Source organism: Nelumbo lutea, chromosome 4 (assembly GCF_056320005.1).
Source record: "Nelumbo lutea isolate HS-2025 chromosome 4, American lotus-T2T, whole genome shotgun sequence".
NCBI lineage: Eukaryota > Viridiplantae > Streptophyta > Magnoliopsida > Proteales > Nelumbonaceae > Nelumbo > Nelumbo lutea.
The window spans coordinates 41,246,987-41,454,561 of NC_142687.1; the positions used below are offsets into that span (position 1 = coordinate 41,246,987).

At 38.1% G+C, this 207,575-nt stretch overlaps 1 protein-coding gene across 2 annotated transcripts; it reads left to right on the top strand.

Annotated features, from left to right (window-relative positions):
- Positions 1–35,590: 35,590 nt before the first annotated feature.
- On the top strand, positions 35,591–186,368 carry SOS1 (sodium proton exchanger, putative (NHX7) (SOS1)). Of its 2 annotated transcripts, XM_088941526.1 has the most exons (24): positions 35,744–36,486; positions 37,044–37,094; positions 37,255–37,346; positions 40,335–40,412; positions 40,485–40,642; positions 41,550–41,651; positions 41,729–41,846; positions 50,467–50,519; positions 50,631–50,696; positions 65,707–65,751; positions 66,224–66,279; positions 67,305–67,489; positions 76,868–76,915; positions 77,048–77,155; positions 80,924–81,025; positions 81,495–81,726; positions 103,342–103,644; positions 151,236–151,333; positions 151,467–151,598; positions 151,706–151,924; positions 152,015–152,221; positions 152,715–152,979; positions 185,444–185,730; positions 185,820–186,368. In XM_088941526.1, the coding sequence occupies exons 1-24, from the start codon at positions 36,294–36,296 to the stop codon at positions 186,138–186,140; spliced, it is 3,519 nt and encodes a 1,172-aa protein (XP_088797652.1). In that variant the 5' UTR covers positions 35,744–36,293; the 3' UTR covers positions 186,141–186,368. The 2 variants fall into 2 exon arrangements, with proteins under 2 accessions (XP_088797653.1, XP_088797652.1); XM_088941527.1 differs by lacking the exon at positions 80,924–81,025 and having other exon boundaries at positions 35,591–36,486.
- The last annotated feature ends 21,207 nt before the right edge of the window (positions 186,369–207,575 follow it).

Genomic DNA, 207,575 nt, shown 5'->3' on the forward strand with positions numbered 1-207,575 from the left:
CTTATTCCAATCCCTCCTAAGTGGATTGACATTGAATGCTCTCGAGTGGGTGCCGGGGTTCGAATGTGGATTGGAGCGACTTACAACTTACGGACGGCGGTCACCAATGCAAGATATTGGTGGATACCCATTTGTTAGGATTCGTTTGGGATGGATTCGCACTAATCCCTTGTCATAGAATATCATTGGGCTATAGGAGGTTATTTCTCCATGTCGACTTGTGGTACGCGCGGATGATGGTAGACGGCAATGCAAGATATTGAGATGGATTCACACCAATCCCTTGTGATGGAATATCAATGGGCTATAGAGGGTTATAGGGGGTCATCTTACAAGATGCAAGATATATATTGGTGCATATCCACTTGTTCACATTCATTTGGGATGGATTCGTCATTCGTGCCAATTCCTTGTGATGATATATCATTGGGCTATAGGGGGTTAGTTCTGGATTTTCTTGTCAACAGACCGTGCCATCCTCGGGCTACATCACGCACGAATGGCGGTGGACTGCACTTGCAAAGTTCATATTAGCGGGGAAAAAATTTGAGCATGTCTACTTGAATGTTTGCGTGCATTAACACCTCATAATGTTATTATGTACTTCAGTACTTTTGGGAACTCAAAACATTTTTGAGTCGGAAGGGTAGGTAGTTTTCCCAAAACAAAAAAATAAAAAAAAAAGAATGAATATTAGCAGCAATAAGTCACCAAGGGCCCTCATCCATTAGAAAGTGGGTACCAAGCTCGCTATCGATTGAAAACACAAAAGCTAAAATGAACAATTGATAGAGCCACAACGATGAAAATGCTTGGCTTCCATGTTATTGCCAATCAAAAAATGATGGGTAACAGCAGAAGAAACCATGAAAGATCATGCAAAAAACTTATATCATAAAGAAGGACCTTTTTTTTATATATATTCCCTTGTATCGGTATCAGCTAAATATAATAAATCAACAGCATGCAAGAAAAATTGAATAAATACACCCAAAATAAAAAACAAGCCATCTACCAAACTAAAAATTTTAATCCACTACTACCATTGAAGTAGTACTTAAGAAGGTTGATATGTTTCCATGGAGTCTGTTCCAACCTTGAGGTGGATGGAATTTGGGCACGGTGGATTTTGATTGTCCATATTTTAAACTTGTTCCATATAAGCGTAATTTGACTGGAACCTTATGCCTTTAAGGCCCATTCGCTTTTTGATAACTCACTTACCCAAGTGAGTGCAATTATTTGGGTAAGTTTTTTTTGGGAAACACTTATTCGGGTAAGTGTATTTACTCATATTCTTTTATTTTCTAGGGAGATAAGGCAATTACCATTTTATCCATAAAAATTCATTATTAAAAGGGGTATTTTTGTCCCATTCAAGTGTTGGCAACTTCCCCCAGGTGGAAAAGTTATTTACCCACCTAGAAGATGGGTACTAGGTAAGTGATAAGTAGGAAAATAAACTTTCCTTCCTTCCCACACAAATCTAAAAACAGAACATAGGATTCTTACCTAGTGGAAACCAAAATTCCATTGACCAACTTCCCCCTTTCAGAATACAAAAAAAGAACACCTCCTAAGATTAAAAATAGCTTATTGGTAACCAAGAAAACAAGAGAGATGGATGATTATAATAGTTTCCAATGAACAAAGAGCATGTGACATGTTTGTATTATAAAAGTGAAAAAACTTTATCATGCATTAAGATCACCAACCTTTTCCTAAACTAAATTACCTACACACATAAATCTAAAGGCTTGTTAGATAAATAGGGTCAAAACCTTTTTTAATACATGACGAAAATTGGCCAATTATATCGAGTCCCTCATCCGTTGCTGGTATCTAAAAGAATATGTTGAAAGTGAGGTCACCACCTCACCCCCATAGCAGCAACAGCTCGCAGGAGTGATAGACATCATCATTGAGGGCTTGGCCTAGGGTGTAGCCCCAGCTACGATCCATAAGAAATGAGAAGCACTCGGCTATCCAGCATTTTGTTCGTTTGTGCCTTGCACTGGAAACTCCAGTGGCCTCGCAATGTACGATCGACCATGTAAACAAGTTTATTGTAATGAAGTGAGCAATCTATTTTCACCTTAGCTCAAGTCCTTAGTGTGTATGCTCTCGTCTCAATCAAGCGATCGGCCGTAGCATACAACCTTTACCAAGGTTACACGGTCAGACTAGGTGTCAGTCCAAGGCATGACCCTCAAAGGTCATACACCTAGTCGCTAGGTCCCCCTCGGTCGAATGACTAGTTGCGGCCCATAACCTCTATCTAGGCTACTAGCCCGGACTGGACGTCGGCCCAAGGCATACGACCCTATGAAGGTCACATGCTTGTTCGCCTTTTTTAGCAAAGGATCTAAAGGACCCCATCCATATTTAACGAAGTAGCCTTTGATATTGGCCTCAGCCTCAGAAGACCCTTCTAACGAGCGAGTCTTTATCCAAGCTGAAGAGCTGGCATCGACCCTTCGCTTAACAGAAGTCATGGCAAAACAGACACACTAAAGAGAACAATACCACTTCGCTAAGACAAGGGAACTCTACGATTCTGGTCGAACACCACTCACTAGGCCTCGGTTGCACGCGAGTCCATGTGCTATGTCCCTAAGGAGAGTTTAGCCAAGAGAGCTAAGGTGTGTGCCTCCCTTTCCTTCTTACTAAGGAAAGGGACCCCATGTCCTTGACGGCGAAGATCGGCCTCGGCCTAACTACCTTGACAGGGATGAGGAACAAGCCAGGAAAGCTAAGACGTTTGCCTCCCTTTACTTCTCGCTAAGGAAAGGGAACCCATGTCCTCGGTGGCAAAGCTCGGTCTCGGCTTGACTCATTTGAATTCTTGAGCAAATGGCTTAGTGAGCAACAGATTTTTGCAACGTGTGACCTCTCAAAAGGGGGCATAAGCCCCTACACACATAAAAAGAAAGAAAAATGCAAGCAAAAAAAGGCATAAGATATGCAAATATTATATTTCATAAATGCCATATGTGTATGGCTTTACAAAAGTTGGCCTCGGAAGGGGGAGGCCGAGCTCTATACAAAAGTTATGAAAAAAAAAACAAAGAGAAGAAAGAGCAACTCAGAACGACCTTTAGATCTCGGTGTTCCCTTCGACTGGCACAGGCTGCTCCCCGACGGGCTGATTCTTAGGCGGTTGCACCTCCTCGGTTGGTGCGGTCACTTTGGCTTCTAGCTCAAGAAAAAGCCCTAGTTGGCTGACGTCAAACTCAGGCATCAAATTAAGCACTTGGGCCTCGGTATCTTTAGTGCCCTCTAAGTAAATACTGCCCTGTAGTCAGACAGGGCTTGGTCGCAGTTCCCCGATGCCTACTACGCCTCGATGACCTCCTTTGCCCGCCTCTCGGCAGTTTTGCGCTTCTCCTTTGCACACTTGTAGCTTTTCATCTGCCACCTTCAGCACGTCCTTCAGAGTCCTTACCAGATCCTTCTCGGCCTGAGCCTTCCTTATCTCCCGTTCCTCGCGCATGGCCAAAACAATCAATCCCCGACCACTCTCTGCTTCGGAAGCCCATACCTCGAGTTGCTCCCTCTTCTCCTTGGAGGCCTTCAGTGGAGATAGAAAAATCTCCACCTTGTCGCATAGGCTAATGACATAACAAGTATCTTGCAGTGGAAGCACAATCGTCAGGAAAAGAAAGGAAAGAACAAAGAAATTCTCCAAGTAATAGAGCAAGTACTCACCTCAGCCATGATGTCTGTAAGGATGTCGTGAACACCTTGCATGCCCTTTTTGGGTCATGGCATGCCTGTCAGTCCCCTCAACCGGGCACCCCCTCGGCGTGCTCGCATCCTTACCACCGCCCTCTGCCGGGCGGTCCTTTGTTGCCAACCTTTTGCCCTTGGGGGCGGAAGTGGCTTGGCTAGCCACTTGGGGGTAGGTTCTCTCTGCCAGTTCACCTCGAATGGCCTTTTACCCCTCCCAGCTCTGGTACCACCAGCCTGCGTCTGTGGTCGAGGTGCCCTCTCGGCTGGCATCTCCCCCCTCGGCGCCTGTTTCTTGGATTGGCCCTCGCCTGACGTCTTCTTCAGCGGCTTAGCCTTCTTGAGTAGCAAGTCCTTGGCATTCAACGGCAATCCTCTCTCTCACCACACAGATCTCAGGCCTCGGAGCAGGGCCCTCAAACTTACTTGCATAGATTTTGCTACCGCGAACCAAAGCATCCGACTCATCAGGACACTCATAGAACTCAGGACTGGAATCGGAGTAAGACATGGTTGTGAAGTCTTTAAAGGAAAATGGACGACTCAAATAATCTTTGATCCAACAGCTCGAAACGACCACCTCAATAATCCGATTTGACATCGAGACCCGTCGCACCTGCAGATAGTACCCGACACCGAAACTTGTCTCATGAACGGTGACGGCATGCCCACCCATCATCTGTACCTAACACGGTAGTGACCGGCGAAGGCCAATGCTTGACCCAAGCATTGGCTCATCAACTCATCTGTGAAGCACACGACTAGGGGAACATGCGCCTCGTAGCCGTACAAAACACGATACTGAGCTCTTTGAAGCCAAAGCCAACACCTTTGTGCTTTTTGGCCCTCCACAGCTCTCTCAAGAGGCTGAATCAGCAAAGTAGCTGCCATTAAGACAAGGAAAGCCCTCTGAAGCTAAGGTCGACGCCTTTGAACCTAAAGATCGTTCTCACCAACTAAGTTGAAGCCGATGCCCTCACCAATGCAAGCCACTTAGTGCCTCCCAGCAAGAATGATACACTCTCTTTGGTCGAAGCTGAGGTCAGCACACAGACCTCCACCACCGTCTTGAGAGTGGGGGGCAAATGATGTAGGTGGTTATGACAGACCAGTAGCAAGCCCACATGTGATTGAGGGAGGCATATAGTGCGGATCCAATAAGGGTGTCGTGTTGTGCAAAAGTTGGCGAGGCGTATAGTGCGGATCCAATGGCATGGCTGCACGCGATGACCTCAAATGGCTGTGCGAGCAAGGCTGGATTGTATCTTTGTCGTTCGCGCACACCTACCTCCAGGCGGCTTCAAGTATAAATAAGGGATGACCCCCCTAAGGTAAGGGATCTGGGCACCCACTACTCCAAGCTCTCTAGCTTCCTAGTGACCACGTCTTAGCTACTACTCTACCTAGGCCTCGTCCGTCCTCTTTGCTACGCTCTTACTAACTTGATTTCGAAATCTCCACCCCCAAGATGACACCGAGGGCTTTCGACGTATTTCCTCCTCCATAGGTCGGACTTACAGGCCCTTGGCTACAACGGACCATACCCTACCCCTTGACGTGAAAACTCATTGAGCTTGAAGTGTGGACAAATGCAAATCCATCCATACCTCGTGGCTAAAATTTAATCAACTATAATGAGACTACGAGGATCAACTTGATCAAATTGACTTTGATACCGTATTAAAGGACCATTCAAGTGTAATCACTGAATATAAATTTATTTTCTAACATAGGGTTAACTCTCCTAAGATGTAAGAATTAGTGATTTTGCTAATTAGTGCTCGTTCTATTACAATGGGTCTAATTGGATTTGGTATAGGCCATTTGTCGTGTTTACCTAGATTTGGGTCCATGATGACTTACTCTGACCCATATTAACTTCATAGGCTGCCATTTTTCTTTTACTTATAAATTTAGATGAATATGAAAAATTATTATATATTATATTCATTTCTACTTTTGAAAACCTTAGTCTAAAGTGGAGGCACTCTTGGCACTAGCGTGTACAATCATCTTATCATAACGATGGATGAACTAACTGAATTAAGCAGCAGACAGACAGGCGGCGAAGGATGGATATAGTTTGCCATTGACGCCGATTCTTCAGGTCTCCGATACAAGTTTGGTGAATCGTTCTACGTCTTATTCAATGATAAGATTTGTTGTTATTAATTGTGAATAAAAAAACTTTCCTTGATTTAAAGTTGTGGCCTCAATTTCCTAGCAGGATTGGATAATAGGAAAAACCATAAAATAAAAGCTATATTATTAATAACAGAAATGGATAAGAAATTTTGGTAAATATATCCAACCAGCAAACACGTACCGTTTGGTTGAGTGGAATTGGAATCTCATTTTCATTCCTCCTGGAAGAGTATTCCCTAATTTGAGGGAATGACCCTCTCTTTTGAGAATGAAATCTCATTCCTGCTGATTTTAATTCATGTTTTTATTATTATTTGAATCAAACAGATCATAGGAATAGACTATTCCGATTTCGATTCCAATTCTAACTGCAAATCAAACGGACCCTCATTAATGAATGAATTGGATGATTACATCTTTATACTTATTTCAATTGAAAAATCATACTTTAATAGATATTAAAAAATAAAAATCTATTTACAAACTTCATTATATTTTTTAAATAGTTCTTTGAGATAGTATCAAAAACTGATCCACCTGGGCATGCGATAGGAGGGACCAACCCTATTTAATTTGTAGAACAGCTATATATATTAAGAAGAATTTGGTAAGGTTGTGGCCATATCTTCTGCAAGCTTTCACTTTCTCTTATTAATTAATTATGTTGGGCGGCTCTGGTCTTGATTTTTCTTTGGTATTATCTAAAATTGGAGTTGGCTTTTTCAGTTGTAGATAACAAGAACAACTCTTAATTCTTATTTTAATTTTTTTTTTTTTAAATTCTGAAACCATTCTTTCATTTCTTATTTCTAATTTGTTTTTAGTACGTATATTGACAAAAATCCAATATTTTATGCCTAGTACTGGAAATAATAATTTGATTTCACGTAGCTCCAAAATAGCAAATGCGCCCACTTGACTTGTTGTAATACATGGATACAATAAATAATAATAATAATAATAATAATAATAATAATAAGAAGAAGAAGAAGAATAAGAATAAGAATAAGAATAATTAGGTATTGGTTGGATTCAATGGTCCCCTTAAACTTGATTTTATCTGTAACAGACATACAATTTTTTGAATGTTCCCATCAATTGTTTTCTAAGTTATGTTTGTGCTGTGCATGCAAATATTTTAGTTTAGATTAAGTTTCTCAAACATCACCACACAATATAAAGAGTTGTTTCTTTTTTTCTTTTTTTGTCTTTTTATTTATGAGCGGCCAACAGAAAAGAGGTTTTCCACGTCAGGAACTTCTTTTATGGATGTTATTATTATTTCTTTTGTTGAATAAACTAGTTAAGTGAGTGGTTGTGGGCATGCAAAAGTTTGAGGCTTTGAGCATCAACTACACATGGAACTCTCTTTAGGATATAATAGATATAGAAAAAAGACAAATATATGATGCTGGAAGTACATGACGAACCTCTCCCCCTTCAAACCCGCCTGATTATTGATTATCACTTTTATGATGGGTTTGATTGGTTATAAGTTTTTCCGATACTGTGTGTTTTTCACATTTGAACCCAATTAATAATATTTCTATAGTTTAAGCAAAGATAAGGATGGAAGATAAAATTGTATATATAAAAAGGATATTTTGGGTATGCAAAGTTTGACCATCGACAAGAGTTGCTATGTGAAACTGTCTTCTTTAATAAGTTATGTAGAATATTTAGAACATAATAATATAAATATAAAATATAATGCCAAATCCACAGGCAGGATGCGGTTTATATACCATATTGTACTTTAGGGTTGGGGGTAATGGAAATTATCACCCTGAACTTTCATTTGCGAGACCACCCTAAACTTTTAGATTTAGATAAAGACCACCTTTATTAACATTTTGTCAATTAACTTTGAAAAAGATTCTCATGTTACTGTTTAAACTTTTATAAATTCCCACACCACCCTTTATTAATGATTTTTTTAGCATTTCTTCTTTTTTTATTTGTTACTGATTTAGTTGATATTAGTTGTATGCTGTACTTGTTGCAATTGCAAGTTTTTATAGAAGTTTATTGGTTTTTTTGTTGCAATTTCCGTTTTATAGAAGTTTCTTGAATTGGTATTTTGGTAAATTAACTTTTTTAGTCATTTAACTAAATGAAGAGGTGGTCTTTGCCACAAATGAAAGTTTAAGGAGGTAATTGCCACTATCCCGAAGGCTGCATTTGGATGCAATGTAAATCAAGAATCGATATAAAATTTACTTTGGTTCAGTTTTGTATGTGTTTGGAAAGAGGGTGTAATTATTATCAATGTAAAACTACACTTCAGTTCAGTTTTGTGTACGCTTGAATGGAGTGTAGTTTTACGTTGATAACCGATGTAAAACATCATCAGTTCTAAAGTTTTATATCGATAATCGATGTAAAAACTACATTAATTTTAAAACTTTGCACTCTTCCACCTACCACTACTTTCAAAAGAGCAATGATCACTATCGGGTTCAGTATAAAACACCATTGGTGTATTTTTACATTGATGACGTTTTACACTAATTTCAAATGACAAACACAGCCTAAGGCTCAGTTTGGATGGAATATAAATACAAATTTGTAAAGTACAAAACCTTATATTTTGAATTTGCGCTGTACTGGATAATAATTTGCAATTTACCCCTTTTTTCTTTTATTTATTTTTACTAAATTATACATTGCACACTATTTCCGCAAAATTCTCTTACAGCTCTTGTGCTATCTATAATATATGTGAGTTCTTTTGAAAAGCACATGAACACATGCCATTAAATTTTGAAGTTGCTTAATAATATGGTCAAATAGTGATTGCGTCTAATTTTAAATTCTAATAACTACAATTAATGATAACTACAGTTTATGATTCATTATGGTTTATGGTACTATGAAGGAATTTCTTTTTGGATTAACCATCTCAATGCACGTTCCATCACGTGTGCAAGTAACAATAAAAGGGGCAAAAATATTTTATTTATTTCTTTAAATTTATTAACTCAATAATTAAATTTAAAAATTTAGATTTAGACAATTACCGTCTACAGACATTAATATGTTATTAATAAAGTATTTTACTTTGACTTTTATGGCCCAGACGTGAAGCCAGATATCGGTATGGTAATGATGTAAATAGGTAATGCCGTCCCTTTTATTTTAAATAAATCTGGCGGCATGTATCTTCTGACAAGATTTTCTTTTATGGGAGATATGCCACTTGAATCGTGATAGCCTTTTTCTTTACCTCACAAGTTAATATCTTAAAAGTTTTTTTTTTTTGGCTTTGAAAGTGGAACTGTTTTCACCATCGATTTTTGAGTTGATGGTTTGATTCTTCGATTCAAATGAATGGTTATTTCTAATAAAAAATAGGAAAAAATAAAAACGGATAAAAATCATTCAACGAGACAAGTAAATTAATGGTTCAATCACTCGAGTCAATAGATCGCTGATTAATTCAATAATTTTTAGCTAGAGTCCGAGTTTAGGATAAAACGAAATTGATTGTCTAGAAAATTACTCAGCTGAATGGATCGATTATTTGAATCAATGGCAGTCCGAAAACATTGCTATTAACTAAAAATGGCATAACCAACCCTTTTATGTGGAAACAATTGGGAGTCCCTACGATCCTACCACACTGTTGCTCTTTAGTCTTTGACAATTCCAACTCTTGAGACAAACAGGTTGTTTAACCATTAAGGCCCATCACTAGTTGATTGGTTCAATCATTTGGTCCGACCCAAGGTTTAAAATATCACAACAATTTGGAATAAATCAACCATATTAATTTGCAGTTTAATGTGTTTACTTGTAAATCTCTCTCTCTCTCTCTCTCTCTCTCTCTCACTATATATATATATATATATATATATATATATATTAAAATTGGTTCTGTCATATCAGCAGCTCTCTCCTTGCTTCAAACCCATATATATATATACACACTAAACTAATAAGCAAATAACATATACTTAACTATTTCTAACAACCATAAAGCTTTTCTAATGTTTAGCTAGGTGGCACCACTTTCCCCCACTTCCTCCTAAATTGTCTCTAATTCCAAATTATCTCCTAAGTTATCTATAACTCCTATTTATCTCTTCAAATATCTCTAATTTAGTAAAGAGATTCTCTCATAAACTATCTCTAATTCCTATTTATCTTCTCCCCCACTTTTTATCTATATCTATCTAAAAAAGTTTCAATTAAAAAAAATCAGAACTATTTAAATGTTATAACGAAATTATATACTAAATTTAAAATATTTATTCAAAGCACAAAAAATTAATAGATTTAATAATTTTCATATTATTAATAATTCAATATTTTTATAAAATTCATAATGAAATTATGTAGTAACTATAAATTATAATTTTGTGAATTATTCAATTTAAATATTATTCAAATAATAAAAATTTAACATTAAAAATAAATCATTATTTAAATATTTATATAACTAAAAATATTAAAAAACATTAAAAATAGCAAAATAATACAACAGAATATTTAATATTACGTAATTACAATAAAATAAATACAATACAAATAATGAATATTTTTTAACATTTATATATTATTTAAATATTTAAATAAAAAAATATTTCACATGACAAAATTTTAAATAGTTAAAAATAACGAAATTATGTAATAAATTTAACAAAAAATCTTAAAAGTAGAAAATTATTATAATAGAATTCACAATATTCATATTAATAATAATTTAATATTTTACAAAATTAATAACGAATTATTTAATAATAGTACAATTACAATTTTATGGATTAATAAATTCAATTAAAAATTAATGTTTTAAGAATTTAAGTAACAATATTATTTCAATAACTAAATAATATTGTAAATAAATAATTTCACTTATATCAATTAATAATTATAGAAAATAACTATCAAAAATTATATTTATATGTAATAATTTTACAATAATAGTGTATATTCATTATATATTTATATATACTATAACTAATATTTATTTTATTTTCAGTAAATATTTATTAATATTTCTATAAATATGCTTTCAATAACTATTTATATATGTAATTTTGTTTTTTTTAATTTAATAGAAAATTATCAATAATTATTTGAGATTAAACAACTATTATTTAAGATTACACTATTTATTGACTAATTTAGTATATTTTCAGTATTTATTATATTTTTGTAATTATTGTATTTTTGTTTTGTATCTATTATATTTTCATTATAAATTTATTTTCAATGATTGTATAAGCTTGCTATAAATTTTCAATAATTATTGGAGATTAAACTATTGCTATTTATTAGAGATTAGAATATTAATTTAGTTGAAATTAGGAGTGTTCAATGATTGGTTCAGTTCATTTGCCAGCTGTTTTGCCAATCAAATTGATCTGGTCAACTCCGTAGTTTGTCGCGCGAAACCAATTCACCATTAGCGAAAACCCACCAACTCGGTTGTATCAATTTGGGTCTATTTTTGGTTTAGTTTGTTTGTTCAAAAGATTTAAACTTAAAAATTAAATTTAAATTTCATAAATTACAATGATATTATTAAAAAATAAGTTACAAAAATTAAATCTATGATATAAAATATTTTAGACTAACAAATATGAGAACTTTCCTACTTTCCCATCTTAAAAAATTAAATTTAAAATATAAAATGTTAATATATATTTATTAAACTAAAGTCGATATGAAATACTAGAAAACCAACTAACTCGGGTAAAGTTTGATCGAATTGTTTATTAAAAAGTTAAAATATAAAAAAATTATATACTCTTATGTATTTCTATTGTTTAACTTTCGTTTAACAAAACATGGGTCTCCGTAAAGAGTGGGGTACTTTGCCCCTGAACTCGCTCGACATTAAGGAGTGGTTACCTTGGCCTGAACCCACATGACAGTAGGGACAAAGCAGGGATGGGGTAGAGTGTTTTGACTATGGGGCAGGGAAAGGGATTGGGTGCCCTGCCCTGAACCCACCCAGTTGTCATTCCTATATAACTGTTAATTATTAGTGGAATTAATAAAAATGTTAGTTTTTATAATTATTTTTATTTATTTAAAATTAATCAAATTTTTATTTAAAAATAATTAAAATTACTAAAAATTATTAATAAAACTAAATTTATTAAAAAATATTTGTTTATATTCAATTAGCAATAATTATTTTTTATAAATTAACATTAAATGAAAAATAAAATTATTAAATCTTTCAGATTTTCCAGTGCACTGCATGGGTCCATGCTAGTGTAATAAACAAAAAAAAAAAAAAACAACAGTATTATACTTCTAAAAACTCTAAATAAGTAATTTTTATGTATCTATTGTGATAATACTTTGAACCTTCGTCCAACGTTGTGCTCGGATTGAGGAGAACCCTCTTCTCCCCTACAGGGATTTTTTATGTACTAAGAGGAGATTTTAAAGGAAAAAATCTACATTTTACAATAAAAGAATTGGAGAATCAGGGTAGCACCACGACCAAGGATAAAAATATTAATACCGTCATATACTAGTAAGTGGGTATTGGTCAATACCTTACTTTTTTAATATAAGTTATCAACATTAGAGATATATTCTATCATATCAAATATTGATCTATCCTCATGGTCATAGATACATCACATTGATCCTTGACAGAAACCTAATTTCTATCATCTCAAGCGTTTGGTGCCTGAGACAGGAAATCAGGAATATTCCATGTCAACACTGTACGAACCCATGCACCCATGGGCCCCACATTTCTCTCCCATCCATTCTCCACATGGTGGTTGGTGGATTGCGTGGTTAGATGCAAAGTAGAAACAGCCAAAACCACAAGGGCGCCATATGAAAATAATAATCATCCAATTAAGAATCTTCACTGTTGCAGCTTTTAAGTAATGTCTTGTAGCTGCAGAGTTGCAGTTGAAGGGATATTGCCTTAGATTGATTGGTTTTTAGGCTAATCGTGGAAATGGAACCTTCTTTCCTCTTTCTTCTAGTGCGCGCTCAAGAATGGAACAATTGGTTTAGCATCAAACCCCAAGATTTTTATCGGATAATAAGATAAGAAAGTTAAGCCTTGCTTGCTTCTGGTTTTGTACTATGTAGGCTTTATATTCGTTTCATTACATACATTCTATCCTAGATATCTTATCATTCGGAATCCCATTCTATCACATTGGTCACACTGGTGGCGTATTTGTTGAATTAAAAGCACCAAATACTCCTATTTCAAAGTGGTTCAGTATATCAATGGGGAGGCTCGTAATAAAAGTTGTTTTTGCTTTTTGAAAAGCTTTGCTGCCAAGTTGACCCGGCGAGTTGCATCCTATTAGGTTTATGGATCTTTTAGGCTGCGTTTAAATGCGGGGTAAATGTGTTTTTACACCGTTAGGAGTTATATACCGATGGGTTTAAAAGTTACTGTTGATGTAAATTAGAAACTGGGGTTATCGATGTAAATGTTTACATTGTGTTTATCAAACTTAATGTTAATTTCATGGTTTTCAAAACTGGACCGGCCCGGAAAAAACCGGGAACCAGTCAAATGACTGGTTCCATTTTTCACTAAAACTGGATTTTTGCTAAGAAACGTTGATTTGGTCAACAAATCGCTGATCCGGGCATTCAAACTGTTTGAACTGTTCAATGGTTTTGACCTTTTTTTATTTTAATTTTTTTTTTTGTCAGAACGGGCCAACCATCCAGTTTGAACGGTCGATCGTTCGAAACGAACCCCTAACAAGTTCGTTAAACGAATTGATTTTAAAAACCTTGATTAATCCAATTGACTTCAAAACCGGATCAGATTATAATATAACACCGGTCCAGTATTTACACCACAAACAAACACAGCCTGGTCTTTGAGCTGTTTACTTGTAAAAAGATGTGGCCGGTGAGTCATTTTTAGCCATTTTCATCATTAATGGTAACTAATGTAAGTGCATGAGCTTGTAGATATGATGCTTGTAAATATGTGAAATAATTTTTGATTTGCACAGGAATCAAGGCAAGTGTCTACTTTATAAATTATAAATAGAGGTTCATAAAAAACTAAGAAAGAAAACAAACTGAACTGAAAAATGGTTTTAACAGAATCCATCAGTTCGCTAATTTTGAAAACTTGAAGGACTGGCTTGATTTTTAGATAACCTAGAAAAAAACCAATTATTAACTGAATCGACCAATATATTAAACATATGTCACATTTTATCTATGTATTATATATAAATATTTATGCATTATATATAAATGTTATATTTATAATAACTTTATAATATATTGTATATTATAAATATATTATATATATTTATAGTGTTTATATATATCATCTATTATATATATATGTATATATATATATATATAATATAAATTACAAACATAAAAAACAAAAATTGAAGAACCAAGCTGGTTATAGATAATTCTCTTTTATTGGAGAAGGAAATGATATAAACTGGGACAATGAAATGTAGGAGAAATATGGAGGTTGAAATACCCACCGAAAATAAAGTTTTTATGTAATTATTAATTAAAAAGAAGCTTCTAAGGAATCATAGAAGAATGGGAATCAAGATAGTCATTGTGTGGTCAGAAAGGAACATCAGGATTTTTCTAGCACTGCTACAAAGGCCGAGGTCATCAGTTCAGCTGTAGTGGCTATTATTAGACATTTAATCTTATACTAATTTTTGTATTTAATTTTTATAATAAATAAAATTAGTAATATAATAAATAGAGAATTGAATTAATTAATGCTAAATCAAACAAAGAGATCATTAATGGACATTTCAATAGTGACAAATTGAATTATTAAAATCTTTTGCAATTAAAGACAATTAAAGCACTAATGTTTTTTTGGTTACTTTTATCTTTTAAAAGTTAAAAAAAAATGCAGAAAATTTAGAGGGGTTTAAGAGAGTGGAAAGAGGCTGCTGAGACGGACAATTGCTTTGTACATGCATTATAGATATATTATTTTTATCCTTTTTAGTTTTATTTATTAATTCTATTCAATATTCAATTATAATCCAATATAAATATGATGGACAAGATTCAATTTATTGAAGAGTTAACTTTGAATTTAGGTATATCCAATCTGTTCCATTCCATTCCCTTCTATCTTTCTCCCTTCAACTCGATCATCACTCATTTCCTAGGTGACTTAAGGACAAGGCTTGGGGTCGAGGATACGAGAAAACAACCCCCATTTCAAAGTTGGAACTAATACCCTCAGGTCATTCATTTTCATTTTTTGGTTTCATGGGGCTGGCACAATAGGGGTAGCCCATGCATCCCCCTTTCCGTTAACCCCCAACCCTAATTGCAACGAGATTTGATCCCTGGTCTCTGGTGTAACAAATTAAAGATCTTATCAACTAAGACCATTAGTTGGTCTACGTCATCCTTCTTGAATCATAGGAGGTGTTTGATAAATCTAAAGTCTAATATCTGAAAAGTCAAAAAGCTATTATTCAGGTTTAAAATCTAAAAAGAAGTAGAAATGGTTTTCTACTTTTTAGAGGCTTTGAGAAAATAAGATCGTTTGAGTTGGAGCAATTCTACAACCCTTATAGTTGTGAAGATTATTATTTTTGCCCCTAGAAACAGACTATTTGAAAAGATTACAAATAATTAAAATTATATTAAAGAGAATTTGTTCCCCGAACTTTAAAATGCGACAACTCAATTCCTGGATTTTCAAAATGTGACAATCCAGTGCCCGAACTTTCAAAATGTGACAGTCTAGAACCTGCCGTTAACCAGTCCGTTAATCAGCCGTTAAGTGACATTTGAAAAGTAAAAAATGCCCTAAGAATGTCATCTAATTCTCTTTATCAACCATCCAAACATTGACAATAAAATGAATAGTCCCAAATTCTAGATTCTTCTAAACAATCACCAACTTTTTTGAATAGAAGATGTTAGGATTTATGACTATTCAACTTTTGTCAATGTTTGGATGGTTGATAAAGAGGATTAGATGGCATTCGAATGACATTTTTTACTTTTCAAATGTCACTTAATGACTGATTAATGAACTGGTTAATGGTAGGTACTACATTGTCAGATTTTGAAAGTTCGGGTACTAGATTCTTACATTTTGAAAGGTTGGGTACTGGGTTGTTGCATTTTAAAGTTCGGAAACCAAATTGTCACTCAAGCCAAAGTACATGATACTGATTGAGAATTTTCCCATAAAATTACTATTATTACTATTAAACAAATATTATGATTTGTTGAAACAAATAATTATTTATTATTTTTGTAATAATAAATATTTAAGAATAATATTTATTGTTATTATTATTAAATAATATTATTATTTATTATTAAATAGTTTATGCTAATGGGGGCATTAACATCATTCCATCGCCTCTGAAATGCATTTAGTTTTGGTAAAATATGAAACTAGGTCTTATCGTTTCAAATGCATTTTCTCTTAGTAGACAACAAAAGTACATATGATCTCAAACGTCCCTTACCTCTGAAAAGCAAGTTTTTTAGAAGTTAGACATCTAAAAAGTTTTATCAAATGCCACCTTAGTTTTTCTCTTTCTTACTATTCCTATAATCACTATCTAAACTGAGCCAAAAAAAAAAAAAAAAAAACAAACTCATTGATCATGGATTGGGCTAGACTTTGCACCTTAGATAAGGGCCTAGGCCGGGTTCCAAGCTTGATTCTGAGCCTACATCTTTTATATAAAAAAAATTATATATATAATATCTATATAAATGTATTAAGCTGAAATGTGTACGTAACAAGGCCTGGGGATGAGGAAAATGGAATCTAACAATATTTTTTGCCTTTTTTTCATAGAAATTACAAGAGTGCCACTCTCTCCTACCAACTCTCTCTCTCTCTCTCTCTCTCTCTTATAAATTATAAGAATGCCATCTCTTTCTCTCCTGCCATCTCTCTCTCTCCCCTTATAAATTACAAGAATGCCACTCTCTTTCCAACTAAGGGAGACCTTAGCTCGGCATCTCGACTGCTATGGGACCTGCAATCAAAGGTTTCGAGTTGAGCCAAGCTCGAACTTCTAAGCTCAAGCTCAAGTCTCTAATTTGAATCGAGTTTGAGATAGATGACACCTTGACCATTAAGGGAGACCTCGGCTCGGCACCTCGGTCACTAAGGGAGATCTCGGCTCAGCACCTTGACAACTGAGGGAGACATCAGCTTGGCACCTTGTCAACTAAGGGAGACCTTAGCTTGACAATTTGCCTACTAGGGAAACCTCAGCTCGACACTTCAGTATCTAAGGAAGACCTCGATTTGGCACCTCAGCAATTGAGGGAGACCTCAGCTGCTTGAGAGACCTACAATCAAAGGTAACCAAGCTCGAAATTCTGAGCTTTTGACTCGAGCCTGATAGTTTATAAGCCAGCCCCTACAACACAGGCCCCCTCCAATAGTATTATATTAAATGACAAATAATAATATTTATATATATAATACAATATGGCATAAATTATGTACATATGTAGGGCACCTAGAACAGAGCCTCGATCTACTGTTTACACTGCTTTGTCTCACTTTCTACGTGACAATAAAAAGTGAACACACCAATATTCCACACATTGGCAAATGGGATGGGCCCCATAATTGGTTATATAACAATTAACACACATAGTGGTGTGAGTAATAGACTCCTAAGTAGGAATGGCAATTTTGTGGAAATTTTTAAATACCCAATCCATCCTAACCCTAATAGAATTCATTTATCAAAAGTTAGGTTTTCGAATAAATCTATAGGGTTTGAGAAAATTTTGAATTTTGACCTTTGTGAGTTAGGGTACCCAATACCCAAACCTAATTATACTTGCAATATGAACCCCAAAATGAGAAAGAAGTATTAAAAATGGTTTGAGAATAGTATATTCTATCAGCACCCTAAAGTTAGGTAATGAAAAGTTTAAACCGTTTATTTGGTTAGTGAACCGTTGACCTGGGCAGTCAAACTATCAACCCGAGCAGCAATTTTTAGCCTTTTTTTGTTTTTCTAATTTTTTTGTCAGAGCAGGTCATCCAGTCAGATCGAATAGTCAGATCGTTCAACCCTAGAACAGTTCCCTATCCGGTCCAATTTTAAAAACCTTGGATGGGGAGTGAGTGCCTTGCCTTGAGCTTGGGTTGGTGTATAGCATTGGTTGGCCCAAGGCCCGACCCACGGCACAAGCCCGTGTGGGCTCAAGCCATGGGCCGTGCCAAATTGACCCCCAAATTATCATAAAGGAGGGCGGTGCAGCCTTGGACACCTCGTGGGTCACCACGGCACAACTCGCACTTTGTGTGGGCTACAACGGGTTGTCAGTACGACCCAATTTACACCTCTGCTTGAACCTGCCCAGTACTAGGGACGGGGTAGGGAAATTCGAGGATTCTCCATCCTTGATGAGGAGTACGGTGCCTTACCCCTGAACTTGCCCGACATTGAGGAGTGATTACCTTGCCCTGAGCCCATGTGATAGTGGGGTCGGGGTGGGGATGGGGCAAAGTGTCTTGACTATGGGGTAGGGAAAGGGATGGGGAATTAATAAAAATGTTAGCTTTTATAATTGTTAATTATTAGTGGAATTAATAAAAATGTTAGCTTTTATAATTATTTTTGTTTATTTAAAATTAATCAAATTTTCATTTAAAAATAATAAAAAGATAAAAAATTATTAAAAATACTACAAATTATTAATAAAACTAAATTTATTAAAATATATCTGTTCATATTCAATTACCAATAATTATTTTTTATAAATCAACATTAAATAAAAAATAAAATTATTAAATCTTTCAGATTTTCACATACATTGCACGGGTCCTTGCTAGTATAACAATTAACACACATAGTGGTGTGAGTAATAGACTCCTAAGTAGGAATGGCAATTTTGTGAAATTTTTTAAATACGCAATCCATCCTAACCGTAATAGAATACATTTATCATAAGTTAGGTTTTAGAATAAATCTATAGGGTTTGAGAAAATTTGGATTTTGACCTTTGTGAGTTAGGTACCCAATACCCAAACCTAATTATACTTGTACTATGAACCCCAAAAAGTTGTTTACAGAGTATTGTGTTAATGTGTCAGATTACTCATCTGTCTTTCATTAAGATACAAGTATTAAAAATGGTTTGAGAATAGTATATTCTATCAACACCTTGAAATTAGGTAATGAAAAGTTTAAATATTAGAATAAAAATAGAACAAAAGGCTTAAACCTCCCCTAAGATTCCCCTAAATACTAAAACATCCCCCCATTTTAAATTGGACTAAAACCTCTCTTCATAGATGATGTTATCAGACAAAAAACTCCTCTAACAAGTCAGCCCGTCAAGACCCTTTATCCTATTAAAATCTTTCAAAAAGCCAGTTTTGTCCACCTGGATGAATTTGTGACTCTCTCGACTCTAATATAATATATTATTCCAAAAACAGTTGTAAAGATAATGGTGCGAGTTCTGTGAAAAGTGAATAAGAGATGGTATAGATAATAGAAAATGTGTCTCTATTAATTTGCAATAATCATAAGGAGTGAAAGAAAACTCGCATGCTTGCTCGCTAAAAGTAGGGCTTTTTTTCTCTTGCTTTGCCTTTTAGGGGGAAAAGTTGGTTTCGAGAGGGGGGAAAGTTGGTTAATGGGATTTTGGTTTCCATTGACCAAGATTTTTATGTTCTTTTTTTCTAAATTTCTATGGGGATTAGGGAAAGTTTATTTTCCAGGTATCACTTACCCCATCTCCTAGGTGGGTAAATAACTTTCCCACCAAGGGAAAAGTTACTAGCACTTGAATGGAACAAAAATGCACTTTTTAATAATAGATTTTTATGGCTAAAACGGTCATTGCCTTATTTACATGAGAAATAAAAGAACATGGGTAAGTGCACTTACCCAGGTAAAGTAATTGTATTTACCTAGGTAAGTAACTTACCGAAAAGCAAATAAGGCCTTATTACAAGATGGAGATCGCCAAATCGGGTTGGATTTGACATGTAATTAGAGGTGTAAAATGGGTCATGCCACCCGTAGCCCAGCACGAATTTGGACGGGCCCGGCATGATGGTTTGTGAGTTGTGTCAGGCCCAGCACAATCGTGCGTAGAGGTGTAAACCGGGCTATGTAGCCCGCGGCCCAGCACAACATAGAACGATGGTCCATGGGCCCTACCAGGACAGGCATGACCATGCGGGTCATGCTGGTCTAGGGTCTTGGGTTCACAGGCCGGCACAACATGGCATGTACCAGCCTGCAGCTTGGCCTAGCATGGCCTGCAACACAACCTAGCTATATTTATATATATTTTATATAATATTATATAAATCATAATTATATAATATATTAATAAAACAAATATTTTTTATTTTATTATACTAATTTATTTAACTATTGCATATATAAGCATTTGTATACACAAAATTCATATAAAATTAAAAATTTAAGTTTTTTGTCAATTTTTTTTTTAAATAAATACCTTCGGCCTGATGCACAGCCTGACTTGGTCTAAGGCTCGGCCCACGGCACGAGCCCGGGCCATGGGTTATGCTAGGCCGAACCCCAAATTTTTCACTAGGGAGGGCTGCACGACCCGTGGCGGCCTCGTAGGCCAGCACGACATAGGTCGTGCCGTGCCAGTCCTATACGATCCACTTTACACCACTAATCATGCGAGTCATGTGGGCCGGCACAACATGACCGAGTGGGTCATGCCGCCCGCAGCCCACATGCCAGCATGACCCATCCCGTAGCACGGCCCAACACAACACGGGCCCATGCAGGCCTGGACCGTGGGCCATACATAAGGCTGCAACTTGGGCTGGGTTGGCCCAAACCCAACCCGAAAAAGTCAAGTTGGGTTGGACTAGGTTGATGACCGAGTTAGGGTTAGGGTTGAAATTCTTGAACCCGACCTTAGTTCGAGATGGGTTAGGGTTGACCCCTCGGGCAACCCGACCCCCTATAGTACTAGACTACTAGTCTACTACATGTCATATATATATATATATAAGATAGACTGATTTGCTTAGATGCATGATACTTGCATAGACTGATTTGTTTAGATGCATGATACTTGACTACTTGTCTAATTTTTATGTGTGACCTATCAAATAGATTCAAATTATTTTCTTGATCCTATGAATTATTATTAATGATTTTATTTCCATAATTTTATGTTTAATTAATGTTGATTTCATGAATTTTTATTTTTGAGAATAATTCTATCATAACTCATAACTCATGATAAATAAATACTTATTTTTCTACTAGATTTTAAGGAGCGGGAAGGTTGGGTCGGGTTTAGGGGTGTCAACGGTATTCGAAAATCTGATTTCGAATTTGATATTCGACATAATTGAATCGAATTTGGATAAATTCGAATATCTGATCGATCGAATTCGGATATCCTATTCTTACCGAATAGTTAATTGGATTCAAATTCGGATATGACCTGATTCGATTCAATAAATATCCGAATTCGACCGATTATTTAATTCTTATATATAATATATAAAATATTTTATATATTATATATAATAATTAAGTTATATAAATAACTTATATATTTATGTACTTTGTATCAATAACATATTTATTTTATATATTTATTAATTTTCTAAAATAATTAATTAATCAAATTCGAATTGAATCGAATATTTGAATATTTAATCAGATTCGAATTTGGATATTAATTTTCAATATTTGTCAGATATCGAATCGAATTTGGATATCGGATTTTCTAATCGGATTTAAATTCGGATATTGCCTGATCCGATTCGAATTCGATCCATTTACACCCCTAGTCAGGTTAGATTAGAGTTGAAGGAATTATTTAGGGTTAGGATTAAGGTTGAATAGGTTGGGTTGAAGGTCAGGTTGGGTTAGGGTTAGGATTAGGGGTTTAGAACATCGGATTGAGCTAGAGTTGGCCTCAACCCAACCTAACCCAGCCCAACTTACAACCTTAACCGTACAGGGCCGACCCCCAAATTATCCCTGGGGCGGCACGACCGAAAACGGCCCGCACTTTGCGCGGGCCGTGCCGTGCTGACCCGTTTTACACATCTACATGTAATCACTGGGTAAAAACATATTTGTTCCGTTAATCCTCCTGTTCTCTTTCTTGCTTGCTGCGTCTCTACCCTTGATCAGCATTTAAAAGAGTATCATCCTCCTCACGGATTTGTCGGACAAAAGATCTGACTTTAGATAGATATCGAAGGAAGTTGAGAACTTGATTACATCTACATGACATGGAGAGAGAGGAAACAAATGGATAATCGGAGGGTAGCTGAGCAGCTGGGTGGAAAGCCTAGAAGGAAACAAAGAATACCACTAAGTGTAGCAAGAGTGACCATGAAGAAACAAAAATGCTTCAACTTGGACTCCATGAAGTCAAGGGAGAGATAGGGTTCTAATAAAGCAGCAGAGAAACGCAAGAGTAGCAAGTCAGAGGATAGGGTACTGAAGTCAAGGGAGAGATATTTTAGAAATGGTGTATTGGATGTGAAGCATCTTTTGCGACCTGTTAAGTTAAATTTGGTAGAATCGATGGGATGACTTTTTTGCCCTTCATTTTTCTTCAAATTTTCAAAAAAAAAAAAAAAAAACCATTAAAGCAAGAATATATTTTGGTTAGAACCTCATCATTAAACATGTATAGGTTAAAACCTTCTAAGAGTAATTAAGCATCTTTTCTGGCTACTTGTACAAAGTTTCATGAAGTTTCTCCTTAAAGGTTTGAGTTATGTTTTCATGGAGTCCAAGTGTAGACAGGTAAAGAAATGCAACTCCTTGGTCAATGATTATTACCTTATTTATTATTATTAGTAAATAAAAGAATATGGGTAAATAGTGTCACCCAGGTAAATATTTTTCAAGAAAAACTTATCCAAGTGCATTTATCTAGACAAAATAACTTACGGAAAAGTGAATGGAGTCTAAATACATATTTCAGGGGTTTGAGGTTAATGATGCGGGTTTAAGAATGGAAAGGACAATTTTTCGTATATACCTCACCTAAGTGACTAAAACAGAGTTGGGATCTCATGCATCTTTTTCCTATGACGAGTACTAAGAGGTATAAATCAGACCAGCTCGGCAGGGCCGGTCATGACGGTCCGTGAGTTGTACTAGGCCGAACACAATCGTGTGGCTGTTCCGTAACTGGGGTTTTTGGTCCGCGTGTCAAATTGGCATAACATGATCGAGCGGGCCGCGCCACCTGCGGCCCGGCCTGGCATGCCCAGCACGGCCCATATATGACTTGTACAAAGCTTGACCCACATATCAGCTCGGCGCACTGGCCAGCATGGTTACACCTGTACATGTACTCCATCACATGTGGGACAGTCATACATTTTAGCAACAAGCCAGCTGGGAACCTGGCACCCTCCATGCGTCACTTGGCCTTGAATGGATGATATCCCACCTGTATTTGGGCGAAGTGCCTTGAATGGTCGTCTTTCTTAGAGTTTGAAAGCAATACCCATCTCAATCAATCAATCATAGAGAGCATGCGAAAGAGTTATTTATTTACTTTTGGTGTGGGGGTGGGGGTATTATCGAAGAGTCCGAATTTCCTATCAACGAAACACGTTTCGGATTCCATTTCTACGGTGAGATATGTGGTATTGGACAGGGGCGGAGATAGGATTTTATGTTAGAGGGTCAAATATTAATGAATATAAATTAGGAGGGCGAACAATTAATAAAATAAGAATAAATGAATCATCAATAAAGACCTTAGATGAAGGTGGTTGGGGTTGGAACTTGTTTTGTTAGCAGGAGATCCTAATTCATTAATGAATACACATTATTGGGAAATTAGAAACGGAGACGTACGGAGCGGGGTGTAGATAGGGCCCACTGACATTATCATGAATAGGCTATAGGTTCGCAGATTTGATCTTCCACCTTCGATATTTGAATGGATATCGAATGACCATCTCATCCACGGAGTGATCAACACGTGATCACTAATTATGTGTCTTTCTTCAAGCTGCATTTGACTTATGAAGTAATTATTGAAATTTGGAAAGTTGTGGATAAGTCCTTTTAGGACCGGTTGGGTGACACATGAAAATGGTCTTTACAGAGATGAGCAGGGAAATAAATGAGAGAGAGAGAGAGAGAGAGATTAGGATGCTTTAGATGTGTTTTTTCATGCGGCTTATCAGCTTTCTAGAAGCTTGACATTTTGTGATTTAATCCTCTTTTGTTTGGTTGGAGTAACATCTTTCGGTCGAAAGATTATATTTTAAAAAGATGCAAAAGGTTCGATTTGATCTTATTTTGGAAAGTTAAAATAGAACTTCTTGCCTTTTCGTCTGTCCAAGTCTTACCTTTGCACGAAAAGATGAGTTTTCAACCAAACAGTCTATGAACTATCAAGATTTTTTATGTAAAAGTTTTTAGCTATCAGATTTTTTAAAACATCTTTCAAAAAATTTGCCAAATTGCATCTAAAGTTTTTGTCATGATGACAGATGACCCAGGCATGAATGCAAGGCAATGTTTTTTTCTCATTAATAATATCAACACAAGGTTTGAAGTATTGATACGAAAAAGTTTACTTTTCAAATGTTAAATTGCCTTTAAACTAACTCCTTGGCATATTTTAGAAAAAAAAATCCTAAAAAAGACACCCCTTGCGAAGTATGAGAATGTATTGAAAGGTTATAAAAAAAATTGTAAAACTAAGTGGACCGGTCATAATTACAGGTTTCACCATGGCATAGAGACCATAAATCCATAACCATAGAACTCATTCGATCATGACTTCATGAGTTCGCTAGCTATTATAGACTTTGCAAATTGCAACATTGATTTTTTAGGTATTCTCTTTAGTCAACAAGGTTCCGTGTCAGTTTTCAAAGTCATCAAATGTTAAATATTGGCATAGGTTCTCTAGTAGAACCCCTCCTAGTATATTATCAAAGTTTGAAAACTTGTAATAAACATTTTTTTTTCATGAAAATTACACATATTTTGTGTATCATCTAAGTATTAATACTTTGAACCATGCTTAATAAACTATTAAACAAAGACATATGATGCAAGGTTCAAAATATGTATCGATACAACACGAACCACCCCAACTGCATCAAACTTATTCGGGCTCGTTCCCTTATTTTTTTAAAGCTTTTTTAAACCTATTTTAGAGGGGTCAGTTTAAGGTCTTTTTACCCCCTAAACCAAGTTAAATCCTGAAACACCCCGTGTAGAGGTGTATTGGGAAGCCCCTAATATTATATAAATCGAGCCAATATATATCAAAATTTTGAACCTTGACGTGATGAAAAATATAAAAGAAATTAGAGGTGCAATTTGGGTGGTCTCATATTGGGTTTTTATCAAAATTTGAATGGAATCAGCTCAAATACCTGGCACTGAAGCAATGTAAAAATCCTAACTCAGGCCAATCCAAATTGCACTCCTAGAGCTTTTTAGCTAAGGGCACTAAAGCTGGAAATGCTCTATAACCTCTATGATGGGTTTAGTTTGAAAGAAAAAGCAGGGAAAGGAAAGGTAAGGCTTCCCTACATTTTTCTTCCTATTCCTATCTCTTCTTTCAAACCAAACACAGCCTTAATGTCTTTGTAGATGGACAAGAAATTGATTATAAAGATGTATCTAACATTCAACAATTACCTAACTCCAGAGGTATTTGTTGATTTTACCAACACAAGTTCTTCTGATTAAGCAAATGTGGATTCATTTTTTCCTACTTTTCAGAAAGAAAAAAAAAATTGCATGTTAATCTTGCAAAGGTACTCCAAAACCTTGAAATCACCACAGACAAACTTGGAGTTCAGTATTGATAACAAGTAATAGGTTAGTACTGGATCCATGATGGTTTTTGAAAACTTAACTAGTGTAATGTTGAACAATTCTTTGAGACATCAAAGCCTGTTTGACTAAGTCATCTAATGCTTAAATGTCATCACCCCATTATAATTAATTAAATTTCAGCATAAGCAAGGTTCAAAATTTTGCAATTTATCGGGCTGTATTGGCCAATTCATATTGTTCCAACAAAAACCCAATATGTAGAATGTGCAGAAATCATCAATTCCACTTCTTTTCGTATGTATCACACCAATACAGGCTCATATTGGGCTGTTTCAACTCTGTATCGAATGATACAGGCCCGAGATAGCCCGATACACTTGATTTTTTTTGTATGCCCTTCATTTTTTTTTTTTCTGATCAATAACATCAACTTCGTTAAATTAAGAGAAGAGAGGGAAAAGAATACAAAGGGAGATAAAATAACTTAGCTCCCCAAAAACAGAAAACATAGGGAATGCAAAGAAAATTAAAAACTAGCCCAAAAAACAACCTCCCTATTCATTCCTTGCTTGCCCAACCCATCTGCAAATGAGTTGGCACTCCTCTTCACCCATCTGTACTGAATCTAAATATCCCTATCCAGCCATAAGAACAGTTTTTTTTTTCATTGTTAAAATTCCACAAGCCACTGTCCTCTGTTTTCAACCAATTAACCACCACCTTCGAGTCGCCTTCCATAATCAAATAGCTAATATTTAAATCTTTTGCTCTTCGAATTCCTTCAAGCGCTGCAAGGATCTCAGCCCTAAGAGAGTCACCTTCTCCAATAGGGCCAGAGAATAAAGCAGTAACAATCCATTCCCCAATCCTGAAGACTCCTCCAATCCCAAAGGGCCCTGGATTCCTCACACTTCTGCCATCAAAATTCAGCTTTATAAAGCCCGAGGGGGGAGGGGACCAGAACGGACAAAGAGTCATCTTGCATCTAGCAGTGGAAGCAATCTCTTTCCAGTTTCTTAGCAAATCATCCATAGGACAATCTGAAAACAATTCCAAAGATTTTAGCTAGTGGACCACTCTTAAAAGGATTCAATCTAACAAATCTTCCAATGTTTTTTCCTTGTTAGAAAATATGCACAAGTTTCTTTCTTCCCACAAAAACCAGCAAACTGCTGCCCTAATAGACTTCCACATAGTCTTCCCTTGCTTCTTAGGCCAACTGAAAAAAGAATGAGAAACAAACCTTGGACAGTCTCTGGAGGATACCAAGAACACCCAAAACGGGAGAAAACCCACTCCCAAACAGTTTTAATAACCTTACAAGAGACCATGAGGTGGTAGCCAGATTCCCCATCAGCTTTACAAAGAGCACATCTATTAGGAAGTAGACACTAGTTGGGTCTCTTTCTTTGGAGTAAGTCTAAAGTGTTGATTCTTTCTAGGAAAATTTCCCAACAAAAAAACCCCACCCGAGGAGGAATAGGTCTGTTTCAAATTTCCTTAACTGGAAAGGACAACCCCAGGGGGGTAGGAGGCTGAGTTAAGGTTTCAAAGAAAGAAGCACAAGAAAAGGTACTAGAGCTAGAAAGGGTCTAAAATCTGGTGTCTTCCTAAGTAGGGTTTAGGAAGACACCCTCAAGGGAGGCTAGCAGAGCTACCAAGGTATCAAAGTCCGTATCCCTAATTGCCCTATGCAGGCCAAGGTTCCAACCAAAGCCCGAAGTGGAAGCTGAAGGGACTAAGAAAGAAGAAATTAGTTCATTTTTCAAGTCTGAAAGAGCATACAAGGAAGGAAACTTGCCTTTTAGAGGAAAATCCCCGACCCAAAGATGTTCCCAAAAATTTATTCGGTTACCAGAGTTTAGACCATACCTGATCCAAGGGGAGAAACTAGAAGCATATTGTGGATGGATTTCCAAGGAGAAGAAGCTGAAGCCCTTGCCAAGATTCCAAGATCTTAGCCATTGTCTTCCAGCCCATGAATGCTAGCCACAATCTTAGTCCACAATTTATCCCTTTCCAAAGAGAACCTCCACAACCACTTCCCTAGAAGAACCATGTTCATTTTCTTGAAATTACCAATCCCAAGACCTTTGAGGGGATCTTAATTACTTTTATATTTAATTTTAACTTTTCTTTCATTAATTAGTCAATTATTTTTATTTTAAATTTAAATTTTAACTTTAGCACTTAATTCAAATTTTCATTTTAATTCCACTAATTAGTGATACTCTAATTAATTCTGCTAGTTAATGATCTTGTCTCATTAATTTCATTTTATTAGTATAAAAAACTATATACTTTAAACAATGAGAAGATTCAAACCTTAGTCACTAGGATTTCTTAATAGACATTTATTAATAAATGCTAGAATTAGTTATTAAAATTGATATATTAATAAATATTAATATAAATTGATGTACACACATAACATTTATATTGGTTATTTGAAAATTGATGTATACACATTCATATTTTAGTTTTCTTTTTACTTTCTCATATTTTATTTATTCCATCATCTTTCAACAATTATTAATTGCAATTATTTACAATTAAATGATTGTAAATATGGATTTTCTACATTTAAATAACTTATTTATAGTCATTTAAAACTTGTAATTATTGTTTGCAATATATTTTTTAGGATATATTTGAATTTCCTAACATATTTATATGTATCTTAATTTGTTGTTTGTATCTATGCATATCCAAAGCATATCTTGATACGTCTCTTAAAATTGTCTTCCTCATACATCCTGTGTTTCCAATACTTTGAACCTTGAGCACAAGATCTAGATGGATTTATCTACACTTCAAGTTAGATAAGCTTTTATGTAAAGAAGCATATTAAAAAATAAAAACCTATTCAAGAACCCCACCTAACAATTGAAACTTTTAAATTGAACTATCAACAAAAATACTCCCAACAGGCCATTGCAGCAACACAGTGGAAACATCTCCCATGTTATTCAAGAGAGATGATATACGATTGCTATGACTGATTGGGATCTCGTTGGCACCGTGTGTTGTAGTTGATCCCAACTCTTAGGTTGACTGCTTACTTGAGAACAGACCTATTCATGGGTCGGGTAGCCCGATGGCCTGACCTGGCCCGGCCCGCACCCCGGTCGGGCTTGGTCATGTAATTAGGCCCATGGGCCTGACCTCAGGCCTAACACAGTAAGCCCGATTGTGTTTCGGGTCGGGCTTGGGATTTGTCAAAAAAGCCTGGCTTAAGCCTAGCCCGACTCGACTTAGCATTATATATTTTATAAAATATATAATATTTATTTTATATATTATATAAAATATATAAATAAAATAATATTTTTTAAAATATATATTTATAATTTAATATATACATTTTTTATTCTTTTCTTTATAATTTAATATATATAGTCAGCCACTTCAGCAGTAGTAACAGTATGAGCTAAATTTCAAACTCAGGCCCAGGCCCGAGCTTCAGGCTTTTTATGAGGGCTAGGCTCGGGCCCAAGTTATAGGCCTGATGGTCGGACCGGACTTGGGCTCGGGCCTTAAAAAAATCTGTTAATACAAAGTGAAGCCTGACTCGAACCCGACACAACCCGGCCCATAAACAAGTTTAGTTGAGAACAAGGACAAAAGAGATATAGTTACAAGAGAAATTAATGCTAATAGCAATATATGAAGAGCTTTTCTCATAAAGGTACAAATTCCCAATCTACTATTTGTCAATACCATTTTGTGGGAACCAGTGGATTTATTGTAGGAGTTTAAATTGCCTACAGTTCTAGTCCTAATGATGGGCCAATCATGGTAATAAATGTTAGCTCCTTTCGCATTGGTCCATCTAGGCATATTGTAAACGACATAGTATCCTCTTGTTCCCCTGGACGGCTGGACTCAATACGCATAATTTGTAGCCTTTTTCCTTTTTTACGATAACAAAGCCATTCAAATTGCATCAAATGGAAAGGACATATACCCATGGTCACAATACTTGTGGCTCTATTCTTTGGTTTGGTTGGAAACACATCTAATCTCATTGGGATATAGCTGCATCGGACCCAAGTTTATATGTTGATGCAAGTAAATTTTTTTTTCTTTTTTTTTTCTTTTTTATGGTTTTTTGGGGTTCAGCATCAGCATGTATAATAAGATGTCTGGGCAAAAGAATTACTCAACCCCACCCTACTAATTTGGGCTCCAAATTGGAGAAACAATCATGCTATGCTTATATTAGGGAGGATTAAGGATCCATTTGGACAAGCGTTTGATTTTGAGCCTTGGGAAACTAAAATGAGCCAAAGCTATTTTGAACATTTGGTAAATGTTGCTTTTAAACACTTTTAAGGCCCAAAGCACTAAGCCAAAAATTGGGGTTTTGTGCTTTCGGGCTTTAAAATCCTGTTTGGGCTGGGAGGGCTTTAGACTTGTTCATGGGCTGGGTAGCCCAGTGGCTCGGCCCGCTCCCAACTTGGGCTTGAACATACCCTTGGCTTTATCAAATTTTGTTAATAACTAGTGAAAGTCCGGCCCAACCCATGAACAGGTCTAGAGAACTTTCCCCATGGCTGCTTTCGGCTTTGTGAGATGGGCCCCACCTTGACAATTTATGAATAATATTTAGTGAAAAAATCCAGCAAGCCCAAATTTAATGTCCATCCAAAAAGAAAAAAAATCCATTATAACTTTATAAGCTTCTTTTAGTGATTTTTCCAAAGCTGCTTGGTGAAATCAAAGCATAGGTTTTAGGTTTTAAAAGTTTAGGAGCAAATGCAAGATAGTTGGCTTTGAAGAGGTGAGGCAATGTCCACAAAGCATTTTGAAGCACAAGTCTTAAAAAACTCAAAAATTATGAACAAGTAGTCTATCAACAACTAGGGGTGTCAATAGAATTGGACCCATCCAAACCAAAATCAATTTGGACGTATTGATGGACCAACAAGAAATATTAAATTGGACCAGTCCAAACTTAACGATCCAAAGTATTTATTGGATTTGACTTGGTCCATCCATAATGATTGGTTTGAGCCAATATTTGGTTCATATATAGAAGATAAGAATATAGGTGTCAATTGAACAAGTTTGAATTAGAATTAATCTATATTAAAACAAATTTGAACAGATTAAATGGTCCAAACATTGAATTGGACTGGTAAAAAATAATCCAAAAAATTCATTGGCCAGATTGGATTGGACCTGGTCCATTTGTAATATAGACTCACATTACACTGGATCGAATTGGACCAAATCCAGTCCAATTGACACCTATATTAACAACAAAATAAATAAAACCTAATCAATATTTTTAATATAATCTTATGGCCTACCAGTTTGCCTTTTCATGCAAAGAAAGGCAAGTCATGCTATGTATTAAGAGAAATGTGATGTTGTTAGTTGTGGCCTATGGTAAGGGTTGGATCATGACCCAGATCCATTCCAAAATCTAAATAAAACGTATATGGATAACAAATAGTGGAGATACATATAATCGGATTGAATTCAAATAGACCCTATATATATAATCCAATTCAGATTCGTCTCAGTATTGAAGTTGGTACACAAAACAACTTTCCAACTAAAACCCAAGTGGAAAATGATTTGAGTGCATCACTACTGAAATAGCAAATAAACCATTTGTTGGTTATGTGAAAAGTCAAATACAAGGATGCATTTTTCTTTTTATACCTGCACCTTCTTTCTAAAGGTTTAAGCATGTGTAGGGGTGGCCACGAGTCGAGTTCTTTAAGAGTTATTCGAGCTGTGCTCGGTTTGGTTCAGTTTCAATCAAGCTTCGAGCTGAGCTCGAGCCCAATTTACAGGCTTATTTATTAATCGAGCTGAGTTCAAGTCTAATAAAGATCGGCTCGTGAGACTCGCAAGCTGAGCTTAAATAGCTATATACATACATATGATGATGATGATGATGATAATAATAATAACAATAATATAAATTATAGAAAATAATGGATCGGTTGTCTTGAAATAAGTAATTTGAAATATCTATGGGACAGATAGGTTTCACCTAGATTTGACATGATGATTCAGATTTTAGAGAAAGAATATTCTTTGGAAATGTGGATGTTGAGAATTGAAGATAGTCGAATGGTGGTGAAGCAAAAGAAAATATTGCTTTGAGTTTTTACTTTCTTTGTGATCATTCTAATTGTGAATGTTTATATTATTTTCTTTTGCAATAATATTTATAGGGAGTTAGGAATGGTGTCTGGGGATAATTATGATAAGGCATATTGGAGGGAGCCAACAATGCAGGAACTATTGTTGGACCTATGTATTGAGGAAGTGACTATCCACGAAAGGCAAGGGGGATCATTGAGGAAAGATTCATGGGCACGAATACAAAAGAAGTTACAAGAAAGTATTCAAAAGAACATTTCACGAAAACAACTTAAAAATGGGTTCAATTATCTGAAGAGAAAATATCAACTTTGGGTGGCCCTAATTAGTAGGACGGCAAATGGTTACAACCCAACCACGAGTACAGTGGATTGGACAAATGAGCAATGGGAAGATTTCTTAAAGGTAACTAGTTTGGAATTTTGTTGTTGATAGGTATATCTTTGTGTGTAGGGTCTAATAGGATGGATTGTTTGTTTATATGGTAATAGGCATATCCAAATGCAAAAGTATTTAGGTATGTATTGTTGTAGTTTACTGATGAATGCAGAGCGTTGTTCAATGGGGCCTGTGCAACACATGTTTTCGAACCATCATTGACTCAGATGGTTAAATCGTTTGGCCTGGGAATCGTTCAAGCAACCGGTTTCATTTTACCCCAAACCCGGTCCCTGGTAAAAACCATTGAATTGGTCCACAATCCGTTGACCCAGGTGGTCAAATCGACGATCCTTACAACAGTTTTTGGTTTTTTTTTTTTATTTTATATTATTTTTTTAAGTTTTGTTGTTAGAGCGGTCATCCCTTCAAACTAGACGGTCAAACCGTCACCCGGAAACCATTGCCAGAACGGTTCCGTTCCAATTATTTTTTAAAACCATGGTGTAACTAGAGAAGTTGGTTGGACTGCATTGGTGAATAGGCTAAGACCATTGGCCTTTACTAGTGTATCAACTGCTTTACCATCTATTGAATTTGAGGGTGAGACCCTAGAGGGTGATCCTATTGATCTTGATGGCATACTTGCCACACCTCCCATAAGGCCCCACATTCAAACACAACAAACATTTGAAGAATTTATAGGTCCAAGTGAACGAGCATTTAAGAGTCCAAATAGGGGCAGTAGCGCAATTGATATCAAGATGGAGAAGCTTCTTGTCATTTTGATTGCTGAAGATGGAGGCCCAATTGTAGAAGATTACATGTAAAAACTCCATGAAATTGGATGGATAGCTAGAACACCTTTATACTTTGAGGCTTCAATTATCTTCATGGAAAACCTGAAATCTAAGGAGTGGATCCATTGGTGTGAAACATGTGACACACTCAATGAGGAGGAGGTGAAAAGGTAGATATCACTGTGGGCTAAGAGGATGAACCTCTCATGGGAGTTGTTTGTCGATTTCAATCATATTTGGATATGATGTTTTGGTTAAACAAATGGGTGGAACTATTTTTTCTTTGTTAATTAGTTTGGAATGATACACTTTACTTCTAAGTGGACATATGCAATATGCATTTTTTTTTGGGTTTTTTTGATAATTTAGATATGTTATAGATGATATTAGTTTGTGGCACTTGATGACTTGACATAATTGACATTTTCATATTTCTCTTCGATATACTTGAATGTTTGCTCTTAGATTAATCTCAATGTAGAATATAAACTACCAGGTACCCAATAAATATGTTGACACCTAGGATGAAGAGGTTGGGTATGATTATCATCCTATATTGGTATATAAAAAAAATTTAAAATGACATATTCTAAGGATGTCAGATTGTGAATCTTCACTACCCGATTATATTTATACACAAGAGCTATTAAATGAAAATAATACCCAAACCATTAAGGTTATGAGGATGCCTATTGAAGCATATGTATGAATATGTGGCCATTTTCGAAATCGCGAATGGTTGCATGATAGTTGATATATATCCGTGGAGGAGAATATGGTATGTTTCTTTTGTGTTTGAGCCATAATGAAAAGTTATCTATTATGAAGAGATGTTTCCAACACTCCACTCAACTGCTATGATGGAATTTGCATGAGAGATAATTTGCCCAACTACATTTGACCCAAACCCTAAGATCCCAAGGCACCACAAATGACTTTGGCAAGTATTCAGGGTAACTAGTTGATAATGTCACATAGGTTTCATAATTTTTATTATGATAGGGGTTGATCTTAGAATGAGTTTTATTTGTTGTTGAAGGGTATTGTTGGTGCTTTAGATGACACACTTGTTCATGTTATGGTACCACCGGAGAAGCAACTAGCATGTCAAGGAAGATGAGGGAAAGAATGTTTCCAAAATATGTTAGCTGTTTATGATTTTAACATGGTGTTCACATATGTTTACGCCAGTTGGGAAGTAACAACACATGACGCTAGAGTTTTACATGAGGTTGCACACAACACCACCAACAACTTTCCATTTCCACCTACTAGTTAGAATGATGTTCTAGGGGTGTTCATTATTTGTTGGTAAATTATGTAAATATTTTTTAGTCATTAATTATGTAAATATTTTTAGTCATTAATTATTTTTTTAATTTTAATTGTGTTATTTTTATTTATTAATTATTTTAATTTTTATTTAGTATTAATTACTTTAATATTTTTTATTAGTCATAAATTATTTTTAATAATTTTAATTGTATTATTTATTATTTACTATTTTTTATTCATATTATTTTGAATTTCATAAATGATTTGATATGAAATAGTGCAAATTGAACTCAAAATTATGAAATAGTCGGTTTTAGGGGTAAAATAGTAAAATAAGGGAACTTCAAGTGTTGAATGGTTGATCCAACACAAATAACCTTATCTATTTAGAGCATCTAAAAACTAGAAAAGCATAATATATCTTTTAAGATTTTAGACACTTTTAATATCTTTTTAACTTTTTTTATTTATCAAACGCCACGTAAGTTTCGTCTCATTTTCTTTCCATGTATCATGTATGAACAACAAATAATTGAATCATGGATTGCAACCACTTAGGTTTTAGCTCCCTTAATCCATCTCTTTAGAAATCCCAAAGTAGTGTTTGCCATGTTTTTTTACCTTAGTTTTTATTTTGTGGGCATAAAATTGATGGAATATAACATCTTCAAAAGTAGGTCATGCATAAATACATATTTAATAATACTTATACTTACAAAAAACATTAAATATTTGGACTTTGGCTAACCTGTTCCAAATTAAAGCCTTATACTTTCCTATGATTTTTCATTGGAAAATACATGCACAGGGGATCATAAATTGCTCCACAGGGCATCATAAATTTACTCAACACCATCACCATATTGATAGATCCAAAAATCAAAAAGGATTTTTTTTTACTACATAGAGCATAAAGTTGTTCTACTTTTCCCATATGACAGAGGAAGTCAAGTGTCATTTTATATTAATATGGTTGAAATGAATGGCTTATTGCTTTGTCTCTTTCAGTGAATAATTTATTAATGGGTTTTGATTTCCTTGCTGATTAATTATTATATATTCAAATATTTTAATTTTTTTATCAAAACATATTTTAATATATCATCTATTATTATTATTATTATTATCTATATTATCTATAAAAGAATGAATGCCCCCTTCTTTCTGAAATTTTTATTGAACATTTTTTACCCTTTTATCCAAACAGCATAAAAAAGACATATATATCATTTAATCTCACTTCAAAAACTGCCAACTTATATGTCCATAAATTATAAATAGTTTTATCTATACTGCCACATGCACATTCATGTACACGTTTACTAATATATTCATCTTCCAGCTGTTCATATATTTATTGTCTTTTCTTGTTTGCTGTTTACTTTAGAGTCCCCAGCTGTTCTTTTTGTTTTGCTCGTTTCTTCAGTTCCTACTTCCCAGTGAGATCAGCTTCAGTCAGAGCATAATCTGTTCGAACATTATTCCAACAGCCTTGTACATCGGTAATATCTCTGTTCGAATGGACTATGACTGAATCCTGTTCCTTCCCTGTGCGCTGCGGCAGTGCCTAGTAGTTCCCGGCTTACTTGCTTTTATTCCTTTTTTTTGTACCCCTGCCCCACTCCGGTTTGAGGTATCAGCTTTCAACTGTTAGAAAAAACCGTTCCCCAGAAAAAAGAAAAACTCGCAGATTTTTTACTCAGGCACGTTAATTCTGCCACGATTATTTGCATCACTTTAGATCGCCGCATTGAACGTGAAGATTAGGAGAATTAATCCCAATAGGCCTTCGTCATCGCATCTCCTTAAAAAAAAAATTGTTCGAAAAATGTTTCACGTTTCCTCTGCTTTCAACTTTGATCTTCTCTCTCTCTCTCTCCTAAGTCTGAAAGAAACATCTATAAAGAGAAGTAGAGAACTGCGTGAATCATTAACGCTTTTCTAGTTCTGTACTTGGAGCTCCATACAATCTATTTCACTCTTGACTAAATCCCTGCTTCGTCTTGTTCTTCTGTTTCTATCTGCACCTCCTTGTATTTGGGTGAGATTTTAGTATTGGGGGTGGAAGGATTTGTGTTCGTGCGGAGAAATGGCGGCAGTGGCAGAAGGGCCGCTACCGTATGAAGTGTCCAGCGAGCAGAGCTCTTCTAAGCCTACGGATGCGGTGTTGTTCGTGGGGATCTGTTTGGTGTTGGGCATAGCAAGTAGGCATCTACTTCGGGGGACTAGAGTTCCTTACACCGTTGCCCTGCTCATTCTTGGCATTGGCCTCGGATCATTAGGTATCTCCAATTCGGTTTGGTGCTTTTCTCATTAAATGTTCTTTTTTTTCTGATTCTGGGTCGGTTCATGTTTCGTGTTTTGCTGGGAGTTAGTATAATTCAAGTCTTAATTCTGTTTTGCAGAGTAGCAAGGAAGATTTTTTATTTATTTTTTGATATTTTCAAGCTCTAATTCTGTTTTGCAGAGTAACATGGAAGTAATAATTATTTTCTTTGACATTTTTGTATACTATCTATTTGTTGAACTTGGTTTTATTGGTGGTAAGTTATTTGTAAATGCCATTAACGAGATTTTCGAATGAAAATCAGATTTTAACTAAGGCCTGATCACTACGACCACTTTTAACCTGACCATGAATCAGAGAATATAATTATTTTCAAATGTTAGAAAATCCATAAAAACTTTTTCCCATTTCCAGAATATTTTTTGGTACAATATCCAGTATGGGGTTGAACTGTCTATCTGTGATTTACTTTTTTATTTATTTTAATTTTCCCTATCAAATCTCCTGTGGAAGATATCTGAAGCTTACACTACTTGATTCTTTGGTATGCAGAATATGGTACTAGTCATCGATTGGGAAAAGTTGGGGATGGCATTCGTCTTTGTAAGTTTAGATCTTATGTTCTTTTTGTTGAAGTGAACTTTGCAACAATTAATGACAGTTTGGTATATTATGTGGATTTATCCTGATATATTTAGGAGGTTAGGGACTTCCTGCGACATTTAAATGTCATTTAATGAGGTATAATGATGTTAACGAGCAGGGGCAAATATTGATCCTAACCTTCTCTTGGCTGTTTTTCTTCCGGCTCTCCTTTTTGAGAGTTCCTTCTCAATGGAAGTGCACCAGATAAAGGTGGGCGTTCTCTACTTCTCTGTAATTTAAAGAATTTTAGTTTCACTGAGGATTATCTTGATAAACTTTCATTGAGGAATTTCTTGATAAACTTTCATTGAGGAATATCTTTCTTTCTTTCTTTCTTTCTTTCTTTCTATCTATCTATCTATCTATCTATCTATCTATCTATCTATTTTTTCTGTTTATCTATCTAAAACATTGTGAGCAGAAAAATCTTTCAAAGCAAACTAATGTTATCTGGTAAGTTGCTTAAGATCTATCACTTCTAGTCTTATTGAACAAAATTCGGTCTTCTGAACTTATTTCTGAAAGCTGGAGTGTTGCAGGATAATTGTAAGGCCCTGTTCGCTTTTCTGGAAGTTACTTATCCAGGTAAATGCACTTATGGGGGTAAGTGTTTCTTGGGAAATACTTACCCAGGTAAGCACATTTACCCAAGTTCTTTTATTTCCCAGATAAAGAAGAAAATGACTGTTTTAGCCATAAAAAAAGCCATTATTAAAAGGGGCAATTTACTTACCCACCTAGGAGATATACTTAACCCGAGTAAGCGCTTTTACCCATGTTCTTTTATTGCCCAAATAAATAAGAAAATGACTTTTTTAGCCATAAAAATCCATTATTTAAAGGGGCAATTTTGTCCCATCCAAGCTATGGCAACTCCCCCCCTCTCCCTGGTGGGAAAGTTACTTACCCAACCGGGAGATGGGTATCACTTAACCGGGTAAGTGATAACCAGGGAAAATAAATTTTCTGTGGATGCCACATAAATCTGAAAAAATAACATGGGTATCTTGGTCAATGGGAACCAAAATCCCATGGACCCCAACCATCTTTCTCCCCACTCAAAATCCAAAAGAGCAATGGGCCCTAAAAGACTTTAGGTTTCAGGAAACAATTATTGTGGTTGCTTTAGAGTGATTCTAGAAAATAGAGGCTATGGTTTTTGCTACTAATTAAATGGCTAAATTAATAAGAGCGGATCAGTCATACCAAAAAATGTTTGTAAAATTTTATCCAAGATGGTACTTACTAATGGTTCAGACCATGGGAACATGGTGTGAAAGGGGTAAAATAAGGCTGACGGAGTAGTCTGGGACATTATACCTGCAGCAGTGTTCTGGGCAGTTTGGTGTGAAAGGAACGTTAGAATTTTTGAAGGGGTCAAAACTCAAGAGAGGAGGTTCTCACAGCCAGGCACACAAGCTCTTTTTTTTATAAGGATTTTCTTTTTGGATAATTTTATGTAATTTCTTGTTGGTTGGGTTTATTTTGGGGATGTTGGTTCTCCTCTAGTACACATCGTCCTTGTACAGGGGTCTGGGCTGATAACTGATTGTATATTTTGTTTCATTTTGATACATAACACAATACTTTACCTTGTTCAAAAAAAAAAAAAAAACAAAATGAAAATCATCACCTTCATGACTTTATGAGTTTTATCTCACAAACAAGTGAGGTTTAAAATGTTGGTGTTAGTGCAAGTATCATTCATCCAAATACAGGAAAGGTGTTGGAAATGTTAAAATGTTGTATGGGAATATTGTAAAAAGATTATAGACATGGGGGAACATTGTGAAATATGCAAAAATATTGAATTTATTTTAAGCAATGATAAAAGATTCATAGGTAGACCATTTGAAATTATTATCTTGTTTCAACTCATCAAAACTATATGATAGAATGAGTTCAAGCAAAATTTAATCTCATAGAAAGTGCAAGTGATTCTAATAGATCAACCAAATAACTTATTATACAGTAAAAGCTATGTTTGAAAAATTTTCAAGCTGGCTCAAAGTGAAATCTTGTCCATTATGTGAACAATAACACTATTACTCCAGATATCTAAAATATTGTTACCAACTTATGTTATAATACTACCTCTTGTACTCCATATAGCACTGATAGATTTCCGTGAGAAATATGTCTATTCCAGTAATACTTCATGTCAGTACCCATAGAAATGGAAACATGTTGTTGAAACATTAGGAAATTTATGGACATTGTAAACCATGCAAACAAGAGCATAGAGAAAAACCTGCAAATGCAACTTATTCAATTCACAATACATCACAAGATACACCCCTATGGTTAGAAATTTAAATGGCCAAGCCTCCTTGATTCTTCCATAAATAATCCTTGATTCCATTCACAATATGTCACAAGATACACTCCTAAACTAATTAAACTTTTCCATTCTAGTTATTTGATTTTTAATACAGATTCTGTTATTACTGAAGCTGGATTTTGTAGAGTGGCTCTAAAACATTTCAGGACTCCTAACTAAACTGAACTTGCTCAGCCCCATGATTCCTAAATTATCCCTGCTGTCCTAAATTGTCCCTGCTCAGCCCCAGGACTCCTAACAAAAGCACAATGACTGAAGCACCCATGCACCACACCTACACAAATTAACCAGTAACTGTAGAAGCTCAAAGGTAGAAAGAACTTGGTAGGATCTAGCATCAGTTGATATCTTGATGATGTGAATGTTCTACTTACTTTAGGTCTTCATACTCTCTTTGTAAAAGAACCATTTGTGTAGAGGTGAAGCATTTCAATTTGGATTTAGTAGCTCCTTCAAGAGAGTAAAGCAATATGAACCATTTACCTTTCATAATGGGATCTTGGGAACATAATTTTGGTTGTTGATTCTGTTATATAATTGTCAATTTTTACGACAGAAAATTGGATACCTGATTTAAAGAATTTAGATTATATCACTGAGGGCTCTTCAAATTTTAACAAATGCTCAACCCATGCCTGCCTCATTTTTATCCCTGGTCATTTCTGTTTATGCTTGTTTGAATGGAAAACCCAACAAAAAAAAAAAAAGAAAAGAAAAAGAAAACCTGAAAAGAATAAAAGAACAAAGGAAAATTTAAGTGCATGACTATACTATTGCTAATGAATTGATCAATTGTTTTCTTGCACTCAAAAGGAAATAATCAACCTTTGTTTTCTTTATTTTCCTTAATCATGCAGAGATGCATTGTGCAAATGGTTCTGCTTGCTGGTCCAGGTGTTCTAATTTCAACTTTCTGTCTGGGATCTGCTCTGAAGGTATCTTTGGGTTCTAAAGCTTATATTTAATCTTTGGTTCTTTGTAATAAATTTGACAATTCCATTCTACAGCTTGTTTTCCCATATAGTTGGAGCTGGAAAACATCATTATTGCTAGGGGGCCTTCTTAGTGCTACTGACCCTGTTGCTGTCGTGGCTTTATTGAAAGAGCTTGGTGCAAGCAAAAAACTGAGTACAATAATTGAAGGAGAATCATTGATGAATGATGGGTATCTACTTTTAATAGCTTTTCGTGTTTATTGATACCTTGGAAAAAACTATTCTATTTCTTGTAGGCATTATAATATTGGTTAGTTTCTTAGGTACATTTAGGGGTGCAACTTGGGTGGGCCTAATTGCAAGTGTGTTTATTGGTGCTGGCCTAATTGCTGTAAATCTTGTAAATAACATTTGTACATTTATCATTAATGAAATTACTTTAACTTTACCATTACCTATCAAAAAGAATATAAGTACTAGATTGAAAGAAAAGAAAGGGCAGATAGGAAGAAAGATGTAAAGAGTGGAGAAGAGAAGATAAAAATGGAAGAGAGGGATGGAGGTTATAATAGGAAGAAAGAAGATGGGAGATTCAGTTAATGCAGAAGTCCAAGCTGTACAAGAAGGAGCAGAGATTGCAAAAGAATTGGCAGTGGAACACTTAATTATTGAAGGTGACTCCAAATTGGTTATTGGATGGCTAAAAGAGCTGGAGATTGCAGCCTGGTTCTATAGGGGAGCGTTGAGAATATTGAAGTGGTTAACATCAAATATCTCAGCCACAGTTCGTTGGGAAAGATCGGAAAATGGGTTGGCAGATTTTCTAGCCAAACAAGGGTATATAGGAATCAGCTCTTTTGGGCTCACTTGTAAGCTTTATGATATAGTTTAGAGGCTGCACCTCGTGCCTTTTTGTGGGGAGTTTCACTTGTATCCTGTGCTTCTTTAATTAATAAAATTACCATTATCTATTAAAAAAAAAGAAGAAAGAAAAAAGTTAAGGGCCTGTACCCATTCACCTCTTATTTATAATAGCTTACATTGTGTACAAAAGGACAAGATAACCCTTCTTAAGATAAATTACATATTCATTTGCACACTTGGATTTTTGTGACAGAGTTAACTTTCAATTTCCAGGACAGCTATTGTGGTATATCAGCTATTCTATCAAATGGTGCTTGGTGAGACTTTTAACGTGGGGACTATAGTCAAATTCTTAACTGAAGTTTCCCTTGGAGCGTATGTAGCACTGTCATTTTGTATATAATTTGGTTTGAAGAAATGATTTTGTTTCCAAGTTTCTTTCTTTTGTTCAGTGTAGGTATTGGTCTTGCCTTTGGAGTATTATCCGTTCTTTGGTTGGGGTTTATTTTCAATGACACGGTAATAGAGATTACACTGACACTTGCTGTGAGCTATTTGGCATATTTCACTGTAAGTTAACTTAAATATCTGTGACGCATTTTAAAATTTCATTTTATGTTGTATATTAACTGTTCATTTAATAGGCTAAAATTTGTTCATCAATGTTTTGAGGTTTTGTTGCAAACTCACATTTGTTGTAATCCTCATATCAAGGAAACAAGTGCTTCATATAGTCTTACGGTTCTTAGTTGAAACATGAAATGAAAAAGAAAATTGGTGTTGAGAACTAGAGGCCCATTTTGAATGATTTGGCTTGATTTCACGTGATGTTGATTAATCTGACCCTTTATGATTTGAGATTTGATTACATTTACTTATTTGTGTGACCTGCAATTATTTTCAACTTGTTTCTGCATTAGAATGGATTAATTGCATTATCATCTTCATTCTGATAGACTACATTCTCTTCTGAATATTTTTGTTTTTTGGTTAAATTTTAACAAGTATTCTTAACCATGCTTGCATATAGACAGAAAAAGAAGGAAAAGGTAAACTCCTGGTGGGTGGTGTGACAGCTTTCTGTTAACATATTTCTTTTTGATATCTTAATCCAGCTTGTTTTTTCTTTTTAGTTGTTTCCTTCCATACTTCTTCTGAATGGTATCTTAGATACAGATTAATATAATAAGAGAGGAAGGAGGCAAAGATGGAGGGGTTTGTGGAGGCAGGAAGATGGAAGAAAGTTCTGAACGTTGAACCTAAGATTTCCTTTTTGAAGAGATGAAGATCAAAGGGATGCTGAGCTTGAAGATCCGGGAGGCAAAGAGGGCTACAGTTTTGCTGGTGGGCCTTGAAGTGATGGAATGGTTGAAGGATTCTGTGATGGTAGCAAGCTCCAAAGGTAAGCAAACAAACTACAGGGATCTTGGATTAGAAGGAAGAAGAAGGTATAAGGTGGAATGTAAGAAAAATACCAATGGATCATCTATTGCTCTTCAGGAACATTTTGGGGAAGGAATGAAGCAGCTGGTATTCTTCCCTGAAGGAAGAAAGGGTCAAGGTTGGAAGGAAGTTGCAAGGTTGCTTTGTGATTTCCTAGTCAGGCTAGGAAAGTTTGAAATAATAGAAAAGGAAAAAGAAGTGATTATGAGTTACATCAAGGTAGAGGGAAGCAGCAGAACCTGGTAGTTGTAGAGAAGAGGAAACTGAACTGCCAACTGATAGCAAATGGATGGAAGGAGGATTGGGATAGAAAGTTTGTGGTTGAGATCTTAGCCCATCCAAAAGACTGGAGGAAGGTTGCAGAGGTGACCCTACGGGAGTTAAATTTGAAGGCTCTGATTGTTATTACCCCTTTTGAGAGAGGAGCTCACTTTCAGACTGTAAAGGCTCCTGTTTCCAAATCGAAGTCTCTGATTGTTATTACCCCTTTTAATAATTGTAAGGCTTTGCTTGAAATGGGCGAGACAGGAGTTGAAGTCTCGGCATTAAGCTTCAATTCGGAAGCAAGAGTCTTTACAGTCTGAAGGTGGGCTCCTCTCTCAAACTCTAGAAATTATAGTATTGAGGATGATGTGTTCGTTCGTTTGCTAGGACTGCTGTTTCACCTTTGGAGGGACGATGTGTTGCAGTCCTTAGCCTCAATATGTAATGCTGGATTAGATGGAGTATTTGTTCACAATCTACACTTTGTAGCTCTCAGGTTAAGTGGTGTTAAACCTGATGATATACCAAGAAGGGTAGAGGTTATAACAGATGGAGTTTCCTACTCTGTTTGGATGGCAACCTCCATTGATGTGCAGCTGTGGAAGGAAGGTTGCAGGGTGGAAGATGAAGAGACAGAGCTGATCTGTTTACTTGGGGAGCAAGGTAAGGATTGTAACATTAATATGGAAAAGCAAAAAGTGGAGAACATGAAAGCTATTGGGCAGGTTGATAGTTTAGGTAAACTGGGAAACAACATTGGTCAGAATGGCAAGTCCTATGCTAAAGTGGTGACAGATGGAGTTAAAGACAGTAAACATGCACAAGCTATTCAAATAGGAAGAGCTTAAGGCTGGTAGAAAACCAAATGCTGGGCCTGGATCGGCCTTTTAAATCTAGATTGGATGCAGGAGTGGACCAAGGAATGGACCATTCTCACATGGGGGAAAAGGGTGGTGTTAGGGGAAAATAGTTGGAATTTATGGGCTGCTAAAACAAGATGATTTGGGCCCAAAGTTAGCGAGGTGCGTGCCACTTTAAAAGGGCGCGTGACCAAGAATAGGAATGGGAACAACAGGGGTGATGATAAATGCTATTCCCGGTCCATCATTGTCCCCTTTGATCCAAAACAACAGGTCAGTCTCAGGGAACAGGAACAAAGCGGTGAAGTCAAGCTGGTCTTGGGTTCCGAGTAGAGGTAAATAGGCTTTCTTGCTGAAACAATGCAACCCTAAGCTTAAGAAGCCCTATTCTGATGCTTAGGTGGTGAATTTTGAAGAGGAAAAGAGGTCCAAGCACAATGAAACTAGAATGGTGGAGGTAGATACTTCAATAGAGGACGAAATGCTCTCAGATTTTGAAACTGAGGATGTGAACAGTCTCAGTGGTGTATAGTTGCCACAACTGGAGGATTTTGTTGATGAATGTTTTCACTGTAGCTACTGTAGCTACAGTAGTCCGACCAGTAAGGAGAAGAAGAAAGAGAAGAGAAGAAGAAGAAGATGAAAGAACTGTCGAACTTGATAGCTAAACCCTATCAGTCGACCTCTTAATAGTGATTAGGCTTCTAATTAAATGTACAAGGACTAAACTGCCCCTACTTAAGTATTGGACAGAGAACCTCTAATAAGACTGCCACATAAGCTCATAACTTAACCAAGGTGAGATGACTAATCTACCCTTATTCGGCTAACTCTAACAATGAAGAAAGCTTTAACAATGAACTTCTTTTAATTGATGGCGATGATTTGGGATCTTTAAAGAATAATGAGGAGGATTTCTCTCAACTTCTAATGTCTCAAAGTGCGGTGGTCATGTTAGCAGTATCTACAGAGGAGAGTTAGGGTACACTTGAACCAAAAACAATTCCCATTCCTATAAAGCAACCTAGTCTTGATATATGTACAGAGGTAGAAGAGTCTTTCTGGTTACAGAACATAGAGTTAGTGGTTGGGGGACAACAATCAAAGATGGATTCACCTGACATGTTTAAAATTGTGTTGATCGAACCTGATACACTTCCGCAATTATCCTAGATAGAAGGAATGACCCTAGACCCAATGCCTTCCACTGGGATTTCAACTCTTTTGAATATTTCTCCAACTTGCCCAGGTACGTTTGTCAATTCAGTTAGTGGTACTAATGTGGGATCTGTGCCCGAAATAGGTATCTCAGCTCCTCAGAGGAAGTCAGGGTACATTTGAATAAAAAACAAATCCCATTCCTATAGAGCAGCCTAGTCTTGATAGAGGTATAAAGGTACAAGAGTCTTTCTAGCTACGAAACACAGAGTCAGTGGTTGGGGGACAACAATCAAATGTGGATTCACCTGGCATGGTTAAAACTGTGTTGATTGAACCTGATACTCTTCCACAGTTATCCCAGATAGAAGGAATGGCCCTAGACCCAATGCCTTCCGTTGGGATTTCAGCTCCTTTGAATATTTCTCCAACTTGCCCAGGTACATTTGTCAATTCAGTTAGTGGTACTAATGTGGGAGTGGGATTTGTGCCTGAAATAGGTATCTCGGCTCCTCAGCAGGAAGGAACAACCAATGGTGGGGAAGTTGTGTTGGGGGTAACAAATGTGAAGGGGGGAGGGCCTAATTTGAGAGAGAAACAGGAGGAGGAATTAGAGAGGATTTGGGTTCAAAATTGTGATCATCTTGAGGTTTATTAGCAAACAGAGGATTGTTGGAAGGAGATTCAAGAAAACTTGTGGTCCAAGAAGGTGCAAATGAGAGTGTGGCTAAGGATGGAGATAATGAGGGGGGAGAGTTATTGTCAAAAAATGTGCCCTTCTTTAGGAGTATAAGAATACAAAAGAATCTTGGGAGGAAAATCTAGCAAAATTTGAGGACTCAAAAGAGCTTAGAGTCATTCCTAGTAAATCCTGGGGTAGGGAAAAGCCAAAGGAAAAATAAAATATCAGAGGTAAAGAGATTTGTTAGCCAAAGCATTACTGGAGTGACTTCGGACCATTGTCCCATTGCACTTGGACAAGAACCTTTTAGCTGTGGTCCTTAACCTTTTAGATTTGAGAACATGTGGTTGACTCACTTAGATTTTTTGAAGAGAGTGGAAGAGTGGTGGAGTGAAGAGGTGAGGGGGTGAAGGAATCTCAAAGAACAATGAACGGACAATAGAGAGAATTATGGTGGAGGTTGAAGAAGTTAGAAAAGGTTCTTTTGCAAGAAGAAGTCTCTTAGAGGTTCTGGGAATACTAAACTCTTCCACAAAATGGCTAGTGGGAGAAGGAAAAATTTGGTGATTAAACTTGAAGTGGATGGATTGGTACTTGATTCCCAAAATGATATAGCCAACTACTTTGTTAACCATTTTAAAACTATCTTGAGGAGACAACTAGAAAGCAAAGTGGAATTGAATGGTCTGGAATGGCCGAGTCTCTTTGAGGAAGATTAAGGGTGGTTGGGTAGGAACTTTGAGGAGGAAATCCGACAAGCAGTTTTTAATGGACAAATCTAAGGCACCAGGGGCCGATCGCTTTACTATGGCCTTCTATCGAGATTATTGGAATATAGTTAAAGAGGATTTGTTTGAGGTCTTCAAAGAGTTTGAGGACATGTTTATCATTAATCGAGGAATCAATGCTACTTTTTTTTGCCCTGGTTCCAAAGATAAAAAAGGCCTTACATCCCAAAGACTTCAGGCAAATTAGACTTCAGACAAATAAGATCTTGGCTAAGGTATTGTCTTTAAGGATTAAAAAGGTGCTTCCCTCCCTCATTAGTCAAGTTCAAGGTGCTTTTGTTCATGGAAGACAAATAGTTGGTCAAATTTTAATAGCAAATGAATATGTGGAGGAGATGAGAAGATTGGGCAATCAAGGTTTCATATGCAAATTGGATCTTGAAAAGGCATATGATTTGGTGGATTGGAGTTTCCTATTAGAGGTGCTTTAGAAGTGTGGTTTTGGGGATAAATGGTGTAAATGGATAAGTGGGTGCCTCGCTTCCTTCCATTACTCAGTTTTAATCATTGGGGTAGGGTAGTAAATGATTTCTTCGCAGCTTGTAGGGGTTTAAGACAAGGTGATCTGCTCTCCCCCTTTTTATTCACATTGATAGTTGATGCATTTAGTAGACTTTTATCAGAAGTAGATAGTGTTGGGTCAATAAGAGGGTGGAGAATAGGAAGAAACCAAGTAGTAGTAACCCACCTTCAATTTGCAGATGACATCATGATTTTTTGTGAAGGACTTGAAGTGTCAATGGTGCAGAATCCAAAGAACCTAATCTCACTTTGTGGGAAGGCTTCTAACTTGAAGATCAATCTTGAGAAAAGCTGTGTTGGGGCTAAACCTAGACTAGAGGGAGGTGGAGTCTATTGCTGCTTGCTTAGAGTGCACCATTTCTGAGTGGCCCTTGACTTACTTAGGACTTCCCCTAGGTGCCAACCCTAAGGAGAGCCACTTATGGAATCCAGTGGTGGAAGTTTGGAAAAAGATTTTGACTTGGAAAAAGAACTATATATCACTTGGGGGAGGAGTTACCTTGATCAAGGCCACACTTGCCAATCTCTCTATCTACTTTCTATCCGTTTTTAGGATACCTTGCAAGGTAGCTGGCAGACTAAAAAAACTGATGAGGGACTTCCTGTGGGAGCTAGGGGAGGAGAAAAAGGATCACTTAATTACATGGGAGGTAGTGGGTTGTTGTAAGGAAGAAGGGGATTTAGGGTTAGGGAACTTATTTAATAGGAATGAAGCTCTGTTAGGTAAATGGCTTTACAGGCGGCCTTTGGAAAGAGAGAGGTTGTGGCATGAGGTGGTGGAGAGCATCCATGGCTGTTCTGAAATTGGATGAGATGCCAGGTTATGTCGACGGGCTCGGCTCACCACATCTTGGAAGGCAATCTTTGGCATTTTTCCTAAATTCCTTCGGTCTGTAAGGTATGACGTTTGCTCAGAATTGTTTGTGGATTACTCTGTGATGATATTCGGAGGAGTTGGGCAGCAGTGGCATCAATAGCCTCAGAGGAGACCAGATTACAAGCAAGGTGGACTCCTCCTTCAGAAGGGGTAATAAAGCTGAATTTTGATGGTAGTAATGAAGGTAACTCAGGGCCCTTGGGTATTGGAGGAATCTTGAGGGATAAGGATGGCAACATTCTCCTTATTCTCAGGCGCAGTAGGAGTTGGAGATTCAACGAGGGTTGAATCACTAGTATTTGTGCAAGGCTTACAGATTGCCAACCTACTTGGAGTGGAGAATTTGGTAGTTGAAGGGGATTCCAAGGTGATAGTGGGGTGGTTGCTGAATCCGGACACTGTCACTTGGGGCTACAGAGATCTTCCGAGAAAAGTAAAATGGCTTACAAGGAATATGACAGTCAATTTCCAGTGGGTCAGTAGATCAGCAAATGCATTGGAAGACTCTTTGGCTAAACAAGGGGTTTTTCGGGTTTCTTTGGCTAACTTATAGTCTTGCTTACTAATAAGTGTTCGGGTCTGTACTTACCCCTATGAGGAGGTAGCATCTCATGCCTCCTCCAAGGCTGATTGTACTTCCTTTTTTTCTCTATAATAAAATTGCCTAATCATTCATCAAAATATAAATAAGAGAGGTTATGAGGGAGAAATAGATGCTGTTCCATGAAGGCTGCAATCTGCAACTCTGTGGGGGTGGCCAACTAGGTGATGACTATGACCAAAAATGAATTCAAAGGGCTCTCCATGGATCCCATAGTTCAGGGCTCGCAAGTGGTAGCAAGATTCTCTCATTCCATCCATATGCTACAGAAAGATTTGCAACCATCATAGCATGTGATGATAAAACTAGTTGTTATATATCGGAAATTTGGAACCTAGGGTATGGTAGGAGTCTTTGGAGAAGTTGAAATTCAGGTTAGAGTTTATAAGGAAAAGAAAGAATGTATAAGAGAAGAGAAAGTTTGAGAAGGCAAAAGCTAAGGTCCTCCCCCTCTCATTTTGTTTTGTTAAATGAGCAAATTATAAATCAGAATATTGCCCTCAACTACGGTTGTCAAGGCCCCTGGAGATTTTGGGTGATAAAGCAGTGTCTAGTCACCTAGTCACTAGCCACAACATAGGTGAGGTGAAAAACGTTTACAGACAAAAAAGAACTAAATTGTAGGTTAGTTCCCTAATTGTGCATACCAATCAGCATGTATATATAAATTGAAAAGTTGCAATTTCATTACTAATAATATTGATTTTCCTTTGTAACATAGCCAATCTCATAGGTCTGTAAAAGGAGTTTGGCTGCATGAGCTCTGATGAGTGATTCCTCTGGTAAAAATATATGCAAATTCTTCTCCATATTTCCTTAGCACTACCAGACCTTAAGTTCTTCTCTATGTCGACTGAGGAGATTGGAACTCCAACGGTGTCCCCATATTAGTTGGAAGTTGACCAGGGGTAAGAGGTGTAGTGGTATGGATGAATTCCCACCCCAAAAGATTTTTTTTATCATAATGTGGAAAACTATATACAATTACAAATACATCTCTAAAAGAGCACAATAAAAGACAAAACAAAACTATTGGCCTATCTAGTGAATCAGGCCCACAGTAATAAAAACAAAATACACTAAATATACCATATGCAAAGCCCTTCTCTGTTCACACTTGGGTGGTAATGGTTCTGATTGACGATGGGGGAGACAGATTTATGAAATCCTTGTAATCGATGAAGAAGTGGCAATAGATAAAATTATCAAAAAAAAAAAAAAGTACCAATAGATAAGGATGTTGGATCCTTGCCTTGGTCAGCCAAATTCTTGGATTGTTCCTTTTTTCTGGGCAGGGGATACGCCTCTTAACTATTTCCTAGAGGATTGGAGCCTGGAGGTAAAGGACAGGGTTAGATCTAATTTTGAATGCTGACAATCTAGAATTGGAGTTTACTAACTCAACCTTAATCTGAATTATTTGGGATTGGCTAAGGAAACTTGTAGAGTGATTTTTTATCTGTTTGATTGGGAGTTAGGGTCACATCAGAACCATCTAGAGGAAGTAGGAAACTGGAAGAGGTATTAGAAAAGTAAATGAATGAAAGGCATAAGCTATACAAGTAAAAGATAGTGTTATTTCTTTCTTTCCTCCTTTCTTTTCCTTTGGGGTTGGGGAGTAGATAGGGATTGGTTGTGGGGTTTTTTTTTTTTTTTTTCCTTGGTTTCTCTTGTTTTGTGCTTGCAAAATTTATGCTGTTCTCCAACTCTGGTTTTCCTTGCTTTTAGTATTGGTTTGATGGCTGTGTCCTCCACTGTGGGTGCATATGTGTTGTTTTGCTTGGGGTACAGGTTTGTAGTGCATTGCAGCTTTTCTTAGCTGCATTTGTCTTAATATTTTCCTTGTTTTATGCCCTGTAGATTGCTTGTATACCTTTTGTTTGTTCTTAATAAATCTTATATTGAACATCATAAAAATATAGAATTTATAAGTTAGTGATTCATTTTCATAATTTATGACAATCTAACCTAAAATGTGTTGTTTTTATGTGCTAGGCTCAAGAAGGGGCTGATGTTTCAGGTGTCTTGACAGTGATGACTCTAGGAATGTAAGTTAAATTAGTGTCATAATTTCTTACATAGATTGACTATAAGCTCATTAAATTAGATAAAAGATGGGAATAAACAATTCTTGTATTAAACATATGGACATTGCACAGGTTCTATTCTGCTGTTGCAAGGACAGCTTTTAAGGGTGAAGGCCAACAGAGCTTGCATCATTTTTGGTATGTTATCCATATTGTTTGGGAAGAAACTAACCAATACTCTACATTGAAAATATGCGATCATTTCCAATTAATGTAGTTAAGGAAGCTATGAGATAGCCAAGGGTTTTACCTGAATGTGAACCATCTCTGTGAAGCATTGGGTTGATGGATCTGTAGAAGGGTATAAGACTAGGTTGGTAGCCAAAGATTTTACCTGAATGTTTTTATCCAATCTAGGGTTTCATGCCTGTAATGAAGAAGAGGAAGAACACTTGGGTGAATGCTTCCACTCCCAAAGAGCAAGGTTTTTTTTTTTTTTTTGATTTTTATAATTGAAGTATGATTTTATTAACAGGGAATGAGAACTATTACAATCATTCCAAGGGGAGGCATGAGATGCAACCTCCCCTTACAAGGAAGAATACATTATTTTAAACACCAGGAAGGATTACAAAGAAGCCCAAAATGTATTTTCTCTGTTAATCCCTTGTTTGGCAAGACAATCAGCCAAAGCATTCGATGATCTGCCCACCCAATGGTAGCTAATGTTCATTTTTCTTGTTAACCACTTGGCTTTTTTAAGAGATCACTGTAGCACCAAATCACTGAGTCTGAGTCTAGTAGCCAACCCACCACAACATTAGAGTCTCCTTCAATTATTAGATTTTCCACACCTAGCTGACTTGCAATTTGGATATCTTGTAAAACCACTAATTGTTCAGCCTTATTAGAGAGTCTCCCAAGCCGGCTGGGCCAGAGAATAAGGCTAAAATGTTGCAGTGCTTATCTCTCAACACCCCTCCTATTCCAGAAGGTCCTGGGTTGCCCTGACTACTTCATCGAAATTCAACTTTACACTTACTTCAGGCAAAGGGACCCACTCTGTATAGATCTTATCCTTCCTAGAAGAACTAATTGCCACTGTTAACCAATTCCTCCAAAGGTCATCAAAAGAAAAGGATTGGAAGGAATAAGTAGTTATCAACCAATGTATTGTTCTTGTCAAAATGCAGTCCCTAACAGTTTAAGGACTTCTTTCTCTTGAAAGATTTTAGCATTCCTTTCTTCCCAAATTGTCTAGAGGGCAGCTTCTCTAATACATTTTCACATGCTCCTTCCTCTTTTAGTGGGAAACACAAAGAAAGATGGATGGAACTGTAGCCTTACATCTATAGGTGAGTTCCACCTGCACCCAAACAAAGCAAAAATCCAATTCCAAATAGCTGCAGCAAAGGAGCAGGAAATTAGTAAGTAGAAATGATCCTCACCATTAGCTTTGCAAAGAACACATTAATTGGGAGACAAACACATAAAAAGGCCTTTTCTTCTGTAAGCTCTAAAGTAGTGATTTTTCTAAAAGGGACCTAAAGAAAGAATCATAGGAAAAGGAACCTTTTGGATGGGGGATTGGGGATCCCAAATCTTCCCATCTAGTTGATTGGGGTCCAAACAAACATTACCAAGAAGAGTTAGGAGTTCGGAGACACACTGAAGTTCATTGTCCCTTAAGCCTCTTCTAAACCCAAAATTCTAACTTAAAGACAGAGGGAGGACAGGAGAGAGGAGTAAATTAGAAACAGCCTTCTTCTTAAACAAGGAAATGGATATACTTTAGAGCTGAGTTACCCACCCAAAAATCATCCCAAAAGAAAACAAAATTGCAGAGCGAACATCATACTTGAAAAAATTTAGAAAGAGGAAGGATGCCGTGAATTTCTTTCCAAGGTGTAGACAAAGTTGCCCAACGTGATACACCAGCTTCCCAACCATTTTCCAAAGATCCATGAATACTAGCTACAACCTCATGCCAAACTCTCTCTCTCTCTCTCTCTCTCTCTCTCTCTCTCTTCAATGGCCATCTCCAAAGCCACTTCCCCAAAAGAGATACATTCTTAAGGACTAAATTGCATATTCCCAATCCGCCTTCTTCATTGCTCCTACACACTAATTCCCACCTTATCAAATGGTCCTGTTCTCTTCCCTTGGTTCCCAAGCTTCTTGGCCTCCCTATTATAGACACTGAAATAATAAACCGACAAATTAGCCAAAGTGGATCTTAACAAAATTATTCACCCAACCCCTAGAGAGATAAAATTCTTCTTCCAAGTTGCTTGTCTTTTTTCAAACTTTTCCAAGATTGGAGTCCAAAAGCAACTCTCCCTTGGATTAATACCTAGAGGAAGGCTTGGATAGGACATAAGCTAGGAATAAGTAGGACAATCTAAACACTCTGCCACAGACTCAATAGCCCTATCATCCATATTAATTCCCATTGTACAGCTCTTGTCTAGGTTTATCTTTAAATTGGAGACACTCTCAAAGTGTTTTATCAATCCTTTTAGGTTCCTCACCTTACTCAGATCTCCCCCTTCATAGAAAATTATCACGTCATCAGCAAATTGGAGATGGGTTACCGAAATTTTATTCCTGCCTATTCTCCAACCTTTTATTGCATCTTCCCTATCAACCTTCGTAATTAATCTACTAAAGACATCAGCTACAAGGGTGAACAGAGGGCAATAGAGGGTCATCTTGCCTTAGGCCTCTACAAATAAAAAGATGTCCTTGACCACACCATTAACCAATACTGGACAATGACAGGAGGTGACACAACCCTTCACCTAGTTACACCATCTTTCCCCAAAACCACAATTCCTTAGTACCTTTATCAATAAATTCCATTCCACCAAGTCATAAGCCTTTTCTATGTCCAACTTATAGACAAAATCCTATTGGCTGGACTTCCTCATTTCCTCCACACATTAATTGGCTAATAAGATCTGATCAATTATTTGTCTTCCTTGCACAATGGCTCCTTGGACTTGACTAATAAGGGAAGGTAGAACTTATCTTATCCTTGAAGACGACACCTTAGATAAAATTTTGTAGATTCTAGTCACAAAACTAATAGGTCTAAAATCTTTAGGATGTTTCACATCTACCTTCTTAGGGATTAAAGCTATAAAGGTGGTGTTAAGATGTGCCGAATAGGGGTAGTTTAGTCTTCTTCTGTTTATTAAGTAACTTGCTTATGTGGCAGTGTTATTAGAGTTACTCTGCCCCACACTTAAGTAAGGGCATTTCGGTCTTTGTAAACATGATTAGAATCTAATATAGATTAAGGGGGTCGACTGGATGGGTTAACCATAAGATTTTCGACAGACCCTTCTTCTTCTTCTCTTCTTCTTCTTCTTCTTCTTCTTCTTCTCCTCTTCCTGTTCAGACTACTGTAGCAACAGTCGAAACATGGTATCAGAGCCATGCTCCTGACCTAAGTCAGTTGGTAAAGCACCTCAGCATTGTTCGTGACTCTTCACCTTCATTTCTTGTCTCTCTGCTGCGCATAACCTTCTTCAACAAGGAAAGTGACTTCAGCAGTGAATGGTTGATTGATATTCTCAAAGGAAGGTCGGTTCTCTCTTCTTCTAGTGTTACTTATATTTCTGAGTAGAAACCCTACAAGCAGTTGTTAGTACTGAGTAGAACCTAGAGAACTAGGTTCATTGTTGCCCTAGGAAGGGTTGTGTGTGCAGTAGCCGAATGGTGTAGGGCTGCTGTAAGTTGTTGAATGGTGTTAGGGCTGCTGTAAGTGGCCGAGTGGTGTAAGGTAGAATGCAATGACCTTGCCGAACTCCTTGTGGTTGTGTAATGCCCTCTTAAGTGTGTTAAACAAGTCTGAACTGGGTGCAACAGATTTGGTTGTGTTGTGGTGCTTGAGTGGTTGTAAGAGGGCCTCTACTTGTGATTAGTGAATGGTAAACTGATGCTTATGTGGGACGTAAGTGTGTGAGGTCAGCAGTAGTGTGAATAAGAACAAGTATGTGAAGTCAGCAGTGGTGTTTAGAGGCTGCAATAGGTGCTGAAATATCAAACTGTGAATAACATCAATCAGCTTGTAGCTGAGAAGTAAAGTTAGAGACAACTGTGAAAGAGTACAATGGTAGCAATAAGAGATGGCTACAACGATCATAAACCTAGTGTAGTAATTTCCTCCAACTACCTAGGAGTACAAATGACCTCAATTAAGTTGAATGGGGAGAACTATGTTCCATGGGCTAAATCAGTGGAAGTTTTCCTCAAGGCAAAGAAGAAAGTAAAGCATGTTAGAGATGAGAAGCCACCGGTTGACTCTCCAGGGTTTGATGATTGGGAACAAGAACATGCTGAAATCATGACTTGGCTGTGGAATAGTATGGAGCCCAAAATCAGTGCCAACTTCATGTTCCTTGATACGACTAATGATATATGGGAGCATGCTAAGAAGCTATATTCTGGACAAGATAACCCAACAAGAGTATATCAGCTGTATCAGGAGTATTTTGATTTACAACAAGGAAGCAAAACACTAGAAGAGTACTATGCCTGCATGAAGAATATAAGGAATGAACTCAATGTCTATCATCCCCTTACTCCAGATATTCAAGTTCAGCAACAACAAAGGGAGTACTTAGATGTTACAAGATTTTTAGTGGGGCTGAAGTTGGAATATGAACCAGTTAGAGCTCAAATATTGGGGGGCTCTACTCTTCCTACATTTGAGGAAGTATTCTCAAGATTTCGTAGAATCTCTTTGGGCCAGACAGAGAATCCCACACAGTATGATAGATCAACACTTGTGACAGCTAGAGGTGGTGGACATAGTACAAGAGGGGGAGGTCATTCCAGAGGGGGCCGTGGCAATTCCATGATTGGTCGGGGTGGCCGTGACTCAGGGGGAGGCCGTGGCAGAGGAAAAAATAACTCTACAAGGAAGTGTACTCATTGTGGTAGGGATGGACACACAATGAATTTCTGTTATGACCTACATGGCCCTCCCTCTAAATGGGCTAATCATGCTGTAGCAGGTGAGGTTGCTATTAGTGACAGTAAACTGGCAGACCTAACACCTCCCACATCTACATCTACTTCTGGGAGGGAGATGGTGAGTGTTCCGCGTGATGAGTACGAACGGTTCCTTCAAACTACTTCACAACATACCACTGCCACATATGCCCAATCAGGTATCGCTTGCATGTCATCTAAAACTCCTTCCTAGATTATTGACTCTGGAGCCTCAGATCATATGACCGGGACTCCAGGTGTGTTCTCTTCTCTTTCTGAAACCTCCACATCACAGACTGTTACACTTGCCAATGGGTCCTCATCTCCCATATGTGGTGTTGGTAATATTGACTTGGCTTTTGTCCCCTTATCATATGTTTTATACGTACCTAAGTTTCCATTCAATCTTATGTCTGTTAATAAAATAACCAAAGTTCTTAACTGTTCTGTTACCTTCTTTCCTTCCACTTGTGTTTTTCAGGATCTCAAGACGGGGAAGAAGATTGGTGGGGGGCATGAAGCTGGTGGATTGTATTACCTTGACGGTGGTGGATCTTCAATTGCACTTCAGACTTCCCTTACTCCTCTATAATGGCATTGCCGACTGGGACATCCATCTCTCAAGGTTCTCAAATGTTGGTTCCATCATTGAGTCAGTTTTCAGTTTTACAATGTGAGTCATGTCAGTTTGGTAAACACCGTCGTGTGTCCTTCAGTCCAAGAGTTGAGAGTTGTATGTTGAGTCATTTTTCTTTGGTTCATTCAGATGTTTGGGGTCCAATCAAAATAGAGTCTTATAATGGGTACAAGTATTTTGTCTCCTTTATTGATGATTGTTCAAGAATGACATGGATTTACTTAATGAAAGAAAGAAGTGAATTATTTTCCATTTTTCAAAAATTCCATCCTAAAATACGCACACAATTTGGTGTTCCAATCACAGTTTTCCGTTCAGATAATGGTCGTGAATACTTTCTTACTGCATTTCAACAGCATTTAGAACATGACATTATTCATCAGACCTCGTGTGCTTTCACCCCTCAACAAAATGGGGTGGCTGAACGGAAGAATCGTCATCTTCTTGAAATTGCTCGGTCTATGCTTCACCACATGCATGTTCCTAAACGGTTTTGGAGTGATGCTGTACTCACTGCATGTTTTCTCATTAATCGGATGCCCTCTTTTATTCTTCATGGTCGGTCCCCCTTCTCCATCTTGTTTCCCACTTTATCTCCGTTTCCATTAACTCCTCGTGTCTTTGGTTGTGTGTGCTTTGTTCATAATCTGAGTAATGGAATAGACAAGGTAGATGCACACTCAATTAAATGTGTCTTCCTTGGCTACTCTCGGACTCAAAAAGGGTACAAGTGTTATAATCCCATTGCTCGAAAGTGCTATGTCTGCCCTGATGTCACCTTTTTTGAGTCTGTCCCCTTCTTCTCCAGTCATGAAGCACCCTTGTCCTCACCCTTACCTCCTCTTCCTCTTCCTGTCAGTGATTCAGTTCCAGAGGCTGTTGTTGGAGTAGACTCATCTCCTCATCCAGTGCAGGTCACCACTGAACGACCACCGATCCGACAAGTGTATACACGTCGAACGACACTGGCCCCTCCTCCTACTTCTACCTCATTTGCGGATCCTCTCATGGCTCCTATTGCTGTACCTTCAGATCTTGACCTTCCCATTGCCTTACGGAAAGGTAAACGTAGTTCTACACTCCATCCCATTGCCAATTTTGTTTCATTATCTCGTCTTTCTGCCTCACATCGCCAGTTTGTTTCACTTTTGTCTTCTATTTCCCTACCTAACAATGTTCAAGAAGCTCTTAGTTCACCTGGATGGCGGCGGGCAATGGAGGAGGAACTTTCTGCTCTTCAACATACTCAAATGTGGGAACTTACTATTCTCCCACCTGGGAAGCATGCTGTGGGCTGTAAATGGGTGTATACTGTGAAATACTTGCCAGATGGTAGTGTGGAGCGTCTGAAGGCCAGACTTGTTGCTAAAGGTTACTCACAGGTGTATGGTGTGGACTACATGGAGACATTCTCTCCGGTGGCTAAAATTGGTTCCATTCGTGTCCTAATTTCCTTGGCAGTGATGTATGATTGGCCTCTCCTTCAACTTGACATAAAGAATGCCTTCCTCCATGGTGATCTAGTGGAGGAGGTATATATGGAGAAACCACCTGGGTTTGTTGCTTAGGGGGAGGGTGGTAAGGTGTGCAGGCTGAAGAAAGCAATTTATGGGTTGAAGCAATCTCCACGTGCTTGGTTTGGGAAGTTCAACGAAGTGGTGAAGAGTTTTGGAATGAAGCAATGCCAGGTTGATCACTCACTGTTCAGCTATGACTCAGAAGCTGGGAAGATTTTATTAGTGGTCTATGTGGATGATATTGTCATCACTGGTAGTGATAAATTGGGGATTGGTAAACTAAAGGTATTTCTGCAAAATCATTTTCAAACAAAGGACCTTGGAACATTAAAGTATTTTTTGGGAATAGAGGTTGCCAGGTCAAAACAAGGTGTGAATCTGTGCCAAGGGAAATATGTCCTTGATGTATTGGAAGAAACAAGATTGTTAGGTGCAAAACCGGCTGAGACCCTTAGGGAACCAAATGTTAAGTTGAGCAGTGATACAGGAGAAGTATTTGAAGATCCTGGAAGGTATAGACGACTAGTGGGAAAGCTGAACTATCTGACTATCACGAGACCCGTCATCTCCTTTGCAGTCAGTGTGGTGAGCCAATTCATGCAGAACCCTCGTATGCCTCACTGGGATGCAGTCCTTAGAATTGTGAGGTATCTGAAAGGAGCTCCAGGCCGTGGGCTATTGTATAAACCAGGAGGAAAACTTGAAGTAGTTGGGTATACAGATGCAGACTAGGCAGGCTCAGTGAGTGACAGAAGATCTACTACATGCTATTGCACATTTCTGGGAGGAAATCTTGTGACATGGAAGAGTAAAAAGCAGACGGTTGTAGCCAGAAGCAGTGCTGAAGCCGAATATAGGGCCACGGCTCATACTACCTGTGAATTAGTGTGGTTGAGGAATCTCCTACAAGAAATTGGGTTTCACATGGATAAACCTATGAAATTGTACTGTGACAACCAAGCTGCACAACATATCTCATCCAATCCTATCTTTCATGAGAGAACAAAGCACATAGAGGTTGATTGCCACTTTGTGAGAGAGAAGGTTCTTGCCAGAGAGATAAATACAAAACATGTGGGCTCCAATGACCAGTGGGCAGATTTGTTTACAAAAGCTCTAAGCTCAGAGAAAGTGAACTATCTATGTAACAAGTTGGGATTATATGACATATATTCTCTAGCTTGAGGGGGAGTGTTAAGATGTGCCGAATAGGGGTAGTTTAGTCTTCTTCTGTTTATTAAGTAACTTGCTTATGTGGCAGTGTTATTAGAGTTACTCTGCCCCACACTTAAGTAAGGGCATTTCTGTCTTTGTAAACATGATTAGAATCTAATATAGATTAAGGGGGTCGACTGGATGGGTTAACCATAAGATTTTCGACAGACCATTCTTCTTCTCTTCTTCTTCTTCTTCTTCTTCTTCTCCTCTTCCTGTTTGGACTATTGTAGCAACAGTCGAAATAGGTGGCATTGACTCCAAGGCTTACTAAGTGTTTATCTTCAAACTCTTTAAACACCTTAAAAAGATCTTCTTTCACCATATCCCAACAATCCTGATAAAAAGCCATGGTAAAACCACCTAGGACCAGAGCCTTGGACCTGTCCATTGAGAAAACCACATGTTTAATCTCTTCTTCCTCAAAATTCCTTTCAATCCAGATCAAATTCTCTTCACTCATCTTGGCCTGTCTATTCTATGCTTAACCTATCATTTAAAGTTCTTCTGAGAATTGACTTAAAATGATCCACAAATAATCGAGCTATCTCATCCTGATTTTTGATTTCTCTTCCCTCCAATTCTAATTTAGCAACAAGGTTCTTCCTCCTCCTCTTATTAGCCAAGGCATGAAAACATTTTGTATTCCTATCCCCTTCCTTAATCCATACATGTCTTGACTTTTGCCTCTAGAAAATCTCTTTTCTAAAAAGGACTTCTTCTAGTTCCTTCTTGAGTTCTCTTCTCAACCCTCTCTCTTGCTTAGTCAAAATCCTTTGAGATTCATTGCCATCCAACTCCTCAATCAGGGACAAGGAAACCTTTTGTTCCTCTACCCTCCCAAAGTGGTTTTTGTTCCATTTTTAAAAAATTTTTGATCTTAGCTTTTTCAAAATTTTTTATGAAATCTAACTCCTTGCCATTTCACCCCCCTTAACTCTTTATTCCACCACTCCTCAACCTTATGCACAAAATTCGGATAAGTTAACCACATATTCCCAAATCCAAAAGGTCTTGGTCCATTCCCTAGTAGTTCTTGACCTAAAGAGATAGGGCAATGATCTAAGGTAACTCTAGGTAAAGTCTTAGCCACCCAATCCATCCAATGGTTCTCCCACCCTACATTGAAGAGGAGCCTATCCAATTTAGAATGGAGAGGGTTATCTTGAAAATTAGACCAAGTATAATAGGCTTGCAATGGGGGGATCTCCTTTAACTTACAATGATTAATAACATCATTAAATCTCGTCATGCTAGTTGTAATTGGGTAATAGGGTTTGTTGGATTCATGTAGAATCTAATGACTTTCAAATCTCTCCCCTAACACCAAGGGCCATCCCATAATCCTTGTATTCCATACAACTCCTCCCACATTTCATTCCTTTCTCTATAGTTGTTTGGCCCATACATGTTGAGTTTTGGGCTGATATAACATGTTTTTTATTTACATAGCATAGTTAGGGAATTATTGAGCCTTAGGTCCATTAGTTTATGCTTTAAGTTAAGAGTGTTTTTAAGTTCTCACAAGTAGCCGACTTACTAAGGGCATACTTGTCTTTGTACTCTCTTTTATTTATGAGTATATAATCTAATGAAAGGGGCAGCCAAACCTAATTCTGAGCTTCTTCCATTCTCTTCTATCTCTCATCTCTCTTTCTTAGCTGAAACTTTTTCTCCTCTTTCTTTTCTTCCTTTTTTTACAGTTTTTATATCAAAACAGGTTGTCCAAACCTTTCTACTTGGTATTAGAGCAAGTTTAAACATTTCTTGAGCTGCTACATCATGCAGCCCTAGATCGGCTGATTGCATGATAAGGTAAAGGGCTGATCGAAGACTTAAGGTAAGCCCAATTTTTGGATTTTTTGGTGGAATTGCAACCTCTTGTAGTTGGTCTAGGGTTTTACACCAAATTTAGGAAGAACTGGAGGTAGGGGGAGAGTCCTGTTTTAGTAGGACTCTTCAATTTTGACCTAGGAAGTGGCGTTCTATTTTTGTAGGGTCCCTTGAGGTTTTTTGAAGGGGGGCGGTTCAAGTCCCAACATTTTTGGAGGTCTTTGGAGGGAGCAACAACTTCTTCTCTCTCTTCTCCCGCTCTTACGGAAAAAGGAATCTTTGGAGGGAGGGGCTTCTAAGGTTCTAGGAGGGTGTTTGAGGTTTCTAAAGGAGATAAATACCTTCTTTTTCATCTCAAATTGATTTCTTAACCTATTATGAGAGTTATGGACGGTTGTGTAGTTGAAAGCAAATTTTCGGGGGAAATGAGATCTGGGGGAGGAGGTATTGGAGACCATTTCGGGGTTGGAACCATCACGACAGTCAAGTTGGATGGTACAAACTACTTAGAATGTCACAATCTACAAAGATGGGCATTCGTGCTCGTGGGAAATTGGGGTATGTCACCTAGGGGTGTAAGCGGATTGAACTCGAATCGGATAAAGCAATATCCGAATTCGAGTCTGATTAAAAAATCCGATATCCGACGGATATTGAAAATTAAAATTTGAATTCGGATCCATTTAAATATTCAAATATTCAATTCGATTTGGATTCGACTAATTAATTATTTTAAGTAATTATTAAATATTTTATTTATATAAAGTATATAAATATATAAATTATTATATAATTTAACTACCATATATATAAATTATATAAAACATTTAAAAATTTTATATACTATATATAAGAAATTAAGAATTAAATAATCGGTCGAATTCAAATATTTATCGAAGCGAATCAGGTCATATCCGAATTCGAATCTGATTAACTATTTGGTATGAATAGGATATTTGTATTTGACTGGTTAGATATTCGAATTATTTGAATTCGTTTCAATTATGTCGAATCTTGAATTCAAAATCAGATTTTTGAATACCGTTGACACCTCATTAGTGAGGAAAAGAAACCTGAAATTAACCATTCCCGATGGGTACAAGAGACTACATGGTGATGACTTGGCTGTGTAATTCCGTGTTTGGGAAAGTAGCAAAGATGCAAGTATGCAACAACTTATCAGAAGTTCCTAGAAAAGAATAGGGTTTTTGACCTTTTAGCTAGACTTAACCCTGAGTATGATATTGCACGACAACATATTCTTTCCAGAGACAATATAACTCTCTCTTAGGCATATGCCTTTGTGTTTGGAGAGGAGAGTAGGAGAAATGTGATGATGAAGAGCCCAAGCCTTGAGCAATCAGCTATGGTTAGCATGGTGAAGCCTAAGCCGAGTGGGGATAAGGGTGGAAATGAACCGAGGAAGGAGGACAAAAGGGATTTGATCTATGATTACTGTAAGACACCCAAACATACCAGAAATACTTGCTAGAAGCTTTACCCACACCTTGTACCGAGCCGACTTAGAAATAAGAAGGGAAATGTGAATATGGTAGTGACTGGTGATTTATTAGGGCCACCTACTAGCTTTCTAGAATTTGTTGCAGCAGCTGTAGTGAGGGTCAAATTGGAAAGATAAGGACAATTCCTGAATCAGAAGGATATAGCCAGTTTGAAACCTATTTCTGGTGGATAGCAAGGTGTAGGTGGATCAGGAGGTAGTCATTCTACCTCATTTGCACACACAGGTAGTTCACATGCCATTGCAAATTATATATCCACTACAGGTAAGGGGGGACCTCCTAGATTATAGATTCAGGAGCCTCAGAACATATGACCAATATTTCGACCATTTTCACCTCATACCACCTTTGCGTAGAGTTTCCATAACTGATGGATCACATGTTCCCATTACTGGGAAAGCGTTTGTTAGGATAACTGATACCATTACCCTACCTTCTGTCTTTCATGTTCCTAGACTAAGCACTAATCTTTTATCAATTAGTAACTTGACAAAGAATTTGAATTGTTATGTGATTTTTTCTCATGGTCATTGTGTTTTGTAGGATTTAAATCAAAGAGGACGGTTGGGAGTGGTCGTTAGGTGTATGGAATCTATTTTCTTGATGCGCTTCCTAGTCATCATGTCAGTAGGAGTATTGAGTTAGAGTAAGTGGGTCAGATTATGCTTTGGCATAATCGGTTAGGACATTTGTCTTTTGCTTCTTTGCATATTTTTTCCTCAAATTGTTTGATTCTGTTAGTTTGTCTAGTTTGGAGTGTGAGGGATGTCAACATGGAAAGCATTGTAGACATTCCTTTAAAGCAAGTAACAAAAGATTTTCTTTTGTTTTTGATATTGTTCATACTGATGTGTGGGGGGCCGTACCATGTTTCCTCTATGGGTGGTTATCGGTATTTTCTTCTATCTATGTATGATTATTCTCGGTACTCTTGGATATATTTGATGAGATCCCGTGATGATGTACTGTCTTTGGCTCAACAATTTCATCAGATGGTGCTGACACAATTTAGGGTACAGGTGAAAGTGTTTAGATCAGAAAATGCTAGGGAGTACTTTGCAGTAAACCTGTCATCATACCTTTTGGAGCATGGGGTTATCCATTAAAGAAGTTGTACATACACTCCACAATAGAATGGTGTGGGAAAGGAGGAACATACATATTGTGGAAGCATAATATTGATCTCTACAGTTCCAGTTCATTTTTGGGGTGATGCAATTTTTTTTCTTGAGGTGGAGACATTCCATATTCCTCTAAGGGTGTTTGGATGTGTCTTCTTTGTCCACGTTCTTGGTCCTCACCACTAAAAGTTGGATGGCGTAGAAGTGTATCTTCCTTGGGTACGTAGGAAATCAGAAGGGGTATTGTTGTTATGATCCAGTCTCTGGGAGTCGGTATGTTACTATGGATGTTTACCTTTTTTGAGTCCACACCTTTTTTTCTTGGGGGGTTCTTCTTAGGGGGAGTGTTTTAGAGAAGGAAGTGAACAATCTATACCACTTCTTGTTCCAATTCCTTTGTTTACTCCAATGTCTAACCTACCTATCTCACCCACTTGGCCACCTCCATTGCGTCTTTATCTCTTAGTGTTTTACACAATAGTGCCTATGACAGCATAGGGAGGTTGATTCCACAGTAGAGGAACCCACGTCACTCCCTATTGGCTCATCAGAGATTCTAGGTTTGATTGATACAGACCCAAGTATGCCTCTTGTTCATCCTAATGGTTTAGTTGCTATTGATACTACTACCCCTGCTCCTAACGCCATTGCTGATGAACTTGATCTCCCTATTGCCCTCAAAAAAGGGAAGAAGTGTATTACTCATTGCATCTCACACTATCTTTTTTACAGTGGATTATCCCTTTCCTACTGGGCCTTCCTTTCCTCCCTTGGCTCCGTGTCTATACTCAATAGTGTTAGTGAGGCTTTCTCCAAACCTGAGTGGAAGACATCTATGTAGGAGGAAATGAAAGCATTGATTAAAAATCAGACATAGGAGATTATGGATTTGCCTGATGGCAAGGAGATTGTTGGATGCAGATGGGTTTATACAATGAAGTACAAGGCTGATGGGAGTATAGAAAGGTACAAGGCGAGGTTAGTTGCAAAAGGATATGCCCAAACTTATGGCATAGACTATTTGGAAACTTTTGCACCAATGGAAAAGATGAGTTCAGTTCGAATTCTTCTATCACTAGCAGTTACATACTCTTGGCCATTCTTCCAACTTGATGTGAAGAATGCCTTTATCAATGGGGACTTACAAGATGAGGTGTATATGGACCTTCCAACTGGCTTCTACAATAATGTGGAAAAAGGAAAGGTATGCAGGTTGAAGAAGTCAATATATGGTTTAAAATCACCTAGAGCTTGATTTGATAAGTTTAGAAGTGCTTTGGTTGTATTTGGCTATACTCAAACTCAAGGAACCTTAAATCAGGTTGAAGAGGCAGTTGCTCTCTCCAGATACCTCCAAATCAAGCAGGACTTGAACCGCCCCTACAGAAAACTCCAAGGAACCCTAAAAAATTTGGATGCCACTTCCTCGGTCAAAAATGAAGAGTCCAACAGAAACTGGACTCTCCCCCTTTCTCCAATTTTTCTTAATTTTGATGAGAAACCCTAGACCAACTACAAGGCAAAATAGATTCACCAAAAAATCCAAAAACCGGGCTTACCTGAGGTCTTTGATTAGCCTCTTAAATCACCATGCAGTCGGCCGATCTAGGGCTGCATGAGAAAACAGCTCAAGGAACCTTCGGCCTTGCTCTGACACCAAGTAGAAATCACTGTTTGTAAATCAGGACGATTTCCTTGTGAAGAGAAAGAAAAGAAGATGAAGAGTTTCAGCAGTAGAGAAGAAAAGAGAGGAAAGGAAGAGTGGGATATTAACCAGAATTGAATTAGTTCTAGCCGCCAACCCCTCATTATATTTTATACTATACTTAAAAGAATGAAAAATTACAAGAATTCCCTTAGTAGGGCAGAAACTAAAGTAGCTGAACAGTCACAACTTAAAAAACATAAGCTAATGGGCCTAAAGCCCAACAACTTCCTAACTTAACAACTTAAAATAAGAACAGAACAACTGGGCCCAATAACTAGAAATCGGCCCAACTCAACACTTTCTATGCATGCAAATTACCCTCCTTGGATCTATTATCATCAATTGTTTGACCAATGCTAAAATGTAGTATATATGGTAGAAATATAAAAGCAATTATGCAAAAGAACTCATGGGTAAAAGGAGGGAAAAAGTCACATAAATCTCATCCTATATAACTCAAGATGATAAACTCCAAGATAGAACCCCCACAAGTTGCAGAAGTAATTTTAATGCCTACAGAAAAAGTCACTCATTAAATTTGAAGTGCTAGCATAGAGTATAAGATTTCAGTAGCGGAACGAGTCTGTTAAATCTTCTCTACAGCTCTTTTAGAATTTGGAGATAATTGGATCTTTCTATGTTTCTATTTTCAGGGAAATGGTTGCATACATTGCCAATACTCTAATTTTCATCTTAAGGTAAAAATTTTCCTTGGTACTCTGTTACATGGTATTTTGAATTTATTGTTCTTTTGACACTCTTGTGTCATATGTGTTTTAGTTTCTGGGCTTGGGCCTAGATCCAGTTAAAACCATAAATATATATGCCTTATATATTGTACTATGTTAAGTATAACATATATTATATATATTATATGCATCATATAATATAAATTAGTATTTATTAAAGATCATTTTAAAGTTTGTAGGCCAAGAAGGGTGGCCTGGCCTGACCCAGCCCAGCTCATCCCATGATCACCCTAGCATTTTTGATGCTTCCCAAGTAAAATAAATAGAGTATGAAAAGAAAGAATAATTTAAGCTATTCTAATGCTCCATTTGTTTTTATTTGAACATTAAAAAGGTTGAAATGATATAGTGAATTCTCAGTATTTCGTGTACAGTATATAAGATGCATTTGATTGACCTTCACATCCTCATGCTCTTGCAGTGGAGTTGTTATAGCTGAAGGTGTTCTGAACAACGAGAACCATTTCCACAACCATGGTAGTCTCCAATGACTTGTTATTGCTTCTATATTTCTTATATGTGTGCATATAGATTGTTTTTATTTGGATTTTTGTGGGATGAATGGTCATTATGTTTATTCCGAAGGAATTAGGAATTAAGGTTCATAAATTCATCAAATGATTTTACACTGGAGCATGTGATGGTAATTGATGGGTAGAACTTTCTGAGAAGCTGTTCAATGGAATACTTATCGTTTTTAAAGAAATTATTTAATCAGGTTTAAGGGGAATATCAATAATATGTTTCTCTTATTCTAAATATTAAATATTGGAAAAAAGTTGAGATCCAAGGTACTGATTAAAACCCTTAAATTATATCTAGGAAAGCCCCCCAAAATTCCCAAGGATAGCATTGCTCAAGATAATAACCTAATCCTATGACCTTCACATGTTGACTATTGTAGAGATGTTAGATTAGCAAGCTCTTAGGGGGCATGTAGTGTTCATTGGGGAAATGTCGATTCTGGTAAAATTTCGTGTCACTATCCATGGATATGGAAATATTAGGGTAATTAGGGATATTTTAAACCATGTTCCCGACAAAGAGCTCCCACTTTAGGGGGCATGGGTTTGGACCAAATTCTAAAATAAGCGTCATACATTTTTGGATGTGAAATTACAATAATAACCCGAAGTGGTTTTAACATATGACCCAAAATCAAAATTTTAGAAGTTCCCCTAGTGTTCTGATTTTATAGATTTGATCTCCAAAATTTGAGGTTGTGGCCGAGTTAAACTAATCTTAGGGCACCTTTGTAGTGTCCCAAGGCAGCATGCAGCCAATGAAGCCATGTGGGTCTCACAACTAAGTTTTTTACCCAAAACTGGTGTTCCCTAACCATTTTTTTTTTAATTCAGCATAATTTTTTTATTGAGTTTCCTGGACAAGTGGTCAGATTTATTGGTATTGAAGTTATTAGGAAGATATCAGATGTTGGTTTACAAAAGTATTTTAAGGAATTTATTTGAATCTTAGTGTTCAATTTCCTTCTTCCGTTTCAGGAGCTTCATGGGGATACCTTATTCTTCTCTATGTTTTTGTCCAAATCTCCCGGGCCTTGGTTGTTGGAATATTGTATCCCTTTTTACGGTATTTTGGGTATGGTCTGGACTGGAAGGAAGCAACTATTCTTACATGGTCAGGTTTGAGAGGGGCTGTTGCATTGTCACTATCACTATCAGTTAAGGCAAGTCCTGCATAGATTGCAACATCTTGCCAAATTCTGTTTAGATGATGTAAATTTCTTAAATCTATTTATTTCTAGCATAATCTTATGTTTTGCTGTATGTAAACTTCATATTTCTAGCATGGAAGTATCAATTTAAGCAGTTATACATGTAGAACGAATTTATCTCATCAAAGCATTTATTATTTATTTATTTTTCATTTGAGTATGGGGCTAAATTTTTTATGCAGTTTCAACAATCTGATGTAATAGTAAATCGATATTAAGCATTATGCTTCCATGATACATGAAATTCATGGGTTTTGTATGTTATATGCACAGAATAAAAGGAAGTATAGATCCTCTAACCTATAAGAATAAAGTTGAATAATAGATTCCAGAAGGTAGATAGGAAAAAATAAAAAGGAAATGTCATGCTTGATTTATCATCGCCTTCTGCTATTTTCCACAGATCTCTGATGTCTCATAATAATAAGAAAAAAGCCTGAATACCCAAGACACAAGATGTTAGAAGGTAACTGCATGCTAGTTTCACTTCCTTTAAGGAAGAGGTAACCTAAGAGCAGAAGTTGCTTACTATTGTGAAGGCATTAAGGTGAGAGTGAAGCAAGTTGGCAAAAACAACTATAGGCATAAGGGTTAGGGTTTCTAACTTTGTGAGTGGATTGACAACTATAGGTTCCTTCAAATTTAAAAGTACCATTAACATGTCATAAACATTAAAAGGATACAAGATGGGTATAAAAGTCTATACATAAATATATTTTTATAAAATATAAATATAAACAATAAATAGTTGAGCAGATCAGGTCTTAAACAAATTGAACCAAGTGATATCTGAATTTGATTCAATTAGTGAAGGGATCAAATTTTCATTCTGATTTGATTTGATTTGTTCAAAATAAAGAAATATCCGAATCCAGCTTTAAACAGTTTAACTTTGATTTCAAATTGAACTTATATAATCTCTTTTCTCTTCTATTAATAAATTATTTATTTTTTATTTATTGTCAAAAAAATAAAATAAAAGTCTAGGTAAGAACTGAAATATGTTGGTCCTTTTGACCTTTTATATGCCACTACATTAGCCTTGCATAACATGGTGTAAGAATCCTAGTATAGTAGTCTAACTCCTCCCACATGCATCTTGTAATGCATAATAACTTGCATGAAATCTCTCCTCCTGCCAATGATGGGAGATCTTTTGGCTCAATTGATAAGTCTAAGCAAAGTTCTCAACTTGTGAGTATGTCTCTGATGCTGCATTCTGAACTGCATTGGTTGTCTTCAGGAACAAGAAGCCACTACTAATGTCCGACTGCATTTAACTTACAAGTAAAGACATAATAATCAATTTTTCAATCAACAAACATTTTAAGCGACTGAGATCACTAACAATAACTTGTTCTATCAAGCTTCACAACAATAAACTGAATCTCAATATAATCCAATGTTGGTGAATAGTGATAAAGTGTTACACTTCTTATAACATGCTTGGGAGACTTAGCTTTGTAAATCTTACTTGCAGCCAAGGTAAAAGAAAATAAATCAATTTATCAGACATGCAATGATTGAAACCCAGTCACAGGGTTTGCTGAATCATTTCCAAGCAAACAAACAATCAACTAATCAATGGAATTGGTATTGACAAACAACCAGCATAGAGTGGCCTTTGAAAACTGTTACATGTGGAGAAAAAAATTGGAACATCAACCAATCCTACAAACTGGTTGAGTTTCAACCCTAGCAAGATAGAAAATCTTCCACAATACGTCCAACCAGCCTTGAGACTGAGATAATGGTCTGAAAAATTAGAAAATAAGTAGGATGGTGTAGAGAGACTGGGCCAAATGGGCTCTAGCCCATTAGTGTCTTTCTTATTAGTTCTTTCATGTTATGTTTTCTTATTGGGCATTTTCTTTATGGGCCTTTAGTTATTTTTATGTTTTTCTAAGTTTAGTGCTGATGTGGATGCCTACTTAAGGGCCTCCTTGTAAATTATGTAACATAAGTATGTTTTATAAAAGATAAGAGTAGGAGAAAGTGGAGATTTTTGAACTCCTCCTTTCTTTCTCCTTTTTTCTCTCATCTTCCTCCTTCTCTGATTTCTTTTACATTATTCTGAAATATTCTATTGATTTTATTAGTTTTGAATCACATCTGATGGAAAATAGGAGAGGAAGAAATAAAAAAAGCACCATAGCAATTCTGGCCTAAAGAAAAACATGCTAGGGGATAAACAAGCCAATCCTCATAAAAAAAAAAACAAATAAAAAAAGAAAAAATATAACCTTCATCTGTTGCATATGAGATATATATATATATTAGACTGAAAAATTCCAAAGAGACTTCCTGTGGGATGGAGCAGGGTGATCAGAGAGATCATTTGCTTAATTGGCAGGTAGTTTGCAAGACCTAGTCTGATGGCCTCTGTAATCTCGAGTATGTATGGAAGGAATAGGAATTGATGGGATATCAACCTCTGTCTCAACAGAACCTCTTCTTCATCCCTTGGAAAGGTATTGATTCCTACTTTGACCTCTTTTCCCCTTTCTTGAGATTTAGTGTAGGAAATGGCGATAGAATCAAATTCAGGACCTATCTTTGGTTACATAAACAACTTTCTTGACTGCTTACTCTAGCTTCTTTGGCCTTACCTTAAATACCTTAAATAAGGAGGCTGTAATCTCCTCAGTTATTATTAAAGGGGATCATGATTTCTCCTTTAACTTCAATTTTCATAGAGTCCTTACAGATGCTGAATCCCAGGACATCTCTTCGCTTCTTTCCTTCCTCTCTTTGGTGTTCATTACCCCTCTTTCCTCTGGTAAGAAAATTTAGTGGCCTTCTTCTAATGGCCAGTTTTCTGTTAAATCCTTCTTCCTTAACTTGGTGGCAGGCTCTCTGAATCCCTCTTTCCCTAACAAAAAGATTTGGTTTTCTGTGGTACCTCTTAAAGTGTACTTTTTTGTTTGCGAGGCTTCTTGTTGCTGCATCAACACTTCTGACAGGATTCTAAGTAAGAGGAATGGTCATTGTATATTGCTCCTCATATTTGTTTCATGTGCATGAAGGATGGGGAATCCTGTGGCCATCTTTTGATCAACTGTGAGATAACCTGCACTCTTCAGAAAATTTTTATTGATTTCTTCTGTAATAGTAGCTACGATTGGATGCCTCCTAATTTGGTTGAGAATTTCCTTAATCAATCATTTGGTTGCAAGTTAGGAAAATGAGGTATTATGTTTGGGAGAGCTGTGATTCGTTCTGTTATGTAGTGCATTTGGGAGAAGCGCAATAAGAGACTCTTTGAGGGAAAGAGTTCCACCTTAGAAGATATGAGATGAAGAATCCAGTTTCTTACTAAGTTATAGATGAGAGTTGATAAACAGTTCAGAGGTATTTCTATTGGGGACTTGGAGAGAAGCTTGAAGGAAGCCTTGAGCTCTTCTTGAGGTATAGATTCCATCAGTCCCATGTTATCCCCAAGGCCACCTTCTGAGTTTATTTTACAGTTTGATGGCAGCAGCAGGACATTAAGCCACTGGGAGATAGGCTGGGATTTGAGGCCACATTTTAAAGCCAATTGTGACCTTATTTGGGTTTTTAGTGGTCCAATTGGGGAAGTGGAGGCTGTTGATGCAGAAATCCATGCCTTATTGGTGGGCTTGAGATTTGCAATAGCTCTTAGCATCACCTTGGTAGTGGTGGAAGGAGACTCAAGATTGGTGATCCATTGGAGGATGGCCCATGGATATTGTTGTAAGGCTTAATTGTTCTTTATAACTGCTGTTAGTAGGACAGTTTCAGCGACTAGTCCTTTTTTTCTTTCTTTTCTTATTGTTCTTATCCTAGGATATGCCGCCAGGGGCATATTTGTAATTTCATCTCTTTTATAAAGATTAATATAAATAGAAAACTGGCGGCAGCCAGTACTGATTTTTTCTCCTCTCATCCGTACCTCTCTTTCTTTTTCTCTCTCTCTCTCTCTCTCTCTCTCTCTCCCCCTCTCGATCACCACGAGCGACCACATGGTACCAGAGCAGGCTTTCTGGGTTGGAGGAGACCTACGATCCTAGCTTCATCCTTTCTAAAAGTGATTGGACGTGGCTACCTTTACAGAAACCCTAGCTGCAGCTTGTTTTCAGTCCTCTCTCGGCTGTATCTGCAGAAACCCTAGTATGTTCTGGCAGCTACTTCTGCTGAAACCCTAGTGGTCCCTAGTGGCGGTTTTCTGAGAAACCCTAGCAGTTTCTGGTTGTAGGGTGGTGCTGGTGCAATGAAACCCTAATCGAAGAAGGGTGTTGATGGTGCAAACTCCTCGGTTATCCAGTTCTGAACAGGTGCGTTTTTTGTTTCAGTTTTTCTCAGTACTCTTTATCCAATGGTGCATAGGGCTCATGCCTTGATTATATGATTACTAGTTTGGACATTGGATGGTTAGAGTGGGGGAACTACATTCAGACTGACAGTAATGTTTGTATTGGTGGTGCTGAACCGATGACCGGACTGTTTATTGTTCCGTTTGGACGTTGTATTGACTGAACCCTTATTCTCAGCACTAGTCCCCGTGTTCTCAGCAATTTTCAATAATTTGTTGCTCACCTTCTAGGAGCAAACCCTAAGTTGCCACATTCTAGTTGTGGCGGCTGTGCTGTTGGGTGGCATTTGGACTGGTTTTTTTGTAGTATTCAATGGCAAGTCGTGAATTAACCTCATCGGGGAATACACCAACCCGCAACACAGCAGGTATGGGAGGTGAAAACATGGTTTTTCCCATCCCAATTACCCCCTTGAATGATCTGAACTACCTGGAGTGGGCTAAGAGTGTAAAACTCTATGTAACGGCAAGGGGTAAGGCTGATTACATCAATGGAAGGGTGAAAGAACCCAAGAGTGAGAAGGCCAAACATGATAAGTGGGACCAAGAAAACAGTATGGTGATGTCTTGGCTCCTCGCAGCCATGGAACCTGATGTGAAAAAGAATTTTATGTGTGCAGACACCACTAGTGAGATCTGGGAACAGGCCATAATTACCTATTCTGAGCAAAGGCATTACGACAAGGTGTACCAATTGCAAGTTGAATCCTCAACATGTAAACAGGGAAACCGTAGCTTGTCCTCATATCATTCAGCCCTTACCTCCATATGGAAGGAGTTGGACCATTATCAGGCCATAGAGTGGAAAAACGATGATGATGCTAAGGCCTACAGGAAGCTGGTCTCTCAGCAACGAGTGTTTGCTTTCTTGTTAGGGCTGAACCTCATATATGAACCATTGATGGTGCAGATCCTAGGAAGCAAAGAATTGCCAATGGTACACGAAGTATACTCCCTTGTCCAATCTGAAGAAAGCAGTTGCCTCGGCTGCGATGAATAACAACTCAACAGGAAAGAAAGGTGATCCTAAAAAGGCAGATGATAAAGATAAACTATTTTGTACCCACTATAGACGGTTACAACATACACGTGACACTTGTTGGGACATCCACGGGAAACCCAAGTGGGCAGCAAAGAATCAAGAACAGGGTAAAGGTCATGTGAAAAGAACAAGCACAACACATGAGGCAATTCCAGACACTCAAGTTGCCGGTAGTACCCGGGACCGCCCTAATAAGTCTGACCCCAAGAAGGATATAATGAATTCATTCAGAGAGCCCCTGGAATCTTATGGTAGGGCATTGCAGCAAATGGACAACTCAATCACTGGTACTCCCTCTACTTCTTTTGCATCTACTTCAGGTAATGTGGCTTCTGCATTCCATGTCACTCCCACAGATTCCCCTTGGATCATTGACTCAGGGGCCTCAAATCACATGACCGGTAAGCCTAACTTATTCCAGTCTTATAGCCTTTTGTCAAGAATGGATAGAGTGAGACTTGCAGATGGTTCTTTTTCTTCCATTGTAGGTCAAGGATCAATATCCCTTCCCCATGGCCTCAACCTGAATTGTGTATTGCATGTCCCTCAACTTTCCATAAACTTGCTTTCAATTAGTAGCATTACAAACTCATTGAATTGTAGTGTGGCTTTTTTTGCTGACTCATGTGTATTTTAGGACCTAACTTCTGGGAGGACGATTGGTAGGAAGCCTAGTGGACGGTCTCTACATTCTCGACAACAAAGCTGGTCTCTCGGTGTCATCCTCTAAGTCGCATAGTTAGTCAAATAAGAGTCAAATTTTGTTGTGGCACAGTCGTTTAGGTCATGTTTCTTTCGAAATAATAAAATGTTTGTTTCCACTTTTATTTAAGTCGTGTTCAGTGTCAGAGTTCATGTGCCAAACATGTCAGTTGAGTAAACAATGTCAAACAACCTTTCATTCAAGCAATAAAAGATCAAATGTTCCTTTTCATGTTGTGTATTCTGATGTATGGGGGGCTACAAATGTAATCTCTGAGGGCGGATATAAGCACTTTATTACATTGATTGATGATTACTCTTGCTATACATGGGTAATCCCTATGCGTAGCAGAGACGAGGTTCCAAAGATAGTGAAAGACTTCCAGAGGACGGTGTTTACACATTTCTATGTTGAAATACAGATCTTCCAATCCGATAATTCGAAGGAATACTTCCATGGGGAGCTCAATGAGTTCTTCGCCTCCCATGGGTCTATTCATAGAAGCTCAAGCGCCAGAACACCACAACAAAGTGGTGTTGCAGAAAGGAAAAACAGACACCTCCTTCTATTTCGGACCTCACTCCCTTCTGTTTCTTCCAACATACTCGTCTGAGAGATCAGCAGTGTGATAGAAATGTGGAGCAGCCAAACACTGAGCAACTGACATCATTAGAATCCCAGGTGGTAAGTCCAACCCCTAACCTTACTCCCACTGTGGACGACCTAAACGTCCCTATTGCCCAATGAAAGGGAGTCAGGTCCTGCACTACCAAACACCCCATTACCCACTTTGTTTCCTTTGACAACATTTCTCCCTCGTACCGAGCCTTCCTATCGGCAGTTGACTGCATCCTTGTTCCCAAGAATGTTGTAGAAGCCTTAAAATACCTTGAATGGATAGATGCCATGAAGGAGGAGATTGATGCCCTCCACAAAAATCAGACTTGGGAATTGGTGGATCCTCCAGAGGGGAAAGAACCCATGGGGTGCAAATGGGTGTTCACAGTTAAGCACAAGGCAGATGGAACAGTTGAAAGGTGCAAAGCAAGACTAGTAGCCAAAGGGTACATAGGTATATGGAGTTGACTATGATGAGACTTTTGCTCCGGTGGCTAAGATAAACTCGATTAGGGTTCTCCTATCCTTAGCTGCTAACTTTGACTGGGATTTGCATCAATTGGACATAAAGAATGCCTTCCTGAATGATGACTTAGAAGAAGAGGTATACATGGTTCAACCTCTTGGATTTTGTGCCAAGGGAAGTGAAAACATGGTGTGCAAGCTACGGAAGTCTCTCTACGGCTTAAAATAGTCTCCCAGAGCCTGGTTCAGTAAGTTTCACATGGCAGTTCAAGAGATGGGGTTCCAACAGTGCTAGTCTGATCATACACTCTTTGTGAAGAGATGTCAGGAGTAGGTTGCCGTATTGATAGTGTATGTAGACGATATCATCATTATAGGGAGTTGGAGCTCAGAGATACAAAATTTGAAACAATTCCTTGCATCCAAATTTGAAGTGAAAGATCTAGGACTCCTAAAGTATTTCCTTGGGATCAAAGTTGCCCATTCAAAAAGGGGTATCTTTGTCTCTCAAAGGAAATACACCCTTGATCTATTACGGGATATAGGTAAATTAGGTTCAAGGTTGGCAGATACTCCTATGGATGTGGACCACAAGGTGACTGTATTGGTGAACCTTTGAAAGATGTAAAGCAGTTCCAAAAGTTAGTGGGAAAGTTGATTTATCTACCCATGACCCGTCTGGATATTGCCTATTCAGTTGGGGTTCTGAGCCAGTTTATGCACTCTCCTAAGAAGCCACACATGGAGGCAGCAGAGAGAGTCCTTAGATACTTGAAGAAACATCCAGGAACAAGCCTACTATTCAGTAAACACAATCACCTAAAGGTGGAAGTCTTTACAGATGCTGATTGGGCAGGAGCTGTGGATGATAGAAAGTCCACTAGTGGGTATTGCACATATATGGGAAGGAATCTGGTGACTTGGAAGAGCAAGAAGCAAAGTGTGGTAGCAGGATCAAGTGCAGAGGCTGAGTATAGAGCTATGGCACATGGGGTGGCTGAAGTCCTTTGGCTAAAGAACCTTCTAGGTGAGCTTGGAGTTGCTGTTCATAGTCCTATGTCTCTTTACTATGACAACAAGGCTGCAATAAACATCGCCAGCAACCCAGTCCTACATGAGAGGACCAAGCATATTGAGGTGGATAAGCACTTCATAAGGGAGAAACTGGAAAAAAAGGGAAATTTGCATCCCTTATGTCAACTCCAAGGAACAACTTGCTGATGTCCTTACGAAAGGACTTCCGTGTTCACGACACAATGAGTTATGTGACAAGTTGGGCATGATAGACATCTTCAGCTCAACTTGAGGGGGAGTGTTGTAAGGCTTAATTGTTCTTTATAACTGCTGTTAGTAGGACAGTTTCAGCGACTAGCCCTTTTTTTCTTTCTTTTCTTATTGTTCTTATCCTAGGATATGCCGCCAGGGGCATACTTGTAATTTCATTTTTTATAAAGATTAATATCAATAGAAAACTGGCGGCAGCCAGTACTGATTTTTTCTCTTCTCATTCCTACCTCTCTTTCTTTCTCTCTCTCTCTCTCTCTCTCCCTCTCAATCACCACGAGCGACAACAGAGATTAACAACTTCTTCAATGAAATTAAAGAATTCACCTCTCTCCTCCATTATCACTTCAGAGGGATTCCTTGAGAGCTCAATGGTGTGGCTGATGCTTTAGATAAAACTTGGGTGGGAAGGGATACATTGTATAGTGATATTACATTGTCTATGTAAAATTGATTGGATGTTGCTCTGGTACAAAGTGTTTTTTCTTGTTTGAATAATGATGTGATTAGGGCTTAAGAGTGAGGAAGAGATACCATGAACTTCTCTTCCAATATATTCATTATGAGAAAATAGCAAGGAAAGACATTACCTCCCATAAAATAACATGAATAACACCCTACAAGTCCAATACAGGGGAAATACCCATAATATCCCTTGTACATCTATACAACCATCTCAAAAAATTCAAGCTTGTAGCAGGTCAAGATCCTTGATGAAGTGCTAGGTGGCACACGTCCATGTCAATCGTGGTACACAATTACTATGTGCATTCTATAGTCTATGTGAAATCCATTATACTTGCATACTCTTTCATTTAAATGCTTGTTTGGATCGATATTGAAAGTCCATTCTAATTGGTTTGTTTGTTTCTCTTGTCATTTCAGCGTGCCGGTGACAATTCATATTTTCTAAATCAGGATACAGGGACTCTGGTACGTATTGGAGAATTAATGTCTATGATTTTAGTTGCAAATTGAAAAAATGACTGTATTCTGATATGTCATCTATGTATATAATGGTGTGTATCTAAGGTACTCTAATTGAGCATTTCACATTTTCTACAGTTTGTTTTCTTCACTGGTGGCATCGTCTTCTTGACACTCGTTCTGAATGGGTCAACTACACAGTTTATTTTACATTTCTTGGAAATGGATAAGCTATCACAGGAAAAGGTATACATTTTAAGCTGCTGAATATTTTGACTTGTGCTTTTATATAATTTATTTTTGTTACGACTTAAATTTAACATTTATATTTAGATATATCTTATTTAGCCAGAGCCCTTAACTTCTAATTGTTGAGATAAAAATGAACCTCTCACAAAATAATATTTTTGGACAATATTTAGTTCCAATTTCTTTATTTAAGTAACAAGGAATTTTCTTTGGGGTGCTTAGTCATTTTTGCATACCTATTCAGTGCCTTCTTAGGCAAGGCAGGCACCTTATTATATGTTATATACCGTGCTGTATTTTATAGATGGTCTATGATATATAAAATTATATATGAAATTTCACACTTTAATATGCCTTGTTGCTTCGCTAAATTAAATTGATTTTGTTGTGTATGGAACGTTAAAAGATAAAAATGATATTGCCTAATAAAGTTAATAATGTAGTGTGTGCAAATATGAAAAAATCATTAACATTGGCTTTCTTTTAGCATTTTACAATACAAAATAACAAGGTGGTATTCTCTCACCTAATCTTGCCTTGACATGCAATATTGGATAAGGTAGGGGGTCCTTTAGATTTCATATTTGGTGGTGGGCTTTGTGAGGTGAATGAAGAGCTCTGGGTGATTAAATGATGAACAATAGGGATGAAGAAGAAAGTAGAAAGCTTGCGGTCTATCAAAGAATGGATAAGAAATTAGGAGAAGAACTCTTACTTTTGGAGTAAACATAAAAAAGAAAGATAACTTAGAAATAGGTGAGAGGGAGAATCATGAAGAGAGAAAAAATTCCTGACCACAACCAGAATTCAACAAACCAAATCCTGTAGGACCATCAACTAGGTTGACTAATGACTAGTCAGCCTAGTGGACATATTCAACTCTAAATTTAATTTGAAGTTATATTTTCTTGATTTATCTCTAATAATTTGCAATATTATCATATGTGCCTTTGTTTTTGTTTAAGTGGCTCGAGACTAGGATCATGTTTAGATATGTATGAGCTTTTAAAGGTATATTTCACATTGTACTTATTAGTTAAACACTCTTAAAAGCATCAGGCAACTGGGGGAAGAATACAGTCCTTTTTCTCCCGTTGGTTTTTGCTGAAGATGAATTAGTTTTATGCTGTTTTTCTGAGTAGATGTTTTATGTTAGTTGTTAGATAGGAGGTGGGGACCACAGTAGTTATTTTTTTTTATTCAGCAGATTTCTACTGTTTTCTACCTATTGTTCTAGATCAGAACATGGTATGAGAGCAAGGTTGACGATTGTGATCACATGTAGAAAAGATTCAGTTATTTCCTTTCACTTATTCTCTCTCCCCCCCCCCCCCCCCCCTCTCTTAATAAGATTTGTTTATCTTTAAGGTTAGACAGAAACCACCACAGTCACACATGGTGTTAATAACATGTAAACTAGGTATCAACTCCTATTAAGATATATTATGATAACCAATCTACTGTTCACATTGTATCTAATTCTTTATTTGATGAAGGAACTAAGCATATAGAGGTTGACTTCCACTTTGGGAGTGATATGGTACTTGTTGAGGATCATGAGGTTTTGTTTATTTCTCATGTAAAATCTGAAAACAGTGGCTAGATTTGTTTTCTAAAAGCTTGAATTGGGTCAAAGTGGACTACATATGTAAATTGCCGGGACCATATGATCTACATTTATGATAGGGTTTTTTAAAGTCTTTTTACCTGTTCATATATTATTTTTAGATCTATTCAATCTTATAAGGGTAAAAGCTCCTATATCAACCAACTAGGGAAGAGAATTCAGCCATTTTTCTCTTCTCAGTTTTTCTCTTAATGTTCTCTTTCTCTCTTCTGTGTGCATCATAAGCATCACCATATCCTAGATTAGAACAATTTTACCACATGCACATTAGTTGCTTTAAGATTTGTAATAAGATGTGGTTCAGTCTTGAGTGATACATAAAATAGTAATGATATAGGATAAAAGAACAATAATGGAGGAGTTCTTCTAGTTCCTTTTCCAATCAGTGGTTTTCTGGTATTCAATTGCTACAAAGAAGGGGGCCTCATCAAATCATTAAAGTCTAAGTTTTTACTTGAAAGAAAAAACACATTCACTCCTCTCAACCTATTTCTGTCCTTTTTTTATATTTGCAAAAGCAAGGTTAAAGTAAATTTCCTTGATCACTCTTTTATTGCATATTTACAGAATATGTTCACTTGTATATGATATTGCATCAATATCTTAAGTTCATGACACATTTTTGTGGCTGACTAGTTAACGCATTGCCTATGAAGGTTGAAGCAACTAGTCATCACCTTGCTGCATTGACCTATTGGTTTTGTCTCTTTCTTCTTTAGTTTGCTGTTTTGGAGGTGCATCTTAGCTACTTGTCAGACATTGATAAATGGCTTTATTACATTATCGACTACATGAAAATCTTCAACCAGAAACTAAATTCTAAAGGTTTAAAGAAGAAATGAAGGTGTTTTCAGCTTGAAAGACATTCAGCTTGCTCCATCCAGGACTTTATAGAATAGCTTTGAGGAACCATTTCTTTGAAGCTGATCATTTTGTTGCCTTGAAACTTCATCTGTTAAACGATGTAATTGTCTTTTCTTATGCCATACATTAGGTGGTTTATTTGCCTTAGTACCTTTTCTAAAGTTTTAGGGAAAATTCCTGATCAGTACCTTGTACTTTGGCTCGAGTGACAGTTTGGTCCCTGAACTTTAAAATGCGACAATCCAGTACCCAAACTTTCAAAATGTGACAATCCAGTACCTGCCGTTAACCAGTCCGTTAATCAGCCATTAAGTGACATTTGAAAAGTAAAAAATGCCCTTTGAATGCCATCTATTTCTCTTTATCAACCATCCAAACGTTGAGAAAAAACTGAACAGTCCCAAAACGTAGCCTCTTCTATTCAAAAAAGTTGGTGACTGTTATAAGAATCTAGAATTTGGGACTGTTCATTTTATTGTCAATGTTTGGATGGTTAATAAAGAGAACCAGATGGCATTCTTAGGGCATTTTTGACTTTTCAAATCTCCCTTAACGGCTGATTAACGGGACTGGATTATCACATTTTGAAAGTTTGGGTACTGGATTGTCACATTTTGAAAGTTCAGGTACTAATTATCGCATTTTAATGTTTGGGGACCAAATTGTCACTCGAGCCAAAGTACAGGGTTTGATCATGAAGTTTCCCAAAGTTTTATGGTGATTGTGTAAGTTACATAAGTAAACTGTAGAAGCATCTCTTTGGTCAATATGTTGTGACAGATCCTTGTCAAAAGTTGAAGGTAACTGAAGAGCTTAAAAAGGTGCATTAATTCAGTGCTTTTTAGTGCCTGGTTTGTTTAGGAGTGTAATTTTCTTATATGTACTTGTGTGGGCTTTAAATAGTACATGTTTTCTTTTATTTATTTTTTTGATAATTGAAAGATAATTCCGTTAATCAAATAGAATAGTGCATGTTTTCTTTTCTTTTATTATTCTTCTATGGATCCAGAAATTGGTTGCTACAGGATGAACTATGCGCTAATTTCCAGCACACTGGTCCACATTTAAATTGTTCCTTTAGTTCCAGGATCTTGGGACTTGGGAGTGGTAGACTGGATGCAGTACTAACCTTTGGCACTTTTTGCACCAAGCAACCACTCTCAGACTCAAACTATTTAAAATCTAGAAACAAAATGAATTAATATTCACCTTATAGTTGTTTCTGCCATTTTGTGTATCCTGTCATCACCCTACTGACATTTCATTGTTAAAAGGGGGGATTGGCAAGCCTTTCCACTGAATGGGAGTTGTATCTGGAATTGGCATGTGATGACCAAGGACTTGGAGTGTGGAAAATTCCAGAGCTTGTGTTCTCAGTGAGTTATTTTCATGACAAATTGGACCATCCTCAGAGGTTGATGCACGCTTCTTTTTTCCCCTTTCCACTGAATTTCTTCTGCATTGTCTTTCAAACAAGATACTCATAAGTTTTAGAATGAAACTTAACTTTTTCATAGCTCTTGGGTCTGTATCATGCTGCATTTGAGTGCTATAATGTAATTATGCAGAACCCTCTGTCTCTATATTAAGTGAATGTTTTAAAACTGTGTATCTTAATTTCTTTGGTTGATTTTACTTTTAATCTGAACAAATTGTAATTGTGGTCTTTTAATTTTTTGTGAGATATAAATTGAACATTGTAACCACAATATTTATAATTTAGTTTCCGGTTCTAATTTCATTTACCTTGTATATATATTCTGCATAGTTTGTGGTTGTTGGACAATATAGTGTTTTTATTTTTCTTCAAGTAATCATTTTGCATTAATCTGCATATGGTGGCAGAGGCGCATATTGGACTATACAAGGTATGAAATGATGAACAGGGCACTAGAAGCTTTTGGTGACCTTGGGGATGATGAAGAACTAGGACCCACAGACTGGCCTACAGTGAAAAAACATATTACATGCTTAAATAACCTTGAGGGGGAACAAGTGCACCCCCACAATGCGACTGAAAGTGATAATAATCTGGATATTATGAATTTGAAGGACATAAGAGTACGCCTCTTAAATGGTAATTATTCTCTGAACTGTGTTAATCCATCCCTCCAGTGTTGTATCATGTAGAAATTGGAATAGAATTGATATAACTTGTTTGTGTGGCATTTATGCTGTCTTTATGTGTGTATTTCTGTATAATGAGTTGTGAAATGGCCAAAATTCTGACGATTAAATATTCTTTCTTACCATTGTGCATAACATTTTTCAGATTATTTACTTCATATAACTTGTCAATGTGCACGTGTTCCACATAATAATAATAATAATAATAATAATAATAATAATAATAATAATAATAATAATAATAATAATAACAATAATAATTTCCGTGTCCTTATAAAAACCCATGAAACAAAGATAAGTATTCAAAGCATGGTGTGTTGGTGGGTACTTCCTATTTATCATATTTATTTTTGTTTAATATAATAAATATATAATATTAGAGATGTGCACAACGTTTTGGTATTTTTATATTTTTCTATTTATTGTTTTAGTTTTTGTTATATAATTATGACATCATAAATTGACCCATTTGAATTGAAAAAAAATGATTTCATTTTTTGGTGACCTTAAAATTTCTATTCCATTTCCATAATTAATTATAAAAAATACGATAAATGTGTAATATTTGAGCTGTGTAAAAATTTTCCAGAAATCATATGTATTTTTGTATTTTTTGTATATCATTTCCACTATTAGAGAAATACTTCTTATTTCTCACACCTATTTTGTTTAAAATGATGGATATATACTATTAAAGTTGTCCCAAATTCTTCATGGAACTGTATTTTTTTTTGGAAACTTTTATATTTTATGTTTTACACTTTTTATTATTTAACTATGACATCATGGGTTGTTCCATTTAACCCAGATGGTTGAACTACTTACTTGCCACCTTGATGGAAGAACAGTTTCATTTTCAAGTTGGTTTTACAGGCATAGGTTTTGTATTGTTACAATAATTGTTTGTATTTAGTTAGTAAATTTTATTAATGAGAAACAAAAGTACCTCAAATGTAGGATTTAATAAGAGAATGGGAGATATCAGCTTAAATAGAAGACTTAATGAGAGGGAATTGAACGAAGTGAAAAGTAGTAGTTCAATTTACGTTTTTGACCCTCATAGTTAGAGAGGGACCAAATTTAAAAGTAGGGGCATTTTAGTCAAGAAAAAGCCCATAAAGCTCATTTGTTTAATATACCTTAAATATAAGATTTAATGAGAAGGAATGAGAGTTAATATCTTAAATATAGGACTTAATGAGAAGGAACAAATTGAACTTAAAAGTAGTAATTGAAATTACATTTTTGCCCTCACAATTAATATGGGCCAAATTAAAAAATAGGGTCATTTTAGTCAAGAAAAAGTCTAGTACCTAGACCTCATTCCCACTTTTAATTTTAATAGTAGTATAGATCTTTTAGTCCTTTATGTCTTCTTTTTTCTTCTTTACCTGCTAAATTTTGGTAGATGCAAAATTGCTTTCTATTTTTTTATTAAGGGCCATTACCCAATGTTGATTCTAACTATTTAGGTGTTGGGAAGGGTTGTCTGGACCTAATTTCTGCATTTTTATGCACAAAGTGGCATCTCTGAATCTTGAATTTACACTTTCATGCTTGTCCATGCAAGATTTTACTGTTGTACAAAAACAATGGTGAATGTATTAATAACAGTATAAGAATGATCAAATGCTAGTGCAAAGAACAACTATGAGGGAGAATTTCTGTATCAGATAAAAGAGATACTCCTTGTCCTCTACTCCAACACCATGTTTAACCTTGATAAAATTAAGATCTATACCAGAATTAATTAGGAATAACAGTAGAAAGAAGTAGAAGATAAAATATGAAAGAAGAGAAAAGAAGAGAAGAGAATAGAGAAGAAGAAAAGTCTGGTTCGAACTAGAGAATTCAATCTCCCTAGGTGGCCAGTTTATATTTATAGTTTTCTAAAATATAACATAAAGACTGTTATGCCTCTACTTAAGTATGGTACACATCACCTAAGTTAGTCATTACATCACATTCTCAACCTAAAGTTAAAAAACCAAACTGCCACTCTACAGCCGACTCTAACACTCCTTATCAAACTGGTGAGTATCTTTCATTATAGTCCCAGCTTGTTACATATGTAATCCACTCTTCCTCGACTCAATCCTTTGCTGAACAAGTTTACCCATTGACTTCTTGTGTTTACATATGCAGTGCTTATCACTCCACTAAGCACCTTCTCTCTCACAAAGTGACAATCAACTTCTATATGTTTTGTTCTTTCATGAAAAACTAGATTGGAAGAAATGTGGGTTGTAGCTTGATTGTCAATGAAGCTTCAAAGGGGTATCAATCGAGTACCACATCTTCTATAAGAGATTCCTCAACCACACTAGTTCACAAGTTGTATGTGCCATGGCTCTATATTTAGCTTTTGCGTTGCTTCTTGCTACCACTGTTTGCTTCTTATTCTTCAGTGTCACCAAATTTCCCCCAAGGAATGTACAATAGCCTGTAGTGGACCTTTTGTTAGAGATACAAAACCTTCCCAATCAGCATCAGTGTATCCCTCTATCTCAAGACTTCCCCCACTCTTGTATAACTTGCCATGACCAGGAGCTCCCTTCAAATACCATACAATCCTTAGAATTGCATCCAAATGTGGAACCCGAGGATTCTACATAAATTGGCATACCACATTAACTACAAATGAAATATTTGGTTGAGTAATGGTTAGGTAGTTTAATTTACCCACCAACCTCCTATACCTTCCTGGATCTTCAAACTCTTCACCTATATCACTACTCAACTTGACATTTGTTTCCATGGGTTTTTAGTCGGTTTGGCACCCAGCAATCCTATATCCAATAATAGATCAAGAGCATACTTCCTTTGACACAAATTAATACCTTGTTACTTCTATCCCCAAGAAATATGTTAATTTGCCAAGGTGTTTTGTTTGGAAGTGATTATGCAAAAATGTCTTTAGCCTATCAATTCCCAGTCTTTCCTTCCCCTCTTTTCACAAATAGAGTATGGTCAGTTTGACATTGTTTGTAGCCAGTCTGCTATATAGTCAGATGAAACTTGCTGAACCAAGCTCTCGGAGATTGCTTTAGACCATACAAAGACTTCTTTAGTCTGCAAACTTTCTGCTCTTTGCCTTGGGCACTAAAGCCAGGAAGTTGGACCATGTACACCTCTTCCTCAAGGTCTCCATTCAGGAAGGCATTTTTAATGTCTAGCTGATAAAGATCCCAATCAAGATTTGCCGCAAGGGAGAAAAGGACTCTAATGGAGTTCATCTTGGCTACTGGAAAAAAAGTCTCCACATAATCTACACCATATACTTGAGTAAACCCTTTTGCCACCAACCTAGCCTTGTACCCTTCTATTGTGACATCAACCTTGTGCTTTACTATGAACACCCACTTGCACCCTATCGGTTCCTTACCTTTAGGAAGATGCACTAATTCCCACGTACCATTTTTATGTAGGGCATTTATCTCTTCTTTCATTGCATCTGTCCATTTAGGTACCAAGAGAGCTTCTGCCACATTTTTTGGGATAGGGACACTGTCAATGGAGGAAATGAATGCATGAAAAGAGGGTGAGATGTTCTTATAGGTAACAAAATGAGTAATAGGATACTTGGTGGTACAAGACCTAACTCCCTTCCTTTTTGCAATGGGAATGTCAAGGTCATCACCAAATGGAATATCTATGGCAAGAGGATCTGGAACATCAATAGGAATGATAGTACCTGGTTAATTTAGTGTTGGTGGTGCAGTTTCAAGTTGCTCCACAACTCTTTAATTTAGTTGGCTCTTGCAACAATGAAAAACACGGAATGGAGGAGGGTCAGGTAAAGAAGGGAGAACCTGAACCTGAACTGGTTTCTCCTCCACCTTACTCTCCCCCTGAGGAGAAACCAGGAAAAAAGGGTCAGTTTCAAAGATAGACACATTAGTACTTCTTGGAAGCAGGGTCAAAACATCGATAGCTTTTTTTGGAAGAAGGATAACCCAAGAAAACACAAGGAATGGTACGAGGATCAAGTTTTCCATGAATAGGAGAAAGGTACTGGACAAAACAATGACAACCAAACACATGGATTGGCATAGAGAATAGGGGATCCTTGGGAAAAAGGAGTTGATGTGGGGCCTTGTACCCTAACAAGCGAGATGGCATACAGTTGATGAGATAGGTGGCACACAACATAGCATCCAATTAGAAACGTTTAAGGACATTCATGTGTATAAGTAACCCGCAAGCAACTTCAAAAAAATGGCGATTCTTTCTTTCAGCAACACCATTTTGCTAGGGGGTTCTAGCGCAAGAGCTACGATGTATGGATCTGCACGAAGCAAAAAACTCCATGAGATCACTATGGAAATATTCTTTGGCATCGTCTGATTGAAAAATTTGGATTTCCGTTTGAAACATAGTGAATATCAAGCATTGGAGATCTTTAATGACATTTGGTACTTCATCTTTGTACCGCATACGGTACACCCATGTATATCGGGAGTAGTCATCAATAAGTGTAATGAAATAATTATAGCTAGACTCGGATGTTAAAGTAACAGGGCCCCAGACATCAAAATATACAATATGGAAAGGAAAATTAGATTTATTATTTTTTGAAGTAAAGTGATTTCTACAATGTTTGCTCAACTAACAAGTTGAGGAGGCACCCTGCAACTGATATATTTTAGCATAATTCCATTGTTCGGAGTATGTAGACTGTGCTTGTTAGCATATCTCATGAGCTGTTTCTGCCCACACGAAGGTCTTTTTCACTTGTGGCAGCATAGACAAATAACAGCCATGACATCACCATGTTGTTTTCCTAGTCCCACCTATCATGTTCCACACCACTAGACTGGGGTTCTCTAATTCTGCCATTGATATACCCCGCTTTTCCCCCTGCAGTTATGTAAAGCTTGATTCCCCTTAACCATTCTAGGTAATTGAGGCCATCAAAGGGAATCATACCAGAATCTTCAGAAGACATAGAAGCTGAATCTGATCAGTCACAATCCAGCTAGAGAACAAATTTTCAATTCAGTTATGACTCACAGTACAGTCAAAAAACAGGTTCCCCACACTTCTGGACACAAGAAACTTGTTCTCACACAAAGAGATCAAAGCTAGTCACACACCATTACTGTTCTCAGATTTTTTTTTTCTTATTGAACCATTTTAGACTGATCACACACCATTTCAGATTTGTAAGGTATATCAAAGAAACAGATCTGACCATTCCCTCTAACAATAAATCAACTTTCACATGGTAACTTTAGTTCAATGTAAATAGAAGGAAATAAACTGCTGTCACAGCAGTTACAGATCCACAGTCTTGAAGAAAACACACCTTTCAGGGCATAGGAAGGATCACTCGATCCACATACATTGAGAGAAGAAACTCACACACCAGCTGCAGGTCGTTAGACCCACATAACCCACTGATCTGGGTACAAAAGGATCAGTTCGATCCACAGAACTGATGAAGAAAAATAAAAAAGAACTCACAGTATTTGCAACTGATTCACAGCATTCGATTTTTCTCTCCCCTGATAATTTCTGGACTCACGACCAAGAGGAAAGAACTGTCTTGCAGTGAGCTTCCTCACACGTCCACCAGAGATCCTGTTCTTTGGTTCGATCAGCAATAGACAAAAAAGGAAAGAAGGAAAGAAGAGATTGGATCTGCTGCTCTGATACCATGTTTTCTTGGTGCTGAGATGGTATGATTCCAGAAGAGGGAAGAGAAGGAGAAGGGAGAAGAGAGAAAAGAGAGGAGAGAGACAGAAAGTCAACTGGCAGCACCAGTTTATTTGGTATTTATACTAGGGCGACCATATGGAAAAAAAAGAAAGGATAAAATTACAAAGGTGCCCTTGCGGCACTAAACTTAAAATAAACTAAGTTATTTCAACATAACTTAAGTGCTTTGAAGGATGGATGACCAAGTTTGCAATGCCACTAGAGAGGAGAAAGAGATGTTTGAAAGCCTGTTGACAAACCACCACCATCAAGATAATGCAATTCACTAGCTTTATTCCCTCCATCAATCTTCATCCCCATCTTGAGACCCTGAAAAATACAGAAAGGGTAAAAATGGTACGTGGAGGACTGAGAATCGATGTCAACATTACCAATACCACAGATGGAAGATGTGAAACCATTAGCAAGAGTAACAAATTGTGATGTGGAGGACTGAGAAAGTGAGGAAAGTACACCTAGAGTCCCAATCATATGATCATAAACTCTAGAATTGATAATTCAATGGGAGGGTTTGGATGTCAGGCAAGCCATTCCTAAGTGTGCAAGGGTAGTTGTATTTTGTTAAGAAGTGGCCTGGATAAACCACTCGTACTCGTCATGTGGAACACTCATCATCTCTTTCCCAGAGGCATCTGTAGGTGTAGAAAGTATCTAATCAGCTTGTTGAATTTCCTGTCTCAAACTACCACCACTAGCCACTACATAGTTTGCCCAAGTTGAAGGCGGGCCATATAAGTCATAATAGAAATTGGTAATGTGTCCTTCCATACCACAATGTGTACATCTCCTCAGACCATTACTACGTCCTCTGCCATGAGCTCCCCTTGAATCTCAACCTCCAATATGCACACCACCATGACTATACATGGGTCTACCACCACTACCACGACTTGGTTGAACTCCTCGAGCTCCATCTCTACCTCCAAGACCTCCCCCACTTGTCATTGCAAAGGCAAACCTGCCAGAGATCGTAGAGTTCTCTGTATGTCCAACAGAAATCCTCTGGAGATGGGTAGACACCTCTTCAAGAGAGGGAAGGGCAGACTCACTTAGAATATGTTCTCTCACCAACTCATATTCAGATTTCAGCCTTAGTAAAAATCTGGTTACATCAAGCTTCTCTCTCTATTGTTGCTGAATCTTGACATCAGAAGTGAGGGGTTGATACACATTCAACTCATTACGAAGATTCGTCTTGCTAGAATAATATTCTTCAAGACTTCGATTACCCTATTGTAGATTAAAATATTCTTGGTAAAGTTGATACACTCTAGTTGTATTGTCTTGTCCAAAGTAGAGCTTCTTGGCATGAACCCAAATCTCTTTGGCTTTATCTAAGAACATAAAATTCACACTAATCTTGGGTTCCATACTATTCCATAATCAAGTTTTAATTTGTGCATCTTCTTGTTCCCATTCACTGTAGTCCTAAGAATTAGTGGAAGGTTTTTCTCTCACATGCTTCACTTTCTTCTTAGCCCTAAGGAAAACTTTTACAGATTTCGCCCAAGGCACATAATTCTCACCATTCAATTTGATAGTTGATAGATGTCATTTGCACATTTAGGTAATCGGAGGGTATCATAACACTAATTTGTGTTCACTATTGTCTCCCATGGCTGTAAACAAAAACTTCCTTTTTTTTTCTTAACTCACTACTGTCACACCACCTACCTTCACCACATTGCACACTAGTGACTGGTTATTGCTGAGGAAACACCTATTGTCATAGATTTCAGCAACAACATCCGTTTTTATCCCTCATTTTCAATGGCACAAAACCACCCAAATGCATACCACACACATAATACTTGATCTGCAACCAACAAGCCATTGTAACACCCATACAGCCCACCTATTTGATCAACAGAAATCAGACTAGTACTCTGTCAGAGTCGGATCAAAAAACAGAGACAGAGAGAGAGACAACATAGTCAAATGGTGGGTGTGACACCATGTGTTAGTCGACACCCTAAAAGTTATATTTATATTAAAAGGTAAAAGGACAAATCTGCCCTTAATATACAAAAGAAAGAGAATAAAGAATAGTTATACAACAACGAGAGAAAAGAAAAAGTACAAAATTAATCCTACAACATAAAATTAGCCCTATAACTAGTTTCCCAGTTCTCTACACTCCCCCTCAAACTGATGCCTAGGAATAAGCATCAGTTTGTCCATGAGAAATAGATGCTGATCTTAAGTCATTGCTTTAGTCAACAAGTATGCTAGTTGGATCCCAAAGGAGACATGAGGAAGAGATATAGTACCCCCAAGAAGAAGATTGCGGATGAAATGGTAATCACCTTCTATGTGTTTGGTGCACTCATGGAAGACGGGGTTGGAAGCAATTTTAATTGCACTGATATTGTCTGCATATAGAGGGACAGGTGATGCTGGCTCATTAAGTATTTCAAATAGAAGAGTCTGAAGCCATATGATCTCACTACACATGGAAGACAGCCTTGTATTCAGCTTCAGTGGAAGATTAGGACATAGTAGCTTGCTTCTTGCACTTCCATGAGATAAGAGAATTGCTTATGAAAACACACTAGCCAGTAGTGGATCGTTGGGTGTCATGGCATCCAGCCCAATCAGCATCTGCATAGGCCATGAGATTAATAGGACATTTGGAGGAAAAGAATATCCCGTGTGCCAGGGTGCCTCGTACATATCTGATGATCCGATGAACAACAAATAAATGAGGTTGTCTTGGGGAAGACACAAACTGGTTTACTATTTGAACTGCATAAGATATATCTAGACGAATCATGGTGAGATAGATCAAGCTGCCCACTAGCTAATGATAAAGGGTAGGATCTTCAAGAGGAGGACCATCATCTTTGCTAAGTTTCAGATTCAGTTCTAGTGGGGTGTCCACAACCTTAGAATCACTAAGATTTTCTGGTTTAACAAGATCAACCACATACTTTTGCTGATTGACAAAGTAGCCCCAAGAGTTTCTGCTCACTTCAAGGCCTAAAAAGTATGTCAAAGGCCCCAAGTCCTTAATCTTAAAGGACTCACTGAGTAATTGTTGTAGCCTATCAATTCCTTCTATGTCATCCCCTGTAATGAGTATATCATCAACATAATGGAGTAATATCGTTACTCCCTGCTTCCGCCTTAGGGTGAACAAGGAGTAATCGGAAGAACTCTAGATAAAGCCAACATCAGTCATGACAGCTCTGAAATTCTCAAACCAGGCCCTAGGAGCTTTCTTCAAGCCATAAAGTGACTTCTTCAGATGACAAATAAGCTGCGGATCTATACAGTATCCCAGAGGAGGCTTCATGTTGACTGTCTCTTTCAACTCCCCATGGAGAAAAGCATTCTTGACATCCATCTGATGAATTGTCCACTGTTTGACTGCGGACACATCCATCAAAAGTCGCACAATGGTCATCTTAGCCACAGGACCAAAGGTCTCCTCATAGTCTATACCATATTATTGTTTGCAGCCCTATGCAACAAGCCTAGCTTTGTATCTTTCCAGGCTTCCATAAGATTTTAGTTTCATAGAATAGACCCATCAACTTCCTACGAGAGATGTCTCAGGTGGAGCTTTGACTAGGTTCTAGGTGTCATTTTCAAGAAGAGCTCAAATTTTAGAATCCATTGCATCCTTCCAATGTGGTTCTACTACAGCCTACTAGTAAGATCTAGGAATGTCTGTGGTAGATAAAATGACAGAAAATGAGCTATTGTTTGGAGAATAACCATAATGGTTAGGTGGATGAGAAATTCTAGAGGAACGGCGTAAAGTAGTAGTAATAGGTTCAGAAGGAAGGTCTTGAGCACTTACTGAGGCAACTGGAGTGATCAGATCAGCAACTAGAGGCGAAGCAGGGGGGATGGAGACTGAAGAAGGTCGTTGCTTCCTAAAGTAGGTCTGAAATTGTTGTAGAGGTGAAAATGGAGTATCCGAGGTAACTGTAGAATCAAAACTGTGCAACAAGGAAATAGAAGGAGCTAGGAATTTCACAATATGTTCAAAAAAGGTCACTTTCAAGAAGAACTACATTGCGAGAAATTCAAAGACAACCAACCAAAGGGTCATAGCAAAGATACCCTTTATGTTTAGGGCTATACCCTATAAAGGCACACAAAGCTGCTTGTGTAGTTAACTTTGTGCATTCATGGGGTGGAAGGTGGACAAAACAAGCACATCCAAATACTTTGAGCATGGATAGGTCTGGGGATTTGTGGAAGAGGGATTGAAATGGAGAGGAGTTATCCAAAATTGACGACGGAAGACGATTTATGAGATACACAGCAGTGCTGGCTGCCTCCACCCAAAACCAAGAGGGTACGTGGGAATCCTGTAGAAGAGTTCTGACTACACTCAAGATATACCCATTTTTCCTTTCAGTAAGCCCATTTTGTTGTGGGGTGACTAGACATGACTTTTGGGTTTGAATTCCATGTTGCTTTAAATAGTTTTGGAAATCCCCATCAATATACTCTCCCCTTGAATCTGATTGTAGCACACAAATTCAGGCATCAAATTGAGTGGTAACAGGTGTGAAAGTGCCAAAATACGATGTACACTTACGATTTCTTTCAAAGAAAATAAGCCCAAGTGAAATGAGCGCAGTCGTCAATAAAGGTTACAAAATATTTAAAACCCATCTGTGAAAAAATTGGAGACGACCAAACATCACTATGTATTAAATAAAAAGGGATTGTTGCATGTTCAGAGTGAGAAGGAAAAGGCAAAAGTAATGCATTCTTTATTCACATTCTTTAGAGAAACATTAGAAATAGGTAAACTACTAGAAGAAAACAACTGATAAAGTTTCTTAGAGAAAGGATGGCCCAGATGTTTATGCCACAACTGCCGGTCTTTATTACAATTAACAGATTCAATTCTAGAAGTAGTAGAAATCAAACATGAAGTAGAAGTAGGCACAATTTTATTCTTCTCAAATTCTAGAGCAAAGAGTCTTCCCAGTCTGCGCCCCTTCCCCTTCACCTCCCTAGTTTGTCGGTCCTGTATTAAACAACCATTAGAAGTAAATGAGACATTGTTACCTTCCTTTACAAGTTGGCCAACAGAAATAAAATTGGTGGTAAGCTTTAGTACAAATAAGGTTTTAGACAAATGGAATGGAGATGACTTAGAAGTAGATAAATACAAATCATCACATCCAAGTATATCTAATTTCTCACCATTAGCAGTAACAATGTGTTTATTGGGGAGATGGGGTTGACACTGACCAAGAGTGGCCTCTGTCATATGATTAGAGGCTCCCGAGTGAATGTACCGGAGATAGTTCGGTGAGGGACAGTAGGTAGGAGACTTACCAGATAGGCCCATAACAGAGAAGGTTGAAGAGATGACAGAGGGCATGAGCTGTCGAATTCCTTCTTCAGGCATGCTACCTGAAGTGCCATTTTGTCCAGCCACAGAAGTAGTGGGGCATGCTGCATCTAATCCATCTACACCTGTCTGATAAGCCTTGTAGCTTCCTTTCTTCTGATTTGATCCACTGTTTTCCTAAGGCTGAGTGGGGCATTCAGTGATAATATGGCCGACCTGCTTACAGTGGGTGCACGTATTCTTTTTCTTGCAGTGAGAAACATGCTTGAACTCACATTCATAGCACTATATTTTAGAGAAGTCCTCCCATTCGGTTTTGTGGCAAATCTAGTTTCAGCCCTTAGAATTTCCCCAGGAATAGTATCCAAGTCAGGAAGTGTTCCTTGACTTGGGATATTAGATCTAACAACTTCAAATTCAGGTATGAGATGCATTAGGAAGTGCATAATCTTTCTTCTATCAAAATGTTCCTTCATATACTTCACACAACATTCTGAAGGATCATTTCCCATGTGAACAAGTTCATATTCAGTCCAAAGGTTAATAATCCCAGCATAGTACTCTTGGACCTTTCTTTCTCCTAGATTGTAGGAGAAGATGTCAACCTCTATCTGGTACTGTCTTGAGGTGTTGATTGTAGATATACTCTCTCGAGATACTCATACATCTCATAGGAAATCCTGTATCCTCTCATAGGAATTGCAATGTCATTTTCAATGGATCCTAAGATCCATGATGCAATTTATGCATTATCAATTCTCCATTGATTAAGGCCCTTGATGGCTGAATCATCAGGTTTCACTACTGATCCATCCAGATATCCATAGAGACCTTTCGCCTCCACATGAAATTGGAAATTGAATTTCCAAAGTGCATAGTTCATACCATTAAACCTAATGGGGAGAATTTCCATCATTTCTGATGCCATTGAATCACAAGATCAAGAAAAACCACAAAAAGAAGTGTTCAAAACAGTAGAACAAAGAAGTACCTCTCAGTCGATGTCTAGAAAAGGAAACTTTAAGGGTCTGTTGAATTCTGAAGTGGCTCAAAACCCTTCTAAATCAAATCTGATTCAAACCAAACCAATTGGAAACAATAGATCTGCCCTGTGCAACACTAGATCTAAAGTTTCAGCCTGATCTGATGCTTCTAGAGGGAGATCCAAACCAAAAGAGAAATCTGGTGGTGCAGCAGTCCAGGAACAGAGTCTGTCGAGTTCTGATTGAATTCAGCCTCAGAAATAGGATTCAAGGACACTCAAGAGCCTCACAAATATTGTTAGGGAGTACTCTAGATAACAGATAAGAAAGGGGTGAAGAAGTTACTTGCAGACCAGATCATGACCTACTCTGATACCATGCCAGAGTCAGATTGAAAAACAGAGAAAGAGAAAGAGAGAGAGAGAGAGACAACACAACCGAATGGTGGGTGTGACACCATGTGTCAGTCAACACCCTAAAAGTTATATTTATATTAAAAGGTAAAAGGACAAATCTGCTCTTAATATACAAAAGAAAGAGAATAAAGAATAGTTATACAACAAGAGAAAAGAAAAAGTACAAAATTAGTCCTACAGCACAAAATTAGCCCTACAGCTAGTTTCCTAGTTCTCTACATACTCAGCTGTCCACTGCACCACCCAGAACAGCTTTCTTCGAACCACCAATTAGAGAGCTTCCTACAAACCACCACAAAGCACTACAACACAAATCAGAGCATGAAAACCTCCAAAAGAATATAAAAAGCGACCACTCCTTTTCAACCCTTTTCCTAATCTCCAAGTGGTTGTTGAGAAATCTGCAAAACCCTAGAGTGAATGGAAATGGAAAAAAAATTCTGGGCAGATCTGAATTTATAGATGCTCTGATACCATGATAAAATTCAGATCTGTACCAGAATTAATTTAGGAATTACAGTAGAAAGACAGAGAAGAGAAAAGAAAGAAAGAAAGAAGAAGAGAAAAGAAGAGAAGAGAATAGAGGAGAAGAAAAATCCAGTTCGAACAAGAGAATTCAATCTTTCTAGTCAGCCAATTTATATTTATAGTTTTCTAAAGTAAAGCATAAAGACTGTTATGCCCCACCTTAAGTAAGAAGACCAAACTGCCCCTGTACAACTGACTAACAAACCCTATTGCTGGTAATATTAATGAACACAGTGGAAGAAAGTATAGGGGAAATTCTTCTAAGACATTATCAACAAGGAAATAATTTCAATGCATTTACTGAAAGAAAGGAAAGCTTCCAATACATTCTTCCTTGAATTTAGGTATGGCCCTGACAATGGTTGAAATAGATTATTAGTCATCAGGATACGCCTAGCTATTTAAATCTCTCAATTTCTTTACCTACCATCTTTTCCTTTACATTGAGACAGTGTGAATTCATCCTTTAAGTATTGGATTTTTATAATTTTATTTCATGTTGGAAGTATCCTTCTGGCAATTGGAAGGGTTTCTATCCTCCAACATGCATGCTGGCACTAATTTTATGGAATTCAACAATCAAATTTTGCCTACAGAAATTAATCCTTCCATAAGTTACTACAATAAATGAACTCTGTTAGAATAATGTTAAAATGACTTAGTTGCAGATGTTAGGGCCTGTTTGGCTAATTAAAGTGTTTTTTATTTCAATTTTTATTTCTGTTATGTCTGTTATTGTACTCAGGGGCACAAGGGTCTTTTCCCTTGTATTTTCTGTCGCCCTATATATAGTAAAATAAACACTGGCACCGCCAGTACTGTTACATTGCAAACCTTCTCTCTTCTCTCCTCCCTTCTCTTCTCTTCTTCTTCTCTTCTCTTCTCTCCTCTTCCTCTTATCTCTGGCCGGCCACACTGTCAAGATGGTATCAGAGCTGGAGTGCTGATTAAAAGAGAGTAGATTGATCAACCCTACTGTCAAGAGAAGATTGGCCAACCCAAAGAACAGATCGAACAGACTAGCAGAACAGAAATCTGATTCTGGACTATAGGATAGCTACAACTGGTACAGTTCTCCCTATTTGTCTCTTCTTTACTCTCCTTGGTCATGTGCCGAGTGAAAACCCTATGAATCTGGGGCGGCTGAATGCTGTCGAACCTGTGTAACCCTAGTTTTTCTTGGATCGTGTGATCCTGTTCATGTGTTAAGACAACTGTAGGTCAAGGATGACCTGTCTTCTCAATGGTTTGAGTTGATTATAAGTAAGAAGGATCTCTCCTGCTAATTAGTGGCTGTTATACATTCTGGAATTCTGGTAGGTGGCGACTGTTAAAACTATACACGTCTGAAATCTACCGAATATTACCTCAGTTTTTGTCCAGAATTTGGTACTGTTTGTGCTCAATCTGGCTGGTAAACCCGAGTGTTTGGGTGTGAACTGAGTGGAGCATTGTTTTGTGGAGTAAGGAGGGGTCCTAAGTCCGTTGTTTGGGACTGATTAACTGCTTGACCATGTTGACTGAGAATTCTGCTACTTCAGAGATCTTAGGGAGCCACAATGAAGTGAGTGGGGGAATGGATATGAGCTTTCCCCTGGTTGTCATTCCCTTTGATGGTCTGAATCACCTTGAGTGGTCTAGGGGGATAAAACTCTACATCACTGCTAGGGGGCGAATAGGATACATCAATGGGAGAGTAAAGGAACCAAAGTATGGAAGAGCTGAACATGATAGGTGGAACCAAGAGAACAGTATGGTGGTGTCTTGGATCTTGGTTTCAATGCTGCCACAAGTGAGGAAGACTTTTATGTGGGCTGAAACTGCTTGTGAGATATGGGAACAAGCGAAGTCCACTTATTCAGAACAGAGACACTATGCCAAGATATATCAACTACAAGCTGAATCTTTTACTTGCAAGAAGGGGGAGAGGAGTCTCTTGATGTACTATTCTGATTTGACATCAATATGGAAAGAACTTGATCACTATCAGAATGTGAATTGGAAGTGTGATGAAGATGCAAAGGCCTATAAGTCACTTGTATCACAACAACGAGTGTTTGCCTTCCTCCTAGGGCTGAATCCATCATATGAGTCCATCAGGGTACAGATCTTGGGTAGTAAAGTCTTGCGATCAGTCCAGGAGGTGTATGCCTTGGTGCAGTCAGAAGAAAGCAGAAGAAGTGTGATGAATGGTGTAGAAGGGGAGTCAGTTGCCCTAGCGGTCTGGGGAAATTCAGATACAAATGTCGGAGGTGGCTTTAAAAGGGGTGACACTCAGAAAAAAATTAGAAGATAAATGCAAGCTTTAGTGCACTCACTGCCAGAAGACACGACACACGAAAGATACATGCTGGGATCTCCATGGAAAACCTAAATGGGCACAGGATTTGGGTAAGAAGTCAGCACCGGATCAGGGCAAGGCAAGAAACCAGGCTAGCAGAATAAAAAAAGGTATAACTCAGCTAATATGGCATCGACAGAGACTAGTCCTTCCGTGACTCGGGAGAGATATCCCGGTTCTGACCCTAAGGAAGATATTATCAACTCCTTCCGTGAACATTTGAAATTGTATGGTAGGACTCTCCGCCAGGTGGATTCTAGGCCTACTCCTTCTACCTCATTTGCGTCTACATCAGGTAATGCCACAGCCTTCCATGTGTCATCTCATACTACTGATTCACCTTGGGTTATTGACTCTAGAGCCTCAAATCGCATGACTGGTAAGTCAAATTTGTTCTAGACATATAACCTTCTCTCTGGGAGAGGTAAGGTAAGATTGGCTGATGGTTCTTTTTCTACCATAACTGGCCGAGGCACCATATCTCTCCCACTTGGCCTTACTCTTCCTAATGTCCTGCATGTTCCGAAATTACCTATTAATTTGTTGTCCATTAGTAGTCTTACTCACTCTTTGAACTGCTCAGTCACCTTTTTTCCTTCTTCATGTGTGTTTTAGGATTTGACCTCGGGGAAGACGATTGGTGGAGGAAGCATGGTGGATGGTCTCTATGTGTTGGAGAATAATGCTGGTCTAGTGGTGACTGAGTCCACAAGTTCGTCGAGTGAGAGTCAGGCCTATTTATGGCATAGTCATTTAGGTCATCTTTGCTTCGAGTGGGTCACTTCAACGAAACTCTTGTGCCAGAACACCCCAACAAATTGGTGTGGCTGAACGAAAAAACCGTCACCTTCTCGAAGTTGCTCGTGGTTTGCTGATTCATATGAATTTGCCAAAACAATTCTGGATGGATGCAGTATTGTGTGCGACATTTATCATCGATCGCATGCCCTCTCGGCTACTAGAGTATAAGGCCCCACATCAGCTCTTGTTCCCTACAGCTCCGTTGTCCACCATTCCGATGCGTGTTTTTGGGTGTCGTTGTTTTGTCCACAACTTGTAACCTACTCGTGGTAAACTTGACCCTCGGGCTATTCCTTGTGTTTTTCTTAGTTACCCTTCATCTCAAAAGGGGTATCGTTGCTATGATCCCATTGCCCGCAAGTACTATGTTTCCATTGATGTCTCATTCTTTGAGAGTCAACCGTTCTTCTCGGTTTCTCCTTAGGGGGAGAGTAGGGTTGAGGAGAAACAGGCGACGACTCAGATTCAACTACCTCCTTTACCCCGTCCTCCTCCGTTTCGGGTTTTTCATCGTCGCCATAAGAGCCAGCAGAGTTCAAGAGCCATGGAGCTGGACACTATGCAACCAACATCATCGGATTCACCCGAGGCAGATCTGTCTCATTAGCTAGGTACACTTGCTCCTTTAAATGTTGATTCACCTGTCACCAATGATCTTAATATTCTTATTGCTAAGAGAAAGGGTGTTAGATCTTGTACCACTAATCATCCTATCTCTAATTTTGTGTTCTATGAGCATGTTTCACCTTCGTAACGTGCCTTTCTCTCTTCTGTGGATAGTGTCCCCGTCCCTAAGACCGTGGCAGAAGCTTTGTCAAAACCTGAATGGACAGATGCAATGTAGGAAGAAATTGATGCCTTACACAAAAATGGTACTTGGGAGTTGGTAGATCTTCCTGAGGGGAAGGAACCAGTGGGGTGCAAGTGGGTGTTCACAGTGAAACACAAAGTTGATGGAACTGTTGAAAGGTACAAGGCTAGACTGGTAGCGAGAGGCTTCACACAGGTATATGGAGTAGACTATGCAGAGACTTTTGCTCCAGTAGCGAAGATGAACTCTATCCGGATTCTCCTTTCCTTGGCAGCAAATCTTGACTGGGATCTTTACCAATTGGACATCAAGAATGCCTTCTTGAATGGTGACTTGGAAGAGGAGGTGTACATGACCCAACCCCCAGGGTTTTGTGCCAAAGGCAGTGAACAAAAGGTGTGCAGGTTAAAAAAGTCCCTATATGGGTTGAAACAATCACCTCGGGCTTGGTTTAGTAAGTTCCATTTGGCAGTCCAATAGATGGGATTCAAACAATGCCAGTCAAATCATACCCTGTTTGTGAAAAGAGGTGAAGGTAAAATTGCAGCTCTTATTGGGAGTGTGGATGACATTGTGATCTTAGGAGATTGGGAGGCTGAAATCCAGAGACTAAAAAAATTCTTAGCCACTAAATTTGAGGTGAAGGATCTAGGCCCCTTACGATACTTTCTTGGAATTGATGTTGCCTGCTCTCACAAGGGCATCTTTATTTCCCAACTGAAGTATGTACTAGATCTACTAGAAGATACAAGCAAGTTGGGGGTAAAACCATCTGATTCACCTATTGAACCTAATCACCACCTGGGAGACAGTCAGGGAGAGTTTTTGAAAGATGTAAAGATGTTCCAAAGACTCGTGAGGAGACTTCTGTATTTGTCTATGACCAGGCCTGGTATTGCCTATGCAATGGGTGTCCTTAGTCAATTCATGCACAGCCCGAGGACAACTCACTTTGAGGCTGTAGAGAGGATCTTGAGATACCTCAAGAAGTTTCCTGGAGTTAGTTTGTTCCAGAAACACAGTCACTTAAAAGTGGAAGTATATACTGATGCAGATTGGGCAGGAGCAGTCAATGATCGAAAGTCTACCAGTGGTTATTGTGCCTTTGTAGGAGGAAACCTTGTCACATGGAGAAGCAAAAGACAAAGTGTGGCGGCTAGATCCAGTGCTGAAGCAGAGTATAGAGCGATGGCTCATGGGGTTGCAGAAATCATGTGGATAAGAAATCTGTTAAGTGAACTAGGTTTCACAGTAAGCAATCCTACGTCACTCTACTGTGACAATAAAGCTGCCATCAATATTGCTGCTAATCCAGTTCTGCATGATAGGACGAAACACATTGAAGTGGACAAGCATTTTATCAGAGAGAAACTTGAAAGTGGAGAAGTGTGCACACCATATGTCAGCTCGGAAGAGCAACTTGCAGATATATTCACCAAAGGTCTTCATCATGTGCGGCACAAAGATTTGTGTGACAAGTTGGGCATGATTGACATCTATGCTCCAACTTGAGGGGGAGTGTTAGAATAATGTTAAAATAACTTAGTTGCAAATGTTAGGGCCTGTTTGGCTAATTAAAGTATTTTTTATTTCGTTTTTTATTTCTGTTATGTCTGTTATTGTACTCAGGGGCGCAAGGGTCTTTTCCCTTGTATTTTCTGTCGCCCTATATATAGTAAAATAAACACTGGCGCCGCTAGTACTGTTACATTGCAAACCTTCTCTCTTCTCCCCTCTCTTCTCTTCTCTTCTTCTTCTCTTCTCTTCTCTCCTCTTCCTCTTATCTCTGGCCGGCCACACTGTGAAGAAATTCCTATAGCCAAAACAAGTAAACATATTGCACCAGTTTGTATCTATTTCAAAGTTAAAATGTTATCTCAAATAACATGATTAGGATCCCTAAAAGAGATCTTGTCATATGGTGCTTAATTGAGCCTTGTTTTTCTTATTCGTTATACCTTTTTTTTTCTGAATTTCATATATAAATAAATGGATCTCTTTAGAATTTCTTAACTGATTAATAATTTTTCCTATTGGAAGATTCACTTCTTTTGAGGATGATGCAAGAGCCGAAGAGTCAAAATTGGAATTTTTTGAAATTTTATATACTTCTGTATTTTCGGACAAAATAGGGGGTATTTTTGGCATTTTGAAAATTTCTGTGGGGTCCAATAATAGGGTTTAACTTGTTTACTTATAATTTGTTTATGTTTAAAATTTCAGAGTCATTGCATAAGTAGGATTAGAGTTATTGAGTCTTTTTTTAATTGAAATAGGATATGACTGTTTAGTTTGGGTCCTACTAGGGTTATTAAGTCTAATAGTTTGGCTGCTAGGATTATTATGAGTTTAGAATCTATAAATATGTATGGACGTTTACACAAAGGCAATGAAGTTTATTGAGTTTTCTTCAGCTTATGCTAACTATGTGATTCCCATGCCCTAGAGTATTTCTAGGCATCCTGTGAGTATTTCCAAACTTTTTTTCTCTTCTTTCTCTCTCTACTTTCTCTCTTATTCCTTCAAGAAGCCATTATAGCCATCAACAGCCATAAAATTCTGATCAAGAAGACCATTCAACATTCTCTAAGGACTAGAACTGAGCTGGTCCTACATCAGTTCGGTATCAGAGCTAATGGTTTATTCACTATGTTCTTACAAAGTGACCGATTCTATAGGCCTAGGGTATCTTCTAGACAATCTTACAGGTCTAGAATCAATGATGATTGGGTTTCTGAATGATATGAAGGGTCTTTGGTTGACTTATTTGACATGATGGTTGAAGAAAACATATCTAATAATGTTGGCTATGGGAGCAAGGTTTTCAAACATGTTAGAAGAGAAAGGGAAATACCAGATTTCAAAGGAGATGATGATTCGCAAGTGTTCTTTGATTGGGTTGCTGAACTAGAAGAATATTTTGATTAGCATGATATGTTTGAGAAATAAAAGATTAGATTTGTGTGCATGAAGCTGATAGGTCATGCTAAAGTGTGGTGGAGAACTCTTGAGAAACAACTAGAAAATAGAGGTGATGATCCAATTAGTACATGGGCAGAGATGAAGAGGTGTTTGCAAGAAAAGTACAACTCACTAGACTTCCATGATGATCTATATATGGAGTTGACTAATTTCAAGCAAAAGAAGAAGCAGCAGGATAGAACAAAGAATTTCAAGTCAATGGGAAGAAGGTAAAAAGTTGAAAATAAAGTAGATGATTCGTTGCATATTGATGACTATTCAAGAGCTGAAGTTGAGGATGAAGCTAAAGGAGAAGAATTTCAAGATATAAAAGTTTTAGATAATTAAAATCGAGAGGATGCATGTCAAGAAAAAAATAGAAAATGCTGGAGTTTCCAACACCCATGATCAACTTGAGGTTAATGATCAAGAAAAAAATAAAGTGGAGCAAGTTAAAGAAATTCAGGTGCAAGATACAAATGTGCTGATTGTAGTAGATCCTAGTAAGGAAGTAAGTGACTTTACCTTTCAAGTTCAACTAGATCCAATTCAAGAATTACAACCTAACATAGCGCAAGTTCCACCAACATCAAATATGGAAGGAAGGAGTCCTAGAGTTTGTTGAAGAAATGAGGATAGCAGAACACATTGAGATGGTGATTCTTAAGGTAGAGGTTGAAGGAAAAGTTCCAAATGTTGTAGTTGAGAGTTTGGATAAGCGAAGGGAAGATTCATCACAATCATTGGTTGATGAATTAAGTGTTCAAGAAACTAATGTTATTGATGATTTAACAAAGATGGTTATGGAGGGCAGTGTTTCAGAAATACATTTCTTTCAACATCTTTTTCTAGTTCTGTGTGTGTGGCCTCTACTCTACAGCCCAAGCACGTAGTTGTTGGAAGTCCTACTCTTTTAGTAATTGGGGCATATCAATTTTTCATCCTCAAGTTCTTCAAAACTCGAGGTCGAGTTTTATTGAACCGGGGAAGAATGATGCAGGAGCTGAAGAGTAAAAATTGGAGTTTTATGAAATTTTATATTCTTTTGCATTTTTTGGACAGTAGGAGTATTTTGTCATTTTTCAAATTTCTGTAGGGTCCAATGATAGGGTTTAATTTGTCTAGTTATAGTTTGTTTATGTATAAAATTTGAGAGTCATTGCATAAGTAGGATTAGAGTTATCGAGTCTTCTTTGAATTGAAATGTGATATGACAGTTTAGTTTGAGTCCTACTAGGATTATTAAGTCTAATAGTTTGACTCCTAAGACTATTATAACAGTTTGACTCCTAGGAATATTATGAGTTTAGAGTCTATAAATATGTATGGACCTTCACACAAAGGCATTGAAGTTTATTGAGTTTTCTTCAGCTTATGCTAACTATGGTGACTGATTCTCATGCCCTAGAGTGATTCTAGGCACCTTGTGAGTGATTCCAGGTATTTTCTCTCTTCTTTCTCTCCCTAGTTTCTCTCTTATTCCTTCAACAAGCCATTACAGCCATCAACAGCCATAAAATTATGATCAAGAAGACCATTCAACATTCTCTAAGGACTAGAACTGAGCTGGTCCTAAATCAAAGGGGCATTCTGTAATTGCCATTCTTGTCTCTGCTCTTATTTCATAATCTCTTGTTATATTTAAGTCACTTTAACACTAATTCGAATATGTTCTACCAGGTGTTCAGTCTGCTTACTGGGGGATGCTTGATGAAGGAAGAATAACTCAAACTACAGCAAATCTTTTGATGCAATCAGTTGATCAAGCAATTGATTTAATATCTCACGAGTCTCTATGTGACTGGAAAAGTCTGAAAGATCATGTTCATTTTCCAAGTTATTATAAGCTCCTCCAGACGACCTTTTGTCCTCAAAAGTTGGTAACATATTTCACAGTGGAAAGGTTAGAGTCTGCGTGTTATATTTGTGCTGCATTTCTCCGTGCACACAGAATTGCAAGGAGGCAACTACATGAGTTCATTGGTATGGACCTTCATTGTAAACCTAGTTCATTTCAGTTCATAGTATAATTTTTTTATATAAAAAATTACATTGCATCACATTATGGTAAAATTTGTACATAGCATATTTTTAAAGCTTTCTGCATGTTGAGTACAGTACTATGTTTTATTCTTGTAAGTTGCTGTCTGATAAGGTGCATACTTGTGATTGTCATCACTTTATATATCATATATAAATAAAATTGGGCTGCACATGCACCCCAAGACTGATTTCTTTAAACTAGACTCTCTCCTTTCTTCTTTCTAAATTTCTTTGCTTCTCTCCTGATTTTATCTATTCAAACAATTGTTTCTTATTCTTTTACTGGTTGAACAAAACAAGCCAGTAGCAAAGCCAGGTTTTACAAATTCTCATGGGAAAACCAATTTGAGTCTATGATTACATGAGGTGTTAAAGGACTTAATCATTCCTTATTGATCACTTGATTTTCATGGGATTTTTTGGACACTTTTGGTGTTGTTTCTGGTTCATGGGAGTGCTTTCAACGGTTCTTCCCAATAAAGGGAAAAATCAGAGTTTCAGTATTCCTTGGTCGTTGATGCCCTAAAAGGGGGTTTGGAATTGTCATTCTGGCATAAAAAAAATCTCTTTGATATTTCTATAGTGGGTGGTTTAAGTTTCATAGAGATCTAAAGCTTCTGGAAAAAGAATCACTGATGTTAAGCCTGACCTGGCCCATGATCAACCCTAATTACTAAACAAAGATCACAGATCCACATCATAGTAGATGGGTGCAGGGGAACCATATGGTAATGTCTTGGCTTGTCAATTCAATGCAACCTAATATCTGCAGAATTTAGTTTTAGATGAATATTGGAAAGGAGATTTGAGATAGTGTTGCAGAAACCCATTCTTAAGTGCTGAATGTGGCTACAGTATTTCTTTTTGGAAGGATAAATTCATTAAAGTAAAAAAGTACAGCAGGTCATAAGATATCACCAACAGCCTGAAAACCCACTCATGAGAGCCAATACAATCTCAACTTACAACCATGAGAGTTGTCCAAACACCCAAAAGAAAAACGAAAACGCAGACCCAATCATCCCCAAAAACAAGAGCCACAAGCCCAACACTAAACAAAACCAAATCATCCTATTCTAAAACCCGCATCATTCTTCATCTGTGAGTGTATCTTCTTGGGTTGAGAAATCCTCGTTCTATGCCCCTTTCCTTTGTGACAGGGCTTTATTTTTCTCTCTCTTCCTTTCTTCTTCTTTCAAATTCCTTGAACGCTTTCCTAGCAAATTCCTCACCGCCCGAGAAAAATAGGCCCAAGCATTTCCCAATTGTGACTTCTCTATCAACTATATTTTATAATATCAGACCTCTGGAATCTTCTTCAACTACATCAGTATTCTGTGGCAGTCAGACCACAGTAGGGTCAGAACTGTCACCACTCCTTTTGTCTTCTGATATTCCTTCAACATAGGGGTAGCTGATGACTGATTTGGTACAATCACCCCCCTATGGTCAGAGTTGGTAGTCTCGTTACCTCTCCATCTTTTTCTTCTGTACACCCATTTGAATTTTTTTTGCACGTCCTACACCTGCCACCTCTCCATCTTTGTCACATGAACAATATTGTGAGATCTTGGTTTGCACATTTTCTTGTTAATTATCCGATTAGTCTGATCCTCCTCCTCTTCAAGATTATTTTTTCAACCCAGCTCAACAGCCAGCATACTGATCTCAACCTCCTCATAATGCCAACCTTCGAACTGCCTTTCGGCCTGCCCTCCAGTAAGCTCATCATCACAGGAAATTTCCTTTTCCTCAGCCTTGCCCTCAACTACCAACTCAACACCAGTACCAACGATCCTTTCCCGGGATTTTTTCCTCCCCCCCCCCCCCCCCTTCCAGCCTCACTGATTCAGCAGAGGCCACAACCTCCTCTGGAAGCAGCAAAACTGGGCTTCCAGAATTGCAGCTTGTTCCTTCAAACTCTGGGGATACACATTTCCCAACAGGCTCCTTACTGATCAGAGAGAGAAGGCCAGCATCGCCAATCACAGAAGATGGATCATCGTTGAGCAGCTTTGTAAGACCACTAATGATCATCTTTTTACCACTTTTGTCAAACCTAGCTGTTAGCCAAATCTACATCCTATCCTTTCCTTTTCTAGCCTCTACTGCAATCCTCTTTGTTACTCCGTTTCTCTTCAGCATTGGCTTTAAAGGCCCTAAGAAGCTCATATTCCCGTCCTTCCTTTCCATGAAACGATTTTCCTTCCTGCCCAACAGCAAGGCGGTTTTGAAAACTTGGTCAGCTCTCAACCTACCTAAAGATGAGAAAAGTCTTTCGGATGAGATCCCTGAACTGCATCTGGCCGAGAGCTATTAGACTCGACAATGAACTCTCGAGCATCCCTTTTAAAAGCTAACTTGTCGGGACAATCCAACAAGTTGCCAAAGTCCCTCTGAATTCCACCTGGTTTGGAGCAAACGCCCCTGAAACCCAACCCAGTCTCTTTACCTACTTCATTGCCCAACCGACCATGTTAAACCTATCAGAAGAGTAGAAATCACTAATTGCAGATTTAGTCGAGTTTCTTGTGAAAGGAAAGAGGGGGAAGATGAAGATTTCAGCAGTAGAGAAGAAAGGAGAAGAAGAAAAGAGTAGGAAGTTAACCAGGATTGTAAAATTAACCTTAGCCACCTACCTCTCATTATATTTATACTTAACTTAAAGGATGATATATTACAAGGATGCCCTTAGTAGGGCGGCTACTAATATAGCTGAGCAGTCACAACTTAAAAAAACATAAACTAATGGGCCTAAAGCCCAACAACTTCCTAACTAAATAAAAAACAACTCAGACCAACTCAACACTCCCCCTCAAGTTGGGAGTAAATGTCACACATTCCCAACTTGCGTAGATCATGCTCCAGCTTGTTCTTTGCAACACCTTTTGTGAGAACATCAGTAAGCTGCAAATCAAAAGCAATGTATGGAAGACAAACTTCTCTAGAAGTTACCCTTTCTCTGATAAAATGTTTATTCACTTCAATGTGCTTAGTTCGGTCATGCTGGATTGGGTTATGGGCAATGTTAATTGTTGCCTGGTTATCACAGTATAACATCATAGGTTCTTCCGCCTGTACACCAATTTCTTCTAATAGGGAATGGATCCAAAAAAGTTCTAAAACTCCATGTGCCATGGCCCTGTATTCGGCTTCAACACTTGATCTTGCCACCATTGTTTGTTTCTTATTCTTCCATGAGACAAGGTTACCCCCAACAAGAGTGCACAACCCTAAAGTTGATCTCCTGTCATCAAGGCATCCTACCCAATCTGCATCTGTATAAGCCTCTAGTTTCAACTGTCCATGATCAGTAAACAATATGCCTTTGCTCGGGTGTCCCTTCAGATAAGCAAGAATCCTGTCAACTACCTCCCAATGCTTTACTCGTGGAGCATGCATGTATTGACTTACTACACTTATTGCATAGGAAATGCCTGGTCTTGTCATACACAAGTATAGCAGCCAACCCACAAGTCTCTGATATCTCCGAATGTCCTTTACTGGTTCACCTTCAGATGCATTGATTTTATGGTTCTGATCAATAGGGGTGCCGATTGCCTTTATTCCAAGCTTCCCTGTCTCTTGAAGAAGATCCAAGACATACTTCCTTTAAGAGATAAAAATTCTATGTTTTGATCTTGCAAATTCAATGCCTAAGAAGTATCTCAGTTCTCCAAGATCCTTAATTTCAAATTCTTTATGTAGGTTCCTTTTTAGACCATCAATCTCATTCAGATCATTCCCGGTGACAACGATATCATCCACAGAAACAATTAGGACCGACACCAAAGATCCCCTTCGCTTCACAAACAAGGTGTGATCAGATTGAGTCTGAGTGTAGCCAAAAGCAATCAAGGCCTTTCTGAATCTGTCAAACCATGCTCTGGGAGATTGTTTTAAGCCATAAAGTGACCTCTTAAGCCTGCATACCTTTCCCTTTTCAGTATGATTATAAAAGCCAACAGGAAGATCCATATACACTTCTTCTTGCAGATCCCCATTTAGGAAAGCTTTCTTCACATCAAGTTGAAACAAGGGCCAAGAGTATGAGGCAGTAAGAGAAAGAAGTATCCGAACAGAGGTCATCTTTGCAACTGGTGCAAAGGTCTCTACGTAATCAATGTCATAGGTCTGTGTGTACCCTTTTGCAACAAGTCTTGCCTTGTACCTTTCTATACTCCATCTGCCTTATATTTTACTGTGTAAACCCATCTGCATCCAACTGTCTCCTTGCCTTCTAGTAGATCCACAATGTCCCATGTTTGATTCTTAATCAAAGCTGCCATCTCTTCCTACATAGCTGTCTTCCACTTAGGTTTGGAGAGAGCCTTACTTACACCCTTGGGTATAGGCACTGAATCAAGAGAGGAAAGAAAAACATGGTAGGAAGGAGAGAGTCCACTATAGGATAAGTATTGTGAAATACAATGAGCAGTACACTTTCTATACCCTGTTTTGAGAGAAATAGGGAGATCAAGGTTATCTGTAACAATGTTAGTAGGATCAATGGGAACTGAAATAGTAGCGGGACCAAGAGAAATACCTGAATCAATGTCAGCTGAATCTGGAGTCTCCAAGGAATCGATAGGAAGTGATGTGAGTTCTACTGTAGTGGAGTCAACCTCCTTGTGAAGTCTCTGTCGTAAGTAATGCTGAGAAGCAGAACGTAAAGGAGGTGGCAAGGTAGGTGACATAGGGTGGTGTTCAAGCACAGGAGTAGACATAGGGACTGGAACTGGGAGAGGAATAGACTGCTGACTTACCTCCCCAAAACACTCCCCCTGAGAAGGATTCTTTGAGAAGAAGTATGTGGATTCAAAAAAGGTGACATCCATGGTAACATACCGGCTCCCAAAGACTTGATCATAGCAACAATACCCTTTCTGATTCTCTGCATATCCAAGGAAGACACACTTCTTTGCCTTGGGGTCAAGCTTCGAGTGGTGAGGACCAAGGATATGTGCAAAGCAGACACACCCAAACACCCTGAGAGGAAAAAGAAACATTTCCCCCCATGGAAAAAGGGGACTGAATGGGGTGCTGAATCCAAGTATACGAGAAGGCACCCTGTTAATCGGATATACTACTGTGAGAACTGCGTCACCCCAAAACCGAACTGGAACTGTTGATGTGATCATCATGCTTCTTGCAATCTCAACAATGTGTCTGTTCTTCCTTTTTGCAACACCATTATGCTGTGGACTATAGGAACAACTGCTCTGATGGATAACACCATATTCTAACAGATACGAGCAAGGTGTCTTTCAAAATGTTCCCTGGCATTGTCGGATCTGAACACCTTTATTCATGTTCCAAATTGTGTTAGTACCATCTGATGAAATTGCCTCACCAAGGATGGTACTTCATCGTGGGATCTCATCAGGTAAATCCAAGAGTACCGTGAGAAATCATCCACAAATAATAGAAAATAGCAATAGCCTCCCATAGAAGGAACATGGTAAGGGCCCCACACATCCGAGTGAATAACATCAAAAGAAGAAGAACATCTTCTTTTACTATGTTTAAATGAATGTCTACAATGCTTTCCAAGTTGACAACCTTCACACTCCAGACTTGACAAACTAACACACTCAAAAAGTTTTGGAAACAAAAAACTCAAAGATGGAAAAGGTAAATGGCCCAAACGATTATGCCAAAGCATAATTTGACCCACAGACTCTGACTCACTATCCCTACTGACATGATGACTCTGATGAGGAAGTACATCTAGGAGGTAGATTCCATTCACTTCACGACCACTCCCAATCGTCCTCTTTGAACCCAGATCCTGCAAAATACAATGACCGGGAGAAAAAATTACTGAGCAGTTCAAGTTCTTAGTCAAACTACTAACAGATAACAAATTAGTACTCAATCTGGAAACATGAAGGACAGAGGGTAGAGAAATAGAATCACTAATCTTGACAGATCCCTTCCCAGCAATAGGAACATGGGATCTGTTAGAATGCTCGAGTTAGGGGTATTTTGGTCAATCTGGTGTATCTTCTTGAAAGTGAAAGGTCTATTGTATTTGAGTTTAAGTTATGTGTCCCATCTTCTATGAGGGACAAAATTGTCTTTCTTGTAACTCAAGTTTTATGAATAAAAGTCAAGTGGGTCGGCTAGGAGAGTGATTTTTGAACATTCTCTCTTCTAGTCTGGCCGAACACTCTTCTCCTCTCCTTCTTCTTCTTTCTCTTTTCTTTCTTCTTTCTTCTTTTCTACTTTGACCTAGAATCAACTAGGGTTTATTCACATGGTATCAGAGCATTAAGGTCTTGTGTTTTCTTGCTGCTGTCTTCTTCCTGGGTTCGCTGCTAGCTTCACAGTAGGTTTCATCATCCTACAGCTGACCTGATTGAAGACTCGATAAAGGGCTGAAAAGGAGTTGCCGTTTTGAGGGCATGGAGGTGAGAATGCCTCTGGCCGGTGCTGCGGTGGTCGTTGAAGTGGTATACTAGACCCTCTATTTAGTGTACGAAGAGGGTTGGATGTATACAGGTATGGACACTACTGTCGTGTGTTCAGAAATGGACTGTGAATGCTAATTTCTTTTTGTGTGCTTCAAAAGTTAGTTGTTCTGGTGCTGGGTGAAACTGATACACATATCAGTCATGTTCTTTTGTTTTCTTGCTCGCATGTGTGCTGAAAGAAGAGTAGTAGACTGCTGATGTCCACGACATCAGTGGTGTGGTGGCTGATATATCTATGATTCTAAATGCTTAAAAGTGAACCCCTAGACCTTGTGTGTAATCAGTTCTGTAGTATGAAGAACAAGTGTTTGATGAAATGACTGAGTAATTTCAGCATGGTGTGTTGATGGTAAATGGTTTTGCAGTGTGCAGTCCAAGTGTTTGATGTGTTGACTGAATGATTTCAGCTTTAGAGTGTAGTGTGTAATGTGCAGTTGAAGAAAGTGGGTTGGTGGCATCATAAGTGAGAAGTCTTGTGACGAGTGTCAGATTGTGGTGTATATTCAAAGGTGAAATAGTTGAGATGGCTTCAACTGTAGTTGGGAATGACAACAAAACCAGCATCATGCTTTCTTCAGATTATCTAAGTGTTCAAATGACATCCATCAAGTTGAATGGTGAGAACTATGTACCATGGGCAAAATCTGTGGAGGTGTTTTTGAAGGCCAAGAGGAAAGTAAAACATGTGAGGGAGGAAAAACCTTCATCTGATTCTCTTGGGTTCAGTGATTGGGAACAAGATGATGCATAGATAATGACATGACTTTGGAATAACATGAAACCAAAGATTAGTGTGAACTTCATGTTTCTAGATACAACTAAAGAGATCTGGGATCATGCTAAAATGTTGTACTCTGGACAAGACAACACAACTAGGGTATATCAGTTATACCAAGAGTACTTCAATTTGAAACAAGGAAATCAAAGCTTAGAACAGTATTATGCAAGTTTGAGGAACATCCACAATGAGCTAAATGTGTATCACCCTCTAACATCAGATGTCCAGATCCAACAACAGCAACGTGAACAACTTGATGTGACTAGGTTTCTTGTGGGCTTGAAGGCTGAGTATGAGCCTGTCAGAGCACAAATATTGGGGGGATCAGCTCTCCCCTCACTTGAAGAAGTTTTTGCCCGTCTTAAGAGGACATCCATTGAGCCAGTGGAACATTCTTCCTTCTCTGATAGATCTGGTTTGGTAGTGACTAAAGGGAGTGGCTGTGGAAGTAGATGTGGTGGTGGTAGCAATGGCCCTCCAAGCAACCGTGGTGGACACATGTTTAATCGGGCTGGTGGCCGGACTAGAGGCCGAGAGTCAGGGGGAGGCCGTGGAAAAGGAAGGGGTAATGCTCAGAGAAAATGTACACATTGTGGCTTAGAGGGGAACACAGTTAATTTCTGCTATGATTTGCGTGGTCCACCCAACACTTGGACTAACCATGTTACATCTAAGAGTAGTAGCACAATTACTGAAAGCCAGCAAACTGCCCCACATCTCAGCATAACACATCTCAGGAAATGGTGAGTGTACCCCGGGCAATATATGAGCAGTTCCTTCAAACATCTCAGCATAACACAGCTACACTTGCCCATTCTTGATGTATTTTCTTCCCTTTCTCGCTCCTCCACATCTCAGACAGTTACACTTGCTAATGGTTCTACATCTCCTATTTGTGGTGTTGGTGATGTTGATCACTCCTTATTCTTTAGGCTCCCTTTTAATCTTATGTCTGTTAGCAGATTAACCAAGTCCCTTAATTGTTCTGTAACCTTCTATCCTTCTTCTTGTGTGTTTCAGGATCTCAAGATGGGGAAGAAGATTGGTGGAGGGCATGAAGCAGGAGGTTTGTATTACCTTGATGGTGGTGGCCCTCTAGTGGCTTTTCAGTCGTCTCCTACTCTCCAATGGCATTGCAGACTTGGTCATCCCTCTCTCAAGGCTTTGAAGCTGCTAGTTCCTTCATTGAGTCATCTTTCATCATTAGATTGTGAGTCATGTCAGTTGGGAAAACATCATCGAGTCTCATTTAATCCAAGAATTGATAGTCTTGTCTCAAGTCCTTTTGCTTTAGTTCATTCTGATGTATGGGGTCCAGTTAAAGTGGTGTCATACAATGGGTTTAAGTATTTTGTAATCTTTATTGATGACTTTTCAAGGATGACATGGATCTATCTTATGAAAGACCGTAGGAAAGAGAAGAAGCACCAGATGGGCCATTCAGCAAGTGGGAACCTAGCAGCAAGTCACAGTGATGGAGGTTCCAAACACTTATCCACAGTTGCTTCCACTTCTTCGGGACAGACTACCAGTTCCCAAGGACATGGGCTTATGGATTTCACAGCTGATGAGGTAGAGGTACTTAGCCGGGCACTGGCCCGCCTAAGGACAAATTGTCTTGCTTCCACCTCCCTTGCCAGATCAAGTATTGTTTCAGCCTTTAGTGCAACTAGTTCCATTGATCCAGCCTCCTGGATTATTGATTCTAGTGCAACTGACCACATGACTCACATGTCTTCCTTATTCTCTTCCTATCATTTAATGCTTGGTCAAGACAAGATGAAGGTTGTTGATGGTTCCCTCTCTACCATATCTGGGAAAGGAGTGGTTGACCTAAGCAAGGACATCTCCCTCAAATCTGTCTTACATGTTCCCAGTTTCTCTTCAAATCTTTTATCTATTTCAAAACTTACTAAGAACTTGAATTGTAGCATAACATTTTTTCCTACCCATTATGTTTTTTAGGACAGTTTGACGAAGAGAACGATTGGGAGCGGTCATGAGCGAGGAGGCCTCTACTACTTGGATGCAGACATCATTTCAGCCCTTCAAACATCTACTACTAGTGGTCAATCTAATGTGGAGTCATTATCTAAGCTGCACCTATGGCATGCTAGACTAGGTCATTTATAGTTCTCGTCATTGGAAATGTTGTTTCCGGAATTGTTTCAAGGTGTGTCAAGTCAAAAGTTAGTTTGTGAAGTTTGTCAGTTATCAAAATAGTATAGAATTGTGTACTCAACTTCTAGTAATGAAATTCAAGCACCTTTTGACTTAGTGCATTCTGATGTTTGGAGTCCTTCTCCCATTGTTTCTGTGGATGGCTATTGATATTTTATCAATTTTATTGACACTAGATGAAGTGCCGCGGGTAACCATGGCATTTTGCAAAATGATTGAAACACAATTTGGCAAGAAAATCAAGCAATTCAGGTTAGATAATGCTGTTGAATATTTCGAAAGATCCTTAAACTTGTTTATGGAGTATGCAAATGATTCATCAATCATCTTATGCTAGTACCCCTCAACAGAATGGGGTTGCTGAGTGCAGGAATAGACACTTATTGGAGACTGCACGAGCTTTATTATTTCAGCACAAGGTTCCAAAAGGCTATTGGTCTCAGGCAATCCTCACCGTATCATATCTAATAAACCGAATGCCATCTAAGGTCTTGGGAATGAAGACTCCATTTTCAGTTCTTTGCCCTCATCTCCCTGTTTTTTCTCTTCCACCGAGGGTCTTTGGGTGTGTATGTTTCATACATGTCAAGGATCCAAAGAAGACAAAACTGGATCCTTGAACTACAAAGGGAATCTTCTTGGGTTATTCTCCGACTTAGAAGGGATACAAGTGTTATGATCCAGTCACCAAGAAAAGATATGTCACAAAAGATGTGGTGTTCTTTGAGTCTCAATCCTACTTTCAATCTTCCTCAGATCCTCTTTAGGGGGAGACTAGTAGGATGGAAGAGAACCCTCCGGTTGATTCTTCTATTCCCCATTTCTTTGCGCCCCTCTCTGCCTCGGATCTTCCATCTTCTCCTCTTGAACCTCTAGTTGTGGTATCCCAGGTGAATTTAGTGAGACTCCCATTGGCCCAGCTACTACTAGTGATGTGGAAAATGTTACTAAAGGCTCCAACAGGCAGCAAAAAGATATCAGAGTTACCTACAATAGAAGGAAGAAGAGCCCTCCAACTCATGATAGCAACCAACTGGGCTTGGATCAACCTGTCTCAATAACTCAAGGTAATCCTATCAATTCCTTTGACTTGGATCTTCCAATTGCACTTCGTAAATCTACTCGTTCTTGTACTATCAGATACCCTATTGTGGATTTTGTCTTACTCACACTTGTCCCCTAGTTATTGTTCTTTTGTGTCTGCTCTCTCTTCTATGCTTGTTCCTACTAGGTACTTTGAGGTTGTGTCTGACCCAAGGTGGAAAGAGGATATGAATGAAGAAATGAAGGCCTTGATGAAAGCAGGGACTTGGGAACTAGTAGATCTACCAGAAGGGAAAGGTACTGTTGGATGCAAGTGGGTGTTCACCGTGAAGCATAGGGAGGACGGGTCCATTGAAAGATTCAAGGCTAGACTCGTGGCAAAGGGGTTTACTCAAAAGGAAGGAGTTGACTACAAAGAAACATTTGCTCCCGTAGCAAAACTCAACACTATCAAAGTCCTACTCTCATTAGCAGCAAACTTCTCGTGGGAGCTTCATCAGTTGGATGTGAAGAATGCTTTTTTAAATGGTGATCTACATAAGGAGGTATTCATGGATCCTCCACCAGGTTATGAATTTGGCAGAAAAGTGTGTAGACTAAGAAAGGCACTATATGGCCTTAAACAGTCCCCTCGTGCCTGGTTTGAGAAGCTATGTGGAGCCATGAAGAAAGGTGGTTATACTCAAAGCGGGGCAGATCATACTCTATTTATAAAGAAGAGTAATGGGAAACTTATTGCTCTTATCGTCTATGTAGATGATATGGTAATTACTGGGGATGATAAGGAGGAGATCAACAAACTGAAGGAGGTCCTAGCTGCTGAATTTGAAATCAAAGACCTGGGTCAACTGAGGTACTTCCTAGGGATTGAAGTTGCTAGATCCAAAGAGGACATCTATATATGTCAAACGGAAATACATCATTGACCTTCTACAAGAGGCAGTCATGTTGGGGTGCAGGCCAGCAGATACTCCAATAGAACCGAATCATGGTCTACAGGAGTCAGTGGGAGAGGTCTACCCTGATAAGGAAAGGTACCAGAAGTTAGTAGGGAAGTTAATTTACTTGTCCCTCACTCGTATCAACATTGCTTATGCCATTCATGTTGTCAGCCAGCTTATGCACCATCCCAAAATTCCTCACATGAAGGCCGTAGAAAGAATCCTCAGATATTTGAAGTCTTGCCCTCGGAAAGGGATTCTATTCAGAAAAAAACAATAGAATTGAAGTTGAAGGATATACTGATGCAGATTGGGCTGGTTTTGTGGGTGACAGAAAGTCGACTTTAGGTTACTGCACTTTTGTTGGGGGAAATCTAGTTACATGGAGAAGTAAAAAACAGAATGTCGTTGCAAGGTCTAGTGCAGAGGCAGAATATCGAGCTATGGCTCATGGTGTTGCGGAACTATAGTGGCTTAAAATTCTTCTTGGTGAAATGGGAGTGCAGACTGAGTGTCCTCTCAAGTTGTACTGCGACAACAAGGTTGCTATCAACATTGCAAATAACCCAGTGCAACATGATAGAACAAAACATATTGAGATAGACCGCCATTTTGTTAGAGAAAGAATAGTCACAGGAGAACTCTGCATTCCTTACACTCCCTTAGAGATGCAAATTGCAGATGTTTTAACTAAAGGGTTAACCACAATGAAATTTTTGGACTTATTGCGCAAGCTAAATATGATTTACATCCATGCTTAGCTTGAGGGGGAGTGTTGATTTGGCTGATATGTTGTTATTCTCTTGTTTGGGCTGGGTATTAGAGTCTCTAGTTAATGGGCCTTAGTAACTGGGCCTAATTGTATCTTGTGTTTTGTTATACTGGGTGTCCCATCACTAATCAGGGGCATCTTGGTCCTTTCATGTAAATTATGTATTGCTCTTATATTAGTGAACAGGGTCGGCTGATGAACAGTGCATTCGAACACATCAGACTCTCCTCTCTTCCTCTTCCACTTCTTTTGCTTAGCTCTCTCAACAGGTTCAGTTTGGCAAACAATTATTTTATTAGATTATAATGTATTCTTTTGAGGGTGTGAATAGTGAAAACACACACCTCTAGACACTTGCTCTCTTCTTCCTCTTCTTCTTCTCTTCTCTTCTTTTCTTCCTCTCTCGAAACCCTAGTTTCTACAACTTGGTATCGGAGTGGGTAGAAGCATCTGGGAGTTGTTCTCTGTTGATCTCCTACCTAGAGGCGAACTGCTAATGACAGACCGCTGCCGGATAACGTCAGCAGTCCGTACAGGCGCCGGCAACAGTCTATGAAACCAACACAATTTGATTTGCCCTATTTTTAGAAATATTTTGGTATTACTCTTGTCACCATATGAAGCTTCAATGATTTTTGGTGGATTTTTTGAGGAAAAATCACAAAAATTCCAGATCTGATGTTGAGTCATGTATGGCAGATTTAATGATATTTTTTTGTTGTAAAACCTAGACCATTCAGGTCATTGTTCAATTTGGGATTGACGTGAAGTGGTCTCGTAATTATCTGAGCACTATGTGATTTTTGGGAGATTTTTTTCTCCTATTTTGCTGCCAACCTAATTTTTTTCGGGCTTCCTTTGGTTCTTAACCATGTGATAACCTGATTTTTGGGTCTAGAACCTTGGTTAAAGTGTTGGGTGTCCTTTTTGGTTGGTGAAAAGGTGTCTTGTTAGAATATGGAATCATCTAGGGATTTTTATATGGTTCCCTGCATGCTCTCGAGAACTGTAGATATTTCCAATGGTATGATAACTACTGCTAAACTGGATGGAACTAATTTTTTAGAGTGGTCTTAGTCTACTAAACTTACCATTACTAGGAGGGGTAAACTAGGATTCATCACAGGAAGGGAAGTGAAGCTTGATCCTGAAGACTTGAAATTTGCAAGGTGGGAACAGGACAACTCCCTTGTTATGCCATGGCTGGTTTGATCAATGCAACCTCATATTGCCCAAAATTACATGTTTCATCCATCTGCCAAGGATATATGGGATAGGGTGGTTGCTACTTATTCCCAAGTTAACAATATTGCTAGAGTGTATCTGCTTTGGAGGGAAGTTTGCAATATGCGTCAAGGGGAGAGATTTGTTGCTATGTATTTCTCTTCTCTTCAGTCTATCTGGGAAGAAATGGATCACTTGAAGTCTCTAGTTTGGAAGGACCCTGAAGATGGTGAGCAGTATCGAAAGTACATAGAGGAGAATAGAGTCTTTGACTTTTTGGTAGGCTTAAACCCAAAGTTTGATTTCACTAGGCAACACATTCTTAGTACAGCCGTTGTCTCTCTTGCTACTGTTTACTCTCTTGTACAAGGGAAAGAAAGTTGAAGAACCGCCATGATGCAATCCTTTATCAGTGATTATTCTGCCTTCATGTCATCACGACCCAAGCAAAATACTAGCAAACATCCTATTGTAGAGAAGGTCGATGATGTTATTTGTGAGTACTGCAAGAAGCCAAGACACACTAAAGAAAGGTGTCGGAAGCTCAATCCTCATCTAAAGCCGGAGAAGTACAATACCGGGAAGAAGGGAAATGCTCACTTGGCTACAGTTATTAATGATGCTCAACCCTCAAATGTGCTTGATTCTTCGGATGTGGACAAACTCAAGAATATATTGTTGTAACTAGAGAAGGGTGGTACATCCTCCTCATCTAGTTCTGGACTTAGTAATCCATTTAGTTCATATGCCAAGACAGGTACTACACTTGTTTGTTCCACCTCCTTTAGCCCATGGATTATAAACTCTAGGGCCAGTGCCCATATGACTGGTATGCCTTCACATTTTACCTCATATAAGTTAACCCCAGGAAAGGGCAAGATTACTGTTGTTGATGGATCTCAGACCCCAATCTCAGGTCAAGGTGAAGTCAGAATCACTAATAACCTTTCTCTTGACTCTATTCTACATGTGCCCCAGCTACAAAAAAAATTTATTGTCTATTAGTTCTTTAACAAAATTCCACAATTGCTCGATGACCTTTTTTTCCAACCATTGTGTTTTTCAAGACCTGAACATGGGGAAGATGATTGGAAGTGGGAATGAAGTGGATGGAGTCTACCTCTTGGATGGAGCTTCAGAGCATGGATTGTCAAGCCAGATTGAGTCTTGTTCCAATGAGAAAATGAGTCTTGAAATTATGGCATTGTCGCCTTGGTCATATGTTTGTCAATTCTTTCAAGTTTTTGTTTCTTAACTTGTTTGATTTTGTGTCAATGTGAAGTTTGTCATTTATCCAAACAATGTAGAAACACATATTTTGCAAGCAGTAAAAGAAGTGATGTTGCTTTCTACTTGATCCATACTATTTGGAGCCCATATGCTGTCCCCTGTATGGGGGGGGCGTATAGATATTTCATTCTCTTCATTGATGACTACAGTCAGTATACATGGCTTTATTTGATGAAAAGTAGAGATGAAGTTCCTATGATTGTTCAAAACTTCATGAATATGGTCGAGGCACAATTTGAGAAAAGAGTTAAGATAATCAGATTTGACAATGCCAAGGAATACTTTGAATATCACTTGCATAGATTTCTTGAAGACAGGGGCACTATTCACCAAAGTTCATGTAGTCATACTCCACAACAAAGTGGGGTGGCTGAAAGAAAAAATAGGAATGTGGTTGAAGTTGATCGAGGTTTATTGTTCCAAACTCATGTTCCAACTCGTTTTTGGGGTGATGCTGTTGAGACTGTTGTATTATCTTATTAACAGACTGTCGTCGATGATAGAAGATCTACATCTGGTTATTGTGCCTCAGTTGGAGGTAATGTAGTCTCTTGGAGAAGTAAGAAACAATCTGTGGTTGCTCGTTTTAGTGCTGAGGCAGACTACAGGGCAATGGCTCATGGAGTGTCTGAACTATTTTGGTTGAAGACCTTATTGACTGAGATGGGCATCCAAGTAGATGTTTCAACGAGACTATATTGTGATAATCAAGCAGCCATAAATATTGCTCACATTCCTATCCAACATGATCGTACAAAGCATATTGAGGTGGATAGACACTTTATTAGAGAAAGAATTACTAGCGGAGAGATTTGCCTTCCCTTTGTAAGGTTAAAAGACCAACTAGCTGATTGCCTCATTAAAGGTGTTCACCATCCAAAGTTTGCTAAGAACCTTGCCAAGCTGGGCATGATTGACATATATGCTCAGCTTAAGGGGGAGTGTTGAGAATGACCAAACAGGGGTGTTTTTGGTTTTTTTCACCTTTCTTATACTCTCTCAGTATTTGGGCACCCATATGGGGGCCTTCTTGTATTTATTATTTTCTCAGATTATAATGTATTCTTTTGAGAGTGTGAACAATGAAAACACACCCCTCTCGACACCTGCTCTCTTCTTCCTCTTCTTCTCTTCTCTTCTCTTCTTCCTCTCTCTTGAAACCCTAGTTTCTACAACTTTCTCAAAGTAGCTCGTGGCTTGTTACTCCATATGAATGTTCTAAAACGTTTTTGGATGGATGTCGTTCTATGTGCCATGTACATCATCAAACGTATGCCATCTCGGTTAGTAGAGTATAAGGCCCCACATCAGCTTTTGTTTCCCACAGCTCCGTTGTCCCCCATTCCATTGGGTGTTTTTGGGTGTCATTGCTTTGTTCATAACTTGTCCCCTACTCGGGGTAAACTTGATCCTCGTGCTATTCGTTGTGTTTTCCTTGGTTACCCTTTATCTCAAAATGGGGTATCGTTGCTATGATCCCACCTCTCGCAAGTACTATGTCTCCATAGACATATCCTTCTTTGAGAATCAACCTTTCTTCTTAGTTTCTCCTCAGGGGGAGAGTAGGGTTGAGGAGAAACACACCTTGGCTCAGACTCAACTGCCTCCTCTACCTGATCATCCTCCATTCCGTGTCTTTCTTCACCGCCACAAAATCCAGTTGAGTTCAAGAGCCATAGAACCTAACACTATGCAACCAACATCATCGGACTCGTCGGAGGTAGAACCTTCTCATAAGCCAAGTACACTTGTTACTATTGATATGCCTGTACCTCTTAATGTTGATTCCCCTGTCATTAATGATCTTGATGTTCCTATTGCTAAGAGAAAGGGTGTTAGATCCTGTACCACAAATCATCCTATCTCGCACTTTGTGTCCTATGGCCATATTTCACCTTCATATCGTGCATTCCTCTCTTCTATTGATAGTACCCCTATCCCTAAGAATGTAGCAGAAGCTTTATCCAAATTTGAATGGACATATGCAATGAAGGAAGAAATTGATGCATTACACAAAAATGGCACTTGAGAGTTGATGGATCTTTCTGAAGAGAAGGAACCAGTGGGTTGCAAGTGGGTGTTCACAGTGAAACACAAGGATGATGGAGATGTTGAAAAGTACAATGCCAAACTAGTGGCAAAAGGTTTTACACAGGTATATGGAGTGGACTATGTAGAGAAGTTTGCTCTAGTATCCAAGATGAACTCTATCAGGATTCTTCTTTCTCATTTGTAGCAAATCTTGATTGGGAACTTCACTAATTGGACATTAAAAATGCTTTCTTGAATGGTGACTTAGAAGATGTAGAGAAGATGGGCCGAATGGCCCATAGGCTGTTACTGTATGTTATCTTTATGTTCTTCTCTGTAATGGGCCTTATTCTGGGCCCATACTCTTTTATGTTCCTCTTTTTGTAATTTCTTGTCCAACTAAGGACCTCTCTTGTAATTACTAAAAGATTAACTTAATAAAAGTGTATTAGAGAGTTAGAGGGAGGTCATGTTCGAATCTCTCATCCTCTAACTCTTCTTGCCGCAGCTCTCTCTTCTTTTCTAATCTTCTCTTGCTAGTTTTCTTTGTTTCAAACACAGTCCCTACTTCTAGGACTGTTTTTCAACTTGGTATCAGAGTAGGCCACAGCTTGGCGTGTCCCTCATGTGGTTCTAGTCCAGCCAACTACATGACGTGGTTCTAGGGCTGAGAGTTTACAGTCATCCGCTTGATTCTTGGAGGTCATTGGAGGGTTCCTAAGCTTCTACACACTTGGAGAAGGGTTCATTGACCAGGAAGAATCAGAGAACAAGTTGCTTTGCCTGATTTAAAATCAGAAAAAAGGGTTTTTCGAAGTCATCCTAGAGGACAAGTGTTCGGCCTGGTTTATTGTACAAACCAGAGACTCTCTTACTGTAAGTCTTTGCTCAGTTGTTTCTAGGTTAAATTTTCACTGTTCTGGACTGTTAAAAGGGCCGAAGTTTCCTTGGAAACAGTGCTGCTATTCGGCTATCCTCTAGTCTGACTTAATCTAGAGATTTCTGGGTTGTTTTTATCTCTTTTCTGGACTGTCAAGTAGCCAAAATACCCCTGGAATTACTGCTGCTGAGACTGCTTCATTCGGCCACTGTTGCTGGACTGCTCCTACCCTGAAATTTCTGGGCTGTTTTTGGAGGTCCTATTCGGCTGATTATTGGGTTGGGAAGTTGCTGAGACTGTTAAAACTAAGTGGTACTAGTCTTCATTCCAGCCCCTTCTTGAAGGCTGAAACAATAAACAGTGCCCTATACTTTGAAGGCTGAAACAGTAAATAGTGGGCTGTTAAGTATTGCACACTGAGTATTCGGCAGAAGGTCTCTCAAGGACTGTATATTTTTTTGTCTTCCTCTTGGGACATCGGCTGTTAGAATCAGAAATATCTTGTGTTTGGAGGTTGCTGGGTGTCTTTTGTAGGCTGAAACAGAAAAGAAAAGAACTACCACCGAACTTTGCATGATGGATTTCTCAAACTTTGAAAACAAGAATACTGCTGAATATGGGCAGATGTTGGGAACCCCAACCGATTCTATGCTAGCTGTAACTACAGTCAAGCTTGATGGAACCAATTACTTAGCTTGGTCACAATCAGTGAAAATCCATATTTGTAGCAAAGGAAAATGGGGTTTTATTTCTGGGAGCAAGAAAGCTCCTTCAGAGGATGATCCATCTTATGAGAGATGGGTACAAGAAAACTACACTGTGATTGGGTGGCTTGTGAGCTCAATGCAGCCACAGATCAGTCAACATTATCTATGGATGAATTCGGCTAAAGAGATCTGGGATAGTGTTGCAGAGACTTATTCCCAAAAGTTGAATGTTGATAGAGCTTACAAACTGAGAAGTGATGTGAAAAATCTAAGACAGGGGGAGAAGTCACTTGCAGCATACTTCTCAATCTTAAATTCTATATGGCAAGAGATTGATTTGATAGAGGCTGTGACTTGGGATACCCCTAAGGATGCTGAAACATACAGGAAATTGGTTGAACGGAACATGGTGTTTGTGTTCTTGACAGGGCTGAATTCTGAATATGATATTACAAAGCAAAACATCTTGTCCAAGGAAGATGTTTCATTGTCACAAGCATATACTCTGGTCAACAATGAAGAAAGTAGAAGGCAAGTGCAGGTTCAAGGAGTTGGTATTAATGATCATTTTGCAAATATGGGAATTAAACCCAAAGGGGTTACAGAAGCTCACAGTGGCCCAGGAAGGAAAGAAGTGGTGTGTGAATATTGTAAGAAGCCAAAACATTCAAAGGACAAGTGTTGGAAGTTGCATCCCAATCTTGTACCTATCAGATTCCAGAAGAAGAATGATAGTAGAAAGACAGGAAGTGCACATGCAGCCACAAGCACAGATACAGAGGTTGAATCTACCAGTGCACAGTTGGCAGCCATGAAAGCTGAATATGAGAAGTTTGGAAAGATGTTGATGGTGCATCTTCATCATCCATCCCTTCTGAAAGTTCAGCCACCATTGCCTTTGCTCACTCAGGTATAAGGGCTTCCGCTAACCATGCATCCACCTCAGGTAAACATAAAACCCCTTGGATCATAGACTCAGGTGCTTCTGATCACATGACCAACCTTTCCTCACCAAATGAGTCAAAGGAGGATCAATCACTTCATACCTCTTGTCCAGGGGACCCTATTTCTTTACCCCCTCGCCCTATCCATAATCCCAAAGTGTATCAAAGGCAGAGATCCAGGAATGAGCAAGTGGTTTCCTTTACAACAGATGAAGCTCATATATTCCCAATCACAGATGAGATAACAGGTACTGCTTCAACTCCTTTGGAATCATCTTTTCCAGACCTTGATGTTCCCATTGCTGTTAGGAAAGGGAAGCGGAAATGTACTGCACACTGCATTTCCAAACACCTTTCTTATGACTTGCTTTCTCCTTCATACTTTGCCTATCTCTCTTTTGTTGCTTCTAACCCCATTCCTAGGTCTGTCCCAGAAGCTCTTGGGATTCCAAAATGGAGAGATGCCATGGAAACCGAAATGGATGCTCTACATGCAAATGGTACTTGGGAGGTGGTGGATTTGCCTGAAGGGAAGGATCCGGTTGGGTGCAAGTGGGTTTTCACCATTAAATACAGGGCTGATGGAACTATTGAGAGGTACAAGGCTAGGCTTGTTGCAAAAGGGTATACACAGACATATGGGATTGACTACCTGGAGACTTTTGCCCCTGTTGCCAAGATGACATCTGTGAGGGTTCTTTTATCTCTGGTAGCTCACTTTGATTGGCCTCTCTATCAGTTGGATGTAAAGAATGCATTTCTGAATGGTGATTTACATGAGGAAGTCTACATGTGCCTTCCCCCAGGGATGTATGGGAAAGATTTGCAAGGAAAGTTATGCAGATTGAAGAAATCTCTTTATGGTCTCAAACTATGTCCTAGAGCCTGGTTTGAGAGATTTAGAGCTGCACTTGTTAAATTCGGCTATGTTTAGACACAGTCGGATCATACTCTGTTTGTGAAGAAAAGTGGATCTTTGGCAGTGTATCTCATTGTGTATGTTGATGACATTATAGTGACTGGTGATGATGCCTCAGGCATTCTGGCTCTTAAGTCTTTCCTCCGTACAGAATTTGAGAGTAAGGATCTGGGGGAGTTGAGATACTTCCTTGGCATAGAAGTTGCCAGATCCAAGGATGGGATCCTTATTTCCCAAAGGAAATATGTTCTTGATTTATTGTCTGAAACTGGAAAACTGGGTACCAGACCAGCTGCAACTCCCATTGATATGAGTCACGAACTTTCAGCTACAGGTGGAACTCTGTTGGAAGACAAAAGGGTTTTTCAGAGACTTTTTGGGAAGCTCCTGTACCTGTGCATGACTAGACCAGATATTGTGTATGCTGTCAGTTGCATTAGCCAATTCATGCATGCTCCTAGAGATACTCATATGGCAGCAGCAGAATGGATTTTGTGCTATATGAAAGGCTCTCCAGGGAAAGGAATCCTATTTACCAAGCATGACCACTTGAAATTTGAAGCCTATACTGATGCTGATTGGGCTGGAAATATGGATGACAGAAGATCTACTTCAGGATATTGCAGTCTGGTGGCTGGTAATGTTGTCTCTTGGAGGAGTAAGAAACAATCTGTTGTGGCCAGATCTTCTGCAGAAGCAGAGTATAGGGCCATGGCACATGGGGTCTCGGAATTGTTGTGGCTAAGGTCCTTAATGGAAGAACTTGGGATTGATCATGACAGACCCATGATGTTGTACTGTGATAATCAGGCTGCCATCAACATTACTCACAACCCGGTACAACATGATCGAACCAAACATATTGAAGTTGATAGACATTTTATCCGAGAAAGAGTCTCCTCCGGAGAAGTGTGCCTTCCATTCGTTACCTCTGAAGGCCAATTGGCAGACTTTCTCACCAAAGGCATCTCCAAGGCAAGACTTCATCATGACACTGGCAAGCTAGGCATGATTGACATCTATGCTCAGCTTGAGGGGGAGTGTAGAGAAGATGGGCCGAATGGCCCATAGGCTGTTACTGTATGTTATCTTTATGTTCTTCTCTGTAATGGACCTTATTTTGGGCCCATACTCTTATATTCATCTTTTTGTAATTTCTTGTCCAACTAAGGACCTCTCTTGTAATTACTAAAAGATTAACTTAATAAAAGTGTATTAGAGAGTTAGAGGGAGGTCATGTTCGAATCTCTCATCCTCTAACTCTTCTTTCCGCAGCTCTCTCTTCTTCTCTAATCTTCTCTTGCTAGTTTTCTTTGTTTCAAACACAGTCCCTACTTCTAGGACTGTTTTTCAACTAAAGAGAAAGTGTACATGACCCAATCTCCATGTTTTTTGTGCCAAAGGCAGTGAGCAGAAAGTGTGCAGGTTAAAAAAATCTTTATATGGGTTGAATCAATCACCTCGGGCCTAGTTTAGTAAGTTCCACTCAGCAGTTCAACAGATGGGGTTCAAACAATGCCAGTCAAACCTCACTCTATTTGTGAGGAAAGGTGAAGGGAAAATTGCAACTTTAATTGTGTATGTGGATGACATAGTGATCACAAGAGATTGGGAGACTGAAATAAAAAAACTAAAAAGTTCTTAGCCACTCAATTTAAGGTGAAAGATCTAGGACCCTTACATTATTTCCTTGGAATTAAAGTTGCCCATTCTCAAAAGGACATCTTTATTTCCCAATAGAAATATGTAATAGATCTAGTAGAAGATACAGGCAAACTAGGGGTGAAACCAATTGACTCACCAATTGAACCTAACCATCAACTGGGTGACAGTTGTTGACTGATGTTATTTGTTATAATTCGGTTCTGCCTTAGAGTTTTGTCTGTCTGAGATAGAAGAAAGAGAGAGAGATAAGATAGAAGAGAGAAATTCTAGTTCGAACTGGAAAACTCAACATTACATCTCCCAGTCGGCCAGGCAGTATTTATATTATTAAAAATAACTGAAAAGACCTATGTGCCCTTACTTAAGTTAGGAGCATTGGTTCCAACACAACATTATATAGATCAGCAACATTAATCTAGGTATAAAGACAGAAATACCCCTACGCTAACACTCCCCCTCAAGCCGGTGAGTATATATCATATACTCCCAGCTTGTTACATATGTAGTTCACTCTTCCCCGACTCAAGCCTTTTGTAAATAAGTCAGCCCACTGATTTCCTGTATTAACATGTGTAGTGTCTAGCTCTCCATTCAGCACCTTCTCCCTCACAAAGTGACAGTCAACCTCAATGTGCTTGGTTTTTTCATGAAACACTGGATTAGAGGAGATATGAACTGTAGCCTGATTATCACAGTAGAGCTTCATTGGAGTGTTAATGCTATACCCTACTTCCTGTAGAAGGTTCCTTAGCCACACTAATTCACAAGCGGTGTGCGCCATAGCCCTATATTCTGCATCTGCACTACTTCTTGCCACAACCGTCTGCTTCTTACTTTTTCATGTCACCAGGTTACCTCCCAGAAACGTGCAATAGCCTGTAGTAGACCGCCTATCAGACATAGAACTGGCTCAATCAGCATCAGAATACCCTTCTATTTCAATTTTTCCGCCACTCTTGTATATCAAACAGCAACCCGGAGCCCCTTTTAGATACTTCACAATTCTCAGAATTGCATTCCAATGAGGAATCAAAGCTTTTTGCATGAACTGGCTTACCACACTAACCGCAAATGAGATGTCTGGTCTAGTAATGGTTAGGTAGTTCAATTTTCCCACAAGTCGTCGGTATCTGCCAGGGTCTTCAAACACTTCACACCCATATCACTGTTTAGCTTGGTATTTGTGTCCATGGGTGTTTCAGTTGGTTTAGCACCCAACAAGCCTATTTCTTCCAGCAAATCAAGCACATATTTTCTCTGGCATAGGTTAATACTATACTTGGATCTTGCTACCTCTATCCCCAAGAAGTATTTCAGCTTACCAAGATCCTTTGTCTGAAAGTGATCCTGCAGATAAGTCTTCAGCCTGTCAATACCAATGTTATCATTCCCAGTAATAGCAATATCATCTACATACACCACCAACAGTATTTTTCCTCCCGGAGAGTCATGACTAAATACGGAATGGTCAACTTTGCACTGTTTCATACCAAACTTCTTTACCACCTCACTGAACCTACCAAACCATGCTTGAGGAGACTGTTTAAGCCCATATATAGCCTTCCTTAGTCTACACACCTTACCATCCTCCCCCTGAGCAACAAACCCTGGAGGTTGCTCCATGTAGACCTCCTCGAGTAAGTCACCATGCAAAAAGGCATTCTTGATATCAAGCTGATATAGTGGCCACTCATACATGGCTGCAAGAGAGATCACAATACGAACTGACCCTATCTTAGCAACCGGTGAGAAGGTCTCTATGTAGTCAATACCATAGGTTTGGTAGTACCCTTTTGCAACCAACCGCGCTTTCAGGCGTTCAACACTACCATCAGGCAGATACTTAACCATATAAACCCATTTACAACCAACAGCTTGCTTCCCAGGAGGAAGAGTAGTGAGGTCCCATGTATGATTATGATAAAGGGCTGAGAGTTCTTCTTCCATGGCTCGGCACCACCCTGGAGAGGCAAGGGCTTCTTGGACATCTTTAGGGACAACAACTGATGATAACAGGGTGACAAACTGGCGATGGGAAGCAGAAAGGTGAGTAAGAGAAACATAATTAGAAATGGGATGAAGGGTGCAAGTACGTTTACCTTTCCGCAAAGCAATGGGTAGATCAAGCTCAGATGCTAAGTGCGGGTCTGGTGCCGGATCCGTCAATGGAGGTGTAGCCGGAGGAGTAGTAGCTGGTGCGCGTGGGTGATGTGTATACACATGACGGATAGGTGTGCGTTCAACAGGTAGTGGCACCGGAGGCAAGGGTTTGGTCACGATTGGAACAAAGGAAGGAGGGTCGACAACGGGAAGTGGAAGAGGAGGAGGTGATGAGGAGGAAGAAGAATCACCAAACCCCAAAAAGAACGGAGTAGATTCAAAGAAGCTGACATTAGCACACACAAAGGACCATCGAGAACCAAGATGGTAACACCTATACCCTTTCTGGGTTCGAGAATAGCCAATGAAGATGCACTTGAGAGAACGGGCATCGAACTTGTCATTCCCAGGGCCCAGATTATGGACGAAGCAGACACACCCAAAAACTCTTGGCGTAAGAGGAAACGGAGACAAAGTGGGAAACAAGACTTGAAACGGAGAATGACCATCAATGATGAACATGGGTATCCGATTAATTAGAAAGCAAGAGGTAAGCATTGCATCACTCCAAAAAGGTTTGGGAACATGCATGTGATGCATGAGGGATCTTGCTGTTTCAAGGAGATGGCGATTCTTTCTCTCGGCCACCCCGTTTTGTTGTGGGGTGTAGGTACACGAGGTCTGATGTATAATGCCATGTTGGTCCAGGTATTCCTGAAATGATGAGGATAAATATTCGTGACCATTATCAATGTGAAAAACTTTGATGTGGGTACCAAATTAGTTACGAATCTCAGCATAAAATTTCTGAAAAATGGTAAACAATTCACTTCTTTCTTTCATTAAATAGAGCCACATCATCCTTGAAAAATCATCCACAAAAATGACAAAATATTTGTATCCATTATATGACATCACTTTATAAGGACCCCAAACATCTAAATGAACTAAAGAAAAAGGACTCGGCACACGGTTATCAACCCTAGAACTAAAGGGAGCACGATGGTGTTTCCCATACTGACACGACTCACAATCCAAAACAGAAAGCTGACTCAAGGACGGAATCAAGGACTTCAAGACTTTTAACGATGGATGACCAAATCGGCAGTGCCACTAGAGAGGAGAAGGAGATGACTGGAGAGCTATTGAAGTTCTACTACCACCATCGTCAAGATAATACAGTCCACCTGCTTCATGCCCTCCACCAATCTTCATCCCCATCTTGATATCCTGAAAAACACACAGAAAGATAAAAGATAATAGAGCAGTTAAGTGATTTGGTCAGCTTATTAACAGACATAAGGTTAAAAGGCAATTTAGGAACATACATAACTGAAGAGAGGGATACAGGATCTAGGTCAACATTACCAACACCATAAATTGAGGATGTGAAACCATTAGCAAGGGTGACAGATTGTGATGTTGAGCAATGAGATAAGGAGGAAAACACACCTGGAGTTCCAGTCATGTGATCGGAGGCTCCAGAGTCAATGATCCAGGGATTGGGTGTAGATGCCAGACAAGCCATACCTGAGTGAGCAAAAGTCGCCGTGTTTTGCTGTGATTGGATAAACCTCTCATATTCATCACGGGGAACACTCACCATCTCCTTCATGGGACCATCCGTGGATGTAGGAGGCATCTGGTCAGATGAATGATTCTCTTGTCTAAAGCTGGAACTTGAGTCACCGGTCGCGGCATGATTGGCCCAGGTTGAGGGAGGACCATGTAGATCATAACAATAGTTGATGGTATGTCCATCCATACCATAATGAGTGCACTTCCTCGGGCCTAAGCTACGTCCTTTACCATGGGCTCCCCCTGAATCTCTGCTCCCAGTACGACCACCACCACGGTTATGAGTAGACCCACCATTGCCATTTCGGCCATATGCAAAACCACTACCACCAACACGGCCAGACTGAGCTCCCCGAGCTCCACCTCTAACACCACGGTCTCTCGATGCAGCAAAGGCAGATCTATCTGAGATATTAGAGTTCTCAGTAGATCCGATAGAAATCCTCCGGAGTCGAGCAAATACCTCTTCTAGGGACAGAAGAGCTAATCCCCCTAATATCTGAGCCTGTATTGGTTCATATTCAGACTTTAGTCCCATAAAAAATCTAGTCACATCAAGCTGCTCTCTCTGTTGTTGTTGAATCTTGACATCAGAAGTGAGAGGATGATAGACATTCAACTCATTACGTATGTTTCTCATGTTGGCATAGTACTACTCCTCAAGACTCTAATTGCCCTATTGCAGGTTAAAGTACTCTTGATACAGCTGATAAACTTTGGTTGTATTGTCCTGCCCCAAATACAATTTCTTTGCATGGTCCCACACATCTTTGGCAGTATCAAGAAACATGAAGTTCACACTAATCCTGGGTTCCATACTGTTCCACAACCATGTGATGATCTGAGCATCCTCTTGCTCCCAGTCATCATACTCGTGAGAGTCAGATGAGGGTTTTTCCTCTCTGATGTGTTTTACCTTCTTCTTTGCCTTCAGAAAGACTTCGACGGATTTAGCCCAAGGCACTTAATTTTCTCCATTTAATTTAATGGAGGTCATCTGAACATTCAGGTAGTCTGTAGGCACCATCACACTATGTTTATAATCACTATTATCTCCCATTATGTTATCACCAATTCTGCACACTTGCTGAATTCTATTATCACTGAGATCTGCACACTGCACACCACTAGGTCACACCTGTCACACTGATTGCAGCACTTATTGTTGCTGGAATGTGTGCTCTTTACACCACAAACCCTAGATCACACCTATCATACTGATTTCAGCACTTGTTGTTGCTGAAAAGTGTGCTCTTTACACCACAAACCCTACTCCTACAACTACCTGAAATCTCACCACTATATGATCATATCTCTTCCTTTGAAATGCATAAAGAAACCAGCATAAACCCTAGCACATTACTGTCTGAAACCCTAGCATATGGTCTGAAACACACTTCCTATTTAATCCATAACAGATATCATGCATTGAGATCTCTTACCTTATCACTGAAGTAACAACCATACGGGCAGGAAATCAGTCCACACACGACAGCCACTGCACACACAACAGCCACACACGACAGCCACTACACACACAGTTTGGCCCTCTGTTCTTCCTCTACTAGGAGAGGGCGATCTCAGAAATCACAGCAACTGACACATACAACCTGACTAGAGGCATAGAAACCTCCAAGGGAAGAGGGCGATCACTCATTTTCAGCCCTTTTCCTTATCTCCAATCGAATGCAAAAAAAAGAGGAAAAACCCTAGATAGGGTGCGCAGAGAATAGAAACCTAGGCAAGTAGAAATCTAGGCAGATTCAAGTTGCCCTGATACCATGTTATAATTCGGTTCTGCCTTAGAGTTCTGTCTATCTGAGATCAGTTATGTAGAAGGAGAAAGGTGGAAGAAAGAGAGAAAGAGAGAAGAGAGAAATTCCGGTTCGAACTGGAAAACTCAACATTACATCTCCCAGTCCGCCAGGCAGTATTTATATTATTAAAAATAACTGAAAAGACCTATGTGCCCTTACTTATGTTAGGAGCACTGGTTCCAACACAACATTACAGATCAGCAACATTAATCTAGGTATAAAGATAGAAATACCCCTACGCTAACATTATTGTATGTACTGTACCCAGATTTAGTGCTCATAGGGGTATTTTTGTAATTTCTATACCACTTGTGTTGTACGGCCAGTATAGTATAAATACAAATGCTTCACTCGCATGAAGCAAGTTCTTTTGAGGCATTAAGTCTGCCAGCCTCCTCTCTTTGTCCTTCTCTTCCTCTTCTTTCTCTTGCTCAACATGGTATCAAAGCGGAATCATCCAGGCCTGGAAAACAACCAGCTGAGGTCACTATATTCCTGATGTTCGAAGGCAAGGAAGAGAAATCATTCCCCAGTGCTGCGGTTAGTCTCCAATGCCGAGTAGAATCAGCTTGACTGTTCAACTTCCTAGCGCAGAAAAGGGTTCTGCTATGAAGTTTTTTTTCATCCTCCAGCCCAAGTGCTGGTATCTGTAGTTGCTCGGCTGAGAAGACTGTAGAAAACTATCACCTGATATACGAAGAAGGATTCTGGATTGCAGAGAAGATGGTGTCCAAGAGTGTACTGCCTGTCCACTGTTCGGGTGACCTGGTACTCAATTGAAGTTTTTTTTATTGTTTTCTTATTCCTCTCTTCGATGGTCTGTTAATGCCCTAAAATCTGAGTAGGGTGACTATTCAGCTACATTTTTTTTTTCTCTTCTCTTGTGTGTTACTGCTATTCAGCTACTCTTAAGTAACTATTGATACCCTAAACACTCAGTGACTGTTTGGCTGTCCTGAAATTGGTATCAGCCGATTAGGTGTGTGGTGAACTACCACTTTGTATTCTGTTCCTATTGAGAAGTTGCATGAAAGTTGTAAAACTGTAGGTCATTTAGACTTGGTTACACTGCAAGTGCAGTGTTCGTATGTTGTTCTATGGACTCCTACAAACTATAGGTCATACAAACTAGTACTGCAGCTGCAGTGTTTGTGCTTGGTTCTCTGTGAAACCGAAAATCAGCAAGTGCCTAGTTGTGGACTATAGCAGCTCTGTAAGGCAGTGTACCTTGGGTTTTGTGTACTCCTAAACCTAAAATCATGAACAGTGAAGATTCAGCCACATCCGGAATCTCCACAATCCTGAATGGAATGAGTGGGGGCAATGATCTATCCTTCCCTATGTCTATTGTTCCTTTTGATGGGTTAAATTACCTAGAGTGGTCGAGAGGGATCAAGTTATACATAACTGCAAGGGGAAAAATAGGCTATATAAATGAAAGAATCAAAGAACCACCTTCTGGAAATGCTGAACATGATAGATGGGATCAGGAGAATTATATGGTTATATCGTGGCTCTTGATCTCCATGCAATCACAAATAAGGAAAAACTTCATGTGGACTGAAACTGCAAATGAGATCTGGGAACAGACAAAATTCACATATTCTGAACTACGACACTATGCCAAGATCTATCAACTGCAAGCGGCATCATCTACTTGTCAACAGGGGGAGAGAAGTTTATCAGTTTATTACTCTGACTTGACCTCTGTTTGAAAGGAGTTGGACCATTACCAGAATATTGATTGGAAGTGTGATGAAGATGCCAAATTGTATAAGAAACTCGTCTTACAGCAAAGAGTTTTGCCTTTTTGCATGGTTTCAATCCTATCTATGAATCCATCAGAGTACAAATTCTCAGTTCTAAGGATCTTCCATCACTCAGGAGGTCTATGCTCTTGTCCAGTTTGAAGAGAGCAGGAGAAACTTGATGAACAGTACCGGAGGGGATGCAATTGTGTTGGCGGCAAAAGGGGGTGCCTTTACTAGTGGTGGATCTTCTTCTAGGAGAGGGGATCTCCAGAAGAAAACAGAAGATAAGGAGAAATTGTGGTGCACTAACTGTTAGAAGCCCCAGCACACCAAAGATACTTGTTGGGTTCTTCATGGAAAACCAAAATGGGCTCAAGATCTGCCTAAGAAGCAAGGCTCATATGTAATTAGAAGGCCCGGGCAACAAGGTACCAAGAAACACCACATGGCCAACATGGTTACTCGGGAGAATCAGCCCTCCACTTCTATTGTGACTCAAACACCACATGGCCAACATAGCTACTCTCGATCTGACCCAAGGGAGGATATTGTAAACTCCTTTCGTGACCATCTGAAGCTTTATGGTAGAACAATTCGCCAGATGGATGCTCCTCCCACAACCTCATTTGCATCCACGTCAGGTAATCTTGCCACAGCTTTCCATGTTGCTTCTCACAACCTTGACTCTCCATGGATCATTGATTCTAGAGCGTCAAAACACATGACTGGTATGTCTTACTTTCAAACTTATCACCCTCTTTCCGGAAGAGATAAAGTGAGACTAGCTGATGGATCATACACTTCCATAGCTGGTCAGGGAACTCTCTCTCTTCCTCTCGGCCTTACACTTTCTGATGTTCTTCATGTTCCAAAATTTCCAATGAATTCGTTCTCAGTCAGTAGTGTTACAAATTCCCTAAATTGTTCTGTGACATTTTTCCCTTCCTATTGTGTGATTCAGGATTTGGCCTCGGGGAGGACGATTGGTAGGGGACGTATGGTTGATGGACTCTATATGCTGAAGAATACGGCTGGCCTTTATGTTACAGAGTCTATGAGTCAGTTCAGAAAGAGTAAAATGTATTTGTGGCATTGTCACCTAGGTCATTTGTCTTTTGAGTCCTTGAAATTTGTTTTTCCAGAACTGTGTAAGTCAGTGTATGTTTCTGATTTCTCTTGTCAAATGTGTCAGTTAAGCAAGCATTGTAGAACTCATTTCCTTTAAAAAACTAGTAAATCTGAGTTTCCTTTTCATATTGTGCCTTCTGATGTATGGGGCCCTATTACTTTACCTTCATAGAGTGACTACAAGTATTTCATTACTTTCATTGACAATTATTCCAGATACACTTGGGTATACCCAATGCAAACCTGTGAGGAAGTACCAAAAATTATCCAAGATTTTCAGCGGATGATCTTCACCCAATTTCAGACCGAGATACAAATATTTCAGTTAGACAATGAAAAAGAGTTTTTTCATAGTGACCCCACGGAGTTCTTTGCTTCACATGGCTCACTTCATCGGAGCTCTTGTGCCCGCACGCCACAACAAAATGGTGTGGCTGAACGGAAGAACCGACACCTCCTTGAAGTGGCACGGGGTTTACTACTTCATATGAATGTTCCCAAGCAATTTTGGCTTGAGGCTGTTCTTTGTTCTACATACCTCATTAACCGAATGCCCTCTCGTTGGTAAGAGTACAAAGCCCCACATCAGCTTCTCTTCCCTAAGGCCCTTCTTCTTTCTATCCCTCCTCCTGTTTTTGGTTGTCGGTGCTTTGCCCAAAACCTATTTCCCACCAGGGGGAAATTGGACTCTCGTGCTATCCCGTGCATATTTCTTGGCTACTCATTCTCTCAGAAAGGGTATTGTTGCTTTGATCCTGTTTCTCGGAGATTCTATGTCTCCATGGATGTTACCTTCTTTGAAGATGAGCCCTTCTTTCCTATTTCTCCTCAGGGGGAGTGTAGGCATGAGGAGAAACTAGTTCAGCTTCCTCCTCTTCCTAATCTTTCTCCTTCTCCCCTTTCTCTTCCTGATCCTCCACCTTTCCATGTTTTTTCTCGTCGTCGTAAAGGCCAACCAAGTTCAAGAGATGTGGAGAATTTAGAAACCGTACCTCAAGTGCCATCAAACTCCTCGGGGGAAGATCATACTCACTCAGGTAACTTAACTCCCAATGATGGTCTTGACCTCCCTGTTGCTAGTGATCTTGACCTTCCTAATGCCCACAAGAAAGGTGTTAGGTTGTGCACCACTAAACACCCTATTGGTTCGGCTGTCTTAATTTGTATGTTTGTCTTTGTTGGGTCTTAAGTCATTAGTTATTGGGCCTTAGTTACTGGGCCTAATCTTATTTAGTGTTTATTTTGACTAGGTGTCCCATCACTAATCAGGGGCATTCTGGTCTATTCATGTAACATTATGTAATGTCCTTATATATAGTAGATTAGGGCTGGTTGAGGATTATTCTGCCGCCCATCTCATATCTTCTTCTTCTTCTCCTTTTCTTCTCTCATTCGACAGCCCCATTTCAGCAAACATGGTATCAGAGCACTAATCTTTTGACTGGTTACAGCAGCCGCCTCTTCTTCTACTCGCAGTTAACTCTCTCATCTTTCTTTTTTTTGGTTGCTGCAAAGAAACCCTAGGGTTTGTCATAGAACACAGCTAGACCTACATCTAGGGTTTCCCTTGGTTGTAGGGCCCAAGGGGAGGTAGACCCAGAGGCTGATGCCCTAATAGATGCAGTATAGCAGACTGTAGCCATTCAGCTAAGATAGATCTGTGTAGAACAGATCTAGGCGGAAGGACTAATCTTAGCAGTCCTAGAACAGTTCGTGGGTGAGGTTATAACCTGCGATAGCAGTGCTTAGCACACAGTAGAAGCCAACACAGCAAGTTGCAGGCTGCGGCAACAGTGATTAGAACACAGCAGAAGGTAGCACAACAGAGTATAATCTGTGATAGCAGTGATTAGGGCACACTGTGCAGTGTAGTACTTGGTGTTTCAACTCTGTGTCGGGTTCTCAGGACTGAGTTTACAGTGCAGCAAGTTCCGTAAGTGTGAAACAGTTCACTATATATTGCATTTACTGTTTTGACATTTACGAGTAAGTGAAGATGTCTTCCATATCCGGGGAAGTGTCTTCTAGAGATGTTAGGGCCTGTGGGAGGTCTCCTAATCTGGAGAATCCAAATCTACACAGTCTACAGATAACAAGTGTGTTGTTGGATGAGTACAACTTCAGGAAATGGTCTGTCTCAGCCTTGCTTTTCATCACATCCCGGGAACTCGCTGGTTACTTGGACGGGCAGAAGAAGGAACCAGAAGTGGGGAGTGCTGAATATGCAGCTTGGTGCAAGGAGAATGCTGCAGTTATGTCCTGGCTACTTGCCTCAATGACTCCAAGAGTAGCTAGGACTGTTCAACATTTCTCCACGGCTGCCAAGATATGGGAAAAAGTTTCTAAAACCTATGGGCAGAAAAAGAATAATGCCAGAATTTACAGACTAAATCAAGACATTGCTGCCTTGAGGCAGGGAGATATGAGTGTTGCAACATATTTTGCTACACTAGAAGGACTATGGGAAGAGTTAGATCACCACCTTATTATTGATTGGGAGAGTGCCGGAGACAAGGAAAAGCATGACAATGCCAGACTTGCATCATGTTTACTACCTTGTGAGGAATGAAGAGGTGAGAAGAAAAGAGGTGCAGGTTGATACTCAAACGAAACTAGCTGAACAGTCTGTGGAGCATTCGGCCCTAATCTCTACAAATCAAAGGGGAAACAGGCACTCTGACAAGAGACATCTGAAGTGCACCCACTGTGGAGGGGAAAGGCATGTGAAAGAGACCTGTTGGGTTCTCCATCAGCATCTGAAGCCAGCTGCATTGAGGAAAGATAAGAAGCATCTGAAGGGTCAATCTGCAAGTGTGAATTTGGCTACGGGTCAAAGTGATGATGGTTCAAAACACTCATCTACAGTTACTTCCTCTTCCATGGGACAGACTACTAATTCCCCCCAAACTGAGTCCTTGGGTTTTACTGCCGATGAGGTAGAGGTACTTAGCCGGGCCCTAGCCCGTCTAAGGACCAACTCTCTTCCATCCTCCCTTGCCAGATCAGGTATTGTCTCTGCCTTTAGTGCAACTAGTACTATTGATCCTGCCTCTTGGATTATTGATTCTGGTGCAACTGACCACATGACACACATGTCTTCTCTATTTTCTTCCTATCATTTAATGTCTGGTCAAGATAAAACGAGGGCTGCCGATGGTTCTCTCTCTACCATCTCTGGGAAAGGAGTGGTTGACCTAAGCAAGGACCTCTCACTCAAATCTATCTTGCATGTTCCCTATCTTTCTTCAAATCTCTTATCTGTTTCAAAGCTTACCAAAAATTTGAATTGTAGCATAACCTTTTTCCCTACTCATTGTGTCTTTCAGGACAGATTGACGAAGAGAACGATTGGGAGCGGTCATGAGTGTGGAGGTCTCTACTACCTTGATGCAGACATCAGTTCGGCCTTGCAAACATCTGCTACTTGTAGTCAGTCCAATGTGGATTCAATAGCTAGGTTACATCTGTGGCATGCTAGGCTAGGTCATTTACCTTTTTCATCTTTGGAAGTGTTGTTTCCAGAATTATTCAAAGGTGTTTCAAGTCAAGAGTTAGTTTGTGAAGTCTGTCAACTATCAAAGCAATGTAAAACTGTTTATTCAACTTCGACTAATTAAATTCGAGCTTCTTTTGACTTAGTCCACTCTGATGTTTGGGGCCCCTCTCCTATTATTTATGTTGACGGCTTTCGATACTTTATCAGTTTTATTGATCACTATTCTCGATGTACATGGATCTACTTATTAAAAGCACGAGAAGAAGTGCCACGGGTAACCATGACATTTTGCAAAATGATTGAAACACAATTTGGTACGAAGGTCAAACAATTCAGGGCAGATAATGCTGCAGAATACTTTGAAAGGTCCTTGAATCTGTTTATGGAGGATGCTGGAATGATTCGTCAGTCATCTTGTGCTAGTACCCCCCAACAGAATGGGGTTGCTGAGCGCAAGAATAGGCACCTATTGGAGACTGCTCGAGCCTTACTATTTCAGCACAAAGTTCAAAAAACCCATTGGTCTCAAGCAATCCTTACTGCATCATATCTGATAAATCGAATGCCATCCAAGGTATTGGGGATGAAAACTCCTTTCTCTGTTCTTTGCCCTCATCTTTCTGACTTTTCTCTTCCACAGAGAGTCTTTGGTTGTGTATGCTTTATACATGTCAAGGATCCGAAGAAGACCAAATTGGATCCTAGGGCTACAAAGGGAATCTTTTTGGAGTACTCTCCTACTCAGAAGGGATACAAGTGTTATGATCCAGTCACCAAGAAAAAATATGTCACAAAGGATGTGGTATTCTTTGAGTCTCAATCCTATTTTCATTCTTCCCAGAATCCTCTTCAGGGGGAGACTAGTGGGATGGAAGAGGATTCTTCTGTTTCCCCATTCTTTGTACCTCTGTCGACCTCAGGCCTTCCATCTTCTCCTCCTGATCCACCTAGTTGTGGTATCCCGGGTGAATCTAGTGAGGCTCCCATTGTACCAACTACTACTAGTAATGTTGCAAATATTACTGAAGACTCCAGCAGGCTGCAAAGAGATATCAGAATCACCTACAACAGAAGGAAGAAGGGTCCTCTAACTCATGACAGCAACCAATTGGACTCGGATCAACCTGTCTTAGAAACTCAAGGTAATCCTATCAGTTCCTCTGACTTGGATCTTCCTATTGCCCTTTGTAAGTCTACTCATTCTTGTACTATCAGACACCCCATTGCTGATTTTGTGTTTTACTCACATTTGTGTCCTCGCTATTGTTCTTTGGTGTCTACTCTCTCTTCTGTGCATGTTCCTACCAGGTATTCTGAGTCAGTATCTGACGCAAAATGGAAAGAGGCTATGGATGAAGAAATGAAGGCCTTAATGAAAGCAAGGACTTGGGAATTAGTGGATCTACCAGAAGGGAAGGCATTGTTGGATGCAAGTGGGTGTTCACTGTGAAGCATAGGGAGGACGGGTCCATTGAGAGGTACAAGGCTAGACTGGTAGCAAAAGGGTTTACTCAAAAAAAAGGGATTGACTACAAAAAAACTTTTGCTCCGGTGGCAAAACTCAACACAATCCGAGTTTTATTATCATTAGCTACAAATTTCTCATGGGAGCTACATCAATTGGATGTGAAGAATGCTTTCTTGAATGGCGACCTGCATGAAGAGGTGTTCATGGATCCTCCACCAGGTTATGGTTTTGGCAAGAAGGTATGTAGACTAAAAAAGGCCCTATATGGCCTTAAGCAGTCCCCTCGAGCTTTGTTTGAGAAGCTATGTGGGGTCATGAAGAAAGGGGGTTACACTCAAAGTGGGGCAGATCATACCCTATTCATAAGGGAAATGGCAAACTTACGGCACTTATTGTCTATGTGGATGATATGGTAATTACAGGGGATGATCAGGAAGAGATTAAAAGACTAAAGGAGGTTTTGGTTGCTGAATTTGAGATCAAAGACCTGGGCCAACTGAGATACTTTCTTGGGATTGAAGTTGCAAGGTCCAAAGAGGGCATCTATATATGTCAGCGGAAATACATCCTTGATTTTCTTCAAGAGATAGGCATGATGGGGTGTAGGCCAGTAGATACTCCAATAGAACAGAATCATGGTCTACAGGAGTCAGTAGGAGAGGACTACCTTGATAAGGAAAGATACCAAAAGCTGGTGGGGAAGTTGATTTACCTGTCCCACACTCGCCCTGACATTGCTTATGTTGTACATGTTGTCAGTCAGTTCATGCACACTCCTAAAATTCCTCACATGAAAGCTGTGGAAAGGATCCTCAGATATTTGAAGTCTTGCCCGGGGAAAGGGATTCGGCTTAGGAAAAACAGTAAAATTGAAGTTGAAGGATATACTGATACAGATTGGGCTGGTTTTGTTGGGGACAGGAAGTCTACTTCTGGGTACTACACCTTTGTTGGAGGAAATTTAATTACATGGAGGAGTAAAAAATAGAATGTGGTTGCTAGATCTAGTGCAGAGGCCGAATACTGAGCCATGGCTCATGGTGTTGCTGAACTTTTATGGCTTAGGATCCTGCTTGGTGAACTTGGAATAAAGATTGAGTGTCCTCTCAGGTTGTACTATGACAACAAGGCTGCCATCAACATTACAAATAACCCAGTGCAACATGATAGAACGAAACATATTGAGATAGACCGTCACTTTGTTAGAGAAAGAATTGTCTCAGGAGAACTCTGCATTCCTTATACTCCCTTCGAGGTGCAGATTGCATATGTTCTGACTAAAGGGCTAGCTACAGTGAAATTTGTGGACTTACTTGGCAAACTAAACGTGATTGACATCCATGCTTAGCTTGAGGGGGAGTGTTGGTTCGGCTGTCTTAATTTGTATGTTTATCTTTGTTGGGTCTTAAGTCATTAGTTATTGGGCCTTAGTTACTGGGCCTAATCTTATTTAGTGTTTATTTTGACTAGGTGTCCCATCACTAATCAGGGGCATTCTTGTCTATTCATGTAACATTATGTAATGTCCTTATATATAGTAGATTAGGGCTGGCTGAGGATTATTCTGCCGCCCATCTCATATCTTCTTCTTCTTCTCCTCTTCTTCTCTCATTCGACAGCCCTATTTCAGCAAATACACCCCATTTCCAACTTTGTTTCCATTGAGAACATGTCACCTTCATTTCGTGCCTTCCTTACCTCCATTGAGAACATGTGGCAGAAGCTCTCTCAGTACCAGAATGGACAAATGCCATGAAGGAAGAAATTGATGCTCTTCATAAGAATGGCACGTGGGAACTTGTTGATCTCCCTAAGGGAAAGGATCCAGTTGGATGTAAATGGGTGTTCACTGTTAAGCATGGGGCTGATGGAACCGTGGAGAGGTATAAAGCCCGTTTAGTGGCAAAGGGGTTTACTCAAGTATATGGAGTTGATTATGCAGAAACTTTTGCCCCTGTTGCCAAAATGAACTCTATTAGAGTACTTTTCTCTCTTGCTACTAATTTGAATTGGGATCTACATCAGCTCGACATCAAGAATGCCTTCTTGAATGGTGACCTTGAAGAGGAAGTTTATATGGTTCAACCCCCCGGTTTTCTGGCTCAAGGAAATGAACAAAAAGTGTGCAAGTTAAATAAGTCTTTATATGGGCTGATGCAATCACCAAGAGCTTGGTTCAGTAGATTTCATACTGCAGTTCAGAAGAGGGGATACAAGCAATGTCAGTCAGATAACACACTGTTTGTGAAAAGGGGAGAAGGTAAAATGGCTGCCCTAATAGTATATGTGGATGACATAATTGTTACTGGTGATTGGAAGGATGAAATTCAAAGTTTGAAGTGTTTCCTTGCCACTCAGTTTGAAGTGAAAGATCTAGGACCTTCCAAATACTTCCTTAGAATTGAGGTTGCCCGATCAAGAAATGGTATCTTTATCTCCCAAAGGAAATATGACCTATACTTGCTTAAGGACATTGGAAAGATTGGGGTTAAGGCAGCTGACTCTCCCATTGACCCCAACCATAAGTTAAGTGACAGCCAAGGTGAACCTCTTAAAGATGTGAAGCAATTTTAGAGGCTTGTAGGGTACCTCTCTATAACCCGTCCAGACATAGCATATGCTGATGGTGTCCTCAGCCAGTTCATGCATGCACCTAGGACCACTCATCTTGAAGCAGCAGAGAGGATACTGCGGTATCTTAACAAGTTCCCTGGTGCTGGCTTATTATTCCAGAAGCATGGACATTTGAGAGTTGAAATTTATACAAAAGCAGATTGGGCTGGATCTCAAAGTGACAGAAGGTCTACTAGTGGTTACTACACCTTTGTAGGAGGGAACCTTGTTACTTGGAGGAGTAAAAAGCAAATGGTAGTGGCTAGATCCAGTGCTGAAGCTGAGTACCATGCAATGGCACACGGAGTAGCTGAAGGTATGTGGATAAAGAATCTATTGGGTGAGTTGGGTTTTCCAGTGAACAAACCCATGACTCTACTCTATGATAACAAGGCAGCTATAAGTATTGCTTTTAACTCGGTACTACATGATAGAACAAAGCACATCGAAGTTAACAAGCACTTTATCAGAGAGAAAGTCATCACAAGCGAAGTATGCACTCCATATATCAGCTCTAAAGACCAACTAGCAGACATCTTTACAGAAGGGCTAAACCATTCCAGACATCAAGATCTCTGTGACAAGTTGGGCATGATTGATATCTATGCTCCAACTTGAGGGGGAGTGTTGACAGATGTTATTGTATGTACTGTACAAAGATTTAGTGCCCATAGGGGTATTTTTGTAATTTCCATACCACTTGTGTTGTACGGCCAGTATTGTATAAATACAAATGCTTCACTCGCATGAAGCAAGTTCTTTTGAGGTATTAAGTTCGCCAGTCTCTTCTCTCTTCTTCCTTCTCTTCCTCTTCTTTCTGTTGCTCAACAACAGCCAGGGGAGTTCTTGGAAGACGTGAAGAAGTTTCAGAGACTTGTAGGGAGACTCTTGTATTTGTCTATGACCAGGCCTGATATTGCTTGTGCAGTGGGTGTCCTTAGCCAGTTCATGCACAATCCTAGGACAACTCACTTAGAAGCTGCAGAGAGGATCCTTAGATACCTCAAGAAGTTTCTTGGAGCTGGTTTGTTGTTCCAGAAACATTGACATTTAAAGGTGGAAGTATATACTGATGCTGATTGGGCAGGAGCAGTTGATGACCGAAAGTCCCCAGTGGATATTGTGCCTTTGTAGGAGGAAACTTGGTCACATGGAGAAGTAAGAAGCAAAGTGTGGTGGCTAGATCTAGTGCTGAAGCAGGATACAAAGCTATGTCTCATAAGATTGCTAAATCATGTGGATAAGAAACTTGTTAAGTGAACTAGGTTTTGCAGTTAGCAACCCTATGCCACTCTATTGTGATAGTAAAGCTGCTATCAACATTGCAGCTAATCCAGTCCTCCATGATAGGAAAACACATTAAAGTGGACAAGCATTTTATTAGAGAGAAACTTGTGAATGGAGAAGTGTGTACTCCATATGTCAGCTCAGAAGAACAACTTGTAGATATCTTCCCCAAGGGTCTTCATCATGTGCGGCATAATGATTTGTGTGACAAATTGGGCATGATTGATATCTATGCTCCAACTCGAGGGGGAGTGTTGAAATAGTTTATTTTATTTCTTGTTTTTTATTTTGTCTTGGTAGGGTCTATTTGGTTGGTTAAAGTCTTTTATTTTTCTGTTATTGTACTTCACTTACAAAGGGGCACAAGGGTCTTTTCCCCTTTTATTTTAGTTGCCCTATATATACTAATAGAAGCTAGCACCGCCAGCACTGTTCTATTGATTGCCAGTCTCTCCTCTTCTGTTCTCCCTTCTCTTTCTCTTATTTCTATCCGGCCACACTGTCAAGAGCATCTTTATCACATTTCCAATCCACATTTTGATAATGGTCTAGTTCTTTCCAAATTGTTGTCAAATCTGAGTAATACACTGAGAGACTTCTCTCCCCCAGCTTGCAAGTGGATAATTCAGCGTCCAATTGGTATATCTTTGCATAGTGCCTCTGTTCCGAATAAGTAGATTTAGCCTGTTCCCATATTTCACAAGTTGTTTCAGCCCACATGAAAGTCTTTCGTACTTCTATCATTTTCGGCACTTCTAGTCTTGGGTTCCTTCACTTTACCATTAATATACCCTATTCTCCCCCTAGTAGTAATGTAGAGTTTAGTTCCCCTAGACCATTCAAGATAATTTAGTCCATCAAAGGGAATTACAGCCATAGGGAAACTCATGTCCAGCCCCCCGCTCACTCCGTTTTGACCTCCAGAAATCCCAGAAGTTGCAGAATTTTCAGAGGTCATGATTCTGATCACTAATCAACCTTAACAAACACCCTAAGATCTCTCCTGACACAAAAAAAAAAAAGTCCTGGAAACACCGAGAAATGCAGCCCACATGCATACACTCTAATCTGGACACGATCTGAACACAGACCAGCACCACATTAGATTGATTTCAGTGCAGTACAGACTTAATAGTCATATAGTCCACCACTCTTCCAGATCATCTAGACACACCAGCTGTGAGGAAAGATCATAAACTGTCATCACTCCAAAAAAAGGCATAAAACAGGTCACCCATGACCTAAATATGTTCCATCCTAAGTACAGGATCACACAACCCACAGAAAAGGAGGTCTGAACTTCACAGCCCCTCTTACAGCATTTGGATGTCTCAGTCCATAGGTCTTTTCTTGGTACACGACCAAGAGGAAAGGGAAAACAGATAAAAAAGTCTTCTGTATCAATTGAAGATTCCTTTCTTGATCTCAGTCTGGAGAGACAGCAGAGGAAGAGAAAGAAAAAAATCTTGTTTTATCTGCTCTCAAGCCCAGTAGGATCGCTCTGATACCATGTTAACAGAGAAGAAATAGAAGAACCAAGGAGGAAGAAGAGAGACGAGAGAGAAGAGAGGGGAGAAGAGAAGAGAAAGAGTTCAGGAGAAGAATATGTTCTGGCAGCGCCAGAATATGTTATTATATATAGGGTGTCACTTAAAAGTAAGGGAAAAGACCCTTATGCTCTTGCAACACTTACAGCTTATAAACATAATAAAAAAGACTTAGGTTTTCTAACAGAACAAAGCATAAATTAACTAGACAGAATAAAGAGATTAAATTATTCCAACAGCATGAATTATGGTGCTCCCAATCCCTACTATAGACTATTTAGCTCATGTCTTCCTGAAGTTTAAGCGACAAGGTTCCCTTGGAATCTCAACTCACCTAACCACCAAGCAGTTTTGTATACCGTGTTATAAAATACTTTTATATTTTTCAGTTTTTGAGATTATAATTATAAAATAGATATTATTAAACTAAAATGTTCATTTTGTGTGTTTATATTACTAATTTCTTTTTATTATTTTCTTATTTGTTAGAGTTTAAGCAATACAGACATTGCTACCTGCTGTATTAAACTCTCAAAGACTTTAAAACCTGAACCAATAAGGAAGAACTTAAAATTTTGTCTAATCAACATATAGAGTTCAGCCCCTATATTTTTTGAATTTTCGTTTCTTTCTTTTTTTTCTTCTCATGAATATGTTGATTATCTAAACTTAAACATGAACATTATACTTTTCTTATGAAAATTATAGATAATTATTAAGGAAATATGGTTATGGAACCTAGGGTACTCTTGACAGTAAATCTGATTGAAGGTTACAGCAAGAGAGGAGAAGAGAAGAGAAGAGGAGAGAAGAGAAGAGAAGAAGGAAGAAGTGTTGAGGCAATGGAACAGTGCTGGCGGCGCCAGCTTCATTATAATATATAGGGCGAAAACATAAGAAGTGAAACGACCCTTGTGCCCCTACTAAGTGATAGTACAATAATATATTAAAATAAAAAAGGCTTTAATCAGCCAAACAGTCCCTAACAAACATAAAATCAATTATTTTAACACTTTCAACACTCCCCCTCAAGTTGGAGCATAGATGTCAATCATGCCCAACTTGTCACACAAATCATTATGCTGCACATGATGACGGCCTTTGGTGAAGATGTCTGCAAGTTGTTCTTCTGAGCTAACGTATGGGGTGCACACTTCTCCACTTACAAGTTTCTCTCTAATAAAATGCTTGTCCACTTCAATGTGTTTCATCCTATCATGGAGGAGTGGATTAGCTGCAATGTTGATAGCAACATTATTGTCACAATAGAGTGACTAACTGTAAAACCCAGTTCTCCTAACAGATTTCTTATCCACATGATTTCAGAAACCATGAGACATAGCTCTATATTCTACTTCAGCACCAGACCTAGCCACCACACTTTGCTTCTTACTTCTCCATGTCACTAGGTTTCCCCCTACAAAGGCACAATATCCACTGGTAGACTTTCAATCATCAACTGCCCCAGCCCAATCAGCATCAGCATATACCTCCACCTTTAAATGTCCATGTTTCTGGAACAGCAAACCAGCTTCAGGAAACTTCTTGAGGTATCTGAGGATCCTATATGTAGCTTCAAGGTGAGTTGTCTTAGGATTGTGCATGAACTGACTAAGGACACCCACTGCATAAGCAATACCAGACCTGGTTATAGACAAATACAAGAGTCTCCCTACAAGTCTCTGAAACTTCTTCACATCTTCCAATTGGTGAAGTTCCTAGTCAAGATTTGCCGCCAGTGAAAGGAGAATTCTGATAGAGTTCATCTTGGCTAATGGGACAAAAGTCTCTGCATAGTCCACTCCATATACTTGTGTAAAACCTTTTGCCACCAGTCTGGCCTTGTACCTTTCAACAGTTCCATCAGCCTTGTGTTTCACTATGAACACCCACTTGCACCCCACTGGTTCCTTCCCTTCAGGAAGATCCACCAACTCTCAAGTGTCATTTTTGTGTGGCATCTGTCCATTCAGGTTTGGATAAAGCTTTTGCCACATTCTTAGGAACGGGAATACTATCAACAGAGGAGAGGAATGCACTATTTAAAATGAAATATGATCATAGGACACAAAGTGAGAGATAGGATGGTTAGTGGTACAAGATCTAACACCCTTTCTCTTAGCAAATAGGAACATCAAGATCATTAATGACAGGGGAATCGACATTGAGAGGAGCAGGCATATCAATAGAAGCAAGTGTACCTGGCTGATGGGAAGGATCAACCTCCAGTGAAGCCGATGATATTTGTTGCATAGTGTGGTTCCACGGCTCTTGAACACTGCTGGCTTTTGTGGCAACGAAGAAAGACACGGAATGGAGGAGGGTCAGGCAGAGGAGGTAGTTGAGTTTGAGCCTGTTTCTCCTCAACCCTACTCTCCCCTTGAGGAGAAACCGAGAAGAAAATGTTGGTTCTCAAAGAAGAACACATCTATTGAGACATAGTACTTACGAGAGACGGGATCATAGCAACGGTACCCCTTTTGAGAGAGAGGATATCCAAGGAAGACACAAGGAATGTACGAGGATCAAGTTTACCCTGAGTAGGTGACAAGTTATGAACAAAGCAACGACACCCAAAAATACGCATTGGAATGGGGAACAATGGAGCTGTAGTAAACAAAAGCTGATGTGGGGCCTTATACTCTAGTAACTGAGAGGGCATACGGTTGATGATGTACGTAGCACACAGAACAATATCCATCCAAAAGCGCTTTGGAACATTTATATTGATTAACATGCCACAAACATTCATATTGATTAACTTAGGATCCCTCCTTATATCAGAACAAAAAACTCCACACACAACAAGTGATTAGTCCACCCATACTGCAGTTTTTGGACTTAATTTGAGCACAAGACCAGCACCAATTTCCAGAATAAACAAGATGACAAATCTGATTTTCAGACCTGTACGGAGTAGCAGTTCCAGCCTGCAAATTTTCTCAATAGGTCTACAAGCAATAATCACAAGGGGAGATCCTTACACACAAGGCATCAAGCCAACAAGTAGAGAAAACAGGTCATACATGATCTACAGCAGCCTTTCACAGGTACAGGATCACACGATCCAAAACAAGCAAAGGAAAAACCTCACAAGGGTGTGCCAACATTCAGTGGTTCAGGTCCATTCGTTTTCCTCTTGGTACATGACCAAGGGAAGAGAAGAAGAGAAAAGAAAAAAAATGGGGCGGTACCAGTTGCAAGTCTGATTCGAACAACCCAGATGTACTCCTCTGTTCCGCCCAGATTCACAGCTTGGAGAAGACACTTGATCGCCCAGATTCAATGGCCATGCTCTGATACCATCTTGACAGTAAATCTGATTGAAGGTTACAGCAAGAGAAGAGAAGAGGAGAGGAGAGAAGAGAAAAGAAGTGTTGAGGCAATGGAACAGTACTTGTGGCGCCAGCTTCATTATAATATATAGGGTGAAAAAATAAGAAGGGAAATGACCCTTGTGCCCCTACTAAGTGATAGTACAATAATAGATTAAAATAAAAAAGGCTTTAATCAGCCAAACAGACCCTAACAAACATAAATTCAATTATTTTAACACTTTCAACAAGTACTACTGTTAAAACTCAGATGCTGTATAAGTTCAGATTAGAAGAAAGAGAAGAAGAAGAGAGAGAAGGAGAAGAAAAAGAAGGAGAAAAGGTCACAGCCAAACTAGAGAGAAAAAATTCTAATCCCTCTAGTTGGCCCTTCTTTTATTTATACCCTTCTAAGGTATACAAGAATTACCATTGTGCCCTCACTTAAGTGAAAGCCACATCAGCTGAACAACTCATATATAACTAAACATAAAAGGACTATACTACCCTTGTACAGCCGATTCTAACAACTACCCTAAGATATATAATTTTTACTTGAAAAAATCCATCACCTAGGCAACTAGGCAACAAGGTGCCCCCTGTAGCCTAGCCTCGCCTTGGAATATATAAGAGAGGCCTGATGGAAACCTAGACCTGATCTGAAGCCTGCACGATTCTAAAACAACAGTAAATTGAATTCAAATGTTCCATCCAGTGGGATGAGTCAACATCCTCATTTGCATCTAATCAATAACCAAAGCATGGCTTTAGAAGTTCTCTAAATACCTGATTTGATTGGATTGTACTATGGAATCTCATCTTTAGGAGTTGATTTATTACATTTGCACATATAGGTAGACATGGTACTGAAAATCTTACTTCCTTCTCAAATAATAAGGTTTAATGCTTCTGACCAAGTGACCATATCAACATGTCATCTTCATTCCATTGTTATCATTTTTGTTTTGGAAAGGATAAGGTATCTATTTTTGATGGTTACCTGGCCTCCATTTCTCAATATACTTTTTTTTAACTTCTACGTGTTCTAGAATCTTCTATCCATCAAGATGATTCAAATTGTCTATGACTTTTATTTTCTAAGCTATTCAATTTTGTTAAGCTGTCTGATTTCAATTGTGAAAATTGTCAGTGAACAAAATGTTATAAAAGTTCTTATTATTTCAGTAGTGAAATATTAGATAGTACTTTTGAAATTGTGCATAATGACATCTAGGGGCCTATCTACTTCCTTTCCACCTTCCACATTCCTTCTAGGATAGCTAAACAACTAGAAAAATATACAAGGGGTTTTCTATGGGAACTGAGAGAGTAAAAAAGGACCACCTAGTTAAATGGGAATAGGTTAGTAAACCAAAACAAAAAGGGGCCCTAGGATTAGGGAACTTAGCTCTCAGGAACACTACTTTGTTGGGAAAATGTTTGTAGAGATTTCCATTTGAAAGAGACAGGTTGTGGCACAAGGTAATTGTAACATTCATGGTGAGGAGAGTAATGGCTGGGATGCTAAAATTGCTTCTCCTTGGAAAATTATTCATGAGGTATACCCCATTTTTCTTAGCTCAAGCCATTTTGATGTGGGAAGAGGGGATAAAATCCGGTTCTGGGAAGACCTTTGGGTAGGAGATTCACCACTAAAAGATCAATTTCCTGAACTCTTTGCCCTATCAAACCTCAAGAATGAAATTATTTCTAGGTTGGGTACTCCCTTTCAAATATCAACTGGAACCTTGGTTTCAGAAGGGGCGGCCTAAGGGAAAGAAAGTGTAGTATGTTGATTGACCTTGACATTTTGGAGAACAATTCTCCTAGATCCAAACTTGGAAGATTCTAGACTCCGGGTAATCTCTACAGATGGTCTCTTTACTTGCTCCTCCTTTTTCAGGCATTTGGCTTTACCTAGTTCTCAAGAGGCAGATCTCCCAGTGAAAGAAATTTGGTGTAAGCCCATCCCACCAAAACTCCAACCTTTCCATTGGACTCTATTCTTTGGAAAGGTAAATACTTGTGGTATGCTACATAAAAGGGGGCCCTCTTCTGTCCTCTCTCTCCTCATATGTGCTTCTTATGTAAGGAAAGTGGAGAGACCCTCTCCCATTTATTTATATCATATTCCTCTGCGTTTCATGTTTAGGAGTTTTTCTGCTCTCTCTTTGGTTGCAAGTGGGATCCCCCTTAAGAGGTGGTGGACATTTTCAACCCAAGCTTCTTGAGGCATCGAAAGAAGAGAGGAAGAATAATGTGGAGAGTTAACAAGGCAACAGTTGTTTGGGTAGCATAGGAAGAGAGAAATAACAGAATCTTCAATGAAAAGAGTAGGACTTTGGAGGAGGTAATAGACAATATAAAAGTGAAGGTTGCTTTCTGGGTAAAGACCTTGGATTGTTTCCAGATTTTCTCAGTCACTAACATTATAAGGTCTTGAAGGAGGTAGCACAGTCCTCTAGAGAAAAAGAAAAATTAAGTGTGGAGTGAAAACCCCCAGAAGATGACAAAGCTAAACTCAATTTTGATGGAATTTCCTTGGGCAACCCAGGAATGGCAGGAATAGCTGGAAGGGTAGCAAAGGATTTAAATGCTGACTTCAATTGGGTTAGTAGGAGTGCAAATGGGCTAGCTGACACCTTCCCAAAACAAGGGGTCCCATGGCTGCAATTCTACCAGGCTTCATTGTAATCTAGCTTGTGTAATTGAGGATGACATCTTGTAATCAATTGTACTAATTCACTTATAATTGTTTTAATAAAATAATTTTTTTCTGATAAAAAAAGTGACATCTGGATGCCTTATCATATTCCAAAGATGGGGAGTTATTGTTCCTTCCTATTACTAATATGGGGGCCTTGTTTTTCTTGAGATGGTTTGGTTATGTGCATAGAATACCATCTACAACACTTGTTAAAAAAGTGATCTATTACAAGTTGAAGAGACTAGAAAGGCTAAGTTTAGACCAAAACGAACTTGGATGGAAGTGATAAGAAATTATTTAAGCACCCCAAAAGTTTGTGATCGATATGGCACTGAGCAGACTTAGATGATGGTGATGACTTGAGACATCTACATACATTTCAAGTAGTGTAGTAGGGAAAGAGATGCTATTCATTACCAATAAAGAGTATGAGAAACTCCTCCATTCAGCCCCTTCATCTAGTAATACAACCACTTCAGCTGAGTTTGGTATTGCTTGCCTTGCCTCACAATTGTCTTAGTCTTCCTGGGTCATTTATTCTAGATTTCAGATTGTATATTTGGATCTTCAAATGTATTTACTTCCTTTTCTTAGTCTCCTACTTTTTAATTTGTTGTGTTTGCAAATGGTACATCTCTCATATCTAGTGTAGATGGTGTTCCTTTTCATTCATGTATTTTATGTCCATCTCAGTTTGATGTAAGTAAATTTAAATCTCTTACTTGCTCCATTGCATTCTTCCCTTATGATTGTGTTTTCCACCACTTGTTCTTTCTTTCTCTCTTATTTGCTTCATCTTTATCCTTTTCTCTTACTATAATGATATTTTAGATTGATTCAAGACACTCACAATTAATTCACACATATTTGTAGGTGATAGTGAAATTGCTTCAATTGTCATTAATGAAAGTGAGTCAGAAGGAGAGGAAGCAAGAAAGTTCTTGGAAGATGTTCGTGTTACATTCCCTCAGGTATTTAAGTTAGAAAAAGAAACCCCATTCTAGAAATGTGTGTTACTACATTATTTGTTACTTTTCCTGCCAGAATATACATGTTAAATGTTAAGTTATTCTTGGATGATTTGTATGTTGATGAATCTTTCAGGTTTTGCGTGTTTTGAAAACAAGACAAATAACATATTCAATTTTGAATAATTTGAATGATTATGTCCAAAATCTTGAGAAAGTTGGGTTATTGGAAGAAAAAGAGATGTTTCATCTTCATGATGCTGTGCAGGTAAGTGGATGTGATATTTTTCTGTTTATTGTTCCTCCATGATTTTGAGTAATAAGTATGTTTTTCTCATCCTTTATACTGAAACATTGCTCTAATTCTTTTACCAGACTGACTTGAAAAAACTTTTAAGAAATCCTCCTTTAGTGAAGATGCCAAAGATGAGTGATTCACTAAGCACCCATCCTTTGCTCGGAGCACTTCCCTCTATGGTCCGTGAACCTCTTGAGGGTTCTACAAAAGAAATAATAAAATTACGTGGTTTCACACTCTACAAAGAGGGATCTAAGACGAATGGAATTTGGCTTATTTCAAATGGAGTTGTGAAGGTAATTAAATCAATTTGTAATTTTCATTTGACAGTCTGGATTAGCCTGTAAGGATCTCACAATGAACATTTTTGTCCTTTACCCATGCAGTGGACAAGTAAGAGTTTAAAAAGTAAGCACTCGCTGCATCCAACATTTTCACATGGAAGTACGCTTGGCCTATATGAAGTGCTAACTGGAAAACCATATATCTGTGACATAATCACAGATTCTGTGGTGCACTGTTTCTTTCTTGAAACTGAAAAGATACTTTCTTTGCTCAGATCAGATCCTTCAGTAGAAGAATTCTTGTGGAAGGTATGGTTATATTGGTATCATGGCTTCACCCATTTTTTAATAATATTTATTGTTGTGAGAGACATAATTCGGTAAATAAGATGTAACAATCATATTCTTTGATTCCCATCACAGAAAGCTGGATCATCTTCACTAGGTTCTTTGATATTTCTATTAATATGACCGTGTTCTTATGGCCTTCAATATACATTCTATCAGACAGACAAATCTGGATAATTTCTTCCATCAAGTTTAACCTTAGTAACTTGTATCCTTGGATGATCACCCACACCAACAGGAACACTAAAACCACAAATAGTTCTCTCATCAGAAATGCCACTTGATACAGACATATTGACAATAGAAGAAAAGTAACAATGCTGTTTAACTAAAACCAGAACCAAAGAACTGAATTCTCTCAATCACAACTTGCCTGCATGTGGTCACAACTTCTCAGGAATTAACATCTCATGTTGAACTATAAGATCATTTAATTTCTTACTTGCTCTTGCAGGAAAGTGTAATAGTCATAGCAAAACTCATGCTTCCTCAAGTGTTTGAGGAAATGGCTATGCAAGAACTAAGAGCTCTTGTTGCAGAAAAGTCAATGATGAACACATACATAAGGGGAGAAACTATAGAAATACCACACCATTCTGTTGGCTTTTTATTAGAAGGGTTCATAAAAACCCAAGATGTCCAAGAAGAACTGATTACATCTCCAGCAGCATTATTGCCATCATATGGAGATATAAGCTTTCTTGGTATAGAAACACCAGGTAATTTAACAATTTTCATACACCATTAAAATGATATATCTTGTTTGATATTCTTATAGGATTGCTTTTTGATACTAAGAATCAAAGTTGCCTAAAGAATTGACTGGTTATGTTTCATCATGTTGGTTTTGTAGTTTCATCTGTCTAGGGTTATTTGCATTGTGGGACTTATCCCCTTTCTTTCGTTAGTCCAATTCTCGTGGCCATGAACTGGAAGCTTTTGGGGTGAATTTTCTTGTTTCTTCTAAACACATTTCGGAAAGGGCTACACGACTTTTTTTTTTTGTTGGGTGGGGGTGGGGGAGGGTAGAAATGGTTACGCCCTTAGCGTCTTAGGAACCTTTGTCATTTCTTTGATTCATTCAACGGTTGCTTGTAATATGGTATTAGAGTTTCTATGTGGCTCCTGAAATTTAGCATGGCAAGGTATTTCAGAAGAGTATATCTTATTTTCATCTTTAAGAGATAAACCAAAATATAAATGACATAAAGTTCAGATACAACTGAGTCAACTGACTCTGAATTTAAAATTTTAACCATTTAAATTAGATATGCTTCCCCAGCCTCTATTAAATACTTTGGTTCCCCTAGGTATGCTCGTCTAATGACACTACGTTGTTATTATTGGGTTACAGAGCCTGCATTCATAACAGGTATCCCCGTTATTTTTATCTTTGGAATTCTGTTTAAAAAAAAGATCAGTATCCCATGCTGGTCCTGGCTATCCAATGTCTTGCTGGGTGGATTCTGTAGAGAACACTGATGTGGGCCCCACTGCAGTGGTCCCCATTGTGTTCGTAGGACAGCATGTGTAGTTATTTGTTTCAGTTATAGTAGTGTCAGTTTGAGTCAGTTTGTTAATTCAGTTATTTGTTTCAGCTTTTATTTACTTTATTTATTATGTAAGTACTAAGGGCAGATGTGTCCTTTTCATTATGTACTAAACATAACCTATAAATAATAAGAAAGTGGCAGCAGCAGATCTGTTAGAATCTGTCCCTCCTTTCAACCACTTGTGTTTTCCTGTTTCTCTTCTATTCTCTCTCCTTTCTCTCACTTTTCTTCTATTTTGTAAACCTAAAACCTATTAGGATTCAAGACTGATTACAGTCTTGATCTTCTACTTGGTATCAGAGCCAATCTAGGGCTTCTCATGTGTGTTTAGTCCAGCCGACCACATGAGAACTAGCTAGGGCTGGAAGCTTTGAAGAAGTATTCAGTGGCTGAATCTTGGAGATTACCAGGAGAGGTTCGCAATAGTTGAAGACTTGCCGCGGCTTGCAGAGAGTTGGTAATCAGGAAGAAGCAATGAAGGTTAGGGTTCAAGTAACCCTAGAAGACAGTAAACCGAAGTACATAAGTAATTTTTTTTATTGAGTTTCAGAGACTGCAATCAATCGAGATAGGTTGGACCTATCTACAAGGAGGGGCCGAACTGTGTTCAAGCTTGTTTCTAGGGTTTGACTTGTTAAACTGTGTTTAAGTTTGTTTCTAGGGTTTGACTATTAGGCCGAAACCCCCTCTCAGAGGTGATTAGTTTTTAGGGTTTCATATTGCCCTACGACAAGTCCCACTTGTGCGGACTACTTGGAGAGTGCAGAGCACTTATTTCAGACCTACAGTTGAAACCCTAATTTTGCTCTCGCAATAGTGGGGCCCACAGTAGTGATTTCAGAAAATAGCATCTCAGATTGATAGGCTGCCTGGTACTGTGCATGAGGCCCGAGAAGCTGAACGAAACAGGTACAACCAAAGGTCTTATGGGGAACAATGAACAACTCCTCGTCTAGGTATAGAAGGGAAAAGGGGGTTCTCATATCAAGAACTCGGGAAGGAACTCGTTTAATGAGATAAACTGCTGTGAGGATAGCATCACCCCATAAGCGAATAGGTACATTGGAGGTAAACATAATGCTTCTAGCCACCTCCAAAATATGCCTATTCTTCCTTTCGGCAACGCCGTTCTGCTGTAGTGTATAAGGGCAAGTGCTCTGGTGAATAACTCCATGGCTAAGAAGGTAGGAGGTCAATGGCTGAGCAAAGTATTCCTTTGCATTATCAGATCTAAGGACTTTGATTTTGGTCCCAAACTGAGTGAGAACCATCTGATGGAAGTTTTGATTCAGAGCAGGAACCTCATCCCGAGAATGAAAAAAATAGACCCAAGAAAAACGGGTATGGTCATCAACAAACAGTAGAAAATATCTATACCCACCCATAGAAGAGATATGATATGGCCCCCAAGCATCAGTATGCACAATTTCAAAAGAGGAATTACTCCTTTTATTACTTAAAGAATAAGAGGTTCTACCTCACAACTCTCACACCTCAACTTTGATAACTCAACATACTCAAATAAAGCAAGAAACAGACTATTCAAAGACTTAAAAGACAAATGACCTAATCAGTTATGCCAAAGCATAACCAAACTCAAAAATTGGGAAACAAAAGACTTCTTATCCACTGACTCCTCCCGACGAGAACTCTCTCCAAGTAAATAGATCATGTTCGTCTCACGGCCAGTCCCAATCACCGCCCTCGTCTCCAAATCCTGAAAAACACATCGGTCAGGGAAAAAGGTTACTGAACAGTTCATGTGTTTGGTAATACTACTAACTGAAAGCAGGTTAGTATCAAGCTTAGGAACATGCAAGACAGAAGATAAAGAGATAGTATCCAATAGCTTGACGTCACCCTTGCCCGAAATGGGAACAAGAGACCAATCAACAATGGATAACTCTATCTCGGCCAGAGGACAAGTGATAAGAAGTGAACAAAGATGTCAAGCTAGTCATATGGTCAAATGCACCTGAATCTATTACCCAGCAGTGGTCAGTATTACCTGGAGCTGAATCATGGTAAGCTGAGATTCGAGTACCTGAATGTGCAAATGCAGATGTGGCAGGAGCTAATGGTGACTGAGATGGCTGAGCTGAACTCTCAACTTCCTTTTCCAACTGAATGAGGGCAGCCGGAACAGTAGCTAAAGTCTCTAGGGATGTGCCTGATGAGGATGCTGAATAAGTGTTCACGGCCACATGAGCATTACCCTTCTTATTTCTTAGCTTTGTTGGGACCAAGTGAGGATGTAGCTTCCAACAAGTATCTTTTGTGTGCTTGGGTTTCTTGCAATGTTCACATACCAGACCCCGTTTATCTTCCTTCTTCTGGTCCCTTTCTGAGTCACCCCTTGGCTTAGGTTTAATAGCTGTCAAGGCTGGGAAAGAGGGTTGGGGTTGAGGCCGCATCATGATTTTCCTCCTAGTCTCTTCACTATGCACCAGGGAGTATGCTTGAGAAAGGGTCACACTATCTCTTGTCAATATCTGTTGTCGCACATTGTCATAATCTAAATTCAAACCAGCCAGAAACTCAAATACCCTATTCGTCTCGACTTGCTTTCTGTGAGTCTGTGCATCTTTGGGACTCTCCCACTCAAGGGTCTCTAGATCGTCAATCTCATGCCACAAGGATTTCAAGGTAGAGAAGTAGACATAAACTGGCTTCTCTCCTTATTTAAGGTTGTTCACCTCACACTTCAGTTCATAGGCTCTAGCAACATTAAGGGGTTGGGAATAGGTTTCTTTCACAACATCCCATATCTCTTTGGTTGTCTTTGCCCACAAGTAATTTTGGCTGATATGTGGCTGCATAGAATTACACAGCCATGCCATAACCAAATAGTTCTCTTGAACCCACTTGGTGTATGTTGGGTCCTCCTTGGAAGGTTCTTTCACATCTCCCAAGAGGTAACCCAGTTTTACCCTTCCTCCAATAGCCATCATGGCTGATTGAGCCCACTCCAAATAATTTGACCCATCAAATCTCATTGTTGTAATCTGAAACCTGGTTTCAGATACACTACCATAACTGTGGTTTCCGAAACTACTTCCTCCCTGACCCTTAAACTCCATCTTTGATCAAGATTCAGTGGCTACAAATTGTTAGAGCCACTATACCAGAAAACAGTCAAACAAACAGGTCTAAAGTCTGATTCGAAAACAACACAAATCTGATCTGAAATCAATCGGCAAGTTTGAACCTAAGGCCTCCAAATGCATTTTCCTTGGTTATGCACAAACTCAAAAGGGTTATTGCTGCTATGATCCGGTTTCAGGGAAACAATTTGTCTCCATGGATGTCACCTTCTTTGAGGAGACACCCTATTATCCTAGGGTTTCTCCTCAGGGGGAGAGCAGTGAGAATGGAAGTGGGGCTGGTAGAAGTGGGGCTGTTCCTTTACCTATTCCACTAGATAATGAAGGCTGTAGTGGTGAGGGTGGTCAGAGGGAGCTAGAGTTGAGAGTCTATCACAAACGATCAGGCAGGTTGATCCTAGTCATCGGCACTCCCAGCCAGCTCCAGTTCCTTCAACGGCTCCAGATCCAGTGCCTACTGAGATACCTCTCACTGTTGCCACTTTCCCTCTTGTGGATGACCTTGATCTCCCTATTGCCATTCGCAAAGGGAAACGACATTGCACCACTTCTACAACTCACAGCATCTCACAGTTCTTATCCTATGATCGGTTCACAGAGACAAGTAAGAAGGTTTTCCGACTGAACAAGGCATTGTATGGTTTGAAGCAGTCACCTAGAGCCCGGTTTGATAGGTTCAGATTAGCCCTTGGAAAGTTTGGTTATGTACAGGCCCAGTCAGATCCTACACTATTCATCAAGAGGGTGGAGTCCTCTCTGACACTACTTGTAGTATATGTTGATGATATTGTGGTGACAGGAAATGACAGTCATGAGATTGAGTCCCTCAAACAGCTCCTTCATCAAGAGTTTGAGGTGAAAGATCTTGGTGCACTACGGTACTTTTTGGGTATTGAGGTTGCTAGATCCAAGCAGGGGATTTTTATCTCTCAGAGAAAATATGTTCTAGATCTGTTGGCGGAAACTGGAAAGTTGGGTGTTAAGCCAGCTGATACACCCATCGAACAAAATCACAAGATTAGTGCAGAGGGCGGGGAGCCTCTTGAAGGCCAAGAGGAAGGTAAAACATGTAAGAGAGGAGAAACCTCCCTCTAAATCCCCTGGTTTCAGTGACTGGGAACAAGTAGATGCACAGATAATGACATGGCTCTGGAACAGTATGGAACCAAAGATTAGTGTGAACTTCATGTTCCTAGATACAGCTAAGGAAATCTGGGATCATGCCAAGAAGTTGTACTCTGGACAAGACAATACAACTAGGGTGTATCAGTTGTACCAAGAGTATTTCAATTTGAAGCAAGGGAGTCAAAGCTTAGAAGAGTACTATGCAAGTTTGAGGAACATTCGTAATGAGCTCAATGTGTATCATCCTCTAACATCAGATGTTCAGATCCAACAACAGCAACATGAGCAGCTTGATGTGACAAGGTTTCTTGTGGGGTTGAAGGATGAGTATGAGCCTGTCAGAGCACAAATATTGGGAGGATCTACTCTTCCCTCACTTGAAGAAGTTTTTGCTCGTCTTAAGAGGATATCCATTGAGTCGGTAGAACATTCTTCTCTCTCTGACAGATCTGGTTTGGTAGTGACTAAAGGGGGGGGTCGTGGAAATAGAAGTGGTGGTGTCAGGAGTGGACTCCCAAGCAACCGTGGTGGTCACATGTTTAGCAGGGCTAGTGGTCGGACTGGAGGCCGAGACTCAAGGGGAGGTCGGGGAAGAGGAAGGAGTAATTCTCAGAGAAAGTGTACACATTGTGGTTTAGAGGGGCACACAGTTAATTTCTGCTATGATTTGTGTTGTGCACCCAACACTTGGGCTAACCATGCTAGGACTAAGGGTAGTGACACAAATACTGAAAGTCAGCAAATTGACCCAATCCCCTCCACATCTACCTATGCTTTTGAGAAGGAAACGGTGAGTGTACCACGGGCAGTATATGAGCAGTTCATTCAAACATCTCAGCAGAACACCGCTACACTTGCCCATTCAGATATGGCTTGCTAAGTTTCCAAAGACTCACACTGGATCATTGACTCCGGGGCCTCGGACCATATGTCTAGGACTCATGATGTATTTTCTTCCCTTTCCCACTCCTCCACACCTCAAACAGTTACACTTGCTAATGGTTCTACATCTCCTATCTGTGGTGTTGGTGATGTTAATCTCTCCTCCTTGCCTTTATCATCTGTTTTATATGTTCCTAAGTTTCCTTTTAACCTTATGTCTGTCAGCAGATTAACCAAGTCTCTTAATTGTTCTATAACCTTCTACCCTTCTTCTTGTGTGTTTCAGGATCTCAAGACAGGGAGGAAGATTGGTGGAGGGCATGAAGCAGGTGGATTATATTACCTTGATGGTGGTGGTCCTCCAGTAGCTTTTCAGTCATCTCTTACTCTTCAATGGCACTACAGACTTGGTCATCCTTCTCTCAAGGCCTTGAAGTTACTGGCTCCTTCCTTGAGTCATTTTTCATCATTAGATTGTGAGTCATGTCAATTGGGTAAACATCATAGAGTCTCATTTAGTCCAAGAGTTGATAGTCGTGTCTCAAGTCTTTCTCTTTAGTTCATTCCGATGTATGGGGTCCAATTAAAGTGGTGTCATACAATGGGTATAAGTATTTTGTAATCTTTGTTGATGATTTTTCAAGGATGACATGGATTTATCTTATGAAAGATCGTAGTGAGTTGTTCCCTATTTTTCAAAAATTTTATGCTGAAATACGCACTCAATTTGGTGTTCATATTAAAATTCTTCGCTCCGATAATGCCAAAGAATACAACTCCTCACCATTTCAGCAATACCTAGAACATCTTGGGATCATTCATCAAACTTCTTGTGCCTACACCCCACAACAGAGCGGTGTAGCTGAACGGAAAACTCGACATCTTCTTGAAACTGCTCGATCCTTGATGATTAATATGAATGTCCCAAAACATTTTTGGAGTGATGTTGTTCTCACATCCTGTTTTCTGATCAATCGGATGCCCATGTCAATCCTTGGAAGTCAATCCCCTTTCTCCGTGTTGTTTCCCACTTTATCTCCATTTCCTCTTACCCCAAGAATCTTTGGCTGTGTTTGTTTTGTTCAACACTTGGGGCCTGGGTTAGACAAACTAGATGCTCGAGCTACTAAGTGTTTATTTCTTGGCTACTCAAGGACTCAGAAAGGGTATAAGTGTTATAACCCAATATCCCATAAATCGTTTGTGTGCTCTGATGTCACCTTCTTTGAGTCAGTTTCGTTCTTCTCAGATGTTGGGGTCTCTTCCTCTCCTTCTGTGGTTCCCCTTCCTGTACCTGTTGTGGACATCCTTCCAGTAGCTCTTGTTTCTACTGCAGATGCACATCCTATGTCTGTTACTATTGTGAAGCCGCCAATCACTCAAGTGTATACCCGCAGAAGTGCATCGGGCCCTCCTCCACTTCAGCCCCTGTCGACAGATCCTGCTGCTGCTCCTCCTTCAAATCTTGATCTTCCTATTGCTCTGCAAAAAGGTAAACGTACTTGTACTTCTCACCCCATTTCACACTATGTTTCTACTGTTCACCTTTCTGCTTCTCATTGCTAATTTATATCATTACTCTCATTTGTTCCCATTCCCAGGACTGTCCAGGAAGCTCTTGCCTCCCCAGGGTGGCGGCAAGCCAAGGAAGAAGAACTCTCTGTTCTACAACATAATCACACATGGGAACTCACCGCTCTTCCTTCCGGTAAGCACACAGTTGGGTGTAAATGGGTCTACATAGTGAAGTATCTTCCTGATGGTAGTGTGGAGCGATTAAAAGCGAGGTTGGTGGCCAAGGATTATTCTCAGATGTATGGTGTGGACTATATGGAGACATTTTCTCCTGTGGCTAAGATTGGTTCAGTTCAAGTGCTAATTTCATTAGCTGCTATGTATGATTGGCCTCTTGTACAATTTGACATAAAAAATGCCTTCCTGCATGGTGATCTAGTTGAGGAGGTGTATATGGAGCAACCACCAGGGTTTGTTGCTCAGGGGGAGTCTAGCAAAGTGTGTAGGCTCAAAAAAGCAATTCATGGACTGAAACAATCTCCACGTGCTTGGTTTGGCAGGTTCAGTGAAGTGATGAAAGCCTTTGGGATGAAACAATGTTAGGTTGATCATTCTATGTTCAGCTATAACTCAAAGGATGGGAAAATCTTGCTAGTCGTGTATGTGGATGATATTGTCATAACTGGGAGTGATAGCAATGGAATCAACAAGTTGTAGAAATTCTTACAGGATCACTTCAATACGAAAGATCTGGGGAAGCTGAAATATTTCCTGGGAATAGAGGTTGTGAGGTCAAAACAAGATCAACCTATGTCAGAGAAAATATGTTCTTGATCTACTTGAAGAAACAGGGTTGTTAGGTGCTAAACCAGCAAAGACTCCTATGGAACTCAATGCCAAGCTGAGTGTTGATGCGGGTGAAGAGTTCGATGATCCTGGAAGATACAAAAGTTTGGTGGGCAAATAGAACTACCTGACCATTACCCGACCAGATATATCATTTGTTGTGAGTGTGGTGAGCCAGTTTATGCAACATCCTCGGGTTCCTCACTAGGAAGCTGTTCTAAGAATTGCTAGGTACCTAAAAGGTGCTCCAGGTCGTGGTTTGTTATACCAAAGTGGAGGAACTCTTGAGATAGTAGGGTACACAGATGCTGACTAGGCTGGTTCTATATCAGACAGGAGATCAACTACAGGGTATTGTACCTTCCTCGGTGGCAATCTTGTAACTTGGAAGAGCAAGAAACAAACAGTGGTGGCAAGAAGTAGTGCAGAAGCAGAGTACAGGGCTATGGCCCATACCACATGTGAGCTAGTATGGCTGAAGAACTTGCTTCAAGAGATGGGATTCTCAATTGACAAACCCATGAAACTATACTGTGATAACCAAGCTGTTGTTCACATCTCTTCCAATCTCGTCTTTCATGAGAGAACTAAACATATTGAGGTTGATTGTCACTTTGTAAGAGAGAAAGTGATAAGTGGGGTGATAACCACATCTCATGTGAGCTCGGGAAATCAGTGGGCAGATCTCCTCACAAAGGGATTGTCTCGGGGAAGAATAGATTACATTTGTAACAAGCTGGGACTATATGATATATACTCTCCAGCTTGAGGGGGAGTGTTAGAATGCTCGAGTTAGGGGTATTTTGGTCATTCTGGATTATCTGCTTTAGAGTGAAAGGTCTATTGTATCTGAGTTTAAGTTATGTGTCCCATCTTCTATGAGGGACAAAATGGTCTTTCCTATAACTCTATGTTTTTGAATAAATACAAGTGGGTCAGCTAGGGGAGTAGATTTTGACTTTCTTCTTCTTCTTCTTCTTCTCTACTACAACCTAGAATCTGCTAGGGTTTACTAACAGTACTCTAACCAACGAGAGGGCATTCGGTTAATGAGGTATGTAGAACAAAGGACGGCCTCAAGCCAAGAATGTTTGAGAACATTCATGTGGAGTAGTAAACCCCGTGCCACTTCAAGAAGGTGACGGTTCTTCCGTTCAGCCACACCATTTTGTTGTGGCGTGCGGGCACAAGAGCTCCGATGAAGTGAGCCATGTGAAGCAAAGAACTCCGTGAGGTCACTATGAAAAAACTCTTTTGCATTGTATGATTGAAATATTTGAATTTCAGTCTGAAATTGGGTGAAGACCATCCGTTGAAAATCTTGGATAATTTTTGGTACTTCCTCACGGGTTCACATTGGATATACCCAAGTGTATCTGGAATAATCGTCAATGAAGGTAATAAAGTACTTGTAGCCACTCTCAGAAGGTAAAGTAATAGGGCCCACATCCGAATGTACAATGTGAAAAGGAAACTCAGATTTACTATTTCTTTGAGGAAATTGAGTTCTACAATGCTTGCTTAACTGACACGTTTGACAAGAAAAATTGGAAACAGACACGGACTTACACAGTTCTGGGAAAACAACTTTCAACGACTCAAAAGACAAGTGACCCAAATGACAATGCCATAAATACATTTTACTCTTTCTGAACTGACTCATAGACTCGGTAACAAGAAGGCCAGCCGTATTCTCCAGCATATAGAGCCCATCAACCATACGACCCCTACTAATCACCCTCCCCGAGGCCAGATCCTGAATCACACAATAGGAGGGGAAAAAAGTCACGGAACAATTTAAGGAATTTGTAACACTACCGATTGAAAACAAATTCATAGGAAATTTTGGAACATGAAGAACATTAGAAAGAGTAAGGCCAAGGGGAAGAGAGAGAGTTCCTTGACCAGCTATGGGAGAGTATGATCCATCCGCTAGTCTCACTTTATCTCTTCCGGAAAGAGGGTGATAAGTTTGGAAGAAAGAGGACATACCAGTCATGTGTTTTGACGCTCCAGAATCAATGATCCATGGAGAGTCAAGGTCGTGAGAAGCAACATGGAAAGTTTTGGCAGGATTACCTGATGTGGATGCAAAAGAGGTGGTGGGAGGAGCATCCATCTGGCGAATTGTTCTACCATAAAGCTCTAAATGGTCACAGAAGGAGTTGACAATATCCTCCCTTCGGTCGGATCCAGAGTAGTTATGTTGGCTATGTGGTGGTTGAGTCATAGTGGAGGTGGAGGGTTGATTCTCCCGAGTAACCATATTGGCCATGTGGTGTTTCTTGGTACCTTGCTGCCCGGGTCTTCTAATACCATCTGAGCCTTGCTGCTTAGGTAAATCCTGAGCCCACTTCGGTTTCCCATGGAGATCCCAACATGTATCTTTGGTGCGCCGGGGTTTCTAACAATTAGTGCACCACAATTTTTCCCTATCTTCTGCTTTCTTTTGGAGAACCCCTCTCTTGAAAGAAGGTCCACCACTAGTAGAGGGACCCCCCTTTGCCGCCAACACAATTGCATCCTCTCTGGTGCTGTTCATCAAGTTCCTTCTGCTCTCTTCAGACTGAACAAGAGCATAGACCTCCTGAATTGAAGGAAGATCCTTAGAAATTAGAATTTGCACTCCGATGGGTTCATAGATAGGATTGAGACCATGTAAAAAGGCAAACACCCTTTGTTGTGAGACAAGTTTCTTATAAAATTTTGCATCTTTCTCACACTTCCAGTCAATGTTCTGGTAATGGTCCAGCTCCTTCTAAATAGTTGTCAGGTCAGAGTAATAAACTGATAAACTCCTCTCCCCCTGTTTACAAGTAGATGAAGCTGCTTGTAGTTGATAAATTTTGGCAGTGTCGAAGTTCATAATATGTGGACTTTGCCTGATCCCATATCCCATTTGCAGTTTCAGCCCACATGAAGTTCTTCCTTATTTGCGGTTGCATGGAGATCAAAAGCCATGACATAACCATACTGTTCTTCTGATCCCATTTATCATGTTCTGCATTTCCAGAAGGTGGTTATTTGATTCTTCCATTTATGTAGCCTACTTTTCCCCTTGCAGTTATGTATAGTTTGATCCCCCTTGACCACTCTAGGTAGTTTAACCCGTCAAGAGGAACAACAGCCATAGGGAAGGATAGATCACTGTTTCCACTCATTCCATTCAGCTTGTGGAGATTCCAGATGTAGCTGAATCTTTACTACTCATGATTCTCAGTTCAGAAATACACAAAACCAAAGCAGTCTTACAGAGCTGCAATAATCCACAACTAGACACTTGCTGATTTTCGGTCCCACAAAGAACCAAGCACAAACACTGCAACTGCAGTACTAGGATTTATCACCTACAGTGTGTAGGGGTCCACAGAACAATATACGAACTGCACATGCAGTGTAACCAGGTCTGAAAGACCTACAGTTCACAACTTTGATACGGCTTCTGAGCCCCAAAAAAAAAACACAGTAGGAGCAGCAGCAATACAAGTGGTGATTCACCACACTTAATCGGCTGATATCCACTTTCCAGGGCAGCCGAACAGTCACTCAAGTTCTAGGGTTCATCAACAGCCCCTTAGAGTGCAGACTAGGGCAACATACAATCGGAGGAAAGGGAGCAGTCCCTACTCAGATTCTGGAACATTAACAGTCGTGCAAGAAGCCATAAACAGGGAAAAAATCGTTCAGTACCAGCAATAGGCAGTATAGTCATGAACTCGAACTTCCCTTCAGGTCAGAGCCTTCTTTCGAACATCTGGGATGGATTTCTACAGTCCTCTTGGCCGAAGCAACCCAGTTACCAGCAAAAAAAAAAAAAAAAAAAACATGTAACCGAACCCTTTTCTATGCTAGGAAGTTGAACAGTCAACATACTTGTAGCAGAGCCCTACTCGGCAGTGGAGACTAACCGCAGCACTAGAAACACTTCCTCTTCCTTGTCTTCAAGCATCAGTACTATAGCTCCTTCGCAGCAGAGGAGAGAAACCTCAACTAGTTGTTTTCTAGGCCTGGACGAACCTGCTCCGATACCATGTTGAGCAGGAGACCAAGAAGAAGAAGGAAGAAGAAGAGGAAGAAGAATAAGAGGCAACTGAGTTAAGGCCTCAACAAAACTTAGCTTCAGTCGAGTGAAGCTTTCTATTTATACTGTTCTGGCCGTACATAACAATATGTCTACAGAATTACGAAAATACCCATGCGGGTACTAAGTCTGTGTACAGTACATATAATACACCTGTTAACATAAGTCATACCATGTAATGACCACAGTACCATTATGTGACTTACAATCCTATTCTGAAACCTCAGTTTTTGGGAATAGATGTACTTCAACACTGTACCTACTGTTGTATACCCTCATCCTTGTTTCTGCACCTGGTTCATTATTTTTCAACCATGTGTACTGATTGATTTCACTGGTGATGCCCTTTCATGCTAGAATTAGATAATCAATTATTTGCTTCCTACTTGCTTATTAATTAAATAAAACTACCAAATGGAATGTTACATATTACTAGAAGTTAAATTTAGGATAACCCTGCAAGATAGATGTGATTTAGTTCAGCAAATAACCTTACAAATAATAAGTTTATTCACAGAAGTCTAGAAGGAAAAGTTCAGAACAATGGAGAAGAAGAAAGAAGAGAAGAGAAGAGAAGAGAATAGTTTAGGGACAAGTCGAGATCGTGGGGTTCATCTATCCCAACAATGTTATGTTTGATTTAACTATAAATGAAGTATAAAGACAAGTCTGCCCCTAGTAGGTGGCAGCAAGGAAAGAAAAGAAAAGACAAATAGCCCAGGTAGTTTGTTACATAATCTGCCCAATAATAAATAAAAACAATAAAGGGATCACTTTGACATAAAAACCTACATGACCCAACATTACTCAACACTCTCCCTCAAGCTAAGCATAGAGGTTAATTATGCCCAGCTTGCTTACGTGTATCATTATAACTTATGCTTTGGAAATCCCTTTGTGAGAACATCCGCAAGTTGTTCTTTTGAGGCAATAATAGATAGATATACATCTCCAGCTCCAAATGCTACTCTTCTTGATGAAGTGTCTATCTACCGCATCATTCTTTGTCTTTTCATGTTGAACTGGATTGAGTAATATTAATGACTACCTAGTTATCACAATATAATATCATATGCTTTCTATGAATAACTCCCAACTCTTCAAAAAGGAATTTAAGCCACAACTATGATGCCCCATGAGACATTGCCTTATATTAAACTTCTGTTGAAGATCTTGCCACTACAAATTGGTTTTTTCTCCTCTAAGATACCAACTTCCAACCTACAATGGTATAGTATGCACATATAGATCACCCATCATTAGGTCTGGCAATTTTGACCCCAACCCATTTGAATAGTGGGTCAATATGGATCAAGTGGACTAATTAGGGTCACAGTGGGTTGGGTTGAGGTTACCATTGGATCATAGGATGTAAAGCCTTTAGGGTTTGAAAGTTTCTTCTTTGTTTCTAATTTTCTATTCAAAGTTCCTGACTTCACCTCGCCAATCGCCATTGAATCAAAGTGTAGATCTCAAATGGTAGACCTAGGGAGTTGGTGAAGTTGAAGATTCACTGTTTGGTGGCCTTAAGGAGCTAGATTGACAACCCGACACCAGAATTGATAATTCAACCTTGTAGAGCTTGGCAATATGTTGCAACTCAATTAGGTGATGAACCAAACAGAGAGGCAGGTTCTAGTTCACATTTAGTATGGGCCATGGCCCTATATTCAACTTCAACTCTGCTTTTTGCTACCACAGTTTGTTTCTTGCTTGTCCAAGTTACTAGATTGCCACCAAGGAAGGTAAAATACTTGGTAGTGGATCTCCTGTCAAACACAAATCCAGCCCAATCAGCATATGTATACCCCATAGTTTTCAAGGTGCCAAGGTGAGGCTAGGCAACTAGGGGGCGCCTTGTGCCTAGGCGATGGAGATTAGTAATGTTTGTGTTGATTAAACCCTAATAAATAAGAAAATAATAAAAGGAGATTAGTATATAAAGATACAAAATGATTATTTTAGTTTAATAATGTCTATTTTATAATTATAATCTCAAAAAAAATGAATTAAAAAGTATTTTATAGTAGGAAGTAGAAAACTGCTTGGTGATTAGGCGAGGTGCCCCTCAAAGGGCGCCTTGTCTTTTAGTCGTCGCCTAGGCGTCCGCCTAGGTGTCACCTTGACAATTATGGTGTACCCCTATCTCAAGAGTTCCTCGACTCTTGTATAATTGCCCATGACCTGGAGCTCCCTTCATGTGCCTAACAATTCTTAGAACTGCCTCCCAATGTGGAACTCAAGGATGTTGCATAAACTGACTCACCATGCTTACTGCAAATGATATATCTAGCCGAGTAATAGTCTGGTAGTTCAATTTACCCACCAACCTCCTGTACCTTCCAGGATCATCAAACTCTTTACCTGGATCTGTAATCTGAAGAGCTATACTCGAAGTAGCAAGGAAGAGAAGAGAACCACAGAACTGAAGAAAATGTCGAATTGTACTAGCCAATCGACCAGTCCTTTATTTATAGATGAATATAGTACAAGGTACAAGAAATTACTGGGATGCCCCTGATTAGTAATGGGACACCCAAATGACTTAAATCATTAAACAGGATTAGGCCCATTAACACAGGCCCAGTTACAAGATAAGTTAAACATAAGAATGGGCTAATAAGAACTCTTATCAGTCGAACATCACTAACATTCTAACACTCCCCCTCAAGCTAAGCACGGATATCAATCATGTTTAGCTTGCCAAGTATGTCCCTGAACTTTGTTGATGCCAGCCCTTTTGTTAATACATCTGCAATCTGCATCTCCGATGGAGTACAAGGCACACAGAGTTCTCCTGAAATAATTCTCTCTCTGACAAAGTGTCAATCAATTTCAATATGTTTTGTCCTGTCATGCTGCACGGGATTGTTGGCAACATTGATAGCAGCTTTATTATCACAATACAGCTTGAGAGGACCCTCAGTCTTGATACCAAGCTCATTAAGGAGAGTTCTGAGCCATAAGAGTTCAGCAACCCCGTGTGCCATAGCCCGGTATTCTGCTTCTGCACTTGATCTAGCCACAACATTCTGCTTCTTATTGCGCCATGTGACTAGGTTTCCTCCCAAGAATGTACAGTAACCTGAGGTTGATTTTCTGTCTCCAACAGACCCAGCCCAATCAGCATCAGTGTAGGCTTCAATTTCAAGTTTGTTGTTTTTTCTGAATAGAATTCCTTTCCCTGGGCAAGTCTTCAAGTATCTGAGGATTCTTTCCACTACTCTCATATGAGGAGTCTTTGGTGAGTGCATGAATTGACTGACAACATGCACTGCATAGGCAATGTCTGGCCGAGTAAGGGATAAGTATATCAGTTTTCCTACCAATTTTTGGTACCTTTCCTTATCATAGTATTCCTCACCCATTGATTCTTGTAATCCATGGCTTGGTTCTATTGGAGTGTTTACTGGCCTGCACCCCATCATGTCTGTTTCCTCTAGGAGATCTAGCACATACTTTCTTTGACATATATAGATTCCTTCTCTTGATCTAGCAACTTCAATTCCAAGAAAGTATCTCAAATTTCCCAGGTCTTTGATCTCAAATTTTGAAGCTAAGATCTCCTTTAGCCTCTTCATCTCTTTCACATCATTTCCAGTAATCACCATATCATCCACATACACAATGAGTGTTGTAAGTTTGTCATCCTATCTCCTTGTAAACAATGTACGATCTGCACTGCTCTAAGTGTACCCTACTTTCTTCATGGCCAAACAAAGTCTCTCAAACCATGCCCGGGGAGATTGCTTCAAACCATATAATGCATTCCTTAGTTTACATACCTTCTTTCCAACATCATATCCAGGTGGGGGTTCCATGAATACCTCTTCATGATGATCACCATTTAGGAAGGCATTCTTCACATCCAACTGATGAAGTTCCCTAGAGAATTTTGCTGCTAGTGATAGTAGAACCCTGATTGTGTTGAGCTTTGCTACTGGGGCAAAGGTTTCCTTGTAGTCAATTCCTTCCTTTTGTGTAAATCCCTTTGCCACAAGTCTGGCCTTGTACCTCTCAATTGACCCATCTTCCCTGTGCTTTACTGTGAATACCCACTTGCACCTAACAGTGCCTTCCCCCTCTAGCAGGTCCACCAATTCCCACATCCTTGCTTTCATTAGGGCTTTCATCTCCTCATTCATGGCTTCTTTCCACCTTGGATCAAATGCCGCCTCTAAATACCTAGAAGGGACACATACAGAGGAAAGAGCAGACACAAAGGAATGATAGGCAGGAGATAAGTGTGAGTAAGAAACATAATCAGCTATGGGATGCCAAGTGGTACAAGAACGAACAGGCTTACGGAGAGCAATAGGAAGATCCAAATCTGAATTGAGTGAGACAGAATTACCTTGGATTGCAGAGACAGATTTATCTGAGTTCAACTGGTTGCAATCATGAGGTTGAGGGGCCTTCTTCCTTCTACTGTATGTAAGTATCTCTTTCTCTTGTTTACTGGAACCTTCAGAAGCATCAGTCGAATCTAGAGAAGTAACTGGCACAGTGGGAGTCTCACTAGGTTGACCCGGAATGTTACAGCTAGTAGTAGTGGAAGGTGATGAAATGGGAACAAGATTCCCACTTGCTGTGTGGCCTCTATGTTGCCTTTTGTCCTTTCTCAGAGCAGCTAGCTTCAGATGAGGGTACAAGACCCAACATTTCTCCTTTGTGTGTTTCTCACCACCAAAATGGGTACACTTGAGGGACTTCTTGTCTAAAAATCTATTCCCCTTAGTGGAGACTAAGGCTGAATGTTCTCCAGGTAGTTCTGTTGACAGTGTCTGGGAGTCAAATTGCATCTCCTTTCTCCTTACTTCTTCATTCCTCACCAGGTAGTAGACATGGTGAAGCTCAGGTAATTCATCTCTCCCTAGAATTTGTGACCTTATACCTTCATATACAGGGTCAAGACCCGCCAGAAACTTGAAGGCTCTACCCTCCTCAATCTGCTTGTCATGCCTCCCCTTATCATTGGCATTTTCCCAATCCAAAATCAAGTGGTGGTCAAGCTCTTCCCAGAGGCCTTCCAATGTTACAAAGTAGGTTGCCATGGACATGTCTTCTTGCCTTAAGGCTGCAATGTCTTGGTTCAGCCTGTAGATTCTAGCATTGTTCTTTTTCTGGCCATATGTCAGATACTTTCTCCCAAATTTTAGCAGTTGTGGGGAAGTGATGGACAGTTCTGGCCACCCTAGGAGTCATAGAGGCCAGCAACCAAGGCATGATTGTGGCATTTTCCTTGTGCCACACAGTGTATTCAAGACTGCCAATTTCTGGTTGTTTCTTGTCTCCATCCAAATAGTCTGTGAGCTCACGAGAGGTAATGAACAGTATTGCGGAGACGGACCACTCTCTGAAGTTGTACTCATCCAGCAGCACACTTGTAATCTGCAAGCTGTGTAGATTAGGGTTTTCCAGGTTTGAGGACCTTGTGACAAGTCTGTTATATCTAGAGGAAACTTCACCGGATAGTGAGGACTTCCTGACTTCAGTCCAAGAGTTGTTCACAGTACTATAGGTGGTTCTGTTAAGGACTGGCTGAAGTGGTCACAGTGTTCACAGTGCTGGTAGAAGTGTTTACAGTTCGGGTATAGTAGCAAGTAAGGTTTGTAACTGAACCAATTCACAGTGCTAGTAAAAGTTTAAGACTGCAACTGTGTAGTGCAGAAGTAGGGCTGATAACTGACCTGAAGAAAAAATCTGTAACTGAAGTTGCCACAGCATTGTGAGAGTCTTGCTGATGCACCGAAGCTGCAACTGTAGAAGAAGCTAAGTCTTTACCACTTGTTCTGCACAAGTCTTGCTGGAGCACGAAGCTGCAACTGTAGAGGAAGCTCTCCCACTTTCGGCTAGTGCTAGGACTGCTGAATCAGTCCTCAACAAGGTCTGTCCTATACAGACCTCTCTTAGTAGCCCAATAGCTAGTACTTGCTGGAAATAATCTAGTAGGACATCTACTTCTGGGTCTTAGTTCCCTTGAGTCCTACAACCAAGAGAAACCCTAGGTTCGAACTTGCTTTTACTCTCTTACACTCCTAGGTCTTTACTGCAACAACCCTGAAAAGGAAGAGAGAAGATGAAAAGACAGCAAGAGAAGAGAGTCCGCCTGCTGAAACCAGGAAGGAGCTAATGCTCTGATACCATGTAATCTGAAGAGCTATACTCGAAGTAGCAAGGAAGAGAAGAGAACCACAGAACTGAAGAGAATGTCGAACTGTACTAGCCAGTCGACCAGTCCTTTATTTATAGATGAATATAGTACAAGGTACAAGAAATTACTGGGATGCCCCTGATTAGTGATGGGACACCCAGATGACTTAAATCATACAGGATTAGGCCCATTAACACAGGCCCAGTTACAAGATAAGTTAAACATAAGAATGGGCTAATAAGAACTCTTATCAGCCAAACATCACTCTAACATTCTAACAGGATCAATACTCAACTTGTTATTTGGTTCCATGGGTGATTCAACTAGTTTGGCACCCAACAACCTTGTTTCTTCAAGTAAATCAAGCACATACTTTTTTTTGCACAAGTTAATATCATGCCTTGACCTTGCAACTTCTATTCCCAAGAAACATTTTAGTTTACCCAAATCTTTTGTGTAGAACTGATCATGTAGATAGATCTACCTCTAACTTCTTCCTTGGTACTGCCTTGGTGAGGATATCCATGAGCTGCATGTTGGATGTGATATACGGGAGACACTTCTTGTGATGAGACCCTCTCTCACACAAAATGTCGATCAACTTCAATGTGTTTAGTTCTGTCATGCTGCACCGGATTGTGGGCTATATTAATAGCCGCCTGATTATCACAATACAGCATCAAGGGCTTCTCATAATCAATACCCAACTATTCAAGTAGTGATCTGAGCCATAAGATTTCAGCCACTCTGTTAGCCATTGACCTATACTCAGCTTCAGCACTAGAGCTGGAAACAACACTCTGATTCTTACTCCTCCAAGAGATAAGGTTACCTCCCACAAGGGCACAATAGCCAGAGGTAGACCTCCTGTCATCAACACTCCCAGCCCAATCGGCATCTGTATAGACCTCCACCTTCATGTCATTATTGTTCTTGAACAATATACCTCTACCCGGGCATCTCTTTAAGTATGTTAATATTCTCTCTGCTGCAAGAAGATGTGTAGTTCTAGGGGAATGCATGTACTGGCTGACAACACTAACTGCATAACTGATATCTAGCCGAGTGAGGCAGTGATATAGCTTTCAACCAACCGTTGGAACATAACTATGTCTACAAGAGGCTCCCTGCCCTCTGCATTAATCTTGTGATTCTGTTCAATGGGTGTATTAGTAGGCTTAACACCTAACTTTCCAGTTTTTGCCAACAGATCCAGAACATATTTTCTCTGAGAGATAAAGATCCCTTGTTTAGATCTAGCAACCTCAATACCCAAAAAACACCGTAGTGTACCAAGGTCTTTCACCTCAAACTCTTGATGAAGGAGTTGTTTGAGGGACTCAATCTCACTACTACTATTTCCTATCACTACAATATCATCCACATACACAGCAAGCAGGGTCAGAGAGGAGTCCACCCTCTTAATGAACAGTGTATGATCTGACTAGGCCTGTACATAACCGAATTTTCCAAGGACTAGTCTGAATCTATCAAAACAAGCTCTAGGTGACTGCTTCAAACCATACAATGCCTTGTTCAGTCGGCAAACCTTCTTACCTGTCTCTGTATCATAGAATCCAGGAAGCAACTGCATGTAGACCTCTTCTTGTAAGTCTCCATTCAGAAAAGCATTTTTAACATCCATCTGGAACAAGGGCCAAGAATAACTTGTTGTAAGGGATAACAAAACTCGGATGGTGGTCATCTTGGCTACTGGGGCAAAGGTCTCCAAGTAGTCTATACCATAAGTCTGGGCGAACCCCTTTGCAACCAGCCGGGTTTTGTACCTTTCAATGGAGCCATCAGCATTATGCTTTACAGTAAATACCCATCTACATCCAACCGGTTTCTTTCCTTTGGTTAGGTCAACTAGCGCCCAAGTATTATTTTTCAATAGGACATCCATTTCAACTTGCATTGCATCTTTCCACTTTGGAACTAATAAGGCTTCTTGCATTGTTCTTGGAATAGGGACATTGGCAATGGAAGTGAGATAGGACCGGTAAGAGGGAGATAGGCGATCATAGGATAAAAACTGGGAAATGCAGTGAGCTGTAGATGTGATGCAATGTTTTTCCCTTTGCGGACGGCAATAGGGAAGTCAAGTTCATCCGTAGGAGGTAAAGGAATAGTGGGTGTCTCAGTGGGCTCTGGGACTGTAATACCTGGATCTGAAGCCACAGAAGGAACTGGGACTGGCTTGGACTGCCGAGGACTGGGATCAACCCGCCTGCATCGCCTGTGGTAGACTCTCAACTCCTAATCCCTCTGACCACCCTCACCATTATAGCCTTCATCGCCCAATGGAATAGTTTAAGGAACAGCCCCACTCCCACTGCGCTCCCCCTGAGGAAAAAGACCCAAATCCCCACTCTCACTACTCTCCCCCCGAGGAGAAACCCTAGGATAAAAGGGTGTCTCCTCAAACAAGGTGACATCCATGGAGACAAACTTCTTCCTCGAAACAAAATTATAACAGCAATAACCCTTTTGAGCTTGTGCATAGCCAAAGAAAATGCATTTGGAGGCCTTAGGGTCAAACTTGGAATGATGGGGCCTGAGAAGCTAAACGAAATGGGTACAACCAAAGGTTTTAAGGGGAATGGTAAACAACTCCTCGTCTGGGTATAGAAGGGGCAAAGGGGTTTTCATATCAAGAACCTGGGAAGGAACCCGATTAATGAGATATACTGTCGTGAGGATGGCATCACCCCAGAAGCGAATAGGTACATTGGAGGTAAACATAATGCTTCTAACCACCTCCAAGATGTGCCTATTCTTCCTTTTGGCAACTCCGTTCTACTATGGTGTATGAGGGCAAGTACTCTGGTGAATAACTCTATGATGAAGGAGGTAGGAGGTCAATGGCTTAGCAAAGTATTCCTTTGCATTATCAGATCTAAGAACTTTGATCTTGGCCCCAAACTGGGTTAAAATCATCTAATGGAAGTTTTGGGTTGGAGCAGGAACCTCATTTCGAGAACGCATAAGGTAGACCCAAGAAAAACGGGTATGGTCATCAACAAACAACAGAAAATATCTGTACCCACCCATAGAAGGAATGTGATATGGCCCCCAAACATCAGTATGCACAATATCAAAAGAATAATTACTCCTTTTAATACTCAAAGAATAAGATGTTCTACAATGTTTGGCAAGCTCACAACTCTCACATCTCAACTTTGACAACTCAACAGACTCAAATAAAGCAAGAAACTGACTCTTCAATGACCGGAAAGATAAATGACCTAATTGGTTATGCCAAAGCATAACCGGACTCACAATTAGATAGATCCCATTCATCTCACGGCCAGTCCCAATCACCTTCCTTGTCTCCAAGTCCTGAAAAACACATCGGTCAGGGAAAAAGATTACTGAACAGTTCATATGTTTGGTAATACTACTGACTGAAAGCAGGTTAGTATCAAGCTTAGGAACATGCAAGACCGAAGATAGAGAGATAGTATCCGATAACTTGATCTCACCCTTGCTAGAAATGGGAACAAGAGAGCCATCAGCAATGGATACTCTATCTCTACTGGAGGACAAGTGATAAGTAGTGAACAATGATGGCAAGCTAGTCATATGGTCGAATGCACCTGAATCTATTACCCAACAGTGTTCAGTATTACCTAGAGCTGAAGCATGGTAAGTTGAGGCTCGAGTACCTGAATGTGCAAAGGCAAATGTGGCAGGGGTCGTAGGTGACTGAGATGGCTGAGCTGAACTCCCAACTTCCTTTTCTAACTGTATTAGGGCAGCCCGAATTGCAACTAAGGTCTCTAGGGGTGTACCTTTTGTGCCTGGCGAGGATGTTGAATCAGTATTCACAGCCACATGAGCATTACCTTTCTTATTTCTCAGTTTCGCTGGGACCAAATGAGGATGCAGCTTCCAACAAGTATCTTTTGTGTGCTTGGGTTTCTTGCAATGTTCACATACCAGGTCCCATTTATCTTCTTTCTTTCTGTCCCTTTCTGGATCACCCCCTGACTTAGGTTTAACAACTATCAGGGCTGGGGAAAGAGGCTGAGGTTGCATCATGACTTTCCGCCTGGTCTCTTCACTATGCACCAGGGAGTATGCTTGAGAGAGGGTCACACTATCTCTAGTCAGTATTTGTTGCCGCACAATGTCATATTCTGAATTCAGGCCAGCCAAGAATTCAAACACCCTATTTGTCTCGACTTGCTTTCTGTGAGTTTGTGCATCTTTGGGACTCTCCCACTCAAGGGTCTTTAGGTGATCAATCTCCTTGTTTAAGACTATTCACTTCACACTTCAGTTCATAGGCTCTGGCAACATTAAGGGTTTGGGAATAGGTTTCTTTCATAACATCCCATATCTCCTGGTTGTCTTAGCCCACAAGTAATTTCGGCTGATATGTGGCTGCATAGAATTACACAGCCATGCTATAACCAAGTAGTTTTCTTGAACCCACTTGGTGTACATCGGGTCCTCCTTGGAAGGTTCTTTCACATCTTCCAAGAGGTAGCCCAGTTTTCCCCTTCCCCCAATAGCCATCATGGCTGATTGGGCCCATTCCAAGTAGTTTGACTTGTCAAATCTCACGGTTGTAATCTGAAACCCAGTTTCAGGTATACTACCATAACTGCTGTTCCCAAGACTACCTTCTCCCTAATTTTTAAACTCCATCTTTAGTCAAGAACCAATAGATATGAACTGTTAGGGTCACTACAACAGAAAACAGCACTTGGACAGTCGATCACAATCAGAAATCAGTATGGAATCAATGTAGGTCTGATCTGAAACCAAATCTGTAATCACGGTATATGCATGAAACTAGTGCAGGTCTGATCTGAAACCAATCGGCAACCACAGTATATGCATGAAACCAGTATAAATCTGATCTGAAACCAATCGGAAATCACAGTACCAAGCAGTTTGTACAAGTTTTCACCCCCTAAAAGAGCTCGAAACCAAAAAACAGGTCTAAAACCAGCTTAGAGAGCAATCTGAGATGCTGGAACAGAATTAGGGTTTCAATCGTAGGTCTGAAATAAGTGCTCAGCCGCACTTTCCAAGCAGTCCGTACAGTTAGGTTTTGTCATAGGGTCAATGTGAAACCCTAAAACTGATCACCTCTAGGAGAAAACCCTAAAACAAGCACTTTCCAAGAGGATAACAAGAGTTCGGCCCAACAGAAAGGTTTGCCACAAGGTTAATATCAAACCCTAGAACTGAGAGAAAACCCTAAAACAGTTTGGCCGCTCCTTCTAGATAGGTCCAACCTATCTTGACTGATAGCAGCCTCTAGAAAATAAATAGGACTTACCCAGAGAATGATGTTCGCTACCTTCCAAGGTTGCCTGAACCCTAGCCTTCTCTAATTCTTCTTGATTACCAACACTTTGCAAGCCATGGCAAATCTTCAACAGCTGTGAACCTCTTCTAGTAACCTCCAAGAATCAGCCAACATATACTTCTTCATAAACTTCCAGCCCTAGATGGTTCTCATGTGGTCGGCTGGACTAGACTCTCATGAGAAACCCTAGATAGATAGCTCTGATACAAAGTAGGCGATCAAAACTGCAATCAGCCTTGAAGTAATAAATTTCAGATTAGAAAAAGTAGAAGAAAAGAAGAGAAAGGGAGAGAAGAGAGGAGAAGAACTGGAGAAACAAAGGTTGAAAGAAGGGACAGATTTTCAATGATCTGCCGCCGCCACTCTCTTAGTATTTATAGGTTATGTTCAGTACATAGCGAAAAGGACAGATCTGCCCTTAGTACTTACATGACAAATAAAGCAAATAAAAACTGAAATAAATAACAACTGAAATAACAAACTGACCACCAACTGACACTACCATGACTAAAACAAATAATTACACATACTGTCCTACGAACACAGTGGGAACCACAGCTGTGGGGCCCACACCAATGTTCTCTACACAAACTATACATCCTCCCCCTGAGCAACAAACCCTAGTAATTGCTCCATATATACCTCATCAACAAGATCACCATGTAAGAAGGCATTTTTTATGTCAAGCTATAAGAGGGGCCAATCATACATCGCTACTAAAGAAATCAATGCCCGAACTGAACCTTAGCCACAGGAGAAAATGTCTCCCTATAGTCAACACCATATAGCTGAGAATAGCCTTTGGCTACTAACCTGGCTTTCAACAGTTCCACATTGCCATCTGGAAGATATTTTATTGTGTATACCCACTTATATCCAATAACATTCTTACCAAGAGGGAGAGGGGGTAAGTTCCCACAGCTAGCGGCCACCCTGGAGAGGCAATGGCTTCTTGGACATTCTTAGGAATTAAGATAGATGATAGCAAAGATATAAACCATCAATGAGAAGTAGAAAAGTGAGTAACACAAACGTAATGGGAAATAGGATGAGATGTACAACTACATCTAACTTTCCGCAATACAATAGGAACATCAACGTCAAAAGGAGGAGATACAACTGCAGGATCCGTCAATGAGGGCTGAACTAGAGGAGGGGCTGGTGCTTTTCTATGAGTATACACTTGTGTGATTAGTGGCCTTTCAGTATTAACATGCACTAGAGAAGACAACAGTTGAGACACAATAGGAACTGTAGGAAGGGGGTCCTCAACTAGAACTAGAAGAGGAAACATAGGAGCAGGTGGAGGAACATCAAAACTAGAAAGGAATGGAACATACTTAAGGAAAGTGACATAAAAACACACAAAGGACCGATGAGAGCTAGCGTTGTAACACTTATACCCTTTTTGGGTTTTAGAGTAGCCAAGAAAGATGCATTTTATAGCACACGCATCTAACTTGTCTAGTCTAGGCCCTAAATTCTGAACAAAACAAACATAACCCAAGACTCTAGGATTAAGAGGGAGTAGAGAAAGAGTAGGGAGCAAGACTGAGAAAGGAGACTAACTTCCAAGGATAGACACGGGCATCCGATTGACTCGAAAACATGATGTAAGGACAGAATCACTCCAAAAATGCTTTGGAATATTCATATCAAGCATAATAGACCAAGCAGTTTCAAGTAAGTGTCGGTTCTTCCGTTCAGCCACGCCATTATATTGTGGGGTATAAGAACAAGAAGTTTGGTGAATTACCCCATGGTACTCTAAGTATTGCTGAAATCTGCTTCTGAAACAAAGGACCCACAGCTGAAATCTAATGGCAGCCACTAAACAGTTCAAAAAACCAGTCCAAAAACACTGCTGAAATCCTCTAGCAATAGTCAAACCATCCAGGAAATTGGACTTCAACCAAACAGTTCAAAAAACAGTCCAGAAATAACAACTACACTGCTGAAATCCTCCAGCAGCACTCAAACCGTCCAGGAATAGTCCAAAAAATTACACTTCATTTATCATTGGTCTATGCACAACACACATCAACCAAGCACAGCACATACCTGTGACAAAAAAGGGAATCACACATCCCTGTACAGCACCTGTACGAAGGTGCAGTTCCAAGACCGAGTGTTCACAGCATCAGCCAAAAGAAAGATAGCCTTCACAGCATCGGCCCCCTCCTACTAGGGTTACCTTGGTGCTATGACCAAAGAAGAACCCAGAAAAAAAAAAAAAAAAAAAAAAAAAAACAGCAATGGTTGATGGTTCTGATCAGTCCGGTTAGGGTTTCTGCCTTCACTGTCCAAGAGTCAGAAAACTGGGTGGAAGGAATGTGATTCAGAGGAGAAAATAGATTCCTATCGCCTAGAGTTATGCTCTGATACCATCTTTTCTTTCCAGAAGAGAGAGAGGAGAGAAGAGAGAAGAGAGATACGAAAAGAAGAGAAGAGAAAAAGTGTTTAAGAGTCAAAAAACTGAAGCTGGTGGCTCCCAGCTTCCTATTTGTATTAACATGATGTAAAATAAAAGAAACAATAATTACAAGCATGCCCCTAGTGGCCCACCATAATAATAAGAGCTTAAACAAAGAAAAGAACATGCTGACAGCAACCTAGACTGAACAGCACCCTAACAGCAGAAATAAAAAAACTAATTCTAACAACATGCACTGGAGAAGACAACGATTGAGACACACAAATGACCAATGAGAGCTAGCATTGTAACACTTATACCCTTTTTGGGTTTTAGAGTAGCCAAGAAAGATGCATTTTGTAGCATGTGCATCTAACTTGTCTAGCCCAGGCCCTAAATTCTGAACAAAACAAACACAACCCAAGACTTTGGGAGTAAAAGGGAATGGAGAAAGAGTAGGGAACAAAACTGAGAAAGGAGACTAACTTCCAAGGATAGACATGGGCACCCAATTGATGAGAAAACATGATGTAAGGACAGAGTCACTCCAAAAATGCTTTGGAATATTCGTATCAAGCGTAAGAGACCGAGCAGTTTCAAGTAAGTGTCAGTTCTTCCGTTCAGCCACGCCATTCTGTTGTTGGGTATAAGAACAAGAAGTTTGGTGAATTACCCCATGGTACTCTAAGCATTGCTGAAATGGTGTTGAGGTGTATTCTTTTGCATTGTCTGAGCAAAGAATTCTAATATGAATATCAAATTGGGTACAAATTTTAGCATGAAACTTTTGGAAAATAGAGAACAATTCACTTCTGTCTTTCATAAGATAAATCCATGTCATCCTTGAATAATCATCAACAAAAATTACAAAGATCTTGTAGCCATTGTACAACACTACTTTATTTGGACCCCAAACATCTGAATGAATTAAAGAAAAATGACTCAAAGCATGACTATCAACTCTATGACTAAAAGAGAATTTATGGTGTTTCCCAAGCTGACATGACTCACAATCAACGATAGAAGACGACTTAAAGACGGAACCAGTAACTTCAGGGCCTTGAACAATGGATGACCAAATTTGTAGTGCCATTGGAGAGGAGTAAGAGAGGACTAAAGAACTACTTTCGGACCACCACCATCAAGGTAATACAATCCACTTGCCTCATGCCCTCCACCAATCTTCATCCTCGTCTTGAGATCCTGAAACGCACAAGAAGAGGGATAAAAGGTTATAGAACAATTAAGTGACTTGGTTAATCTACTAATAGGCATAAGGTTGAAGGGAAACTTGGGTACATATAAGACAAAGGATAAAGATAAAGAAGTAAGATCAACATCACCATCACTACAAATGGGAGAGGTAGAACCATTAATAGGGTAACTATTTGGGATGTGGAAGACTGAGAAAGTGAAGAAAACACACTTGGAGTCCTAGTCATATAATTAGAGGCTCTAGAGTCAATAATCTAGTGTGAGCGTTTGGATGCCAAGCAAGCCATACCTAAATGTGCAAGAGTAGCGGTATTCTACTAAGAGGATGTTTGAAGAAACTTCTCATACTCCTCACGTGGAACACTCACCATTTCCTTCCTATAAGCACTTGTAGATATGGAGGGTGTTTGATCAGCTTGCTAGTTCTCTCTAACTATACCACCACCATTAGTCATAGCATGATTGGCCTAGGTGTTGGGTGGACTATGTAAGTCATAACAGAAGTTAATAGTATACCCCTCTAATCCACAATATGTGCACCTCCCAGTACCAGTACTTGGAGTCCTAGTCATATGATTAGAGGCTCTAGAGTCAATAATCCAGTGTGAGCGTTTGGATGCCAAGCAAGCCATACCTAAATGTGCAAGAGTAGTAGTATTCTGCTGAGAGGATTTTTAAAGAAACTTCTCATACTCCTCACGTGGAACACTCACCATTTCCTTCCTATAAGCACCTTAGATATGAAGGGCGTTTGATCAGATTGCTGGTTCTCTCTAACTATACCACCACAATTAGTCACAGCATGATTGGCCCAGGTGTTGGGTTGACTATGTAAGTCATAACAGAAGTTAACAGTATACCCCTCTAATCCACAATATGTGCACCTCCTAGTACCAGTACTTCATCCTCTACCACGACCTCCCCTTGAATCTCGACCTCCACTGTGACCACCAGTATGGTTGAACATAGGACCACCTCGAGTCCCTAGAAATCCATGACCACCTTCACAACCTCTCCCTCTTGTCACCACAAAACCAGACCTGTGCAAGAGAGAGGAAGGCTCTATAGGTCCAATAGAAATCCTCCAGAGTCGGGCAAATACCTCCTCAAGAGGAGGGAGAACAGGTCCACCTAATATTTGTTCTCGAACAGCTTCATATTCATATTTTAAACCCACCAAAATCCTTGTCACATCAAGCTCTCGTTGTTGCTGCTGAATTTTAACCTCTAGAGTCAAAGGGTGATACACATTAAGCTCATTGTGGAGTTTTCTCATTCTTGCATATTACTTTTTTGAACTTTGATTTCCCTACTTCAAGTTAAAGTACTCTTGATATAGTTAGTATACTCTAGTAGTGTTATCTTGGCCATGATAAAGTTTCTTAGCATGACCCCAAATCTCCTTAGTTGTATCCAAGAACATAAAATTCACACTAATTTTAAGCTTCATGCTATTCAACAACCAGGTCATAATCTATGCATCCTCTCCTATGCCCACTTACTAAACCCTGGAGAGGTAGAAGAGGGTTTCTCCTCTCTCACATGTTTCACTTTCTTCTTGGCTCTCAAGAACATTTCCACTGATTTAGCCCATGGCACATAGTTCTCACCGTTTAATTTGATAGAGTTCATTTGAACATTTAGGTAATCAGGGGAAATCATAACACCAGTCTTATTATCACTACCCTCTCCAGTTGCCATTATAACAAAATCACCACACACCAAAAAAAATTCAACTACGAGAGACAAAAGTCACTCCTCACTATTCATCACTACACACACACCACACAATAAAACACTGTTGTTATGACACTGCTGCTGTCATAGGTTCAGCACCAGAAAACCCTAGTATAACCACACATATTCAGACATAAACAGAGAGAAAATAGAGAGAACACACTACACTATCAACCGACTAGAGGTTCTATTCACACCTGTCCACAACCAGCCCTCTTCGAGTCATTGATTAAAGGCTTTCTAGCAAACCACAACAATGACCACCACCACAGCAAATGGAGGCATAGTTACCTCCAAGAAGGAAAAACAACCACACCTTATCGATCCTCCAATTCATTTGGGAGTTATTTCAAAAAGTTCTGATATGGCAATCCTAAGAGGAAGGAAGAAGAGAACAAAAAAAAAAACCAAGTTCTAGACTGATTTTCTAGTGCTCTGATACCATGTGAACGATTCAATTAACACTAGTTCAGTCCTAGGTCTGAGATAAGTAAGAAGGAAAGAAGAAGAAGAAGAAGAGAAAGAAGAGTAGAGAAGGAGAAAGGGTTCGGTCTGAGAAGAGGTAAAGTCACCCTCTCTCAGCCGACCCACTTTATATTTATACTCTTTGTATTAGATTACAAAAGACAAATCTGCCTCTCATTAAGTATGGAACATACAACTTAAACCCAGACAAAATAGACAACTCAACCTTAATTAGTAGGCAAATGACTTAACTACCTTTGTGCTGTTGATTGTAACAGTTAGTGAACTCTATGTAGTTGCACATAAGTAAGCATTACCTGTGGAAGAACTCTACCAAGGAGGTGTGGGATAGTGTGACTAAAACCTATTCTCAGAAAATCAATGTGGCCAGAGTATATAAATTAAGGAATGATGTGAACAATATACAACAGGGGGAAAACCACTGGCATTGTATTATTCTATGCTGAGATCTTTCATCATTATCATCACCATCCATGCCTTTTCACAACTATTGGGATTGGCTACATGAATCCTATTTCACCAATCCATTCTATTTAAATCCATATAAATCAGCATCCATATTTGAAGTCTTTGTAGCAAGAAATTGATCTACTAGAGATCGTTGTTTGGGAAAAACTAAGGATGCAGAAACTTATAGGAAGCTGGTGGAAACAAACTGAGCGTTTGAATTTTTAACTGGTTTCAACCCTCAGTATGACATTACCATGCAGAATATACTAACTAGGAATGAGGTTTTATTGTCCCAGGCATATGCTATGGTTAGCAGTGAGGAGAGTAGGCAGAAAGTTCAGTTAGTAATTGCAGAAACCACAAACTACATCCTTCTTTTCATCAATGGTTTTATCAACTAAAGTAGAACTTCTCCTTTGGTTTCACATTGGCATGGGCATGATGATTTGTAATTGGTGCCTGGAGATGCACCTGTCATCTCTCCTCATTACTAACAAATAGTACACCTAAGACATCTCTAGCCAAAATAATTTGTTGAGTGATGTCATACTCAAGGTTGAGTCCAACCAAGAACTCAGGGCCTGTTTGGTTTGCAGGAATAGGAGTCTGGAATCGGAATCAGAATGGTCCATTCCGATTCCAACTGTTTGGTTGGGTGGACTATTCCCATTCCTAGTGGAATGGCATTCCCCCATTTGAGGGAATGGCCATTCCCTCCCCCTCCCTTGGGAATGAAGTCTCATTCCAGTTGATTCCAATTCTCATTCTGATTCCTGTCTGAACCAAACAATCTATGAGAATAGACCATTCCAATTTAGACTCTGAATGATTTTGATTCCAATTCCGACTGTGAACCAAACGGACCCTCAAAGACCTTGTTTCTCTCCATTAACTTCTCATATGTAGTTGCATTCCTAGTGCTCTCCCACACATCATTCTCTAACAAATTGATCTCCTACAACAAGGATTTTAGAGTAGAGTATTACAAGGCCAAAGGAATCTTCACATATTTTAGATTATCCACTTCATTTTTTAATTTATATGCCCTACTTACACTCATTTTCTGAGAGTAGTAGGCTTCAGTCAAATTATCCTAATACTTGTTTGGCTGATTTCATCCACAAGTAGTTTCTACTGATATGTAGTTGCATAGAACTTACTAGCCATGACATAGTCACGTAATTCTCCTACACCCACCTACTATATGAAGCATTTAAACTATCTGCTTTTTGGTACTACCAGTAAGATATCCTAATTTGTGATGACCACCAACATAAGTACATATAGACTGTGCCCACTCCAAATAATAGTTGCATAAACAGTAGCCACTGCATTAAGAGAATTCTCTATTAACCTTACAGGAACAGCCTCAAACTCCAAATTCTGCTTGAAATCAATTCCAGATTGCTTCATTGATCTAACATTCAACAAGAACAGCAATGTTTACAAAAATAAGGAAAATGAGGTGTACTAATCTCAAATCACTTGACCTACAGTCAAGTACACAAGAATTTAGGGTTTCCAAGTCAGCCCCACCAACCCTAGAACCTAGGAATTTGAGAGAAAGTCAATCTGCTCCTACCAGCCTCAAAGATGGCTTTCCGATGTGGCTATCAATCTATAAGGGTACAAAACAATCCCAAAAAACTTTGAGCACCCTCCCCAAAAGTCTCTCCCTGGTGTTCAATTCAAATCAGCTCCAATTTCTCTAACTGGTGACATCAATCGATAGTAATTGGCCACTCAAACTCTTCTACATCTTGCTGATCCTAGTAGAGTATGGGTCTTGAAAGAAGAAAAGAGAACAGCTCTGGTACCAAGATATGATTCAGACATTCAGTTCAATAAACAACCTTACAAATAACATAAAGTTTTTGCACATAAATTATGAAGAAAAGGATCAGAACAGTAGGGAAGAAAAAATAAAAAAATAAAAAAGATAAGTTAGGGAGAAGTCAAGATTGTGGGTTCATCTGTCCCCACTATGTAAATTCAATTTAACTATAAGATTAAGAAAAATGGTGTAAGTAGGCCCATTATATAATCAGCCCAATTATAAATAAAAACTACAAAAGGCTCAAACTAAATCCTCCAAAGCCCAACAACACTCAACAAAGATAACATGATCTTAATTTCTGTACAACTTTTGTTTTAATTTTCTCCATGTGTCTGTTTTATTTTACCAGAAAACTTGTTGATAGTGATGCTTGAGAAAGAGTGAACCATTTAATTGTTCATTCCAAAACCATAAGTTACATAATCCATAGTCTCAACTCCTGATTATCATTTTATCTAGGTACCAAGACTTCAAGCTTCTATCAAGGATCGTGGTATCATGTTGAGACAAGGGTGAGAGTAATGTTTTTTGACATGACAGCATTCGAGACCGAAGTGAATCTTTTAAGGTCTGCCTCATGGGTCTCACATTCAGTTGAACCCCCCAGATGTCAAAGTAGAGAACATTGTGGTCTTATGAGTTGGCCTGATCATTTCCACAACCCAAGACAACATCCAAATGGAAATCATCAACAAGAAAACAACTTGTCTGCAAGAGCAATGCAACTGGGCATCTTTGGCAGCATGGTGTGTTTGAGTTCTAAATGTGCCTTATTTTTTTATTTTCAACAATGCCTGCTCCTTCAAGTAATTTCTTTTGTTATTTTAATCAATAGGTAAGCAACATCTATAGACGTGCTCGGAGCTTTCCAAGGAGTTTTCTGTCTAAACCATCACACAGCCTGTCATATCCAAGGGTTCCAAGTAGAATACATGCTCATCCGCTTGTATCTGTCAAATCTGAAGGAGCTGCTACTGTGACCAGGAGGCTCAGAGTGAAAGATTCAAGGGGACCAAATACTATTCCCCCACTACCAAGTAAGAAAACAGATGAGAGTCATGTAATAGATGATTCAAGTGATGAATCTGGTGCTGATGATGAACTCGTCGTGAGAATTGATTCCCCTAGCAGGCTCTCTTTTCGCCAGGCTTCATAAATTCATTTTTTTCTTTTGGAGCCTAAAAAAGAATCAAAATTATAATTCATCTGAATTATTATAATATAGTGTACTGTTCTTACGTGTAAATAGTGAACCAAATAAGACAGACTGAAAAATGCCGTTTCATATGTCATTATCTAATTGACTCTACGTTGTATGAGTTAAATGCATCATGTAATATAAGCTTTTTGCTTAGCAAAATTGAATTAAAAATCAAATTTAGTATCTTTTCAATTTCCTTATAATCTACTGCTTGACCCATTACTCGATGTTTCTTTCATGATAATTTGAAAAATAAAATAAAAATTAAAAGCCAAAAGGAAGACAAAACGAATCACATTCTGCTTGATTACAACTTTATAGTGTATAAAAATTATGAGAAATTTCGAGTTCAGCTCACCTCAGGAACTTCTTAGTGTTGAAAGGAAATTATTTCAACACTATTATAAAATAGTTAGCAAGAATTTGTTAGGCATTTAAGTTTCCGATGTATTTGTAATGGATCATCTTAAGGCAAGAATTTGGCTTCCACCATCTCCCATTTATCGCAATAGAGAACAAAGTATTAAAACATATAATATAAGTTTGCGATTATTATTAAGATTGACACGTGCAACACAATTGCACATGTACTAGTACTAATAATCCAAATAAATCTATGATATTATTGTTGTTATTTAATATAATTAATATAAAATATTAGAGATGTGTCCAAACATTTTTTCATAGTATTTATATTTTTTCATTTTTTTAATTTTTATTAATTATTTAGGAGATTTGACCTGCCACTAGGAAAACAATTTCATTTTTGGGTCAATCTTAAATTTATACTTAATTTCCAACATCAATAAAAACAACTATTATTTATCGCACTTATTTTTCTTTAATATGATTAATATAAAATATTAGATAAGTGTCTAAATGTTTTTTACAAAATTTTGTATTATTACATAATGTGTTTGTGTTTTTTTATCATTTCTATATTTAATTTAATAATTATGATATCGAACACATTTGACTAAAAAGGTTGAATTGTTGACCCACCACCATGAAAATAATTTTTATTTTTTGATTGGTTTTAAATTTATATTTCATCTAACATCAATAAGAATAATAGTTATTTATCGCACTTATTTTTCTTTAGTATAATTAATATAAAACATTAGAGATGTGCCCAATTTTTTTATTTTTTATTTGTTTCTATTTTAAAACTTTTATTTAATTATGAGATAATCGATTGACACATTTGATCTAATGGTTGAATTGCTTATTTGCTACCAAGATGAAAGAATGGTTCAGGTCAATTTTAAAAAGTATGTATTATATATCATAAAAGTATCAGATATAGATATAATTGATATAATTTATTGGCAAAAAATAGCTTCAATAAGAGAATGGGAGTTAATACCCTAAATATAAGACTTATATTAATGAGAGGAATTTAATGAGACAATTTTTTGAACCGTCGTTGATCCAGACGGTCGAACCGTTCGACCCAAAAACAGTCCAAGCAGTCAGTTCCATTTCACCCCTAACCCGTTCCTGGGTCAAAAACCATTTACTTGGTTAGAAAATCGTTGACCCGGACAGTTGAACTATCGACTCATTTAACTCAAATAGCAGTTCTGATCCAAGAACTCTCTTCTTCGTCAAAAAACATACGAATTCATATCTGAGTTCATGTCTCAAATCTGAGGAAGAAGAAGAAGAAGAAGAACATCTGAGAACTCAGATCTGTGTATGTTGCACTGCCTCGCCGTCACCGTCGTCGTCTCCATTATCATCGCCTATGAGCATCAAACCACCCTCATCTTCCTTTTTCTTCCCTCCTTCCCTCCTCCTTCTACTTCCCTCCTTTTCTTTTTTCCTTTCTCCTTTCTTTCTTTCTTTTCTTTCTTTTTTTCTTTCTCAGCCAACAACATCTGCTCTCTCCTTTCCTTTCTCAAATCTCATAACTAATATAAAATAGTTGCCTTAATATGCAAACCGTCCGAACCGTTCGACCCAGACGGTTGAACCACTGACCTTGAAATTGGTAGCTAGAACGGTTCTGTTTCCGGGTCGGTTTTTAAAACCTTGGAATGAGGAGAAATTCAATAGTTCAAATTACACTTTGTGTCCTTACAATTAAAGAGGGGTCAAATTCAAAAGTAGGAGTATTTAGTTAAGAATAGGATTCGAATGTTAATGGGAGCAAATACTTTAAATATCACTTAATGAGATGGATTTATATGAAGAGAAAAGTGGTTGCTCAAATTAAATTCCTTTCCTTACAATTAGAGAATGACCAAATTCAAAAAAAAAAGGTTATTTTAGTTAAACAAAAGTTTTACACTTTTAATTGTATTATAGATAGAAATAGATATAGATATCTTACCTTCATAGTCCTAGACCAAGGGGTCACTTTGATCTCTCATAATCTTTTTGCTTGATTTATAACCATAGATGAATAAAGGGAAAATGCACTTGAAAGATTATGAAGGTATGGGATTTTACCTTCTAAGGTAAATAGTTTGCTATTAAGTAATAAAACCTATTAAAATTTTTTTTTTAAAGGATAAAAGTAGATAGATGAAATCTTAGAAAGTGATAGAAAGTATAAATATATATTTGTCACTTTTATAAAAGCGAAAAAACAATTGAAATAAGAATAAGCAAGGGAAAAATCAATAAACAAAGTGAAAAATAATCCAGCATTTGATTTCAATGAATGAATAATTTGAAAATAATTGAACAATCATTTTCAAATTATCAATCGTTATTGTCTTCTTCATTTCACTTTTGTGAGCAGTGTCTACACGCACCATAGCTCGAAGAATAAAACATCTCTCTTTTCATCTACAACAAGAGATTGATATGAATTTGGTATCAGAGCACCATGCACCTTCCAATGATCCGATGGAGGTCAAGCAATGGTTAAGCGGTGTTGAGGGGGCCAAGCAGAGCTCAACTGTGACCAAGCAAAGCTAGGCCAATGATTGGAGGAGATCCTGGACCGTTACATCCACCTAATGAGAAGATACAGAAATTGACAAGAAGATCGATGTGTCGAAGACATATTGGATTGAGAGCCTCGAGAACTTTGGACAAATGCAAACATAGAATCATCATTGGAAGCCATGACATTTGGCTCTAATACCAACTTAGAAATATAGCAACACAGTATAAAAATATGAGAATTGTTCGATGGAACCTTCATGTATTTATAATAGTCCAAGCAATTACAGTTTGAGTGAAATACAAATATTGAGATATTTGGATGAGTACAACACAGCTAAATCTAAATAAGATACAAGGGAGATAAGATTAAGATGAGGAGAGAGCAAGGATAACAATAGAAGATAACAAATCGTGTTTTATATATATATATATATATATATATATTGAAACAAAGCGGTTAAGAAATTTTCTCTTTTTTATGAATTTTTTGTTATTTTATTCTATGTCATTTTTGAAACAACCAATGAAATGCACTTTCCCAATAACATAAATAATCTTTTCTCCTAAAATTTATCTTAAACTATCTCTCCCACTTTCACCAGAATTATCTCTAATTCCTATTTAACTCCACAATTATCTGTAATTTAGTAGAGAGTTTCTCTCCTAAATTATCTCTAATTCCTATTTATCCTCTCCTCTTCTTTTTATCTATATCTATCTAAAGAAAGTTAGGATTAAAAAACTTAAAAATTAATTAAATATTCTAATAAAATTATAAAATAACTTTAAAGTATTTATTAACAATTTAAATAATGTTGTTTTTTGGATTATAAATTTAATGCTTTTCAAAAATTTAATAATACATAATAGCTTTAAATAAATAAAATTCAAATAACAAAAAATTTTAAATATTTAATAGATTATTTAAATATTTAAATAACTATATTTTAAAAAGTTACAATAACGAAATTATCTAATAAATAATTGTATAATTTTACAAAATATATCACAAAATTATGTACTAACAATTTATATTATGTTTTTCAAGATCATCAATTTAAATGTTTTACAAACATTTAATAATATGCAATAGCTTTAGAAATAACAAAAAAAAGTAAATATTTTATAGATTATTTAAATAATTAATTAACTAGTTATTTATCATAACTATATTTTAAATGGTTAAAATAATGAAATTATGTAATAAATTTAAAATTTTCTTTAAAGTAGAAAAATAATTATAACATAATATTAAAATTAATAAAAATTTAATATATTACAAAATTAATAATGAAATTTTATAATAATAGTATAAATTATGATTTATGGATAATTAAATTTCATAAATAACTAATATTTTAAAATTGAAATATTTTGCATATTATTTAAAATAACTATATATTTTAAATAACAAAATATTTAACATAACTAGATTTTAAATAGTTAAAATAAATAAATTATGTAATAAAATTAAAAAATTTTGAAAAGTAGAAAAATAATTATAACATAATATTGAAATTAATAATAATTTAATATTTTTACATAATATTTTAAATAACTAATTTCACTTATATCAAGTAATAATTTGAGAAAATAACTTTTAAAAAAGTTAATATTATTAATAATAATTTTAAACTCTTAATATGTATTTATTATATAATTATATATACTAAAATTAATATTTATTGTATTTCAGTAATTATTTATTATTTTCTTGACAAATGTATTTTCAATGATTATGTATAAATTTATTTTGTTTTGTTATTTAATAAAAAAAATTAATAATTATTGGAGATTAAACTACTATTAGTGAAATTTTTAAATTTAATTTATTGTACTTATTGTACTTTTGTTATTAATTATTGATTAATATTTATTAGATATTAAACTATTATTTGAGATTATACTATTTATTGACTAAGTTAATATACTTTTAGTACTTATTGTATTTTTTCATCATCAATATATCTTCAACAATTATGTATTTCTGCTATAAATTTTCAAATATGATTGGTAATTAAACTATTGTTATTTATTAGAGATGGGACTATTAATTTAGTTGAAATTACGAATGTTCATGAGTTGGCTTGGTTCAGTCGTAGGATATTTGGCTAATCAAATTGACCTGGTCATGTTGGGGAGTTGGTTAACTGAAACCGACTAACCTTTTGTGAAAATCGACCCACTCAAGTTATATCGGTTTGGGTCGATTTTTTGATTTGGTCAATTGGTTCAAAAGATTTAAACTTAAAATTTTAATTTAATTTTAAAAATTATATTGCAATTATTTAAAAAATAGATTTATAGTATAAAACATTTTAGATTAAGAAATATGGGAAATTTCCCACTTTTCCATATTAAAAATTATATTTAAAATATAAAAAAATTAATATATATCCATAGTTAGGTTATTCAATTTTGGTTGGTTTACAAATGGCCAAAGTGAAATTGATCCAACTTGGTTGTATTCGGAAATTTTTTAACCAAAACCAACATAAAATACTAGAAAACTGACCAACTCGGGTTGAGTTGATCGGGTTGGTTGGTTTCATCAGTTTGATGAATAAACCTAACTAAAACTAATTATTGTTATTTTTGTATTATAAAAAAAATTATTAAAAGTAGTATATAAAATATGAATAATTATTAATTATTTAAAAGTTGAAAATACAAAACAATTGTATACTTTTATCTTATTCTATTAGGGTCATTTACTAGAACACATCTTATACTTTTACATATTTACTTAAACCTACCTTATTGTTTTCATCTTATTAAAACATCCCATATATTTTACAACTTATTTACTTAATCAACCTTTCATTAAGGAGTGTTTGTTTTGTCATTAGGCCCGTGAAATTTTATTCCAAAAGTACCCTTAACACTTTTTTGTACAGAAAACAAAACTAATCAAATATAGCCAATAGAGTGGTTGTATGTATCTTATAAAAGGCAAAAATGTTATTTTCGTTTTTATTTTCTTTTGATTAAATTTATTTAAATGAACATTATGGTCAACATTGTCATTTTCCACTGCCATCTAATGAAAGATTGATTAAATCCATTACAAATAATAAGTGGTGTTTTATTAAAATATTAACTATAGGATAGATTTTAGTAAATCCATGAAACTATAAGGAGTATTTTAGTAAATGACCCTTTTTATACGGGTCCCCACTAGTTAACCAATATTTTAAGGCACCAGTGAGCGATAACTGGACGAACCATAGCTCAGGGAAGAAAACATCTCTCTTCTTGGCTCATGAAGAGATCGATGTCAAGATGGTGGTTGGTTTTTGCTATAGAAACAATACCGTGGCTTCCTTGATCGATGGTTTTTCTCTAACCCATGTCGACTTTTCCAACTTCTTACCTCTCTCTGTACGTCTCTAGGCTCTATAGAAATTTTTTGTTTAATTCTAATTACTTCGTCAGTAGCTTCTTAATTAGTTCTTTTTATAGTAGAAGGCCATAGTTTCTGAAATCTCGACTCGCGTCTACACGGCAGAGCAAGTTCACACAATTAAGAAACCACCTCCAACGGTCGAATTGATCTGTTATATGGCAACCATCCAAAGGGTTTTTATGTTGTAGATCGGCAAGATAATACTCGCGGCATGCAGTTATGCTTGTTCTGCCCATGTGATTGTTTTAGTTGAAGAGCAATTAAATTACCTTTTGCTCAGATTGTTAAATTTCATGGCATATCAATTATATTACCAATTTTGTCTCCAATTCTCAAGCGAGTCCCACAAAATTTATTTGCTTCACATGTGTAGGTGCACTATTTTCTATAGAAAGCTAGCAGTAAGCTACCCCACCTGATCATGACTTCTTCTACATTAACGATAAGCTGGGATGTTTAATTTGGAGCTCTAATCATTTTATTTATGACCTTTTCAGCGGCCCCATTCCTCAAACCCAACCACTTTTCTTTTCTTAGCTCGGAGAGTTTTTGATGGTCATTAGTTCACTCATTCTCTGCAACAAAAGTCGGAATCGGAAAGCTGTTCTTCAATCTCATTACCTTTAATTCTAACAATGAACTCCCATACAACTTGAAAATAATTCAGCTGTTGTTGTTCTAACCCATTATGTTGAAAACTACCAAACCATTTTATCAAGTGGAAACAAAGCTACAGACAGAATAACACACAACGGAATCATAGCTGCACCCTACACAAATAAGAACTAAAGAGAAAGAGAGAGATCAGCTGCAAATGAATCATGGTAGATGAAGACAGTAGTGAGAAGAGAAGCCCATCAAAGTTTCAGTCTACGGGCTGGTTTTTCTTTTCAGAACAGAAGAGACACCGCATGGCGATGCTCTTGAGAACACTCCCTCTCTTTGGCACAGCAAAAATGAAAGTTTTGAGCTTCTTGAGGCAGGGCTGCTTTGATACGTTTGATCCAGAGGTAGGAGCCATGGCGGAGGACGACTCTCTTTACTCTTAGGATTCTCTGGCAAGTACCGATGGCGGAGACAGACGGCCTGACAGTTCGATGACAGAGCTTCTCTCTATCGTAAGTTGGTTGTGTTGAGACCCTGTGCCATCTTAAATAGAAGCCAACTTCAACTTCTACCATCTGATGACCATTTCCTACTCCTCCATGAGAGACCCAGTTCGGTATTAGAGCCGCAATGGAGTTTATTTATTTATTTTGTCCGTAAACTAGCGACCAATTTGCTAACCTATCGCCATGATTCAGTGCTCCTGATGAATCTTTTGCTGCTCATAGTTTAGCTATCTGCTTGTTGTGGATGTTCCTTGAAATAGAATCACAATAATCTAAACCACTCTGGGTCCACGTTTGTTGATCTATTTCGATCCATCGCTCAGTACACCATATTGTCTCCCTGAATTGACCAGGTAGCCATTTGTCTTTGGTTCTCCCAGGAGATAGAGCCCCAGGCCCCCAGTGGAAACATTCAAAAGTCAACTATTGACTAAATTTACTGTACCAAAGCTATGACTTGGTCAAGCCAACTGGCACAACTCATGAGTGGGACCTACTCTTGTTCGCTTGAAAGGATGTTCCTCTTTAGTAGTCCAATTTTTCTAGCGTTGGAGAGAGAGACTTAAAACTTGTTTAGGGACTTCTGGGCACAATTATAAATTATTGCGTGTTGATTATTTACAGCAAAAGAGAATATTAATTAATAAAATAAAAGACAAACTACTGATAGTGATAGAAGTGTTTGGTTTCCTCTTGCACACAGTTTGACATTTTAAATTTTAATATTTGCATGGCAGCCTTCCAGATTGACCCAGTATATATATAGCTTTCAATTTACCAAATACCAATGTAGTGGTGATCATGGCCAGCCTTTGGGCTTCTGCCTTAAAAGTTTAAATAGTGGGGTCCCATGCATAGGGAAAAGATGTAGGGGGAGTTTTTTTTTTTTTTTTTTTTTTTTTTTTGTAGAGGTCAAGATACGTACTGGGTAGGTTTAAAGTTAAATTTTAAAGAAAATTTCTGTTAGTTATTGTTTGCATAATAGAAAAAATAAAAATTAAATAAACAAAAATTGAATATTTAAATAATTATTGTTTATTAATAGCAATTTATATTAATTTGCAATTAATTGAGGTAAAAGAAAAGGAAAAGTTATACGAATTTAATACCAAATTAACAAAAAATTATACTAAAATTAAATTTGTGTTAATTAATTACTGTTAACACTAAATAAAGAAAAAATAAAAAATATACTGAAATTTAAATTTATGTTAACTAATATTCATATAAATTGTTGTTAATTAATTTATTCTTAATGTATATTAATCTATGGTTAATTAATAATAATTAATAAAAGTTTGATACATAAACCCAATAAAACCTGGCCTTCAATTAGAGAACTAAGTGATTGCATGCCTCTTCTTTTTACAGGAATGATTGTGTGTATGCCTCATTTATAAAATTTGAGGATGTGTCCAGATCACTCAGCCCATTGATTCCAATTTTAAAAGGCAAAAGCCCTAAATGAAAACAAGGGATACTAGAGTTATTTGACCCAACAAATGGTCGCTCACCACTTATAGCAAATTTATATCTATACCATATATAAAAGTGTGGATATAGAGCGAAAGTTTTTTTTTTTTTTTGTTAAAATTGCCCTCTATTTCTTTGTTTGAGAAAAATGTATAGAAGTTATTTTATTACAACTTTAATGCCAACTTTTATAGCTATTAAAATGCCCATATTTGTGTATTTAGTCCATCTCTAATTGTAATTGTTGAAAATGTAACTTCAATTATTATTTTCCATCTCATTTAATTCCTCTCATTAAGTCTTATCCCTAAGGTATTAACTCCTTTTTTTTATTAAATTCTATACTTAAGTTATTTTTCATTAATAAATGCTACTAATTAGATTTATGTCAATATTTTTTAACAACCATATATTTTTAAAACTGATTCAAAAATAGAACCATTCTTTATCTAAGTGGTGGCTAAGCAATTCAACCATCCGAATCAAATTGGTCAACCTATGAAGTCATAGTTATGTAATAAAATTTTTAAAATTGAAATAAATATAAAAAATTACAAAAATATAGAAAAAATTAGACATGTTTACAATTTTTTATTAACCAAATTAAAAATATAAGTATAATAAACAAGAATTATTTTTATTGATAATGAAAATAAAATACATAATTTAGAAATGACCAAAAATGAAATTATTTTACTATTTGTGAAAGATCAATGGTTTAACATTTGGGTCAATTGTGTTAACCTTTAATTTCATAAATAAATAATAAAAATTAATAAGATATAAAAATACAAAAATGAAAAAACTACATAAGTTTTGCAAAATGAACTTTTAGGCACATTATAATAGCATAAATTTATCATATTAAACAAAAAATAAGTGTGACATATCTAAATTATTTTTACACAGAAATATAAAAAAATATAGAAAAAAACTGAACACATCTATAATTCTATATTTACACTATTTTCAATAATATGAATAAACTGTGGAACTTTCTTTTGACTAAAATACTAAATTTTGAATTTAATCCCTATATAATTATGAGGTTTAAATTATAAATTGAACTACTATTTTTCACCTCATTCAATTTGTTCTATTTAAATCTTACAATTTTTTTTGAAAAATGAACAAAAAAAGATACACCAAAAAGATAAAATATTACAAAAAGAAGAGTCTAGCCAAGTAGGTAGGCACGTCAATGATACTTGAAACTTCACAACTTGATCCGATTATCATATATTTGGATGAGGTGTTTATGTAATCAGATTTGGATTTTGCAATCTACATCTGATAAATAATAAAAAAAAAACAAAAAATAAATAAAAATTGCATAAAGTTCATGGAAATTTTGAATACATTATTACTATCATTATCATCGTCTAAAATTGCTACGTGAAAATTGCATGCACACTTACTAGTAAATGTAAAAGACTGTTGGTGGTGGGACCTTTCTTACAATACATAACGCTTGCACAATATGGGCCAAAACTATGTCATTTAGGGGGAATTCTACAACATGAATTGTTTTTCCTATTACCAGTTCTAAAAATAAATCAAAACCATCTTGTTTAAAAACAAATTGTTTCTCAAAACAAAAACACAAAAAACATTATTTGTTGTATGTGTGTTTTCCATTTTTAAAACTGAAACCAAAAACATATTCTTGAATTTGATTTCAAAAACATATTTTTAAAACTGATTCAAAAACAAAATCATTCTTTATCCAAGTGGTGGCTAAGCAATTCAACCATCCGAATCAAATTGGTCAACCTATGAAGTCATAGTTATGTAATAAAATTTTTTAAATTGAAATAAATATAGAAAATTACAAAAATATAGAAAAAATTAGACATATTTATGATTTTTTATTAATCAAATTAAAAATATAATTATAATAAACAATAACTATTTTTATTGATAATGAAAATGAAATACATAATTTAGAAATGACCAAAAATGAAATTATTTTACTATTTGTGAAAGATCAATGGGTTAACATTTGGGTCAAATGTGTTAACCTTTAATTTCATAAATAAATAATAAAAATTAATAAGATATAAAAATACAAAAATGAAAAAACTACATAAGTTTTGCAAAATGAACTTTTAGGCACATTATAATAGCATATATTTATCATATTAAACAAAAAATAAGTGTGACATATCTAAATTATTTTTACACATAAAAATATAAAATATATATATATATATATATAGAAAATAAATCGAACACATTTGTAATTCTATATTTACACTATTTTCAATAATATGAATAAACTGTAGAACTTTCTTTTGACTAAAATACTAAATTTTAAATTTAATCCCTATATAATTATGAGGTTTAAATTATAAATTGAACTACTATTTTTCACCTCATTCAATTTGTTCTATTTAAATCTTACATTTTTTTTTTGAAAAATGAACCAAAAAAGATACACCAAAAAGATAAAATATTACAAAAAGAAGAGTCTAACCAAGTAGGTAGGCACGCCAATGATACTTGAAACTTCACAACTTGATCTGATTATCATATATTTAGATGAGGTGTTTATGTAATCAGATTTGGATTTTGCAATCTACATCTGATAAATAATAAAAAAACAAAAAAAATAAAAAAATATATAAAATTTATGGAAATTTTGAATACATTATTACTATCATTATCATTGTCTAAAATTGCCACATGAAAATTGCATGCACACTTACTAGTAAATGTAAAAGACTGTTGGTGGTGGGACCTTTCTTACAATACATAACACTTGCACAATATGGGCCAAAACTATGTCATTTAGGGGGAATTCTACAACATGAATTGTTTTTCATGTTACCGGTTCTAAAAATAAATCAAAACCATCTTGTTTAAAAACGAATTGTTTCTCAAAACAAAAACACAAAACATTATTTGTTGTATGTGTGTTTTCCGTTTTTAAAACTGAAACCAAAAACATATTCTTGAATTTGGTTTCAAAAACATATTTTTATCTAATTATTCAACATCATATTCCATAAATCATATAATTTTTATACTAAAAATTTGTTTTTGTTTTAAAAATCAATATTTTGTTGGTTCCAAAAATAGTATTGTAAAACCAACTTGTTTTCCTTTTGAAAACATAAATAGAGTTCAAGAACATATTTTTGTTTTCTTGTGGATGTGGTGATTCCAAAAACAAATGAAAACAAAAACATTCATGTTGTAGAATACCCCCTTAATATGCAAACAGTATATATTAGGGTTTTTGAAAACCAATCTCATTTGATTTGTTTAACTGGTCACCTTCTTCACCCACAACCCATATATGGTTTTTGTGTGACGCAACTTTCTAAAACATAATATAATTGACCTTTTGAGTCGGCATTTGTACAACATTGCTTCTAAAACATATCCTAGTCATTTTAAAATGCAAACCAGCATATGAATGCTCGAAAAACATGTTTATGCACTTATTATTTGCTTGATTAACACTAACAAAAATAGTTTTTGAACTTACAGATTTTGTAGTAAAAAGAGATACAAAACATAAATCAAAATGATCGTTTTTTAGCATGGTGTCCTTTAGTATAAGAGATTCTGATCCAAAATAGGGTGGAAACATGGAAACCAAGGTTCAAAGTATTGACACGTATCGGCCCATATCAGCCGATACGCCCCTACAGTGAGTGTATCGGGGTTCTGACCAGTTCAGGGGGTAGAGGAGCCTTAAATTGGACCCCCTAAACTGGTTTTGAAAAAAAAATAAAAAAGTAAAAAAATTGTATTCATAACGCTTGATACACCCCTACTGGCATATCGGGTGTATCGATATTTTGAACCTTAATGGGAACCAATCTAAAATAGGGGAAGAATTACTCGTTTCCTATTATCCAATGAACTCTTAATCTATCTTAATAATTATTGACTACTCAACATACTAGCCCAAATATCCATATAATTTATGCGTTTCTTTTCTTTCCAAATTGACTTACCACCATGCAAATATTTATAGATTAATAGTTCCACCCACAAGGCCACAAACTATCAGAGTTCAAACGAAAATGCCACAAACAATTTTTAACCATATTAGTTTTATAAAACAATTTTAATCATATTAGTTCCTTATTCACCATTCCAATATCCTTAATTCCAAGATCCCTTCCTAGGTCTCATAATGCAACTCAACTATTCAAGGTTCTCTAATTTTTTTCCCATCAACATTAATTCAAGATCAATGAAGTGGATAGAAAATAGTTTGAAATTATCTTGACCATGCTCTTGATCGTGCCACCATCAATTGAGATAAATACTTAGACTTCCAACTACTAAAAAGAAAATCTATCACTAGATTACAGTTACCAAAGGTTGTTGCCAAAAGTAAACTTTTAGCAACAATTGATTAGAACTTTTGATAAACTAATGAACGGGAAATAGATTTCATTCAATTGTTGCTTATTGTGCTTCAACCATTGCTAAATATACAAATTAGGGGTGTTAATGGAGAAGGGTTTAGCTGATCGCTTTATTTATTAAGTGGACTGTGGAACCAATGATAAGGTTCCATGGTAGTATTAAATATATGGGGCCCGTAAATTTAATACTAGCGTGGAACCTCATCATTGGTTCCACAACCTTTACACAACCTACTAAACAACTAAAGCATTCATCTAATCCGAATTCATGCATGTTAATGGATAAGGTTTTGTACACGTTTGACTTACCCTGAACTTAACTTGATCCACTATAAAATTTGTCAATTTTGACTTGATTGAATTCATATAAGCAATGTTTAAAAAATGACTTTAAAATGAAACCATTGCCTTTCAACTCAAGAGTTTGTAGTTGAATCACCTTGATTATAATAGGGGCAACCTATGGCATCAAAAATAAGATAATAAAATAAAAAGATAACTATGTAAAAATTATTAAATATTTAAATTTTAAGGATGAAGATGTTTAAAAAAATAAAGAAGATAGCTCATGTTTAGGATTTTAGAGATATAATAAGAGGCAAAAATTGTAGCTAAAATATGTGGCAATATATTAGTGATGATGGGTATAAACTATAGTTATATATTGTGTATAGCAACTAATACATGACAATGCGATAGCTGGTTGTAAAATATAGTGCAGGGAGTAGCAACTATGAAAACACATAGTGTTGTACTGTTGTCAATTGGTCAAATCTAGGTTGGGATAGGGTATCACAATTTGGTACTGATTATTAATCAAAACAAATTCATAGGCCTCGAATCGTCATGATTATTAATTTGGATAATCAAGTTTGACCCAATACATTGTTTTAAGTTACACATATACTTATTTATATAAATAATAAAATTAAAATTTATTTTTTCATAATATAACCTTAATAAAAATGATAATTAAATAGTAAATCATTTATATGCTAACAAATCATGTATTTTTAACTAAAATTATCTTATATATTATTTATCAAATTTTTTATTTTAGACATAAAATATAATAAAAATAGGAAACCTTAATATATTATTAACAAAATAAATGGTTCAAATCTAAATTGGTTTAAAACAAGAAGAACAAAAATTGACCCAATTACTAATTAGAATAAATCCCTGAACCAGAATCAACATAATGAGTTCAATCAGTTTGGTCTTGTTGGGTAAATCTAACCCATTGATAGCCTTGAAAATGTGCATACACGCGAGAGGGAAAATTAAGAGGGAGGAATATTTAATTTTCCTTCCCTCCAGCCATAGCCATTTCGATACCAATCTCTTTCACTCCCTCCCTCCCTTTCACTCTCCTCAACCTTTTCTCTCACCATTAACCAAGGATTAAAGTATCGGTATCAGGTATTGTATCAGACAATTTGGATATGGGTACGGATATGCTTGGGAAACGCATGGATACGGACAAAAAAAATATGAAAATTCTTGGATAAGCTAAGGAAATACATGTAAATTCAATAATTATAATAATAACTTTAAGTTTAATGTCAAAATAACTATAAATAACGTATAAATACATAGGAATTGTATATTTTAATGGTATGTCTGAAAAAATATATTATTATTGGTATAACAAGATGCATAGATATTATACAATTTTATCGATAATGCATCAATTTTTATTTTTATTAAAATCCAAGGCACAAAAATTATGTAACCATTATTTTTGAATTATTATATCAATTATTTTTATTTTACTATTTTCAATTTTTAACATCAACAAAAAAATCAACTAAAAATTAATTTGCAAATGTTCAATAAATAATACTTTCACTTTTGTAAAAAATAAATATGTTTATATAAAATACAAATGAAATTTTAAAGATGCATGTCATATGAAATTTCATAAATGTTAATTATTAAAATAATTAAATGCATATTAGTGGATTTGATAGTTTTAATTTATATAATATTCTCAAATATTTTGTAAGCAATATTTTATCTTTGTAATAATAAATACATTGTTATTTAGTGCAAATTAAAATATTAATTAATAATTTACCAACTCTACACAAATAACTCTAAGTATTAAAAAAAATTATTCTATTAATAATAATTGTATTTGTATAAATTTATTGAAATTAAAAATCATTTATATATATATATGTGTGTGTGTGTGTGGATTTGATAAGTTATTTATTTTATTGGTTTAAAAAATAAAATTTTTGAATATAATTCTTGTTAATTTGTACTTTGAGTTATTGAATATACTATTGTTTAGATTAAATATAATAATTAATTTTAATAAAAGATAATTTATTTCATTTATTATCACAAAATGGATGGTGGCTTGATGGTTAAGATCCTTGTGCTTTGGATGTTATTGGACTTGGGTTTCAAGGATTGAATCACATTAAAACCCTTTTTCTCTAGTGAAGCACTTTTCTGTGTGATATGTGGGTTCGATACGCAATACGTCTCTGTATCAGTGCATATTGGCCGTTAAAGATCCTTGCGCACTTGGATGTTATGCAACCTGGGTTTCAAGGATCAAATCACATTAAAACCATTTTTCTCTAGTGAAGCGCGTTTCTTATTTTCTGTGTGATACACGGTTTGATATGCCTCTGTATTAGTGCATATCGGCTAATACTCTACGATACACGCTGTTATAGTGGTGTATCAAACTAATATGCACGACTGATATGGATGTTGTCCAATACAAGGTGTCCTGAACCAAGATCGCAATTAGATAATCCTGCCAACTGGCAAAGTCAAAGTGGAAGGATGAAGCCGTGCTCCAAGAACTGAAACAAGAAAGTAGTCAGAGGCCCGAGGAATTGTTCCCTGGGTAGGCACTTCGACACTCAAGTCAATCAAGAATGGTGGGATGTCGGGCCAAGTAGTTGAGAGAAACGTGCTGGTCTGAGTAGAGGCAAAATAATGGTGTGGAAGTTGAAGACTCAAAAGTCCCTTACCTTGAGTGGAGGTTACCTACTTTTAGTCGAGGATCCGTGTCCTATTCGGATAAGGCTTCCAAGGTTGTTGGATGAGGTTGTCCGCCGAGGTCTTCGAGATAAGTCCTGACCCCGTCAGAGCTGTCCTCCTTATTCGTACGGGGTTCTCCTTTCTTGGCCGCACTTATATGTCTTACGTGGTGCCAATGTGGCCGAAGAGATAAGACAGCCATAAAGGTGACACATGGCACCCAAGGCCAACTCAACCATAACCCAAACAGATATGACACAGTGTCAATCATGGCGTATCTCGTATCTTTCCCTACCATTACCGATATGATATGCCCTATTTGTCGATATTTTAATCCTTACCATTAACCATCTTGTAGTACAACCCCAATTCTCTCTCTTCTCTGTCAAAAGAGCTTGGTGCAACTAGTAGCAATGGTCGAATGAAATCAGGTAAGCTACTTGTGTAGCTCTAAGGACCAAGGCCGGTTTGTTTAGATGAGAGATCTTTTTCTTTTTTTCACCATATTTCCTTAAGTTTCTTATCTTTCCTTGTGCTTTTGTATTTTATCCTCTCTTTTTTTCGTTTGTTTTATAGGTTCAATCCCTTGCCTGCAATTGCCATGTCTCAAAGTTTTGATTCCATCGTGGTTAGGGTTTCTTAGCTCTTGTCTCTAGACTAATTAGTACTTCAGGATGTGGTTAGGGTTTCAGAGTTTTGATTCCATTGTGGTTAGGGTTTCGATTCCATTATTCAAGTTTTACAGCCCTTAATTGCATGAAGCTCATATTTATTATGATCCACATTCACCACTCTGAAGAAAAGGTCTTTATTTTTTTCTGAAGCTTTTTGTATATTTGCTTCCTGATGAAATTTTTCTATGATAGGAATTGATCATGTTGTGATAGGGTTCTTGGTATATAACAAATTAAAGGAGGTTCTACTGCAATGCCAACTAAAGTTGTTAATTGAAGTTAGTTATAATGACGCATTGAATTCTATCCACTTAAATGAAATTACTAAATCAACATTACCCATAGAACAGGATAATAATGTCAAGGTGAGCAAATCCAATTCTTTACTATGTAGAACTTTATTCAGTCAAAACTTAAACAAACTTGTATATGGAATGCAAATATAAATTGAGGACATCTTTATCTCCCCTCCTTTTTCACATTATTTTATTTCTTCTTCTTTATCTTTTTCATTTGGTCCTAGGTTTAATAAGACTTCTTATTTGTACAAATTCTTCTATTAGAAGGAATTCTAGAAATAACTTATCTCTTTGGATTATGAAGGGAAAGAAGAGTCCTAATTAAGAAACTTTCTAGAAAAAGGAAGAAGAGCCTAATTAAGTATTTCTTATTTCCAATTTTATATTGAAATTATCACTAGTTTGAAACTCATAGAACTATATGTTTTTTTGTACCCTTAAATATTCTTTTTGAATTTAACAAATGTTTTCTTTAACACATGCTTTCTTAATTGTGGCCTAGGTTACAATAGACTTTGATAGGGTAAAATGCCTTTTAGTCTTCTAGATTATTTGATTACATTAATTGTTTAGTTAATGATTTGGTGGGACCATGCCTAGGCAAAAAATTCTTGTGGTAGAATTGAAACTATATGTGCACTTGATTTGGGACTTCTCATATGGCTTTCTATCTTGTGGGGGGCTGTAAATGCAAAGGACCTCCAAAGAGGAGATGAAATAATTGTTGGCGTCAAACTTCCTTTGCATGGGTAATAGAAATCTAGACATACTTGGTTCATAGTCTTTTCTAATGTCATTTTAAGGACTAAGCTTAATTTATCCTCAATCTCACAAAACAATCCTTTTGACAGTTCAAATGTACTCTATCCAACTAATTGGTATTGCTCAACTTCTTTCTTCTTTTATAATTGAATTTTGTAGCAATGTTGTCAAAATCTTACCATTTACAATACAAGTTGAATCATGAATCCCAAGGATTTCAATTCGAATCTTATTTTTGAATCCTTTTCTACAAAAGTCTTACGAATTTTGTTTGAATCCTATGATTTGATTCATAAATCTTTTGATTTATACAATTTCTACGATTCACTATGATTCAAATAAATTCAATTAAAGATTAGTTCTCTACTTTGTTATTGTTATGTTTTTGTTTATATTTAGTTTTGTCAAGGGAGTTTTTTTTAAGCCCTTACTAGAAAATGATTTATTTACATTATTTAAGCCTAGAAATTGAGTTTATTTTCGATCATATGTAGGTTAAAGAGCCATTATTTGTGGATCTGTTTAATTTTCAAGTCAAACTTGATTAAATCATCTCAGGCTTCTGGTAAATTCTATGGTTTTAGGTACATATATGGTATATATAGAGGAAAATCACTTTCCTATATATATTTAGCCTTTTAATATATCTATATTTAATTTTTTGACAAATTTATAAAAAATAAAAATAATCTTACGATTTATGATATGATTCACGATTCAATTCGATTCAACTTTTTCCAATACGCTTGCAATTTTAATTTCAAAACATTGTTTTGTAGTGCATTTCTCCCCTATACTTTTTTTTTTAATTACCAGTGAAAAACTATACTGAATGTGGATAAATTGCCAATGGTAGTAGATGGTATTAATTGAACATGGAACTAGTTGTTTCCTTTTCAAATTAATGCCTAACATATTAATTCGCTTGTTCAACCAAGTTAACGCACTCTTGTTTTTCATAGGCAGAACCCTTGGTTATTCAATTTCAATACTGATCTTGCATTGCTATACAATGACATCTGCCATTTCAATGCCTGTCTAGGGATACCTTTTTGGATGTAAATGTATAAGATGACTCCAGATCAGCTAGAAATAAGCTTTTAAACAAGGACTAGTACATTGAATTAAAAACAAAAACATCAGTTGTTGGTATAATTGTTTAAGTTTGGATTACTGACTTGTTTACTTCTGATTGGATGTATTGGCTTGTGTATGCATCCTTTTTTTTTGTTGTTGTTGTTGGATCTGTGTTAAACACATATATTGTATCTAGAAGATCTGGACTCATATATTCACATTTACCAAATTTTTAATGCTAGAATTCTTAAATAGATTATTGGAATTCAGATAATTAATGGATTGGAATCTATTTTTTATTTTACTAATTATGGATTTTCCCTTAGATAGATATGATAAATTTGGTTGTGGTTTCTTTTGGCATGAGAATCTTAAGTTCATGATATCAAACTATATCATCTAAGCATTCCTTTTTTATCCTAAGATATGAATTTTTCTTGGCATATTTGCTAATATCCAACCAACCCTTGAGGGAGTATAGGTGCACCCAATAACTTTTATTAACCATTTTCTTCTGCATATGTTTTTCCTAAAACTTTTGTCGGTGTCTAACTTTCTGTAAGTCATTTGATTCTTATTTGTGACATTTTGCCAATATGTTTGTAAAAATTGTTTCTATTCAATGGTGAAAGTGGAGATGAGGGTTCATCAGGTGCAAGTGATTAGAATGCTAACCAACAAGTATGTATTTGCCTTTCTTCTCTATTTATATATTTTTCTAAAATGGTAAAATATTGTATTGATAATCCTATGCAAAAGGAAAGTACTTAAGTAAATGTACAATGAGAACTTGTTCATCGAGAACTTGACATCAGTCCATGGGAGCTTTTGTCTATTTATGCTATGATATTTTTAACCTAATGGATCACTATGTTTTGATCAAGTTATATTTACTTTTTTGGTCTTATGCAATGATGGTTTAACTACTAAATGAATTTCTTTTCTTTTCATTACTAAAGTGCTATTGATACCTTAGGGTTCGTTTGATTCGTAGTTGGAATCGGAATCGAAATCCTCCAGAATCAGAATCGGAATGACCCATTCCCATAGTTTGTTTGGTACAGACAGGAATGAGAATGGAAATTAAAATCAGCGGGAATGGGATTTCATTCCCAAAGGAGGGGCAGGGAATGGCCATTCCCTCAAATGGGGGAATGCCATTCCAGCAAGAATGGGAATGGGATTCCGATTCTGCCCAACCAAACAGTTGGAATCATAATAGCCCATTTTGATTCCAATTCCAAACCCCTATTCCCACAAACCAAAGAGGGCTAGTTTTCTTTTTTCATTCTTTTACTCATGTTGTAAGTAATTTAATCATTTACTTGTTTCTTTTAATCAAAAGGAAACTAAAGAAATCAAATTCATTATTATTTCTTGATACAAGTGATCTTTGAAACTACAATGCTTGTTGCCATTGTTAGTGGATTACTTAAGAAAAATGATTCAAGAAATGCAATAAATGGTGGGTTCATGAGAGTTAAACTACTTGTAGTTAGCAATTAGTGCAGGTGGTCCTAGTCCACCTTATTACTAGATCTTGTCCAATGGTATTATTGATAATACTTGATTTATTGATATAGTTTTTGTTTGCTAAACTTTTGTTTACTTCAACAGGGCATGATGAATTTTCTTTATTCTCAGCCCTTTGCCTAATACATTACAACCATTAAACTTGTAAGCTTCACAACAACAACAACATTGTCAGGGCTCATATAACTAGAAGCTTCACTATAGTAGATGAAAGGCCATTGTGAGCTCTAGAAAGATCATGGTAGGCTCAAATAAAAGGACTCGCCCATTTTTCAAAGAAAATGGACCCTCATTTTCAGTTTGAAAAAAACTGATTTTATTGATTTGATATTTGACTATATTCTCTACGGAAAAGGCACTTAACCAAGAGATTCTAAATCTAAAAGGATTGGGAGAAGGAAGGTATTAAGCACCCCTCTCTCCAAACTGTTGTAGCAGCCCAATGTGAGAATGGTTTAGGCTCAATTTCTAATAAAAAACCATTAAAAGTGGTTGTTAGAATTTCTGAAATCTAGAGAAGCATGCTCCCAACTTCTCCTAAGACCAATTTCGAAGTGATGTTATTGGGCCTTAGGTATTAATTTCCCTAAAACCCTTAGCCCTCTACCTCTTTTCTTATTCCAGAAGAAGTTGATAACAATGGTTCTCCAAGGTTTCTGAACTTTAAGCAACCTAGAAACTAAACTAAAGAAAAATTAGGGACTTCAAATCTAAACAAATGAGAAAGTAAGATGCTTACCTCTCATGTGTGTGATCTTAACA

Coding starts and splice junctions, on each gene's coding strand:
- SOS1 (XM_088941526.1), top strand. CDS start 36,294: ATGGCGGCAGTGGCAGAAGGGCCGCTACCGTATGAAGTGTCCAGCGAG. Junction 65,752..66,223: donor ACTCTAATTTTCATCTTAAG/GTAAAAATTTTC, acceptor ATGCTCTTGCAG/TGGAGTTGTTATAGCTGAAG. Junction 151,925..152,014: donor TTTCAAATGGAGTTGTGAAG/GTAATTAAATCA, acceptor TTACCCATGCAG/TGGACAAGTAAGAGTTTAAA.